The sequence below is a fragment of the Colias eurytheme genome, chromosome 21, assembly GCF_061535395.1.
Source record: "Colias eurytheme isolate Ceu_HAF_F1 chromosome 21, ilColEury1 Martin Lab GWU primary, whole genome shotgun sequence".
Lineage (NCBI taxonomy): Eukaryota > Metazoa > Arthropoda > Insecta > Lepidoptera > Pieridae > Colias > Colias eurytheme.
The window spans coordinates 2,925,206-3,195,672 of NC_143000.1; the positions used below are offsets into that span (position 1 = coordinate 2,925,206).

Consider the following 270,467-nt stretch of genomic DNA (forward strand, 5'->3'; position numbering starts at 1 on the left):
ATATTTATCAGAAGATAATAGCGAGTAGAGAGCAATAATAAATTGTGAAAAGGTTGTAAACAACAAAAAAATATAACAAGAAAAAGAGTCCAATTCAAAGATGCTCTATGAATTAAATTCAACTGAAAAATTTAAAAACAGACCCATTTAGATGATTTTTTAAAAGATTAAAAGAATCTATTTTTTGCTAATTGTACCATACAAAGGTTAAGGTACAAATGGTTTTATACACTACTTCCACAGAAATTAAATCATCATAAGTCATAACTATCAACTTTTTGTAGTTTTGTAGTCAGAATAAGAACGGAATTATATTATACATAATATATTTCAAAAGTTTATAAAAGCATTATATTATAATGTATGTTCGAATGTAGATTTTAAACCTTCACTGACATTCTATTATTAGGAAAAATACGGCTCTGAAGTCACCTGAATTAATTAACAGTTCCTTCAAGAATTAAGATGTTCGAAATAACACACCATAATAAAAGTATTCACAACTTTTTATTGCATCGTGTAACAGTTGTATAACACTTAACACCTACACACATATCTATACAAAATTAAATAAACAACAATCAAACATTAACACTTTGACACATTTCATAATAGCTCCTTATCACTTGTGAGCGTGATGTTCAAAATGCTATTTTTATTCATATCACACATATAGATACAGTTTTATTATCTTAACGCTGAAAATATCATACGTGACTGTTGTAAAAGCTTGGCTTTTAATAAATCAACGACATAATTATATACACTATTAAAATATATTCAACTACTAATTTGTACATATAGCGGAAGAGAAACACAGCAGTCAATTTTTATATAAAACTACAGCCACACTTCACTGTGTCACATTGTAAATGCTTATTTGAGAAATTATAAAAACAGATAAAATACAATTATTTTGGATTTAATTGTATTCGCGGCGAAATTAGAGTCAAATTGATGTATAATTTAGACTTTAGAGTATTCTAAAAGTACACAAATTCTATTTACTTTCAGAATACTCTAATTTCTCTCCTTCTTATTACATATACAAGTAGTTATAGTAGTTATAACTGTGCAACAAGAACATCATTTAATATCCAACATTGTGCGTAATTCTGACAATTAAAGGAAATGACACAGATAATTTTACATCTAAATCTAAAGGGATTACAAAATGTCTATAAAATTAGAACCACTACAAAAGGAAGCGCAAGGGTTTAAGCACAACACGGAGTACAATCATTACTTACATACTAAAGGAAACTACATACAGATAGACTTATTTATAATATGAAAACAATAATTATATTTTTAACATTTAAAACAAATTATAATTATTATCTTTCACATAATTATAATATAATCTATATATATGTTACCGGAAATGTATGAAATCAAGGAATTGTATACAATTCCTAGGAAATGTGTACAATTCCGATACCATTTAGGAAATGTATTTTTCTTCATATTATTTAAAATTGCTTCCAAAATTAAATATTAAACGCAGCAAGATAAAACTGATAAGATTTCACGCGTGCCAAAACATTATTTTATTGACAAGCACTTCATATTTATCAAACTGAGCTCAAACGTAACAATGATATTGGAAATTTGTTTTGTAAAACTACGATAAATGATAACAATCATAATTAATCAATCTTCTGACAAAATACAACTATGACATGATATGAAATACATTTTATGAAAAACATGTAATACATAAACATTTCATCTACAGAAGTAACAACTTGTGTTTTAATTAGTACTGCTACGTGGTTAATGGTGTTACAGTCCAATATTTCATCTTACAACAATTAAAAACAAGCACATCGCATTCGCTTAATAAAGTTCTTTAACAATTACATGTAGAAATCTTTAACTAAAAAGATAATTGATAATTTAGCTTATAACACCATCAACATGAATTTGCGAGCCTATTAACATTATTCCCTAAATATTCTTAAATCTAACTAAAACACCATTGACATGGTGTTAATTTATTATCCTAATTCGGAAACATCAGTATAGAAAAGTGTAAAATACCCTGTTCCAATGTTCGGTTTCTGAAAACTTTATAATACCAGAGTCAATCGAATTCTTTAAATAACTTATTTAAAAAGAATGCAACAAGTATTTCTGTTTGAAGAGAAAAGAACTCTTTGTTGAGAGTTGAGAAGTTTTCAAAGGGGATGTAATGTCTATCTGTTTATTGTGGTAGAATTGTAAATATAAACGTTTTATTCTTGGTTTAAAATCTATTTATTCTGCGATTTAAGATGACTTTCTGTAATCTGAGAGTATTTTTCATAGCAAACAAGGACTGGATCTATGGTCATTGATATTCAGTAAAGATTTGAAGTCACCTATATATTTTGGCATAAATGGAATAGAAGATCAAGTACACCACAATAACTAGGCGAATAAAAAATAGTATACGAAATAAATCGTTCTATGAACCTACAGTAAGTTTAGAAATTAGCGTGTTAGAATTGTACTTCCTTTAATTTAAATAACAACTTTTCTTTCAGAAACAGAACATTGGCAAAATTTTAATATAATGAAGTTTTAAAGCTCTAAAGATTCATAATTATACAAGTAAAAGAAAACTTGTGAAATAGTAAATATAAAACTTAATAAATACTTACGACTAAAATGTCTTTAACCTTTTCTTATTTTAATTTATAAATATTACTTATGTGAAATGCGATTTTTAATTGTGCTCATAAAATTAACAAGGCTAGTAGTTAGTACTATCGAACTATTGCTTACGTATTATCGATTGACAATAAGATCAAAACTTATACTTAAACCTTCAAACAAAATGCAGTTACTTATTAATATTTATTTACAAAAGTTGAATACCATTAATTGTATTGAGCTATTGACGTGAACAAATGATATGATTTGTAACATTGCTAATTTGTACATTCAGTTATCCTGATTATTTGATGAGAACGAAAGTGTCCTGTGTACGTACCGTTTCAACATCGAAAGGTGCTAAGCAACCACACAGCGGTTTTCATTCGCCGTCCCTCCCCCGGCTGAGGAGTCGGGAGGGGGCTCAGCACTACGCACCCCCCCACTACACTCCAACGCATCTATCATCTCCATGAGTTCTTTGAACACGGCTATCACTCGCCAATTGTACTTCGCGGAACACTCCACATAACCACACTTCCAATGCTTGCGCACAAGATTCACAATATTCCTCCGTTTTTCACGAGAATCCCCACACGCACTCTCCGCCATCGCCAGCTGCTGTAAACCGCTGGCAGCAGACGGCGTAGTGCTGCATAACAAATCCTGCTTGTTACCAACAACTAGAACGGGCACATTTCTCATGTCTCGACTCTCGACCATTTGGTCTCTCAACGTCCTGATATATTGGAACGTCTCCACATTAGATAGGTCGAACACTAGAATGTAAGCGGTCGCGTTCCGGAGCCCATAAAAGCGGTAATGCGCCCATTCGTAGTAGGAGTTTATCGGAAAGTAAGGGATCACTGGCACATCAGTTATCTTAACCTCGTACAGATGCTCGTTGATGATCACCGATGGATAGAATGTGTGTTTTCTGTCCGTCGGAATATATTCTTCGGAAAAATCGCTCCAGACGAATTGCTGCAATAAGAAAAAGGTTTTTAGGAACTATAAGAAAGAATTGGACGAAAAGGGAACAAGGATGAACGACTTAACTAAATGAAAAACGTTTTACGGTTCATGTAAGATATGAGTCGGGTATAAACATGACTGAGCACATGCAAATATTTTATGTTTATATTATCTTAGATGATTTATAAGGTACTCAGTATTCCTGACTACTTAAATACATCAAAATATACAATATATTCCTTTATAAAAAATCAACATTACATACGTAACAATTCTCTTATCTCTATCTAACGTGAATCCTGAAACAATTCTTATGAGCTTAACTAATTGTAATTATTGGATCTTATAACCAAAATTTATGGACGCTGCATAGCTTTATCGAGGCTGGATATCATCAACAAATATCTCGAGCACGTACAGTAATAATGTTTCGTAAAAGCCCATTGCGAGATTATAACGACGTTGGCACTCGCGTTATATGAAACGTATATTCCAATTATTATCATTATGGTTCTATGAATAATATCTCGCGTATTAAACTTTACCCAGGTATATGAAGCTAAATATTATGATAGAAATTAATGACTTGCAATTAATTTTAAGCGCCACTTACACGAAAGTTCAATTTTAGTAAAGTTAATAAACAAAATATGGTCATCGTAAAATTTAAATTAATTAGTTTTTAAATGTTAAAATACTATGTGAACTTACGTCTAATGTCTACGCGTATATGAAAGAAAAAACATTTATGTGATTGAACACATAATCAAACAAAGTCTTAATCTCAATGAAGGAGCTTATCTTTATTACAGACAATCATTAATTATTATCAGCTATGTTTCAGCCCAAATAGTTTTAGTTTCCTATACTTCCAATTCCTTTCGAATTCAACCATATCCACCATTAAATTCCACATGTAACATACCTATACACCGAGTTCAATACCTATATCGTTTCTGTACGTCTTAATTGCCCAAACCGTTTCGGTTCTGGTTAATACCACTGAATGGTTATTACCTGATATCCATTTAGTGGTATTATAGTGAACCTCGCCGGTTTAACTAGAGGTTTATGCACATATTCATTTAATCGACCGACTGTAGACATTTTACTAACATATATTGTATACAATATTATAAGTAATTTATCACTACATAGTCTAAAACAAAGTTGCTTTCGCTGTCAGTATACTTGAATCTTTAAAACTACGTAACAGATTTTGAAGCGGTTTTTTTTAATAGATAGGAAGAGTGATTCAAGAGGCAGGTTTTAGTATATAATTTGTTAAGTTATTGCGAAAAGCTAGTGAATAATAAAAGCAAGACTCAGCTAGTACTGAATGTTATAGGTCTTAGGTCAGATCTTATTTAATAACTAAGAGTAAGAGTGAGTCTGATTAGGTAGATATTATCCGTTTAAGGATTGCTTCATGAATCAATTAGTAAAATATAAGTTTGTAGGTATATTAAGTATTTCTCATTAATTCATTCTTGTTAAATACATTATTGGATAGTAATTATGGTACAGAGTAATTTTATGCATTGTGAATAATATATTCCATATTGAGAAGTATTGAAGTTAACAAAGTGCTTTTAATTGAAACACCGATTCCCGAAAATGAACTACAAGTATTTACCGCATTTTACCAGCGTCACATTAATTAATAAATTTTATCTTTTCAAAGTAATTTCGTAACAGGAAATGTTTAATTGAAAACTTAACAATGGATTCAAATGGGGTTATTATTCAGCTAGTATTTCGAACATTGCGGTATTGGTGGTCACAGCTGACTGAGCTATTATATTATATTATGTACCTACAAGATTTGAAGGTATCTCAATAGGGGGGTACACACAGAACGAACGGCCCACGAGGCAATTGCTGCGCGAAGCAGATCGGCCAGGAAATTGGCATCACACACAATTTTGGCTGTCAATCCACGTCCACATAGACCGAGATTCTTCGTGCAGCCATTGCTTCGTGGGTGCTCGGTCTGTATGGATCCGCCTATAAGCAGGAGATGCTCTAAGATAGCCTTCGCTTTAATTATGGCACATCACATATGAGTAACTTGAAACACTTTATAGTCCTATAATTATTTACTGTATGCCCGTGTATGGAACTACTTACGTCTAGGAGAAAATAAATTCATACAATATGGCTCACAAATCGCTCGTAATGTTTAGCTTTTCTTATTTTGTATTTTGTCTTTATTTAATTTTTCTATGAAATAAAATTCAAACACTTTTTGATCCGAAATACACCGAAATTATTTTAAATAACACATTGCGCCTATACAAATATAAATAAAAAGAAATATTATGTGATATTTGTTTTTGCTGACCTGAAAACGGACGGGTCAAGGGATGATGTCCTTCAATCATTAACAATAAGGAAGCTTAATTAAGGCCTGTCCCTGCAACCCTCACGTCTATTCTAGGTCATCTTAACCACGCAATTTATATTACAGATAATATAACAGATATTAATATATTATTCCATTAATAACTAAAAGGTTTATGAGAGGACCGATTGTATTGTTCACGAATTTGCCTATAGTTGCCAAAAGTTGTGAAATGAATTGTTCGTGGATTTTGACACGTGGATATAATTTATTTGTTTGTCGTTGTTATTAAAATTGACATTTTATGCTTTCCATTTGAGAATATCGTACTTCTATGTATTAAGTTAATCTTGATATATATAAATCTCGTGTCACAATGTTTGTCCTCAATGCACTCCTAAACCACTTAACCGATTATAATAAAATTCGCACACCATGTGCAGTTCGATCCAACTTGAGAGATAGGATAGGTTTTATACCGGGAATCCCACGGGAAAGGAAACTATGCGAGGTTTTCTCTGAAAACGCGGGCGAAGCCGCGTACAGTACAGCGAAAGCTAGTATATAATATGTTCGCATTGAAATATGGGTGATATATAAAATTATGTAATTTCACACATTGTTCAAACGATAAAATAATACACAATTTCGGAAAGTGTCTCACGGGTACATCGATAAAATAATCGACCCTGGGTAGAATCTAACGCTCCTAAAATGCTCATAAAATAAGGGTAAATTATGGATATAAAGGTTTATTGAGCCAAACAAAGGTAAACGAAAGGGATATATTTTCGTGGCGAGATAATTTTCCTTGTTTGTTCCCTTGTTAATGTACATATATGAAGGGTTCGGAAATATATTTCGAACGAGCAAATATTTCTTGGGAAAAACATTTTGATATATTTAGCGAAATAATAATACATTTCGCGTATTTATTTTTCCTGGAAAGTTTTTCATGTGTAACATAAATTACTATGCTATTGAATTCAGTTTATAAAATATCTCGTAGTTTGATATTAGGTATTATGCAAATTTTTATATTATTATCTCTGTGATGAGATTCAGCCATTTACATTTTATGAACTATTGCATTGCTATCATCTATACATATAATAAATCTGTAGAAGGGTCATTTCTGTACATTGAAAATATTGAAAAAATAAATAGCAGGGGGTGTTACTGGATCGATACCAAACCCAAATATGTGATTAAAAAAATTTTTGTCTGTCTGTCTGTCTGTATGTGAAGACATCACGTGAAAACTACCGCTTCGATTTCGATGAAACTTGGTATAATTATACCTTATTAGTTATTATCCTGGGCGTAAAATAGGATACTTTTTATCCTGGAAAAATACGTAGAAAAAAATTAATCTTAATTTTTCAGTTTTATCCATAGACGTTGTTCTGTAGAACCGCGAACACGTTGCGTATTATTATAGGCCTAGCCGTATTTGGGTCCAATAGATATTTATAAGATGTCATTGTCAGAGTTACTCAAAATGGAGAAATAAACCATCCACGCGAAGACCGACATCCGTGCGGACGGAGTCGCGGGCGGAAGCTAGTAACCAATAATACTGAAATACAAATCGTTATCCCATATCTGACATGGCTCATAAAGATTATTCAGCTTACAAATTCAATTATTAATTAGATAAGACCTTAGTGACCTTTAAGCATGACATTTTGGCTAATGAAACAAGATTAATTATTTAAACATAGTCTACACGTTTTACTTATAAATATCGAGAGCTTTTAAATTAGATTACCATTTATTTCAGTGACTATTTCAATGCCTTACTTCCGGATTATTAGTCTCGCTTTGTTATCACTTCGTTACCTACGCATGATAATAGTTTGTACTAATTGCTTGTCGCATCTTTACTGTATCATACTAGTTTTGCCCACATCTGGTGCGCTAAGTAACCCAACCTTAACAACGTCCAAGCAATTCCTTACTTTCGAAAGGTTAGTATCGCGTTGTAACCACCTTATTACCTGTATGATACTTGCAACTTTTACTTGCTTGTCACGTCTTTACCTGTATAATACCTATTAGTTTTTCCCACAGCTGGTCAACCAAGTAGCACGACCTTCACGAGATCCAAGCAATTATTTGCTTTCGGATTGTTATAACATTACCTGTGCAATACTAGGATATCTACGACCCACATTACTTGCTTGTCATATCATTACCTGTATAATACTAGTTTTGCCCACAGCCGGTGCGCCAAGTAGCACGACTTTCACGAGGTCTAAGCTGTCTGGACTTGGCTCGACGCTGGGCGCGCCGCTCACAGCCAAAGTGCCGCCTCCACCGCGTTCTAGGTAATCCAAGTCAAGTTCTGAAAGAAGAATACATATTTTGAATGATGCGTGAAAATTATTGATATATGGAGCTCGCTTGGAAAGCTATAGGATCACTTTTTCATGAGAAATATGAGAATTGTTCTTCCTGTGAAAATATTAATGTAATATCTATAGGTTCGAGATTGAGAATTTAAGTGTGTAACGGAGATGAAGTATGAAAAATTCGACAAAGCATCAAAAGCGTCTTTTTTGTTGAATATAATTAATCAATGCAATAGTTCAGTTAAAAAAAAATCTTTTATTCTTTCAATTACATTCAATAGAATTTTGTTATTGAATTTTTAATATAAGAACTTATACTTATAAATTACATGACCTATTATCTCATTAATTAGTATATTTTAGTGCAAGCATAAACAGCAATCACTACCTACAATATGGCCAAACCAATCTGTCCGAAATAGCTTGACAAGTCTAAATTGAATAGTCACCCAGAAACCGAGCTTCATTAGCGTCCTCAGCCAACATTTGTTTAATATAATTGTTCTCCCAAATAGGTAAAGGTTTTGCAAATATACCCTCATTTACCTTTGAACTGATTACCAGTGAAATGATGTTGTGGTTGGTGGTATTGGCTGTTTGTGTATTTATAGAAGATTTAAATTAAAACTAAGGATGACACAATCTCGTCCTTTTTTTGAAGTCGGTTGATAAATAAACAGACCAAGTGAAATCTGCTGTAGGAATTTGCGTATCAGACTGCGCCAGACAGTCTAGTAACAGGAAGAGATGGCGGGAGATCGTGCGGAAAGCTGTGTCCGCCTCTACCACCGATGTGGACGTCTCAACGTGACCATGACCACTCTGCCAAGAGTGAATCGACAAAGAAGAAGAATAAATAAACCCACATTGAGAGTATTTAATGGAGTGTTACAGCTTAATAATGCATTAGCGAACCTGTTTTTATTTTTAAGGTAAGGTATATTCTCGGTATGGTAGGGACAGAACACATTAAAATAATTTGGAAAATCCAAAAGTGCACGCCTCATAATTTTTTTTTAATAAATATTTATTAATTATTATTTTTGTTTATTTAATAACAATTAAACCACATCGAATCAGACCCTGAAAAATGAAAGGGTTCTATTCCTGAGCATACTCAAGCGTAAGAGAAAAAAAAAGACTCGATTAGTAAAGTATTTCGGTCGCTATCGTGTTAACAAGAAAAAGGATCCGCATATACAGACACACGGACGTCCAAGACAGAACTTTTTTAAACTGTTTTTTAACTAGTTTAAATAACAAAAATGACATCAAAAATATCATGAACGTTAAAAATAGTGTTTTTTCTTAATATGTGTGTGTATGTATTATCTTACAAGTGCAATGTATGATACATAAAGACATTTTAAGTTTGAAAAATCAGATGTTTTGCGCGAAGTGACAGTAGTACCCACCTCAACGCTTCGCTTATGAGGCGTGCAAAAAGACTCGTCGATAGTTATAATAAACTACTTAACGGAGTTTAACTTTTAAAAATAAGTATTTCACATCTTGAGCCATTTTCAAGAATTTCATTAAATTTTTCCTCATTTTATTTCTACTTTAGGCTAATGTGTTCTAATTAACAGTAAGAACGGAAGAAAGAGGAAGATCCTAATGTACTTCTGTCCGAAACTGCAAAAAATGTTTGGCCGTGATAAATTATATAGAGCGAATAAAACCATCTTAATATATTAAATTTCACAATCACTTTATTGCTCGCTAAGATGTAAGAACCATCTATTATCAGGGTTAAGTATGATATAGTAGGGCCTTTGGGTTTCCCTTCGCCCTTTCTAATCCTTCTTATATTACAGCTGTATAAATTCATTACTTAGTACCATTAATATCAAAAGGTTACATACAAAATTTACTGCTATTAATTTATAGAATAAATTAATAAAATAAGTTGGCAATGTAAAATATTTCATTGTATTACTATAGTCCCTAGACTAGGGTAGGTACACTTACTTTTATTAAATAATATAAAATACAAATTAATAATTATTATGCCTCAAAATATAAAAGTACAAAATTATAACGACTAAATTATTCGTACTACAATCGTTTTACGTGTTCGCGACCGTACTTATCAATTAAAACATACCTACTTACAAAATATAATATTCTCATTACACATCTAAGAACCACGAATTTCCTTGAAATAAAGGAATTACGTCACAATAAAGACATACAAATACATAAAGAATGTATATGTCCTAATAAGCAAGATCAAGAGCAAGTAAATACTGTCTTCATTAGGGAAAGAGAGACAACATTTGTACAGTATAATTGTACAATAGAGGGTTTTGCACCTTCATTATGTATGCTATGTAGGTTTCAGCCAAATTGTTCCGTTCGTTTGCCAGTAATTAGGATGGGTCTAATTACTACTGTATAAAATAATAATTATTTTTTAATGGACAAAATACAAAAATGATGGAGGGTTTTATATTGGTAGCATTATACAAGCGCGTTTAGGAGGATATTACCTACATTGTTTCATTTTTGTAAATTTTCATTGCATGCATTTTATTCTTTTTGTTGCCTATTTTATTTGTCCTAAATAAATTTTACTACTTTCTCTCTTTTTTTTAGGAAAAATAAATTATATTTGATATAGCTAGTAGTTAGTAGTATAAAATAGATTTAATATACTCTTTTTAGTACAGAATTCAGTATTTCAATGTAATACAAATATCTCTTGATAAACTGTACAATTTATTTATATTTAACTACCTACTAGAAGCATTTAGTGTCAATTTTAGTAAGGCGAGAGTGGAACAGATAAAAATTCACGGAAGCTCTTACCCTATTTCATAAAAGCGCAGACATTCTTCTCACTTTATGCATTAGTTCAGTGTCTATAAATGGATAAGACATTGTCCTAAGTACTATATTTAGAAATATTACTATAGATGCCAGATAATAAGACGGTATGTAAGTTTGAATATTTTTATTTTTTGAGATAAAATGTTCGAAAACTTACTTTGTCAAATTATACAAATCGTGACGGGTACTTTGAGAGATGAACAGATTCTATTTTCTTTTAAATATTATATTTATTTGGAGTTTAAATTCCATTAGAGTACCACTCCTCTAATGTCAAATAAATTACTCATACATCTCTAGTTAGATTCATTTTTTAAGTACAGTAATACGAGATATGGTGTAAAAAAATAGATATTTATTTCTTTCTGACAAAGATTATAATATTATAACGCACAGAAATCACATCTTTTTGTCGCTCTGAGTCATTACTCTTAATTACTATTAGTTGTATACGTAGTATATTATTATTAGTCTGTGCTATTAGCTTCTAAAAACTTTTATAATTAACTAGCTGCTCCGCGCGGTTTCACCCCCGTGGGTCCACCCCTGTTTGTCGAAGCGTGATGATATATAACCTATAACCTTCCTCAATAAATGGGCTATCTAACACCGAAAGAATTTTTCAAATCGGACCAGTAGTTCCCGAGATTAGCGTGTTCAAACAAACAAACAAACAAACAAACTCTTCAGCTTTATAATATTAGTATAGATATCTCCCATTTGTTTTACAAATATCCAGAATGGAAATGAACAAAAAATCGCTTTTATAAAGACTAAGACAAAAGTATTTATTAATTCATCTTTGAATAGCTGTACGTATCCTTACCATTACGCTCCCCTATATTATAAAGAAGCTTATGGAATCCATCCAAAAGCTTAATATAAAAAGCTTAAACATTGCTCCAAATGACTCTTTTCAAATCCACTTATCCAATCAAATTAGCATGACCAAAAGCAAATCGGGAACTAGGAATTCCATTAGCGCAAATGCACAGCTTCATAATTGTGAAAGGGACTTGGTAAATAAAATTTTCTCTTCATTTGTCACTTTAAGGATTATCACCGTTTCCTGTTTAAAGACCCGGGCTTTTATTGGCTCTTTTATATTGTTAAATGGAATGTGGCACTAAAAGAAATGGCCTGTTTAAATCATTCACGTGGTCTAATTTTTTATTGGGTGAAAATAAGCGAATTTTGAAAGAACTTTTTTCGTCCGTGCCTACCTACAGGTAATAAATAATTTTAATGTACATTATAATTCATAGCGTTCAGTCGAAGTATTTGTAGGCTTTTTAGTTTTGGCACTGACATCGAACTGGTATTATTTTCGGACAGACTACCAAAATAGGTATTGTTGTTATCTACTTTATACCTTTTTAATACAAAAGTTCATGAAATACCATTACCTAAGTTTATAAAATGTTTTAGAGAACGATGGCTGTTCAATCTCTGTGATATCTTTAAAAAACTTTAACTTTACTAGTTCTTATATGCTGAACTTATCTATGCTGATTAGTTTGATTGATATTTTAACTAGTAAAAAAGCAGACGAAGCAGCGTGGTATAGCTTGTCCTACTACTATTATAAAGGCGAAAGTTTGTATGTATGGATGTTTGTTACTCTTTCACGTAAAAACTACTGAATGGATTTGAATGAAACTTTACCACAATATAGTTTATACATCAGAATAACACATAAGATAGGTTTTATCCCGGAAATCCCACGGGAACGGGAACTATGCGGGTTTTTCTTTGAAAACGCGGGCGAAGCCTCGGGTGGAAAGCTAGTATTAAATAAAGGTTTAACTAAAATGGCTAGAATTTAGGGAAAACCGCTTATATATGGCATTAATGAAAAATTCCTTCAAAGGTCTTTTGTGTATAAAAGGTTTCGTTGGCATTTTACGAAGATTGATTTGATTTGACAAGAAAAGGGTTCGACTAATATAACAAAATTAATAAACGTTATGAAAATAAATTAAGGGGTTCCGGTTTATAAGAATCCATACAAATATTAAGACAGATACTTGTTAGAAACATCTACTAAGAACAAAACATAAGATAATTATTATTGATTAAAATATACTTGAGCTTACGTAAATAACATCCTGTGTGATGTGCAATTAACTGTACAATCGCATAGGCAATAATTAATATAATAGCAATATTCTCACAACACTTGAATATAATATCAAACTTTTGTACACTATTTAGTAAGTATTCGGAATACCGCACCAGCACTTGGTCATGATAGTGGATTATGGTCTGTACCCTCAGAGGAGGCCCGTGTCCCAGCAGCGGGAACGTATATGGGCTGATGGTGGGTTCAGACGATTGCGTCCAAAGTGTCATTCAACGAGTATAAGCACGGGCACAAGCATGTACCTAAACACGTTGTTTGTGCATGCGCCCGTGTTTGTTTGTTTGTACCGTGGCGCACGAGCTGCTTGCCGGGCTACTTGCCGGACTGCTTGCCAGGCTGCTTGCCATGGTCGCGGAAGAATTCTAACAAATACCCGCGGCCGGCTCGACGGAACACAGTTTTAGTCGGTAAGAATCCGACATTACCCACGGCTCCTTCCCCGGGGGCCGTGAGTATCTTTGGAAGATTTCCCCACTATAAAAAAAGGCTGCTTGCCATGCATCTGAACGTACCATGAAAATGATGATAAAGTTTGAATAAACTAATGTATTATTGTTATTTAGTTAAGCTTATAGTAAATTAGTAGTTGGCTGAAATGCTACATAAATAATAAGGATTGGTTTTATCTCACAGTAACGAAGATCTTCGAAGGCTTATGCCTTTATAGACAGACAGCTTCACAGGGTGAATAGGAATGCTTAGTGAAAGAATTTCTTCCTTTAGTAGGTACTCCTGTATTAGCATTTGAATGTTGCTACTTGACCCCGTTTTCAATGCGAGTATTTCATTTAAATAACTTCTTGCTCGATCATCTTGTGAAAAACGTTATTTTATATAAAAATCTTCTGTTTTTGTATTTTCTGCTTTCAATGGTAGGTAAATATTGAAATTCCTAGAAGGCTATCTTCATAATTTATATTGTCGGTAAGAGGTATTTGTTAACCTTACAATTAAATCATAATTTTACACTTATTTATACCAGAATTACCGATATTGTGCCTATATGGAGTACCATTGTCAATATCGTAGGTATTACAATTTCATAGTATTAGCACTATAAAATTGTAATAACAACACCTATATTTCTAACTGCATTCTTGCAAATAAATGTAATTTGAATTTGAATTTATCATTTTAAATCTATCATGCCATTAAACAGTTGATAAAGTCGTAATTTCAATGTAAAATCTAATTATGTCAATTTTAAAATATTATGTTCTTGAGAAGAATCAAACACAAGAAAGTTTTCTCGTCAATCTTATTTTAGTGGGTCAGTAAACGCTTCTAAGAGAAGGAATTTTAAGGACTGACACTAACATTTAGTAATTACATCTAACTTTGCGTATAGTTATATTCTAAAAAATATAGGTAATATCTAAGGTTCAACTTCAATATTTTTTAGAATAAAATCCAATGCACTGCAAGATATTCCACAAAGAAAAACTTATTTCAGTTTTTTTTTAAATAGGAATTCTAATAAATAACTTCCAGCTTCTAATCTCATAATGAGATTAAAGCAAACATAAAAAATAAATAAAACGCGTTAGCATAGCTGAAAAATGTTAATTAATTACTAGCACATCGTTCTTTATTTATGAAATATTATAAATAAAGAACGATGTTTACTAGTAAAATACCTACGTCTATAGAGGGTCAAATATTTTCATGAAAACATAAAAGGACACAAAAATACTCTCACCCCCCGCCACTCGAGGGAACAAGGGACTCCGATATTTTAGCGTTTGCAATATTAACGTAATATTCTGTTCAATTTCAGTGCTCTGTGGTCTGTCGAGAATTCAGAATTCGATAGTAAAGTTGCCAAACATTTTGCCTTCACAGCGAACGTGCGCTTTGGTTAAACCATATCAGATTGTTCAATCGTAGATACGGATGAGAGATGAAATTATTTTAGTGGGAAAGACAAATGTAACTCATAAGAAACACAAACAATCCTTTATTTTCTGAGAGCATTACACCTTTCTATTTTTTAGGTGTAATGCTAAGCATGAGACCAAAGTAAAGTAATTTTTTCCCCTGAAAATACAAGAAAATGAATCATGCATAGTATCAAAAAAGCCAGCTCAAGATTTAGTTTGCTCGAGTTTTTATAATTCTCTTCGAAGAACAAATCTTTATTATTTGTATGAAAGAAGATATCAGAAAGCTTCGATATTATTTCCTAGAACATTAAATACACTACGTGATGTTCCACGAATAAAAATTTATTTAAGCTCGTTAATTAAATTTCATCACGTTCCTCTGAGAATCGTTTAAAAAATTATTTGGGGATTCAATAGTACTTTAATATTCAAATACAATTTTCAGCTCTGACGTCATTTTTATCATATTATATTGAAATATATTTTTAAAGCTTCGCCTTAGAAAATTAATGATTTAACAGCATTTTAATTGGTTTAAGGAAAATGTCAGCAAAAAACCAAAATGTCATCGTAGATTAAAATTGCTTTTAACAGGAATAAAAATTGCTTTTAACAGATTAATGTTATTATTCATTACATTAACTTAATTAGAAAACGTTGAAATATTATTTACAAAAAATACAGTTTTTAACTGAGATTTTATTGAAGTGCTTTTATTACATTTTCATTTTTTTTATCGATGTTGGCAATTTTACATTTATTAGTAGGTACTTTTTTTATTGAGTTCCTACCTATAGGGAAGCGCTTGACCACAATCTCGCCTGATGTTAAGCTGAGATGTGTCGTAGTATTATAATTAACAGTTTATTATTTCATATTATCTATATTTATGTGTTTGAATAATACTATAAAAATAAAGATAAAGTCATTGGAGTGAGAAACATAACGCTTACCTTTTGTTTGAAACTTTGTCGTATTCATCGCTTCAAAATCTCGTAAAATATTTTCTATTAAACACGCGAAAACGTGTATTCTCCAATTTTATCTCTCTTCCTGTCCATCTGCTTATTTGTCTAACTTTAAAACGATATTATAACTCACTTTTTGATCAAATAATATCGAACTAAGTATTTAAGCTATTATTAATATCAACTTAAAACAGTGCGAAAAAAGGTCACTTCAAGTAGATATATATTAAGTAATGATGTATCAAAAAACCTTTAAAATCAAACGCAAGATCTCAAAGAAAATACACCAAAACCATCACATTTTTTATAATTGTATTTATTTATTACTATGATATTACAAAATTAATGTGTATTTGATGGATGAGTGTTGCAAAATTTCACTCACTCTTTGTTAAACTTAAACTCCGGATAACCGATTGGCGTAACATGAAAACAAGCCGAGAAAAATAGCACCATTTGTGTAAAGGCGAATTTCCCGGAAAATGGTATTATTTAAATTATAATACGTGAAAACATTCGCCTTGAAAGAAATATTTTCCGCGTAACAACTTGTAGCAAAAGTATGATTTGATTATTTTTCCGCGTAATGTTAATATCTCATTAATCAAAGTCCACGTTTTTTTAATAATATTTCAAATATTATAAGGTCCAGTGATTTATAAGTATAACATTACCTACACAAGTCATTATAATATGAATAATTTCTATTTGAAACTTTCTTCTGAAACTTCGTCGCACTTTGCAAAATTGCAATGTTGATTTAAAATATTAGGTATACAAAAAAATATAATATATTTAATTAATACATGTAATTGTAATGTGTGCCTAGAAATAAACCAATAAACAAATGTGATAATTACGTGAAAAGTTTGTAAAATTAATTTTTCTGCAAAAATCAAATACTTACAATTATTATAAATCTCATTGAACGGAGGTAAGCAGTAGGTAAAATTTATAGCTATAGTACATCAAATTTGATTTTTTTTAAATATATTAATATCATCTATATACTAATCTTTACTTAATATTATAATGAGGAAAGGTTTGTATGTATGTATGTATGGCTTTCACGCATAAACTACTGGACCGATTTTGATGAAATTTGGCAAAGACAATGTTTAGACCCTGAGAAAGAACATAGGCTACCTTTTATTGCGAAATATGTACCACGGGCGAAGCCGGGGCGGACCGCTAGTATTAATTAATGTACTATTTAATAACAAATCATACACCAAGAACTCACCTAGCACTTTATTTTGTTTCGTACAATTCCCTTTACCGTGATCGTCTGTATCCTTCGATGGATCTAATCTATTCATTTCCAAAAAGCACACAAACATACACACACATTATAATATTTATTTATTCTAAGCAATACGTATCACTAGTTCATTAATTAATTTCATACATCGTTATAATTTGGTCATAGAATATTCGCAGATGTGTCGTAATTTTGGCGGCAAAAGATATCGTGCAATACGCCCACCCTCAGTGAGGTTCTCTACCAAACTGCCGGTGCGTTCCCACTTTAGTTACGTATCCACTTTAGCTTTCATACCTTTACAATTGGGAAGAGATAGGCTTTTCTTAGAATAGCGAATTAGGGCTAAAACGGAGGCATTGTAACGAACATCTGAATATAATTTTAATTGAAATCTTAAGGTGGAATAATTAATTGTACGATTAGATTCGAATTATTCGCTATAAGTGGATTTGAAATGGCGTTTGAGAAAATCGATGTATATTATATTGTTAAACATAGAATCTATTAAACCAATTTATCAGTATTGTATGTATGTATTTTTTTGATCACTAATCAAGTCATTTTATTGGATTGTAACATTTGCTTGTAATCAAAATTTTTGATAATTGTCATTACACAAACATTCATAAGCATATTAACATTGCTTTTACAAAAACATGTCAATCTAAAACATAATTTATTTATAGGTTATGTTATTGTAAACATCGTGAAGCGAAACAATAGGACAACCTTGTTATGACGTTACAAAGGTTCTTTAGTCTTCATACTGTTACATGCACTAAGAAACTAAGTGGCATTGTCCATGCGGAATTGTTTGTAGACTTTGACGGTAGTGGAAAATTTAATTTGTCGACACAATTAAAGCCCCGATAATAAAAACTATGTATACCGAAGTAAAACAGAAAAATGTTTGAAGACATAATATGGGCTTAGATAAAATATGTAAGGTATGGTATGCTTGGAAAAATATGTTGATAAATAATCATTTACATTTTCATGTCGAAATCTATTTTATTAGATAATTTCCTTAAAAATGAATATGGTTAAGTGATGAATATTTATATAAAAACTAGCGGCCCGCCCCGGCTTCGCCCGTGGTACATATGAAAAACAGATGTTGGCCGATTCTCAGACTTACCCGATATGCACAGAAAATTTCATGAGAATCGGTCCACCCGTTTCGGAGGAGTATGCAGACTAACATTGTGACACGAGAATTTTATATATATCTAAGATTATGCCTTGAACTAATGGTAAAGGTTACCTATTTTCTATAAGTTCCAAAATATATAATATCAAATAGGAATAAATTTAATTAATAAAAATTAAAAACATCAAGTAATTGAACCAAAGTAACACATGCACATTCATTTCATACACAATTCTCTTCAGAAACAATTCATTTAAAAGCGAATTTTCTCCAATCCATCATTCATACATCACGTATACGAATAAAACGTCCCTTTTTATTTTCCCTTTGTTCTTTACTTGATGAGTGTTTGAGAGACTCTCTTGGGATTAATATAAAATCTTCTTATGAAATGAGAAATCTGTCCTATTCCGATGACGTCACACAAAATTGACCTATTTTCGATAAAAATTACTTTTATACAAAATTAATGAAAGCTGATTGGATAATTTCTATTCCGTTTTGTAAAATATGAGTGGTTTTATTTGGAGTTAATACTTGCATTATCGGATTACGATTTAATATCGGCTATATTTTACGGGATGTGACCGTAATTTTGTCTATTAGGTATGTGGTTGGACAGTAATTTATCAACCATTTTGAAAATCATTAAATATATTTTGCAGTTTGGATAAAAATTAAAATATAGAGCATTTATAACTAGATAGGTATTGTTTAGCTCATCAGCCAAAAATAATTACACGTTAGACCAAATAATTTAATATAATAGGTACTATACTAGGTTTTACATTTATGTCAAAAAGTGCTAGATAGTCTGCAGTGACTTTATCACCCTCATGAAATTGCTCCCCATTCTTTCAAATCACCATCTAGTTAGAACATTCTAATTAAACTTATCTGCACAAATATGGCTAAGTCGAAAATTGGCATGGACTATGTCAAGAGCTTAAATTTAATCGGTTTCGTGTTTTATGTATTTTCATGTAAGTTTTAATTAGTGACAAACCTGAAAAATGCATTTCATTCCATTATAATAACAGTATTATAGCGATATTTCGTTTGAGCAAATATTATTTGATCTGATTAAAGCAAGAGACGTTGGATATATTACTATGCAAAATATATACATTCCCATAGGAAATCATGAGGGTCCATAAATACATAGTATCCGCCCTCGCTTCTCAATGACAAACGGAAAACATGTTTCAGAATTTTGGGATATTCAAATACATATTTAAATGGATCTCTATTTTAATATTCCTATTCTAAATAGATTAAAATATTCTTCAATAGTTAGTTTATTAAAAGTTATGACAAAAATCATTTTAACTTTTCATGCGACTGTAGGTAGGTTGTAGGTATCTGTACCTTAGAATACTATCTAAGTTAAAAATGAAAACGGAATAAATTTTACATTGATAAAATTGAAAAGAATATTTTTACATACATGTAAATATCCTAGTTATTCATTTTAGTCTTCAAGAAATTTTACCTTTTTCAATCTTTAAGAAATTTTACCTTTTTCGTATAGACAAAGGAATAAATATCAATCAAATAAATGAAAAAAGCTGTTCATGTTTTAAGGGAATTTCACTTTGCGTAATTTCTTAATAATGTCAGAAGTTTTCTCCTTTATAAAGAACACATCCTTTAAGAATATCGGATAAAGTTGGCAGTTGAATACAATTGTCAAAGCAATAACTTACCTTTAACGAGTAAAGTCAAAGTATTATCTTCTTTATATATATAAAATTCTCGTGTCACAATGTTAGTCTGCATACTCCTCCGAAACGGGTGGACCGATTCTCATGAAATTTTCTGTGCATATCGGGTAAGTCTGAGAATCGGCCAACATCTATTTTTCATATGTACCACGGGCGAAGCCGGGGCGGACCGCTAGTATTAACATAATATTAATATCAGAGCATATTTATTATTGCTAATTTGAAAGTTTGCCAAATAACGCCAAGTAGGTAATGTGGATCCAGAAAGATATCAATGTTCACTATGAATGTATTTAACTCGTACAGATGTTAATTACTTTTATACTATTTTCATGAAATTATATAATTAATGTGAGTTACTTTAATTTATTTTAAGCACCAACAATACGTTATAATATATGTATTTCTAATTATTCTCTATTGCCGCGCTATTTGATGAAATCAATTGATAGTACAATTGAGAACTATATACCTTATTCTTACAGGTCAGGGATCTTATTTAATTTTGCACATCTTTTATTTTTTTCATATTATTATTAGATATTATTAGGCTGTGTTTGATTCGGACTAAAAGTAGAGTCACATTTACAGCCGACTATTTTTATTTTTAATCCTCGGTCATTATCTTTACAAATTTTTGTAATTGTTTACAATATTCGACTAATAACCAAGCACTGAAAAATCAGCGCAGATTTCATACAAAAATACATTTTATATATCGCAACGTTTCCAACACATAACTTCGAGTCATAACTTTGCTATCTCTGTATAAGCACTTTATGAACTACTGCTATAAATAAAAGAACTACTCTTTCTAAGCAATATTTATGGGTAAACAAATTTCAGTGCGCAGTTTCCAAAAACATTTCAGAAAATGCAAAGTTGCGATTCTATACATGAATTTGTGGGCCAGTTTGGCAGATTTCCAGCTTATAGTAAATCTTACCAAGGAATAAGTAATATTCCGTTTACGTAATCTATAGGAATTCCTTTCTTACGTATTCGTTATACGACCCTATTGGTATGCAGAATAAATAAATATTTTTTACCAATATAAATAAACCGCTTTCGACTGGTCAGAACTGGACATTTAAATGGGACAAACCATAAGGCACTTTCTTCAAAAAAATAATAATAAAGAAAATCGGTTCACCCTTACCAAAATGGTAACAAAGCCAAAAATAAAAATTCTTATTTTTTTGAAGTTGGTTGAAAAGCTGAGCAAGCTTTTCTCAGTTCTCAGTTCTCGTCGGCCTAAACAATATCAGTATAAAAGTATCCTATGTTAATCCAGGATAAAAACTATTTATGAGCCAAATTTCATTCAAATCTTGTTCAGCTCGCTATTCGATACTGTTTAATTTAAATACTTTATGAACATACTTTAATGTTATGCGCGTTACGAGGAATAATCGAAATTCTAAAACATACATGTAAAGCAAAATATGTTAATAAAGAAAGACGAAACGAGTCTTTGCTGCTATAAATAATTGACCACTAAATCATGTGAACTTTGTAAATAAAAAAATGTAATTTACATGAATCAAAAATTTTATCTGGTTATAAAACTATAATTCAATACTAAAACCACAGATAATAATATATATCTAAAACTTAAGACCTCAGTTACATAAGCTAGTGCAATTATGGTAATTTGTGCCTGTTTGTTGGATATATCAAAATATATTGATTGATTTTGTAATTCAACAAAAATAACAAAGTGCCTTTGAAGGGATACGAATTTTATATTGGAATCCTTAATGGAATAAAAAGTATTTTGTTTACAAATAAAGATTGGAGATTTATTCTTATTTCGTGGATGAAATGTTGATTTATTAGAGATTTACGATTTATTCATGTGAATTATTGCGAAAAATTCCACTTGATTCGTGTTTTCGATTCAGAAATGGAGTAGTATTTGTTTGATTGTTAATGGATTTTCTGAATGCTATATTGCACGGCTATATTTATTTATATTTATTTATTTATAAATACTTTATTGCACTTAAAGATAACAAAGAAAAAAATACAAACACTTAAATATAACTTACACTAAGTACAATTGGCGGTCTTATCGCTTAGAGCGATTTCTTCCAGACAACCTTTGGTACAATAGAGGAATAAATACCAAAATACATAAATGGGTAGTGCAATAATAACTATGATAAAGGATACACATACATATTATATATATTGTGATATAAACTAAATAAGTAAAAGGGAATAGAGATTCGAAGAAAAATACCATACTAAAATAATACATAGTAATTAATAATACGTATATAATATAAATAAATTTTATGTACGGCTAACACTGAGAAAGTGAGATTTAACCATACATTTAAAACTATTTGGTGACTGAGCATTTTTGATAGAGTCTGGCAGAGCATTCCAGAGTTTAGTAGCATGTACAGTAAAAGATCCATCATAAAAATGTGTGCGATGTTGAGGCATAATTATCCTCAACATTTCGGATGAACGAACCTCACTACATTGACCTCTAAACTCAAACCTTTCCTTAAGGTATTTTGGCGTTTTAGGGTCAAATAAAATTCGATACAGTAGTTGGAGAGCATGCGCATCCCGCCGCAAGCGAATCGGCAACCAGTTGAGCTTTTTTCGGAACTCCGAAACATGATCATATTTACGGAGCCCAAATATAAACCGTATGCAGAAGTTCTGTAGGCGTTCGAGCACATTCAACTGTTCCATCGTTAAATTTACATAGCTTACATCGGCATAGTCTAATATAGGGAGAAGGAGGGACTGAGCTAAAAGGATTTTAGTAGGCAAAGGAAGAAAGTTTCTTAATCGTCTCAGGGATCCAGCTGCTGCGTACATTTTTTTGCTCACTTCCTTGATATGAGGTCTCCACGATAAGGTTTGATCAAAAATCAAACCCAGATTTCTTACAGACTCACTATAAGGAATTATGGCACCATCAACTACAATGGGTGGCAGATTAACCCAGTTAACCCTTGCGATTAACGAAGGACTACCAATAATAATAACTTGGGTCTTAAGTGGATTAACCTGCAAGCCATAGCGGTAGCTCCATTGGACTATAGTATTCAGATCTGTATTAGTATCTTGAATAGCCTGGTGTATTTCGTCAAAAGTAAACTGTGTGTATATTTGAAGGTCGTCAGCATACATGTGGTAGAGAGACAGCAAGGTATCTGATATGGTATTAATAAAGATTGAGAAAAGTAACGGGGACAGAACACCACCTTGAGGAACCCCGGCAGAGACCTCACACCAAGAAGACAAAACGTCATCGATGTGTATTCGCTGCCGTCGTCCATTCAGGTAGCTCTGAAACCAATCAATTACCGGTGCGGATATATTTAGTGAACACAGTAAGCTGAGGAGAATGTCGTGGTCTACAGTGTTGAAAGCATTACTGAAGTCTAACAAGGTCAGTACTGTAAGCCTTTTTTTGTCCATGCCCATTCGAATATCATCGGTTATTTTAGCTAATGCAGTGGCCGTACTATGACCTGGACGGAAGCCGGATTGGTAAGGATTAAGGAGATTATGTGAGTTTAAAAACACTATATTATTTTATTTATAATTGATTGAATTGTTTTTAATCAGTTTTTCATATTTCATTGAAGTTAGCGTGTTTATTTAATTAAAGAGAAAAAATGCGTTTACCTATTCTTGATATCAATCGAACTTTTGAATAGTATTCATTCAATGTAATAATTATTATTAAGACCGTATATTAATCGATTCACATAGTAAGTTACAAAACTCATAGTCAGTTACAATAACTTACGTTTAAAAATCTCACCAGCTTCACAGTAAACTAGGTTTAAACAAACTTTACCTAGCTTCACTTTAACAAGAAAACTTTAAAAACTGATGACAACACGTCAATCCCCTACACTCTACAGTGTCGGTGGCCACAGGTGAGGTGAGAGCCTCTTATGGCCGCGACTAAATTAAAGACAAGAGGTACTCCAGAGGCTTTTGTACGTAAGAGCTTTTGTATATTTTGAGCCACTTGATTGCATGGTAATTGAATATTTCTTTGATTTTAAAAGTGATTTTAAAAGTACCTATGAATATTCATATTTTAATATTAGATTGTTTTTTTTTAATGGACATGCAAGTACTAGCTGCTAATTAAGTTCTACAATTTATCCCTGTATCCGATTTCATATATATTATTTCAGCTATTGCCTATTGCTGTTCTGAGGAACAAAATATAATAATCTAGCCATTATAACAAACTTTAACATGCACTTCTTCTTAGTCTATCAATCAAATATTGTAAATATATAATTTGGACGGGTCTCTCACTATCTTTCAACAAAAAGCTGATGTTATAAGGATCAAGCTTTATTATTATCATAAAAACAACTTTCCAACCATGAAATTTAACATTACTTCTTTGCTATTGTATCATCAATAAAACATTTTAAATTAACAGAATTTCGAAAGACGAGAAATTAAAAAGAAGCATAATTTCCTTGCAGCTTTTCTGAGAAATTTGAAAATAAATGGCGTGGTTTTGAAAATAGCCTCTTATATAAGTGTTAAATTCAATAAGCAACCTCATTGAATGAAAATAACCTATTTCTAAATAAGGCGGTATGCCGTTAAAATTCACGACATTATTTCCTTTTAAAATTTTCTAAAAGAATTTCTTGGTGTATTGCAAACGCTTGAAGGTAGAGAAATTTCTAGACTTCTATTTTATTTTATTTTAAATACAGAGAACTAGATAACTATATTATTTAGTAATATTAAATGCTGGTGTGTAATATTGTATTGTATTTGGTTAATCAGTATCAGATATGGTAAACAGAAAATTTTGGGAAGTATCTGTTTTGAAATAAGAGCATAAATTTCGTTTTTTAGTAAGTTATAAGTTTAATAATCTGGAAATTGGACACAAGCATAATATTTCAAAGATCCAAACGATACTTTCTGAATGAATCGCACAGCTGCAAATAACTGCATATTCTGTTAGAATTGTTTCTGATTCAACTAAGCAATACGTGCTCGAGTACATACATAACTCAGAAAGATAGTTTTTATTATATTATCTGACTAATATTATAAATGCGAAAGTTTGTGAGGATAGATGTAGATATGCTTGTTACTTTTTCACGAAATAACTACTGGAGCGATTTTGATGGAATCATAAACTTCTACAGTAATGTCGGTTGTAGATCATAATAACACGTGAGCTATATAGCATTTTGCTAGCCGGATCGTCCTCGGGTGAAATAGCAAGGCACTGCTTGTATATTATAAATTGTAATTTTGCATTTGAGCTTCAATTAAAAACAGTAATCTTCCTGCATCTAAAACATCCATCTTCTGCTCATCAGATGCGCACAAAATGCACCAACTTTGTTATTACGAATGCAAAGCCAAAGTTTTCAACAAATCCAGAGTTTGAGTGGTTTTTAACTATCTACCATGTTGTGGGATATCAAAGCAAATTCGGTTTTAATCTGTTGGAATATGGCTTAAAATGCAACGCATAAAATTTGTTACCAGATGCGGTAATTGCTTTTCATTATGGTTTGACTAACTATTAAACATTGTTCGCTAAAAGGTTTTCATTATGAATTTCTAATAGCTGAAGTGGATACAAGGTTGTATGAAACTTGATTAAAAAATATCAACTAGAAAAGGCCTTTAGTGTACTTCAATTTAATTTTGAAAAGTTTTTATGACTATTCATGTTTTAGAAAATGTGTACGAGTACAATTTCAATGGATCCAGTTTTATTAATAGATGGAAAAAATCCTGAATATTTTTATAGACCTTTATGTATAGGCATCACAGTTGTTGGTCTAGTCGATTAAAAATGAAGGCAATTGTCGGTGATCAATTTTCTGTGCCCTATGCAAATAGATGGCCGATGGATGAAGCGAAAATCAATTATATTCCAATCACGGCTGTTATTTATGTAACTGTGTTCAAAATTCTCATAAAATATTATTATTCTGTGCATAAATACGGTTCTAAACTCACTCCACTCAATTTCATTTACCAGTAAATAAAACGTACTTCAAAATCAAAAGGTCAGCTATTTCAATTATCAGCCAATTAATCCAAAATCAAGCACAAACTACGTACCAAATTTAACCGCTTAGTCATGTGTTTGCAAACTCCTCTCCAAATATAGTTATAACAAAAAGTATATAAGCTTGGCAGTAACTTGGAAGTAAATCTGGTTAGGAGCATATTCCTAGAGGACTTCACCTGTGTGGTTCTTGTTACTCAAAATTCTGCTCTCTATTGCTCAATCCCGCAAAACTGCATTAATAACTTTACTCTGAGATCTAATGGTTGATTTTAATTTAATTTTGCGGGTAGAATGTTAAAATTGCGGGTATAACCAAATTCACGTTGATTTTGATTCAATGTTTTTATTAACTGGAGTTATTTACATACCTAGTAAAAAACTAAAATATCTGGTTAAAAAGGATCTAGTAACATATTATAATTATGTAAGCTATGATAATGTGTTATAATCAGAAACCAGATTCCACATACATATTTCGATGCAATAATTAATAATTACATCTAAGAGCGAACTAGTTTAATTTCCATAATCATTCTACCTAAAGTATTCAAAAAATACATTAACAAAAAGATTTATATGGTTTTAGTATAATTTATATAGTTGTAAGTATCGTTATATCATGTATACAACGCATTTTTCACGCGATAAATATAATATTCTAAACTACAAAATTGACCATTTAACCTACGTTCCTAAACCCTACAAATCAAAAATATAAACAAAGCACAACCACTTCATCAAGCAATCATGCCGTCAATGCCTAATAATTCCAATTTGCCGTTCAATCATAAATCTAGAAGCAATTTCTCGTTAGATCTATTGAGGCATAACGATGGGAAACCACCCTTGTACACCTACCATGAGTTTACAGTGACTCGCTAGCAACTGCATAAAAAGTCACTTAGAAAATTATTTTTGTATGGGACTTAAAGTAAAATAAAACCGGCCAAGTGCAAGTCAGACTTGCAAACCGAGGGTTCCGCACAAACCTGTTTAAAAATGTATGTATTTTATATTTTTTCTTCATGTGTGCTATATGACGCGGATATTGAGTTGTACCAAATTTCAAGATTCTCTGTTTTTGGTTGTAGGTTTTGATTCCCTTGCGTATGTCGCAACATGCGAAAATTTTCAGCATAAACGGTTGTATCTTAAAAAAAATAAACGCTACCGATTTATACTGTTACTTATCGGTACCATGACTAACTTATTTGACAGATTCTCTCGCCATCGAATGCAGTAAGTAAACTCAAGAGACGATTACTAACTCATGGTAAGGGTTCCTGTACATGGCGGCTAACAATTGGCAACCAGGGCTACCTCTTACCCTATATTCCATCACTTCACGGCACAATTACTGGCTAAATTACCATTTAGAACCGTGTTATGTACAGCTACTACTGTTAATAGTTTTTGTTGTGAGTGGACCTTGTTCTTAGAGTGGCTTGGCTGAAGTAGGTAGTATGTATTATTTTGTAAGAGGTCTTTTCTGTGAAGCTACAAACAATATTTTACTATTTCATGATGTTTTTAACAGACTTCATAATACCAAGTCCTGAGTCCTGACAGTTCGAAGCCGTTTAAAAGCCGTGTTTTGTAAAAATAATAACTCACTCACTCACTTCATATAATTTTTGGAGTTTACATATACAATTTAGGATTAAAATGAGACATGCAAAGATTTCAAAAACTTCCTTGAATAGATTAGTCATAATAGAGAAATTTTATGTAACAACTACCTACATTTTAAACGTAAATAAAAGAAATAAGTAACATTTAAATCCAAGTTTCCGTACAAAAGTGCTTTTATATCGGAAATTATTCACCGCGGGAAATGAAGCCTTGTCTTCGTAGCGAATGTAATTACCGCTGCTACAATTTTATTGCTCACCCTTTTAACTTTACTGTTTTTTATACTATATTTTTATTTTTAATTAAAACAAAACTTTGTACTTTTTAATATATTCTGGGACGTTTGGAAATTATACAAATATTATTTAAAAACATCTTTAGTAACGAGCGATGGAGCGATTATATTTAATGTAGAAAAAAAAATACCTACAGTAAAAACGTCAATAAATTCTGTTCCATAATTACTAATGTAAGCCAGTGTACCTAATGATTCTGTGTTAAAAAATATCCAAGAACTACATAGTTATAAATATGGTTATAAACCTATCTATCATGAAAATGCTGAGTAATATTTCTTGTATACAAAATGCCTTCTAACAATAGATTTTTTATTACTACAGATAGATATCCTAACAGTGAATAATAACATAATACAAGTTCGTAGCTACCCTCATTAATTACAAAGACGTCTAAATTACCCACATTTGTAGACGGCACAAACCCTGGGAAATATCACTTATAAAATATTAACGTATCATGTTCTTGTACGTTTAACAACGATGTAACATAACTATTAGTTTGCGTCATGTTTTATACATATACTAGCTTTAGGCCCGCGGCCTCGCTCGCATTTCTAAAACTTAAAAAAAGCTAAGTATATTATACTAAAACCGTCTTCTTGAACCACTCTATTTAGTAAGTAAGTAAAAAAGAGGGTGTGTGCCGAACACGCTTGTCAGAAGTGAAACTTCTTTGGCAAGAATCAAAGATACCAAAATCATCGCCTTACTCCATGAAGTGGCGGTATTGCCATGACGCGACCTTGAAATTTTACTCTCAACGCACGTAAAGAAGTTTCACTTCATAAAGACGGCGGAAAACAACTTTTTTATATAATATTATTTAATACATAATATAAAAGGATAAAATTCACTATATTATGTTAATGCAAACGATGTAATAACTTTTCTTCTTTATCTCCTTATAAAAGGGAAGAAAGTTAATATAAACTCCTTACTACGTGTCTAAAGTTGAAATTCCTCGTTAGTCATGCAAAATAGTTTGTTCATATTAAAAAATACACATGCTAACGTAAAATATTCTCGCTGCGTCTATCCAAGGTAGGTAGAACTACTACTTGAAGGTTTTCAGCATATTAAAACTGAGAATTTCGTAACCCGCAGCCAGCTAACTAAATCAATATAAAAACAGTAGGTATAATATACGGTTCAGTGAACAGATCGAGTCGAACGCTTGGCCTGGTCAATTTACTCTGCGAATACAATAAACTCTCCCGCATTCAAATCAAAAGTGGAATATTCCGCAAAACTATAATATATATAGGAACAACTACAATATAACTGAAAACTGGTTTATTTATTGTTGCTGAATATTAATTTCAATGTAGAAAAATTCAATTTTACATTAAAATGCTATGATATGATATAGTCCATAATTCGTCCTTTATTTAAATGCATGTGAAAATGCATATTGTTCCGTCTGTTTTAGTGTTAAAAAGAACCCGCGGCCAAGTATTTCCAGAGCTTATCTTTTATCCTGGTACATAGGCTATATCACTGCCAAGAGGAACAAAAATACATTCATGCTTCCTTTCAAACTTCCATGTTTGTAATATTAGTAAGACTCTATTATACTTATAGGAACTACGTAATAAAAAGTCGCGTGTCCCCTAGTGGGGTAAGGGGCAGATGCATTATTCATACATCTGTTTCACTGATCGATTTTCTTTAGGGACAAGTAGATGATCAGCCTTCTGTGTCCTGCCAGACCGAGACTTTTTTTCTCTTCGTCTCCACCGGAAATCGAAGCCAGGACCCCTCGGTTCTACGCACATGCGTCAACCACTGTATCAAGAACCGCCTACTGTAATAATTAATTTATACGCTCCCCGGAAGGGTATTATACTTAAGTGTCGTATTGATACATTCGGTTACGTACTGTTGATCGATATTGATGACCGTCCGTTCAAAATTCAATACACCATTACTTATAGCATCAGTCTATCCCCTGCCTTGATGAATCACCTGTGTAAGCCATCCAATTAATTAAATATATCGATCAATACCTCTTACATCGGCTCTTAGTAAGCTCAAAACCCTTCATCATAGAAATCTCATTAATGTGGAGTCTAGACGGGTTGCTATGGAAATATTAAATTCGCTCATGATTACTTTATAGGTAAACTAGCGACCCGCCCCGGCTTCGCACGGGTGCAATGCTGGTACTAAATACACTACAGAAAAACTGTGAACGTTGTATATAAAAACATAGCAGCCCGCTCCGGCTTCGCACGGGTATAAAATAGATAGCCGAGCGGCCGGCCGGTACCGCCGCAAACGCTACGTCCCGCAATTTTTAAATCTGTAATATCTTCGAAAATATTCACTTAAATCATACGGTGTAAAGGGCCATATAGATCTATATGAAATGAACAATGTATTCAAGGTATTTAATTGGTTAAGGATTAATGCTGTATTGGTTAAAATCGCATCGAAAATTAGCCATTATTTGTCGTAAAAAGTAAATGACAAAAAAAAGTTATTGTGGGTTATCCATAAGAGATAGACATATACCATCGCGGACTTTTCTATAGACCTTTTCAATATGTATAATACTTAGTACATTATTTTGATAAAACTCGTAGAGTTCAGCCTGCGTTTGCAATATAAGCGGAAAAAATGTAATTTTTACGACATCACATTAGAAACCTCAAAAATAACAGTACTTCTCCACTATTTAATGGATGTTATTATACATATAAACCTTCCTCTTGAATCACTCTATCTATTTAAAAAAACCGCATCAAAATCCGTTGCGTAGTTTCAAAGATTTAAGCGTACAAAGGGACATAGGGACATAGGGACATAGGGACAGGGAAAGCGACTTTGTTTTATACTATGTAGTGATGTACAATCTCTCTAACGGCTATTATAATTGACAGGCTGACCGACGCAATTTCTGCAACGTCTGCCCTCAAAGGGAATATTTTTCTCATTTTTTATTGATGTTCCGCTCTCATTCATAATAGCCTGAAGTTATATAGCCTGAAGCTTTGCTCGATAAATGGGTTATCACAAAACTAATTTTAGACTAGACTATACATAAAATCATACTTCTATACCGTCTACGTAGAGATCCTTTCCTTTCGTTTCCATATTATATACTTTAATTTCCCTCACTTTTATTAGACTTGAGTGCTCTTTATCCAATCTCAACAGTACTATCTCGCCATAAAACTACTTTGATATAACATTGCTTGTAGAACGAAATGTTAACAGAAGCGGCACTTAAGATTTAGTAGTGGGTTTACCGTCGTGCCCAAAATTATCTATAAAATCCACAGAAGTGTCTGTTTATGTAAGTGTTTACTCGGAATGAGTGTTTTAAGTTGCCAAAGTGCACTAAGTATAACATTTGATATTAGACACTAATGATATTACAGCCGTATGTCTAGATATAAGGATTCAATTAAAATGTTCAGCTAACTTATGTAACACTACATAGGTAGGTGTATATTCTATGAAAACATTTAGAAATTTACACTATAATACCGTTCATTTCCTAAGATTACAAAGGTGTACAATAATTTTGAAATTGCTATTAGAATTAAAAATAACATTATAATACAAAATTTATAAGTTCATGTATTAGTACTCCGTATATTCGAAAACATTCACATGATGATATACATCTTTATTAGAATTCTCTCCCAAAGCCACTAACAAAACAAACTTCAATTTATATGGCACTCCAAATTATCCACATCACAAAATAGCGTATACAAAACAACTCAAATACCGTCAGAATGACCAAACTGTATTACAACTTTTGGGTCTGAATGTACCGAAATAGTCCAATGTCCGTCAGATTAACACATTTTGCCGTACGTGAACAACATACAATAGGAAATTGGGTTTGAGTAGCTTCAAAGAGATTCAGGACTTTTCATACGGGTACTGAATGTATTTATAATGGAACAAAGCAATAGGAGGAGATAGAATTTTGATCAAAGCATGTTAACGTGAATGATGTTATCGTGTATTCAATGACGATCGTCTGGCTGCTTTTGACATTATTCTTTATGCTTATACAATTCGAGCTTATATTGTATTCTATTATTTTTGTGGTAAAGAAGTTTTGACAAGAAAAATATAAAATTAGGTTAATACAAAAAAAATGATTAACGCAACTATTGAAGCGTGTCCAAATAAATAAATCTTTTACAAACTTATCGAATTACTAAAGTTTTATAGCCGAGTTTAAGAGATTTCTTTTGCAAAAATAATAGATTTCTTTCGCCAACCGTGACTTGGCATAAACATGTTTTGCTCAAACGAAAAGGCGTTAAGAATTTGGCGAATCTCCAAGCTAACTAGATGGAAACAAACTTGGGAATAGTATAATTAAAGGGTAAATAAAACGACAGTCATAATGATACTTAAGTTACAGAGAGCTTCACGGTTAATAGCTTTTGGTTAGGTGAGAGTTTTAACGAATGTTTTTAATCTAATTTACGTTTATCTAGCTACTTTTAACAGCTGCTTTGCACAGAATACATAATAGTAGGTAGCTAAACGCTAATATTGGTTTGTGTTTAATTATGTCATTCTTATACAAGATTCCTCACTAATTAAAGAAGTAAGCTATCATGTAAATAGAAATATACTTTTAACTTAAATTTTAACCAAATTGTGCGAACTACAAGCATTACTTCTCCATCCTAATATAGATGACACAGAAAGTTCTACATGAACCAGCGAATTTAGAAGCACATTACTACACCCATAGTACTAGGGCATGCACCCGGGTTTACCCGGTTCCGAAAAACCCGGGTAAACCCGGGTTTTTTGATGATCTTGAGAACCGGGTCTGAATAGTATAAAAACCGGTTCTCCCGGTTCCGACCAAAATATTAAAATATAAAGTATTATTTATATTTTGCTGCATTATTTTAACAAATTTATTGTATCTGGCAACGTCAGACTCACGTGCATCGCGAATTTTCGTGCTACGCCTCAAGCGTGGCCCTGATTGGTTGTCTAACCTTAGATGCTATAAGTTTCCTACGGTTGTATTACCAAAAAAAAAATAATTAGGCTTCGAAAGTGACAAAAATTAGGCTACAGAAATATTTTTATTATATTTATCGTTAATTTGAAAAGCTGTTGATTTTACTGTTTCATATATTGATCCAGTCATGTTTTTGTTTTTGGTATCAAGCTGAAATTTATATATCGAATACTCAAGTCTTCGGTCCCTTTTATGTGAAAAAGTCAAATTCACAAGCCAACGCATCAAAAGATACAGCCGTAAATGCTGAAAATTTTCGCAAATTTCGACAATCGCATGGGACTCAAAACCTATAATAGCTGGGTACTTTTCATGAACACAGAGCGTTTAAATTTGGTAAAAGTAACGTCTTATAACACAGATAAAGGAAAAATTGTTAGAAACATATATTTTAAAGTTACAACATTATAAAAAATAGGTTTGTTCGGAGCCCTCGGAGCGCGAATCCAACTCGCACTTGGCCGGTTTTTTGCTTTACAGTTTGCAGTTAATGATAAGGTTTAAGTTTATATGTGATATTATGATAACAAGGTACTTTTATAAGACTGATAAATAAAGAGAAGTATTGAAATTTTGTTTCTTTATTAATTTAACAAAATAAGTCACAAGCCGCGTAAAATAAACGGTCTATCGGGTAGGTACTTTTACAGTTACTTTTGTTTAATTTCGTATTTTTTCCGAAGTATTATAAAAGAACCGGGTAACCCGGTTCTACCCGGTTCTGAGCTCGATTTGGAACCGGGTTTCAGAAACTTGGAACCGGACTCGGTTCTGCATGCCCTACATAGTACAGATCCATTCATCCCACGTCAGCTTAATTTACGTACAATCGAAGTTGGACACTTAAACTAATGGTATTTGGTAGCTTTCCCTGGCGACGCCTTTATACAAACTTTGTCAATTGAAACTCGGCTCATACGGAATTATTGTTGTTTCAGTTCAACTGCGATCATATTTTAAGGTACCTTTTTGTTTCTTGTTGTTGCGAAGTATGTTTATGGTTTGTATATTTTTAAATTAACTTTGCCCTACGTAGCTGTAGTAACGATGATAACATCGTGCCATCTTTCAAAAGCTCTGCAGAGATGTAATATCTATTGAAAACTGAATTTAATTTTACACAGCAATCGTTGTTCAATACGAGTGCAAATTATTATATGTACTTATTATAGACAAAAAAATTGTTTCCTTTTCTCAAATAAAGATCACTAAGTTTATATATAAACAATAACTTATAAGGAAAAAGGGAAATAATTGCTTTATGTTTAGAGATCGACCTCTCCCTACTATAATAGGTACCTAAACAAAGTGGTAAAACAATAAAATATTGAGAGAATAGAGATTTGAAACATTTATGATAGCTACTTACGAATTGTATATTTCTTATCGGAATGACGAGACGTCCGAGTAGTTTGCGAAGATCTTCTCTTATTGTACCGCATGATTTAATCTGCAAAGAAAATGCTATTTAAACCAATTTGTGAAAGTGTATAAGCAATTCTACAATTAATTATCTTATGTATAAAGTTCTCATATCGCGGTGTAAACTATTCCGAAACGGCTTGACCGATTCTCGTGAAATTGTGTGTGCATTTCATCCCCAAAATGATAATAAAGCAGAACGACGTTAGCCGAGTCAGCTAATAATACACACACACACATAGTCGATACACCCTTAACTATTACATTATGTAGAATGTTAAAGAAAAGCACGCTTGAGTTTGGACATAGGAACTAGGAAGAGATATGAAGCCAAACTATAATTAAAACAAACAATGACTGACTTAGAATATACGTTCGGGAGAGATTTATGTGATCACGAATAGATGGATATTATATTCAAATAAATGTATGTTATTTTCATGGTAATTTTCCGTCTTGTTTATTTAGTATAATGGCATAGTATTTCGTATCAACTAAAATGATATCGATCATAAATTGTAATATATTACAAGGCGTGTATAAGGAAGGAGCAATTAGCGAAAACAGTTTTTAATAATTTAATGCCTTCAATATTTTTTCCGATTAAAATCTATTAAATATCCATAATCCTAATCCTAGGTCTGTAGAACTAGTAGATGCTTAAATTTACAACAAGCAAACTTTAGAAATAAAAATTACTCCTGCGCTAAAACTAACAGCACTACCAGATTATATTTTTGTATGTCATCATATCAAAAAGTATACGTTTTAATGTTGGTGCTTTGTGAAATGTTTTATTACATTTCACAAAGCACCAACAAGTTCATTGTATCGCGATTGTTAACTTTTGCCTTGTCGTGCAAGTGAAGGCGCTCAAAGAAGTTCCATGACAATTGAACAAAAGAGCCTTGATTTTAAGTTTCATCTTGACAACGACTTGTCACATCGTTGCCGTCGAGTTTTAGAAGTGTGCCTGTAGATTGAACACAGCGAAAAGCCATTTTAAATAAGTGTTCCGAAGTGTATTTAAATTATTTATCACAAGATGAATATATTTTTTCCTTGCATTTTATAATTTTGGTATTCCAATAATTATAATAATAAATTGGTCATAAATGAAATTGGTCTATGATAATCCATACTAATATTATAAATGCGAAAGTAACCTTGTATGTCTGTCTGTTACTAAATCACGCCTAAACTACTGAACCAATTTTCATGAAATTTGGTATGGAGATATTTTGATATCTACCCGAGAAAGGACATAGGCTACTTTTTATCCCGTAGAAATATTTGGTCACACATCATTCATGGGTTATTAATATAAAGCTACACAACTATATATATTAAGAAACTGAATATTAAACTTTTTAATACTTAGAAAAACCTCAAAATATATTTTGAGTCGTAGATAGACAGCATAAATTACAATAACTTTAACCCGGATCGAAAAACCTATCCATTGAAAAAGAACAATAGTACAGTAAATTTTGTAACAAACAAGGAACATAATGTTACGTGATTTTATATTCTTATTCAATCTCCATTGTTTACGAAATCGCTACAATTATTACAAGGTACTATTAATAGTCCATTGAATGAGTCCCTCCAAGGGGGGTCTAGAGTGCGTGAGTTAGTAACGTAAGATGTTTCTTCGGAAACATGTCAAGAGTCCCTAGGTAATAAACATACTAAAACCCCGGGCCACTAGGAGGAGCCCCGGAGTAGGGGGAGGGGGGAAATGGGTCCATTTTTTCATTTTTCGCTTAAATCTCAAAAACGGTACATGTTAGAGAAAAACTTCCAAGGAAAAGTTGAAAGGCCATAAAATTATCTACAAGTTGTACCTGAATCATTTTTTCCTATATCCTACCGTTTCTGAGTTATACGCAGTAAAACATGATTTTGGCTCAAACAATTTCCACATCAATCGATCAAAAAATATTTCTTTCTTCCACCAAACTCAAATGTGCAACTTGTAACCAGTACTGATAGATTGCTCTTAATTAGTTCTATAAATGATAAAATAAACACATTCCTCCATGGAGCCCTTTAGGAGGAATCGATTGTCAAAATATTATATTAGGGCAGTTTGAGTTACTGAACTTGATCTTCTTATTTTTTTCTTCCAAAAAACTCAAAAGTGCAACTTGTGACCGGTACAGATAGATTGCTCATAATTAGGTCTATCATTGCTAAAAATACCAGATTCCACCACGGAGGCGTTTACGGGGAATTGAATTTTATCAGGGTAGTTACGATACATGAACTTTTTATTTTTTTTCTTCCAAAAAGCTCAAAAGTGCAACTTGTGACCGGTACAAATAGATTGCTCATAATTAGGTCTATCATTGATAAAATTACCAGATTCCACCATGGAGGCGTTTACGGGGAATTGAATTTTATTAGGGTAGTTAGTTAAAAAGTTCATGTATCGCAACTACCCTAATAAAATTCAATACCTCCTAAACGCCTCCATGGTGGAATCTGGTATTTTAATCAATTATAGACCTTATTATGAGCAATCTATTTGTACCGGTCACAAGTTGCACTTTTGAGTTTTTTGGAAGAAAAAAAATAAAAAGTTCATGTATCGTAACTACCCTGATAAAATTCAATTCCCCGTAAACGCCTCCGTGGTGGAATCTGGTATTTTTAGCAATGATAAACCTAATTATGAGTAATCTATCTGTACCGGTCACAAGTTGCACTTTTGAGTCTTTTGGAAGAAAAAAATAAAAAGATCAAGTTCAGTAACTCAAACTGCCCTAATATAATATTTTGACAATCGATTCCTCCTAAAGGCTTCCATGGAGGAATGTGTTTATTTTACCAATTATAGAACTAATTAAGAGCAATCTATCAGTACTGGTCACAAGTTGCACATTTGAGTTTTTTGGAAGAAAGAAATATTTTTTGATCGATTGATGTGGAAATTGTTTGAGCCAAAATCATGTTTTACTGCGTATAACTCAGAAACGGTAGGATATAGGAAAAAATGATTCAGGTACAACTTGTAGATAATTTTATGGCCTTTCAACTTTTGCTTGAAAGTTTTTCTCTAACATGTACCGTTTTTGAGATTTAAGCGAATAATGAAAAAATGGACCCATTTCCCCCCTCCCCCCACTCCGGGGCTCCTCCTAGTGGCCCGGGGTTTTAGTATGTTTATTACCTAGGGACTCTTGACATGTTTCCGAAGAAACATCTTACGTTACTAACTCACGCACTCTAGACCCCCCTTGGAGGGACTCATTCAGTGGACTAGTATACAAAAACGTAATGTGTGAATCATTACTAATATCTAACGGTGCATTTACATCAAACGAACATAGAGCTACAGCGTTCGAAAAGATGCTATGCAATTATAGTCTAATCTTGAACGAAACTGAAAACGAGTTTTTTTTTATTGTTTGATAGGAAAGCGCTTGACCACGATCTCGCCTGATAGTAAGCTGAGATGTGGCCTATGATGGAGCGCGCTTCCCTAGAATGTACCTGTTCACTCTTTTCTTGAAGACCTCCATATTGTACTCGTCGGGGAACACAGACTCAGGAAGCATGTTCCAGTCCCTCGCAGTTCGAATGAAAAATGTCGATCCGAACCGCTTTGTCTGGGTACATGGAACGTCCACCATATGGCGATGCCTAAAGTCTGTGCGCCTCGACGATCGATGGAAAAAAAAATTCGTTTACTCTAAAAGATCACGAAAGAATGTTCTTGCTCTATTTCTATGTTCATTTGATGTAAATGCATCGTTAGACCGATATAAGCTCATATATTTTCTGCCATAATATTATATTAAAAACTCTAGTTACATTTTCAATTCGGTTAAACAGAAATAATATCGCCTACAACTATAATCGAACAATTCATAAGGACTGAGGAATTGCTTGTTTCATTAATTAAATTTGTTGAGGTAACTCAAATTAATTATAGAAAAGGGATAATGATTCACACACGAAATCACTTGCATAATATTAGACGACCTTTGATTTTATAAACGTTCTCAAACATATCAAAATATAAATCCCGTTTGCTCTTACTTCTGTTTCTAATTTACCATAATAATTATTATCAGCCGACATTAAGAGTAATTAATTTATTATTTTTAGTTTTTACCATAACACAAGAACTATGTCAGGTCGCTATGAGAGAAAATAGTATGGAAGTAGAAAAGTACTTATGTAAATTTTATACTTTCAAATCACGTAAATAAATGACTAGCTCATCACTCTTATGAACCTAAAATGAGTTAGTCGTTACCATTTTGAAAAGAATAATGATACACATTTGTAGCGGCAAAACAGTAGCAATCATTTACAATAACTCAATTTGCATACACATGTATACTACCTATTTACTTTGTTAACGTACTGCATATCAATAAGAATAATGAATAAGGTCTAATATAATCAATCATGACACGCGTTACTAATGCATCACTTGACAACGGAGTTATAACTGCTAGTGTCGGGGTTCAAAGCTAGGATGCTACTCAGGTTCGTCTTTTGGAACGTATATCTATACTATACTAATATTATAAAGCTGAAGAGTTTGTTTGCTTGAACGCGCTGTTATCTCAGGAACTACTGGTCCGATTTGAAAAATTATTTCGGTGTTAGATAGCCCATTTATCAATGACTGTTATAGGCTATACTATATCATCAATGCGGGTAAAACCGCAGGGCACAGCAAGTAAAAGAATATCATTGTTATTGATGGTCGAATTTTGGCTTATATGATTCGATGATTTGATCCCTGTAATAATTAATAGGAATTACATATCAATAACCGCAATAGAAAATGACAGAGCGCGTTTTACATTCGAGAGGTCCTTAAAATTTGTTGTCCTATTGCCAACACAGCACAGAATAAAGAAAGAAATAACAATAATTTCATGTGGATTGGAGTTATATAATTACAATTCTAACATATTTTGTAAAATTTGATAGCATTCCAATTAACTCAAACTTCTCATACAGATTAGCTTCCTCACATTTCCTTATCTAAACTCCCAAACTTTCCTTGTTATTTGACTACCACAAAAAGCCCGTATTATGTACATAGCCACAGCTTCGTAATAACAGCGCTTGTTTAAGTTACCCAGTGATACAGAACACCTGCATCAGCTCTAGTTGACAAACAAAACTTTAGACTGTGTAACTTGTGCTTCTAGTTAAATGTTTCCAAATTTATTGTTCTCATTTTATTATATTATTCAGATATATTCTGTGGATAGTATAGACTTTGAAGGGACGAATTCCTGATTTGGTTTATTTAATATACTAAAAGTTATCCTTGATATTGTTTTGTTTAAAATGTGAATTAGTAGGTACGCAGTATTCTTAGTAGGTGATAGGTCATCGGTGAAAGATAGCCAACTTCAAAAACTACTGATTCAATTTTTTATACATCGAATGTAAATCCAAGATGGCCGCCAAAAGGAATCCCGTCAAATGTTCCCGAATCAATTATAGTCATGGTATGAATAGTGTAGTAATAAATGTATACTGTGTCTTAAAAACATCATGATTACTGTAGCTAAGTTTTACGATTTTTTCTAATAATATTATATTCTATTAACTTCCCTGTCGACCTTCTTCCTTATGAATTTCCTTGATTAAATTTTCCGTCGAAAACACGGAAATTCTTAGAAAGCGCCTGAAAACGCCCTTTACTTATTAAAACTAATTGACCCTATTATAAACAATAAAAATAATTAGCTACAGTAATATTATAATGGGTCATAACCATAATATTCAGTTATGTCACTTTCGTTGACCTCAAATCGACTTGTCAAGTGATTGGTGGTATGCGATTTCCAACAGTGATAAAAAACAAAGACGATTCTTTTATTGTCTTCTAAAAATAGAATATTTTCTTCTTTCGTTTGATCAAGGTCCCGACACACTCAGCATTTTATTATGTAATTCTTAAAATAAAATCTGTCGGTTTCATCAACGTAAATAGGCATATATTAGCTATATTTATATTCTACTAGATTTCCGCCCGCGACTTCGCCCGCGTTTTCAAAGGAAAACCCGCATAGTTCCCGTTCCCGCGGGATTTCCGGATAAAACCTATCCTATGTGTTAATCCAAGTTACCCTCTATATGTGTGCTAAATTTCATTGTAATCGGTTCAGTAGTTTTTACGTGAAAGAGTAACAAACATCCATACAAACTTTCGCCTTTATAATAGTATTAAGATGTAAATTTTAGTTAAACTGTAAGTGCATTGAATACTTCGTGGTTTTTGAAGTGAAACTTCAAGAAAATTTCAATGTCGCGTCATGGCAATAACGTCACGTCACGTAAGGCGACGATTTTGGTACCTTTAAATCTTGCCAAAGAAGTTTCACTTCTGACACGTATGCTAGCACACATGCTCTTTTTTATCTCATTTATTTCAGAATAATAATTAAAGAATAAGTTTTAAAGCGTGTAGTCTGTCATCAAAAGCAGAACGCAACAAAGGCCGTATTGTTTACAAAAGGGATTTGTATTTGCCATTTTAAGTCTTCATGTAAGAAGAGTTCATTAAAAAAACTACAGCTAAGCCTTTTCTAACTGTATATTAAACGAAATAAAATGCTGTAAATGATATGCTAAAATAGCGCCAATACTCTCGTAGTGTGACCTAATTTACATCAAAGCGAATTCCCACTTGAAGTTTCTCAGAAGAAAATAAAACGTCGTTTTATATACTTTACCCTTAGGTTTTCTTCATTATAAAGATAGGTCTAACTATAAAGTAAACTCAATAGTATATTTTTTCGACTAGAAATTTTGCTTAAATAGGAAAAATTTACAAAAAATGAGACTTCACACATGATCAATTTTTTATATGATATTATATCACTTTCAATTATTTTAATTTTTATTTCGTATTTATAAATATACTTACATTATAAAGTCACTGAAATATCTTCAAATTTAGCACAACCTTTTCCACAACACGTTTTAGTTATCAATTAGATATGTACATACACACGGAAGACTAACGATACCACTAAACTGTAAAAATGTTTAATTTTTAACACAATAATTATTAAGCTAATGTTCACAAAACTGCATCATTTTTGATATCCCACGATTATTACTAAAAAAGGACTAATGACGTATAAAAACTATTAAATAACACGTCTGTGGTAATTAATTGCTCGTATTAACGAATTTTCATTCATAAAAAAATAATTGAAATATTATAATCCGAGCAAATTTTGCCTCCTCTTGGTTTGTGATTTTGACTTTTGTTTTGGTGTTGCCGTTTCGCTAATTCAATATTCCATGGATTGTTTCCTGAAAATTGTGAAATGTAAATACGATTAAAAACAAGACTTCTAAAAATAAAATATTCTTAAAAACGTAAACATTTTATAAATACCCATACTGTTATAGTAAAATTATTTAGACCCACAGCACAAGGCAATGATTTACAAACATGAGACTGCTTAAAACTATAATATTATCATAACTTTCCAATCTACAACATGAAAATGTAACAATTAATATTGTATATATTATAAATACAGGTAGTAATATTATCTGCCAAAAAAATATTAATCCCTTATAAAAATAATTCCCAAGAATGTTTCAACGTACCTACTACCATAAACTGGCAACACGAATATTAGCGCATGCGCAAAGAGTTTATTTTCTTCGCGCCACATGTTTTGAGTTTGGCAGTTTTATTGATCCGCTTAGGCATATTAGGAACATCTGATAGATTACCTAATTACCTTGAAGCGTGAAGGTTGTTGCCTCCGCGATGTTGGCAACGAGATAAATGTAGAATTTATGGATATAATATTGTTTAATTAAAATTACTATGTATTGAACATATTAAAAAATATTTACAGATAATTAATATTCTGCTATACATTAATAATTCCTACAACACAATTTAAAGTTTTTTGTATCTGTGTTTTTATTGTTCCAAATAAAGAATTTTGAATTTTTGAATTATTTTTTTTGAATTTATTTTTCAGATTATCTTCAACATTTAAATCATACTACCTATAACGTTGTGCATGAAACATCAAAGGAGCCAATCTAACGAATAAAAAGAAAATAAATAAATTAACTTTACGATAGCAGAAATAGGAAATATCCATAATATTTAATTGCGCAAGAAAATCCCATAAAAGCCAAATCGGAAAAATAATCTTTAGTATGAATCAAAACGACTTCAAAGAGAGAGCGACATGAATCAAATAAACGAACTCTGATGAAAGATTCATTATTTCTTTACATATTCTGTGCATCATGAATCCAATGTAAGGTTTTTACATCTTTTCAATAAACTCCGTTCCTTCAGGAAATTTATTTCAAAATGTAACATCTCGACTGAAAAGCGGGAGAAATGTACTTTATATTGCAATCCATGTATAAAGTGAGTGCATTGAATGGAAAAGCTTCATCGTATACTGCATAATAAAGTTTAAGCCTTTGTCGTCGTTATACTTAATTTATGGAAGCACGAATTATTGTCAAAATGTCAATATTACGTAATTTTAAAAGGGTCATAGGTTTACATTTATTGTTATAGATTATTCATTACTAGCTTTCCCTCGCGACTTCGCCCGCGTAGTCTAAGTAAAACCCGCATCATTCCCGTTCCCGTGTGTTTTCCGAGATAAAACCTATCCTAGTATGTCCTTTCTCAGGTCTCAGCTATCTTTGTACCAATATAAATTTCATTGATATCGTTCGAGTGGTATGATAGCTTCGTGAAGAAGAGACAGACAAAGAGAGATATTATACTTTCTTATTTATAATATAAGGTAGGATGTTTAAACTGACCGATAAACTAAACATATATTATGCAGAACTGGTGAAATCAGCCATAAGCTTGATTGATGTGGATATGTAGAGACATGTCTATAATTGTCTCTGTAACAATTTAGCATCAATATACCTAAGTTTTCTATATTATATATACGGAACTAGCGGTCCGGCCCGGCTTCGCCCGTGGTACATATTTCGAAATAAAAAGTGGCCTATGTCCTTTCTCGGGTATCAAAATATCTCTATACCAAATTTCATGCAAATTGGTTCAGTAGTTAAGGCGTGATTGAGTAACAGACAGACAGACAGAGTTACTTTCGTATTTATAATATTAGTATGGATGTGCTATAATTTATTAAAATAGGTTTGAAGTTGGTGCCGAACATTAAGGACTTAGTATTAAGCCCGTGCACCGACATCAAACCTTTTTAATAAATACCACATATAAATAATATGTAGTAAATAATAATGTCAAATCTTTTTTATTTCTTACTTTTCCGTTTTTTGAAGTCGGTTGTTTTTAACGCAGTTATTTTTATTAGTGAATATTAAGCTCTCCGTGTGATTAGAGCTTCTTGTGAAAATTAAGCTCTCTGTGTGATTAGAGCTTCTTGTGAAAATTAAGCTTTCCGTGTGATTAGAGCTTTTTGTGAAAATTAAGCTGTCCATGCGATTAGAGCTTTTTATGAAAATTAAGCTCTCCATGCGATTAGAGCTTTTTTGTGAAAATTAAGCTCTCCGTGCGATTAGAGCTTTTTGTGAAAATTAAGCTTTCCGTGCGATTAGAGCTTTTTGCGAAAATTAAGCTCTCCGTGCGATTAGAGCTTATTGTGAAAATTAAGCTTTCCGTGCGATTAAAGCTTTTTGTGAAAATTAAGCTCTCCGTGCAATGAGAGTTTTTGTGAAAATTAAGCTCTCCGTGCGATTAGAGCTTTTTGTGAAAATTAAGCTTTCCGTGCGAATAGAGCTTTTTGTGAATATAAAGCTTTCCGTGCGATTAGAGCTTTTTATGAAAATTAAGCTCTCCATGCGATTAGAGCTTTTCTGTGAAAATTAAGCTCTCCGTGTGATTAGAGCTTCTTGTGAAAATTAAGCTCTCTGTGTGATTAGAGCTTCTTGTGAAAATTAAGCTTTCCGTGTGATAAGAGCTTTTTGTGAAAATTAAGCTGTCCATGCGATTAGAGCTTTTTATGAAAATTAAGCTCTCCATGCGATTAGAGCTTTTTTGTGAAAATTAAGCTCTCCGTGCGATTAGAGCTTTTTGTGAAAATTAAGCTTTCCGTGCGATTAGAGCTTTTTGCGAAAATTAAGCTCTCCGTGCGATTAGAGCTTATTGTGAAAATTAAGCTTTCCGTGCGATTAAAGCTTTTTGTGAAAATTAAGCTTTCCGTGCGAATAGAGCTTTTTGTGAATATAAAGCTTTCCGTGCGATTAGAGCTTTTTATGAAAATTAAGCTCTCCATGCGATTAGAGCTTTTTTGTGAAAATTAAGCTCTCCGTGCGATTAGAGCTTTTTGTGAAAATTAAGCTTTCCGTGCGATTAGAGCTTTTTGCGAAAATTAAGCTCTCCGTGCGATTAGAGCTTATTGTGAAAATTAAGCTTTCCGTGCGATTAAAGCTTTTTGTGAAAATTAAGCTCTCCGTGCGATGAGAGTTTTTGTGAAAATTAAGCTCTCCGTGCGATTAGAGCTTTTTTGTGAAAATTTAGCTTGCCGTGCGAATAGAGCTTTTTGTGAAAATTAAGCTCTCCATGGGATTAGAGCTCTTTATGAAAATTAAGCTCTCCGTGCGATTAGAGCTTTTTGTGAAAATTAAGCTTTCCGTGCGATTAAAGCTTTTTGCGAAAATTAAGCTCTCCGTGCGATTAGAGCTTTTTGCGAAAATTAAGCTCTCCGTGCGATTAGAGCTTTTTGTGAAAATTAAGCTTTCCGTGCGATGAGAGTTTTTGTGAAAATTAAGCTCTCCGTGCGATTAGAGCTCTTTATGAAAATTAAGCTCTCCATGTGATTAGAGCTTTTTTGTGAAAATTAAGCTCTCCGTGCGATTAGAGCGTTTTGTGAAAATTAAGCTCTCCGTGCGATGAGAGCTTTTTGTGAAAATTAAGCTCTCCGTGCGATGAGTTGTTTGTGAAAATTAAGCTCTCCGTGCGATTAGAGCTTATTGTCAAAATTAAGCTCTCCATGCGATTAGAGCTTTTTGTGAAAATTAAGCTCTCCATGCGATTAGAGCTTTTTGTGAAAATTAAGCTCTCCGTGCGATTAGAGCTTAAGGCGTTACCCGGCAATTTCGACTATGTTCAACCTCTATAAAGTCTGGTACAACATAAAGCACAATACCGAAAAAAATATATAAAATAGGATGGTCTTTGATCTTTAATTGCTCGCGAGGACTTTTTTCCAAAATTAATAGATTTCTAGAAAAAAAATGTGCCGTGGTCATCGATTTTTCCGCAAATACTCTATAAACTTCGTAACCTGCTGACTTAGAGCTCTGAAAATTTTATGTTTAATAAATTATCAGTTACACAACAGTCCCTGACGAGGATTTTTTGTTTCACTGATTGGTATCTTTTTAAATACAAAATGCGAGGAAAAAAGAAGGTGCAGCGGGAGAGGTTTGAGATCCGTCAAGTATGGTCAAGGTTATTAGCGCATGTATAAGCCTTAATGAGAAAAATTAAGCTCTCCGTGCGATGAGGGTTGTTTGTGAAAATAAAACTCCGTGCGATTAGAGTTTTTTTGTGAAAATTAAGCTCTCCGTGCGATTAGAGCTTTTTTGTGAAAATTTAGCTTTCCGTGCGATTAGAGCCTTTAATGAAAATTAAGCTCTCCATGCGATTTTATGCGGTTATCAATTCGGCCGATATATTTTTTTTTATGTATGTACACCGATTACTCCGAGGTTTCTGAACCGATTTACGTGATTCTTTTTTTGTTCGATGCGGGATGGTGTCGAATTGGTCCCATAAATTTTTTTTTTCGGATAGGTGCAGTAGTTTTTATTTTATGAGCATTTTTTTCTGTACTCGATGACTAAGTTGATATGTAGCAAGTAACTTTGATTCACTTCCCGGTAACCGATTGAGCTGAAATTTTGTATACGTATGTAAATTTGATAGCGATGAAACATTATCATGACATGAAGCTGATTTGATGATGGAATCGGAAGGTAGGAACTCAGTAATATATTCTTTATCGAGTTTGGGCTCGTTTGATTCGTGTTGAAAAATACACTAAAAAGTATTAAATAAAAATAACTGCGTTAAAAACAACCGACTTCAAAAACGGAAAAGTAAGAAATAAAAAAGATTTCATATTATTAACTACTACATAATATTATTGTACATATTTCGCAATATAAAGTGGCCTATGTCCTTTCTCGGGTAGGTATCAAAATATCTCTATACCAGATAATATCATGCAAATTGGTTCAGTAGTTAAGGCGTGATTGAGTAACAGACAGACAGACAGAGTTACTTTCGCATTTATAATATTAGTATGGATATATGAACAGAAGCATTGATACGTTATATAAATTATTTATTTATTTCTCTATTTAAGTGCAGTGTGAAACTTATAACTGTTACGTGACCCTGTTATTTTCAGTCACGACTAGAGATTATCAAATGATTAATTAATGGCTACTCTTAAAACAATAAAAAATTAAAAGTGCATTGAAATAAATACTAAGTATATGTTATGTTTGTTAGTTAATTATCACCATTGAAACAAATCAATTTATTACCTAGATACTAATAAAATCAACATTAGCAAAATTAATGAGCGTACCCTACAAGTATGAAAGCAAATCCCTATGAACATTTACTTTGTAAAAAATTTTAAACATACTTACTTACCTTCTTAAGAAATTAATTACATAATATAAATTCACATACCCTATTAGACCGTATAATGCTGGTTGGAATTTGTAGAACATAATATTAAATTCTAGTTTCTAAAAATGTCAAGTAACATCACAGTACCCCAAAGAACCAAAAAAATCATATCCTGCAAGACCGTACTACCTCGATGACGTCACAACGTAGCAAAAATGCACCAAAAGAATGACGTAGAATGTCAAAATATTGTACATTCCCCGGGGTCAAGGTGGCCGCAAGGCAGAGTGATTCAGTGTGCTGTGTGCGAACGTGCGCAGGCGCAGCGGTGGTGTGGTATGTTTATATTTTTTTGATTTGCTTTTAATAATTCGTTGTGTATGACTGGAATGTTTGTTTCGGTATCATGGGTATTATTTATGTTTGAAATTGCAATAAAATTGAAGATAGATTTAGTTGATGTACTACAAATTATTGCAAGAAAAACAATTTTCTTTGCAGCTTTTTTGTTTATTTATTGATGCATGGGTGTTGAAAAATAGTTCATAGGATTCTTGAATTGAAAATTAAATTTATTATATGGTAAGCTGAATAAATGATGAAATTTTTCATTGTTTACATTCAAGAAAATGTGAAAAGTTATATAATATAATCATATTATACATTGTCTTAGTCATAGTAAAGAATTCTAAGTATGAACTTCTAACATTTTTTATTAAAATATGTAATTACTAATTAAATGATAATTGAAGAGAAAACTTGTATGTAAGTAACTGTAATAAATAAAGATTATGCATCAAAAAGTGTTATAGGTAGTAGCTACGAATTGATATCAAAATCTTATCGAATGTAAAATAACAAAAATTTTCAAACATATTAGTTTTACGGAAATCTTTATTTTTAATTATTTTTTATATAAGTTTATACTTAATACATGTAAGTAACCATACAAAAATTAAAAAATTAGATACTTGGTAGTAATTCAACAGGTAAAAAAAAGAAATAAATACGTAAACATACGTACTACATATTTGCTTAGTTACATTAATATTTATTCAATCGTATAAATGGCTAATTTTTTGTTTGGGTGCAATTCGGTTCATGCAATTATTATAACGTAGGATAATAGGATATCCTTTAACCCAGTTTCATTTGCATCAGTCGAAAGGCTAGCAACGCATACTAAATGTATTTTCGATTTGTAGATTATTTTTTTGTGTTTTGGTCTAGATCCCACCAATTGGAAAAATGAATAAGGGTTGACGATTATTGATACATTATTTTGCTTTATTTATAAAGGTTTAATTATTTTTTACATTATTCAATAATACACTTATAAATCCATATACATTCAACACAGAACAGTGAATCAAAACAATACACCAAAGTAGTTTATCTTCCCATTTACAGCATCCATAAAACAAGCATATCGTTCTAATAAATGTAATAAACACGTGCGTCAATTATGGCAAGTTTTCGTTAGTATCTCGTAATAAGATTTAACACTAATTGCCCAAATTAGGTGAAGATTTTTCCCCTACGTATAACATACGTAGTATATTATTTCTAGTCTGTGGTATAACGTACTCATGTACTGTTTATTTGCTGAAAATACGTTAAGACTTGAAATGTCACTATTGTAGAAATGTTCAATTGAAAATTATTGTACTAAGATTAGAGTCTTACAACATAATATCGTACCAATACATTGAGTTACTAAGTACAACGTAGTTATAATAACTAAGTATACCAATATTATAAATGCGAAATACATCTAAAAAATTATACAATGCTAACGTAAATTTTGCTAGGATCAAATTCGTTTTAATCATTAAATTATTGAAAATTCTTAATTAAGATATTATAAAACCTACATGAGTTTGATTTACAAGATTACAAAGCATTTCATTATACATAACCTACTTTTCCAACTTACAATATAATCAAAACAAATAATTATTTAAAAAAAATTCTAAAATTGTATCGTGAATTACGAAACTACAAAGAAAATCTAATTATTTAAAAATTAAGCAATTGCTTACAAATATTTCAGTGATGTTTACAAGGATCAAATATATTTTAATCAGGAAATCATTGAAAATTGTTAAATAACAAAATATATTTAAGATATTTAATATGAAAATTAAAAATGATTTACAAGATAACAGTGCAATTAATTCTTTATTTCATTTTAACCTAATTTTCCAACTTACAACAAAATCAAAACAAATAATTATTTAAGAAATGATTTTGAAATTTATATCGCTAATTAGTGTTTATAATACTGATGTTATGTAACAACAAATAAAATTAAAAAATATATATTCGCAACATAAATTTTTATGCTTTTAGTAGGATCAAAATGGACTATAATAGATTTACATCACAATACAATTTAATTTTAATTTAAGTATGTAATTATTGAAAAACGTTGACCGTATTATATTTGAGAAAATTTTATCTAAATTAGGTAAGTTCAGAAATACAGATAAGATATAGAAAAACGATACCCATAAAAAACAACAAAAATTAACATCAACATACAAACAAAGCGGTACTAAAAATGTATGTAACAAAAATGGTAAAGTTTTATCTTTTATTTTACTATCTTCGTTACGATGCCTGGTAACTCCCAACCTTGTGTTTATGGGTCTGGATATCATACAGGGGGACATTAATAATGATGCTTTACCGTCGGGATATTGTGTAATCTATTTTAAGGATGAGTGTTTTGATCTCTATTTTGTGCCATTAATAAATGTTAAGTGTTGTGCACGACTGTAGCAATGTTATATGGTACACCATACACGGAAACTTCTTTAGGCGCGTTGAGAGTAAAATTTCAAAGTCGCGTTATGGCAATACCGTCACGTCATGGAGTAAGGTGACGAATTTTGGTATCTTTGAATCTTGCCAAAGAAGTTTTACTTCTGACACCTGTGTTTGGCACTCACCCTGTTTTTTTTTAATTATTATGTAACTAGATGTCGAAAGACTTATGTTGATATTATATATTATTTTCTTGATTATCGTAACATTTTTACATTGATAAATAACAGTAGGTACATATGAGTTAAAGATTCGTCATGTGTTAATAATAAAAATATAAAAAATTGATTCCATAAACAATGAAAGTTGTTGAAAATTAAAAATCATAGACAATTAAATATTGCATAAATCATTTATCTGAGAACGTAGGAAGTTACCTCGTGCTGGCCTTCTCAAAACCTGTAGTGAATATTGATTCCTTAGTGGTTCCACTTGAACTGAGTTGTAAATAAACATCTAATGAAGTACAGATAAGATAAAATGTAATATAATTAGGAACTAGGTACTTAGGTACTAAATATTCTTTTTGGTATGTTTGTGTCATAATAATAACATATTTCAAAAATACGCGCACACGTCATAATGTGCAAAACTGCGTGCAGACTTTAGTTTTGCGTTTATAATATCTATTGTTATGTAAATAAAAGATATTTAATACTTATATAAACATCATACCCCTTCAGGGATTTAGGATTAGAGAAAGTTGCGTGTATAATTTAATATACGGAACCAAATTTCCATATGAATTTCTAAAATAACTCTAGAACTAAGGCCCACCGCAGTAATTTTATAAATCCGGGTAAAGTATTGCATTTTGTAATCAGTCGTAGTACAAATTATATTGCAATACGTAATTATTGTTTCTATTACAGTAATTGATATTTTACAATGCTTTGTAAACTATGCCCTATTAGTCTACGAGTTTTACGTCTATAAAAGTGATTTGCGCCCTATCTATATCCTTATAGTCTACAACTTTTATAAATTTAAAAATGTTATAAATTTGTGATATCCATTACGTATAATTTAAAATATGAAATTCTAAACACCTAGAAATTTTAAAGAGCCGCATTAGATATTTTAACATAATTTGATTTTTGAGAAATAACTTCATTTTTAATAATACCAAATTTATTAAAAGCTTTAAAATATACTAATAGCAACCTCTCTAGTCAAATGTCAGGATTTAATTTAACTTTATAAGGGCGATTTATATATTTTAATACTGGTAAAATTATCACCCCTATATTCCTTTCGAATTCTAGGTTTAGTAAATATAGAGCGAATTCTAGTTAATTCGAGAGCTATTTTTTATTAAATTGCATTGTTTGTATAAACTTGTAGTAGATTTTATACAACAGACTACATTTATAGGTATGATATTCTACATCAGTGATCAGACCGTAAATGAAACTTGTGACGTCACGTGTCCATTCTGAACGGGATACAAGAGCCTTGATGATGCAATTAGCATGATAAATTTATTATAAATAAGATAGACTTAACTATAAAGTATAGAAAAATATTATTGAAACGAAATAAACAAAAGTTGAAATGTTTTTTGCCCTGTCTAAAACTTAATAAAGCCTTAACTATAACTGTAACTAAATTCAAGGAATATTAAGCAAAAATACCTATGTACGCAAAAAATGTAGAGTTAAGAATTATTAGATTTGCCAACATAATACTAATTAAATTAATTTGTCCGAGACTACATTATGTAGTAAGATGGTAAGATATTGCAAAAATATGTAAATTTCGCTATAAGAACCATTGCGATAAATCCATTAAGTATTGCTATTTACACTGCAATGGAGACTGGAAAATTTTTAATGTGAGCGTGGTCATGGTTCTTTGTCATGATTGTTAAGTTTTTTAAGAACTTTCTAGCAATTTTACTAGTAAGAGATTTAATAGTTTCATGCTGTTAAAAATATATATCTAATTCTTTTACCTAATTAGAATGTAATAAACCTAATTTCTCTTTGAAGTATTCTTGTATTCTTGTTTGTAATTCATCTTATACAATCGATAGGTGATGAGATGATCAATGAAAATAAAATATTATTTGTTATTTTATTACCGTAATAGAAGTCAAAAGAATAGAGTTTATAAAACAAAATGCTAATGTACCTTATTTTTGGAATTAATTCATCTGTAGTTAGACTCCTAATTTCTCTTTCATTTTACGGTCTTTCAGTAACACGTAAATACTGCAAAAAAAACAGATACCTAAATGACGCAGGAAAAATCTGCAGTATCTCTTATAATGCAAACAGCGTGGTTCTAATAGAGATTTCCTTAATAAATTTCAATTGTACGTATCTTCAAACATATTAACCTATGCTATAATTCTGCGTTATCTTAATCCCAGTATTATGAGGAAACATGACTCATTAATAACGAGATGTATGTAAATTGCTTATTGAGATGAAATTATCAAATCTGTAAGATGCTTATCTCCTATCTATCTATGTACAAAACTTTTCCGTTACTGAGTGACTGACTGACTGACTGATGGACAACGCACAGCTGAAACTAGGGTAGACTGGGTACAGTTGTGCCAGGTCCCGGTAGTGACAGTCGTCATATTTTCGAAAATATAGGGAATAGCAGAGGTCATGCAAGGGGAAAGAGGAGCGGCTTGCTCGTCTCAACCTGTTTCACAGGGTTGCATCATTTTCCGCGCAGTGAGTACGTGAGCAGAAGCCCATTTTGATTTTAACCGCCAAAAAGTAGGTTTTTTCGTACATTTTGATCTGTTTGTTCTGAGCGTAGAAACTAGAAAGCTATTTTCATTTATTTTTCAAGTGTCCTTTATATAATTATATAATCGTAAACTATGAATTTTAATTAGGTATCTATTTATATTGAAATAAATGAATTTTCTTCAAGGTAAAATATAGACTTGATCCATATATTTTTTTTATCAGAGATTTGAAATAATGACTTATTATTCTAAATAAATAAATAAAAACATATTAGGTATGCTGACGATCAGAAATTATTAGAAATAAATAAATTCACAAATAACTAGATAAAAAATATGACTAAACTTACCTATGTATTACTTACGTAATTCTTAGAAAAAAAAAATATAACTTAATTACGACTCAATATTGAAGTCACGTTCCATCAATTAAAACACAGTTCCTTATTCAATTAATTCTAAATGTTATGTTACTAATTCTTCCTATATTATATTCTATCCTATATAATATATTTGCATGATAGCGTCATTTTGACTCTAAATTAATTAATTTGTAACTAATTTTATGGGAGTCATAAGATTTATCATTACATTCTGGTAGAGAGCTCTTTGATTGCGTTAACTTTCGTTTACAGAATCAAATTGAAGGAATTATAGACACATTATAGATGAAAATTTGAAAGAAATCTAATACCTATAATACGAAATTAGATACCAACTGTATTGGTATCATAATATTTTCCCAAAAAAATGAATTTTATTGTAAAACTATCCACGTAATACTTATTTTTCGATATACATTAGCATTTAATTTCGATCTTAACACAAATTCGCTATATTATAAAAATTTCTCTGAAAAGCTGTGACTCGAGAATTTCATATAAGTACTTTGAGATTTAAATCGCTCTGTTTATAAAACCGTGGGTCGATCTCATGACGTATTCGTTAGATGAACAGCTTCGTGACTTGATAAGAATGTGAGAGGTGCTGTGTAAAAGTACGAAGGCTAATCTTTTGTATACTTGCATTTATGAAGTCCTAGTAACCTTTGTCTCTAATACTAGGTTTTCACCCAGATTATACCCGTGTTTTACTATGTAAATCTATGTATTTTTGTATGTATGTCGGCTAATCTCAAAATAAATATAAGTCCTTTAAAAAAATTTTTAAATAATAGAAAAAACGAAACTTGAGGCGGGAGTCGAACCCCCGTCTTTCGCAATATTTTTTGTTGGAATCCCGCCTCGTGATTGAGATTTTTCCATTCTTTCAAAATTTATACTTATAAAGCATTTGAATCCTAAAAAAAACTATTATCAAATTGAATATAAGTCTTGTTAGTCATAAATAATGTAGAGTATACTTGTGAAATAATTTACACAATCGGTTAAGAAGTTTTGAGTTAATCCATTGCTTTTACTTAACTAAATTGTAATACATAGTAAGATTTTCTAGATAGTGAACGGATTGTCAAGGTCCAATGAGGTCTCAACACGAAACGTAGTTAAATAGGGAAATGTTTGAAAAACAAATGTGAAGTTCCTTGAATTTGTTTGAGAATTAGCAAATGTAATTTAGCTTGTTATGTACCTACATGACCACATATTTTATAAGAAAAGTATGAATCCTCTTTTCTCTTATTATAAATTTAAAAACCAACAGATAGATAGTCTATAATACCCAATGCGGTGTACATTGGCTGAATTCAATTGAATCATCTCTATACATAGTAGGTACATATATACCTACGTTATTAAAAGTCTTATGTAGCTTTCCGTTCGCGGCTTCGCCCGTTTTATCCAAAACCAAATAAATTATACCTGTACTAAAACGTTCCTCTTCAATCACTCGATCTACTGAAAAAAAAAAACGCATCATAATCATAGGGACACAGGCGAGGAAACTAGTTTGTTTTATAGTATGTAGTGATTCGACGCGAGTAAAACCAAACTCAAACGAAGAATGAAGCTAATTCTAACAACAAAGACTAGCACAACAACAAAGATCCAATTGTCGCACACAACACAGTGTAATTAATAATCACCCATACCTCAAATAACATGTTAGGGTATAAACTAATCTGCACAGTTGCATTGTTTGTCCAAAATTATAGGCTGTTACGTACTTCATATTATCTAGGTAACATGAATCATTATGTACTGTGATCTTGAATAATTTTAACATAAATGAAACTAGCTACTCCCTCGCTTGCACCCGGTTTAAAATTTAAATGTCTTTGTAAGTATTTAAAATTTTTAAGACATTCTCCTAATAGGGAGAAAAATCTAACAAACAAAAACTGTTAAACCGATTCTGTTTTTAAGTTATCGGGATGATCCAGTGTACAAAATATCGCCTATATAATTGTAGGCACACATATGCAATTCGCTGATCGAGCTTTTTGTATATGTGTGCGTCCACATTGTTTCCCCGACGCTTTCTACATTTATTATAGAATTATTATTCAGTAGTTTATAACGGCAAGCTTAAACAACACATATTGTAAAAAAGGATTAAAAGTGATTAAAGTAAAGGCTTTATTATTTAACAACCTTGGGGGCAGTAGCACTACTCTACAATAATATTGTAACATATTTTTCTATTATTAACACAGGTGATAGAAATAGAAGTTTCTAGTAAAATCATTAACCCATATTTTCTTTTAATAAAATGAGATAAGATCAATATTGCTTATTTTCCTCTTGTTTAAATGTCATTCATGTACTTAAATATCACATTTAATAACTTTATTTCAAGTACAAAGCTCTTTCAACTACATAGCGCGTAATCATTACCTACGTTTAAACGCCAAGATATTTAATTTATCCTAAATCCATCGTATCGAGGTATAAAACTATTAATTGAATAATAAAGACTATTTTTTCTAACATCAGCGATTATTAAAACATCAATACAGTTTTTATACTAATGAGGAACTAAAAAATATTACTAATGTTACAGTCGTGAGTCTCTCGTAAAATTCGCGTGTGAAACAACGATGTAATAAAAGCAAAAACCCATATGACACGAATCTCGTTATATTTATTACTATATGTTTCATTATATTCGTGATAATACACAATGATAGCCAAATATCACTTGTATCACGGCATATCCTTGACATTATATGGTTAAGACATTCGGTAAATGTAAGATATAGGTTAGGTAAGGAATTTATTTTGAAGACAATATTAATATGAATAAAACTTTATTTGCCCCCTTTATGTGGGATCAGACATCAACAGAAATTATCCTTCGATCCTACACAACTAAAAACATGTTATAGAACCATCTATTTAAAAAAACTATACTAGGTAGGTATAACAAGATATCATAGACGGATTTTTATTGGCCTTATAATAATAACTCTGCTATGATTTACGTTATTGTACACTATGTATTTGCCCATGACACGTCCAAAGACCATAAAAAAACATACCTTGATTATGCTATTGTATTTTTTGTACATTACCTTAAGGTCAGTGTAACATATTTGGAATATTATTCTCTGTATTCAAATTATGAAGATATAAAAACTTTTGAACTATCAGATCTTGATCTAAATCGGTACAAACAGATCATTTTTTTATATCCTGGACATCGCGTTAATTACTTGGTGACCGTTTAATAACGATTAATAAAACTTTTAGAGAATGTCTAATCACTCTATCGCCTAATTGTAAGCACATTTTATTTGTGTGTGATGTACAAAGGTAACCCAAAATCAAATAAACCAAGTACTTATTAGGTATATCCTCAATATCCATACTAATATTATAAATGCGAAAGTAACTCTGTCTGTCTGTCTGTTACTCAATCACGCCTAAACTACTGAACCAATTTTCATGAAATTTGGTATAGAGATATTTTGATACCCGAGAAAGGACATAGGCTACTTTTTACCCCGGGACATATTTGGCTGCGCGGGCGAAGCCGCGGGCGGAAAGCTAGTACATAATATATTCATCCAGCAACAACTCTACAAAAACACATAGTAAACATAAGCTTAAAATCTTAACGACATCTAGCTATTACCATTGTCTTCCACCAAAAATTATTCACGTCCCTATTTTTCTGGAACATCTCGAAAGAAAAGTGATATAGATAAAGTAAAAGAAAACATTGCATATGTACGCAGAGGAATCTCTGAGCCTCAAATAATATTCGCGTATTACGAGATATGTAAATATAGCATAAAAAAGAATATTTTATTACACTTGAACTTATCAGAGGGGAATATTCCTTTGAAACCTTTTTGCGATCCGCGAAATGAAATGTAATTTCGTATGTGATATATTTACAGTGTGCGAATGTGTTTCGTAATGTGCGAACTTTTTATTTATTGGCTGCTATGTTTTGGAAAACGCAATGAGCTTTACTTTGTTCCGTGGAAAGTTTGGTTAACAAAGGATTACTTATAAAAAAAGAGCGTGTGTGCCGAGCAGACGTGTCAGAAGTGAAACTTCTTTGGATACCAAAATCGTTGCCTTACGCCATAACGTGACGCGTATTGCCATGACACGACCTCAAAATTTTACTCTCAACGCGTTTATGTTTTACTTCAAAACATAAATAAATATTCTACTAACACAGTTTCAAGAAATAAAAATAGCCCAGTATTTTATAAAGAAGTGAGGTCTCCTCTTGGAGTAAGAAAATATTATAGTATCGTAAAATATGTTATAAAGAAGTGAGGTCTCCTCTTGGAGTATGAAAATATTATAGTATCTTAAAATCAGTAGCCCAGATTAATTATTATATACTTAACTGTTTCCGCACATATAATTCTATTGTCTATTTTTAATACACACTACGCATTACACTTTGACAAACTCTACATTGTATAAATTAGTTGTAACAAAAAAATGATGAGACCAATTTCACCCGGTCATTGCCCGAAGCATAGGTACTCTGAAATGTTGTTTCACACAAATGTCAATGAATCGTAGTCATTTATTTTGATGCGTACCTCTCTATTCTAAGAACGTCTTTTGTTCTGAACTTCTTAGTTATTGAATCAACGTATTTAAAAATAAGTACTGAATCATTATATGTAATTATTTTCGGAGTCACGCGTTTTAATATCTATCTATTGCCCAATTCTTAGTACATATAATATGTGATTAATCTTATATATAAAAATGAATCGCAAAATGTGTTGGTAAGCGCATAACTCGAGAACGGCTGAACCGATTTCGATAATTCTTTTTTTATTATATTCCTTGAAGTACGAGGATGGTTCTTATGTAGAGAAAACGTAAATATTATGTACCACGGGCGAAGCCGGGGCGGACCGCTAGTTTGAATTAAAATTAGATTTATAGTAAAAGTAAAATTTTGCTGATTACTGATTTGTTGGAGTAAATGTGAAAGTGAATTTTTCTATTACATGATTTCCAATAAATACTGAATTTAACTGACACATTCAAACATTATTAATTAAAATAATTTTCAAAATCATGCCAGGCATTTTTGTGATTATCCATTTTACATTTTTCTGTCTATAATATGAATAATCGTACCGTTTAAGATTGATTACATACTATTTTATAATCACTTTTCCTTTTTTAAATTGTAGTACAAGTAGGCTTTATACAAGCTCTATAATAATCTATTGTTATAAGCTAGTTTAATCCGAATAACAAGATTTTCCAGTCATTGCTATTTTTTATAAGCTAGTGATCTAATAATATAGTCATCTTATTAGTCATAATAATTTAATTTATTATCTCTAAATCCTCTGTGCGTCTTAGCCAATTAGCTAATATAATTTAAGGATTTAGGTACACGAATAATGTACGCGCACATTCTTGTGTTATAATCATTTTGCGTAGAATACTATTTACCGAATTAACACGTTTACAACGTAAATCATTAGAAAATTAATTGATGAGTTGATGGCACTAGATTAAGGACACACCATATAAATTACCTAGTTCTTTTTTTAACTATGGTATCAATCTATAATTACCCAATACATCACGATTATGATTACTCATCTCATTCTCTCATTTTTACATATTTAAATTTCAGGTTCCAGGACATCAGGATGTCCCCAGCAGCGTCGTTTGGCGAACGATGGGCTCGAGACAACCTAACACGGGAGGCGTCTCCTGACGAACTAGCAGTCCTAGATCTCATCTTACAAACGTGTGAGGGAGATGAAGTAGAAGCTAGTAAAAGAGCCAGGAAGTACTATACCGCGAGAGGACCGGGAGGGCTTACGGATTTGTGGCATAAGAGGCACCCCGATGATGAAGATATTTTGTCTAGCTGTCAGGATGTGTAAGTAATAAGTATATTGATACTCATTGTTTCATGATGAATGCGACTAATAACAGTATGTAGTGTGGCCTTGCATTATAAATATTAGGAGAGAAAAATTATATTTATGGTCATTCGTTCGGAGTAATGGACATCCAGGGCATTGACCAGACAAAAAAAATAATTTTATGTACGATAGTATTAAAATTGAGGAGCGTCTTATTCGTTTTTAAGTACGGTACCTATTCCTATAAACAATATTAATTAATTAGTTTACAGAACACAGGAATTATTGGTATCTTTTAATGTTTCGTTGAAGAGCTTAAAGTTTTTGTAGAGTTTATTTTCTATGAGGACTCTACTTTAGACGCTTTTAACGCTCATGTTTTTTCATTCCCTTTAAATGTTTGTGAACTTTTTATACTTTCCAGATACATAGTACCCCTTCGAGAACGCAGTGCGGGCGGCAAGCGGCTTACCTTTGTGAGATTACCCGCACCAACTGCTCTGAATAGGCCGCTGTCTGCTAAAGCACTGCTGGCTAGATGGCTGATGATATTAGATATAAGGTAAAATCATGCAGTATATAGGTATAAGATCTTAACCTAGCATTAGCACTAAAAATAATTTTAAATTTACTTAAACTGCAGCTCTATTATATACTATTGCGTACAATTATATTAATAACCTCCTGGAGTGGACTGGTATCCTGGTACATATAGATAATATAATTGAAGGCATACCATAACGCTTAAACGTTTTTGCACACACACACACACACACAACAAAAAATATACACAAAGTTATACAAATGGGCGGCTTTAGAATCGGCATTTTCTTATAGGCCACCTGAGAATTGTAGAAAGAATAATAATATGTTATCCATAGTTTTTTTCATTTACATAGCTCTACCAATGAAAATAATACCAGATAAATATACAAATTTCTGATATTCTCATTTTACAGATTGAAAGAAGACCCGACGCCCGGCGATGAAGTAGTAATTATAGATGTATGCGATGTGCAGCCTTCGCATATAAAAAATCACTTCAAAGGTGCATATTGGAAGGATTTCATTTGGTGCATGAGGGTAAATATTATGTATAAATAGAATTGAAATGCCATTTTTCCGATTAGCTAAAGTTAAAAATTCATTTATGGGTCAAGGTATACGCTTTTACAATAGAATTCCTCATAATATTAAAGAGTTTAGTAGTTCTAAATTTAAAACTTATATAAAAAATGTACTAGTTCAGAGAGCGTACTACAGTATTCAGGAATATATGGACGATAAAAACCCATGGAGGGTTGTCGCGTAAAAACCACAGGACAGTTCTTTGGCATGTTATTACAATACTTATATGTTGTTACATATGTATTTTGTAAAATTGTAAAACTGACATGATTTAAAAGAGCAACTATGGAGTTTCTTGCCGGTTCTTCTCCGTAGATACTGCTTTCCGAATCGGTGGTAAATTTTAAAATATGTAATGACGTTTCAAAAGTGCTTCTTTAAGAAGTCTAATTGAATAAATAAATGTTTGAGTTTGAGTTTGAGTTTGTATTTTGTTAAAAAATTTGCGCCTGTAAAAAAATATAGATTTAATAGCGCCTAACAAAATTTTATTAGCAAATCATGTACAGCTACTATGATCTCGATATAAATATGCATTACGCAGTAGTACTGTAGCATTTTATATTCAGGGTATTGAACAAATTAACCGTTTCATTCGTATTTAATCAATATCGTTTTAAAATATTTGGAAATGAAGTAAATTAATACAATGTAATGATAATGAAAGAACACAATTAAGTTATAAAATATCTTTTTTTTAATTCTTAGTCCTACATGTTTTATTTGACTATTAAAACATAATATTCTGGAATAATTGATACTGGTTTCATCTCTACCTTCTTCTTCTTCTCATTCAGCATCAATTTTATTTTTCAGGCTGCCTACCCTCTAAAATTTTCAGAAGTACACATCATAAACACACAGAAATTAAAAACGGTATCGCTTCTACTACTTCATATCGGTTTGTACCCTTGGCGACGCAAGTTCATCCACATGCATCCAAATGGTGATAAAGTTAACAATGTCACTGGAGTTGACTACTACCCACCTGAGGGTCTACCGTACGAGTATGGTGGCAAGGCGGGAGCTATGAAAGATCTTAATGGTAAGAATTATAAAAATATTGGTCTACGTCCAGCAGTGGACATCGAAAGGCTTATGATGATGATGATGATGATGATAAAAATATTAATCTTAACCTTATTACTAGTTACACTTAAAATTTGAATGAATCGAATTATAAACTGGACTATACCAATTTTGGGAATAAAGTTCTGTTCTTCCTTAATATCTTGTTATATTGAAGTTGAATAGCACTGATTGGCCATAGAATTATATTGGATAATAATAAATAGTGTTTAAGTAAATAAACACGAAATAACACCTCAATTATTACTAGCAGATAACATAGGTATTGCTTATTCTTTTTAATCTAGATACAGATCAAACAATTCTAATTAGCAAAGTATATATTTTCGTACAATTTTATCAAATTATAAAACATATTTACAGATGAATGGACAAAGAAACTGCTCCTCAACTCAAAATGGCTAGAATTAGAAGAACGGAAGTATTACCAAACCGAATTGCAACCAGAGAAACATCGTAGACATAGAAGCGTGATGCGAAATATGCTCAGTGCTAGTTCTTATGATATATCGAGAAGTCAGTCCTGTAAATCCTTAAATAATGATCTGGATGATGGAGCCTATGGCAATTATAGGACTCTGAAAGTTGATAAGACGTTTTATGTATAAAGCTAGTAATGCACTATGGAATTTTTTTTGCGGTCAATGTGTTTTATGTATCTTTTGTAATAATATTTGTAAAGATCTGATGATTTCAACGAAACAGCAGATCTAAATTATGTTTATTATCTAGATTTGTACGTATTCAAACTGATATATCATAAATTGGTTCGCACTTTTCATTGAAAAAAAAACAAATTAAAAGAAACAAATAATCAGAACAAAAATGCTATAATGTACAATAAAAAGATTGAGCACATGTATCTATATAGTAACTATTTAATAATAATCTGTAAAAACATTGGATAATTATATCGACTGCCATTGAAAGTGTTAAAATTATATTAAAAATTAAGTATTATATAGAGATTAATAATAATCCTATAGTAATAAGGAGTAAGTGTTCGGGCTGTTTGGAAACAAATTAACGAAATACATTCTGGTAGTGATAAAATACTATAGATTGATGATGATGATGATGATCATTTTAGATTATAAGGTCGTAATCTATGAACGGGTTATTAATAATTTTTAACTGATAATTAACATGACACGTTCGATATAATTTATGTGTATAATGTGTATAGAACCCTAAACCAGAACTACCTAAGTTTTTTTTATATTACCTAATGATATTGTAACAAATGAGGTGCTTAAAATATTTCTATATCTACATAGATACGTAGTTGTAAATTGATTCTATTATATTTATTAGGATTGTGTAATGTGTATATTATATTCCTTTTTTATACTTCAATAAATTAAAAATACTCAAACAAATATTTTTGTTTTATTTTTATCTACATCTTTCCTTTCAGTTACATTAATTTTATACGCCTATCCTGACATAAAGTATTGCAATATAGGTACTCACAGTTCTTCAAAACATACACATGTACCTACTGTTTTTAAAGTGAAACTTTTATTACATCGTCTCAAACTTTTTGGTCTGTGTAGCGCATGTCGCGTGTATCGCGGCTGCCGAGTAGGTATACCTACTCGGCAGCCGACCGTCACGCGACATGCGCTACACAAAGCAGTGTTCGGAACCGTTCGAACAGTTTCACTTTTACCGTGGTTTTATAAAACCACACAACATTTTTGTCTCATTTAAAGAAATAATAATTTGTACTTGAAACTATAGCGCCCGGGAAACTTCTTGGCCAAAAAGTAGCGTGGTGGGGGAAGCTTGGGCATATAAAAATGTACTAAAACTTGATGCGCAAACTTCCCCCAGCATGCTACTTTTTGCCCAAGAAGTTTGCCGGGCGCCTTACATATAGGTAGGAATAAATGAGTATTACTTTTAACTGAGTTTTATTAGATTTATCCGCATAATATGGTATCTATTTGTCTGGTATTATCTCTACTACAGCTCATATTAGGTACCTAAAAGATGAAAAACGTTATTAAACTCAAGCTTAACCAATGGCGCCAGGTATTATACCATTTTTTATTTTATTTCTACAATAATTATTTCTCTGCAGCGTCCAATATTCCTACAGTAAAATGGCTTAACCTTTACTCTAAAATAGCATTATATTTTATACGTTATTTTCTCGGGATTTTCCGCACTAAGCTAAATAATAGTGCAGATTTTGTAACACATTTTGCGGTGCAGTATTGGCCATTATAGTGTAGTAGTTTAGTATAGGAGTATAATTCATATAACGGTACTGAAAAAGGAAAATAAATGTTTTTTTATAGCACTAGACCGAGGGCCGCAGCATCACCTGCTTTGTCTAAAACTTAACAAGTCTTACACAAAAATCTTCCTATGTTTTACAGTGTATTTACACCAAACGAACATAGAGCAAGAGCATTATTTTATGATCTATTAGTGTAAACGGAAAAATCGTATTCGGTACATTGAGATAATATTACTACGTATGGAGAAGACACCACGAACAAAATCTGTGCGCCATTTTTTTGCTCTAACTAAGTTTTAAAAATTATTATCTAGTTAGGTACTTACCGATGAAAGTTATTCCTTTGCACTTTTCCGTATTATTTATATTATTTGTGCAATATCGTAACACACACGAAGGCATATTTGATGCGTTTCACTTTAAAACAAATAAAAAATGAGCGTGCAGTTACGCCATATGGCGTATGTTGAGCGGAACATAAGTGATGTAGGCGGTGTCGTCTCCTTAAGTATATCTCAATGATTCGGTATTAGAACATTGCATAAAATCTTTTCGAACGCACTTAGATTAACGAAATAATGCTCTACGTCTAATTACACTAAAATAATTTGACTTAGTGGGGTTTAGAATTCGCTCGTTTAATGCAAATGCACCGTTAAAAGAACTATATCTACTCTTCGGATGATGAACTGAAACTGTGAATATGCATTTTATAGGTTTTGCATAACTTCTTTTAAACCAACACGATAGATAAGTAGATAGTTAAGAATCGTTAATTGCTTTTTCTGTGTTGTAATAATTTCATCCTGTCTGAAAATTTTATGGCCACGCGCGATAAAATAAAACACGTTGTTCGAATCCAGCTCTTGATCGATTCTTTCTACTCTTAAATTTTTTTCAAATTAGCATTTTCATTCTCTATAATTATTAAGGATTTAAATGCAACTGTCTGTCTTTCACTACATAGTTCACATTATGATAGAACTATTTTTTCATTGTTCAATTACGTAGAAAATAAGAAGAGACATGTTTATCTACCAGTTTATTTTTTTGTGCACTATGGTCACAATATAATATGGTCTATCTTCGTTTGAGTTAAGCAATTCAACAATTTATTCAATATTCATAACTTTCACGTTTTTTGAGATGCTTTTTACTGTTCTTAATTATTGCTAATCTATACTAATATTATAAAGAGGAAAGGTTTGTAATTATGTATGTATGTATGGTTTTCAGGCATAAACTACTGGACCTATGAAATTTCGCACAGATAATCGACCTTAGAAATTAGACCCTGAGAAATAACATAGGCTACCTTTATTGCGAAATATGGACCATGGGCGAAGCCGGGGCGGACCGTTAGTTTTATTATATAATTTACATCAACTACTGAAAAAAGTTACTTTATCCTTAAAAACTATCAAGTTTATTTCTACTTCTTTTCAATAACATGAAAATATTCGAACGAAGTATCGATAATATATATATGACTTTTTACCTGGCACTATTTTTAAAGTATAAATTAATATTTCAGAAACAAGACGCCCCAAATCCAGTACTTCTTATTAATTAAAAAAAGAGAACTAATCATTAGCGTTCATAAAATTTCAAAATAAACGAAATTATTTAGATTTAATTAGTCAGGTAAACAGAGCATGGACCGGTGAAAGGCCTAATTGTTAATGAATCTCATTTTATATCTAATTACATATAATATTATTATAACGATGATATTATTTTGTATGAGATGAAATTAAAGAATCATCGAATACAAGGTATTTCTAAATATCCTTACTTAAATCTTAAAATAAAAAAGTAAACAGAAATGGTAATAAATCCAATTTATACATAATAATATTATTATAAATTTTAGAGTTCACTTTAAACTAAATTTATAAATATCAGAATGAAGAAATAGTGACACAACCAAGCTAATAATATAATTTATCAATTAAATGTATAGATATAGAATTCATTTTGTATATTAAATTATATGTAATACATGTTACATGCTTATAGGGCCCAAGAAACTAATACGAAATATGTCATGATAATAAGCTTTGTACCCTGCATAAAAATGCTTTATCCCAGAAAATGCATCCCTCGGGATGTTTATAAACTTTTATCACGTATTGTCATAAAGTTTGCGTATATTCTACACACTACTTCAGAACTTTGTCTTTGTATTCTTTAGACGCCATGTTTAAAAATTGTATTATTGTCGACCATATAGAGATATCCAGTTATAACATAGACTCTAGAGAATATTATTTATAACTTCCGACGTATTGACAATAGACACCCAAGAGATTGATTTGTTTCACATGAATATTAATAATAACGGAGTTGTTTTATAATTAAAGAGGCTGAATTTTATATTATAATATATGGTCATAAAACATAAGTAGGACATATATTTTCCACTTAACTATTATATTATTGTGACTTACACTAAAATATTAGACATTGTAAATCGAAGAAGAAAAATATTATGGTACTAAAGATAAATTAATTAATTTCTCATCATAACCTTCTTTAATTTCTAAAAACTATGAGCTACCTTTATTTTTGTAAGTGGGGAAATCTCGCATAGATCACGGCCTCTTCCCCGGAGGATTTCTACGGACCAAAACCCCACTGTGTTCCGACAAGCCGCATCAACGACAGGGCCACGGGTATAGGTAGAATTCGTCCGCGACACTACCTACTAACAGCTAGGAGAATATAAAAGCTAATTATAACTGACCGAAATAGATACAAATAGGTACATTTTTGGATCTTTTCACTCCCGCTACCTTAGTCAGTATCGCAAAAAAGCATGGTAATAATATGGAAAATAAAATAATAATTGTTAATTACCTACATATTATAGAAACGTCCTACAGTTAGGCCTGTAAATGAAGTTAAGAAAACTAACAAGAAACTATAAGCAAATCGAATCGAGACGTAATATTAAATTACGTACAAAAGATAAACTGATAGCAAACGGTAGTGTACGCTTTCTAAATTCACTTTTAATGTAACCGCATTGTATATGCGAAATGCAACGAAATACATTACATTTTGAAAACGAGAGAAACAGAAAAAAATATGAAGACACCATCTTAATATGCCATTTGTTCATTCAAGTTTTCACAGAAAGTTTTTAAAAAGTAACTTGCATTGTGCATTTCTCTTACTTAAAAATATGAAACTATAAATTAATTTTATTTGTACAAATGTAATTTACGACACTCTATGACACTTGGATTTTTGTTGAAATTGTTTTCTCTCTTTGTTTTAGTTTTTATCTATTTTTTAATGCAAATTTGGTACCTACTAAAATATTATATTATCATGCCAACGAAAAGTTATCAAATATACAAGCTTACTTACAATATAACAAAAAAGCTCATAAAATTATGTTGTTTTACTAATAAAAGTCAAATATATTCAAACTAAGATGCACTCGCAAATCACCGTTGCGAATATTTTTAACGATCGCCTTTAGAAAGTTTTGCTTCAGCTGACCGAGACGGATTTTCAAGATTTAAATTCGCTATTTCATATTCTGGATTAATGAGCTTCTGAATTAATTTATTTTCGACTTTTTCCTTATACATTTCATTATTTTTGGCCTAAGTATATAAAAATTGATAATTGTTTTTACATTTTTCTAATATATTTTTTCTACTCGCCTTTTTATTTAATTTGAATAATTTCTTCTTTAAAATTGATTGCAAGACGAACGTGGTTTTTCTATAGCATTATTCAATGTTATACATATACATACATGTCTCACATACTAGGTAGGTACTGTATATATTATAACATTTTCCCATTATCGCCCAAAGTATCTTAAATACTACTACTCTATCAACTCTCTATAGATCTTAGTATCACATATTTTTACGTTTTATTTTATATGTTCTACTTACTCCAATGACATTAGCGCAATTTACAAGCTATAAACATTAAATTAGAGATTTTAATTTCATTGGCATCATAAAAACGTAAATTAACGGAAAACAAAACTCCCGTTTTGTTGAACCATTGACTCGTAAAATTATGCACCATTCGTCTTTATTTTATTCTAGCTTTCCGCCCGTGGCTTCGCCTGCATTTTCAAAGAAAAACACGCATAGTTCCCGTTCCCATAGGATTTCCGGGATAAAACCTATCCTATGTGTTAAACCAAGTTACCCTCTATAGGTATGTGTGCTAAATTTCATTGTAATCTGTTCAGTAGTATTTGCGTGAAAGAGTAACAAACAAATACATACACATCCTCACAAACTTAGGCATTTATAATATTAGTAGGATAGGATTAGTTGGATACGATGAATTCTAGAAAATAAAGCTTAGCTTGAACAACTAACTTGGTCATGTTTTGAACAATAGTTTAGTAGGATATGTAATATCGACCGCGTGAACGACACGCAATTTATTACGCACTAATAAGTTTCTTGTGACCACGTTTAAACGAAAAATGGGATAATTTTAAATCGATATTTAATCAAAATGGAAACTGGCTTGCAGTGCTAAAGGTTTATTAAGGCTCTCTGGGAGTATCTGCTCGAAGTGTAATGATTTCATATATTTGTATCTTGATGTATTTAGTAGATAAGTAAGTTATATGACGGAGCGAAATTAAAATATTCCATAAAAATTGGTTAGGATTCGCTTATTATAATTAATATTTTGTGTAAAATGATAGTCACTACAGTGTAACTTAGTACAGTGGCTTGTATCAAACTAAACTTAACACTACAACACTCCCTTAAACTTGATTATTATAATTTAACGAGTATAACATAATTCTCCTTTTGCTAGAATATACCACAAAAGCGATAAAGTTTCTATTAAGGGGCAAAATTATCATGATTTTAATTGAAAAAACGATAGATTTCCAAGATTTACCTACAAAATTAAATATTAAACTTTTTGATCTTGTTTGTCTTTCTCATATGACGATTAAAGAGAAAAGTGCTAGGTTATTTCGTCAAAGTCCAATTTTTTTGTGTGTTTTTAAATTTCATTAATTTCAGTAAAATATAAAACTCTATTTTATTACGAGCTATTGCTCATACTTCAATCCCACAGTTCAATCCAGACTTTTAGTTAGTTACGTCAAAAGCTGAGTTTATCCGTAGAATGAAAATTTTATTACGTAAATATTGTAACTATATTTTCGTCAATATTTAGGAAAACTTTAACCGCGAAAATGGCAAACTTATTGTCACTACAAACTAAGGTGATATATATACGTATACGCGTAGATTTAATTTATTATTCTTATGCAACGTGCAGTTCAAAATGGCTTGTACGCAATCTTACATAATGTAAATAATAATAGAACAGTGAAAACGGTTTTAACTTTCAATGTTATTAGTCTCCATGTTTAACTTTATACACAAAATAAGAAAAAATACACAAAAATTTGATTTGCAAGATCTACACGACTCTACCTACTATATCAAAATAAAATTTAGATCTTTCATCGTACCTTTTAATTTTGGTTTTATTTTTTGTATACTATTGCATTACTAAAAACAATTGCCTATTTTTGTAAGTTAAATATTGAAAGCGATGTTAAGTTTCTAGTATTTAAGTATTAGTTTCGGTAACTATTATATTTTTACATTCTAATCACAATGCTATAATTCAGATTACGATGTTTATCGGTGCAATAAATATACCATCACAAAGATGATTTTCCGCCCTTATTAAACAACAATTTAAACAATTCCATAGCGGAGAGAGACGCATAATTTTCAATGTTTATAAGTACTTTAAATTGTAAAAACAGCAAGTGCATGCGGTAAAAATTATTTCATAATAAATGTAACTGAAGAATCTAGCGATACTGAATAGTGATTTAAGTAATTTTAAGACATTTTTTTTCCATTAATAATAATTTAATGTTTAAAAAAAATGTTTGTACTTTTTCTCCACTGTGAATACACCCTCATCCTGTAGTTGCACTGATGACTCACTATTTTCTTAACGCGAACGGACTATACACCTTCTAGAGATTAACCATTTACCATATAGTGGATAAGGAAGCTGGAATTATAATATTATATTGTCTTTGAAAAGATTAGCTTGCAATATTTTAAAATATCTACACTTAATAATCTTTAATCGCATTTGAGTATGTATAATTATGAAAAAGGTTTTGTTAATGAAACTGATAATAATAGAAACAGACTACATTTAACAATTGCTTTAAAAGTTTCTGCAACTACATTATCAGTGTGTTATGAATAGTAAAATTTGTTTAAAATTTTCAGAAAGTAAATAATCCTATAAAAACTTAAACATATTCTCCTCCTTTTTGTGAAAACTGTTAGAAGAACTAAACTAGTTTCCCGACATCGCACAGTGAAGCCTCTGCATACAAATTTCTGTCGTCTTTTCAAACCCTTGAATTTTCATTCTTGCGACAAAACGTAGCCTTACTCTGTTTTAAATTATAAGTTTAATGGCTCTTATACTGGAAAGCATTGCATTTAAGAATAAGTAGTAGGTATATATAACTCAGAATAGTACACACGAAAGCACCATTTATTAGCGTTTCATATACTTATGATATCCTACTAATATTATAAATGCGAAAGTAACTCTGTCTGTCTGTCTGTTACTCAATCACGCCTAAACTACTGAACCAATTTTCATGAAATTTGGTATGGAGATATTTTGATACCCGAGAAAGGACATAGGCTACTTTTTATCCCGGGAAAATGACGCAATCCTGGAAATCCCACGGGAACGGGAACTATGCGGGTTTTTCTTTGACTGCGTGGGCGAAGCCGCGGGCGGAAACCTAGTATAGAATAAAACATAAAACGGGAATAATTAATGAAATACTAGTAAAAGTAGAAACACGTTAAGCGCACATTAACGCATTTTCTCCAGACATTCGCCTGTGTGTGTGCAATAGCAAACGAAATAAATGAACATCGTACGACCGCACGCCACGTTATGAAATTTAACGGTGTGTTTCCATTTACATATGATTTTAGATGATGGAGATATTGAGCACTTAATGTACGAACTTAAATTATACATAATTAGAATTGTATGTATGTAATTTTACAAACTTTGACCTTTCAACATCAGCTTTAGGGGCCGGTGTACGCATATGGTACGCAACTCAAACTCAACATTGCCCTCATTAAAATAATAATCAAAATTTCCACGTCAAATTATATGTTTTTATTGCTGCTGCTCTTGCTGTACAATAAAGTGTCATAAATAAATCAAAAAGCGTAGCTCTCTACCTTTCGCATGTGACCATGTCGGTAATAGTTTGACAATGAAAAATACTCTGCGCTGCGCTCCGTCGTATCTGCGCTAGTCCTTACTGTTAGATTTAAGTGAATATGACATAATATTTCAAATAATAAATAGCGCATTCATATACAAAGTCTGAAAAGCCTTTAATTTGTTCGCGTAAAAACGAAAAAATACTTTACTCAATCTGTATAAAACCGTGCATCATTGGAAACACGCAATTCCTTCGGTTTTGACCACCGATGAGTCACCGTCATTAGGAATTTCTACAAGCATTATGGTTGCCGTTTATGACGGTTCTATTGTAGGTTGCGAAATGATGAAGACGCTATAAGTGGGCTAATTTTGGGGGTGAATTACACTTGCAACATGGCGAATTTGTCTTGCAAGTGATTTCTTTACAATCGCATATTGTAATTGTATGGAAAAAATGATATTGGTAGAATAATCTAAATCGTGTTACTGAGACACAGAGGATTTACTGAAATTTTGTAAATGTGTAAAATTATACATTTTCAAAAAAATATGTGTGTATGTGTACTATAATATTATACAGCTGAGTATTTGTTATTATTTTATTCGTTGGCTATTCTTGGTAACTTCTGGTTCTTGAGTAAAAAATATTTTTGTGTTAGCTAATCTATTTATCGTGGAAGGCTCTATATTATTTCACGCTCCATCCATTTGACGCCGCACTGTAGAGCAACGAAAAATGATGAAAAAATATTCTTTGTGGGATAAGAAGTTGCGTAAGTCAGTTAGTAGTCAATAACAATTGATGAAAAGAAGAAATATAATATAAATAATCGGCAAATAGACATAAAACTAATTTATAAGATAACAATACAATTTATACGATCTTTTATACGAATCTTTCTATAATTTTCACTGCAGTCTGAATCGATTATATCGGCACAGTAGGTAATAATATTGATAAATATGTGTTATGTAATGTACCTTTTATCTAAATGCACTTATCTATAAATACCTACTTCAGAACCAATAATGTATTGATTTATTTTTGTAAAAAAGGTTAAAAGCATTGAAGATGTGTTGGTTGTAACGTGAAAGTTGGTTGTCACTACATTTTTCGTTTAAAGAAAAATAGGCTCTTGCTGTATATTTTGAAAGAAACGAATTTTATTCATAAAAAGCAATAACGGTGAAGTTTTATTTTGCAATTTGAAATTTAGTTTGCAAACTTAAATCTGCTACTTAAAACTTTAAATTAAAGTTTATGAGTCACGAATCTTTGGAGTTCTTGTACAAATAACTGTAATTTAACTTAAAAAGATATAAAATATTTTTTTTTCTAACACGACACCACTTAAGCTCAAAAAAAAATTAACAAAATCTAAACATAATATAAATTTATTATAAGACAGTTTTATCTTACACGATTTTTATCATAAAGTTATTTATATTAAAGGTACATATATGTATAAACAATTACAATGTAAATGGTAAAGATTAAGAAAAGATCAAGAATATAACATCTAACACTTATATAAAATTAAAATCTCCAATGCTTTTAACCTTTTTTTACATAAGAAAAATAAAAGTTCAATTAGTAGTTAGTACAGTTGTGTCTCAAATAGGTCTGTGAAAGACCTGTAGGTAGTACAGATGACTAGCCACCCTCGCGGATAGCACTACTTAGCATTAATATTAATTTCAAAATAAAAAGAACAAAAGACAGTGTGCACATTATGTTTAATTTAAGTCTATTAATTTTAGCACGATATTAATTAATTTTATTAACACTTTTGATTGTTATCAAAACAATCCGCCTCCAATATTTCTCTGAGCCATCCCCCCATCTCAAGATGCAGCGCGCGTGACGAAATGATAAAATGCGCGTGCGCACCAAGTCTCTCACATTCTTTGCAATACCATTCACGTGACCGTTTCACCCCTTTCCTGTCGCAGTCGGTTAAATCCCGACAAACAAAAAAACATCAAAAACGCCGCGCTCAAGTGATAGTGTTTCTGTCGTTGAAAATTTGGCGAGTGATTTGATATTCCATTTCAAAGGTGATTATTTTGTGATCGTTTATTATGTAGGATTATAAGTGACACAGGAAATTGCGTCTAGCAAGGTAACAATGAGTCACTCCGGGGCAATAGCCTGCAGAGAAATTGCATAGAAACCTGTTAAGCTGATAACTTCGCGGTTCTGTGGTTGAACTAATAAGTTTTCTCGTTGTATAAGTGCTAACCTTTAATATTTCAATATATTCTGCTATTAATTTTTTAATCGCTGCATATAATATTAATTAATTGTAGTGTTCAAAAATTTTATATTAATCAATCTAGAAATATTTATTATACTGTTAAATTCAAACAGAATATTTATCAATTTTAGTGCTTACGGCAATTGAAGCATTATATTTACCTACGGGATATTTAGCAAGACATCTATTTAAAAAATGTAAGATTTACCATTTTCATTGATTGAAAAAATATTTCACTAAAATAAGAAAAATTTTAACAATGTAATTTAACACTGCGTTCCGTAATATGTTATTCGTGAGACTATTTAAAAACCTCATACCATTTATAGTTGATATCGTGATTCGTGATCAAAGCAATGCTTTCTTATATCGACAATCGACATGTTATACTGAAATTGTAATCATCAAGTATTTTAATTAATCGAGAAAACTTCGATAAATGTTCCGTTTCTTTATATAGTTATTGGAAATATTAACATATTTTCACTTTTTATTTGTTTACTCGTATTTGCAATTAGCAACCCATCTGCAAGTACATAATTAAGTTTCTTACTGTGTGTCAATGACCATTGGAACTAACGTTGGTCGTATTAGAACTCACTTCTGTTTTTTTTTAATATCAATTGTAAAATAATATTTACAATGAACATAACTAGACAAATATCTCTACATTTATTTGTGACTGAAAATGTTTGTTTGACAATTAACTATTTTTTCCTTTTTTTTGTGCTTTAGCGTAGATGATTTTTTCGAAAATATTACCAAAAACCGTTCGTCAATGGTAAAACGAAGTAATGTCGATTCAAAAGTACTTCTAGAATAATTCTAATTCAATAAATAAATGTTTGAGTTTGAATAATGCATTATATAAAACACTAAAGGATAATAATATCAGTATTAGAACATTTTGGTTAATTGTCTTAAACATAATAGATATCCATAATTATTACATTTGTTACTTACTCCAGAGAAGATTTGTACGAATCTTATAGATCTGTACTGAATCGAATCCACAAAAAGCTTACATCAAACCAATGATTAATCACGTCCGTACAATAAAACGTTTTTGTCGACCAAACGATTTGGAACAATGATATTACTTTTTCGGTATGTCTCTTTTACTTACATCTAGATTCTATATTGATTAAAAAATGTTGACATTTTATTGATAGTCTGGTAATCTTCTTCTTCTTATATATAAAAATGAATCGCAAAATGTGTTGGTAAGCGCATAACTCGAGAACGGCTGAACCGATTTCGATAATTCTTTTTTTATTATATTCCTTGAAGTACGAGGATGGTTCTTATGTAGAGAAAACGTAAACATGTACCACGGGCGAAGCCGGGGCGGACCGCTAGTATATATATAAAAATGAATCGCAAAATGTGTTGGTAAGCGCATAACTCGAGAACGGCTGAACCGATTTCGATAATTCTTTTTTTATTATATTCCTTGAAGTACGAGGATGGTTCTTATGTAGAGAAAACGTAAATATTATGTACCACGGGCGAAGCCGGGGCGGACCGCTAGTACATAATATAAAAATGAATCGCAAAATGTGTTGGTAAGCGCATAACTCGAGTCTCGAGAACGGCTGAACCGATTTCGATAATCCTTTTTTTTATATTCCTTGAAGTACGAGGATGGTTCTTATGTAGAGAAAACGTAAATATGTACCACGGGCGAAGCCGGGGCGGACCGCTAGTAATATTATATGTCTCGACTAAGACTAAGTAGTAACCTCTGCAACCAATTAACCTACTAATTATTCAAATTTTGGAATGGTATCAAACAAAACAAACTTAATAAGAACAAAATTATGTTTACTCTGTAAATAAAAATTATAATTAAAAGCCTTTCTTTTTTCAGTGTTATGTAGTTTCGCATTTTTTTTAATTCAATAGAGATTCATAGAAAAATTGCCATAAGAAAATCATTTTTAGTAAATTTATAAAGGAATTTTTAATTATGACATTAGTGAAGTACATCCTAGAAATCCATAATGTGACAATTAGTAAAACTTTGAGGAATAAAAAAAAACAATTAACTTCATATTTTATAACCTTTTCATTAAAAATAGTTAAAAGTAAAAATAACACTTAGTCCGTGGTCATTTAAACTCTGCATAGCAATAAAATTAGAAGTAATATCAGATTCAAAGTAAAACTACAATTACAGTGAAATTATAGCGGTACTGCAAACCGTTCGGAAGAAACTGTTGAGATTGTAAGATCGCTCTACATTCTTAAATACACCTTATTTCGTAAAAGTAGGGTAGCTTTTACATAAACGAATAATAAATAAGAAGATTTATTTTTACATTATTTTATGTATGATTGATATAAAAATAGTCTCAAAATTTTTGTCTAGAGCGTTTTCAATAGCACTACAACAAAAAAACTTGTAACAATAACTTATTAACAAAAAAACAATATTCGTTAAAAATAGCAATGCCTAATGCCTTTTCATATTCAGATTTAACTACTGTTATTAAATATTGTAAAAATGTAACGGAAATTGTTTAAAATTATTTCTTATCTGAAACTTTATCAGCGTCTTACTGCGGAATTACTTGCTTTGCGATGCTACCATCTTAGTACATGACTGATTCGATAGATGACGCTTATCTTAAATTTCAATCATTCGAAAGAGAATATAAAGAAAAACATTTGAACACAATATTAAAAGGAGTGAAAGCGCTCTTTTTATTAAATTGTATATATTTACACGCACATTACGAATGTTTTTATGAGGCTGCCAACAGTTATTTAGTAATCAGAGCAGTTTAGAAGGTCTTCGTGACCAAGAGAAAGGTATAAGCGGTGAAAGTCACTGAAAATGCTTTTTGCACGAAAACCGTTCCGCTGGCTAATCACAAATTTTATTGAAAGTGGCTTTGAAAACTAACGCCTTTAATTCTAGCGTGATGAGGAATTAGTAAAAAAGTCTCATAAAAACTTAGCAGTCAACCGTTAATGCTAACATTTTAACCATTAATTGCATTGTGGTGTGTTCACCGCACCGCATAACATACTTAAATTAAATAAACACAAAATCAATTAAAATTCCAAACTTTATTTTCCTTAACACATATTTTCACACAAAATATAACATTTGCAAACAATAAACATCTAAGCAAACAGATTGATTTGTTACTAAAATATGTAAAGATATCGCATGTTTATGTGACGATAACATTTTAATGTTCAGTTAGCCATTAATGTAGAGTAGAAATAAAACGGGACCAAGAAGTGTTCCCTGTAGAACAACAATCCTGCTATCCTACAGTTCAGTTTTATACAATAACGTAAAAAAGTAATCTTAATCGTTACATTAATTAATACAATGTTTATTTCAATAGTAGTTAAAATATATCCATGTAATTCTTTACAAAAGGTATGTAAAATCAACTACGCAACCTTCTGCTTATAATTCATAGCCCTTACCACTACACCATAAAGGTTAGCCTGAGTATATAATGACGTCGCTACCATTTCTGATCCACAATCCTTAAAATAGTTTCATTCATTGCTAATTATTATATGATTTGAATATCAATTAATATAATACGTAATTTTGTTTTTGTAACTTTTGGGAAAACATTGAAATGCAACAAATAAAACACTCAAGATATTTTTTGTATGCACACGTATTATCGATGAATACAACAAGGTAATACAGCCAAAAAACTAAGAGGAAAACGCAATAATTACTCTTACGAAAAAAATAACAAAATCTCTTTGAACATAATGTTTGGAAATGTTAATTGTTTTTTTAATAATAACATTTACAACTATTATATTTTCTACATCCGTAACCTGTGCGTTACGACTAAATGAAAAGAGAATGATTTCTTGAAACTTCGAACTATATTTTGAGAAAATAAATAAAATTCACGCAATCAAAAGCAGTTAAGTATCTAAAAATTATTATAAGCATACCCCCATATACTCGAAAGATAGGGGAATTTGACATGAATACCAGCTATTATTGTCATTTAAAGAGATCATATAACAGCTATATTAAAAAACCGCATAATTTAGCATGTTCATTATTCTTTCAGCACCAACCATGACGCTCGAACAGCCAGCCGGAGAAATGTGGCAGAAGATCAGGGAGGAGCTGAATGAAAACCCTGAAACCCGGGACAAGGATCTGGAGCACATCAAGGAATGGCTGAAGAAGGAGCCCCATCTACCTGATGAATTCGGTTAGTAAGAAATTAAGTTTTACGGTTCAATTCTTGCAAGTTTGAATTCATGTTACTGCAATTAAATGTTATAAAGTGTTTATCTATGTTTGACTCTATAAAAAGACGATTACTAACTTTTTCGTGATCACCTACGGGATATCTGGAATTTCCTATTTACACGATTTTTAACTGTTTAAGAATAATATATTGGGCATTTCGGCGCATTCACTTCTATTAAGGCATGTTAAGCGTAGATGCCTATTTACTCTGAACTTAAAATGATCCAGCTCGTTATTACATGTATCATGTAGATGTAGGTGTATATTTGTCAAGAAACATGGTCAGTTTTTATTAAATAATATTTAAAAAAAAAAAAAATTATTATCAACTATAGATATAGAATAACAATGAGTACCACCAACAGATGACCAGCGTCTGATGACCTTCCTCCGAGGCTGCAAGTTCTCCCTGGAGAAGACCAAGCGCAAGCTGGACATGTACTTCACCATGAGAACAGCCGTTCCCGAATTCTTCACCAACCGTGATGTGACCATCCCTGAACTGCAGGAAATATTAAAGATTGTGTGAGTTTCTTATAAATTCGTGTTTATTATTAATACAGTATAAAGTGTAATTTTAGTCACATGGCAAAAGAGCCTAGCTGTTTGCAAATAGCAGAGAGCCAATAAAAATCTTTTTCCAAATCAGGCCCTCAAAATTATGTTTAATTTAAGGTATAGACCTTAAATTAAAAATAATTTTAATGCTCAAATATAATATTCACAACCTCATGTATGATACTTTGTAAAATTATCCTAAAGCTATTAATAATTTGTTAATTATAGAACAGCAAATATTACTTCATATTAACTCATAATAATGTTCATTATATAACATTCTTATTCAATAGTTATGCAAAACACACGTTGACCTCTGCAAAACCTGTGGCTTTTTGTATGTAAACGTTGATTGACATATTGTTCAAGTAGTAATTAAGAAAACAATGGCTATGAGCGTTTTCTGTAACTACATTAAAACAATTAGCTGTGAATATATTATCTTAACATTAATTTATCATGAATGAGGCTTAAAAATAAGCATATACAAAACAATTCTAGTGACGACAATAATTATGTCTTTATATTTGAATCTATTACGTACAAAATCCAATTTATCAGGAATTCCATTATTTTACTCGCTTCTTCTCTTGTTTTTGTAATATCCTCTATAATTGACGTTTAACTTTATTTTTGTTTTTAGCCAAATGCCGCCATTGCCAGGACTCACCCCAGACGGTCGGAGAGTGGTCCTTATGAGAGGTAAGTCTCCTTCAAAATTTGGCCTGAAAGTAAAAAAGATACGTTTTACTAAACACTTGTTGTAATAAAAATACTTTGATAGCTGCTAAAGTTGTGGGTTAGGTAGGTATGCTAAGGTGAGATAGGTTGTGCCAAACTAGCAAGTAATAATTTATTAGCAGTAGCCATGATGACCTAATAAGAAGTAATACTTTGTAATTGATTTAGGCACTAGAGATTTAGACATAGATATATTTTGATGGATTAAGAGGAAATGAATCGAAAAATAAACAAAATACAACCATCATATCATTATCAGAGCAATAAACAGCTCAACATACAGTCAAAAGAAAGTAAAGAGAGCAGAAATAATATACCAAACTCTCATTTTCCAGGTCTCGACAAAGATGCTCAAACACCAAACGTAGCTGATGCCTTCAAGCTGGCTCTGATGATGGGAGACGTCAGGCTGAAGGAGGAGATTGAAGGCGTGGCTGGTGATATCTACATCCTGGATGCGTCTGTAGCTACCCCTACACACTTTGCTAAGTTCACACCCACTTTGGTTAAGAAGTTCTTAGTGTGCGTTCAGGTTAGTTAGATGATCGATTTTTGGTAATTTTTAAAGTGTAAAGCCTCTTTTGAAAGTATATTATTGCAACCGATTTTTAATGTAACGAAAAGATGCATTGTACTGCTATGATAAATGTTCTTGAATTTTCTATAATTGACTTGATAAACTTTATAAGCTACATAAACATACATACAATGTTATTTGATTTTTATTAGATACATTTCAGGATTTAAGAAAATTAATTTGTATAGTTATTATAGTACAAGAAACGTCGCACGCTGAAAGTTATTAATGACATATATGTTATCTTATATTTCAGGAAGCCTACCCAGTAAAACTGAAGCAAGTACACATTATCAACGTGTCGCCGTTGGTCGACAAAATTGTCAACTTTGTGAAACCATTCCTCAAGGAAAAGATCAGAGAAAGGGTAATTATAATTGAAAATCGTTATAATAATATATTTTATAAACATTACAGAAAAAAATCTATTGCACTATGTTATATTTTCGCTTATTAATATTAATAAGGATTAACGACTATTTATTGCAAAAAACCGAGTCTAAAATTAATGCTTCAATTTTTTCCTCTCATTTTTAAGATGCATCTTACGATGCTCTTTAAATAGACAATTCGTAGAGACTTTTTATAGACACAAAAAAATTTGTTCGAATACATACCTAATACAAACTCATGACAAACATGTCGGATAAAACAAAACAAAACAAAATATATAATAACGACTATTATTATGTTTCAGATCTTCATTCATGGTGACGCAAATGAACTTTACAAACATGTTCCTCAAGAAATGATGCCTGCTGAATATGGCGGTAAAGCTGGACCTATGGATGATTTACATAGTAAGTTAAAAATATGATTTACTAGTTGTTAAAGTAATTATATAGTTTTAGATTTTTTTATAATAATGATTCATAAGATGAAGATGATTCGACATCTCATAAAATACTGTTTTTCTGCCGCTTAAATTACATTTAGGCAAATTTTCAAACCGGGATTGATTTTAGTCTGAATTAATATGTAGATTACTTCTTATATTATGTAAAGAGAATACCAGCCCCCTATAGAGAACCTTTAATCAATACAGATATATTAACATTACAATTATTTACAGATGCCTGGGTTAAGAGACTAGAAGAATACAAAGAATGGTTCGCTGAACAAGAAAACGTTAAAGCGAATGAGGCCCTCAGACCAGGCAAACCAACAAACTACGATGAGTTGTTTGGCATTGATGGTTCCTTCCGTCAATTGGTTATTGATTAAATTAGATAATACAGTGGTTAAATTCTGCTTATAGCTTTCCGTGTAAGGCATAAAATAGGTGAATTTACGTAATGAAATAGTGTTGGCTTCTATGAAATTAGTGCAATGCTTTTTTTTGCTCATTCGATTCATGTTTGAGTATTTCGCAAATTTTTTGTGGTATTTTTGGCGATATTTCTAACAGTGTTGTAAATTTTATTTTTAAATTAGAAAAAGATATATAGTATGATGCAGAATTAGATTTTAAATTATGTAATGATCAAAATATAGGAAAGTGCTAACCAAGCAGTTTATAATATAATTGTTTCAACCGTAATCGGCAGTAATGTCGTTTTATTTTTTAAAAAACTTTCGATACGAAAGCGTAAAGACTACTGACATTACAATTTTAATTCTTAAATAATAACTGCTTGACATTACCATAATAGAATTTAACCACTGGGGAAATTAGTGTAACCCGTCAATTTGAAAAGTCATCGCTTTGAGGCTGTTGTTTTTAAATAGCGATGATTTTCAATTTGGTAGGACTAATTTTATTGCTTGTAATTGATACTCATTTAACGTGTAACACGGTATTATTATTGTGTAATATTATCATTTAATTATGTTATGTTTAATAAAAGTTTTCCTAAAATGGTGTTTCTTTTCGTGTTATTTTTTTAATATCTTATAATATTATTGTCTATTTATTAACTTAATCCTTAACCGTGCTCAATATTGTTAAAAACCTGTTAAGTTGGTGTATTTTTCAAAATGATAACTTTTGGCAAAGACGAAATCTTCAAAGGTCTTTTAAGAGCAGGTAGAGCATGCATTTATACCTATAATCTATATGCTCTACATCGGTTCTGTCATAATATATAACGTCAGAAGTAAAACAACTTATTTAGTTAACGATGAAAAAACTGCAAAAGATACCTTTTGATGACTGACTTTTGCAGATATCTTTTGAGGCAAATAGAGCATGGGGGATTTTACTCAATACAACTTCCTAGTCCAGACCATAGTATAACACGAACCTCCGAATCTTCCATGAAATGCATAATAATAAGCCACACTGCATAATAATTAATATGTCATGCTTTACTCATAACAACTCAAATTGCTACAAGTACAAAAAACCCAAATTTCCCACATCAAAAAAAATTATAACCCATAACTGTAAACAGTTATTAATTCTAACCGTAATTACTGACTCGTCAATTGTAATTTGTGATGGAATCATCTAGAAATCTCTTTATACTTAGATACATTAAATAATAAATCACTTTAGTCAATCGTTTAATAGTTATTACTGTTAATTTACTTTAGTTATTACCTGTATGTTTTCAATGCTTTTTAATTATATTTTATGGCGTTTTATTCATCGTACAAAATATTTGTAAAATGATTAAGCAATAACTTTATACGAGCGTATCATTTCTCATAAAAGCAGTTATTAAACATCCAATGTTTAGCAGTAAGGAGTGATAATGTTTTTTTTTTTTTTATCATAGGACATTATTACACAAATCGACCTAGTCCCACAGTAAGCTCAATTAAGGCTTGTGTTGTGACTTGTGGGTACTAGACGACGATAAATATAATATTTAATAAATACATATATAGATAATAACACCCAGACCCAAGAACAAATAATTGAGTTCATCACACAAATATTTGCCCTGACCGGGGATCGAACCCGGGACCGTCGGCTCAGTAGGCAGTTACTTTACCACTGCGCCAACCGCGTCGTCATCAAAATCGTCATGTTTCGCTCGATCAAAAATGTATTTCGAAATCAAAATACATACTTTGAATTTTAGACACCCAATTATATTTGATACGTATTTGTCTCAAAATATAAATCGTTTAAATTGATAATTAACAAGAAAACCAACAAGTTTAGTTTATAATGTTTGTGCACAAATGAACAAATCTATAAAACCATGAAAATAACCTAAACATTCATAATCAGCATCATAAAACAATAGATTGCAATACAATTTTACGAATGAATCAGAGCGAGCAAAAGGAGCGCATGTGCAATATAAACTATGATTTATCGACAATGCTCTATTTAGTTTTTTTACGCACTCACGTGTTGATTGAAATCACTTAAAAAGTGAATTTTATTAGGTACTAGCGGTCCGCCCCGGCTTCGCCCGTGGTACATGTTTACGTTTTCTCTACATAAGAACCATCCTCGTACTTCAAGGAATATAATAAAAAAAGAATTATCGAAATCGGTTCAGCCGTTCTCGAGTTATGCGCTTACCAACACATTTTGCGATTCATTTTTATATAAGTATAAGAAGATAGAAGTAATGTCAATAGTAGTGATGTTTTACAATAAACGATTCTGGATATATCAAGAATAAGGGAGTTTAGTTTAGCGTAATTTTGCGACCTTAAAATGTTTAGTAACTAGATATAATATGCCTTTATATTTTATCTTCCAATCTATCTAACCTTACTAATCTATTATGCCTGATATTAAAAACCTAAACATAATACATAAAGTAGGCGTAATCAGTTTACCAAATTTAAAATTAATCTTTTTTCTGTGAAATAATAAGTTTCGTTTCATTGCGACTTGAGAGCATATACTAGACTAGTCAACAAATGAGTAGGTAACTTGATAACAAAATGACAAGAAAAATTATTGCTAACCAGTAACCACTATGAAAAACAAAAAACTACAAAAAGATGCTTCCAAATCAACGTACAGCATTAAAAACTACATCACAATATGTCGTCAAATTCATAAGGACAGGACATACGCAATAATTTTTACCATTATAATGTACAGTAGCACCTCGTTAAGTCGAACCTCGATAAGTCAAAAACCTCCAAATCTCGAAAAAATGTTGTGTTCCCTTCCCTTCAAACCCGAAAACCTCCGTTACTTGAAATCTTGACCCTCTGTTAGTCGAAAATATCACCAAGTCCCTTCAAGCCATTTTGGTACAAATTTTCACTCTATAACTCGAAAAATTAACTTTGACCTCTGTATCTCGAACATAGCCACGTTTTATTTTACAACCTTTATAACTTGATCATTTGGAATTTATTAACTCTATTGTTCCAACAAAAATAAGTTACCGACTTTAACAAATTGCCGACAGTGCAAGTAGAAAAAAAATGTAGTGTTTCTTAGAAAAAATTTTAGAAGTATACGATAATAAATTTATCCATCAGAAGAAGAATTTTCTGCTCTTTATAGATAAGACAATGCTAAAGAACAACCAAATTATCTAAAGAAAAAAAAAATACTGACTTTTTTAATGCCATTTTTTTTAAACTGATTTGAAATAATGTTGATTTGTAATAAATAAAAACATGTTGGTCACCTCTGCAAGTTGAATTTTAATGTACTTTACCTCTGTAACTCAAAATTTATAAGAATAAACCTCAAACTCTTTATGTCGAATCAAAATCCGCCTAAGTCGAAATCCTCCATAAGTTGAAAACTCTATAACTCGAATTTTTTGGCGTCTCCCTTGATATTCGACTTATAGAGGTGCTACTGTATATAGAATTAGGAAAGTCAACGACAAAGCAACTTAATAGCATAGTTGGGAAACAAGACTTTACGTAATAACCCTTGGTTCTACGCTGCGGTTTGTTTTAATCTATTTTATGCCTATTGCGATCATTGTCACAACTTCATGTTCATACAGTTCTTTATAATTATGGTTTATGAGAATTTTATTAAATCTGTGTGTCCTTTGAAAATTATACATCTTATTTGTAATACGGTTATAATATCTTCACCTGTATATCTTTGTGTGGTTGAATATAAGAGACTCATTTAGAGTCGATTTTGACCCACTCTAAACAGACAGATTAAATCAAACTTTATACACTGATCAATGATCTATGACTACAATAATTTTGTGAGTTTATCCTATTTTTAGTTTTTTTCGCCATACTTATTTTTTACTGTCTCTGTATGTTATTTCTTATGACTTTAAAAACATCTTAAACATAGCTTACAGGATTTGCGTTCGACGCGGCCTGTCGCCTTATTTTATGAAGAAGTTTTGGTCATAATCCAAACATTCATAGTAGACATAGCAGGTACATCTTTGAAAATGTTCCTTCTTATATATTCGTAGGTTTCAATTTGATGTTTTCCTTATCCAAAGATAATGTGTATGAAACCCCAAAGCCTAAAAAAATTGTGGCATATTAAGCCATCATTGCACACTAAACAAAAAATGTTAACATCGAAGTATCTCATTCTTTTTTGCTTATTTGAGATCAATACTTGTGCCGAAATTTAATTGCGTAAAACCTGATTATAACAATATTACAGAGATGACGTAAAACTTTTCGCTTGCTTTGTTTTTTGATCGAAATCTCTTCGACCGAAAACTTGTGATAAAACATGGTTTTTGGTAACATTGGTATTACAGAATAAATTTAATTATTTTATTAGCTTTTGCATTTTAGAAGCTTATCAGAACACTTAAATACTTACTACCATTGTTATATTTTCTCACACTACAGAATTTATTAAATTTCATAACAAAGAAGATAAATAATATTTTCATATGTCTTCCTTAGAATGTTTTATTAATTGTTTTTTTATGTCTACATGTTTTATATGACAAATATATTAGGATAACAATGAATATTCAAATAGTATCACTACATAGTATAAAACAAAGTCGCTTTCTCTGTCTCTATGTCCCTTTGTATTCTTAAATCTTTAAAACTACGCAACGGATTTTGATGCGGTTTTTTTAATAGATAGATATTCAAGTATAGTCAATATAGTGATTCAAGAGGAAGGTTTTAGTATATAATTTATTAGGTTTTAGACAAAGCGAGCGAAGCCGCGGGCGGTAAGCTGGTTTATTTATAAACGTAATTTTATTTTGTCCTTACTAGGTTAATCAGAAACTTTTTTCTTTACCGACAACCTCTAAGTGATGGTAATTTTTTAACAACCAATAAATTTCTGTGTATACATATAATAATTTTTAATGTCTAATGGGTCTCTTTTTGGACTAAAAACATTACCTTTCAAAACTTCACTTAATTCTTAGAGAAAATCTTTTTAAAAAAAGACACATATTTTCCACGGCTTTGTAGATTTTTTATCCCATCTGGCATATTATGGAATAAAAATAAAAATAAAATAAAAATCATTTATTGAACAAAGTTCCTTACATCATAATATAGACCCCAGACTCCCAATACCTATAGCTTTCGCTGTGTTTCAGGAGTCTGTGCCTTCCCGATACATTACATCAGAATAGTTCAATAGTAATTAACTAATTAGTTACAAAAGAAAAATTTTTACTTAATGTTGACAAATGAAAAATAATAATAAATTATAATAATATTTAAAACAATTTAGTTCCATAATATTTAGCAATTAGAATAATTAAGACAATTAAATTAAATAATTTTCTAAGAATATGTGTTAGTTTTCACTTGTATAAAATACACTATTATACGTTAAACTACATCCAGTGCAATAGACATCTATCGAGACATCTAATATCATCTATCATCACAAGCATTTTGTTTAAATTATTTGCATGCTATGTAATAATGTGATCATGTTAATTTGCCTATATTCTCAAAACATTCTAAACATTAAAACCATAACCTACTACATTCACCATGCGCTACGTGATCCAAAGATAATCGCGTAAGATGTAGTCCAAGTGACAATGAGCAGGTAAGTCACAAAGACTGAGTACCGGAAAATTCACCTAATTTCTATCCATGACATCGCGACAATGCTCCAATGTCGCAACCTTAACAAGGTTCTGCTCTCAGCGAACGCAGTTAGTTCATTTTAAACCATCGGGTTGTGCAGTTAACTGGGAAAATTAAAATTTAATGTGAGTAAATGTTTTATTTTTTTTTTTTATAATTTTTGGTGTAGGTTTAATTTATATTTAGAGTGATTATAATTGTTTGTGGTGAATTTATTTACGCTAAGAAAATAAATTTCTAGGAATTGTTCGTGAGGATTAATTACAAGATGATGTTTGATGCTGCACTCAGTTTGAATATTAAATAGATGGGCAACAGAACCTTTTATTTAACAAATTGTTATTTATTAAAAGATTAATCTTATATGCAAAATTTAAATATGTACCTACTGAATAAAATTGATTACAATTACTAGAAAGTTATATTGCTAAAAAGGAGAATTTTAACTGTTTTTGATGATGGGGTTTTAATAATGGACATGTTAGAAGTCAATATTGTGGGATTCTATTTTTTCTTATTTTCAAGAAAATAAAAACAAACAGACAAAAATTATATATTACGCCGCAAGTATTATTTTAAAAAAATATCAAATAAACAGTTTTAACTTTTTATTTGGGAACTATATTTTCTATCACCAAAATTTATATTCGTCATCAAGTTGTATCACCTAATAAATAGATCTATCACCACGAAATATTTTCGTTCTCAGATAAAGAAAAATTGTTCCCAGGTATGAATTATCAAATTAATGTTAATATATGTGTAAAATAAGAGATCGATAACCAATAAAATTATATTGCATTACATGAATATAAACTTCGTTCTTATAATAACAGTTTTGTTACTTAAATAATAGCTCTGTGCTCAGAATGGTAGATCTGTCACCAAATAAATCGATTATCGATCCCTGACTGCGATTCCTTTTTATTTGATATTTTGTCACCAATACAGTAGTAACATTTTATTTCGTTCAGATATTAAATTAATAGTATTCGTTACCAATTTAATACATCAATTTATAATTTTAATGAAAAAATGATCAAAGGGACGGAGACAAATTGGCGCGACAAGCTGATTATTCAGTGGTTATTATTTTTAAGAATAAATATTGATTATTTTAACTTTAATTAAGTGTTTTATCTACTATTCTGCTAGCCATAAGCCAGCTATTTTAAACCAGCGCTGATTGTTCAGTGGTAATTATTTTAAACAATTAATATTGATTATTCTGACTTTAATTGTTTTATTTACTGCTAAAAATTTTATTTAAATATAATTTATACTACCAGTGGAAATTTAGAACCTTGGGAGTCTAGTTAAGTAGCAGAATCTTTTGGTTGAAACGATGATGACAACCCTATTTTTTTATTTGAACTTAATGCAATTTTCTAGTAGGTAACATAATATGATTTATTGGTGATCTCTTTAAATTAGTTTGCTTAAATACTTATTAGGACACACCTATTATAATACATACAAAAACATTTATTTGGTACTAGACCTTATATCTCAGGATTTTAGGTGATTTATTGTGGAACTGATTTTGCATTGTTTGGTGACTACATTTTGGTGACAGATCTACTATTTTGAGGACAAACCCTATTATTTAAGAAACACAAAACTAATTAAATTGGTGATAGCTTAAATGATACCCTTTTTATTTTAGTGTAAAATGTAGATGTTCAGTTTAAATTGAAGCATATATCCATAAACAGTTCAATATATTCTTGTGTAACAGTTCTATTTACCATGGGAGTTACTATTAAAAGAAAATAATATCGCATCAACATTTTCGAGACGACAAAAAGTGCACTGAAAGCAGAAACAAAAAATATTTTTTGGGGCTATGTTTATCTTAAAATGCATTTTTGTATGCTAAAAACGCTGTATCAAAAAAATGTTTGAAAAATATATAATTAGCAGAGCATAAATACCTAATCCTACCTATTTTGCTAGGTTAGAGAAGATGACTTGGGCATTTTTTACTTTTTTATTTTTATATCATTAGTTATTTTTAAAATAAGCAGTTTTTTAACATTCATAAGTTGTAACCGCTGAATCTAAGATTTACTATATTATCTCTTATATGTATGCTCTACCATCGAAATTGGTAATTGTCGAAATACACCGGGGCATTTTAAATTCACCAATATCGGACATTCCCAATAACAATCATAATATTATGTCCAGTAGAACCCTCCCTAATGGCAAATGTCTCCAGATACTACAAATTCATTGATAATTATGAAGATAAGATAGCGAAGACGCACCATATCTCACACGGCACTTATCACAAGAACATAATTGCACGTAAGATCGTTTATTATTAAAACACCACGTACCCGAGATTAGAAGGTCAATACCGCTGGTTAATATTCCTGACGTATGCAAGACCTATTTCGTTAAGTTCTTAAACATGGTACAACAATCGAATATTAAGAAGGGCTTATAAAAAACTAACGCTGTTAGAACAATAACATTGAAAACCAAGTAGGTACATTGTGAATAATATTGGTCCTGACTCCTGAGACTAGGCTTTGCGGGTCAAATAAATTTTCATACACATAGGGATGAGACAACAATACATTCCTTCTAATAAAATTATAAGAAAACAATTTGTCCGCATAGAACTCAGGTTTTAAAGGAAGAACCTAGACTCTAGAGCAATAAATATGAGCAAATACAGACAAAAAAAAATAAGAGAGACAAGGTGAATTTTTTTAATGATGAAGACATCACTTCAATTCGTCCAATAATTTCTCTCTCGTGATTCAATCATGAGGAGAAATAATTAAAATTTTAGTCTTATAGCATTTAAATGCTTTATCAATAAAAGGAAGATTTAGACTTTAGTCCTTGCCGGTTTCAATGATATGACCGAGGCAACTAATAGATACGATTTTAAATAGGCTATTACTTACCTACCTACGTACCTATAAGGTTAATGGTTATAAAAACATATGTATGTCTATTGAGAAATACTAGTATGATAACATAATAACACGATAATAACCATTAAAAACAAAACAATGGGTTTTTCGTGCACATTTGTAAATTGCACAATGACGTAGGCATCAAGATCAAGATGACCGCTACAATAACACGTCATAAACATATAAAAGTACCAAAGTTCAGAAAACGCGAATCCCTAATATATTTATAATAGGGATAGGGAAAGAGATCCCTCCTACTAATCTCCTACCTTCTTAAATCAAAACAATCGCACGATACAAAGTTTGATTCTTAAAAATAGCCCTAGAAATCTCATAGAATTTCAATCCTTATAAACTAAGATAATCGTGTAAAAAGGAAATGCCTAACTTCGCTTCGCCGAATATAGAATGTCGCCCGACGTTGCCTCATACATTGCGATGTGATTGCAAACTTTGGTGTACTTATGTTCCTGTTTTAGAAACTCGTTCAAGGAAATGTTGTGTGTAATGCTAACAGTCCTTGATGTAGTGTAAATAAAAGATTTCTACACAACCACACGCTAGGTATATAGAATAAATCGATATGGTCCATTTGTTTATTTCGTAATCTACCTGGAGAACAATTTATTATAGTACCTACCTTAGATACGCGAATTATTAGAAATAACACCCGGAAATGAGTCTAAATCTCTCAGTCAGATCTAGAAAGTCTACAGTTAAAAGCTAAATAATTATTTATAAGACCTATACATATTTATACACAAATGAATAGAACAACAATTTATTAACATGCCCCGATTCGAATAAAACTTTAAACAATGTAAAAAATATGTACAAATATCAGTTGCAAATTGTATTTCCGTCTGGATGTAATTATAATTACTGTTATTCGCTTATATTACGAAAATAATTGAGACAAAAACAGCGTACAGCATTGCAGTTTCAAACTCAGTTATAAATATACCTTCGTAGTACATACAGAGAAAACTTTATGCCAAGAAAATTCTATTCTATTCTCGAATATTCTAGAATATTCTGTTCCACAGAATGGCGTCAGTTTCGACGTTAGTGCAGCCGTCGGGTGAAATGTGGGAGAAGATACGGGTAGAATTGAATGAAGATGTCAAAACTAGGGATAGAGACTTGCAGCATATAAAGGAATGGTTGAGGAAGCAGCCGCATTTGCCAGATGAATGGGGTAAGTTTTTAGACATTCCTAAAGTCTTGATTCAATTAGGTGTAAAAATGTGTTTTGTACGTAAGTGTATCAAACTTAGGTCAGTTATTATAGCCAGTCTACATAGATAAAAATCCTGAATAGAACGGTGAAATATCAATGTAGTAGATCAAGAGCCCACGACGGCCAGACATTCCTTCCTTTAATAAAGTTGAAAGTTTCTCTGTATATATGTCTCCGATACAGATAAGAACGACTAGCGATTATCAAGTCTGGGTTGTGGTTACTTTGGCAGGAAACAGGTAGTAAGGGTGTATAAAATTGTACCTAACTTTCATTATAGTTTAAAAGCTAAATCTTATATATGTTACTTGGAGACCTATAAAAAGATGTTACCTTAAGAGCCAGACAGTTTTCATGGTTCTTACATCTAGCCAGACAAATTTAAAAAATAACTAACATATCATCAAATTCACATAACTACCTAAAAGCGTAACAAATATGAAATAACCCACTAAAGCATTAGTTAACTATAATTATTAAAAAAATAAAAGTATAATATATAAGTAATAATGTTATTCCTTATCTTTTACGAGGACTTATGATGATGGAATTTCACGTATCCCGATGACTTTTTTATTGTGTATTATAGATATTTTACATATTTTTCAATTTTTTAGACGATGTTTCAAATGTTTTAATTTGTCTTTATAATTTTTAATTTTTAATTAATTAATTTTTAATTAAAACATAACATTAATATTCATAGAAGAATAATTTGTTTAAATATGTGTAAGTGTTGTACACACAAACTTCGGATGACTAAACTGAATTTGAATATTTCAGATGAAGGTCGTATAATGACATTTCTGAGAGGCTGCAGCTTTTCTTTGGAAAAATGCAAGAGGAAATTGGACATGTACTTCACCATGAGAGCCGCTTGTCCTGAGTTCTTCACCAATAGGGACGTGAAGCGACCAGAATTAGTGGACCTTATGTTGAGGGCGTAAGTATTATTTTCAAACTAGCTGTGCCACGCGGTTTTACCCGCATTGCTCCGCTCCTATTGGTCTTAGCGTGATGATATATAGCCTATAGCCTTCCTCGATAAATAGGCTATCTAACACCGAAATAATTTTTCAAATCATCCGATTTAGTAGTCAGTAGTTCCTGAGATTAGCGCGTTCAAAGAAACAAACAAACAAGCAAACAAACTCTTCAGCTTTATAATATTAGTATAGATAAATTATAATACTAATAGGAATAGAATAGAACTTGCTAAAAATATAGATAGTACGTATGTAAATAAAGTTGTTATTAAGTAATAACTAGCTGACCCAGCCAACGTTGTTCTGCCTGGAATAGAATATGTTATGTACAATTTGTACATTCTGCCTATTACAACTTTTTTTTAATAAATCTTAAAAATCAAACAAATGTAATAAAATAGGTGATACGAACTGGTCAGGAATTCAGCTCCTAAACATGTACAAATTATCCCCAACATTCTAATAAATCGTTCCATCTTATTGATGACCTTACAAGATATGACATGGTATCAAACACCGACATTGTATGGTCTTGTAAGAAAATGCGCACGTACCGTGAAAATATCTAATTACTTACAGTAGACTCGATTATCCAGATCTATGTTATACGGGTTCGCGATTATCCGAACTACTTAACCCCTTCGTAAATCGTAATTTAAGAAAATGCCATTACTTTAGCCAATGTGAATTCGAATTAGACGTTTAATTTTGTTATTTTCATAATACTCAAAGATTATACTAATTGCTAAATATGGATCAATTAACAAAACCACTTATATTTATCATGCATTCGGTTATCTGGATTTTGGATTATCCGAATGCCTAAATTTAATCTAGGTACTACATCTACTTGAGTTAATAATATTGATACAAACAAGTCGTCCAAAATCTTTTGATGTAGTTAGAGCTATTGGAGTCGGTTTTAAATTACTATTTAAACAGTATTATTATGATAATTTATGTGTAAATAACTACTATTTAGACTTGATATTATCTTTCACCTAGCGATTGAAAACAGATTAGCAACTACATTTGATGATATTCAGTAAAATATTAGGTATCAGAATAGATACAGTTATGAAAATAATAAATGCAATTTATTTTTTTATAATGAATAATGTACTTACGTGAAATATTTAATCTTCGAGAGGTTTGGGCTGGGTATAATGGCTATATTACTATTTGAAGATAAGTCATCCTTGCAATTCATTTGTTAAATTTATTTACAACTAGTGGTCCGCCCCGGCTTCGCCCGTGGTACATGTTTACGTTTTCTCTACATAAAAACCATCCTCGTACTTCAAGGAATATAATAAAAAAAAAATTATCGAAATCGGTTCAGCCGTTCTCGAGTCATGCGCTTACCAACACATTTTGCGATTCATTTTTATATATAAGAAGATTATCAAAAGATGAATCATTTAATTAACAATGAATCAATAATTCAAGGAAATATTGGCTAATGGCTTTCCTCTATTCATAATTATAATAATGTTTCAGGCAAGGTCCGCCCCTGCCAGGGTTGACACCTAATGGACGCCGCGTGACTATTTGCAGAGGTAATTGTGTTAAATATTATTGCTAAATAGGAAAATTATTGGAACGATTTATTTGAGTTCAATAAGTTATTAAATGAAATTCCTTGGTAATATGTGTTAATAATAAACGGCATTTACGAAAATAATAGCCACAGATAACTATAATAGCAAAGTAAAACAAAAATATAATAAGCACCTAGAGAAGTATCTAACTATTAAGTCTCAATATTCAATTACATAATAATTTATAACACAATTTGAGTTTGAGTTAAAATCCTTTACCTAGAGCATTTCTGGGTCTAAATAGACTAAGACATCGACAATATAAGAACAAATTTCAAAACTACCCACACATCCAAAAACTTATTATCTCTATAAATTCCAGGACTTGATAAGAACCTAGACACAAACCAGATTATCGATGCATTCAAAATCGCTCTAATGATTGGAGATGTTAGACTCAGGGAAGAGAAAGAGGGTGTTGGTGGTGACATCTATATTCTAGACGCTTCTATCGTCACGCCAAGTCATTTGGGCAAGATCTCCCCGTCTGCTGTGAAGAAGTTCCTTATTTGTGTGCAGGTGAGATTCTGAGACATATTGCATTAACTATTCTTACAACAGATCAACACAATGTGCATTTTGTTAATTAGGCAGATGATATTAATTCATTTTATATCAAATAACACAAATATGAGCCATAAAGGCTACCTACTATGAATAATTTCTTCATGAATTGAGCTGGTTGCATACCTACGCTTGACATAATATTGTTTTTATTTTATCTATTCGGACTCACTTATCAAGACATCCATACTAATATTATAAATGCGAAAGTAACTCTGTCTGTCTGTCTGTTACTCAATCACGCCTAAACTACTGAACCAATTTTCATGAAATTTGGTATGGAGATATTTTGATACCCGAGAAAGGACATAGGCTACTTTTTATCCCGGGAAAATGACGCAATCTCAGAGATCCCACGGGAACGGGAACTATGCGGGTTTTTCTTTGACTGCGCGGGCGAAGCCGCGGGCGGAAACCTAGTAAAATTATAAATAATCTGACTGTTATTTGATAAATTCCAACGCCTTATAAAAACAGGGACTAAATTATACGCATGTTGCTATAAACTTTTACAGACGTTAGATATATGAACTCTACGATTGTAAAATTAATGTACAATATTTAAGAGATTTATATAACTGTTGTTCTTATATAATTTCAGGAAGCATACCCAGTAAAGCTGAAACAAGTACACGTCATCAACACTTCGCCAGTCATTGAGAAGATTGTAAACTTTGTTAAACCTTTCCTGAAAGAAAAAATTAAGAACAGGGTGAGTAATTTGAAGGATTATTCCTATTTGTGGTAAAGTTGTATTTGAAGGAAGTGGAATACCATTTTAATTTGGAGCACATTTTTAACATTTGCATTAAATTTGAACAACATAATTCTACACACAACTAAATTCATATAACATGTAAACAACACCTATTCGTTGGGACAAAAATAGAGTAGATAATATCTACTTTATTATCTATGTATATTATTTTTATCATATTCATTTTTTTTTCAGATATACATCCATTCCGATATCAATGAGCTATACAACTATGTGCCCAAAGAAATGCTTCCTGAAGAATACGGTGGTAATTGTGGATCACTCACGGATATTAACGGTAAATTAATTATTATTTATAATCTTAATATTAATTATAATATTATAAGAAATTACACGCGAGGCAGGGTTAAATATTAGTTTGAATGTAATAAGAATGTACTGCGATTCTACACAGCTACCTAATTGATGTAGGTAGTTGATAACAAATCGCAGCAAGTCAACGACTATTAGCAAAGTGAGGGTAGTTGGGTCGAACGTCGTATAAACAACGTCCGAGCCTCTAGGTACGATTCGTACAAATGCGCCACGAGTCAAAGGAAAACGGCAATTTATAGTTTTCGACAGCTAATCATGTTTTGACAGGAAATAGTGACAACTATATTCACAACTATTCATCCACAAAAATATTAATGGTCCATTGAAAAGTTACATTTGGGGTCGCATTTTTTAGAGGACGCAATTTTATTTTTTTGATGTGTAGGGGGGGGTCAGTGTGAAGCTATCACCAAGTTTGTGGGGTCGCCACCCTTGTCCCACGGCCGCCATCTTGAAAATAGCGGTTGAAATGGTTTTTACGATATATCTCTTAAACTATTTATCTGATAATAAAACAATGTTAACATTATTCGTTGCAAATTAAATTATCTACAACTTTGATTCAGTAACTTTTTGTCTTAGAACTATAAACAAAAAAGTTATAAGCGAAAATGTTCAGAAATTAGAGATGTTTATATTTTTCAATAAAACTTTTTTTTATAAGTTTACGAAGAAATTATATCATACCATTTTTGTAGATTGTTTTTCGTAGAACAACTTTTATTTACAACATTTTTTCATTAAGTAAATAACTAAGGTTTTACAGCCCTCCGAAGCGAGTACTATTTTAAGTACTCTTTAATATACAGAATACGATATGTGTGTACTAATAATAATTTGTCACCAGTAATTATTTTATTTTTGTTATAATAATATATTTAATAATTAATTTTACAATATTATTAATAATTAATTATTGAATCTTTTCCCCACAACCCAGGAGGTAGAGTCTGGAAGTGCGTTTTTTTTACGTCGAAAAGCAGGGCTGAAATGTTCTGCAGTGTGCTTCCATTGTTGTGGAGTCTGGGAAAAGAGCCAATAGCCAATTTATTATGTATAGTTACTACTGAAAAATAGTACTCACTTCTGAGCGCTGTAAAACCTTAGCTATTGACGTAATGAAAAAATGTTGTATATAAAAGTTTTTCCTCGAAAAACAATCTACAAAAATAGTCTTATATCATTTCTTCGTAAAATGATAAAAAAAAGTTTTATTGAAAAATATAAATAGCTCTAATTTCTGAACATTTTCGCTTATAACTTTTTATTTATAGTTCTACGACAAAAAGTTACTGAATCAAAGTTGTAGAAAATTTAATTTGCAACAAATAATGTTACATTGTTTTATTATCAGATAAATAGTTTAAGAGATATATCGTTAAAACCATTTCAACCGCTATTTTCAAGATGGCGGCCATGGGACAAGGGTGGCGACCCCACAAACTTGGTTTTAGCTTCACACTGACCCCCCCTACACATCAAAAAAATAAAATTGTGTCCTCTAAAAAATGCAAGGTCAGGCCTAAAAAATGTAACATTTCAATGGATCATAAATCAAAAGTTATGTCTAACAATATATTATCAAATGACAGTCGTATCAATTGATAACGAAGAATAATTAAAATAAAAGTTAAACTCTTAATTTGTCTGTTGGTAGAAATTCAAATTCTACTATAAATTCAAACTACAAGTAAAAACAAGTGAATATAATATTCAAGTAATACTGGTCCGGGAGCCAGCAGCAGATTTTATGACCAAGTTCCTCTCAAGCGATAATTAGTAAAATGCATCAAAGTATAGTATTATGAAGCCTCGTGAACGTCAGCTGGAGCTCGGTTGGGGGGAAGAGCGGTTGTAGCCTCCCGTATCAGCTGACGGTTTTTCCACCAAGATACAGCCAGCTGACATATATATTTATCCACAGTTACATATAAGCTATCATCAGGTAAATTTTTGTTTGAGAGGAAATAACGGAAAATAAATTTTTCTTTAAGTTTAACTTTCATGTTCGAGACACCAGCTGACGTATAATACACCATGTTGTAACCAGCTGACTATTTTTTTTCGTTGAGATATTGGGTTAGCTACAATTTGACAAATTTTTAGCTGAGAGGAAATGAATGAATGAATGTATTTTTTTCCTATGTGCGTGGGAGGCTACAACCGCTCACCCCCCCCAACCGAGCGCCAGCTGACGTTCACGAGGCTTTATAATACTATACTCTCATGCGTCTGACGAATTATCTCTTGAGAGGAAATAGTTAACCAAATTTGCACCTGGCTCCCTAACCATACAAAAATCTATTGATTTAGGACTAAGTTTAATAAGCTATTGAAAATTGGGCTTATCTTTATTTTGTTTTATTTAAAATCAAATTGCATAGATTCTGATATATTCTTTTTCAATTTACAGAGGCATGGATGAAGAAACTAGAAGAATACACAGAATGGTTTAAAAACGAGGAATCCGTAAAAGCCAATGAAGCTCTTCGGCCCGGAAAACCTACTAATTACGACGAACTTTTCGGCATTGATGGGTCTTTTAGACAACTATCCATAGATTAAAAATATATAAATATAACAAGTTAATAGCTTTACCATGACATTAAATTTAATTTTTTTATAGGATCTTTCAATATTATTCGTATTTTTATATAAAATTGCCTAATTGCATAAAAGCCTTCCGCACTTTGAAAAATATTATGTTCAGAAACAGTCTTTTCATTTCGCTTATTTCATGTTTATTGAAAAAATAAATAAACATTTATTGCAAAAACATCATTCAAACTTTATGCTCAATGATTTATTAAGATAAATATAATAAACTTAAGTTAAGCAATTTACAAGCATTTTCTTAAATGTTAGCATACTTTTTTATTAGATTTAGCGAATTATAGCTCATGGTATCCAAATTTAATTTTGTAATTTTTTATAATAATTTCAAAATGCATAGATAATAATATGTACATAATCCATATAATATAAAATGCATCCAAGAAATGATATCTATGCATTTTGAAATTTAAAAACTGTATCTCTACAGAATGTGATATTTTATCATTTTCGAATAAAAATTAAAAAATACGTTGTTTGTTTTTTACCATCAATATAAAAACCCACACTTTGTAATTTTTCTGTGTTTCAATTCATAGTTACCTACAAGTTAAAAGATATAATTTTCGGTGAGAGAAATTTAATTAAATGTCATATCTATGTGAAAAAATACCCAATCTATACTAATATTATAAAGAGGAAAAGTTTGTAAGTATGTATGTAAGTATGTATGTATGCATGGTTTTCACGCAAAAACTACTGGACCGATTTCAAAAATTCTTTCACCATTAGAAAGCTGCATTTTCAAAAAAATTAGAGATCCTTACCAAAAATGCAATAATGTAACCCAAGGTGTAAAAAAATCCTCAATAAAACTTCTGTCATCGCGTGCGCTGCGGAATCTATTGAAGATAGAACAAAAAAATGTTCTACAGTATTATAGAATGGATCAATATCTACAAGAAAGTCCGCGATACCATATGTCCATCTTCAGTAGTTATGTTACTACAACAACTTTTTTACGTTTTCAAAGTAAATAGAAGTGCCGACAGTAATCAAACCATGTTATCCATACACATATATTAATCCTTATCCCATTAAATGATGTTTTATTACAGACTGTTTCAATACCATCAAAATACTTTTTAAATGAAAAGAATTGGATATTCCATTCAAAAGATATAACGAATTTGAAAGTGTCAATCTACAGAAAATAGTAGGTATACTGTTCGAGCAGGCCGTAGTGCGGGGGTCACGGAGGAATTCTACCAATATGCGTCTTGACGGAACACAGTGGGGTTGTGGTCGGTAGGAATCCGAGATAACCCACGGCCCCTCCCCTGGAGGCCGTGGGTATCTATGAAAGATTTCCCCACTGAAACAAAAAAAAAGGCTGTAGTGCGGGACGGGGTAAAGGTGATTTTCATGTGATTAAAAATTAAACCTATAGTCCGACCTATAGTAGACTTTTCACTGTAACGATATCGCTATCTATGCGGGTGAAACCGCAGGGCATTGCTAGTATTTAATAAAAGAGTAGGTAATATTTATACCCGAGATTATTAGTAGTCAGTTCATTGTGAATCTCAAATCTTCGTTTTTGCTAATATGAACGAAAAGGATCCAACAATTTTATAGAATTGTCTTTGTTAAAATTTTGTACAGAGATAGGCTAGACTAGAAAAAGAACATGGGCTGTTAGTCTCGATTCCCACAGACAACAACGAGTTCAAATAATATGATTTAGTTTTACTACCTCCTAAGCATTTACACAAAGAACATTCTTCTTCTTCTTCTTTCTCAGCCCGGTTTAACCCAAAGTTGGGTATAGGCCTCTTCATGGGCACGCCATTCTTTTCTGTTCTTCGCCACCCGCATCCACTTTCTTCCCAATACCTTTGCTATATAGGTGGGCACCTAGAACATAAAGAACATGACTAGAACCAGAATTCTCTGACCAAAAAGAGTAGGTACACTTTGGTAATAACAATGGAGCAACGGGGGATTAAACACGTCTTATAGCAGTATCTATTAATTCCAGTTGGAAAACTGACAAAGCTTAATAGGTTGGAACTCACTAGGCTCACTGGAAATTACCTTTAATTATTAATACGCATTAAGAATCCGACATAACCCACGGCTCCTTCCCCGGGGGCCGTGGGTATCTTTGGAAGATTTCCCCACTATAAAAAAAGGGGCATCTGAAAAATAGCGCTGTTTTGGATAGTAATAGCTGACGCTGAGAGAGAGACGCTGCCTTTTTCTTCCTTTGTAAAAACGTTTATCCAACTGTTATGTATTGTATAAGAATTTTTAATGTACTGACTTTATATGAGAAGCAATAAAAGATTTTTTATTTAAAATAACATCAATGACAGTGAAAGAGCGGGAAGCGATAACTGCACACCAAATCATAACAATCAATTTGAATTACACAACATAAAAACAATTAAGGTTTTGTTTATTGTTTACCGTTTCCGTTTATATGCCACGTTAGCCTTGATAACTCATTTGATTATTTATAATCATAATCAATGATTAGACAGTTTCTAAATTATACTGTTATAATTTATTTTCGTTTTATTAAGAGTCACAGATAATAAATTTCAACTATATTCTCACTTCACAACCTTATCCAAATGAGATTATAGATTTATTTAATTAAACTAGATACCGCGACTTTATACGTGCCTTTGTGCTAATCAAAACTTTAATAATTCATCTCTACTGCTCATTATTAAACAAATAGCACAAATAAATTAATTGTAATCCGATACATGCATAGTCTCTAACCTTTGGAATCACTTTTAACTCAGATAGAGCTGCATGATGCATCTAAATACTTTTATAGATTAAAACTTCACCTCTTAATTCTTATAAATATTTACAAACCTAAAAACTCGGTTAAGTGCGAGTCGGACTAGTGACACTAAGGGTTCCATGCACATAATATAACCTTTTTTTTTAACCCATAACTTTAAATTACTTAGAGTACGTCTTGTTTTATTTTTGCGATAGTTGCATTGTATTTTTATAATATGTAACTTAAATATAAAGATATCATTATTCGAAAATAGATATCGCTTATATCAATATCTAAGAAAATGACATTTTTATAACTTAGGTACTAGTATTTTTTGTCATAGAATAACGGCAACACTCAACAGAAATGCATCATCTCTGAAATTTTGTAATGCCTTATTATCAAGATTCATGAAAACAGCCTGGTATCGGACGGACGGACAGACACTCAAACAGAGAGTCCCGAGGTGTCTCAGTAATATTGTTCCGTTTTAGCCTTTCATTACGGAACCCTAAAATGGAACAAAGCAATTTATTTCGATGTGGAATTCCCGCGTTTTTTTATTTCATAGTATGCATAAACGACTATGCCAATAAAGAATACCTATAACCCGTTTTTATAAAAAAAAACATAATACAAAAACAGCGGCTGTATAACCAATAATCGAACTTTACCACGCACCCACAATAGGATATCCTGTATTTTTGATTCATTGTTTATTATTACTGCGACGAAGCTTATATATTTTTATTTTGTTTATTTTTTTAAAGAAGTCGTGCCTAGATGAGCGGCTAATGATTCATATTTATCAAGCTATGTATTTAAGTTTTCATCAAGTTATTTTATGCATAATTAATTTAAATGCGTTATTGTAACGCTCTAAAAACTCTACTATAATCGTCTAAATGTGTTCACGCTTTGGAGACATCGTTAGGATGTAAATCCTGTACACTAAGAGAAGATATTTGCAGGTACATATTTCATATGTAAAAACCTTTACTAAACAGATTTGTGTGGGTGAAAATATAATAAAAGACCTTGCTGGCTTTAAGGGATGACGCGGTTTTGAATGAACCCGTCAACTTTCTAATCTTTTGTAAAATATGGAAGATCTTGTTCTTAACCAACTCTAAATAAAAATAATATTGTCAATGTCCATAATCTATGATTTGAATCTTTGAAAAAATTTTTTCTATGAAAAAATCTTGGAATCTTTCCATCCAATACGAGAAAGGAGAACCTTTACACATTTATATACCAAATGGATAATATTCCATGACTCTCGAATAAAACAAATATTTCCATCGCATGATGTGGTTTACAACCTTTTACTTTGACCCTCAAGAACTACAGATTACACACAACACCTAACACCACGGTCGCGTTGGCAAAATGTTTCGTAAGGGCCTTAATGGCCCCCCGTAATTATGACGAATAATTTTAATTCATATTTATTATTGTTAATTTTGTGGCCCATTGAATAGTGTGTTGCATGTAAAAACGTCCCATGAAAATATAAAAATATAAGTAGTACATACCTTTGTTAATGTAGTTTTTGTTATTTCAATTAAATTCAATTTTTGTTTGAAAAATCGGAGTAGACCGTACAATTTTGCCACAATTTGCCAATGATCCGTTGTGGAAATTTTATTACTTAGCTATCTTCAACACCAAAAAAACACAATCTAAAAAATTGACCAACACAAATTTAATTGTTATAAAAACAAAACATTGATTTTCTTGTTTTTTCATTGATATTTGAATCGGAACGAAGCAATTTTCTGTTATTTTCACTGTCTTTTGTTTTCCCGCCAGTTGTCAAAAGTCACAGATAAATAAATTTATGTTTTTTTTTCGAGTTATAACAATAGACACATTTAGATACTATAAACATATATAATAAAATGAAATAATTGTATAAATAAGTAATTTTAATTAGTTAAAAAAACTATTTGCAATAAGATTTAAATTTTTGTGATAAATATTAATTACAATTAGGTACTACGAGGGACCGCGTTCTTTTTAAATTTATAAAAAAATACTTTAAAATCTAATAAAATAGGAAAGTATATCCTTGTATACTTGCGAAGTTTATACACCTTGTGTTATTCCCAAATACACAAAATTTCTTATGAACATTTCCATTCAAACTAAATAACTGGCATGACAGTTAACAACTGACGACAGTACAAATTTAAATTTTGTTTTTATTTCAAACCAGCATTCGATTGAAAATAAAAACAAAACGTTATTCGTTAGATATAAAAAACTTATTTACTGTCAATTACAAATTTTAGATTGGACAGTTGATTATATTTTACAAGTATTTCTATAAAGACATGATTTTTAGTCAAATATCGTTAATTAATATTCAAATCTAATAACGAAAAATGTAACAATAACAATGAAATATCTTGATCATGAAATGTATTACCTAGATCTCATTACAATGTTTTAACATTTTCGCGTATTCGAAATATTTTTTTTTATTACTATCGTGGGATAGTACATGTGAACAGTACATAAGATCACCTTTAGTTCGCTGCAATTTCTCAATAAGCCTCAGAGAGAGGTGGGCCGAGGTCAGTAACAGCTGCGTGTTGTTGTTCGAAGCCCGTGCCACAAGACGAAAAAAAAACGGCGTTCCATTTTTAAATTTTCAATTTTATCTGTGGTTTTGTTTTGGAGCGTAACTGACGTGAGTATTTTCTAATTTTCTATTTTATTTTAGTTTTTAATTGTCGTTGTTTATATTAAATTGTTACAATTAAATAATGTCTTAATATTTAAATTTTAAAATTCCAGTATGTATTCACATATATTTTTATAGAAATTAATTTCTAGGTTTGCTTATACTTACTTATTCTATCTATAAATTTATATATAATACTTATTTAGATTTTACATCAAAACATGAGTTAATTTTGAATAACCATTTTTATTAGTGTCGTGAGTCGTGTCGTGCCCTACCCATTTTAAAAATTTTATCACAAAAATCTTATATTTTTTAAACGATTGTGTATTTATAAATATTATGTTAGGTAGGTATATGGTTTATAAACTGGTCTTGCACTATGGTCAACGCAATTGAACATTTAAGCGCATCATACTGTAAATACTAACTTATCTTCAATATCTACAAGTGCTTAATTAAACAAAGATATTAAATGATGTATTATTTGAGCAGTTACTAAAGCTATTACCATCAGGCTTCGAATTGTTTACTTTTCGACCTACCAACAAAATTAAAAACAAAGTTTAAAATTCGCGTAAGAAATTAAGGGCCCTTAGTAGGTGAAAAGGGCAAAATGGATCATGGCATGGCAAAATGGAGGATCTATGAGCTATATATAAATGAAAATATTGAAGTTTTTTCGCACTGAAATTTCTAATATGTAGGTATTACAGAACGTATGTGTGATGGGATGACTGTTTCCAAAACACGATTGGAAAAATTGGATTGCTCGATAAAAAAAAATCCTGAAGTTTCCTCTAAAATATCATATATGTAAATGCTCATTACAACCGTATTTTACGATAATAATTCGTATAAAATCACGAATACATATAGGTATTTACCTTTTCGATTTCGTGACTGTTTTAGATTTAGAAAATACTAAATATTTTCATTCACTTTTTGACAAAAATGTGAATGGCGCTTACGATTTTTAGTTTCGAGCACGTTGATTCCATACTAAAACGCGGACCCTCACCCCTCACCTAAGGCGCGAATAGCTGAATTTTCGCTGACCGCAAGTTTAAAAAAACAAGTCGTACACAATGTAAATTCGGGTTCCAAAATATACTGAAGCTGAAGAGTTTGTTTGTTTGAACGCGCTAATCTCAGGAACTACTGATCCGATTTGAAAAAATATTTCAGTGTTAGAAAGGCCATTTATCGAGGAAGGCTATAAGGCTATATTATCATCACGTTAAGATCAACAGGAGCGGAGCAGTGTGGGTAAAACCGCAGGGGCAGGGCATGGCTAACTAGCCATAGCCTGCGGTTTTGTAGTTTTTGGGAGTTTTAAAGCACTTATCACAGCTGTATCGGATTCTTCAATAGAGATTGATTATCACTTAGAAAACAATTAAAACACTTCTATATACTGCGTATGATAAGATCGAAGCACGTCCATAATTAATTCAATTCTTTAACATATTCATTATTAATCGTTTAACAGTTGTAATTTATCTTATCGAACATCGTTATAGGCAGTTGTTGCATTTATCCCATGGGCCGTGTCCTTAAACGTTTCACTGTAAGTAATATCCTAATTTCCACGAGAATGAAATAGACATTTGCAGCCACAATTAAAAATATCTGTCTAAAATAATTATTGGCTTATTAATTGCAAGAAAGTCTTACTATTATCAAACTTATGCGAAAAAATATTATAATTATATAGGTGATGGAACATACATCTAAAATTATCAACCAAACTTATAACAATAAAAACAAGTTCCCGCCGCCTGCCGCCTCTCGGTCTCTTCGCGAAACTAGAAAATTAAACTGACATATTATTATTTATTAACCTATTAAATGTGAAGGTCAAGTAAAGTTTGACGATCCTATTTTTAACTTAAATTAGTATCCCAAGCCTCTAAATCGATAAGACTTATTTAAATAAGTAAAATCGGAATCTATAGAAATCTTTGGCACAGATCAAGTACCTAGATAAAGATTGGTATATACTATAGAGACTACTCTCTGGTGGATTACCATTCTCTGTATTAAGTATATAGTCTATGATTACCATGGCAGTCCAGTGTAGAAAAATGAAAGGCCTATAAAGGCGTATAGTGCCATCACTTTCCCACGCTAGAATTAATACTGCTCTACTGCTGACATCCTTTTAACCTCCATGGCAACAAGTAGGTATAGGAAGCTATTTAATACTTAAAAATGATGATCGAACTGCGAATTACTGTTTACATTTTGAAGGTAATACGGTGTGAACTATAAACATTCTGCGTAGTATTGTTTGTATAGTTATTGACACTTTTTACGTCAATCGCATGGAAATATTGGCTAATATTGATGTTTGTGAAATGCCAGCCTTGGTTACTTTGATACTCATGGTAGGCATTGTATAAAATTTTACAATATCCGGTATAAATATTACATTTGCGAGCACTTTGTCGCTCACATAAAATTATTTTCTAAGCACTTCGTCACTTACGTTCTAATTTATTTATTTTTCTAATGATATAAATAATTGTTTCTGCAAGAGATCGTAATATTAAACTGGAATACATATTTGAAAAATAAATTTATTGTACTTTTTATTGTTCTTTAGTAAAAATATTTAAAAAGCTTGATAATAGGTAGATATCGTCTCTCGAACTTGAGTTTCATTCATGTTTCACACACAAAAACAACAAATTATTAACAAATTTATGGCTAAGTAAGAGTTCTGATCGTGAACTTTAAGGCCTAGTTGATGAAGTAGTATAACGGTTAAAATGCATTACAGTTGGGTGCATTCACCCCCTTGCACCTAACATAAACGGGTATTTTAAACTGCACTCGGGATGAAAATCTGTGGACGATAGATGTACCTATAAAGTACATCAACAATACGTATAGGTTATAAGAAAACGCTCTATATTTGTATAGTATTAAATATTAATGTATTTGCGAAATATAACCACTTGTTCCGCTTCACTAGAACCGAAATAAAAAATATAAAGCCTATGTTACTAAACATTGAGCTTTCTAAAAGTAAAACATTTTTTTATTTATTTAACCAAGCAGTTTCAGTAAAAACAACAATAACACAATTTTATCGGGAGTCTATTATACCTAACAATCAGTTCAAAGTTGGGTTCGAATTTGCTGTATTCAATATTGGCCAATAATTTATTCGGTTTTAATATCTAGATCTAATTAAACACTCCATTTATTCATAGACATTACGACAAATACTAAAGAAATTTAAGCACCTAACTAAATCTCTATTTCAAAATTAAAACTTGATTTTGAATAGACAGTAGACACCCAAGTTTTAATGTCAAGGCCTTGACCAATATATTGCACACTAGTTTATTGATATTGTGCCATAATTCAGGCTAAATCTGCTATTAACAGTATTCCTTTATGATCTAAGTGTACACGTATTAATTATTTATTTATGTATGTGCAACAATAGTTTTAATCTATGATTACATGTTTGCAAATAGCCAACCGCAGAGGTAATGGTGGTGGCAATGCCTCTATGGCTCATTTTGTGTCATAAATGCTTTATATCGGGATATTAGCTTTAGTATTACAAACGATTTTGTACACATGTTAATACAACTAAAGATTAGGTACTATTAGGTGGTCGGTGATCCTGATAAGTTTTTCAGTTACGATTACCATAAAGTAAAAGATTAGCAGTGTGTACTTACATATATCAAGTTTACTGATATATCGGTGAATTTATTTACTTTATTTATAAAAAATAGTTATTATATTACAGTAAAAATGAAGCTCAAATCGGAACTAATGATCCAGCCAAGTGGGGAAGTATGGAAAAAAATAAGAGTTGAGTTGAAAGAAGACGTCAACACAAGAGATAGAGACCTGGCCATCATCAAGGAGTGGCTCCGGAAGCAACCGCACCTGCCTGATCAATGGGGTACGTCATAATCGTTTAGAAATTAGTATTTTTAACTAATTTTAAATGCGATTTATTCATTACCTAATTTGACCCGTTTGGAACACTACAAATTACAGCGAGTATGGTCACGGAGAGACAATAAATCGCGTTTAAAATCCGTTAAAAAGCCCTTAATTTCTAAATGTATAATTAACGCATAAAATCGCGGCATATAGGTACCTAGTGTCTCATAAATGCATATCAATAACAATTGATAAACTACAAAGTTGTGCAGTTTCTATAAAAATAATATGCTATTTACTATATTTTGGTTTATACAATGACGCTATTAACTAAGTGTTGTTGAAATAGTGAATCATTAAACCTAATCGATTTGAATATGACGATTATTGGAAACTACAATTAATGACTGCAGAGTAATTAAAAATAAATAGCTTTATACAATGACGTATCAATATGATAGAGGTTATTCACCAGCGATATTGTATTTTAGAGGATATAAGTTTGAAGAAATTGATGGTTTGACGGGAACATTGGGATATTTTTCCACGATAAAAAAAGGCAGCCTAAATAACTCTAGCTTCCATATAATCTGCAGATGCAAAAATCCTATCATAAAAGCTCTCCGTTACGACGTTAAAAAAATTCTTTCGTTATATTACCAGCAACAAACATCTTATTATATTATTATACTTACTCATATTATAATATCAAAAGATGTGTTTTTTTTTTGTCATTTTTTAACATAGAAATGAAAAGATTAATTAATATGATTTTTACGTGCTCAGACTTGGCTACATTTTACCGTGGTAAAACGTCACATTCCCATGCGTATTTCCTTATAAGAGCGAAGACGTGTGCGGAAAATGAACTTAATTTTTTATCCCAGTTTAATTTTAATATTTTTCCATATTTAACAAAAATATAACTAACCATCTATTCCAGAGGACAACCCCCTAATGACCTTCCTGCGAGGCAGTAGCTTCTCTCTCGAGAAATGCAAGCGCAAACTTGACATGTACTTTACAATGCGCGCCGCGTGCCCTGAGTTCTTTACTAATAGAGATGCGTCTAGCCCGCAGCTAAGAGATGTGCTGAAGTGTAAGCTGTGAGTATCCTTACTATATAAATATCCTAATATTATTGAAGTGAAAACTTCTTTAGCGGCGTTGAGCACTTTTTCTGTAATGGGTATAAAATCTTAAACTCGCGTCAGGACACGTGACCTGATCGAAAAAGCGTAAGACGGATACCATTCCAAAATATCAAACATGCTCAACGTTAATAATCAAGTTTTCACTTCTGCCGGCACTCCCGGAGTGCAACCCGCCTTTTTTTTCTTAGTAGCTGTCCCTGCAAACGTTGTTCTGCATTACTCTTATCCCTTAGGGATATGAAAAATAGATGTTGGCCGATTCTCAGATTTGGATATTTGATTCAAAGATGATTTGAATCCCGAGAAATCAATGAAATAAATAAAAAAAAATCTATTCAAATCCGACTTCTGTATTACGTGACATAAAAATGTGTAGAGAAATACAAATATTATGATCTCACCTCTGTTCTGTACATACAGTAACTAGTAAGTACGCATAAGGATGTTTATTCCAATAACACATACAATACCTATTCAATAATAAATCATCCATTATGAAATAACGACGTACATGCAACAAGTTAATATATTATGTAATGTATGGGAAGTAATTTTATACCTATTTATTTTGGTCTCATAATATTATGTACATTACGTTTTTTATAAGCTTGTTTGTTTTCATTGATGTTTTTTCTACGATTCATCATTACCTATATTATCCAATGCTGTAATATTGGGAAATAATATTAACTATCAAATAAATATAACAATCGTTAGTTTTGTATCCTTCATACGATTTACGCACAAAAATTATATTTTTTTTAATACCAGTGATTTTGTTTTAATTGATTCATATAGGTAGAGTTAGCTTTGCAAAATCCATCCATTCGATTCAGCCATTTCTGAGATAAACATAAAGTTGTCCAAGTCTAAGTTTAATCCTATTATGAAAAATTTGAAAAAAAATTTAACTTTAAAAAATCGTGCAAGCTCTAAGTAAATAAATAAATTTGTAAGACCTCAAATTTTGCATACATATCATTTTTTTTGTTTACATAATTATAAGATAATATGTATTAAGTTATATACAGGAAGTTACATAACAAAATATACAGTTATATAGAAACAACTTACCTCTCTATTTTTGAAATAGTTTTAACAAAAAGCTTGATCTGTTCTTATAGTATGTACCTACATAAGGATATTACAACAAAGCAATAGTGATATACCACGATATTACCCTACATAAGAAAGTACGAAATTCTCTCTTTGAACAGTCCTATAATGACAATAAGATTACTATTACGCAAAACTCCATCGAATTGTCATCACATTTCTCCGTATATCATAGCTCTTACAAGCCACTTTACCATATGTTTTATATAATAAATAATAAATCGTAAATATATAGAAATAGGGTATACTTTTGTAAAACCAAGTAACTTACTTTAGCCTTGGTAGAGCAGTCAAGGACCAACTTACACCACTACAACCTTACTAAGCATTGGTTTTGCAACAAATTGCAACATATTTGCAGATGAACTTTTCACATCCGCAGTGTTGCGAATTCTTGAGAATGCATACATAAAATAATACTACAGTGATATTTTATGCATGTTTGCTAATTGCAAATTTCAATTTTGGTTTTAATGTGATTATACTTGAGCTTGAATGTAAATGATAAATGTTTATATTATATACTATATTATTATATATTATTAACTAGCTGCTCCGCGCGGTTTCAGCCCCGTGGCTCCTCCCCTGTTGGTCGTAGCGTGATAATATATAGCCTATAACCTTCCTCGATAAATGGGCTATCTAACACCGAAAGAATTTTTCAAATCGGACCAGTAGTTCCCGAGATTAGCGCGTTCAAACAAACAAACAAACTCTTCAGCTTTATAATATCAGTATTCAGTATAGATAAGTAACAGTACTATTACTTAGGAACCAGTTATTAAAGACTGTACTTATTAATTTTTCGTTCACATTTAATTATTTTAATTGTCTTTAAGCTTATTATCTTGCTTGAAATAATAGAAAGAAAGCTATAATAACTATTTTATTTCCTTTCAGCCAAGGCCCACCTCTTCCTGGAGTTACACCAAATGGAAGAAGGGTTACTATATGCAGAGGTAACTAGTGTACTTATATTTAATTTTTATATGTTTTTGGGAATAGCAAATACATATTAAAATTAATTAAAATAAATCAATTAATGTCACAGCAAATATTGTAGGTTAATGTAAATTATAACTGGAAGTTTTTTTTATTAAATTATTTAAACAAAGAAAAATACACGCGCGTAGAGTAACGAAAAGTAAATGGTTTTATACGTGATCTAAATATTTATAATGTTTACTCGTCTATAGCTTAGAATAAAATCGCCATAATATTGAAACATAGCCTGCATACTAAACATATACTTATAACTCAGCAGCTGGAAAAGAGTTGAAAGACATAATGTTATTATAAATTAAGTGATTTTTTTTGTAAATTTGTTTGATTATAATTTGTTTGCTCTACGCATAGAATAATAAAACTCTTTACGATACTAGCTGCTTGTCCCGGCTTCATCCGGTTTGACCCGGGATAGGAAAAATATACCCTAATGTAATGCAAAGAAAATATGTAGCTTTAAAAGTAAAGGGTTTTATTCAAATTGATCGGTGTAGTTTTATCTTTTCTCTCAGTTTAGATGTCAATGAATAATTTGCAAATGATTTGTTTGATTGTCTGTATGCCGTTAGACGTTAGAACAATTACAACTTATTAACATACAAAATATTCTAACACTAAAAAAGAGTTAAATGGGACCGTTTCTGCAGTGTTTTTAAATATTATTTATTCATACGATTTAGGATATCTACAAATTGCCTGATGGATTGTAGCATCAAATTAAGAATGAAATAAAATAATAACTGGCTACGTAATAAACAAAATATCTTTAGAAGGATTAACTATCTTGTGTTTGCTGATTCTTCTCGGTACAATTCCGAGTCGGGTGTGTCCTTTAAAAAAAAAAGACGGGTTGCACTCCGGGAGTGCCGGCAGAAGTGAAAACTTGATTATTAACGTTGAGCATGTTTGATATTTTGGAATGGTATCCGTCTTACGCTTTTTCGATCAAGTCACGTGTCCTGACGCGAGTTTAAGATTTTATACCCATTACGGAAAAAGTGCTCAACGCCGCTAAAGAAGTTTTCACTTCAAAATCATACACACTTGTAAAAGTTTACTTGAATAAATAGCTTTTACTTTCTAGGTCTCGACGCAAGTCTTTCTCCCCAACAAGTGACTGACAGCTTGAAGCTAGCCCTTATGATCGGAGATGTTCGTCTCATGGAGGAAACAGAAGGCGTAGCTGGCGACATCTATGTGCTGGATGGTGCAGTACTTGGCCCCAGTTTGTTGGCCAAGCTGTCGCCATCTATTATCAAGAAGTTTATGATCTGTGTTCAGGTACGTTTTCTTTTCACAATTTGTCACACAAAATAAAATATGTTCTCTTGTATGATGAAATATTAAACATTCGTTTTGTACAGAGAATCCCTGAACTATAGTGTGCCTACATAATATTATGCAATTGATGTTTTTTGTGCCTTTGGATCAATCTTCTTTCTATGTTTTATTCTATTTTACGATACTATGTTACATATTTTTGATTGTTGATATAAAAACTTCCGCTGAAAAGTATTACTCGAATAATGTAGAGCAATGAAAATCATTAGCGCATATTTTAATAACAAAACTCATTTGTTTTATAATTTTTTTCAGGAAGCCTATCCAGTGAAGTTGAAGGAAGTTCATATAATTAACACATCTCCGTTAGTGGAGAGATTCGTTACACTTATCAAACCTTTCCTCAAGGAGAAAATAAGGAAACGCGTAAGTAAATTAATTTGTTAGTAAAGGAAAAGTGTAGGCATTTTATTTGGCCCTTGGGCATTTTACCTCATTTATCAAAAAATGTTTTGCAAGAAATCAATTCAATTTTCCTCGTGTGTTATTTTCATTTCATTTGGGTATCTACAAAATTTTTCTCTAATTTTTACGTGTAACTAACTTATCTATCTCTATCTATCTTTACATTAAAAAATAAATATTATTAGCGTAGAGGCCATCAGCGGATAAAGTTAGTCCAGTATAAACCAAAACATCGAGTACCAGGAGCGCATACTCAGCCGGGAGATCGGAAAACCTCCCTTGTATTTGTTTGTGTGCAATTTTGTATATTATAATGTGGCAATGTTGTGCATAGATGAGTTATGCACGCTGCTTTTCATGTTTATTTATTTAATGATTAAATTTTTTATTTGCTTTAAGTAACATTTATTTAGTTATGTGGGGTATGTAAGATGAAATATTTCAAAAGTGTTGCAATGCTACTTTAATAACCTTATAATATAATGAAATAAAACAAACGATTTTGTGTAACATTTAATTTCAAACTACTAAATATATATTTAAGTAGATAATAAAAGTTAAAAAATAAGGCTAAGCGGCAAAGTAGTAAGTTCTAAATAAGTAAGTAGAGTTATATAGAGCCAGTAATGTTTTTCTTTGTAAGCAAAATAAAAATATATTTAAAAAGCAAAATATTCGTTCATGTTGCCAATCAAACAACAGGACAACATGAAATATTTAGCTGTACATAAAACAGAATGAGATAGTTGCACAAGCCCCGCCCGTTGTTTACGAAACAACCCCGTAACCCAAAACAATGTACCAGGATAGTATCACTGGGAAGAGTGTTTTTGTATATTGGGAAATATTGTTTACATTTTGCTTGGAAATACAAAACAATGTATAAGGCTTTTATGAGTGAAAAGAGATTTATCGTATGTAGGTATCGATTAAGATGTGATTATAAACAGTTGAAAATTATTTCATTCAATTTTAATTTTGAATCCGTACCAATAAAGATCTCTAAAAAATCAATAAAGTTACAAACAGAAAAGAACAATGAAAATTTAAGTACGAAAAATAGTGTTGTATGAATCAAACATAATGTTATTATCATTTATTAAAAACTAATTTTAAGATTACTTTTCAATGAGATTACATTTTTGGAAGTGTTTCGAATACACTGGCCGCCACCTTGGTACAGTGGTTGACGCGTGAGCGTAGAACAGAGTGGTCCTGGGTTCGATTCCCGGTGGAGACGAATAAAAATAAATGACTCGGTCAGGTAGGACACAGAAGGCTGATCCCTAAAGAAAAATCGATCAGTGAAAATATGTACGCATAATGCATCTGCCGGCTGCCCCTTACCCCGCTTGGGGACATGGGACTTCACTTTTTCGAATACACTAAGGGTTTTTTTTCAATGAATATTTAATAATATGTACCTACCTTAAAATTAACCTCTTTAAAATCCTGGAATTAATGATAGACAATGTGCGAGATTGTCGTAAAATAATTAACAGGATAGATTTTTTACTCTATAAAATATCTCCGCAAAGTCGGGTTAAAATTCAAAACAATGCACCAGGTTGGCATGAAATAAAAGAAGGGGTTGGAAATATTGTTTACATTGCTTGCTCAAAATTCATAACAATGCACCAGGCGCTTATAATCTGAAAAGGGTGGTTTTAAATGCTTCTTCTTGATTTCAGATTTTCATTCACAAAGATATCAAGGATTTATACAAGTACATTCCACAAGAGATGATGCCAGTTGAATATGGTGGTAAATGTGAAAGCATGGACTCCTTACAAGGTAAGATCACTTTTTATTGTGACTCTACTTTTTATATGTTTGAAGTTGAAGTGCTACCCTTCGTAGTAACTAATTATTAGTAATCTGTGGTACTACTCTTATATTTTTTTATAAAAACATTCCTAATGTAATACTTAATAATACTTTTATTTTATAAAAGTCTTGTTATATGAATTATAGTTCCTTATTTTTCTTCATTAGCAATTTGTTTAAAACAACAGATACTCAAATGTTTATTTCTTTCGTTTAAAGTTCCATTCCAATCTTATTTAAACTACCAATCTATTATTAATTCTATTATTAACATACTTATTTAACTATAATTTATTATATATTTATTTCAATAAATAGAGAAATGGACCCAAAAACTGATTGAATACCGTGAATGGTTCAAGGCGCAAGATGCGTTAGTTGTGAACGAGAAACTCCGTGTTGGCAAACCGACCAACTACGACGAACTGTTTGGCATTGATGGCTCTTTCAGACAATTGGCTATTGATTAGTTTTTTTAATGGCCGATTTTTCAATCCTTGGTTAAAACTTAAGTATTAAAATGTCACCTGTAAGCTCAAATACGGGCAATTAGAATACATTTTTGAAATGGTAGTTTAATACGTTATTCGACGAATAAGTTTTAACCAAGGATTGTGAAATCAGCTCTTATTTTAATTAATTTAGTTAAATAGGCATTTCTTATTCTGTTAGTCTTAAGGAACCAGCTTTACTCATTACTATCCTCTTAATATAACTGTGATATAACTGTCGCCGTGTCTGTTTGAATCTGCTATTTAATTGAATGACTAGTGCGATCATTGAATGATGACACTTAATTGAAAGACTATGTCGCAGCGGGGCTCCTATTTCTGTAAAAATGCAACGAACATAAACTAACCCCAAACCAACGACTATGCTATAACGTTCAGTGAAGTTGTTTAACATTGAATTGTATTCAGTTGCCTTAATTATGTGTAAATTTAAGTACAATTTTATTATAATAGGTACATATGCATACATAATAATATAATACATATAAATGAAAACAATTCTATAGTATTAATAATTAGTAACAGTTTAGACGAGGCTTTATGCTTTAAAATAGCAATATAAAATGTACGGTGCTAAAGCCACACTAGGGATAGACATTGCTTTTAGAATTTGAATCACATTACAAATTATCCATATAACAAATTAAAAAAAATATTTTTTTGAATCATTTTACATTCAAAGATAGTAATCAAAGAAGAAAGCTTGATACATAACGATAAACTATTTGCAAATAAATTGAGCTAAAACTTAACAGTTTATTTGCATGTATTATTCATGTATACATTTGCTCAATTTATTTGCATTTTTTATTTCACTTCAAAATAGGTCTTGGCTAATTATACATATACTATAAGCCAGTTACATCTGTGATTTTTTAGTTTTATTTTATGACCTTAATAATGTGTATGTACCTCTAAACCTATCGATTGAAACTTTTTTAAACTTCCACAGTTAATTTTATGTTTTGTGATCTTCTTATAATTTGCTATAAGACTTGTGTTTACTAGTTTAAGACAATAAATGGTTGTATTCAAGTTTAAATTGTATAATCCCGTAAGATTAGTGTATAAGTTACAATACATTGTATGAGATGTATGTTGATATAAATAAAAACAAAAATCATTTGTAAGATAACTGAGTGTTTTATTGAAGTGAAACTTCTTTATCGGGGTTGGACAAAAATTTAGTGTAACATTTTTGCGTTACGCCGTACGCGTAACATTTTTGCGTTAGGTACGCCGTACGCGTGACATTTTTGCGTTACGCCATACTCGTGACATTTTTAAGGTCATAAAGAAGTTTCACTTCTTACGTGTGTACTCTAGTACACGCATACATTTTTTTATTTATCAAAAAAATCATGTGTTACGTAGTATAGGTAAACCAGAATCTGATGGCAATTAGGGAAATCAAAATTTAGAGTGTGCAACCCTTGGGAAAATGGACTGAACGATCTTGATACTGCGTATTTTTTATTTTGTCCTCAATATCATTAGTCACATTACACAAGTGGATAATACTGTATTTAATAATGAGATATCCACGTATTATTATCTAGGTACTTATTACATGTATAATATACATATTACTTTTCTAAAATACATAAATGTATTTACACATACCTATATTTGAATATAAGTATATAATTATGGCATGTGAAAATATGGATGTAATGATAATGCAGATCAAAACTTATTTACTAGGTATATTTCGATTGTTTATAATTTTTTATAAAATAAAACAATAATAAAATAAAATCATGTTTATTTTCGTAAGTATTAACACATTATAAAATTGACTTGTACACCTTGGACTTGACAAATAGCCGAATCTGTTATAAGTTTTCATAAAATTATATTTTAATCAACAAACAATATTATAGTTACCTATTTATAACATTTTTAAATTAAAGTATCAAAACCGGGTAAGTCCAACTTAGCAATAAAATCTTTCACGCGCTTTAAAATTGAAAATTGTGATGTGTTTGACCCTTCTTCATCGAATATTTTTCTATACACATTGTAAACAACACCTCTTGCTTGTGATCGCAGCGGTTTTATGGACATTTTGAAGATTTTGAAGACAAAATCCTAAAAATTAATCATCAACACAAATAATTTGACAACCAATTTGATAGTTGTCAAATAAAGTTGCCACATGAAAATCTCGTATTTTTGAAATATAAATATGCCATCAGATTCTGGTAGACCTATAACATCTATTTTTTATTGCATGTGCTTTTAACTATTATTTGAATAATGGAATATGCTGAACAATTTCATAGATAACCCTGATATCAAATTCTGAAGATTTTAGTAAATAAAAAAAATGTGTAAATTTTATAATTATTTTAGAGATCCATATTGGAGTAAAACACTACAAATGCATATATAAATGTTTAATCATGATCAATTTATAACATTTTCCGTATCAAAAGCCTATGGTGTATAAATACCATAATGAAGATGGTGTCTATACAATGCTAATGTGAACACTTTCCCATCAACATCCATTTCATTGATCCTTGCTATGTCGTTATCTGTGAGACTGAAATCGAATATATTTATATTTTCCTTCAAATGCTCTGGATTTTGCGTCCTTGTTATTGGAATGCCGCCGCGGTCAACCTGAAAATTCAAAATATATCTGTATATCTTAAATGAAGATAAGAGAGATTGTTAAGACTCGGGCTTCACTTCAGGTAATTATTTGCTACTACATATATCCTTCAGGTAAGTAATAAGGCATTTAAATAAATCTACTAACTGAATAAAGTTTATCGAATGAATAAAATATGAATCGTTCAATAAGTATATACCCCAAAACATTTACCTGCCACCGAAGAATGACTTGAATCACAGTTTTCCCATACTTTTGAGCAATGCCAACTAAAACTGTATCATTTATCGACGGCCCAATTGGTTCTTCCTGTCCACGGCCTCGAGGGACCAGGAATCCCATGGGAGAATATATCATAACAACAATGCCTTTTTGTTGGCAATATGCCACTAAAGGTATGTTGGGAAAAGATGGATTTCCCTGAAAATATGAATACGTATGAATTGAATATACATATAATATATGTAGATTGTAACTTGTAAGTATGCATAAATGCACGTCAGGATGCATTCACATCAAACGAATGAGTGCTCATTCTAACCTCACTATGTCAAATTATTTTAGCGTAAACAGGCGTAAAGCATTATTTCGACTAGTTCTTAGTGCGTTCGAAGAGATTCTATGCAATTTTTAAGCTATTGCATAGCTTCTACGGCGGGTCTTGAGCGCGTGGACCGAATCCAGAAATTCCGTAACGAAAAAACCTCACGCTCCCCAGTCCGACGGGCACGGAGGTGTGGCTTGAAGGCATAGCATTCAATAGCTTTACGGCGGCAGTCCCCGAGTGCCACACATCTTTTTTTTTAATACTGAACAACACCTGAATAAGAGTTTTCGTTTACACTAAAAGATCACGAAAGAATGCTCTTGCTCTGTGTTCGTTCGATGTAAATGCACCGAAATAGTAGAGTTATAATAGTCGGTTTCATAAAAAGTAAGACAAAACGTATTCGGTCAAATGAATAATACAGGTAAGTTGATTGCCAATGTAGTTATTTCAAAAATGTATGATTAACATTTGAAACACTATCAGATATCAAATTGAATGGTTTTTACTTTTTAGCCATGGCTGAAAACTGGATGATGGATGTTGTGATCATAGTATGAATTTGGCTGTCTCTCAATGCAGGGCGTAAACTGTCTGGAAATAAGAGTTCATAATACGGCCCCAGAACCCTACCTATAGTGTGTAATGAAAATAATGTGATTAGGCATTCACAATTAATATATTTAATGTTTATAGAAGAAAGTTATCATCAGTCATGAATATAAATTGCATTATATTTATTAGAATTACTGCGACATCCGCTGTTATCCTAAAGCACCTTATAAAAAAGAAAATAGGTACTTATATGTTTTTAATTGTGTTGAAATTTTACTTTAATAATAATTAAGTATTGAAGTTGATATGCAGAGGACAACATCTTATCTACCGATTAGATTATTTGCATTTATATGCAGTTTTATAAAAAAGAAAGATAATATTATGTATTAATTAATAATATGATACAAATCGTGTTTTCCTAAGATACCCATATCACTTATTAATATCAAAAACAGTTTTGGATACATTCTAAGACCAACCATATAATATGGAAGCGACTTTGTTATACTATGTAGTGATCTATAATGGGCGCTCTACGCAATGGGCAGCGTTGGCCCAACAAATGAGCCTCGATGTTTATAATAAACATCTACAATGACGGCCGTTCATAGAAATTTAGACCCTTTACACTATCGTGAGTGCCCAACGCTGCACATTGTGTAAATGGCCCATAAGGTATATACAAACCTCTATTTGATTAACAGCAGGAACTATGTTTCCATACGCTATAATTCTATTAATCTGCCTACTGTTAAAATTTGATACACCAATGGATTTCGCCAATCCCAGTTTTTTCGCTTCTTCCATTCCCTGCCAAGTTTCTAAATAATCCGTACAAAGAAATGTGCCATTTTCCTGGAAATAATTGTATAGATTTTACTTTAACAGATTCATCAATGTGCGAAAGTAGATAAAGACGTGTTTCAGGAATATGATTGCATATTAATTTCATTATATTTTATAAATTATGCATTACAATATGATAGATTATTTAAATGATTATTACACACAGGCTAAACAGCACTTATTATTCGAAAAATATCTATAAACAGCGAATACTTAAGCAGGTTACCCACACACCTGCCGCAGGGGCAAATTGCACGGCAGTCTGAGCAATTAAAAAGCCAAAGAGGTCAATTTAAAAATTACCCCTGCTTGTCAAGTGCTGCTTGTTAATTTGAAATTACGAGTTTTTTTTTATTAGAAAATACAATAAAAATTTCACCCTTGACAAATGTTATCGAGCTATAAAAACTAAAAAACTTACAGATACAGCCATAGGAGAGTGAATAAGGTAGAGATCGACGTAATCCAAACCGAGCCTTTGTAGCGACTCCTTAAGTGCCGGCACCACTTGGTCTCGTGCATGTCTGGTACCCCATAACTAGAATAATATAATAATTAATGTCCAGGTTATTTTTCAAATTTTCATTGGTTTTCACATTGCAGGCACTATTTCAAACAAAAAAAGAATTATCTAAATCGGTTCACACAGTCAAAACTTCGCTAGTGAAAAAGAGTTGAATGAGAACCGCCTCCTTTTTTGAAATATGTTAACAATTTGTGAAGACACGAAAATTTATATAAAGATTACAGTCTGGAATAGAAATAGAACATGTTTAGCTACTTTATACATGGATACCAAGTTTATTAACTTACATATTATTATCATATTGAAGTTTATTTCCTACTTTATACTCTGTCCCTGTACTAATACGATAGATACGTTGCCTACCTATGAAATTTGAATAAAAAATATTTTCTAATATACCTATTTGTATGAAATTCAATAATTGCCATGAACACAAAAAATTATGAAAAAACAATTTCAATGCAAATTACATGACGCTCTACATATTATATTGATAATAAACACGTGATACACTTGTATCAAGAGCGGTGAAATATTTATTTATTTTTTAGGAATAAGTAAGGAGGTACTTAGGTTTAACTTAAACAAAAAGAAATAAATTGTTATTTATTTGCCAGTTACGCAACTGGACAAAATATAAATGAGACCAATAACAAGATCTTTCGAATAAACAAAGAATCATCAAAATTGTTTCACCCAGTCGAAAACTACGAGGTAACAAACCGAAAAAAAACAGTCGAATTGACAGCCTTTCTTTTTTGCAGAAAAAAATAGAACATAATAATAATTGATGCATTAAGTCCCACTTCTCCTTTCTACGAGAAAGTAGAGTAAGAAAAATCGTTTTCAGACACAATTCACAGTGAAAAAATTAACTTACCTTAGTGCTAACAAATATTTCCTCTCGCGTGACGACTTTTCTCTGAATAAGATCGGCAATAGCAGCACCTACATCTTCTTCGTTATCATAGTAAGCTGCTGTGTCGATAAATCTCAAGCCTGATTCCACAGCACGTATTACTGATTGACGTCCCACTTCTCCTTTCTACGAGAAAGTAGAGTAAGAAAAATCATTTTCAGAATGATTTATAGTAATATTATTTATTTATCAATCATACAAAATGAATTAACACGGTAGGTACATAAGGCGGCCTTATCGCTTACTAGCGATCTCTTCCAGACTGCCCAAGGCAAGAAATAAAGAAGAAAATAAAATTATAACGTTTTCTAACAGTTGCTCTAACAGCAGTAGGGAAATAAGAAAAATAAATAGGTACGTAATTACAGACAAGTCAATCACCATAAGTGTTCTTCTACTGTTCTTTCTTCTACTGTGAAAGTTATATTAAAAAATGCATTTTCATACCTTTGTATCCATTATTTGAACAATACTATAAACAGAAAGTCGATGTTAAAAATAATTTCTTTAAAATTTAGTATATCTGTAAGCTAAATTATAAATTATTTTAACTTACTAAAAGATAGGTTCCAAAAGACATCGTCGGTAATTTGTTGCCATCGTTCAAGCTCAAAAATGGGATGCTGGGGCCTTGCTTCATACAATGGATCTAAAACATTTTTTACGTGTTAAAATATAATCTATAATTTAATTATCCACCACAAGCAACTGTTTGGCATCATTAACTTTACCTACTGCGTTACTATTACTTATGGTCAACGTATTGGCCTACATCTTCAAAACTAAGAACATCATCTACAATCATATGACTCTATGTTTGTTTGTAGTTTTTCCTTCACATGCGTCTCGTTTTTTTTAATACATATAACTATACCCCTCCCTTGAATTATATTTATTCTTATCATATGTAAAACATAATTTTATTTTTTAATACCAAATTAAAACAGTATAAATAAGTTTCTCACCGATTCAAATAGAAGAAATAATTGCACTAAGAAAATCATATTGAATTTCAAGTAATACATGATAAAACGTTGTATTTTTATCCGATAAACTTCATTACTTTTCACTTTAAAATTTATTATTTATATTTAAATAAATATAGAAGATTGTACACACAAGTGGTTGTTTTGTGCAATCTAAAACAACCATTCATTCTTACAAGTTGTATATCGTTTTTATATTCGTTATCAACCATTTTTGAAAGATAGGCTTGTGCTACACCCAACGCCTCGAATATATGGTTTTTAGGTGGGTATGATGTTTCTACGCTGCGTCGATTCTTCAAGGCTTCACTTTAAACTCAAACATATATATTTTCTCAAATTATAGAATAGGTATATGTATTTTTTCTACTAAAACATTTCAAAAGACCTTTAATTTATTAAATTCAATTTTTACCAATTAATATTGGCATTATTTTTTTTTACCCTTTCTTATTATGTTTTAATATCTTCTCTGAAGCACTGAAATATTACCAATTTTTGGGCGTTTAAAAATTCCTCGCTAAACACCCTTTATTAGTAAAAATAAATTGCTGCAATAAAGTGAATAAAGTTGTTTTTTATGTCCATATACTTTATATTAATGAACTTTCATTCATTTTATCTTTTTGATAATACAACTGTTGCTATTTGCATCATAATTACCTCGAATAAAATGTATTTGTATTAATAACTTTTTGCATATTAATGATAATTTGTCTACCGCTAATTACAAATACGGTAAGTATTACACGATAACTATTTATATCAACTTATTTTAAAATACTAGCTTTATGTGCGTGAAAGATTTCCTTATTAAAAATCTAACTCATATATTATTTATTATAACAATATTGACGAGCTATCCCAATGAATAATGTCGTCAAGAAGATGATATTTTTATACATTTTTTAAGAATATTCCTTGCGCGATTTAGATAAATTTTTCACAAATTCAACATATATATTGTATATATATTAACTACCCGCGGCTTCACTCGCGTTGTCCAAAAAAACCCCACATAGCCCTGTTCTCGAGAGATTTCTTGAATAAAAACTATCCTATGTCCTTATTCACATATCAAACTATTTTCGTACCAAATATCATTCAAATCAATTCAGTGATGGAGTGAAGAAGAGACAGACAGTAAAAGTTACTTTCACATTTATGTTTATTTTATTTTTGTAGAGAACTTAAAAAAAATCATCATTGTAAATAGATAGATTATTGTTTCATATTTACGTTAACACAATTACATAATGGTGTCATAATGATTATTTAAAAATTTCACTACTACTTATAATGAATGATTTATATGAGTTTATACTGCATGCTACAAAACAGAGCTCTACATGGGGAATAAAAGTGTATTTGTCTGTAAAGGTCTATTACGATATCATCCAAATCAATACCTTTCAAGAATATGCAATAGGTATAATTTAGAGGCGGAAAACTAAGGGTAATTAAATTAACCTTTATATTATTAAAATTAAAAATACTCTTAAGTACACAAGTTCACAAAAACAATGTGCTTCTCTCTGTCTCTACCATTTGCTACATTTTTGTTTAAAAGTTAAAACATAACGCTCCTATTCATATTTTAAATGAAAAAAAGACTTCTTGAATAGAATAAGACTATCATAATTGTCATTCAGTTCTTATTCAGTTTTAAATCTAATCATTCTCACCAATGTAGTTGAAAATTTGAGTTTAAGTATTATTACTATTTAGGCTAAGTAAAATAATATAAAATAGGAAATATATACGAAAAATAGGAAATTAAACAAAGCGCGCAAAATAAAACAACTCATTTATTCAACAAAAACAATTTTTCATATTTATATAAACAGTAATAATGCAAATGCATAATTTTAAGAAATTAATAATTATACTATAAGTAGTATTTTATGGTTTATAAAAACTGTAGAAAATATGTGGTTCATATCTAGCCAATGGATGAACTTTGGTATATAAGTCATACTCGTTGATCCTGTAGATTTCTTTCTGAGATACATTGAAATCGAAAACATTTATATTCTCTTTTATGTGGCTTTTATTTTGAGATCTTACTATTGGAATGAGGCCTCGGTCAATCTGAAAAAAATAGAATAAACATGGAATTTAAATGAGAAATATCATATCTGAAGTAATATTTCTTAATCTGAAAGAACTTTTAAGTAGAGAAACTGCTGAATACATAGTGGAGGAAATTAAAAGAGAGTTTTGTAGAGATTTTTGTAAAAGTAGGTACGAAAGTTCTGTACATAGCTGACTTCGTAAATCTTAACTTAGGAACATCAAAAATAATATAAGTTAAAACTTAAATGATACCTCAAGATAAAACTGTAAGTAATGAAGTAATTCTTATTCGCACCTCAAATACATACAACAAAATATCAAGTTTCGAGGATTTAAAACCACCAACAATATCGGTATCGTTAACCATAGCTCTAGTTTTTTTTATATACTAACCGAATATCTTAGAACCACTTGAATAGACGTCTTATTATATTTCTTAGCCATCCCCACTAATACAGGGTCATCCATAGACGGTGGAAGGTCTTCAATAAAGTCCCTCGGTGCAACGTGACCCAAAGAAGTATATGCCATCACATTGATGCCATGTTGCTGGCAATAGGAGACGAGTGGCATATTGGCGTATGTTGGATTTACCTGGAACAATTCTTATTTTATATACTTTTCAGTATTAGGGAAATTTATAGCATGAAATTAAAAAAAAACAATGTGGAAGTCAAATTTCTAAAATAAGAGCTATCTATCTCTACTATGTAGTAGTTATTTACCTACTCTTGTTGGTTTAATGCTCCAAGTATTTACTTTTGTAGACGTATTTCGTTACTTTATAAATATACACATCAGTTTATTTAGTTAACACTGGCAAAATAATCATTAAAACTAAACAATTATCTTTATATACCTACAAATTTAAAATATTATGGTATCTAATGTTTTTATTTACTATAATATTTAAAATTTATGTGTAATTAATTATTAATTCTCTATCTTTACAAACCTCTATTTCGTTAACAGCAGGTACCACATTACAGTTTGACAAAATTCGGTTAATCTGTCTGCTGTTGAAATTTGAAATACCAATCGATTTAGCCAACTTCAAGCTCTTTGCTTCTTCCATACCTTTCCATACTTCTACGTAGTCAGTACATAGAAATTCACCACTCCCCTGACAAAATAATAGAAATGGTATTATAGGGTAGATTTATATATTATTAAGCTGAAAAGTTTGTTTGTTTGTTTGTTTGAACGCGCTAATCTCAGCAACTACAACAAAATTCTTTCAGTGTTAGATAATTTATCGAGGATTCATCACGCTAATACTAACAGGAGCGGGGCACAGCTAGTTTCAAATATTTTCATACAAAGTCAAATAATTATATCCATAAAGGTTAAGCACACTATATTTCACAAGGCTTCACCAGGATTAGCTTTACTAATTTTAATTTGATCACAGTGAATTATTGCGATATTTTAGAAGCATTCGGTATTTTTTGTAGCTGTTTTACTGATGTAGTAGGTACCTTGTGTCATACAGTATAGTAATATATCATCTGTGTTTGATATAAGTAGGTAATTAAATACATGCATTCCCTACAATATTTATTACGATACCGTTTCAGCCATCGGACTGTGAATCAAATAGAGATCGACGTAGTCCAAGCCAAGTCTTTGTAAAGAACCCTTCAGTTCTGGCACCACTTCATCCCGACTATTGTTCGTATTTAAGAGCTGGAAATTAATAATAATAATAAAAAGACGTGTGGCACTCGGGGACTGCCGCGGTAAAGCTATTACTAAAGCTATTACTATAGCTACTACTATAGCTTAATAAATTACATTATGTTTTGCTTTAAATTGTGATTTCATTTGCAAATCCATTTTATAAGCAGAAGAGGGAACTACTGCTTCGTATTGAAAAGTTATTCTTGTGTTGAATGCTTCTTTTATTGAGGACGAATTTGTCAAATCGTTTGTCTCGAAATTGAGGCGTACGTTCAACCAAAACTAGTGGAACATCTATGAAAAATTGGGGTCAGCTATTTTAATTTTATTTTATTACAAGCCCCCAAATTACTTGCATACTCACTTTAGTCGTAATAAAAATGTCCTCTCGTTTTATAACACCCCGATGTATAAGATCAGCAATTCCTTTACCGACTTCTGCTTCATTTTCATACATTTTAGCTGTATCTATGTGTCGGAAACCAGCCTCTACTGCCCATACTATATGTTCACGGGTTGTCTACAAATTGATAAACGAAATTTTGTATAGATTCCTTCATAGTCTATTAAGTTATGATTTTGTTTTGCATTAAGTAAAGCCGCACCCATTAAAAATAGCATATTATTTGACTTTAGAAAGGTCCACACAGAGCGAGCATCCTCGCGAAGCAGCTGTGTCTGTATGGGCATGTCTACGCTAAGAAGAAGGGTAGGCTAAGAAAATAGTGGCACACGTGAATCGGCCAAGGCATCGTCAACAACAACAAGAATCGCGAGCTGATTCGCGCAACAATTACTTCGCGAGGCTGCTCGCTCTGTATGGACCTGCCAACAGGTTTTATAATTATGTTCTTATTTATCATTTAGTACAAAATATCCATATAAAATCTTACCTTCGTGTCAGTTCCATAGGCAATTGTTGGTATTAAGTTGCCATCGTTCAGCATTCTATACCTATTTTCTTTATATGAATGTACCTTTAAAATAGTAGGTATTTAATAATAATTTTACAAAAATCTTTATGTTTTGAATAAAAATTAAAATATACAATTTTAGTATACTGAATACTTTTGTATAGCATACTTACCCATGTTACGCCTAATAATAAAATTAAAACTGTTTTAATGTACGTCATTTTCATTGAAAATAACTATTGAAATAAATAAAATTCACAAAAATAACCTGTTTAATATATAATGGGAGCGTTATGATAAAAAAATTGAAATCAAGCATTCTCTATCACTTTAATGTATCAACTTTTTATGAGTATTATAAAATGAATATTAAAAACGGAGTTCCTTTTTATATTTTCCAGGCTAGGAAATTATTGTTTGATGAACAATCATGTGCATTTTAGGAAAAGTCAGCATTATCAGACTTGATGCCAAATATATTTTATGACCTAAGGCCTAGCCTATTTCAAAAAATACCTAGGTATAGGACTTCATCTGAAAAATACGATTGCTTGAAAACCATTTATTGCTTCACTTTGATCATTACCTAAATATTAATATTCGGAGGGCACAACGAATTTTGAGAAAATTAAAATATGAAAATCATATTTCCACCCAAAATAAATCAGTAAGGAGTAACCAGTACAACTACTGGATAGGTCCTTTTTCGCTTTTCTGATGTTTAAAATAATTTAAATTTCACGTCCAAAATGTTGGATAAGCTATTATTGATGTAATCTCCAAAATCGATTGATGGCGGTGAGCGACGTGCCGGTATTTAAATTTTAATCAAAATATTAACGAAAACAATTTTCTTTTAATAGATACCATTATCTTAAGTAGCATTTAAATGACGCACTCTAATTAACATCACATAATAATAAACTATAGCTATAGAGTCGTTGATAGAGATAGCAATTAATGAGGTACCTAATAATAATTATAAATCATCGACTAATATAGACTTAAAAAAGTATATAAGAGAGTAATATAAACAGTCAGTTTTATTTCGGCGTTTCAGTCTTTTCAGGACGTCCATTGTTTGACATAGGTTTCACCCAAAGTCACATTTGTCTAATGTTCACAATTTGTAAATGTTATTAAACAAAATGTAATACTTTTTGTTTTTATTGATACTTGTAACTAAGTGAATGCTAATCGGTAATAATGATATTATAACAGTTTTATTTAATAGAAATTACAATTTGCTAAACTAAGTAACTGGAAAAATATATTTTTCAGTTCTCGTCTTAAAAAAAAACAACTCATAAAAAAATATCTTTATTATCTATTAATTAATTAATATTCCCCGAATGGGTAATAGGGGGATGCTTTCCAGTCGTCGATTTTGATGACTCGAACGTTTTTGTTGAATTTGTTGATTGTGGCCACTTCATCTTTGGTCAGGCTGAAGTCAAATAAGTCGATGTTCTGTGCAATACGCTGCTGATTCGTGGACTTCGGAATGGGGATAATTCCTTTGTCGATCTGAGAATGATATGAAATATAAGAATTAATTATCTACTATAACCACTATAACTCAAAAAATTGTGAAAAATAAATAAATTTTGACGCTTCTGACATTATTTCCAAAATGTAGCTCTGCAATAAGAAATTACTTCTACTCAACTTAAACATATTGTACAATATTTTACAGTAAAATTAATCTGTACATTAATCTCGTGATTATTATTTAGGTACGCAGCTATTCTTAGTGGAGATGGAGAAAAATACAGTTTTAATTTTAGTCAAATTAATGTACCTATAAGACACTATTGCAATAACCCTACATAGATTATAGGCTCTAGTTATTTTTTAAACATTTGTCCAGTTGACTATCGAATTTTATATGTGATTAACCGTTCTTAATATCATGAGATTCGATTGCGTATAAAATTATTAATAGTTACTAACCAAATAACGCAGCGCAATTTGCGACGTAGTTTTCCCATACTTCTTTGCCATTTTTACTAACGCGGGGTCATCAGCCCTTGGTGGAGGAGCATTGTCAGATTTCCGAGATACAAGGAATCCGAAGGGACTGTAGCCCATTGGTACTATGCGCAGGCTTTGTAAATACGATATTAAGTCTATTTGCGTGAGCGTGGGATTTACCTGGAAAACAATTATTTATAGAATTAGCTAATAAAAATGTATAATATTGTGACTAGAATTATTGCATTAAAATTGTAGTAGTGATTAGCAATTAGGGAACAAACAAGGGATAACCTGATTTTTGTGTTTGATGTAAATTTTGAATGAAATGAAGACAAACATATCTTACAAATTGCGTAAGTTTTTCGTACATATTAAAAGTACTAAAATAGAACTATGTTGTTCAGGAGTAGGTTACATTAAAAAGTTTTAATTGATTCTCATATACATTAGAGTCCTTACTTAAATTGCTGGAAAATATATTTAAAGACCAAACATATTTTGTGTTATGCCTTACCTCAATTTCATTAACAGCAGGCCAGATCTTGGAATTTTTGATGATTCGGTCAATTTGTGACGCGTTGAAGTTGGAAACTCCAATAGATTTAGCGAGACCGAGTTGTTTGGCTTGTTCCATTCCCTTCCAGGTGTCCAAGTAGTCTACATCGTCTAATGTGTCATCTTCCTATTGGGAAAAATGATTTGGTATTCATGTTTAGATATCAGTTTTACAACTTGTAGGATATAAATCAAAATAGTATGGAGACTACAGATAATACAGTAATCTATTGTTACAGGAGAAAAAAAACTGATCTCATGACTTGTTCAAAAATATTCGATGAATGTGTGCTAATTAATCTCTTTATTTGCCAATTTTACAGCAATTTTTTCATAATATCATGGTTTCAAAGTGACTTATAAAAAATTCGATAGACATCCAATAGCCATATTACCAGCCAGGCTTATAACTGTAACATACAGAGACAGACTCGTTAATTTAAAAATATTGAAGCAATTCATATCGTCGTGTTCTTAACTATCAAAGGCAGTTAGAAAAACAGCCTCTAGTCTTGTAATCTCAATCAACAAAACATAAGTTCCAAATGAAATTTCACCCAGCGATTTCATTCGTAATGATGATTGCATTCAAAGAAATGTATTGATATCCGCTTCGAATGTAATGATGATGGATACTTACTTTAGTGGAAACGGGAAAGTGTATGAGGTACAAGTCGACGTAATCTAAACCAAGATTCTTGAGCGATTCCCTCAACGCGGGGACCACTTGCTCGGTGCGGTGTTTGTCGTTCCATAGCTGAAATTCAATTAAAATTATAAGTAAAACATTCATTTATAGATATTTCGTTAGATTATTAATATAGATTCTATTACAGGAAAACAGCATTTTGTATATTAAAAAATCAACGATCTTTTTTTTCTATTTGCCATAAACATTATTTTAGACAAATTAATTTAAAATTAAAATATTACATCAAAATTACAGGAGTACTGTTTTCTATATTTTGGTCACATATAGTCAAAGTATTAGTTACGAATTACATTATTAAGTATCTACACTATCAATGAAATTTGATCTAATAATTCACCAAGATTCCAAGCAAAACCAACCAGAATACACAAACTCATCAACATACCTTAGTCGTTATGAAGAGTTCTTCTCTAGTCACCAATTTGTCAGCAATTGCTTTAGCAATACCCTCTCCCACTTGTTCCTCATCGAAGTAAATAGCAGCTGTGTCTATATGTCTGTACCCAGCTTGGATAGCCCAGTACACAGCTTGACGAACTTGGTCTACGGATTCCGACTGTAAATGATTTATTATTATTTCAGTTGTTATTTTTTCTGTAATTTGACGATTCAAAAACGCTTCAAAACAAAGCCTAGTTGACTCAATAAATGTTTCAATTTGAAAATAACCGTCTTCTAACAACATCATTCAGTTTAATTAAGGAGCCTAATGAAAGTGCTAACTAGCTGCGATACACACAGAAATAACAAAATCAACGACTATATTTTAATTTTAATTCCGTCGTTTTTAACTAAAAATACTAAATAAATAATTGTCTATATTTTATATAAACGAGTAATGTAAGAATAATATTTAATATTTATATCGTGCGTATTCAGTATAATTTATCAATTACATGTCTAAAATTATTGCTCTCATCTTTTTTCTACGAAACTTTATGTGTTCCGTATTTTGTAATTAACTTTAAAACAATATCCGGCATGTGAACATTATTATAAATAAATATTTGAACACGCAATACACATATACGATATTCTTGAGCAAATAAAATAGGTTCAACGACACTAAAACAAACTAAATTTATCGCAACATACGAAAAATCACACTTCTATTGAAATAAAGCCGTTTTGTATCTATACTAAATTGTCTCTATATACAAAATTCTCATGCCAAAGCATGTGATATAATGCATTACTCCTGAAAAACGGCATGACCTTTTTTATTTTTAATTTGTATATTCAATTGTTCGATAGGTTTTAAAATAATTTTATAACCCTAAACAAAAAGTCACGAAGATTAACGGCCGATTCAGAAAAATTTATATGTAAATACAAATTCAAATTCAAATATATTTATTTGCTCGTATATGGTTCATTAGGGTGGTACACAAATTTTTTTTTATCGCATATACTTACTGCCATTTTAAATGGCGTGCAAAAATTTACAAATTAATACAGCCAAGTTATAAAATACATTAATAGACAATTACAAAATTACCCGCAAAATACATTAATAAACAATTACAACAACAATTACACATAAAATTACCTCTTTAGCTGTGCCCCTCCCTGTTCCTAACGCAACCACAGGAATTTTGTTTCCATCATTTAGTTGCACGGTGGGTGCTAATACTGCTGTAGAAATCTGCAAAAAACATAAATATATTCATATTGTAAATCTTCACGCAAAGTAAACTGCTTATTTATGTGAAATCATTAGTTTTCTCGTAACGTTTATCGTTATTTATACTGTTGGTTGTAATTGCAATTCATGCAAAGAAAGCATCACAGAAAGCACAATCATGTAGAAAATAGATACTTTTTAAAGTCTACGAAAAAAACATTCAATCTATTTCAGATCGAACATTCTGAATGATTAAAAACTTTATTTATTTGATATTGTTCAAAACATATCTATACTAATATTATAAAGCTGAAAAGTTAGTTTGTTTGTTTGAACGCGCTAATCTCAAGAACTATGGTCCGATTTGAAAAATTCTTTCGATGTTGGATAGCCCATTTATCGAGGAATATATCATCAAGCTAAGACCAACAGAAGCGGAGACACGAGAGTGAATCTGCGGAGCGCAGCTAGTGAGATGATCTAACTCTAAATCGTATCATTGCATGTCCAAACATCTAAAACGAATTCATGAATAACTAAATATTATTTATTAGTCCATGATATTCACTAATCTGAAATCTCTACATCTAAAATCGTAGGTATGTACTTATTTAATCAATTCAAACTGAATGAACTAAGCATTGTTCTTATTATGTTAATCTATAGATATTTCCTTGAATTCATAAGTATAATTAAAGAGGTAAATAGATACAATGTGCGTGATACAAAATTCTTTGTTCCATATCATGCGATAAAATGCGTTCATTAAATGGTAATAAAGTGGTTAAATGGATATAACATTTCAGGGGATTGACAATTATTATTTTAAACTGTTCGATCAAGTTTGAGTAATCTCCTGAATAATGAACTCAAAAACCTCTCGATTGATTTTATACCTAATTTCTTTTACCCTTACTTACCTAGATCTTTAATAAATAACACATTTCTCTCCTCTATTACTCTATTCAAAAATTAAAAGAAAATTCTTTAATAGTATACCTTCACCCACATATTATATGTAATTCATATTTTGATTGTTTTCTTATTCAATAATTATGATGCAAAAAATATGTGGTCTTTATAAAAATACCATATAATTATGTGTGACTCAATAAAACAATTGTACCTAGTCTATACTTAATCGTTTCATAGTTCCATGATTATTATTCCATTCATATTTCTTGATACTTTTAATCTATAATAATTCTTAATTATTGTCATTCTCGCAAAGGTAGAAATCTCCTCCTTATAAACTTAAAAAATAACTTATAGATTTATTTAGTTGAATGGTATTTATATAGTTTGGTATTGCAATCCCTAAATATTGTAATACCTACTGTGATAGAGTCCTGTAATTTTTTTCATCACGTTTTTATCGATTCGCTAATGCGGCCATCGACTAATTATTATTTTAGTACAGGTAAGTATATGATCAAGAATTTCTGTTAAAATATTAACATTAACAACTACTAAAAATATAATTTATTAGTATCTTAATCTTAATAGCGCTATAAAATCGTAACGACCAAACAAAAAAAAACTTACCTAATTTACATTTTTCAAACCAAAACATGAAAATTGAAGATTCATCTCTAACATGACCAAGGTACAATAAATCTCATTAGCAAATGAACTCGTTTGCCTTTCGCATCGACTTTGAATAATATTCGCAAATGTCATTGCCGTTGCACTAATAAGATTTCATATAGGTATCTAGGCTTCTTCAAAATATAGCATAAAATATAGAACCTAAGTTTTTTCACTAGCTCATGTTTTGCAAGTCCAAAAAAATCATATTTAAACAACATCAAAAGGTAGACGAATTCAAACCAGCTTCTGATTCTGTCAATAAAAACCCTATACATTCAACTGAAATAAATTGTGGCTAATCTTCCACATTTCGATGCCGCTCCCGGAGCGTAAATAACATAATTAATAATTACTTATACAATTGTACATACAGTACCTACACCTTTTTTTACTTTTATTATCATTGCTCACAACACGCATAGTTATCTCAGCAAAAAACCTCATCCAAAGGCATCTTCTAATGCAGATAAATCTTGTAAACCTGTTATACTATAATAGTTATATGTTCACGAAGCAGTCAATGACTTGCATACGAACTATTTTCCCATACAAAGATTAAATTTATGCTTGTGCAATCCACTCGTTGACACGATTGGCCTCAATTAAGGCATTCATATAAAATTCGAAATTATATTTATTGTATATAAAGTAAAAACCTTTAAATAAATAAAAATAAAAAACTGACTTCAACCTTGATGTTAAGACTAAGGATATCTTATTTTTGGTCTGACTTCATGTCTGAGATTATTCTATCTAATAAGTTATAATTATAATATAATTTACATCATTGCAATAGAGTCTCGTTGATATGAGTATGATAAAAGAATTGCTGATTTTTTCTTTCAAATAGAAACAGTGGGGACACAAGTAAAGTTTAGAAATTTTACGAAACGACCATGTTGTAACAGCCCATAAAAAGTTCCGAAAAACGTAAATTATAAATTTCACCGTTATTGCTAAAGAATTTCCTTCCAATCAAAGTTACGGTTAATTTTCTTAACCAGTTTAAAATTATTTGCATTCATAGTCACCTACCTATCCTCCCATATAACACTTAAATATGTATAGCTGAAAAGCGGCAAAATTTAGCTGCAAATAAATAAATAAAATAGCTTAAAACTTACGTGAAACAATAACACAAAAGCTGCCAAAGTAGGATACATCTCGATAGATGTAACGCTCTGTCCCTACTGGCCACTAACTGGCGTATATCTCGTATATAACGAGTTAGGCAAGTCCAAGGACAGTATATTGTTTACTATGTAGAGATTATTAAACCCAGTTTGTTTACATTGGATAAAAACGCTTAGGATGAGCCTATGAGAGCGGTTTTTAATTTTACTCGGACAACGGACCACAGGAAAATTATCATCTTTGATTTTTAAAAGGTGTGCCCAAAACGAAGATATTCACAATTTAAAGTATTTTTTTGTCCTTAGTTTGTTAGATAATAAGAAATTAGAAAAAATCGTAGCTACATTCAATTATAGGCTTCACCAAATATCTATCTAAAAAGTTGAGAATTTCAGGATAAATGATAACAAAACATGCGGAATGATGAATTAATTACGAATTAAATCAACGGTTATTTTATAATCGTTTTTGTAATTATTACTTCAGTTGGTTTTTTGATACCTATACGTCTGTGTTATTACTTTTTTTAAAGAACAACTACATTTACATAAGCTACACCTTTATTAAGGTTTTTTGTACATCTCTATATATATAAAATTCTCGTGTCCACAATACTAGTTTCCATACTCCCACAAAACGGCAGGACCGATTCTCATGAAATTTTGTGTGCCTATTGGGTAAATCTGAGAATCGGCCAACTTCTATTTTTCATAGGTAGGTACTCCGTTTTAGTAGTAAGGCAGGCAACGTTTGCCGGGACAATAATTATTATAATTTAAAACTCAAAACACATTTGCCAAAATGCAAAATAAAATTCTTATACAACACGTAAACTTTGAAGCATCAAATGAATTCCAAGTATCTAAACAAGGGGAAAACCCATATAAACTTAAGTAGATTAAAAACCCAATCAATTTATAATTTTATAAAGGTCAAATATGTATGTACAGACGCGATAATTAAAAAAAGATGATTTAAATTGTTTACTTATATAATGTTATTGAGGTTATTTACCTTCTCCTCTTATAGGTATAAAAGGAGCTTATGTAGTAGAAAAGACAATTAAGTTCAGTTCAGTACATTCAGAACTCGGAACTTTTCCAAAAAAATTATAAGATTCAGATTAATAATTATATTAACCTTTTTACCTTTAGCTTTTTATAAATAAAACTGTAAAACATTCATACCTTATAAATATACACACAAAATTAATATATTGTGATAGAGTAGATGCATCATGCAATGTTGTGATTTCTATATTTATTTAAAAATTACCACTACAACCCGGCTTCGTTTTGACCCAGTTTTAGATGACTTTCACCTACGGACTCGATACCAAATTGAGTATTCAATAATTCAATAGACTTTTCCCGCCAAATACGATGTCACATAACAATATACAGATAATTAAAAAATTTAATTGCAAAGCTAGTAGCGTTTTTATATTCAAATTATTTTAGTACATGGCCTTGTTGTGCACAGTTAAAATAATTATAATCTTCCGCAATACATACCTATGCAAATTTTAAGCAAAGATTTTAGTGTATGAAAAATATATTTGATACTAAAATTAAAGTAACTATAATATGTTCTTCGTAAATTAGCTTTATTGAAGAATGTAGAGTGTGTAAAAATATTTATTAATTACCCATTGTAATCAACTATGCTCAAGTAGCGTATTATTTTCACAGGGATTTTTTACTTATAAGTTATATGTGTGTGCATTTAAGAAATCCATACTAACAAATAATTATTAAGTAACTAATTGTACCTATTTTAACAAATCCCTAATAATGTGTTGTAGAGAAATTTATAATTATATAAGCTCGTAAAGCAAAAATACAGATGAAGTAGCTCTTCTATTCCTAGTCAAGAAAATTGTATATAAATAGTTACTATTAAAGTACTTTCAATGAAAGCCTTACCCTCCTGACGCATTCGGGTAAAAAGTGGGTTAAGCTATGCAAATCTCAACACGTACATACATACAAACAAGATCAAAGTTGCAAGTTAATGACTGGTGACATTCGAAACGGCAATTTCCCTGGAAATGTAAATACAATACTATTGTGTACTACATATTAACTATTAAGTCTAACCTTAATCGTGTAATCTCCATTTGCAGCAGCATTGTACTTTTTATGTACTACTTTTGTGATATAAAATTACTGGCTACAGTTTTTTGTCGGTTTATGTGTGCCTGTTATGTTAAGATGATATTAGATATGTAATTTACGATATACGAAGACGCAAACCGATTAGAGGAAAAATGTGGGATTTTCCAAAATTCTATCCATTTTTTGGTCTGGTCGACGCCTTAATACCGCCTTACGCCTGGGTTAAGTAATTGGTATTCGGTAATTAATTTGTAATACCTATAGGCAATATAAACATGTTTTAGTATCGTGATGTTAAATTTAGTAAGTCATCCTGTTTGGTATAGAACTTGATTTGTATTTATTTTCGCTATAAGTTTATGTAGGTACCTATAGTATTTCTTTAATTTGATAGAAATTAGGATTTTTCTTCTTCAAAAACATTTAATTATATTGTTTGCTATGCGTAGTGTCTATTTCTAATCACACCTAGAGCGGATCTATAATAAAATTTAGGTTCACGAATTACATCCATTCGCAAGTAAATAAAGAACCTCCTCTTTTTTTGAACCTGGATGAATAAAAGTTTTAAAACTTTGAGGTCACCGCAATTTACTTTTTTCTGTAATAATATGCAAGTAACGGTGTTTGGTTTGAGGTTTCGATAGAACTTGCAAAAAGTATGAACTATATTGAATACTTAATTAAAACTATGAAAGTTGATGTTTTTTAGTTTTTTAGTCACCAGATTGACACAGATTTTCTATAGAATTGATAATGTTAAAGCCGCACTGCCTGTTGCGTAAAGACACATACTAGGGTGGATGTACCACTAGTTGACCATTTAAGCGGTTTTATCTTTAGCTATATATAAAAAACGGGTTATTTGTTTTACGTTCAATGTTATTTTTGGGACACAGATAATTGAATACTCACTGTACCTATTGTTCTTAATATCAATTTGATAACCTTCAAAGGTTTTATGAAAACTACTCTGAAAGTTATTTCTGCTAAAAACACCATTACTTGACCACTAATCACCAATATCTGACCATCATTACTCTAAAAGTTGACCATTTTCAAAATGGACAAAATGTCCTTCTTCGAACATTAGTTTTGTGTAATAAATAAATATATTATTTAATAAATAAAGATAGGTTGATGAAATCAAACCACTTGGTCACAGAAATCAAGTGGACAACTCAAGGTTAATAATATTCTCGGCCCCGAAACCTGACCAACTAAGTTCGGTATAAAAATTTTACGGTGGTCAGCTTTTGGAAATATGCAACATAAAGCTATGACTTAACTACGGCTTATATGGTTTGTTAAATTAGGTAGGTATAAGCACAAACCAAAGCAAGTCTTTCTTAGCAAAATATAAAGAACTAAGAGCTGACCATACTGGTCAACAATAGGCGAAAAATTGTTTTCGTTGCTCCAAAAGATAACCAGGCCGCTAAAAATCATGAAAAACTGTTCATGCCAAAAATGAAGCCGAAAGTCTATAACAGAATGGTTCAACATTATGCCTATAACAAGACATATAAAGAGTAATCGATTGCATTCAAGATAAATTAAGATTTCCCAATCAACTCCCGATAAAAAACTCTTAGTAAAAAATGTGATTACTTACGGGGCACCTACTTAATTACATCTTCGTGTTGAAAAAATGTCAATATTTCTGACCAATGGCAGCAAGGTTTGTTTTTATTTTATAGATGATGTTGCTTTATAGAAAAAACAATAAACTATCATCTGGGGCTGCCGTATTTTCTTAATTGGCGCGTATATTTGAATTTCGGTCATGTATTGGCGCTTGGTCAGCTAGTGGTACATTGACCCATATGCTTATTATAATATACCTATGTATTTACATATTTCCCAATGATAAGACATTCTTATGTGGAGAAAATTACCGCTAGATAGCATAAGTTAACGAAAGCTTAAAACTATTTAAGCTTTCGTTAACTTAAATTAACAACTTGTGCACTTGAAACCGCTTTAAAGGTCTCAAACTACAATCGTCACAGAATCTTTTTTTTTTTTAGACTTAGTATGGTATTATCATGAAACAAGAGTGACATCGAGTCTCTGACATAATAATATACTAAGTATCTACACGGTGAAGATACTATAATATTTTATCTTAAGATACTGTAATATTTTATATTACAGTATCTTAATATTTTATATTACAGTATCTTAAGGTATCCGGTATCAGCGTTCTGACCATCATTTTTCTTTTTGTCATTGCGTACTAAGACCCCTGTAGAACCGCCATCCTGTTACAAATGACTCGAAATTTTGTGTCATTATCTCCCGGTCTATTATTATCGTATACTCCTAAAATGTTTTCTTAGAAACAATAGTGTACTTACATTGTCGGCACGTTCTTAAAGTCTAATAATGTAATGTAATATAAAATATTACAGTATCATAAGATAAAATATTATAGTATCTTCACCGTGTGTGACGCACTTTACACGGTCTCTTAAAAAATTTTAAGTTATCGATATAGCAAAATATATTTCAGTCTACAATATCTTTCAATTATTAATTATCAATACATCCAGTTTTCTTAAATGCTTCCTTCTACTTTCTTAGAGTAGTTATATTTGCCCCTGCAGCTTATAAAAGATCATGCGATTCGATTTCACGGTTCTGACCAAAGTAACTGTAAATTCGTTATGCTATCAGCGTAGCACGTTAAGACAGTTATCCATATACATATTGGTGTGACACACAATGAAGGCGACAGCTCCCTGCTACACGCAATGCGATCTTCATTCACTCGTGCGCCAACATTCCGTTAGCCTGGTGACTTCGCGGCTTCACTTTCTGACCATTATGCAGTGAGACCACTGCTTCTTTATTAAAAAAATAAGAATTTTGGCGGGAAATACAAAAATGGAACGGTGCAACAGATTATTTGTTTTAATACTTATTGCTTCAAGCATTATGTTTTGTGAGGCGAAAACAAGAAAAATGGATTATCCAACTGAAAAACAGCTACTTTTACAAAGGAAGGAGACTACTCCTGTTGATTTCACAAGGTTATTAGTGATGAGAGTTGTTTATGGTATGGCAAAAGTTCTCGGTTTCGAAGAACCAGTGAGTGGTATTTTAAACGGTGCGTTTGTTCCCCCTGGAGCTGATGATGATGATGATGACTTTGATGATGACGACGATGACGGCTTATTTGACGATTATTAAACAGTGATTTACATGTATTCAAGCATTGTTTAGCTTGGTATGTATAGTAAATTATTATAATTGTAGGGAACTATTTATTTCCAAACGTAATCTACACCAAATGAATTAATGCATTTATAATTTATTACTTTTTAAGTACGTTTCTATAAGATTGTAGTCAATTTCTTTATTATATAATTCTTATTTATGTTCACTATAATGACGTCTCTATTTTTTGTTCGAAGTGAGTCTATTATGCGGCTTTTTTGTTTCTGTGAAAAATTTTTTAAAGTGAAACTTTTATTACATCGTCTCAAACTTTTTGGTCTGTGTAGCGCATGTCGCGTGTATCGCGCCGACCGTCACGCGACATGCGCTACACAAAGCAGTGTTCGGAACCGTTCGAACAGTTTCACTTTTACCGTGGTTTCATAAAACCACACAACATTTTATTTTCTATTAATTATATTTACCTATAAATATTAGCTCTTAATGTATAGACTGTGTACCTGGTAGTATTTATTGCAATTGTAAATTGTTAATGTTGTACATGCTATTGTGTCTTTAGTTGTTTAAAAATGTTATTTATTTTTTGTAAATAATAAATGTTATATTTCCACAAGTTACGGTTTTTAATGTATCATATGAATAATGAACTTATGGTCACTCCCCTAGTTACCTATATTTTCTTAAAATAATATTCCTGAAATTATAATAGAAACAATAGCGAAAATTTTGCGTTAGCGTTTGAAAGCTCTAAAGAGCCATAGTTTGTACTTCAACAAATTATAAACGTAAAAACTCGTTTTAGTAGGTTTTTTTGGCTTATTTTTTAAATCCTTTTTAGGCTAGGTAAGAACACAACTACAATATTGATACCTGTACACTTACCTGTACATTACTTAATACTTTATTTATTTATGCCAAGGTTCCAAACTACTCAAGACGGTACGATAGAGCCGATAGCATTAAATTTGAATATTTTTTTCTATAATTAGAGCGTTAATTTTTTCAGTAGATAAACATAATACTCAATTAGTAACAAAGTTAACAATGAACGTTGTTTAGAACAGTTAACACTTGATCGCGTGGTTTCGTCTGCGACAGTGAAAGCATGCATGGCTGCTACCAATTTGACACAAATCAACCGGAACGCATTCTTTATGTGCTAATTGTGACTATGTTGTGTTATTTTTAACTGATTTCAAATGTTCTCTATTTCTTTGGTAAATAAATTTTTATGGCAGTTTAATAGGGAGTTTGGAATATTTTTTTTGTGATTGAAATAAAATATGTAATTTTTTTTTATCTGAGCTATAATAGAAAAAAAATAATTGCCTGCGAATTCACCGTAGACAGAGAAACCAATCTGTCTACGGAATTCACCCTCGAGCGCCATCTTACGGCATTTATATGGAATTTTCCTTTACTACCTACTTTTTACTTTTTAATTTTCGAGTAAAAAGCAGTACATACAACTTTCTAGTAGTTACCAATCATTTTTAACCTATGCCCAACAGACGGACAGACGGATATAGAGGATTTAGTAGGAACCCGTCCTACTTATCACTAGTTACATAGTATAAAAGTCGCTTTCTCTGCCCTATGTATCTTAAATCTTTAAAACTACGCAACGTATATTGATGCGTTTTTTTTAATAGATAGAGTGATTCAAGAGGAAGGTTTTGGTATATAATTTATTAGGTTTAGACAAAGCGGGCGAAGCCACGGGCAGAATGCTAGAACCGATTACAATGACGACGGCGAATTACAATAAGACATTGGCTACTTTTTATCCCAGAAATCACACAAGAACGGGTAGCAAATCTAGTAAGCACATAAATTTCCAGCGATTCCATTCATATAACTAATGTTACAGTAAAGTTATGTATGAATAGTAATAAAGCTATAGCGCATAATTAATGGGAACTATATTTTCTATCACCAAAATTTATATTTGTCATCAAGTTGTATCACCTAATAAATAGACCTATCACCACGAAATATTTTCGTTCTCAGATATACAAAAATTGTTCCCAGGTATGAATTATCGAATTAATGTTAATATATGTGTAAAATAAGAGATCGATAACCAATAAAATTATATTGCATTACATGAATATAAACTTCGTTCTTATAATAACAGTTTTGTTACTGTGCTCAGAATCTGTCACCAAATAAATCGATTATCGATCCCTGACTGCGACTCCTTTTTATTTGATATTTTGTCACCAATACAGTAGTAACATTTTATTTCGTTCAGATATTAAATTAATAGTATTCGTTACCAATTTAATACATCAATTTATAATTTTAATGAAAAAATGATCAAAGGGGCGGAGACAAATTGGCGCGCTTTAAATTATTTTTTATTTGAACTTAATGCAATTTTCTAGTAACATAATATGATTTATTGGTGATCTCTTTAAATTAGTTTGCTTATATACTTATTAGGACACACCTATTATAATACATACAAAAACATTTATTTGGTACTAGACCTTATATCTCAGGATTTTAGGTGATTTATTGTGGAACTGATTTTGCATTGTTTGGTGACTACATTTTGGTGACAGATCTACTATTTTGAGGACAAACCCTATTATTTAAGAAACACAAAACTAATTAAATTGGAGATAGCTTAAATGATACCCATAATTAATGTTCTAAGAAAGGGAATATTAGTCAGTATTTACATGGAATTTATTAGGGTAATAAAACACATTTTTCTCTACAAAACAATTTATTTCGTCATAAATCATCATTACAGTCCAGAAACCAAGAATTATTGTCAACAAATTCCTTATCCTGAGTGCATATTACTTCATCATCACAGTCATCACCATCTATTCCTTTGTCTTCTATATACTGGCAACCCTTCATCTTCCTTATTAAGTCACCCCATTTCATATACATCTTGCATAACGGACATTTTCCATCAATGGGTATATACTCCCCTGGTGTTAACATTCTTTCAGCTAAGCATGTTATATGGGCTACAAGATTACAATTCTCATTTAGGCATTTAATTTGTTTATCACTAATTGATTCTGAACATAATTTGCAAGGTAGCATTGGTTCGGAGTTATTTTCAGCAACTTTAATGTTCCTGCTCTTCACTGGACCATAGCAGGTCACCATGTGTTCCGGAGGGTGCTTTTCTGGCTGCAAAATTGACAAATACATAATATATAAAATGAAAAGGTAACTGATTGATCTATCGTACAACCCAAATTTCAAACAATAAAGAAATTTGACATGCTATAGCTAATAATATGGTGAAGGCATGCACTAAGAATGGATTTTTATCAATTATTCTTACTAAATTTAAATCCTTCAAGTGACGGTACTTAATTTTCCTTTTAAATTAATAAGAGCAAAATTGTCTAATTGGTTTCTTATAAAATACACACTACTTACAGGAAATTCTTCATAATATTCTTGCTCCAGCCAACAAATACTCAAAGGCAGGCGCACCCAAGGACCAACTCTCAACATTTCTGATAAAACTCTCAACTTAAACTTAAACTCAGACTCCTTTCTTGGTATTTTCTTAAGATCTAAATGCTGCAGCCTAGTTGTTTTATTGGGATTTTGCCAAGCCCATTCAAACTGGAATAAAATTATTTTTGAATATTTTATATCTTCTACAGATTATCATGAATGAAACTCAATAAATTACCCTCAAAGCTGAAATATTATTTGGAAAACCATGCACTATCAACGCCATTTTCCTGAAAAAAATAAAATAACAATTTTATAAATTCTGGCAAATCTGGTATAAAATGTTAAATCAACCAACATTTAATAAATGTTGATCGTAGCTATACTAATACGGAAAATAATTCTAAGTATATTTTATTGAACAGAAAAATTTTCATATTAAAAGCGCGGGAGAAAGATTTCTTCGTAGTTTCGTACCTACCAAGGGCCCTTATTATTAGTTCGATGTGCCCCTCCTGCCCATGTTCCTCTGTTATGTTGCATTATTCTTCTATTAGGATCTCTAGTATATCCAATATATGTTCGACCCTTGTATTTAGGGTTAATATTGTAAAGTAAATAAACACCATAAAAATCATCAACTATATCTGGCTCAGACATTTTTAAACCTACTCTTTTTACTTAGGATTATACATATAATATTTCTTTAATGGTATGGAAACATATTTAATTTATTGGAATTATTAATATTGATACTTTGTTGTAAGAAAACTAAAAAAAACAGTAACATTAAAAAATTAAAAATTAAAAATAAAAATTGTTTTTGAATTTGACAATGACGTCGGTCATAACCATAAACAATTGTTTCTACGATAGAGTAACCCCGTTTTCCAATTACAGCACTAGAGCGCATTATGCGGCATAATGCTTAACGTTGAATGTTCCTACTACAGCAACGCTTCGCACAATCGAGCACTAGAAAAAGTAATGCGCGTGAATTGATGCGTGCAATCGATTTATGCCCCGTTTTCCAATTACAGCACTAGAGCGCATTGTGCGGCATAATGCTTAAGGTTGAATGTTCCAACTACAGCAATGCTTCGCACAATCGAGCACTAGAAAAAGTAATGCGCGTGAATTGATGCGTGCAATCGATTTATCCTTAGTAATTATTAATTGTTGGAAAAAAAATTAAAGCTTTCGTTTCATTGTAGTTTTTTCGAAATAATCAAAGTTAATTCAAATTGTGTTAAAAAAATAAATATAAGTATGGATGAAGGTACAAACATTGAAAAAAATGTTAATGAATAAATCAAAATCCAGATTACTTAAAATAACCGTAAATATTTTTCAACCAATTATTATGTATACCACTTTTTTTACACATTAATGAGGTTATTGCTAACTCTATGAATATTTTTTTTTTCAACACTGAACTTGGCGCAACCTGCTGGTGCGTTTCACGTTCCAATTAAGCATCAGCATAATTCAGCATTGTGCGGCACTGAGTCGCATTATGCTCTGTAATTGGAAAACGGGGTAAGTTTTCAGCTTTATGCCTTTTTTGAAGATTTCAGTGCTATCAAAATATTAATTATAATAATTATACTAGTCCGGGATACATCGCCCATTTTTGCAAGTGATTACTATCAAGCTAATTTTTCGTGAGTAGCTTTATTTTGATGAGATGCCCAATAATTTCATGTACGAAACTCTCGATTGTGGTAGCTACCAGAGGAAACAAGGATAAAATATTTAGATTTGATGGTTCTCAAATATTAATTACTAACTGAATGTTTTTTTTTTTGTTCAATCTCAAGATAATTATCTAAATTATTCAAAAAAATATTTGTCCTACAAAATCTATGGTTTGATCAAAGAGTCCCCCTTTCCAATGTGTATCGATAACGAAGTCATCATAAATGATTACTAACCAGCTGATTTTTTTATTTTCACTTATTTAATACTTATATAATTCAACAGACATATTGTCCTACAAATTGCGTAATAAATATTTGAGAACCGTCAAATCAAAATTTTTTATCCTTGTTACCTCTGTAAGCTACCACAATCGAGAGTTTCGTACATGAAATTACTGGGCATCTCATCAAAATAAAGCTACTCACGAAAAATTTGCTTGATAGTAATCATTTGCAAAAATGGGCGATGTATCCCGGACTATACATGCCGTGTTAATTTAAAATTTTAAAGATACCCATTTATAAATATGATTTTAAAACGATGAAAAATATTAACTGTCGTCGCTCAAATCTTGGCTGTATACAAGAGGTCTTTCGACCATCGAGGAATTTTTAAAAACAATCAATGTCACTTGTCAGTTGTCAGTGTCATGTCTTATTTATAAACAAATCAAAGCACGGAATCAAAGCATTTTTTTTTAAGTTAATTCTCTGATAATTCATATCTGCGTTGCAAATAAAGTTAATAATTTAATATTGTTTGAAAGGGTGTGCTTGAAATAATTAAAATGTCTGAAGAAACGAAACATAACACCAACAATAGGTTATGCGGCTTGTAAGTAATTCTACTTTTAGATAAAATTACTATACTATTACTCACTTTAATAAATAACTTTCACTATCGTTTTAATTTTCAGATGCGAAAAGAATACCAGCAAATACTGCTGCCCTCGATGCGAAGTACTCTACTGTTCCCTCGACTGTTACAAAACAGAAAAACATTTGCAATGTTCAGAGAGCTTTTACAAGGACTGTGTCAATCAGGAGCTTGCCTCTAATAATGTAGATGATGAATCTAAAAATCAAATGATCGAGATCCTGAAACGAATGCAGGATCAGGACACAGATGGCACAGATAATGTCGACGAAAATGAGAGTATAGATTCAGATGACGAAATTCAAGTCGATTTACATGAACGACTGCAAAATATGAATTTAGAAGATGCAGATTCTGTATGGAATGCCTTAACCGAAGATGAAAAGAATGAATTTGAGGCATTATTAAGTCAAGGAAATGTAGGGGCTATAGTGCCTCATTGGGAGCCTTGGTGGATGTATCGTCGGGATAAAAAGTTGATTGAAGATTTGAAGCAACCAAATGATGAAGAGGAAATACTTAAAAATTGTCCTTGTATAAAATCTGTCCCGCTATTCAATACTCTAACGGTAAGTCATTACGTAATTCTTATGTGAAATCAATTTCGTTCATATTCTTACTAAACTTACTAAACTACTTCTTACTAAAGATAACACAATATATTTATTATTGTCAACTTATAAAAACAACCAAAATATTAAGAGATAGTTCATGTTATATAAGAGCTATTCATAACCAATAAACTTGTCTAATAAATTTTGTTACTTACATTATTTAAAGTTACAATTAATATTTACATTTTCAGAGCATCAAGCCATCACCATCTATAAGGTTCAACATAATAAATGTACTAGCAGCATATGCATTCATAATGCGCTACTTCAATGGGGAAGTGGAGCCAGTAGAAGCAACTACTTGTGTGTTAAACATTTGTGATAATCTAAATAGCAATAGTAATTATGATGATCCTGATGTAGCAGTGGAGGCAGTCACACAAAAGTGTTTACAGGTAATTGCCTTGCTTTTAAATCGTATTATGTGATTTGCAAATCACTCTAATGAGGTGTATTTAATTTTGACCCATAGCTTTTTCTAAATTATAATGTAATTGATTTCCTAAGGGTGCATTCAATTATTACATAACGCAATTTGGGTGGAGGGGGGGTTCTCGTTAAACGTTATGAAGCTTTACTGTGGTACAGAAAAGTGTGCTACAAGTGAGTCAAAAATCTTCAAAAATTGCATTACATAATACTTGAACACTCCCTAAAAAGATGATCAAGAATATGGTTGAAGGTTACTTTAAAATATTCATTAAACAAATTTTCATTCCTATTCAAAATTTTCCCTCAAATTCATAACATCTTACCATTCACCACCATTAAATATTTCTGTTACAGAGTGAACTCATAGAAACAGATGAAGATAGTCTCGAAATTATGAGACACGACACATTCCTTTTATTTCAAGGACCAAGTGAAGATAATGCCTTATTCTACACTAAAGCAGCTCTTTCACACCTTATCCAAATATTTAATGAATCAAAAACCTCATCAAAAATAAAACCTGAGGAAAAACAAAGCAAAGGTGATTTTACAAGAAAGTTCCCTGATCATGGAAAGAATCACCTTCCTTCACTGGATATAAGTAAAGTAAAGAAATGTATAAAGAAAATGGAATTTTATATATCGTTTTTAAATACATGTAAATATTAAAATGCATTGTAGTTTTTGTTCCTTTAGATTCCTCTGATCCATTCAAATATCCTTCTAGTGTACTTTTACTTTTTTTAGCAACTAGTTGTAACTAAAATTTGATCATAATATGCAGATTCAACACAAAACATTCACAAAAAACCTTTCATCTATAATTTGGATGGATGAAAATAAAACGCAACAAGTACCTTTACCATATATTTATCAATACCAACAACAATTTGCTATATATTTCATAGAGGAATGTCCAAACATTTATATTGGTATATGCACGGCAACAATGTTACAATACTTGAAATTAACTAGCACAATAGATATAGATTTGCCATCAACAAATCAATATTAAAAATTAAAATTAGTAGGTAACAACACAGCTTCAAAAAATGATAAATAGAAAAAAGTGTAACAGTGTTGCCATTGATAATCCTAAAACGACAATGTAAACGTTATAGCAATAATAATTAAAATACATTTATTGAAATCATCTTATAATTTAATAGAATATCGACATGATCAACAATTGGAACTATATGTAACAAATTTATCTACATTCATAGCATCGAAATAATCACTTTAATACAAATATTTATATAACCTTAATAATACAAGTACGTATAGTATGCGCCTCTGACTCCATGTGTAATTATAACCCTTTTAAATTATTACCTTTGATTAGATACTGACTAGAAATTACTGCGTCAAAACGGTTGGTCAATCACGGTTGAGTGCGTGAGAGCTTTGTCGTACACTTGCGTCATAATATTTTACTATTGTTTTTGTCTGAGTTCTGGAATTATAAGCCAAGAGTTGGCATAAATTTTCAACGCATTGAATAAATCTCACTACAGACAGATAAATAATCAAAGGCAATCCGGTTTATTGTAGTCTTGTGTCTATTTTGGTTTGAAAACTTTATAAATTAAAATAAATATATAAATACAGCACATTGTATTGAATACAAATAAATTACTTAGATAAATCAAAAATACTAAGTACTTTACATTAATGACTAAAGTTTAAGTTTAATAAATAATATTTTCAATAACGCAACACAATATAGGTATTTCTTTTTTCTCTCTTGGCAATACATCGATACATAATTAATATGAAAGAAAGTAAATTATCCACTCATTATCCCATTTTTAAATATTAATACATATTTAAATTATTTTATTTATTTAGTTATTGCTATGGAAATAAATAGGCGACGGCTTTACATAATTAAATGATAATAGAAAAATATTTTTATAAAGAGTATTATTTATCCAATATTTGTTTTATTTAAATCACAAAATTATACAAGCAGTTCATAATTTTCAAGGCGAGGTGGACGTTCCAACATTTAAAAGTAAACAATTAAAAATAATAGTTTTTGGGCAATAAGATACAACTTGGTAACTAAAGTAAGTTTATTTGTGTAATTCCTGTTAAGCTTAAAATTATAATAACTTAAATTTTTAAAATTCCATGAATTGGAATCCAAAATTGCATGATTTTTTTCAATCTTTTAAAATATGTATGTTCATTTAATTTTTGTGAAATATCCATTTGGCAAAGTACAAGTTACGATTGTTTTATAAGTTTTTGTTTTTAAAAATCACTCAAAAATTAAGTAAGAAGTTTAAAGTTTTTTTAGTAACTCTACTCTAATCAATAGTTTATTGGCATGCATTTAAAACATTCATAAGAATAATAATTGTTCTTCTCAAATAATTATGCTTTTATTATTTAAAAATATTTAAGATTAATGTTCATAAACATTTCAAAAGTTTATATTAAATCTGCAGTTGCTCTGTGGAATGTAATAATAAATGAACTTTTTTTTCTTATAAATTAAAAACGTACATTTAAATTGATCGATTATAAAATATCAGGACGAAAAGTTTTAGACTGAAGAAGCAAATTTTATTTTTTAATTAAAATATTTTCCTATTAAGCAAATATGTATTACGTGCATATCTTTTCTCTATATCAATAATTACTACTTGTAATGGAGGCTAACACAGAAAATTCAACACTGAAACTGTATGAACATAGGCTTTTATAGAATAATATTGATCTTTAATAAATATATCATTTAATTTTAAATTTATATTATTATAGACACGTGGAATATCGATCGCTTCAAAGATAGCAGTTTATTATTTTATATTATTATTTCGTTTGTACTTTATGCCTGTTTTGTGTTATATAATAATTAGTATTTATTATTTTGTCTTTCATTCATATTTTCGAAAAAAGGGTTCCTTTTAATGTTTTGAGAGGATTTATCATGAAATTTCATTTTATATTCGTTTAAGTTTAAGGAAAGAGAATTGCGTATAATGCATTATTTGCATTTTTATTTTTTCTCTTTCTTTGCTTGACTCGTTTTAAACAGTAGAAGTCATGATATTAACGTATTATTGTTTAGAAGCAACTTAAATAAATATAGATATGTATAGGAGAGTTCACTATGTAACTTGTAAACATGCATCACTACTTCAAAAAGCGTTTATAAACATATTGCAAACCATCTGTAAAAAAATCGTTCGATTCGAATCAATTTTTTCAGTACAATATACAACACCAAAGATATCACCTACCATATTAATTCTTCTAATAAGGACGAATTAAGTGCTCTTAACTTTCAAACTTTCTCAAACCATTAAATAACTTCAATTTGGCAAATTATATTACAATACATACACCATTTCCACACCGCCTTTCCTATAAAGCTATGAAGAACACAAGTCCCCAAAAAAATAACTTATATTAAAAACACTCCCAAATCAGTACGGTATTTGATTCTGGTAATATTGTATCATGTCGTAAGTTCTCGTTCTGAAGTTTAAGAAGGAATTTCGTATAACTGAGAGCATGAAAGCGGCCGCTTCTTTTTCCGTTGAATTTGGCGCGAAACGGGATCGCAATTGACGGATCGTTTGACCGCGGAAACATGGCAACCCCGTGTCTAGCATGAGCGACACCATTGATATTATTGCTTCTTGGTATGGCCTGGAATAATATAATTTGTTTGTTAATGCTTAAAAAACTTTAAATAATTAAGTCTATCAAAATACAAAAAGGCATTTTTATGGAATATAAGTTAATACGAATGTAGAGGAATTCTTCATATTATCAACAAAAAAATCTTACAAACGCTATTGCATTTAAGGTAATCTAAATTCAAGAACAACAATCGACCTTTTCCTCTAAATCCTATTACCTGCTTCCACAATCTGAAAAATTGACAGTGGATGTACCTTGGTTGCTCAAATCTTATGTAAAAACTACGAATTTGCGAGAAATATCACATTCAGTACTTTATATCATAGTACCACACAGTCACAATCTAAAGTCCATATATTCAAAACTAGCTACGTTTCACCCGCGTGGCTCCGATTCTGTTGGTCTTAGCGTAATGATATAATATAGCCTTTAGCCTTCCTCGTTAAATGGGCTATCTAACACCGAAAGAATTTTTCAAATCGGACCAGTAGTTCCTGAGATTTGCGCGTTCAAACAAACAAACAAACTCTCAGCTTTATAATATTAGTATAGACTAGCGACCCGCCCCGGCTTCGCACGGGTGCAATGGCGGCCGGCCGGTACCGCCGCAAACGCTACGTCCCGCAATTTTTAAATCTGTAATATCTTCGAAAATATTCACTTACATCATACGGTGTAAAGGGTCATAATATAGATCTATATTAAATGAACAATGTATTCAAGGTATTTAATTGGTTAAGGATTAATGCTGTATTCGTTAAAATCGCTTCGAAAATTAACCATTATTTGTCGTAAAAAACTACTTTGTTTTATACTATGTAGTGATAAATCCGTCTCTATGGACCATTACCTGACAGCGAGGAAGGCCTGTACACACAGCTCGCAGAACCAGCGGAACGGCGGCGCCTCCATCTTGCCGCCCATCACCATCACCATTTCGTCTGTTAGCTTTATATCCGGCTCGAAGCCGAGGTTACCGCCGGGGGACGATTCGAACATGAATCCGAAGTCTGGAAATTAATTAGAATTTAATCCATACTAATATTATAAATGCGAAAGTAACTCTGTCTGTCTGTCTGTTACTCAATCACGCCTTAACTACTGAACCAATTTGCATGAAATTTGGTATGGAGATATTTTGATACCCGAGAAAGGACATAGGCTACTTTTTATCCCGGGAAATAGGATAGGTTTTATCCCGGAAATCCCACGGGAACAGAAACTATGCGGGTTTTTCTTTGACTGCGCGGGCGAAGCTGCGGGCGGAAACCTAGTTTAATATAGATATTTATATAAATATGTTTATCAGCGATCTGGTTTCCATAACACAAGCGAAAGCTTAGTATGGAATCAGATCGTGCCGTGTGTGAAAATTGTCTTGAAATAAAAAAGGAATAAATAAATTGTGTAAAGGATACATAAATGATATTACAGCTTGCGTAAATGTATAAAGCTCGCGTAAAATCAAACTCTTGATCACGAACATGAAGATAGGTGTCTGAATTTTAAAAAACATTATAAAAAAACTTTTTAACGTGATAACGTTTTTAAAATCGTTTTAGTCGGGTGACATATTCAGAAACTTGTGTCACACCAAAACCTCACGAGCGCGATCGCAGGTATAACGACTAACGAGAGAGAGACGGACCGATCTCCCGTCTCATCTCGAGCGCTGCCACTGCATTATGTTATCACGTAAACATCTCGATTGTAAACCTACTTTACAAACAACTAATTTTTTATCCTATTGAGTCAATTTTAATAGTTTGGACATGCATCTGCGAATAAATAATTACGAAAAACGCAGTTACGAATGCAATCATTAGATTTACTACTAATTTTAACAAGTTTCAAGCTGACTATAGCCAACTATATACATATTTAAGTTTTTTTTGAACAAAAATTAAATTCTTCTCACTTACCAATATGTATAATATGTCCATCTGTATCCAACATGATATTGCCGTTGTGTCTGTCTTTTATTTGAAGCAAGAATCCTACAACACTGTACGCAGCCATCGATGTCACGAAACACCGTCTAGCAGCCTGTATATACAGAAATTTTATAGACATTTAAAATACAATATAAAGAAAAGAATTATGCGAAAGTGTGTTTGCTTGTCTTCCTTCTACGTTGCATCGGATCAATTGTGTATTATAACTTGTGTCTGGAGAAAGTTAGGTAACTCTTTGCCGCGGTAAAAAGTTTCACATTAAATTCAAGTTTCTTTTGATTACGTCAAAGAGTAAGTTATTCAATAAATCAATCCTTTCCTTAACTTGCACTAAATAAATAGTACATACCTGAAATTCTCTAGTAGTTTCGTCTCCATACGTTTTAATGAAATACTCGTACATGCCGATGTCGGTTTGTCTCCCCAATTGATCCCTAGACCTCGCGTTCGGTACACATTCTATCACACCACACTATAATAAACATAAAAAAAACAGTTGAAAACACAGTTTAATTAAAAGGAAAAATCTCTTGAATTACTGCGGGTTACCATGATGTCTTATAGCAGTATTGATTCCTGTGTGGAAAAGTGAAAAAGTGACTGGTAATTCGACGTGATCCTTCAAATAACCATCCATTTTTGACCCCTGGTTAACTGGACTTAATTTGTTGCAAATGACCTCTAGTATAACCCCTTTGAAGGATCACGTCGAATTTCCAGTCACCCTGTAGAACGTATAGCGCCATCACTTTCCAACACTAAAAATAATACTGCTATATGACATCATGGTAACTCCCCTGAATAGTGAAGCGTTTTCGAAAATAACTTTACAAATAATAATGTTGAAGTAACATATTTTTATATTACTTTTTAAAAGCGAATATTAAATAATCTCATGTAATAAATTTAATATTTATTTTTATGAGCGGCTATTTTACAATACAATACAAATATTCATGAACAAAAGAAAAAACTTACCCCTGGAGCTGTAGCAACAACTTTATACGGAAATAGATACAAATCCAAGCCGACTTGTTGGAATATATTCTTGAATAGAGATATAACTTGTAAAGCAAGCATGTCTTGTCGTACGTCATCACCCACTTTAAATATGGCCGCTTGCCACACTTCTTGTGCTATTGATGTGAATCTGTCTTTGCCTTCCTCCTGTTTAAAGATATTACTCGGATTATTAAAAAAATAAGAGCGTGTGTGCCGAGCACACGTGTCAGAAGGGAAACTTCTTTGGCAAGATTCAAAGATAACAAAATCGTTGCCTTACTCTATGTCGTGACGGTATTGCCATGACGCAACCTTGAAATTTCACTCTCAACGCGTCTAAAGAAGTTTCACTTCAAAATACATGTGTTGGCGACGCGCCATTCAAAAAAGAGTAATTTCTAAATAATAATTATTTCACTATACATTAGGTAAATATTGTCTATGATTATGATTGTTTAATCTGTACTAATTTTGTAATTTAACATTATCTGTAAAAGGCTGCGGCGAGCCACTGCTGCGGCAGTGACTCGTCCAGTTCTTCGGCCTCCTCTCTCCTGAGCGCACGTATGTAACTAAGTTTTCTCTCTGTACTTTATATTGCCAAATCTGCATTAAAGCCTCCATTTTTATTTATCGACACGACTGGCCTTTTATTTTCTACTTTACCACCAACAACATGTTTCAGACGAAAATCTATCTTTTACGGGTTCAAAGAGCATTTATATATATATACCTTTGCAGATTAATAATAAAAGATAAACAACTCACAACAGGCGGTTCTTCTCCAGAAGCGATAGCCATAGCCGTGGACTCCATTTCCGCTATCCCATACTTTCGTACCCTGAATCTTGCTAGATACGGCGCTTTTGCCGCACTTTGCATGGGCGTACCTTAAAAAAACATAAAGTCGTTTGATACATTTTTTTAAAAGAAATATGCCACATTTATAAAGCATTTTTACATTCAAATGCTTTATAAATGAGGCATATTTCTTTTTAATAAACAAATACAGTAGTTTGTGCATAAAATCAAGAAAACTTACCGCTCTTGTAATCGATATCAATGACCATAGAGTCTGGATTTGAAGGAAGATAGCAACCGGGTTGTACCTAAAAGTAAAAACGTCATGAAAATTATCATTTCTAACTCCCATTACATTTTTTTTAAATATAAAAAATATACACCTTAAAAAGCTTTATTGCCAAAAATAATTGAATTTACTCTATGCGCTATTTAAAGATTTCGGCGAATTTATATTTAGACTCTAACACAAATCTATGACATTGAAATTTAATTTCTTCTCGACTTACACATTTGGTCCTTAGAGCCGGATCTAACTTTTTAAATAAGAATATAACATTACAACTTGCCTTAACATTCTTAAGCGCTTCCAAACAAGCGCTCTTCCTTTCAGCACCTTTCGGATACGGTCGTATAATACCACTGATGTTTGTTATTTGGCTGAAGAAGTCGAATTCTCGTTCATAAAACGCTTTGGCGGGTCCAGAGAGCCCATCCACTATGTTTTTGGTTAGACCTTCTAATATGTCGAATAGTGCAGCTGGAATCAAATACAGGTATAGTTAAGATTTATAAAAAAATGCGTGCGTGTAATAGTGTACACACGTAAGAAGTGAAACGTCTTTATGACCTTATTTTTCAAAAAATAATTTACTATATGCAACTTTACAGAAATACGTTGAATCACGCGTGGTAGGGATAAGAAAAAGATGGCGCGTAACGGAAAAATGTCACGCGTAACGAAAAAATGTTACACTAAATTTTTTTCCAACCCCGATAAAGAAGTTTCACTTCAAAAAATGCTAAAAATATTTCCTAGAAAATCCTAACATTCATCCTAACATTTCCTAGAAAATCATTTCAAGAAAAAAATTGCTCTGATTCAACACTAGCTATCTTATCCAAATGTTAATTTTCGAGTAAGAAGCACGGACAAAGAAAGAAAAGCTTAAACTTAAAAAATATCTTTAACTAAAAATATAATAGAATAGAGTTCTGAAAATTCCTTCTATTTCATATAAATTGTAAAGGAAAATGATTTCAGTTTAACTTACTGTCTTTATTATGCATTTCTTCGTCAGTATACATATTTGTATGCATATTCCAAATAAGCTGGTGCGCCACCACTTGCGACTTCTTCGCTAGGGACTTTATCAGCTCCGATACATAACCCATCTGGGAGAGAGACATTTACTTTTAGTGAAGTTTATAAATACTATACAGGCTGTCCCAAATGTGGTGTAGTAAGCTCTATAAAACTTATAGTTGTGCATAGGTTGAGTACGTAAAAAAATATTAAATAACGAAATGACGTAATTTTTTTTTCATCAACTAAGTATATTTTTTAATAAGGTAAACGCGCGCGCGGATGGTACAAGTCAACGCGTTGTCAGTCAGGAATGTACACACAGATTTTTTAAATTTTGTTATGATGATGATGTTATGATGTTACGCAACTCCCGGAGCATAGTTTATGCTTGAATCTACGCTTTCACTGTTGAGGAACGCGTGCCACGCAAGCTAGCTCACAGCACAACAACAACGGACGTGAATGCCCTGGCATTCTGTATCCGTGCGTATAGAATCTGTACGCACACCGTATCCCAACTACGCACAGCACAGGAACACGTTATTCGTACGCAGAATAAGCAATCACGTCCACTATTACTACGCAGTGCAGCTGAAGTGTCACTGCGCACTGCACTGTGCACTGCGCACACTCACCGTGTCGTGTCGCAGCGCCTGCACCAGCTGCGGTATGTACAGCAGCACGGCGGAGGACGGGTACGAGGTGAGCGTGCTGACCGCCGCCTGCGCGGACAGCGGGTGCGGCGGGTACTGCCGGCTGAAGTGTCACTGCGCACTGCACTGTGCACTGCGCACACTCACCGTGTCGTGTCGCAGCGCCTGCACCAGCTGCGGTATGTACAGCAGCACGGCGGAGGACGGGTACGAGGTGAGCGTGCTGACCGCCGCCTGCGCGGACAGCGGGTGCGGCGGGTACTGCCGGCTGAAGTGTCACTGCGCACTGCACTGTGCACTGCGCACACTCACCGTGTCGTGTCGCAGCGCCTGCACCAGCTGCGGTATGTACAGCAGCACGGCGGAGGACGGGTACGAGGTGAGCGTGCTGACCGCCGCCTGCGCGGACAGCGGGTGCGGCGGGTACTGCCGGCTGAAGTGTCACTGCGCACTGCACTGTGCACTGCGCACACTCACCGTGTCGTGTCGCAGCGCCTGCACCAGCTGCGGTATGTACAGCAGCACGGCGGAGGACGGGTACGAGGTGAGCGTGCTGACCGCCGCCTGCGCGGACAGCGGGTGCGGCGGGTACTGCCGGCTGAAGTGTCACTGCGCACTGCACTGTGCACTGCGCACACTCACCGTGTCGTGTCGCAGCGCCTGCACCAGCTGCGGTATGTACAGCAGCACGGCGGAGGACGGGTACGAGGTGAGCGTGCTGACCGCCGCCTGCGCGGACAGCGGGTGCGGCGGGTACTGCCGGCTGAAGTGTCACTGCGCACTGCACTGTGCACTGCGCACACTCACCGTGTCGTGTCGCAGCGCCTGCACCAGCTGCGGTATGTACAGCAGCACGGCGGAGGACGGGTACGAGGTGAGCGTGCTGACCGCCGCCTGCGCGGACAGCGGGTGCGGCGGGTACTGCCGGCTGAAGTACGACAGCGCCTCCACGGGGCTCACGCGCGCCCATGTTACCATGTGCACTAGCTGTACAAAAGAAAAAATATAAATGCCAAGTTAAAAAAAAATTAAAACTTTCTTATAATTAAAGTGTGTGTGAAATCTGTTAAATGTTCAACAGTTCTGTTAACTTGTAAATCGTTAGAAAACAGATCAGGGTCAAAATATGCGTTATAATCACAAACGTCGTTGATATAAATTATGAATAGCAAAGGACCAAAGTACTATCCCTGTGGCACCCCCAGATTTGACGATAACACTGCTAAAGCAAGGCTCATCACTCGATCGTGCCTACAGCGGTAATGTCTACAAATTTGCGTAGCGCCATCGTCACCATTACAGTCAGTTGTAACCGCTTACGTGTTGAACTGAAACGATTACTAGAGGGACTTGAGAATATCACTTTTTGGTTTATGGAGATATATTAGGTCGTATTAGTACATTTAAAATATTATTTTATTCATAGGCTATTTCTGTACTTGTACTATTTAATGTTATTAATTACGTCGACTGAAGTCGACAACTATCTGCAAGATTCTTATATACAGCATTGAAATGCTGTATATAAGAATCTTGCAAATAGTTATATCCTACAACTCTAAAAAAAAATATTATTAATCTAAAAAATAATTACCTCATGTGCATCATTAAGTAGAGTTTCTGTAGTGACTAGGTATTTGAGTGCTTGTGGTACGTGACAGACGGCCGTTGGATGTGATTGCACCTTCCGCTTGATCTCCGCTACTATACCTTCGTTTTTAAGTCTGGAAACGATAATTTATTTAATACAACTATTTAAGATGGGCCTCAAAAATTTGAAAAAAAGTTGTGCATTTTTTTTTACTTCTTTTGTTTTTCACATATTATAAGGCAGTATAAAATGTTATTACTTATTTGATTATCAAAATTTAGTTTATTAGAATTCAAGGCGAACTATTTTTTGTCTGTGGTACACAAATCAAAGACAACATTATATATTGCTTTTATTTTTCAGTGCAAAATGTGATAAATAAAACTAATTTCAAAGTTTCCTTTATTTACCTTTCAGGCAAAAACACAGCCAACGTCGGGCTGATATCCCAAGCTAGTTTGGTATAATCCCGCCACGTTCTTTCCGTGTTAGGTTTCGACCGCCACGTCGCTATATTGTCTTCACCCGGCACCGCTTGCTCTGGCCTTCCGTGGGGATTGTGCCACGTGACTAGGAACTCGATTTCTACTGCCTGAAAGTATTTAAATTACTAAATATTAGTGGTGTTCGAATTTAAAATTTAACTTTTTAAATCAGCCATTTTTGCCGCACCATATGCCCATCTCGCTTGTAAAATGGCATATTATATGACATGGACTTTGAGAACAAGATTAATTTTAACATAAATAATCAAACCATCACCATTCGACATCCACATGAGATTAACTATAATAATATGCAATTAGAACCAGTAGTAAACCCGTGTCCTATACATCTATACTAATATTATAAAGCTGAAGAGATTGTTTGTTTGAACGCGCTAATCTCGGGAACTTCTGGTCCGATTTGAAAAATTCTTTCGGTGTTAGATAGCCCATTTATCGAGGAAGGTTATAGGCTATATAACATCACGCTACGACCAACAGGAGTGGAGCCACGGGGGTGAAACCGCGCGGAGCAGCTAGTAAAATATAAACCTTAAATTAGATAAATTAATAACAGAGCATAAAAAACAACAACCTTAAATTAGATAAATTAATAACAGAGCATAAAAAACAACAGTTAATATAACAAACAGCTCACCATCAACTCCAGAATAAGGTTTCTCTTTTTCACATAATCTTTGACGAAAGGATCTTGAGTCTTCGTTGGAGGTTTCACACTTCTGTTCGATCGCTTGCCGGCGATACTGCCCGCTCCACTACTTAATGTAGTTGTTGACATTGGTACCTAAAAAATACACAAGTTTGAAGAAAATAATGAAGTGAACTGTAATTGAAGTATTTTAAACATTATCGAGCCGTTTTTTAATATCTATTAAAAAATGTTGTGTGGTTTTATGAAGCCACGGTAAAAGTGAAACTTAGGCACAAAATTATCGTATTTGTACGATAATTATCGTACGGTTCGACCGTCACGCGACATGCGCTACACAGACTAAAAAGTTTGAGACGATTTAATAAAAGTTTCACTTTAAATATAATAATAATTAATAAACATAACATATGCACTTATTCATTTTTATATCATAGTGGCATGTGCCTTTTTGACTAGGTTATACCATCAAATCTATGGTAAATGACGATTAACATACTATAAACAACTAAACTCAATTGCCTATGAAAATGTAGAGCAGCATTGTATGAAAAATTCATTTAAATTAAATTCTTATTTCGATCCAGTCAAGCCTATTGTATCGCTCGTCAAAAAATGTTATGTATTATCTAACAAATCTCAGAAAAAATAATGGCACACAAAAAGACATAATAATAAAATCTATATAAACTAAACTTACCGTATTAATCCAGCCAGTAGTCTGTCTATTGCCGATATCGCTGCTATTCACAGACGATCTATTGTCCGTCGGCGAGTTTGATGTGTACAAACTCTGTTGACTGTTTGGACCGTGCATGAGTTCAAAGTCCGCTGAAAAATTTTTAAAAGGTAAGAAAGACCTTCTGGCAAGAAATGGCGCAGGATAATCAAAATGGAGGTTCTTATTGCCGGAGGCCAAGACTCACTTTGGGTCTCTGCGCTCTAGTAATAAGTGAAAGACCTTCTTATTTACTACCTGAATTTTAGTTTCATAACTTGTTATGTTATGTGAATAAAGAGTGATTAAAGGATGTAATTGTACCTATATCCCTGTTTGTAACATTTTTATTATCGATAGAACTAAATATAAGCATTTTAATAAATTATTATTATTATCTTATTGCCTATTTAGTATTTCATCTACAAAAACAATATCTTTCTTAAAACACTGTTGTACTATAGACTGATCTGGCATTCCATCGGATAAACTACCATAACCCTCATAATTCATACTCCCAAAGTTATATAACTATATTTTAGCCGTCTTTCCGTTTTGCTCACAACAAAACTGACCTCCAATATCGCTGCTCTTCAAGTACTTCTTATCCGAGTGCATTAGTTGCCAGAACTTAATCAAGGATATAATATCCTCTCTTAAAGCCCCCGCACCTTTGGCCGGGCACTGTAAGCCTCTGCAGAAGTAGTCTAAGCAAACAGAATATACTCGTTCGCGGAGTATGTTACGAGCTAGAGAACGGGGTAATATGTCCCCTTGGAGCAGGGATAGACCGCAGGATAGCAATCTGTGGAAATTAAATTGAAAGAAAAACTATTAAAAAAGAAAAAACCGCGAATAAATATCCAACGATGTCAATATGTTACGCTCTAAATCAATTGTGTTCGGTTAAAATAAGTGCTTTCAAAATACTGTTTTGTCCCTTTTTTTGCAGTTAAACCAAATTGCTATAATAAACTTAAATATATAAACGTAAATACTTACTTAAAACGCACTCCAACAGCGTCTACGTGTCTGTTTATATGATCTCTCACATCACCTACAGTTATAGGTAAACTCCTGAAAATATATTTCATTTATAATACACTCATTTTCAAAGAAAATAAAAATAATACCTATCAATATTACCTATCAAAGTCAAGCGTATATTCTTCGTGAACATTTTTTTCTGTAATGTACACGTACGTGTTACGACACTATATTATAAAATATAGTAATAAACCATCATATAGGTTAGGGATATAGGGATATATACAAATGCCCAGTAACTACTTAAATATCTACGTACCTGTGTAAAAGACTAGCCAGCATTTCAACCTTTTCCAAACTATTATATTTGGCTGTTTCAGCAACTTCGCATAAATATCGAACCCATACAGCATGCGGCGCTACGAAGGGTGGACGGGGTTCTAATTTTGCACCTGTTAACAATAAGGATAAAACTTAGTATGTTGAAATAATGCGAATTGTTGTTAAGATTATGATGATATGCGAAAATGAATCCTATTGAAGGCTTTTCAATAAAACGTGTGAATTTTTAACACACGTTTTATTGTAGATGTTTTTATCTTTATAGATACGTTGTTCACTACAGAATGGCAATACAAATCTTTTTTGTAAAAATCAAAACTCAAAAACGAAACCCCGGTTATTTACCTTTTGCACATTGAGGTAATGTAAAAAAAATGTAAATACAAAAATTTCAGTACCTATAATTTTGCCATTAGAAAATTTCTCATAGATATAAAAGGTATCCTTAACTACTGACTAGGCACTGAACGTATTTCATACAAAAGTTTACTCTAGATAGGGAAGCGCTGGACCACAATCTCGCCTGATGGAAAGCTAAGATGCGGTCTAAGATGGTACGCGCTTCCCTAGTAGGTACCGGTAAGTTATGTAAGTAAGTTATTACGTAATAACGTACCTTCATACGCAGCCAATGGGCTGATTTCATCCGCTTGTTTAGCGAACAAACCCATCTTCCTATCTACAGTTGTCTGCCAAGCTGCGAACACTTCTTGCAATAATCTCAGTTCCAAATCTGGTCGAGATGTCGTCAGCCATTGCCAGCATTCCACTGCTGACGTCACTGCGTCTTCCGTGAATATGTCCACTTGTGACCAGGCTGGGGACAAAGATATTTATTGAAAGTTGAATATATTGCATAAAGTTAAGTTCATAACTTATTTATTATAAATAAAAAAATAATATAGGACTAATGTATTAACCTTGAAATAAAACCATTAATAATAACTTAAACCAACTTCAATGCATTTACGGTTATTATTATAAATTTTAATTATGCTCACCCACAGAACAGTAAAGTAGATAGAAGTGTGATGTGGGCGTGGCCCACGTGTCAATAATAAGTTTAGATCACCTAACTTGCTCTCAGTTGTGCGCAGAAAAATATTCGAGTCGGTTGTCAGCTGTCAAACCTTTTTTCAGTATTTATTAATTAATTAGGACGTGTTGTTCGGTATAAGAGTGCAAAAATGATAGCAGACGAAATAATATCAGCAATGGAGGCATTTCATACCATCGGTAAGTCTTATTTTTATTTATTTTACATATAATATTTTATGTTATAACTTCGCTTGTAATTTGTCAAAATTGTATACAAATATCTAGTCAAAATGAACCTTAATCCGTAAGAAATTAGTACTATTATAGATTGAACAGCAAACAAGAATTTCTGGAATATTATTGCAATAAACAAACGAATGTCGCTCTAGTGATGCTTGTGGCGCATATCGACAGTATCGATACTTTAGAAAAGACAAACATTATAAATATTAAATTTTATTTTATTTTTCCTTAGCTTTCATTTGTCCAATTTATTTACAGATTTCCCAAAGAGGCTAATTTAAAAGAGAAATTGATAAATGCAACGTGACGAGTTAAATGAATGCCGAACAGCACTAAGCAGTCTAACAAAGGCCACCGATACAGCAAACCTACGGCAGTTCCAAGATTTAAAATAATGCATATTTTCTGTTTGTATTTTGTAAATATAGATTAATACTATTCTATTCCGTTTTTTATTTAATAATAATAATATAAAAAGACGTACTTAGTAGTAATAAACATACTCCAAAATGTGACACATTATACTATACTCGTATAATAGAAAGAAAAAAAAAATATTTATTTGTGAATTATCGATATCTCGATATCGATAACAAGGCTGACATCCCTCAGGGCATAGCATCAGATAAATATCAAGTTAATGTCATTAATGTTGAGTGACACAAATTTCAACCTTATCTCTATGTGTTGAGGTTCAAAGTTATATCTATCGAAAACTAACGCCCTCTGTTGTGGAGTAGCTGAATGTTTTCGAATTTGGAATTTCTGTGCAATGAGAAACAAAACAGCTAATATACCTAGAGATGTTATACTAAAATAAACCGTAACATGGTGCGTTAGGGTACATATTGAAATGCTGAATTTATAACCTAAGTCAGTTTTCACTCAAATTAAGCTGTCCAATCAAAGGCATAGTTTACTTGTAGTGTACTGTATAACTATCGGTTTAAATGTGTGGGTTTGGCGACACTGGTTTTCATACTAATTATGACATTATTGCACTTCTATTTGTTTTTATTGTTCTGTGTGCTCACCATTGCTATGTAATAGAGATATTATGATCCGCTATTTTACTCGTACTAACTAACACAATCCTCCTGTCTCTTTTTCGCAAACAAACAACTGTCGAGAACACCTTCTTTCATTGTTCCAAATTCAAATTCCACTCACCAACGCTATGCAGCAGAGCGCGCGCTGTAGCCGACACGTAATTAGTGCTGATGGAGAATGTTCTAGCGTGCACAAGCAGCGCTGTACAGCGCCACAGTGCTGTACGGTGCGCTGTCTCACTGCCGCTGGCGCAAGCTTCTTTAAGCGCTGTGTGTAAGCGGCTGCCGACTCGCCATAGAGCTGCTTCACCACCGCCTTCAGCGGTCACTGATCCTGCGATCTGTAAAAAAAATATGCAATAATTATTATGGTTCTTTCAGAAATTAATATAATTATTCTAATTACACATTTTGTGTATATGAATTGATACAACTTAAATCAATAATGAGAAAATCTACAACATTAAATATGTAGAATGAAATAAAAAGATTGTGTATAAGTACATAGTTTTTGCTGTATATTTCTTTCATACGTATAGGAATACTGTAAAGATTTATTTTCTGCGATATAAGATTTCCGACATGAAAAAGATCAGTCACATGATCCACCTTTAAGTTTCTGTTTAGTTATTGATTTCATTTGATGGTGTTTACTTGGACTATCCTACTACTATTATAAAGACGAAAGTTTGTAAGTATGGATGTATGGATGTTTGTTAATCTTTCACGTAAAAACTACTGAATGGATTACAATGAAATTTAGCACACATATAGAGGGTAACTTGGATTAACACATAGGATAGGTTTTATCCCGGAAATCTCACGGGAACGGGAACTATTCGGGTTTCCCTTTGAAAACGCGGGCGAAGCCGCGGGCGTAAATCTAGTTTGTAAATATTTATTTTGGGTTGTTAAATAAATGTTTTTTCCTCACCTCTCCAACATATCGACTCCTCTGCGACACGACCGCCAATAACGCCGCCGAATCTTGCGTCACACACGGCGGCCGTTTATCCAACGCCGCTCGAGGCAATGGCGTAGACATTCTGTTTAGACCTGGGGCTCCTAATAACGCTCCAATGGCGAGAGCTAGACCGCAGTGATGCCAGAGCGTTGAGTTTGGAACCTGGATAAAATACACATATAAAATGATTAAATTTGCACTCTTTTTTTAAAGAATTGGTACGAGTTGAAAGAGTTGTCGATTACTATTATTTGAAATTTCTTTTACTGTCGCAGAAATAATTTTTTAATAATTGATTAGGACTATAATGAGATGGCGGTCAAATGTAAACGCTTACTTTTACAAGTCTCATTTATTTTTATTTTCTTAAGAGATAAAACATTTATTATATTTTTAGATGAAAATTGAAAATAAAGCAGGAGTTAGAATATCAAAGTATTTACCTGATTCAAATATTCCTGAAGGTGCGATCTGGTCGACTGCGGCGCCCATTTCATTGCCTCTTTGACTATACCTTCACAGCGATCCGCGAAGTCTTTTACAATACACTGTATTTAAATAATATAAAATTACTTTTTTTAGAACCTCGATTAACAAATACATAAATGGAAACTAACAAAGGTTTCTTTAAACAATTGAGTTCAATTCAAAAAATGAAAAACATTCAGAAACAGTAAGGCTAATGTTAAATAAAAAAAGTGAGCTAGTCTAGCTAGGTCATTTTTATCTATCTGCTGGATATAAAAGTACAAATAAACAGATTTATAGGATACCAATATTGAGAATAATTGCTTGTATTTGTGAATCCTAAAACAGTAAATATAGATTACCTCTCTTCCTTCTAATGTGTCTTGTAGTTGCAAGGTAAAGTCTGTATCTGGTACTTTCAAAAGCGGAGTCTCTTGATTTGGGTCCAGTTCTAAGCTGAAGCTTAGTACTTGTAATATATCCAACATGGACCATAATACCTAGAAACATACTCAAATTTTAAGAGAAATTTTCAATTAAAACATTATTACTTACCTGAACTTAAAAATATTAACGCTACAAGCAGACGGATTTTCTAACAAAAATATAAAGAATTCATATCTAGCTTCTAAAATAAATTTATTTCAGAACTGCAGCATAAGTAGCCTGTATAAATTCCCTAAGTAATAAAATAAATATTTTCGTAAGGAAATGAGCTCAGTGTGAAGCATTCATATTTTATACTCGTGGTATTGTAAACCTATTTATTCAACTTTTGCATACCCGACAATTCCACAACAAATGCGGGAACCTATCAACCAGCCCCGCCAACCATTTATCAGCTACCCGCCTTATTTGCTTGTGAATATGGTTGAAATTCACGAGCAAAAACTGTGCGTGTAGTTCTAATTCCCGCTCCCTGGATTCGTCCTTTACTTTCGCTGACATTACATCTAGAAACTTCTGGAATACTTTGTCGCCCACGCTGTAAAAATTTTGATGATATTAAGATTAAAAACGAAACATTTGGAAATTACGTGATATATTTTAACATGTTGGCTCTTTTTATTTTATTTTATATCAAGTTTTTTCCAAGTCGTGGTTCTTCACTTTAAAATAGGTGTTTTAATATAAAATATAGTATTGTATTTACATATATGTATTTGGCTCATGATCCATTGAAATGTTACATTTTTTAGCCCTAACCTTGCATTTTTTAGAGGACGCAATTTTGTTTTTTTGATGTGTAGGGGGGGTCAGTGTGAAGCTAAAACCAAGTTTGTGGGGTCGCCACCCTTGTCCCACGGCCGCCATCTTGAAAATAGCGGTTGAAAACTGATAAAAAATATCGTTAACATTATTTGTTGCAAATTCAATTCTCTACAACTTTGGTGAAGTAACTTTTAGTCGTAGAACTATAAATTTTTAAGTTATAAGCGAAAATGTTCAGAAATTAGAGCCATTTATATTTTTCAATAAAACTTTTTTTTATCATTTTACGAAGAAATGATATCGGACCATTTTTGTAGATTGTTTTTCGAGGAACAACTTTTATGTACAACATTTTTTTATTAATTAAATAGCTAAGGTTTTACAGCGCTCCGAAGTGGGTACTAATTTTCAGTACTCTGAACTATACAGTATACTTATATTATTTATTTAATTTGCAACAAATAATGTAAACAAATTTTTTTTATCAAATAAATAGTTTAAGAGATATATCGTAAAAACCATATCAACCGCTATTTTCAAGATGGCGGCCGTGGGACAAGGGTGGCGACCCCACAAACTTGGTGATAGCTTCACACTGACCACCCCTACACATCAAAAAAATAAAATTGCGTCCTCTAAAAAATGCAACCCCAAATGTAACTTTTCAATGGGCCATCAACATTTGTTAAGCATTGAGTGATTGAATATAATTCTCTGGAATAATAATTCTAAAAGAATTTATATGAAAATAACTTACCTTGCAACACACTGCCACATACTGCTTTTATCTTTTTGCAGCGCTGTGTCACTCAAATACTCAATAATCGGCTGCAAACTTGGCTCTGGTGAATTTGCAACTCTAAAAATTATTTATTTGTAAAGGTTATCAAAAATACCAGGCTCCCAACTATCGTGACATTCAAATACTTTAACTATGGACAACTCTTATAAAAAAACAAGGCATTAACTTAATAAAAAATATAGGGCATTTAGAATAAGGTCTTAAATGAAATTACCTCATGAAATAATTACTATAGAAGATACAAAATATTCAAGTTTTATACCTCAACGACTCCAGCCAATACACGCTCAGTAGATACATACATGGCGCAAACGTCAACTTATTCACGATCACCGTGACATCAGGTTGATGGTCTAACAGGTTCAGAATCTGGGTTTTCAACTCTTGCAGTTCGTTTATCGACACCGAATCGTTCCTAACCGCTGAAGTATATTGATAAGTTCTCATTTCAGAACGTAAAGACGTCTGAGATACGAGGTATGGCGATTTTACTGCTATTTCCTTTACCCCTGCGTACCATTCTTGAGGCCATAGTCCTGGAGATTTGTTTATGATGTGTTATTACTCGAAATTTTATTGAATTTAACACGTGATTTATGTCATTTAACTTATCCATGTATTTAATTTTCAATTAACTAAAAACGTAAGCAAAAGGCTGAATGCCTAATGATTTGATAAAATGCGAAATAATATACATAATAACGTATATGGCAAATAAATATGACGTCACCTAGCCAAATCCTTTACTGGATGTTCAGCAGTAAATAAATTGAATTATACTAAAATTTTAAGTGTTTTAATAAATCACGTGTAAAATCATTTATTGTTCCATTGTTTAAAAATAATAAAACGTAATTAGTCGTCGAAAACAAAACATTAGAAATAATATCTTGCTCTGTACACTGAAGCCGATACTATATACAAAAAAACCGCCAATTAAATTGGACCAATATATACTTGCGGACATTGTAAACGTCACTCAAATACAAGCACAATTTTACCTACAAACAAAAAAGGAGCTAACAAGGCATTCTAAAGTAGAAAGGACAAAAACCACTCGTAAATAAAACACTCACTACTTGGACGGGACGTTGTATTTCACACATTTCAATGTAAACTTGTTGTTTAATGCCATGACTTGTAAGTTTTGCTATGCAAGCGTCCTCTAGCTTGATTTTTTGTGATATTGAAAACTAATAACTATTTTAGAATTTAGCTACGTCATTGAAAGCGAGAAAAAATATTTTTGATATATTTTTTTTTGAAATGTACAAGTTTCTAATTCTTCAATTTTAGCTGTAAAACGACTGTAAATCAAATAAGGTATATTCCCTGTTATTTGTTTGGGTGTGTCAATTTAAATAAAGGAAATTTTCTAGAAACAAATTATATATAGCAAAACTCCAAGTCACCACAACACATCAAACCAAACGACATAAAATCTAAAACTCTATAAGCATCGTTACTCACGCTTTCGCATGGCTACAGGATTGGCCATAGAAGAAGAGACATATTAAAGTTTAAATATAAATCGAACATGTCACAGAGGCGGGTGAAATGTGCGTAATTGTGCGTACAAGACGCAAATTCACGTACAAGTTTAATATTTTTGGTAACAATTATATCAACCTCTAATAAACCTTTAATATATGGATTTTTAAATATACTCTTATTATGAACTCATTTTCTTTCTTTACCATCAGACTCACTCTTATTCGACAGCTCTCTGTCTTTCTAAACTAATAACTCCTTAACTAAATCACTCAAGACGTTATTAAAAAGATAATAATATATCTTTCACACAATACGAAACTTACAAATTTGTTCGGCGGATTGAGAAAACCAGATCTTTTATCTATATTCTATACTATTTATTCAAACGCACAACTACAATCACGCATCATCCGCCTTGGTAATAAAGAAACTATGAAAACAGTAATATAATAGAGCACAGGTCATGTGTATATACTTTAAAATGGATAGTGCTTTAATACTAATTGTAATTGGAATAGAGTTCAAATTCGAGCGACTCAAATTAGGGAGAATGAAACTAATATAAAACAATGGAATTATATTCACCTGATTCAGCGGCTGTGAAGCCCATTACGACGCAATATAACCAAAAGTCTTTAAAGAGCTTGTGCAACCGTGGTTTGGGATTTTTTATTGGAGGCAATTTTTTTACGAGAACCTGTAACAGAAACATTTTTAAACATGAACGAATGTTCATTTCAAATATCTTATTTTAAATATTTGTGAAGTAATATAAAACAAATGTTCCAAGTTGACCGTCGAATGAAAACGATGATTCGTTTGAACGAAACGAAACGAACAGCAACAAGAACAAAACGGTTGGTTAGACACAGTAGTCCCAAAGGCGATTTTCCTCTTATCTCTTTGGATCTTCCAGTAGACTTTCCTGATCTAGCTGGCCACGAACACATTCCAACAAGAAATAAATATTCCTTCACATTCACTTACCTTTTTTGACTCTAAAAAAGAGTATATTTTCCATTCTTCTTTCCAACTCTTTCTGAAGACTCTTCTTGTTACAAAATGAGCCACCACTCGTTCGTGCCTTGCATTCATACCATGCACGTTGACCATTAATAAGCACATATTACAGCGTATTCACTAACCTTTTTTTGGCTCCATAAAAGGGGATTTTATCCAGTCTTCTTTCTAAAGTTTTCTTACCATTCTATTACCTTTTTTGACTCCACAAAATACCCTTTTGACTCCATAAGGGACAAATTTCTTTACACTTCTTTCTTACCCTTGGGTATGAAACTCACCGCTATAACAGGTATAAGCACGCCCAAGTTGCCAGCACTGCCGGAAGCCTTGAGCACAGGTGCCGGCGATCTATCTGTAGCCCGCTCCCCCCCCAGCCCCAGCTGCACGAACAGCTCGAGCAGGCGGATGAGCAGCTCGTGCCTTGCATTCGTGCCGCGAACGTTCGCCGCTATGTTCGCGAGCGCGTTTAGTACTGCGCCGGATACGTGACTGTAAAGTGGAAATGGATGATATAGTATAATTTTTTTACTCTTTTGATGATAATTAAATAAAAGTAGAATTAAAATAATCATATTAAAATAACAGTAACAAATACCATTTCTCAATATCATTTTCCTAATATTTATTAAAAACGTCTTGTTTCAATTTATGTAATCAATTGTAGCAACATATTTTTAACAACTTTAATATGAAAATTAAACCGTCCAAATTCATAATTAAAATTATAGATATAATCTGTATAATGTAGCAAGCACTCATGCCATAATTAATCCTAATCATAACAGGTATCTATATTTTAAAGGGCATATATTTGATATTTCAAGCACACAGAAACCTATAATTAGGCTAATAAAAAACATTTATTGTTCACTACAAACTCACCGATACTGTTTCCTATCATCAGTATGCTGATACGCAGCGCTGGCCGCTTCCACTGTGATGACTGTGAACATTCTCATGATCTCGTCGTGCGCTGGTCCTTCTGGGCTCGCTAGGGCCATACACCCTAGTTGGTCTACTATTAGTGTGTCTAGGGAGGATGGTGAACGACATAACCTAGAAATAAAATTTGTAAATCAACAATTTATTAAAAAAAAAGCTTATTTAGAATATTGTCGTTTGCGGGGATACAAAAAATTATTTTATACAGATATGTTATTACATATCTGTATAAAATCTGTACGGTTCTGAAATTGTTTAGTGTAAAAGAATTCATTCAAATGGTATTAAACAAAATTATGAATTTTCTCTATTTATCATATTACATATGGGGAATTTGAACAACATCTTTTCAACGAAGCTGATAAAATCATTTTCATCCATTATATGTTATAAAAAAGTTTTGATTAACAAAATAAACTTGGTATAGAAGAATTTATAGCATCATACAGAGAACAATTAAGAGTTGCAATTTGTGCAAAAATATAAAAATTTACTCAAACAATCCAATTTAACATCTTTAACGAAATCGCGGACATTGTTTAATATAAAATTTCACTCACCTCTGTTGAAAGAATTGCAAAATGGTGTCCGTAGTCTTTGGTGTATCTTTCAACGCAACCGCGACGTGTCCCAACATTATTACGATATTTGTACTTATTAACGAGGACTCACTGAAACGGAACCATAGCTTTGAATTATTTACTAGTTTCTAACATTATTACATTTAAATTACTAGCAATCAATTATATCTTTGCATTGCACCAAAGGAAAATCAATTTACATTATCTTGGATTTCTACCGAAATCGATTTGTTAAAAAACTTTTTTTTAAGTTTAAAGCCTACATGTATTACATCGAAAACTCAGCAAAATGTTTTACATTTATTTTTCATTTTTTTGGTATATATGTAGCGGTTTAACCAGTAAATTTTTCGACCAAAAACATGTTGTCTATCGCTGCGTGTCAATAGCAGCCTATTAAAACTTAATTAGGACTTCCCCAAATACCCTTAAACTGCCTAAAGTATCTTACCTATCGCTAGTCTCCGCAGTAAACAGTCTATTGCTAACAGAACCAATTAAAGCAGGCACACAATAAGGGTACACAGACAATGCTGCATCTAGAGCTACACAGAGATTCTCTATTGCCGCGTCTTGAAAGTTTCTCCAACTAACTAAACTAACACTTAAACCCTATTATAACTACCCCCAAATAGCATAAAATTCCCTAAAAAGGTAATTAACCTTACCTATCGCTAGTCTCCGCAGTAAACAGTCTATTGCTAACAGAGCCCACAAGAGCAGGAACACAATAAGGGTCCACAGACAATGCTGCATCTAGAGCAACACAGAGGTTCTCTATTGCCGCGTCTCGAAGCTTCTCGAACGGTGTGGACTTCACTGGGGCTCCTGTATCCGTTACTCCTGGTACTTCTTTGTTTACTGGGAATTGAAAAATATGTTATAGAATTATGTAAGTTGTGGAAATACTTGAAAAGATGCCAATTGTTCAATTAATTGTTAAAGCAAATGCATGTAGTTGTAAAGATGTGTGTGTGTGTTCAGAAATGTTATGTTCCGTTTGCAAGAAATATTCAATTCTTTAAAGATGAATATCTCTTGAATGTAAAGTTGAAGAGGTAAGACAAACAATATGACTAGGTATGGGGCTAATCTAAATTGAGTTTAAATTTTTAATTAAATCAATATAAGCCTATTTCAGAATTAATCTTACTTTATATTAAATTTTAAACAATAACTAGCGAATTAAACATAAACTTACATGTAGCCTTTATATGGTCTTTACCAGACCTCTCAAGTTCCAACTTGTGCAGTTTGAATAATATCGGCGATGGAGTGACTAAAAAGTCACGCAAGCAGTAAATAGATGTGTTTGCTATTGTTGGAAATTTTGTTGCTAATTTTCCGAGACCCTGAAAAATGTACGATGTTTTTTCCTAGGTTTTTTACAACGCCATCTAGTGTCATATAAAATGTGTATACTTGAAATGACACATTTTGAGAAATTAAATATTACTAAACAAAATACTAATTTGTATTCAGTTATTTGCACATATGCATTCTAATGACGCTTTACATTTTTATAAAATAATTGATCAATAAGTACAGTTATAACAATATTATTTTGATTATTAGAGTACATTGTTACAAAAACCAATTCAATAAAGCTTACATACCTCCAGACAAACCATAAGCAAAGGCATATGCGCTAATATCAACTTGTGATTATGATTTGAATTGATTTTCTCTGTCAATCGACCACATAATGAATCGGCTCCTAAAAAAAATATTAAATTATTAATCTAAATGCATCAATGTTTTATAAATTTGGCTAGATGGTACATATCAATCACCAAAATTTATTTACATAATTTATACATGTTCAAATGTTTCGCTTCCTTCTGACACTACACACGCGTCTCCTTAAAACAAATCTGCTTTGAACATATTATAATTTAACAGAACGAATGTAAATATATTAAAACCCCATCTCAGAAGTAAAATATAAGTTTGTCTTCATAGATATTTTACGCGCTGTATCACCTGCAGAGAAGCTGTTCACGTCGTTCGCTAAAAAAATAATGCCCTCTCGGAGATTCCTATAAAAGTATTACGTTATACGCACTATTTCCACATTCAATCCATTTATTTTGAAGCTCTGCATATAATCCACATTAAGAATGTTCATGTTTGGATAAAAACTAACAGTCAAAATCTCTTTTAATCTAATATTATAAATGTGATGAATGGTAAGGACATAGGACATTAATTATAGTTAGTTATTTAGACAAGTTTGTGTCTCATCAATGAATGAATGAGTTAAATCCAGTGTAAAAACAGAAAATATCCAACTACCCTCTACTAACACAATACACAGCTTTTTAAATTGTGTATAAAACAGATCAATGGCCAAACAGGTTTACCATGATGTCATATAGCAGTATTATTTCCAGTGTGGGAAAGGGATGGCGCTAGACGACTTATATAGCGCTGTCACTTTTCCACACTGGAAATAATATTGCTAAGACATCATGGAAGGGGGCTGTTATTAGTCAAATGGGGAAACCCTCACACAATTGTACCTATTAATATCGTGAGAGCATTTATTAGAGCTGGAACATCATAGTCTTCATCCACTGTGTATGGATAAAATAAATATGTTAGCCTTTGTTGATTTTCTCCCAATGAAATTTAGTGTTAGAAAGAGATAGCATTGCAATATTTTGATTACTTAATATCATAGACATCCTCTATGGTTGGTATAATATAAAATTTATATTATCTGGTGCTAAATAATCATCAAGTACTTAGTTAAAGAATATAGACTACACTGACTCAGTACAGGAAGTCAGATATAAATAATAAAAATTGAACATGACGATAAAATAGAATAAATGTTTGTTTCATTGAAATACATAATAAAACCAATCAAAAATTAGTCTCTTACAAAAAAGCTTTCACTGTATATTTATATAATATAACACACAAAAAGACAAACTTTAGAATATTGGTTTATATCGTAGTAAGAGACAAATTAAATTACTAACTCTAGAATATTGCATAACATATTTTATCTTTCTACTATAGCATAATAGTTCAATATTTACCTGTTTCATCACCAATAGCCCAAACCAATAAATCAACGCACGCCGAGTTAGCCATAACGTTAACTTTAAACTTATTCACTGTAGCAAAGTTGGTTTCCCTATCTTCCTTCTCAGAGGCATCATGGTGTCGACTCTGTAACTCTGTTTGACCACTGAGGAATAGGCATTTTACGAATTCCTGAAATATACATTGAATTTATATCCATAGTATCATAACCAAAAATAAGGATGAAGTTATAATAAAATAAAGTGCATTATCAAAAATGATATTTAAAATGTTTCGAATATTTTAGTATTAAAGCCATTCATATACATTATGTAGGTAATTATTATGTAAAATTTTACGAAATGAATTTTTGATTCCCTTGTGATGGTCGATTACAAGGATTAATAAATGCTTTAACGATGGACAAGAGACATTTGTTAATAATATTTCCTAACTATTTAATATTTATAATTAGAATTTAAGTCTTTTTACATTACGCCATTCATAAAAAACAAAATAAAACAATTTATGTCACGCTGTTAATAGCTTAACATTCGTGTGAGACACTGAAGGTCGCTAAGACAATAATTAATTTAATTACAATACATACTGTTACTATTATCTATCAAAAACAGCTTACATATATAGGAGAAATAGATTTTTACATATGATAGCAATAGCCTTTACTGTCCTAATCTTTTTTAGGTCGGTAAAAATGGATGTATGTGTGACGTGGAAATTTATAAAAACAATATTGCACGTAACATTACAATTTAAGAATATTCTATCATCTTAATGTTTATTAAATTGTATGTCTGTATATTTATAGCATAGTTTATTATATGTATAGATTATTGTAGATATTTATATACCTGTACATCCTTAGTAAATGGACCGGGTAAATCTTTTTGATTCTGGAGAATATCACGTAATAATGTCACCATAACTAAATTAAGTGTTTCTGAAAACGATCTATACGGAAATACCTGCAAGAAGAAAATAATTTAAACATCAGAAGTGAGATATAAGAATTTATTTATTTTAAAATTATTTTTCAATGTTAAGATATACTCACTTGTATTTGTCCAGATGCATGAATATCTTCTGCTTCTTCGTCCAAAAACGCTAATAGCTCTCTCGTCAATAATTTTTTAGCCAACGACAATATCGACTGTAAGTACGTTACATAAAACGGAACGCTTATCCTCTTTTCAGGGGATTCCGGAAACCGCATGTACGGAAACTGGTTAAAACTAGATCCGAACTTGTGAAAGAAATACGTGGTCGGATCGTAAGGTACGGAGTGGTAACTCTGGAACGAGCTTCGTTTCAATGTACCGCAACCACTGTCAACTGTGTCGCTGCCATTTTCAACAATGCTCTCGAAATTTGGGTTCAAATTCCCCGATAAAGAACGGGGTATTATAGGTCTGAATTGGTTGAAACGCCTCTTTTTATCCAGCGTGGCGTATTCGAAATTCGGTTCCGGTTCTTTCGTTCTTACTGGGCTACTTGGCTGAGGAAATAATCGACATAATAGGGAAGGTTCAACTGTCGCGTATCTGCCCATAGACCTCGACAATCCTATCAATATAGGTATTGTACTTTTACAGAGTTGAAGCTTTGATACTGTTTTACTGTAGTCTTTACTTTCGAAACACGTGATTACTATCTTTGTGAGATTTGACATGAGCTCAATTTGAGCTGTGGTGATTTCTTCGCGCAACGAAGGGTTCTTCGTAGCGACATCAGAGAGCAGGGTATTTAGACAGAAGCTAAATTTCTCTGACATAGGAATACCTGAAACAATTACTTATTTTGTAGAGGATTAATAAAAAGTTGCAATAATCTATTAGAAGAAGAAGATTTTACATTTGTTTAAGCAGGTATTAGCACACTTTACTTATCCTTAGGATCCATTCATCCTGGTCATTCATTCAGATGAATAAAAAATATATGGGTAGTTGTAGATATTAATATTTAATAGCCATGAATGTCATTGTAACATTTATTTACTTCAATGTATGTCAGATTTAATCACACTACTACTCCACTACTATTAGTGTATAATTATATGTTTGCAACACGCTAATTACAAGATTCTTATCATAACAAGGCAATTACATGTATATTCTACTACTAAGTGACATTAGAATAATTCAGTTTATTGTATTATTTTTATTTTTTATTAATAAAATAATAAATACAAATTTAATAGAATGAAGCTTAGCACTTATCAAATTAATGACTACAAAATTACGATCTCATAAATTGTGAGGAATTAATTGAGCAGACCTACAATTCTATTTGATATTTCTTACGATTTACTTCTGCTTTAATACTATTATTGTACGTTCTAATCAGTATATGCATCATTACATCTTATATATAAAATTCTCGTGTCACAATGTTAGTCTGCATACTCCTCCGAAACGGGTGGACCGATTCTCATGAAATTTTCTGTGCATATCGGGTAAGTCTGAGAATCGGCCAACATCTATTTTTCATATGTACCACGGGCGAAGCCGGGGCGGGCCGCTAGTAATATATATAATTAATAAAGCATACAGAAACAAGATACTCACGGTCGCCACATTTAACTCTCGTCATAGGCTCCTGAAACTGAGCGTTCGAGAGACATTTCAACACCTTCAGGAAATACGGCAAGAGTTTCTCCTGATGCTGCAAGCCACTCTGCAGGAAGTACAGTCCAAGAGCTATGCTGGCTTCTTGGCTGCGTGGCGTCACCACGAACGGCGAACTTACTTGCGGACATAGCATGAACAGTGTGTTCACCTACAAATATTTAATAATTATTATATTTGATTAGAATAAATTATCTGTTGAAAAATATGGTGAATAATTAATAAATGGGTTTTCTTCAAACAAATCTCTATCAGCGGAGACTATTTTCTTGTTTTGTACATTTTAGAGCATGTTTTACCAGTTGAGTGACAGTTTTTAAACTTTATATTTATTTAAAATATTTTGGAGTTATGTGAATTTATGTTAGGTGTTCCGTGTTTACATATTTGAAATTTGTGCTTTGTCATAGTTGGGTAAAAATAAAATATTTCTAAAGTTTGTAGGTTGAGTAATCTAACATCTTATCTGATTCATCTGAGTGATTCAAAAGGTCAAGTCAAGTAAATAAGGTTTTAACTGAAACTTTTTAAAGACTTTGTTGAATTATTTAATCTGGTCTTAATTAAAAATCCCCGGGCTTGAATTTTTTTATTAGTTGTGTTATTTCAATAAATCAAATAAATATTATCTCTGCTGATAAATAAATGCATCAAAATAATTATTATAACATTTTAAATTATTTACTAACAAAAAGCTATGAGGACCGCACAAAGTTCACCAAGAATAAATCTCCTAAAGCATTAATTAACAGTTTGATTTTAATACAATTGGATTGTTATTTATTAAAGTTCACTTTCCTCAAACAATTATATATAATAGGTAGTTAAATAATTTATTTATATATCACATCAAAACAGGCAGTACCTTTTTTCTTCTTTATATGAGTGAAATTCTATAAGATCTCACATTTTACTGAAGTGATTACTATCCTATTATAGTGCCTGTTAATTTTATTGTATGATACAATTGTGTGTTTCCAAAGTTATATTTTATTTATAATAGAGAAGAATAAGTTCAGAGTATTTCAATTTCAAAGCATATACAAGTAAATGAATATATACTAATTTTATAAACACAATAACATTGAAATATTTTTTGCGACATTTACGATAAATATAAAGCTTATGTCACTAGATGAGGTCATATTTTATAAAACAAAACAGAAAACTAAAGGTTCAGTATACTCCATGAGCCAGACACACTAATTGTCAATTAATTAAGACTATTATAAGTTCACATTGATATTCACTTCATCACTAAATAGTAAACAAGATTACAAAATACATTTTGCAACCTTACCTTTTCCCAAGGTGTTGGGTTTAAACAAGAGAGACATCTCGCTAAATGCTGGACCGTTTGCCTGAAGAAATCGTTCTCGTCCATTTTTCGATTACCTATTTAGTCTCGTTTCGCTACCATACATTTCTAATTCAAAAATTAGGAATTAATATAGTCTTCAAAATTTTAGCCACTATTACACGGGCCGAAGTGATATCACGACTGTCAAACTCAATGTCACTGCTTTGACAGTTTGTCAATAAAACAGTTCATTTTACGGAAATTCTTCTTGAAATAAAGGTAACCACATAAAGTATTAAAAACGTAGTCAATTTCGCTAGTCTCATTTGCTAGGCATTATTAGGCAGTAAATAAATTAGGTATTTCATTAATATGTACATGCTGACTAATATAAAAAATATGAAAGTGTGTGTTATAATTGTTTGTCTTTCTTTCTTTCGATTTTATGGTTCCATTTTTGTGTCTGAAGCCGTGAAGGAAGTAAGGAAAGGAGAACCTACAGCCTGATAAGCCTAAAGCATTTAAGCTACCTTCATACGGCCGTGCAACGTCTCATTCCTATAGGAATTTCCTTTTCATACACAGGCGAAAACCTATTAAAAATATATGAATATAAACGTTGATAAAATCTAAATTGTACCATCATTCGTGCTAAATTCTAGACCAACAATGACACATAATAATAAAATATAATTGAAGCGTGATTTAAAGATTATAATCAACATAACTAGGTACATCAAACCTGAAATAAAATTATCGATGAAATATTCATATAAAAGTTCACATCGCATGATGATTAATTTAGTGTGTTAAATTTTTTCTAATAAAAACTGCATCAGTATCTCTTCATATAAAATGTATAAATATTGTTTAACTCTTTTTGTAGCTATAACACTCATAGGAAACGTAAGTGTTATTTATAAGTAATTTATAAAGAAATGATTATCAAAATACGAATAAAATTATTATGTAATTTTAAACAACTGATAAGTTCTTTTTATTTTCTTTACAGTCCATGCAGGAATCCGGAGGTGGCGCTGAAAGCCGTAAGTATCTACTTACATTATATTTAATAGTTACTTACTTATGAACTCGACCGCCTCCTTGGTACAGTGGTTGACGCGTGTGCGTAGCACCGAGGGGTCCTGGGTTCGATTCCCGGTGGAGACGAAGAAAAAAAAATGTCTCGGTCTGGTAGGACACAGAAGGCTGATCACCTACTTGTCCCTAAAGAAAATCGATCAGTGAAACAGATGTATAATGCATCTGCCCCTTACCCCACTTGGGGACATGGGACTTCACTTTTTTTACTTATGAACTCAGCTTATGAACTTCAAACGAAGAAGGCTCATAAATTTTTTGTAGAAAAAAAAATTGTTGATACGTAGTACCTACATAACTACGAGACAAGTCTCGCACTTTATCCTTTAGGTAAAATATTACATATATCGTTTAAAACTTTGAAGTCACAAGCTTGCGTAAATGCGATAGGTATACAAATCTTTTGTATTTCCCTATAATAAACCAATTATAATTTAATACAGAAGCTAACGCCGGTATGAACGCCGATTTTGGTGCCAGTGGTGGTTTCGGCGTTGGTGGTGAAGGTGGTGATAACGCTGCTGGTAGCGATGGTGAAATAAAAGGTACAGAATTTCAAAAAGGTTGAGTCGATTCTCAGTTAAAATGAAACTGTACTTACGACAAATTAGAATTGCGAATGTAGGTAATGAAAGTTTATGTAGGTATTCGAATAGAAACTTGGAATCTTAGTTTCATCGTCAGTAACACTTGAAAACGTAGTTAACGGTGTATAAAAAAAGTCCCAATCGCCGATTAAAAGGTCGTCAAAGAATTTCCGAACGGCGTAGTAATAAAGCATTCATTCAAAATGGCACCGTATCACGTGGCAATAATGTTCAAAGTCTGTTCTATACGCTTATTAATAAACTCTGCCTACTAGACGCTAAGGCAGAGTTTTGCTTCGGATAATATTAACTACCTACGTCAATGAAAATCATGAAATATTGTGTGAATGTCTGGACCTTTGTTACTTTTCCAAAGCAGACGATACGATCCAACAACATGATTCATTTATTTATTTTTTCAAAAATTGCAGATATAAGAATTTATTTGTTCGAAATATTGTTGCAGGCTCTTTTGGTTTTGGAGCTGGCGTGGGCGGCGGCGCTGATGGTGGACTAGGACCGAAATAAAAAAATAAGGAGTAATAACGTAATAAATTAATAAGTTGTATGCAAACGAAATAAATATTTGTTATCACTCTAGAGATATGTTATTCTATTCGTTCTTAATGTTTCTAAGTTTCTACTGATGATCCTATGAATTTCTTACTTTGAAGTAAAAATTTTACGTTTCATGTGATTATTACAATTTTTTTTTGTAACAACCTGAAACGAAATGTCCTTATCATAGAAATCTAAATAACAAGACCAAATAGAAGTGCTATAATGTCATAATTCGTATGAAAACCGCTGTCGCCAAAATCAACACATTTAAACCGATAGCTAAACAGTACACACAAGTAAACTATGCCTTTTATTGGACAGCTTGATTTTAGTGAAAACTAACTTAAATATTAAATTAAGCTTTTTAATATGTATCCTAACGCACGAATTTACGGTTTATTTTAGAATAACATCCCTAAGTATATGAGACGTTTTGTTTATTTTTGCTCCAATACGCAAAAATTCGGCTTTTCTACAACAGAGGTTGTCAATTTTCAATAGATATAACTTTGAACATAAACTCATAGAAATAAGGTTGAAATTTGTGTTAAACGTGATAATAAGAATGGTCGACTGTGTCATTCATTGTTATTTCGATTACTATGGTGACACTCGTAATACTTGTAAATATTCTATAATTTTAAGGAAAAACGGCAATATTTATAAACAAAAATACTTACCGGTGAAATTTTATTCCTTTATTAGTATAATTACAATTTATGGAAGAATTTCCGCACTGGGAAATGCTGTAACACACCATGTTTACTCACGCACGTGTCAGGAACAACTGAACAAGCGACCACCAAGCGACGAACAGACTTGTGGCATGGTAACCACCTGAGCGGCGACAATGTCACGCGCGCTTACCACTTCTAATTGCCTTGTTATTTAGATTTCTATGGTCCTTATCCTCTATTAATAAAAAAAATGTTGTGTGGTTTTATGAAACCACGGTAAAAGTGAAACTTAGGCACAAAATTATCGTATTTGTACGATAATTATCGTACGGTTCGACCGTCACGCGACATGCGCTACACAGAACAAAAAGTTTGAGACGATGTAATAAAAGTTTCACTTTAATAATCCTACTTCCTACTAATATTAAAAATGCGAACGTTTGTGAGGACGGATGTATGTGAGTTTGCTACTCTTTCACGAGAAAAGTAAGCTATAGAAATACTTGATTTTGCCTGAAACCTAAGAAATAAAATAAAATAGCTACAAAAATAAATTTATTTTAAAAACATGTCTGCAACAAAACAATTTCATAAAAGACACATAGTGCAAATAACATTAACACAGTGCTTATAAATTCTTGTCAAATTTTAATAATTGTACTATAGTTCGATAAATTCACAGCACCTTGAAGGGTCTTCTTCTGTAAATTCTGAAACAATAGATTGCATTGATTAATATCAATATGAATTATTTTTACAAAGAACTAAAATATTTTCGAACTTTGAATCCTACTACTAAGGCCTATTAAAACACCCGTTGTGCGCACGCTTTCGTCCAATAATGACTATTACTTGAGCGGAGCGGCAACGTCGCATCAACCGCATGTCATGCGTGTACGTCCGGTCATCTTCGTATTGCAATGATCTGGTTACCGTATGTGCCGGTTTAAGCTTGTATGGTAGAGCTAACTAGTATTTGTAAACAATATTCACAAAACAGAAAAGGATAATAATTTCTTTATTGCACACCAAATAAAATAACAGAGAAGGAAACAGCACATAAGAACATTGTACAAAAGGCAGTCTTATCACTTACAAAAATTATGTGTATAAAAAATACAAGCTAGCTTATTTCCAGATCTCAATCACTGAGTATTAACCATTAGGAGAATTACTCACCTTTTTAAATATACTTGCTAGCAATAAATTAGTTTTCTTTATGCTCTCCTTTTTCAACTCCTCTTTCTTTCGCACGACTTCTGGCAGTGATTTGTAGATTTTCTCTGAATGTTTTTTCATAGCACGTTCACTTATAAATTTCGGCGCCACTGAAAATTTTGCGAACATCAAAATAAATTACTTAGAAAAGATAAAATTTTTATGACCCTTTTTTTGAAAATCTTATTTGAAGAAATATTGGTAAGGCTTTAAGGTTAATGCAAGAGCTGGCTTCTGATTTTAATGAATTTTTCCAGTTATATCATGTATTTTAAGTTTTTACGTACATTTCTTAGTCCTAAGATCCTTGCTAAGTGCCTTGGCAAATAATCGTAACTCTGATTCAGATAATTCCCTTAATTCTGGTTGGTGGGCCACCTGCATTGACAGCAGCTCGCGTTTCGCCGCCCTTTCGTTTGCTCTGAAATATAAAGAAATACGACAAAAACATTATTGTCATTGAAAGTACTGCAGTTTATTTCATTTAATATCTAAAATATCTCTTAATTTTAATATGTTGTGTCTACTAATAAAAACTTTAGGCAAACTCACCAATCCTTGTTACCTCACTTTGAATAGAATGTATATTATTACAGTGATTTACACAACTAGCACAATAATTTATTGGTGCACCTAGAAGGAACTTTTGTTAAACTTTATCCCAAATTATTAACAAAAAAATATAAAGCCACAGTTACCTCCACAGTACATATTACAATTTTCCATACGAGGATTAGTATTGCATTTAGGAGTGTGTACAACAATCATATTCATTCTAGGAGACGTTTCGTTTGACCTGAAGTAAGAAAAATTGGTGAGTATTCGAAACTAAAAATCAAAATAAACTTACCGACTCTCATTCACTATTTTAAGACAATTCTGACGTTTAGAGCACCTTTCAACAATGTCCGGTCGATTTCTTTCCAAATATTCCCTCACTGTAAATGCTTGGGCTTTTCTTAACATCTCATCAGTACTAGATATCTCACTATCATTCGGAAGGCTCTTCGATCTATGTACTCTTGCACTTTGCGGAATATTGCTTTGGAATTCCCTTTCGAATTTCGCAGTCATTTCTTTGAACGGAACATTGTCTGTTTTTCGCTTTGGTACTTTAATTATAATATTGCGAAGTTGACGGGGATTATTATCGCACGTCGTTTCTTCGCTGACTAAACTATCGCTTTGTAATATCAAGTTATAGGCGACGCATTTACGTTTATTTTTCTCAACAGTTGTTTTATTCTTATGACATTTATATCCTTTGCAATAGCAATGATGGACGCGTCTGCATTGATCGCAATTTACCGATGTACTACTGGATGCTTCACATTTCCTACTTGTATGTGACTTGCATTTCTTTTGATGGTATTTTTCGCATTCTTTCTTTATTTTGTTTAGAACTTGGCAAGCAGCTGAGTCAGTGGAAGTAGTAGGCAAATCTGTTGAAGTTGGGTCAGAGGACTCTGTGTGAGATTTTTTCGTCTTTTTATTTGTAAGCTGTATTCCTTTGTCTACATATGTTTTTGTTGGTGGTGTTTGGGGTATTTGTTCCTCATTTACTTTTTTATTCTCACAATTTGATGATTGTGAGACTTTATTTTCCTGGTCAGTATTATCTCTACTATCTTCTGTATCTAGTAAGTAATTTAGAACTGTTATTAATTCTTTAAAACACTTTCTTCTCTTACTCTTTTCAATGTCTCTCTTTGAGTATCTTTTAGTTATATCTTGAATTAGATCAATTAATGGGTCTTTAGAAGGATTTTCATTTGTACTATCACCTGAACTTTTCGAAATACTTTTAGAGCATGTGGTTTGTGAATCACTATCAGAAGTAGCTTTAGAAATTGAACAAATCTTACTTATTTTGGAAGATTGTTCAGTACTGCTTGTTTGTTTTTCTTCAGTTTCAGTGGAAACAGCTTTAGCAGCAATATCTAGATTGTCACAAACATTTTGACTTTCTCTATTGTCATTTGCAATTGGATCAAATGATACATGAGAAGCCTTTTCCATCTTTCCTATGTCAGTGTTAGAACGCAGTAATGGTTTTTGAGGATTAGTTTGTTCCCTTTTGGGATATGTATTAAATTTCTTATCTTCAACCATACAACCCACTTGACAAGCTTTTCCTGCATTATTTTTATTACAAGTATCCATACAAGTTTCGTTATTACATACAACTGTAGTTTCCTTGAGAGGTTCTTTGAATACATCAAGATTGGTTGATTGCACACCTTTAGAACATTCTTCTAGTAAGGATGTAGAATTGTCTACTGTTAATGGTTTATTAGTAACAGTTTCTTTTGATTCGTGAGTAATAAATTCCTGATTTGACTTGTTTGATACAGGTGTATCTATTTCCGCAGTTGATGATGATTCAGAGTTGCCCAAACTTACTTTTAATGTCATATTTGTTCCCTGAATTGGGATTGTAAAATTTTTAAGCTTTGGCATATTTACTTGACTTCCAACATTGTTGAAAGTACTGAGGTCTACATCTGATTGAATTTCTTTATCCAGTCTTAAAATAGCTAAAGATTTATTTTCCGAAATTGTTCTCGGAGATTTTTGCTTACTGGTGACTTTATCTGTACTTTTATCTTTACTATGTGATGGAGTATTAATTTCTTCGTTACAAGTTTTGATACTATTCTCTGAAGTCAAGGGTGATATTTCTCTACATTGTTTGCTTATTAATTTTGCACAATCTTTGTTGTCAATTATTACAATATCAGAGAAAGAAGGATCAGCGATTTTAGGATCAATACTTATTTCAGTCTGAGTCCATCTGATAGCTTCATATATAATTTTATTTGTTTGTTTTTTTGGTGATTTATCTTCTTTTAAAGGAGGAATATTGTCAGAACATGATGTAACACTTTTCGAGCTAGATTTACGACGCAATATGCACTCTAAATCTAAATTTGTTTGTGATGATTTTGAACTAGAGCTTTCTTGTGTGTTTGTACATTTCTTTTCATGAGTTTGATTTTCAATACTAGCTTTATTCATATTATAATTTGGTATTAAACTAGCAGGGTCATGATCTCTACCACAATTCATATTAAAAGAAGATTGATTGTATGACTGCAGATCTTTGTTCTTAATTTTGAGACCACTGTTTATAAAATGTGTACACCTACATCTGTAAGCATTATCAGGCTTATTTTGAGCATGTCGTTCTAGACAAAAACAGGTATGTTGATTATTTTTACTTGGCAAATCAGGTTTGCAAATATGTGGATGGCTACATATTGGACTTTCTTTATATTGATCATTATCTTTTATTTGATTTTTATCACAACATTGTATATTCACTTGCACTGAGCTATCTGTTACATCTAATTTACCATGAGATATATGATATGGACAACAACAATAATGTTTTTCATTTTTACTGCATGAAGCAGTGGCGCCTTCTACTGGGTCTCTGTTTTTTAATTTCATATTTTTCTTTTGACTATCAGATGCACCAGATGATAATGTAAAAACTGAATGGCTTCTTTGCTTTCTTATTGGATTTATGTCATTCATATGTAAATGAGTATTACTTCCACCTTCCAGTCTACTAGCATCACCAGACCCATCATCATAGTTATTTCTAACCAAGTCTTTCATTAAATCTTTTATTCTATTTTGAACCTTTTGATCAGATTGGTTATAAGTATTGAGTCGCATATCTGAGCCAACTAGTTTTTGTTTAAAAAGCAATTCTTTTTCTTTCAAATGTTGTTTATATGCCTGTTCTCTGCGTAAAGCCTTCAGATATTTTTGATAAAGCTCTTCAGATGATGTTTTTGTATATTTTTCAGATATATCTGAATCGGTATTATATGTTGCATGTACTTTTGCAGAGGCAGGATTTATAGGAATGTCATTATTTATTACTGAAGGTAGATTAGGAGTACTTTGTGATGTAGAAGGTAAAACATTGGAATTGAATTTATCTGTACGTAATATGGATTTCTTTGGTTTCAGAAGTTTCTTGTCACCAGTGTCATTTTGATCTGATGTACTTGTTGTGGTGTGATTGCTTCCTGCTAAGTCTAGCTTTTTACTATCAAAACTCAATCCAGAAAGAAAATCTGTCGTACTTTCGTCATCTTTGTATTTACTTTTTAAAAGCCTTTGAACAATTTCTTTAATGAGCTTTTTCTTGAGTCCTTCATCAGTATGTTTTTTGTTGAGAGTAATTTTAAGTAAGTCAATGCTTTTTTCTAAATCTCTAACAAATGAATTTTTATCTTTGCTTGAGTCAGTGGTGTGTCCAGCACTAGATTCTAAGCTGGATTTGTTGTCACTTCTAACTTGTGAAACATTGTTTTGGTTGTGGTCATTATTAATTTGATTCTGGTGATAAATATGTGCAGGCATGTATTCAAAACTCTCTGCAGCTGATATTTGTTCCCCACTTTTTTGGACTTGATTTGATTCTATATGAGCAATAGCCTGCCTTTTCTCTTTAGGTTTTCTTCTCACTTTTCTCAACTTCTTCCTTCTAATCCTCTTTTTCAAAGTATTTATATTAACATGCACTGGGAACTTTTGCATTGTGTTTGCAGGAATATCATTTGAGCCACTGCATTTATCCTCTTTTGTCAAGGTTGTCTGTATTTCTTTGTCAAATTTTACTTCTTGTGTCATTTCTGTTTCAACAGATACCTTTTCAGGAGAACTAGATATGTTCTTAGTCACATTTTCAATATTAACTTCGCCCTTTTTATCCACATTGAAGGTGATGTGTTTTGTGAGATTCAAATTTAACGCTTGACTAGTTTCTGGGATCTGAGGCAATGTTAATTGGACATGATCAACATCTTTGTTGAGTATTTTCGTAGTTTTCTTTATAAGATCTTTTCTGCCCTTTGATTTGCTATCACTTGGTTCAAGAGGTGTAGAATGTGCTGTGGGAACCCCTAGATGACTACTGTGTTGTGTGTCATTAAAACAATACTGTTGTTGTAGCGCCAGTCGCTCTAATGTGCTCAAACTTGACGCTGATGTTTTCTTATCACTCTCATTCCCATATCCCACATCAGCCAATGAATCCCATTCTAGTTTACGTTGTGATGTGACGCTACTAGTGGGTGAATGTGGTTTATTCATAGATGTATCTAGAGTCCCATCTTTAGCTAAAAACATAAAGAAATTACTATATATAAAATCAATGATCAATATATCCACATTCATTTTGTTTTTATCTTATTTGTATATAAACACTAAATTGAGTTTAACCCATTGACCACCGAGCGGCCCGATCGGGCCGAGACACAATAGATTTTCTATTGTGTCTGTGATCCGAGGACTGACGGATTAAATAAACTTGATTGACTTACATTTAAGTGAATGAACATCGTCTGAGTTTTCAGAATCATTATCAGAGTTTCTTTCTTCAGGTACTTCATTTATAATTGGTGGTGAATCAGATTCTGCCATCTGCACAGTTTCTCTCTACAATAGCAGTAAAAGACATAAAAAGTTAAATGCTACACAATAAAGTTCATTTACATTTTATATATATGTTTACAGATCAGATATTAAACAAATTAAATTACTATGACATGACCCACTTTTAAAGTATGAATAGTTTATATGTATAATTCACTTTTGTAAACAACATTAATTATATCTTAAGTAACATCTAACAAACTTACCGGGATTTGTGAACCAGAGGGCTCTGGGATTGAACATTTTATGGAAATCCTACAAAGTTCTGTTGAAGATTCACTCCTTTTTTCTCCAGAGTCAGAAGAATCACTCAATGCCTTCATTTTCCTCCAAAATGAACTACTCGGATCCCTTATCTCGTTTTGTGCTGTAGATAACGAAAAGAACTGTTCCAAATCCCGTTTCTTTCCAAACTTTTTATAATATTCTAGTATTAGATTATTTACAGCTGAACTTTTTTGTAATACATCGTAATATTCACCTCTTTCTTCGTCTTTCTCCATCTCAAATAATGAGATTTCATGGCAAAATAAAACACATATTTTACACAAACAAAGGAATAACTCGTTACTCGTTATTTATTTCCTTTTCAACAAATTTATTTGAGAATTTAATAAAAATTTAAAACCTTAGCAAACTTAAAAATGAAATTTTCAAAACAGTCAAACGCCAAACGCTTTCTGCTTATTTTTCAAACCGAATTCAATAGTGTTGCCATTTACTAGGTATTTAACACAGTATTTATGTATTTCATGGTCTCATGGAATGTATAGGTAAGAGCTATTACGCACTGTCGACCAGTCGCCGGCGACTCAGTCTCTCGGCGACCAAAACAGAGAAACTAGGGACAGGAAACCAAGCCGAGCGACAGTATTATAAGTACATTCGTGCAGAATCCGGTCATACAAGAGTCGCTACGACAGTTGCTTGCAGTGTGAACGCTCCCATTTGAAGCCGTGCTTTTATTGGTCGCCGGCGACCGCCAGTCGCCTGTGCGTCGCCACAACGCGGCGAGTCGCCGAGTCGCCTGGACGACTGACGACTAAGTGCGCAAGCCCCTATTTAAACTATAGTAAGTCACAGTCGCCGGCGACTGAGTCGCCAGCGACTGGTCGACAGTGCGTAATAGCTCTTAACCAGAATCTGATGGCAATTAGGGAAATCAAAATTTAGAGTGTGCAACCCTCGGGAAAATGGACTGAACGATCTTGATACTACTTATTTTTTATTTTGTCCTCGATATCATTAGTCACACTACATAAGTGGACAATACTGTATTTAATAATGAGATATCCACTCAATATTATGTATGTACATACTTAGGAACACATATTATTTTTATATTGGTAATACATATTATTATTTACACATATGTACCTATATTTGTATATTCATTATTATTATGCCATGTGAAAATATGGATGTAATGATAATGCAGATCGAAACTAGATTGCTTATAATTTTTTATAAAATAAAATAAAAATATCATAAAAATATATTTATTTTCGTAAGTATTAACAAGTACACACATTATAAAATTGAATTGGACAGCTTGGACTTGACGAATAGCCGTATTAGACCGGGAGATACTGACACAAAATTTCGAGTCATTTGTAACAGGATGGCGGTTCTACAGGGGTCTTAGTACGCAATGACAAAAAGAAAAACGATGGCGTGAACGCTGGTACCGGCGGCTTAGTCGCGTGGGCGTTAGTCGAACTCGTCGGAAAATAGCGAAAGTCAAACGATTTGTAACAGTATGGCACTTATTTTTCCTGTAAGTTTGAGGATCAACAAATATAAATACAAAATTTCAAAGATCTATGTGTTGGAAATCTTCACTTATATAAATTAATAATAAATTAAGTTTTCAAGTATGACAGCACTTTTTCCCCCTACTAGAAGTATGGCAAATATAATAATGGTCACATTTTATCAAATACTCTCCAAAAATCCAAATGCAATACTGGTACAAAAAGTTTGGCGAAATAAAAATTTTTTGCAGATTTTCGGCGGTATGGCGACCATTTGGAATCGTCCGAAAAGTATGGCATGGCGATTTTCGTAAATGGCTGCACGACGATAGTTACCTGTGCAAAAGTTAGCCTGGTACAAATGGTTGAATGATTGTTTTATTTAAATCAACACATTCGCATCGGTATGGCGGGCTGTAAGTCACACCGGAAAAGTATGGCATGACACTACCGCCTACTACTTTTTTATGGGCTATCGGTAAATTCTAAAATTTTTGTGTTACAAATCGTTTGACTTTCTCTATTTTTCCGACGAGTTCGACAAACGCCCACGCGACTAAGCCACCGGTACCAGCGTTCACACCATCATTTTTCTTTTTGTCATTGCGTACTAAGACCCCTGTAGAACCGCCATCCTTGTTACAAATGACTCGAAATTTTGTGTCAGTATCTCCCGGTCTATATTGGAAACTCCTGTTATAAGTTTTCATAAAATTATATTGTAATCAACAAACAATATTATAGTTACCTACTTATTATATTTTTTAATTTAAAGTATCAAACCGGGTAAGTCGAATTTACCAATAAAATCTTCAAAATTGAAAATTGTGATGTGTTTGACCGTTCTTCATCGAATATTATTCTATACACATTATAAACAACACCTCTGGCATGTGATCGCACAGGCTTTTTCGAAATTTTCGAAGATTTTTTAGACAAAATCCTAAAAATTATTCATCAACTGCGAAGAAGACAATAATTTGACAACCAATTTGATAGTTGTCAAATAAAGTTGCCACATGAAATTCTTTTATTTCTTAAATATAAAAATGCCATCAGATTCTGGTAGACCTATACCTATTTGATTTTCCGTGTTCCAAATTACCATTGATATATGGAATGTGTATAAAACGGCTTGTTTATATTAGAAGCTTTTTTGTTTAATAAGAAGTGAAATACAAAACCAGTTATTTCTTATTAAATGTTCAAACCTTAGAGCATTAAACCAACTTCAAACAGTTATTTTAATACTCACGTTTATTTAAAATACCAATTATTAGTTTTATAAAATAATAAAAGGTCACACCCATCATTGCATTTGAATACTTTATTACGTTAAAATATATTTGATTCTGTTAGTATTTTATGCTATTCTATAGTCGAAATTTTATAACATAGGTAATCTGTGACGTGTTTTAACGTTGACAATTTTATGTCAACTGTCACTGTCAATTTTTTTTTAAATCGTCTTCATTGCAAATTGTGGGAGACTGGGAGTCAAAAACTTACAAAAATATTTGTTTTAAACTGATAATTTAGCAATTGAAAAGGATAAATTGCATTTCACACAAAGATGTCTCGGCAAACTTCAAGGCTTGATGCGAAAAAAGTCGTAAGTAGAGACGTCGACTACATAATAGATATACTCAGACGAACTTTTCTACAAAATCAATTGTTTTCATTGTATTATTTCAGAATTCAGAGTTACTAACACTTACATACGGTGCACTAGTTTCACAAATGTTGAAAGAAATCGATAATACAGATGATGTAAATAAACAGCTAGAGAGAATTGGTTACAATATGGGCGTGCGGTTGATTGAAGACTTTTTAGCTCGGACAGGTTCAAACCGATGCCTGGAAATGAGGGAGACTGCAGATAAAATACAGCAAGCATTTAGGTATGTTGTAACTTTAAGCTAATTCGTTTACTATGCATTGGGTTGTAGCCAATGAGGCTACAACCCAATCTTTCCTATTTTTAAAGCCCATAACACTGCTTCATTATATTCTAACCAATAACTTAGTAAGAAAAGTTTTAATTAAAAACTCAATTATCAAGAGCAGACAATGAAATATAGTTTAGAACATATACTGCATAAACAGTAAAAAAAGCAATTTACTACAGAAAATGTGTATCTATTAAGATATAAAACTTAAATGTATCTCTTTGTTCCCCTGACTACGCTCAGTGTGCGAAATGTCGGGTTAATAATAATTGTATTGAATAAATCGCATCTTATAATTAATATGAATAAGTTAAATTTCAAATCCGTTTTAATGTCTTTAATTGCTAAATTGATAATACTTGCATTAAATCAAAAACAAGAAAATAGCTTTCTATTTATTCATACAATGTACAACAAACTTAATAAACTAATGGTACGGGAGCCAGGAACAGATTTTATGACCAAGTTCCTCCAAGCGGTAATTAGTAAAATGCATCAAAGTATAGTATTATGAAGCCTCGTGAACGTCAGCTGGAGCTCGGTTGGGGGGAAGAGCGGTTGTAGCCTCCCACGCACGTAGGAAAAAAAAATACCTTCATTCATTTAACTTTCTACTGTCCATAACATATGTATCTATATAACCAAGAAGCGCAACTCAGGGTCCCAAGACACAAGTATTTCACTTAGTTTGGGACCCACTGTCGTACATTAATTGTAAATCATATAATGGACAAATAAATTTATTTCATTTCATTTTCATTTCATTTCATTTCCTCTCAGCTAAAAATTTGTCAAATTGTAGCTAACCCAATATCTCAACGAAAAAAAATAATCAGCTGGTTACAACATGGTGTATTATACGTCAGCTGGTGTCTCGAACATGAAAAAAGAAATTATTTTCCGTGATTTCCTCTCAAACAAAAATTTACCTGATGATAGCTTATATGTAACTGTGGTTAAATATATAGGTCAGCTGGCTGTATCTTGGTGGAAAAACCGTCAGCTGATATATAATACGCCGCCGCTTTATAATACTATACTCTGATGCGTCTGACGAATTATCTCTTGAGAGGAAATAATGAACCAAATTTGGACCTGGCTCCCGTACCATAATAATGTATATGTACTATTTGTTACATTCCAGACTGTACCTGAACATGCAGCCAACCGCCACAAGCTGGAGTAGTGCAGGAGACGAGTTCTCCCTTGTCTGGGACCAGTGTCCCCTCAGCGAGTGGGTGGAGATGCCCAACAATGGGCTGAAGTACTGCGGCCTGATACCAGGCGCTATAAGGGGAGCGCTGCAAATGGTCCAGCTTGATGTACAGTGCTGGTTTATTCAGGTATGTTTTACCTTTGAAATGGTTATGTTTGTTAGTGCTAGATGTTATAATCTCTGTTGTATTTAATATTACTGAAGTTGATCTAGATAGAATTACCCATATGTAAATAAATTGGCATTGCTCCTACTATTATACAAATATATAAAATGTTTTTGAAAATATTTAGTGTTTGAAAATTTTAAACAGGTACAAATTCTTTCATACAAAGTTATACCCCAGCCACACGACTCCACGAGTGGTATGGGAAGTGACGAGGGAAGTAGGCAGGGACATAGTGTGGCCACGTTACTCGTCATGCCACTCGTCGTGCTCATCGTCTTGCTCACTGCTCCCTATTTTGTCGGCTTTTGCGCGCGTTTCAAAGGACCGGCAATACGAGTGCGAATTAGGGATGGGCGTCATGGAATCAACGGACTAGTTAAATTAACCGTCTATATGTACACTCAACGATTCGACTAGTCCATCGCTCACCAATGCACTAGTTGAATTCAATGGCTAAACAGTCTTATTAAAGTGAAACTTATATTACATCGTCTCAAACTATTTGTTCTGTGTAGCGCATGTCGCGTGACGGTCGGCTGCCGAGTAGGTATAAAGCAGTGTTCGGAAAGTTTCACTTTTACCGTGGTTTCATAAAACCACACAACATTTTTATTGATAAGAATAAATTCTTTTCTTTGAAGATTAAAAAAAAAATTTGGTTTACAAGACCAATGTTTTGAATTTAAACTATAAAAACAAACGCTAATTAGTTTTTTAGTAATACTATTTTTAGGGAGTATAATTTTTGTAAGAAAGCATAAACATTTATTAATTGTTTTATTGAGATTAGAATTTATTGTTTTAAGAATTTATTTAATAATAGTTATTTATTTTACACATGGACTAGTCGAAGATTTTAACTAGTTGAACGACTAGTTGATGAACGACATTTAACGATCTAGTCTCGTTGATGAATACGTCGACGACCCATCCCTAGTGAAGAGCGTCGCGATTAATCGCGCGAGTAGAGCAGTGTGTGGCCAGACGGCAATATCGAGGCGAGCGGCAGCGCGATGAGCAGGACGAGGAGCAGGACGAGTAGCATAGTGTGGCTGGGATATTAGATCTTATATGTATAATGTGCAATATGCAATATTTTACTTGAATAAACCTCTCAAATTTACAACTAAAATACACATTTGACCTATGAAATATAAGTAAGTCTAGTTCATAATTAATTCACCATAATATTTTCTATTTGTCTATACATCAATCAACAATTATTGAATACCAAAAATATTATTTTACATTGAAATTGATTGATTGAAGTAAATTTATATGGATCAATATTTTTATTTGCAAGTAATTTGTATAAGTGACCTAAATCTTTTACATTATGTTTTCCAGGACCAACTAAAAGGTGATGCGGTAACTGAGCTAAGAGTGAAGTATATAAAGAGATTGGAAGATGCAGTCCCAGCTGGTGAAGATTAAGGGATATTTATTTATTTTATATAGGGTTCATTCTCATACAGAATATTATATAAAGGCTAATTCACACTGTAAAGTGTAGTAACTGATGATTATTTTCTAAGATAATTTGTATATTGAGCAAAACTATATGATTATGTTTGAGTAGTTTTTGTAAAGGTAATGTATGTAAATTTGGAATATTATCTGGATATTTAGTGCTAGTCAGAACAACATGTCATAATATGTTCTGTTTAGATTGTCTGTTAGTTATAATGACAACAAATTGTATGGAAACATTGTTAAAAAGTATAAATTTTTAATAATATTTATAAGCAACTAACTAATCCAGCTTAATGAAAAATTATTTTGTAAACAAAGAGATATAAAGCATTTGTTTTATAATTGGTTGAAAATTACTGGCCACTCGCCTTAGAAAATCAAAAATAATAATTTGTCACATAATATTATAATCTATAAATTACTGTGACTGTTATTAGCAACATCTTACATAGCATAGGTAATAGAACCGGCGTGGTCATGTGTGATGTACTTAATAGTTTATCTGAAAAATAATCAGGCAAGGCAGGCAATAATCAGGCGTATAAAAGCATTTTTCTTTTTTTGACAAAATTCTAAAAACTGTATTTTTGGCTTCAATATTGATAGATAGATCACGCCCCAAGTATTTTTTTTTTAATATTCAGTGTACAATTTGGACTTTGCTACGATTTTATTATAATATAACTACAGTATAGATTGGTTAAGTATTCTTCAAATAAACACCATTGCTAGAATCGAGTTTTTCTTATGATTGTACATAGAAATCGGAATGTAGGTAATAGGTATGTCATAATTATTATTAAGTTGATAGAAGTATGTTTATGTTGTTTAAAGTGTATTTGAGGAAATATAAAAAATAAAATTATTTAAACATCAAACCGTTGTTTCTATTTATAACTAAATTAATAAATGTTAATAATATATTATATTTTATTTTATCGTGTGTACTTCCATATTAATAAACATTTTACCTTGGTTTATATGGATGGAATTATTTATGTATGTAAGTATGTATGCCGATTTTAAAAGATCGCGTGTCTTTTAAAATCGGCGTGCATATGTGTATGACTTTCAAATATGTATTAAAGCAGTATATTATTATTAGTCTGTGATTAAAGTGAATTTACATTGATACCCACATAGACAAACACATTAAAAATATTCTAATATAATAAGCTAACATACATGTAGACGTAGCTAATGAATGTTATTATTATATATTATAATAACTTAAAAGGACAAACTAAATTGAATAACATATATGTAGAGTTAAAAATTTAATACTACCTGCAAATTGAAATACATTTCTGTTTCAAGAAATTGACACATTGTAAGGTTTTTGTAAACAATCTACAACAGCAAACATGTTTATTGTATACTGCAACTAGCTGTAGGTACCTACTAGGTACCTACCGCGCGGTTTCACTCGCGGATGGAACCACGAGCAAAAAGGGTAAGTAACTAAGTAAGCATTTGCCATTTGGGTACTTATAAATAAACCAGATTTATATCTTTTCTAGCTTACCGCCCGCGGCTTCGCCCGCGTTTTCAAAGAAAAATCCGCATAGTTCGCGTTCCCTTGGGATTTCCGGGATAAATCGTATGTGTTAATCCAAGTTACCCTCTATACGTGTGCTAAATTTCATTGTAATCGGTTCAGTAGTATTTGCGTGGAAGAGTAACAAACACACACATACACATCCATCCTCACAAACTTTCGCATTTATAATATTAGTAGGATAGGATTAGTAGGATTCTTACTATCTATATTACTTTAAAAGTCGTCATTTATTTATCTCTTTTACAAACAAGAAACGTTCCCTGGGATAAATCAATTGTGACGTCAGCTTCCTATACATTGCTTATCGGTGTTATTGTCCTCTTTCCGTTGGATAACGTACGAAACAAAAATAAACAGAATTACAGAATTTTTTTGATAACATTCCTCTCTTTTGTAGTTTTAATGAACAAAACAGTGTGAGAAAATTTAATTGTGCGTCAGATTTAGTGGAAAAAATAAGAAATAAGAAGATAGACAGATAATATTGTAAATTGTTCTAATCATCTAATAAAAAGAGGAAATATGTATTATGGAAATCCCTGTTTACATCGTTTAATCTCTCGTCAGCTGTTTGTGGGAACGAAAATGAAAAACATCTTATCTAGGTCTATATTCTTCTTGGTCCTATTATCCTTACTATCTAACAGTAAGGCGGCCAATCGTCCCATTATGCTGAATGTAGGTAATCCACTTTGCAACAATTAGTAAAATAGTTTCGAAAATCGTTGGATGCAATTTGCGCGAAAAGTGGAATGAGTGAAAATTTCTAAAGACGCACAAAACGAATATCCAGATTACACATACGCTAACCTCTATTAGCTTCATAAATAACCTTATTATTCTTCCTACGTCTTAGGAAAAAGTAGGTAGGTATTGTAGTATTTATGTACCTACTTATGTTATTCAGACTATAAACACAGTATTACAATATATTTCCTATATTGTAATACTGTGCTATAAATGTACGTCGTACGTACAGTTATTTGCGATCCTAACTACAAGTCAAACATAGGTATCTTGTAAGTTGTAACTTAACACTTAAACATTTTCAGTTATTTAATTCAAATGCTACAGTTGCTGGATACATTTTAAAGGCACAATACTAAGTAGTATTGTACATACAAAACGAGAAATATACCTCATACTCTCAGTGAGACCCTTATGAGATACACATGTGAATTAGAGGCCTAGATTCCACTTAAAACTTTTCTAGACGCACTCCTTGTAGAGTACTCAGTAAATTATATACAAATTTATACTCTATTCATGAGCAATAAGGTAGGGAATGGAAAAACGTGGTATATTTAAGTGTAGGATATTGTGAAGTGACGCTCTCAGCCCCCGTAACGAAGTCATTGTCTGTATGTTTATGTTCGTTAGTGGTCTATATACCTTTGACTGGTGTCTGGCTTTGTTGATCATTTTTATATGTGTATATGTACTAGGCAAATCTTTAAATAATTTCTAAATAAGTAAAATCGCGTGATTAAACACGCACGCCTTTTTTAGCTCGGTAAAAATTTATATCCACTCAGAGATTCATGTAAATAAAATATTAAAATATTATTTACATATTTTATATTATTATCAAAAAAAGTTTTTGCCTGGTAAAGTAAAATAGGTATATTATTATTCAACTGTCTCCAATAAATAAACTTATTGATAAAATAATGTCTGACCTTATGATCAACACTATTCCGGAATGAACAATAATATGAAGGTAGGTACCTATCTACTTATTAAAAAATATTATCAGGATTTTTTTTTTAATATCAACATTCAACATCCACGGGCCGTATTTAGTAAATAGTTATTATACTAGAGAAAAACGATAATTTAGTCAAGTTCATCAAAAGTTCGTTTCATTATAAATAATGAAATAGCGTAATTGGAGCATCGAAACAAAAAGGTAACTGATGACTGGAGACTAGGATTTTGTAAACAACTACCTACCTACCTATTTTATTGATGATGAAATGATTTTTATAAAAAGTAAAATATTTGCCTTTGATGTAGGTAGTTATTTAGAATAATTTTTAACTGTCTCCATTCCACTGCGTATGTTTATTTTTTATAATAAATGGTAAGTACCTACTAAATAAATCATGCGTTTTATTGTGAATTGTTTTTCAAACAGATCCATAAAGTAGGTACAATAACAAATTATTTAACAAGTTGTATATTTGTAAATACAAACGTAGTTTCTGCGAAATAATGTTTTTGTTTTACGAGACGCTGCACTGTAAATAAAATACCTTGGTACTTTTAACTGTAGATTTAGGTATTCACACCTAGTTAAAATTAATGACTCTTAATTTATTTACACACAAAATAATATGTATTGTAAAAGAAAATCATAGCACCTAAATATGTATTGATTTCATTGAGAATATTAGAAATAATAAAATGCATTTCATTATCAAAATATATTGAGTGTGAGTGTGTGTGTTTGTAAATATGTAATTTATTTTTTGTGATTCATATTGATAAGGAAATACGTATTCGTCATTTTACTTTCATAATGTACATTTGTAGTGAAACATATATTTTTATTTGTTTCCAACCGATTGTAGTAGGTAAGTTTCGTCACTTAGTGGCCCAATTATGATATAAGTTTCTAGGTTCACATAGAAAATTCCATTGATAATAATGATATTTACTGTCTTCTCAATGATTAAGAAAATTATATCACAAGTAAAATAAGGATTATGGTGTTCAAAAAACACCACTAATATAAAGTATCTATAGAAAACAGATATAGTTAAATAAAATACCTACGTCTGTTAAAATACATCAAATACAAAGCAAATTCAGGACAATAACGAGTATTTGTATCTTGAATTGATTGGATCTGGAACCATTATAAGAATCCTATTTGCATTTCATAATCTATGTCTTGGGGTAGATTTTTTACTAACGTGTTATTTGACTATTTTGGATAAAATCGTGGCTAAAAGTAGGTTCAAAGCCTCAAAGGTTACCTGTTCTAAATGCTATTTTTACTGATTATTTATTATCTATTGGAATTTTTATTACACGATAATAAATAATAAGGTCTACTCACGGAATTATATTTATTAATACTTTGAACAGTTAAAATTAGTTATGAACTCGTTCCACCGGCGATTGAATTTATTTAAAGCAAGCGTTTTATCATTGTGATCTAAAGCACTGTATTTCAAAGAATTCAATGCGAGTTGCTTTAACAACCTCAAGTCTGACAAACGGCTAGCAACACCAACGAAAGCAACGTAGAAGTCATCAGATAACGGGTCTGCTTGCCAGATTCCTGGATCGTCACTTGATAGTACTACCGGCAAACCTTGGGCAATGAAAGTACTTAACGGATGGTTTCTAACATCACGCACTAACGCTAACACAGCGTTCGATATCACATTCACTTCTAAACCAATGTCGTTTTCAACAACCGCTTTCATGACCATCGGATGTTTGGGCAGCGCGTACGCGTGACCGATTCTTTTAGCACCTAATAGCACAGCGTCAACTAGATTTTCATCTGTGAAAGTTCCGTACCAATCCGTTTCACCTGCGTGGAAGAAGAAGTTGAAATCTTTCGCAACAGCACTTAATTGCGGAATGAATTCTACTATAGGACTCCCCACATCCTCTTGACCAACTAGATCGAAGCCAGCGAAGAATTCAGGCATGGTATCTTTTATCCTGAAAGCTAGATTTAGATATTCGTCCAATTTAACGCGATCGATATTCCTCGGTGGCGCGTATATTAGCTTAGCTCCGATAAAGTCTGGGTAATCTTTCATAAAACGTCTATATGCCTTCTGATATGTTTTTGCGGTAATTATAGGGTCATATACCGTTCCATCCAATTCGTATAAGTTTAACAAGATGCTTCGCACTTCGACATACATTATATTGTCTTCTCTGAACGTTTTCAAAACGTCATAAAAGTATTGCTCCCAAACAGGTCGGTAGGCCATCATAGGGGCAACAGTTACGAAGTAGCCAGTGAACGCGCCCCACACTTCTTTGATACTCGGGTAGATAATATCAGGATCATCGACGCATATTGAGAAGTATTTCAGCAGATCAGCGTCAAATTTTGTTACGTTCTTGGAAGAAAATCTCGCGTCTTTCATCAGCTGCCATCCGCACGATGAATCAGGCGGTGCGTGTGAAAACTTTAACTTTAATTGATCATTTCGAAAACAAACGTATAGATTGTCCATGTATGTTATATTCAGGACGTAATCAGGGTCCAATATACCCATATCGTGAATATGCAAAGCCGCTCCTTTCGGTATGTCTCGTATTATCTTGAAAACTTTGGATTTCCTTATTTCATCTTTGTACGAGAAGTAATGTCGTGAGAAATTATAATATTGCGGATTAGCAAAGCCATAATCCACTTCTCTGAACTTGTGCTGCATCAGGCAGTTATTGACGAGAGTTTCTTTATCTGTGAGGATTATTTTACCTCCTATTGATAGTCTCGATTCATCGCGGAGTAATTGAGCTCGTCTCGTTTGATAGTCTTCTGTTGCAAGACAGATCGTGAATAAACAAGTGAATGGTAATAATAAGCGCATGGTTATGTTTGAGTGGAGTATTGTCCGCGTGGACGCCGGGCGGACACTGGCGTGCCGGGGTAATCGGCCTCAGCCCTCAACGTATGATTAGTATTATCAATGTTGTGATTAAATTCAGGATGTTGTTTTTGAGCACGCTTTGAAATATTGAATGCATTTTTGACGAATATTTTTCTATGTCTGCCGTTCTTGTGAAGATTGAAAATTTAGTATCGTGTTTTTATTTTGTGAAGTACGATTAATAAAAAATAGACTAATTTGAGCTGAACGGAGCAAAATTGTCAAAAGCCATTCAAATAAATTGACTAGGAATCCAAAATACACAGTATTTATAGAAATAGTTTTGTTTATTTAGATGGTTGACATTTATTAATACTAATTATCTCTTCAGATGATGGCACTTTATTATCATTCAATTCATGCTCTGCATTTCCATTTCGAGTACCTACCGATATAACTTTGTTACGCAATAAAGAGACAAATGCCCTATAATTCAGATATACTTGACAGATTCTATCTATTCAGATTTACTTTGACTCTTTGAAATTAAATATAGACAGATTAAAAATTGTTATGACGACCATTCTAGATAAAAATTTGAATCGTCAAAACAGGAAGTGTCGTCGTGTTTATTTATTATAGATGATATTAAAATTTCAGTAAATTTAAGTTTCACTGGAGACCTGCGGCAGGTCTACTTTACCTTTTAAATAACCATTTTACTCGTTAGTTCGTCATTTAAAAATCCTTTATTTCTCTTTAAAAGACCCAGCATTTTGCATTCTATGTGGCAAAAGCTAATTTACTGCAGCTCGAGTAAAACGACTAAATTTAAACAACTTTAAGTACCCACGTAATTAAAAATGAAAAAAAGATCTTTTTTAAGAGCAGCCGAAACGATCTCGCATAATGCCCGCAATTTCTATAGCCGTTTTAAACGATGAAATTTACTAAAACTCACTCGGTACTGGTGTAAATTACAGCTAGCGGCGTCTAAAAGGGGTTTCGTTTTCAAAGCAACGCTATAAAGAAACTAAAAAATAAATCTGAAAAGAAATAAAGGCCGTCTCATCCGCCATGCTGATTTTATGCAACGAAAAGGGTTGGGGAAGGTTTAAGTGGCACTTTAACATAGAACCGCCCCGTTGTACGCATTCGTTGCGAAAAAGAAAAAATATGGCTGCGACACACTAGTCGCGTATGATATTGGGATGTTTCGATGGCTGGAGTCACCTCGCTTTAATCTCCAAATTGCTCATTCAAGTTATGGATGACACCCCTTAAATATTCCCGACAATGGCTTTCTGCGCTTGTGATTTTGGATTGTTCTCGGATGCGGGACGAGCTGTTTACTTCTAGAGGATAATTGTTAGAGTGAGAGCTTAATTATTATATACCATGATGTTCCATAAGGCCTGATGTGCCGAGTATGAAACATATTATTGCAAATTTAAAATACATTGAATTCTTCAAAAAAGAAAAATTATTTAGTAATCTGTTATAATATGTGAATTGAAAGGCTAATCTGCTTCAGTAAAAAACAGTTTATAGGTAATTTTGAACTCATTTAACGTGGACAAAATCGTAGTCTTTGCCTAGCTTGCAGCATCAAGATAAGTAGATGAGCAAACATCTACTAAATTTATAATTTATTAAAAGTAATGACAACACAAGCAAATTTATTAATACCCACAAGCGTGATAATTATGAATAAGTCATCATTCATATTCATAATTCAATGAATGGACGCATTGTTTGCTCGTGGAACAAGTCGACAGTCGTATTAATGTTCAACTAGTTAGAGCGGAGATCAGCCACTTGCATGTATTGATAAGCGATAATGAAATAGTAAGCATTCGCTCGTTTACTATCAACATAATCCCAAATGTATTTGCCGATAAAGTTTTCGATTACTTCTTACGTTACGTAGATTACATTCGGCACGTTTATCTAGTGATTTAATACATATTCAATCGACTACTCGTATTGTTGTTACTGCATCGTCAAGGTGCTAATTTTCCTTCGATACAGCTTTGTTATTGCAACCTTGCACTCGATAAGTTTAACTTATAAGTAGTTTCGGACGTTGAGTAATTCCAATAACAATGACAATGTGGACGGTGGTCGTGTTCTCTGTGATATCGATTTTGGTGCCAGTGAAATCAGATTTAACATTGGAAAATGCTTTGAGTGAAAGGGACACGTTAATAAAAAAGGAGATAAACATGATGATCGGAAGTAATATAAGCTTGGATGACACAGAGGAACAGGCGAACGAAATTATAATGAATTTGAAAACAACAGAACTAGACTACGGATTCGCGAATCCCCAGTTTTACAATTTTTCCAAACATTTCTTCGAATATAAAGATGTAGTGAAGAAGTCTGCATTATACAAAATTATTAAACAAATGCCTAAAGGTGCTGTATTGCATGCCCACGATACAGGCATTTTAAGCCCAGATTATGTATTAGCACTAACGTATTGGAAAAATTTGTATGTGTGTTTTGAAGAAAATCACCTGCATTTATTGTTTTCAAGCGATACACCTGATGTTGATTGTACGACTCAATGGCAACTCATGAAAAATGCTCGATATTCTTCGGGAAATATTGAAAAGTTCGATGCTGAGCTTAGAAAATATTTTACGCTTCTAACCGATAAACCCAACGAAACTTATAGTGATATCAATTTGGTGTGGAGTAAGTTTGCTCAGTATTTTATTGTGAGTACTTCTCTATTTACGTATAAACCAGTTTGGGAACAATACTTTTATGATACTTTAAAAGCTTTAAGAGAAGATAATGTTATGTATCTCGAAATAAGAAGCGTTCTGCCACATCTATATGACATAGATGGAAAAGTTTATGATGAAATAGAAACAGCAAGATCGTATAAAAAGGTCGTGGAAAAATTTATGGAGGATTATCCCGATTTCTTTGGAGCAAAACTTATCTATGCTCCATTAAGATCTGTAGATTCTAGAAGGGTAAATGGCTACATAAAAATTGCAAAGAAATTAAAAGAAGAATTCCCAGATTTCTTAGCCGGTTTCGATTTGGTTGGTCAAGAAGATTTAGGCACACCAACGAAAGATTTCTTAAAAGAATTGGTCAAAGAAAAAAATACATTTGATTATTTCTTTCATGCGGGTGAAACGAATTGGTACGGGATGAGTTCGGATGAAAATATAGTTGATGCAATCGTTCTGAACGCTCGGAGAATAGGTCATGCTTTTGCTCTGATCAAGCACCCAGTTTTAATAGAAGAAGTTAAAAAGAGAGATATTGCAATAGAAGTGAATGTTATATCGAATGCAGTGCTGAAGTTAGTTGAGGATGTCCGAAATCATCCGTTAGCTAGTTTTATAGCCCAGGGTCTGCCCGTTGTTATATCGAGTGATGACCCAGGTTTGTGGGAAGCAGATCCTTTATCTCATGACTTCTATGTGACGTTTGTTGGTGTAGCGAGTCGACACGCTGATATTAAGCTCCTTAAGCAGTTAGCACTTAATTCTATATATTACAGCACGTATAGAAATAAAGATAAAATGGTACATGAATTCGATAAGCGCTGGGCGAAGTTTGTACATAATGTAGTTAAGGGTCATTTGTAAATACAAAATTAATAACTACCTACTAAGTATAACATATCAAATTGTATGGTGATTAATGATAAGCTATTGTATGCTATTATTACCTGAATAAATTAATGATAACGCAAATCTCAGATAAGATATTCTAACTATCTATAAGTAGATACAAATTAGTTGTTACTTTGCTGTTACTAAGGTATGTTTTTTGCATATTTTTACTGTACGTTAATGAAATGAGCATGTACAAGATTCGTTAAAAACTTCTGTTGATAATTGAAAGTGGTTATTAAAGTTTTTGTTTTAAAATATGGCTTTTGTTTTAACAAATCTCGAAAAGGTAAAATCTTGTTTCCCACTTTACACATGTTTTGATGGTATCCGCTGCTCATTAAAATTTTTATTTTTATTAGAAAAAAAATTGTAACTAATAGAATCTTTTTACTCAATCGGTCGCTTAAAAATTGAACCAGTCGTTTCGAAGATTAACCTTCAAACATCAATTTTAATAATTGCTGTCCGCTATTATTTTCACACCACAAAATAGATGTTCAATTTTATTTAATTGTTTTAAAGTATAGTTTAATAGCTTTATTTAGCGACACGTGTGATAGATTAGCCGATTCTCTACGCTTTTGCACAAATTAGCTTGCATCACTGATCTTTAAGTCATCAGAAACGGTTGACAAACAGTTTGGTAATGACGGGTGACGACGCGGCACCTTTATAAATAAGCTTGCAACTACAAATATACAATACAGGGTGTCCCACTGTTGGTATACTAAGCTCAAAGGAGGTTATAATTTTGCATACGTTGAGTACGTAAAAAATACTTAAAAAATTCCAGACGCATTTTTTTTCAAATAGATGAATTCTTAGAACTCTTTGTGTACACCCCTAACAAGCAACCTGCTTAACTTTTCCACCCGCACGTGAGCTATCTTTTAAAATTGAGTTTTCACAGACAAAATGCCCACATTAGCGAAGCGCTATATGCCGGCTGCGCGAAATTAGAGAAGAAAACATGGATTTTAAGGAAAAATTTGTCAAAAATTTTTTAACGTAATTTTGTTGTTTAACTATTTTTTACGTGATCAGTGTATGCAAAACTACAAATCCCTTTACGCTTAGTATACCGATAGTGGGACACCCTGTATATAGATATTAGTAACTAAAATACAGTGTATTTTATCGAGCTTTCTGTCTTCATTGGCGTGAACAAAACTGACGCAGTTTTATACAAACTTACTTCACTTTTTAACCCTATAAGCCACAAGGACTAATGATATTTTCAAGATTCTTAGCACAGTTTTTTGGCACTACTGCCCAATAATAATTCTTAGGGCATTATAATTACAGTTTCTAGTCTTCCATTGACCATTGTTTTAATACATAGCTACTAGTTTTTTCGTTGTTCAAGGTGCATAGTTATAAATTCAACAGTCAACTAAACTTAAAAATATGAAATATTTTTGAATTGAAACTTCTTTAGCCTCGTTGAGAGTTGTATACGTAGTATATTATTATTAGTCTGTGGTTGAGAGTAATATTCCATGGTCGTGTCATGGCAATACCGTCACGTCATGGAGTAAGGCGACGATTTTGGAATCTTTGAATCTTGTCAATCAAGTTTCACTTCTGACACGTGTGCTTGGCACACACGATCTTTTTTTTTATACGACATTTTCGACAGCAAGAGCTGCAGGCATTTCTTTTATTTTGTATGGAAATCTTTATATCAGGTCAGTAGTTCTTTATCGTAAGTATGTATAATCTTACGGATTAAAGTTTTAAATTTGGACATTTATCTTAAACTTATCAAATATATATCGACGATGAAGTATCAATACCTCCTAACTAACATTTTAGCGATTTTCGTTTTATAGCATTTTCGTACTTAAAATAGAGTAATACATAGGCCCATAAAGGTCATTTCTCTGTAAACAGTCAATTTGAGCAAATATTAAAGTGTAGCAATACCTTATAACAAAAGTTGCGTCATTTTTGCTGGCAATATATTCTAACTACACCCTGAAGCGTCCGCTCTATGTTTTTAAGCACGCTTTCCTTGGGCTCATTTACAGTTTATTCCTGGGTTAAGAGTTTGGCATGCTTTCAAACCAAGAAGAAAGTATTCTAACACGTGCTTCTCCATCAAACTCAACAAACCATCGAAAAATTGCCATTCTTGATGAGTTTCTTGGTGCTTTTCCAAAACTACCATCGCATTATGCGCGTAAAGATACCAACAAATTGTTCGTAGAGTCAATTAAATTACTAAGCATTGTACATGTTACTTACTGGTTTGACGAAACAGCTGCTGACCTGACGTCTAGCACTTTTGTTTCGTTTGTAATTAATTACCTGGAAAAGCATTGTGTTAGCCAACAGCTGCCTATTATTATATTTTCTCCCAAATGCACTTACCAAAATCGCAACGCAGTTATGTCGAACGCACTGTTATATTTTACTAAAAAGTATAATATTACTATAACTCAAAAGTTTTTAGAACCAAATGGAATGCGATTCAGTTCATAGCACCATTGAACGTCAACTTATAATAATATACGGTCATTTCTCCGCAACTCGAGGTCAAGCGCCTATTTTGCGTGAGAGAGGGAGGTGGGGGAAACCAGCTAAAACTGAAACCACCCGAGCACATGAAGCCAAGCAGCTTGTGAGGGCTGCCGAAGGCTTCAGGGAGACCCCAGGTGTCTTGCCCTGTACTCCGCAACCCCCGTACATGATGACGTGGGATGCCGTTTCCTCGGACGCCATGCATGCTCTACATAGCGGACTGTCTGTGATCCCTAAATTAAAGAGATGTTTGTTGAAGGGGCCGTGCCCTGTGAGGGTCCCTGTTATTACACGTAGTTGCACTCTGCGTAGGTTGAGAATCGGACGTGCAAGTCTAGAGTCAATGTTTGGTAGGGCTTCTCTGGCATGCTTGCAGTCAGATCTGCTTGAACATTCTGCTTTTTGTGCAGTGCTAGTGAGCTGGGTAATCATCAGCCGGATCCAGCTTGCAGGTAGCGGTATAATTGGAAAAGGTCCCATGACCGGTGTTTCAGATGCCCTTCTGGCTAATATGTCAGCAGCATCGTTTCCTCATGAGTTACTGTGTCCTTTTATTCATTGTAGTACTAGGGACTTTCCCAGATCACATACCTACCCTAGTTAGGGCTAGGTAACACTAGAATTAACCCTGAAGTGATTTCATGGCTTTTGATTGCCATGAGTGCTGCTTTGCTATCCTATACTTTGCATATGATAGGATCCGAATCGAAAAGTTTTTACATTCCTTTGATTATGGCTAAAGCTGCAAGTAGAAGTCCTAGGCATTCAGCCTGAAATACTGTATTACGGGGTCCCAAGGGGTGCGAGATGTTAATGTTTAGGTCCTCAGAGAAGACCCCAGCACCCGTGCCATTTTCAGTCTTGGACCCGTCCGTGAAGATGAGTAAATCTTCGACGCTGTTGTGCTCTGACGTGTGTTCACGTAGTATCTTATATTTCTTGACTTGAACGCCAACTTACGAACAAAGAAATTTACGTTCCAAGTGATTATGCCACTATAACCAAAGCAGCAAGAAAATCTCGTCCATATGAAGTTGAACAAATTGAAATAATATTTTATATTAAAACCACTATCTTCGAGCATAATCACGTGTATTGACAGGATTTTAAATCAACATTTTACTATAATATTGATACAAAAACCTAATATTAAAATAAAAAAATGTTGTAATCTTTAGAACAATTTCTTCTAAGTATATTGGCAATAAATTGTATCTAAAAAATACGGCTTCCTGTTTAAATACAATTACAAGCAATATCTAATATCTGCATGTTTTTTTTAAAAAGCTGTGAAGTTACATTTCATAAATGATTCCATGATATCTAATAGCCTTTGATAATGAACGTAAGCTAAAATAATAATTAAAAACGGTAACGAAAAAGAAATAAAACGTTTTTTTTATCTACTGAAAAATGTAGTTTTTGTAGTTAGCATATATTGACACTTCATCGTCGATATAATAAATTCCTACCAACATGTAGATGTGTCACCGTCGCGTGGGTGATAATAATTCGTAACTGGTCGCTTTGGAGATAGATAGTAAAAAAAAATTGGGTTAGTGAATACTGAATAGTAAAGTGGTCAGCGGATCACAGATAAAACAAGAAAGAATCAGTCGAAATTCTGACAGCTTAATCTTTGTTAAGGCGGTTCTAGCATATATTATTTACTAGCTGTGCTCCGCGGTTTTACCCGCAGTGCTGAGAGCTGCGAGATGATATATTATAGCCTATAAGCCTTCCTCGATAAATGGGCTATCTGACACCGAAATAATTTTTCAAATCGGACCAGTAGTTCCTGAGATTAGCGCGTGCAAACAAACAAATAAACTCTTCAGCTTTATAATGTTAGTATAGATTCTAAAATGTAGATATGAACTATTAAATGTTGAGACGTGTGTAACTAATTAAGCAGTGTTCACACGTTGCGCGTCAGTTGTCATTGCACGCTCATTAAATGCGTGTTTGACGCTTAAAATTAAAATATATAAAACTAGTTGTGTCCTGCGGTTGTAGCCGCATTGCTACGTTCATATTGGTCTTAGCCTGATGAAATATAGCATGAAGCCTTTTTCGATAAATGGGCTATCTACCTACTGAAACAAAAAATAATAAAAAAATAATTATTCAAGCAATCACTAATTAATAAGCGATGATAATTAATTTCAACTTCCCACACTTGCATGGTACAAAATAAAACCTACATTCTCCGGAAATTACAAATTCTCCCTTCAAATATCACTTCAATTATTAGTGTCTCCATTGCAGCGTGAAGGAAGATCAATAGATATCGTAAATATTATCACATTTAAACGATATATTAATAAGGTGATAATAAACACAATAAAACGTTCACCATCATCACCGATTGTCACCGATAAGTGTACAAAGTTTGAATTAAATCTGGCCACATAAAGTGGGTCATAATTGAGTCTTTATAAACGTGAAGCTAATAAAATCGTGTGAAAATTACCTACTACCTAATGTATTAATTGATAAAGATTTGGGAAAATGTATTCCTTGATCTACATACTTTTATTTAAAACAATTCATTCGTCGCCATTTATAATTATTGGTGAAAGAAATTGTGATTTATGAGCTACACAATCTGTGTATGAAATAAATTAAATTAATTTGTGCACGTGCTCTTGTTGTGTATGTTGGTATTATCTCTATTATTATTTAATTGTTATTCAACGAAATTTCCTGCCTAGATGAGGATAAATACAGTACCTACCTAGTACTGGAGATAAGCTTTTCATGCACAGTAATAAATCATTTTAATGTTATATTACTAATGAAATAAAATAAAATGATCAAACAGTACCTACCCTTATGAAAAAAATTTGGTACCTATATCTAAATAAGATTATCTAAATATTGAGTAACAAAAACGATCGTTCAGCATGATACTTTATCATAATATTAAATGATAATAAATACTACTGATTGTCATAATTATTATGTTTATTTTGGGCATTTGTTCACAATCACTTAATTATCTATCTATTTAATTATTATTAATTATGGCTTCTAGAATTATATTTACATTTCTACATTATATTTACACGATTATACTTAATACTTAATAGGTGCGTAACGTATTTACTTTAATCCATCCATCGTTATCACATTTTCTATGAATTCTTGCCAGTTTTTATGGAACAGTCGGAACAATGACGTCTTACCTCTATCATCTAGCGCACTGTATCTTATTGAATTGATCACTAATTGTTTTAGCATTCTCAAATCTGCCTTCTTGCTCGCAACACCCACAAATGCTACGTAAAAGTCATGCGACATGGGATCTGCGTCCCACGCACCGGGATCATCACTGGATAGAACTATAGGCATACCATCAGCTAAATAAGTTGCTAGTGGATGGTTCCGCACATCACTCACTAAAGACAACACTATATTCGAAATCACATTAATCTCAATCGCTATGTCTCTTTGCTTCACCAATGTCATAAGAGCCGGGTGCTTTATAAGGGCTAACCCGTGCCCTATACGTTTTGATCCAAGCAGGATAGCGTCAACTAAATTATCATCTGAAGACGTCCCGAACCAGTTTGATTCACCAGCGTGGAAGTAAAAATCGACGTCATCCTGTGCTTCTGCTAATAATGGCAGGAAATTCACTAACGGCTTCCCTAAATCCTCTTGTCCGACTAAATCGAGGCCAGCGTAAATGTCGGGCAGTTCTTTCTTTATTTGCCGCGCTATGTTGATAACCGACTGCATTTGCGTCATGTTCCGATATCGTCGATGTGTAACAATCAATTTTACGCCTATAAAATCGGGATGTGTTTGTTTAAACTTCTTCGCTACTCGGTCAATAAGACGCGGCAAGTACATTGCGTCGTGAACTTTTCCATCCAGTTCATATAATTTGGACAAGCCACTTCTTAATTCCATATATCTTACGTTGTCATTGTAAAACTCTTGTAAACCTTCATATATGTATTTCTCTCTCACGGGCCTGTATGACATTAGAGCCTTTATAGAATGGCATACTTTATTGAATCTCTTCCAAGTGTAATTGATATCTCTATTCATTTCGCTTTCGTCATCCGTGTACATTGTGAAGTGTTTCCTGAGCTCCGCGTCGAAGGTAGCAACATCGTCGGAAGCGTTCCTTAATTCGCTCAAAAGGTGCCACTTATACGGGCAAGGTCGTTGGGGAGTCGTTACTGAGAATTGTAAATCTAAATAGCCAGCGGCGATACAAGCATATAAGTGGTCCTCGTACGTCAGCTCCATTACTCGATCGGCACTCAACATGAGGGAGCTGTGAACGTGCAGCGCGCCGCCCTTTGGCATCTTTCGTATGATCTGATACACTTTTGACTTTTCAATTTGGTGTCTATATTTAAAGTAGTGCTTTGAGAAGTTGAAATATTGCGGATTATCGAACGATTCCTGTACCTCTAAGTGCTTCCAGTGCATGAGTATATCGTTCGCAATATTCTCTTCATCGGTGAGGCGCAGTCTGCCTCCCACTTGCATCTCGAACTCTTCATCAAGTATGTTCTGTCGTTCAATGTTGTATTCGTACAATGATCGCGCCATTAATGTTTTCCCAAATATAGAGCACAACATGAAATAGATTAAGATAAACATGTTATGGCCAGTTATCGGCGCGAGGGTCACTAGTTGACTTTGGTCTCAGTCACTGACTGAGTTATGAGTGGATCACTTGATATTTATATAGACGTTAACTATCCCAATAATTTCTCGAATTAAGCAATACGTCGACGATAACAATAATATATTAGAACTGGTAACTGACGTATTAAAAACTAAATAGATGATTTGCATTGTCACCCAGACTTATCTTACAAGATGACAAATTCGTTTAATTTTTTTTCGAATTACATATTTACATAATTTAGATCTCATTTACGTTCAAAATTATGCGTGATCCATTAAATATGCATTTCAAGATATAATCTTTACCAAGAATACATTTAATATTTTCTTATTTTTTTTTATTGAAGTGTTTCAAATAATCTGCTAATTACTAATGTCTCGTTTTTATATACATATTTACATCTAATATACTGCATTCATCTATTTCTAGCTTTCAAGGTAGGTAAATAAAAGATTGCAAAACTATATAGACCGGGATCCCTCGCCCTTTTTCGTAAGTGATTACTAACAAGCTAAATTTTCGTCAGTAGCTTCATTTTGACGAGACGCCCAACATTAGCTAGTACAAAAATTTCGTAAGTGGTAGCTAACAGGGGTAATGAGAACATAATTTGTTGATTTAGTGGTTATCAAAAATTCATTACTAACTGGTTTTTTTATTTATAATTCTTATAATAATAATCTAAATTAGCCGAAAAAATATTTGTCCTACAAAATGCTAGGTTTGATCAACGAGGTCCCATTTTTGCAACATGTACTATTTACGAGGTCATGAAAAATTATTACTAACCAGCTGATTTTTTTTTTGTTGGTTAGTTAATAATTATATAATTTAACGCCCACATTGTCCTACACATTACGTGGAACGTTTTTCTAGTCCTAGACTCCTAAGTTGTCCATACCACAGGACCATTTTTTTTATTAGTAACTGTAGGACAAAAGTATCACGTGATACATTAGTGTGTTTTTTATCCGAATAAAACAATGTCCTACAAAAAAACTGGTATGCATCCGTAGTCCTACAATAATCGTAATTTTCCTTTTTCCTATGTGCCACATGAGGTAAAGTGAAAATATATTTATTGAAATAAATCAACTTTATTATGTAACATACATGAAAAAGTAGATATTTTTATATAAAAAAGTAATTAATTTTCATCTGACTCATCAGAAAAACATTCATCCTCACTACTGGCATCACTCTCCTCATCTTCATCAGTATCTTCTTCATTCTGATCTTCCGTGGTATCTAAATCTGTAATAATATGAAAAAATTAATTAATGTCGCCGAAAAATTAAAAACCAAATTTCAATAATATTAATAGGGTACCTTGCAATTGAGAAGATAATTCTTCAAAGGATGGGCTTTGAGGACCATCAAACCAATAATACTCGTATTTACCATCAATTATTGTCCATCCATAATTTCAGGAGATCGTCGTTCAATAAACAAAAAAAAAATTATTTTAGTCCCAACTGTTTAGTTTTCATATGTTACCATACAAAATTTTTATCATTCACGGTTTCGGAGTTATTCAGAGAGAACTACAAAAATAAAAAAATTTCAACAATTTAGCTTCCTTTAAAAAAAGTCTGTGAGTTTGAAAACTTTTTTTTCGAAATTTCACCTCATTGATTTGTTAAAAAATTTGATACTTCTTAGTTTGCTAAACATTTTTTATGAGCAGATCCGAAAAGTAGACACTTAAGACAACAATTTGCTTTTTTTTTAAGTGTACGACCATGTGCTTTTTTAGATTTACGCTCTGTGGAAAATCATCAAAAACAATTGGGCATTTCCAAATATAATTGTGCTCTCTGACTCTCAATGGAGAAAATGAGAAGCACGCGGTTAAATTAACTTCTGTATTAAGAAGGGTTTATACTTGTTTCTTCATTGCATCCGTTGAGATAAATAGTAAGGTCCTTGTTGCACTTGAACGATAAATGCAAATTTTGTCTTTAAAATACTCTTAAACATTTTTATTTGTTTAAGAGCATTTTATGGACAAACTGAACGATAAACCCTTCTTAAATGTATATATATATTTATATATTATACTTCAAAATTTTTAGTAAAATATGTAAAGCACAATGTACTTTGTAAAATTATTGTTTACAAAAAAAAATAGCTATAATTTTATCATGCTTTTTATATAATTATGTGAAAACTTCTACTTAATAAATTATTTATCATATAGGGTAAAACACCCAGTAGCTGCTCAGCGATCAGTAACTGCTTACTCCATGTATTTGTATATCTATATTCATATATATAGATATACAAATTCCTGAGCAACGGCTGCGTGCTTTACCTTATTTTGAAAATAAAATTAAAAAATATTCAATCGACTTACCGTTGATAACACAAATATTGAGATTTCACTCTGAATTCCTTATAACAAGAGGAATGATACCCGATTATGTCGTCATTCCAATTTTCCGGTAATACGACATTACTATATTTATGTTTATGATGCTTTCGAGCAGACAAAAAAGTTCGACAAGAAAGCAAAATTTCTTGAGAAAATTTCTTGATCTCTTCGCGTTTCTCTCTAAAGCGAGGGTTATCACACAATACACTGCATAAAAAACACTCCATTTTTGCTGAGCAATTAAAAAAAAAATATAAGTTATTTCAGAGCATTTTCAGAGCGTCCAACACGTGGTCAACAGAAAAAAACAGCACGGTTATAGTCGGCTTCAGCATGGAGTAACTAAACACAGTACGCAGCATCGCGCGCATGCGTACTAATATAACTAAACTCCAATAGAAAAATGTACAGAATGAATAGATTTTTATTGTTATGAATTTCAAATTCCATGGAGGATCAGCAAAATATACCATGCAATTTGTAGGACAATGTGGGCGTTAAATTATATAATTATTAACTAACCAACAAAAAAAAAATCAGCTGGTTAGTAATAATTTTTCATGACCTCGTAAATAGTACATGTTGCAAAAATGGGACCTCGTTGATCAAACCTAGCATTTTGTAGGACAAATATTTTTTCGGCTACTTTAGATTATTATTATAAGAATTATAAATTAAAAAACCAGTTAGTAATAAATTTTTGATAACCACTAAATCAACAAATTATGTCCTCATTACCCCTGTTAGCTACCACAATCGAGCATTTTCGTAAAGGAAATTCTTGGGCGTCTCATTGAAACGAAGCTACTCACGAAGTTTCAACTTGATACTAATTATTTTTACATCTAGTATTTGTACTACAACCTAAGAGTGTCGGACTAGAAAAACGTTCCACGTAATGTGTAGGACAATGTGGGCGTTAAATTATATAATTATTAACTAACCAACAAAAAAAAAATCAGCTGGTTAGTAATAATTTTTCATGACCTCGTAAATAGTACATGTTGCAAAAATGGGACCTCGTTGATCAAACCTAGCATTTTGTAGGACAAATATTTTTTCGGCTAATTTAGATTATTATTATAAGAATTATAAATAAAAAAACCAGTTAGTAATGAATTTTTGATAACCACTAAATCAACAAATTATGTTCTCATTACCCCTGTTAGCTACCACTTACGAAATTTTTGTACTAGCTAATGTTGGGCGTCTCGTCAAAATGAAGCTACTGACGAAAATTTAGCTTGTTAGTAATCACTTACGAAAAAGGGCGAGGGATCCCGGTCTAATAGTTGCTATGGCAATATGACGTGAAAATATGCAATATAGTTTTCTAAGATATTCTATAGTTTCTCTCGAGATCTTTTCGATTGACCTTTCCAAACTTCTCTAGGCGAAAATTAAGTAATGATTGAAAAGTGAAAACACGAAGAATAAGCTGTAATCAGTAGGATATAATAATATATAATAATACCTTTCAAGTCTGAAATTAAGACCAGGAAACCGCAAAAAACATTCATCACACAGTGTGTCAAAAGAATACATATATATCTACGTACTCATATCTGCATATAAAGTATAAACATAATATACTTACTAAAAATATATCTACCTTAGCCTTTTTGTAGCGTCGTTGGATACAAATACATAAGTACCTACTAGGTATCTATATTTATATAGTTTGAAAACAATGCTGTTTGGCTAATCATCAAGAGGGTCATCGAAAATGTTGGATTTTTTAAACATTCATTTTTGTTGTGTTAATTTTATTATTCGGTATACCAGTTCTATTTTAACTTCCTTTTTTTCATCAAATATATTAGTTTGTCTATAAAACACAGGTTTTATAATATGTATAGGTATTCACTGTGGTATTCACAATTGTCTTAAACTATAATAACTTAATAAGCAATATTTTACTTAACCATGCATAACTACCTAACTACTTACATTATTTATTATTATGCATGCATGAGTTATTCATTCATTTTCTATTTAATTAAAACTAACATTTAAAATATTACAATAAGTATGCCGAATAATATTCTCTTTATATTATTGTAAATGCGAAAGTTTGTTTGTTTGTTTATAAAAAAACTCCGTCACGTAAAAACTGCTGAACTGATTTTCATGAAATTTGGCATACGCATAGAGTAACTAGGGTAGGTTTTTCCTACTGGAACGGTATTTTTGCCGGTTTTCCTTTGACTACGCGGGCGAAGCTGAACAAAAAGCTACTAAGAAAATATTATCTCCAAAAATGAAAAATTCAATTTGTATTATTTTTTATAATAATCGGTCTAAATCTCATTTTGCACTAATTTAAATATGTAGTAAAATCTATGATGATACCTACCTAAGTATACCTAAGTATAATATTTGTAAATACATAGGTACCTATAACTAAGATATGAAATGAATAAATAAGTATAAACCTGTGATAAACTTAATTGCCATAAAATTAATTAAGGTTGATGTTCCGACCGTCCCTCCATACATTTTTGATTACCTCTAAACACTTAACACAGACACTATTTCTTTAAAACTAATCATTTTATCACTTCTCTATAATGAAATGTGTGCGCGTTCGACCTTTTTAATCAATAATTTACAATATTTACTTAGAAAAACAACAGTAAAATACCGGAAAAATTTGACACTTCTACAGTAGTGTGCGTGACTTTTGCCAAGCGAAACACGACATAAAGCACGACATCTAGCGCATAGACTATATACTTATTACAGATCTAGCGCGTCAATGTCTAAACGAAAGGCGATGTTTAGACATTGACGCGCTAGATGTCGTGCATTCGCGTTCGTTATCTTATGCATAATGAGCATAATTCTAATAAATCAAAGTTCTGTGTAAAAATTGAGTAATTTCATTTCCAATCGTTCAAAGAAAATAACAATAAAATAAAATAAAACTAATGACCTTAGAAACTATGTTTTTTTTTATTTATTACTCATTATTGTTCGTCCGTCGTAGGTCTGTAAACTGTATTGTACACTGAAGGTAAATGGTACTGTAGGTACTTTAGTTCGGCGTCGTCGCTCGTCGGCTTGATATAAAATTACATTCTTGATTTCATTGACACGCGCTATGATTTGCGCGCGGAATTTCTTGTGTTGTGAATTTATTTTTGTATGCTATGCATTTTAATTGATTCAAATTGCAATGTTTCTCTAGTATGCATTTGAGACTATATTGTAAATTGTAATAATTGATCGTGGGTATAGTAATTAATTATTCTAATAACGCAATTAGTAATATATGTATTTTCGGTGGGATTCAAAACAAAAAATTGGCCCGTGATTTTTATGAAATTTCACCACATTGCAAATCACATCAATCATAGTTCATACACATGTATGACGAAAGTGATTAGTATTGTGGCTAACATTGACTCATCAGTTCATCACTGAAACCAGTGATAAATCAGTACCTATATCATATTGTGTTTGAATATTTTTAAACAATGATATAAGTATACAATTATTATAAATCGGTAAACTATCAAAGTAATCACAAACTTGCAAACATTGGTAAAATGTCCAGTACCTAGTTTATGAGCCTATTCATTACAATCAAACAAACAAACAAAGTTTTCCTCTTTATAATATTAGTGTAGACAAACACTATGAATACGATCACGAATGCAAATTCGGGGATTTTCTAATTATTGCTAAATAATAATTGAATTCGTTTTGAAATACTCTATAATTTTTAGTGTATAAATAGACATTTATAATGTGGTGCTCATTTTTTTTGTACTGCTAACGCTATTGTAGGTACCTATTTTCGTTGTTTTATTTCAAGTGAACACGGCCATACAATTTTGTCACGAGCCGCCTATGATTGTAGCACAGACTAATAATAATATACTATTGTAGGTACTTTTGTTAGGCTCCTTCGTCGTCCGCGTCGGCTCGAAAGTTCTTGATTTCATTGTCACGCGCTATGATTTGCGCGCGGATTTTCTTGTGTTGTGAATTTATTTTTGTATTATTATTATTTTTTATTTTTTTTTTTATTTTATTGATTCAAATAAAATATTTCACTAGTATGCATTTGAGACTATATTGTATTATGTATAATTTATCGTAGGTATAGTTATTCTTATAACGCAGTTATATTTTCGGTGGGACACTAATTTGACCCGTGATTTTTCTGAAATATCACCACGTTGCAAATCACATCAATCATACACACGTATGACGAAAGTATAGTGGCTATAATTGACTCATCAGTTCATCACTGAAACCAGTGATAAATCAGTATATCATATTTTATTGTGTTTGAATATTTTTTAAACAACGATATATACAATATTATTATAAATCGGTAAACTACCAAAGTACTTCCGAATTTTCAGACAGACAAACAAGTAGTTTGAACACGCAGTTTTCTTATACTAGTAGCAAAAATCAAAACCATAATATTATGTTTACCTACTATATTTTACTAAAAGTCGAGTGCGTCGAAATCGTAAATAATAATATGTTTTTCACCTTCCTGGTTATTTTCCCATAGTAAATAGTGTTTTAGGTTTGTTGTTGTAGGTAGGAATAATAATAATTATTCTTACATGTTGGTTATGAAATGTATATTGAAATAATTTACTTTTACAAATCATTAGTGATATAAGTTTTGAGTGAAAATGCTTGGATCAGCATAATATTATATGGTACTTCAAATACATGTTTTGATAAAAAAAACAATAGTGTAATAAAATAAAACTGCGTTTTATTGTAATCAATGTTGACAATTTTAAATTCCAAAATTATTGATCAACTAGCTGTGCCCGCGACTTCGTCCGCGTGGAATAGTGACTGTATAGTAGTTACTACTTAACTTTTATTGAGTAAACACGTACTACCATAAATAATTAAAAGAACTGTTAGTAAAATTTATGTTTAAACTGAGCTAAAAAATAAAAAATAAATGCCTAATTAATTGTTTACGTTTAATTTCTTTTCATATTATTTTTTAGGCACCAGGGTCGAGGGGAGCAAATTTATTTACCTTCCTTTCTTGTATGTGTGTTTTTAACAATGTATCGTGCAGCAACTGAGCGCCGAGACAAACGTCAAAACGCAAAGGAATAGAATCCGCTATCGATACTAATTAGTATCGATAGCGGAGTAGTCTTGGCCTGCTGATCAGCTTAATCGATACTCAGTTTTTATCAAATCCAGCATCAAATCCAAATCAGATCTTTACTGTCTCACGCATGTAGTAATTAATTACCGTTTAGACCATGCAATAAAAATTTAATTAAAAAACACCCAACGCAACGAATAAAAGTGCATAGAAAAAGGAATAAATAATTTCACAAACTTCCCGACGATCTTTAAAAATAAATACCATCTATACTGATATTATAAAGAGGAAATGTTTGTAATTATGTATGTATGGTTTTCACGCATAAACTACTGGAACGATTTCAAAAATTCTTTCACCATCAGAAAGCTGCATCTTCACTGAGCAAAATAGGCTAGGTTTTATCCCGGAAACGGCCGCAGGCGGAAAGCTAGTTTTAAATATTTATAAAAATAAAAAACAAAGTCATCGGGGCTGCCATGCCATCATTATCATAATACATATTATATCATATTTTTTAATTTTAAAGATCGTCGGAAAGTTTGTAAAATTATTTATTCCTAAAATTTTTTCTTCGTTGCGTTGGGTTTTTTTTATTAAATTTTCTTTTATAATTTAATTTTCTTATTTTCATGTAATATTTTCAAGTGAGCGAGACCGAGCTATCAATTCTACCTCCATATTACATTCCTACATCATATTGATATCTATAAGCTTTTTGCTCCTTGAAATCTTTTAAGTTGGGCCGTAACCGTGCACAAATTGCAATGGACCACAGTGGCAAAAGAAGTAGGAAGAAGGTATATTTAGGAAAAAAAATTGCCAAAATGCCTATGTGGCTATGAGTAGAGTTCAAAATTTCCAGGGTGTGGCTATCCTCTCGCTCCCATGTCCCCTCTTCTTTCACAGACTTCCCTTTCCACCCCTAGTAAATGGCAGAACCGATTTTGATGTAAACCATATCTAATTGTATCTATATATACACGTCATATCCTGTCGTTTGATGCTCCATTTGGTTTATTTATCCAACAACTGTCACCCCTAAAGTAGGACTGTTGATTTTTTTTTTTAATATCGGAGTTCGATATATCGAAAAAAATATCGAAATTTCGATATATCGGCTTTATTTAAAAAAAATCGTAAGTCAGCTCAAAAATGATTACACAATTTATAGTCTAGTAGATTTATTAAACAAATTAAATTATGAATGTACATAAGTAGAAGGTTATAGTTCTTGGTAATTACTTTTTAAATTTAAATAAGACAATTATGTATACCAATACCAATATTTTTCTGTAAGAGTTTTTAAAAATTCTCTTTGTTTTAAATATGTTCAGCTGTTTGGCTACTAAGATTGTTAGGCACTGAAAGATTGATTGAAGAAGCAACTCGTTCAGATGATAAAAAATTGTCAAGCGACTGCTAACGCCTAACATTAAGTTTACGATGATTTTTTAGATTAAATAAATTACGGAAAAAAAATTATTAAAAAAAAATATCGACCATCGATATCGATATTTCAATACCGAACTATCGATATATCGTCCAAAAAATATTAGTAAAAAATATCGATATTTCGAAATAATAATATCGATATTTCGATATATAGATATTTTATCAACAGTCCTACCCTAAAGTGCCCTATATGTAATAAACGGATGAACCGATTTCTATAAAACATTACTAACTAATTCACACGTTGCCCTTTCATATTTTGATATGCCGCTTGAGTAATGAGTATATTATTTGACCACATTCGATTATTGTTCATTTCCACTTTTACCTCTGTAGTAGGGATGTAACGATACATGATTTTGCCGATACGATACCGATACCGATATTTGTAGTAATGTATCGGCGATACCGATACCGATACCGATATCGATGGCTTGGTAGAAAAATAAATAGTGAATTATGCATGAAAAGTTACCAACATTTAACAGAGACAACTGTTAATCGTATTCTTTTAAATAAAAATGCCAAATCAAAAAACAACAAAACCATTTATTTTAGTATTATTATTTTACGAAGTCAGTTAAACTTTAATACACATACAATCAGTACCTAATAAAAGTTTACTATAATTGGTAGAGTTTTTTCAGAAAACAAAGTGCGCACGCGCGGGCTGCCTCCCGCATCGTTCATTGGGCGCGGATTTTTGAATTATTTGATATCAAAAAAATTGGTTGTTTGTAAAGTAGGTTTACGATCGAGATGTTTACGTGATAACATAATGCAGTGGCAGCGCTCGAGATGAAACGGGAGATCGGTCCGTCTCTCTCTCGTTATACCTGCGATCGCGCTCGTGAGGTTTTGGTGTGACACACAAATTCATTTTATATTACCGCTTTTATACCTATATCAAATACATGGATGAACCGATTTTGATAAAACGTTCACTTTCATTTAATATATATCACTTAGATTCGACAACTTTAATTTTTTTCATTCCCACTTTTACCCCTATAGGTAGGTATAATAAATGGATGAACCGATTTTGATACACTTTATCTAAGAACCAGCGTCGGAAAATATGCTGCCTAACAAAAAACCGCATCTAATTCGGATTACCTGTTAGCGAGCTACGGTGGAACAAACAGATACACACATAGCGGTCAAACACTTAGTTATCACATGGTTATCACTCATCTTTTTGCGTCGGGGCTTAAAAATATATACGTAATACGACATAATTTAAAGGACATTTTATGTATAAAAATTTACCTAAAAATAAGCATAATTTTAATTTGACCCCTCCCCCCCTACTACCTCAGCTTACCCCCCCACCCCCACCCCACCCTTGGGGACTTTCGATATGATCACCTGGACATTTTATAGAAATAACTGTAGCGTTTAACAGATAACTTACGTTTTATCGTACACTGTATAATAGTGTACCATAGAATGCCTTAGCAAATGTTCTCCGTGAATACTTAAATGGTCATAACTTTTTTATTTATAAACCGATTGACATGAAATAAACACTAAATGTTAAATGAAGATTACCACAATATATTAGTGAAAACAGCATTTAAATCGGATAAGCCGTTTCTGAGATTAGCGTGTTCAAACATACAGACAAACAGACAAACGGACAAACGGACAAACAGACAAACAGACAAAAAAAATTTTAACGACAGTTTTGGGTTTGGGATCGATTTAGTAATAACCCCTGCTAATTTTTTTTTACATATTTTCATTGTACAGACACCACTTTTCTAGAATTTTATTATATGTATTGATAAAATAGTATACACCAACAAATATAACTTTTATTTTTATAACAATCGTTCATAATATAAACCGTAGCAGGTGGCGTTTTGAAGTTCTGTCTACTCATACAGAAAAATGGAAAACTTGTTTTTTTTGTAAACAATTTATTACTCATGTTGTTTGGCAACTCGAAGCGTGGTCGTCCGTCGTAGGTACTTTTGTTCGGCGTCGCGTCGTCGTCCGCGTCGGCTTGATATAAAACATTCTTGATTTCATTGACACGCGCTATGATTTGCGCGCGGAATTTCTTGGTTGTGAATTTATTTTTGTATGCTATGCATTTTAATTGAATCAAATTGCAATATTTCTCTAGTATGCATTTGAGACTATATTGTAATAATTGATCGTGGGTAGGTATAGTAATTAATTATTCTAATAACGCAATTATATTTTCGGTGGGATTCAAAACAAAAAATTGGCCCGTGATTTTTATGAAATTTCACCACATTGCAAATTATATATTATACAATTACAATTACAATTATTATAAATCGGTAAACTATCAAAGTAATTACAAACTTGCAAAATATGCTTTTCCGAATTTTCAGACAGACACACAATTTTATTAGTTTGTTTTAGCAAAGTAGGTACCTATACCTATACGCTTACGTCGCGCGTCGCGTCGTCGAAAACGGTGCGCCGGGCGCCCAGAAACAAACATACCTAATTCAGTTACAATCCTTTTTTTGTTCCGTAATTTATTGTATTTATTCTAATACGATTTTTTTTATTCGTCGGCCAGTTCTACTAGGTATAAAAAGATAAAATTGAAATATAATTATTGTAGCGACAGCCATATTATGTTACTATGTTTTCGTAAATATGTTTTTCACCTTCCTGGTTATTTTCACATAATCTTATCTTATATATAAAAATGAATCGCAAAATGTGTTGGTAAGCGCATAACTCGAGAACGGCTGAACCGATTTCGATCATTCTTTTTTTATTATATTCCTTGAAGTACGAGGATGGTTCTTATAGCTAGAGAGCTAGTTAGTTTAGTTTTAGTGCAGTGGCAGTGTAAATGTTGTTGTTGAGGTTATGTAAATTTAACACTTTAGTTAACTACCTACCAAGATATAAAGAAATGAGGATAGGACACAATAACTATTGGTTGAGGTATTTATAAACTCATAATATACTTTTAAAAAAATCACGTTTTAATAAATTTCTAGAATTAAATTAGAACAGCTGATTCAAAATAGCCTAAAAAATCTTAATAATAATAATTACGCTTCACAGCAAGAAGAAAATATGTACCATATGTACCCGCACAAAGTCGATATTGTGTTGCCTACCGTTCGACTCAATGGCTAGGGTTGTAACTACCTTTAATAATTATTACCAAACTAATAAACCGAGTGATGCGAAATAACCATAATTCTTTTAGAGTTTGATAAAATGATCAGGCAGGTATTTTCTTTAATCCTCTGAATTCTCGGTTACTAAATTGTATCGTTGAAATTATTCTTAATCGCGTAAATTTAATAAATAATCATATGGAAAACACTTTTCATTTGTTTTTTTACTTTCACGCCCAACTACTATACAATAATTACGTTGTTTCGGTATTTTGACGAGAAAACGCAGGAAACATCCGTTGTATCATTTTAGATAGATTGTATATTTTGTATCTGTAGAATTGAAATCAAAGCTATGTATATGTTGTCTCCATTCTTTTCTTATCGGATTGTTGATCCCAATGCGAATGCGTCACTTAAATTTTATAAAAGACAATTAAGAACATCAAAAATAAAGTGATACGTAAATATTTCACAGTGCAATATATTATGTAATTAATAATAATTATATATTTATGAAAAAATAATTACATCAGATTTAATAATAGCAATTGTTTTGAATGTACATAATATGAATAAATGATTACATCATAATAGTAATAATCACAATTGTTTTATTTCCCATTTGTTGCAACCCTAGCATATTTTCATGTAGCAGCAGAAGTACCTACACTGGCGGCGCGGCGGCATCGTGCGACATCAAAGGCATTGCCTTACTAGGTAAGTTTATAATGACTCATTTCTTTTATTATATAATTTACGTTTTACTTTTACAGAATCCGATTCAATGGATTATGAAGACGAGTCACACAACGCCATACGATAGTGATGATGAATGAACATTACATTTTTTTACAACATTCCGATAGTAATAATAATCTATTTTCAAATATCAAAATGGCAGACGTGGTCAAATGGTTTCAAAGTTCGCCAAAAATTTCCACCTGTCTTACCTAAGCGCGCGCCCCGTCCACCACTCTGGGCTTAGTGACTCCTCATCTCATGTATAGTAGGTATAGGGGAATCAACACACAAAAATCCAGGTCTGGTCAAATACATACAGGTAGCTTTGCGCTAGCTCTCTAGCTATTACTTCTTATGGAGAGAAAACGTAAACATGTACCACGGGCGAAGCCGGGGCGGACCGCTAGTAAATAATAAAATAATAAATAGTGTATTAGATTTGTTATTGTATCTTGTATACCTACGAATAATTATTCTTACGTCTTGTTGGGAAATGTTCAAATACCTACCTATTGAAATAATTTACTGTTACAAATCATTAGTGTTATTAGTTTTGAGTGAATAGGCATGGATCAGAAATTCAGAATATAATATGCTACTAACTACTCAAATACATACATGTTTACACAACAAACACTATGGATACCTACGCTCGCGAATGCAAATTCGGTGATTTACTAATTATTGATACCTAGTCATTGAATTCGTTTTGAAATAGCCTGTACTTTGTAATTTTTAGTGTTATAGACATTTATAAAATGTGGTGCTCATTTTTTTGCAATAAATCATCCCGAACGCTATTGTATTTTCGTTGTTTTATTTCAAGTGAACACCTATACAATTTTGTCACGAGCCGCCTCTGGCCTCTGGGTGAAATAAACAAGTCAAATGATTTTTGTTCTAATTGTATTTTGGTAGTAGTTTGTTTAGAATTTACATTACCATTGTTTAATTTTTATTTTGTATTTGCAGTAAAATAAAAAGATGAAAAACTTCATTAGGTATATTGTACGACACCTCACTCTGAATCGCGCTAGCGAAATTTTTTCGTTACAGAGCACATATACAACTTTCGGACAATCTTCATTGAGGCCGGCCGGCAAATCGAGTATGTCGAGAAACTTCACTTATTCGATGGAGGTATTCTACCTTCCTTCCTCCACAGTTGTGGGACCCCGACGTGCATTGAACACGCAGCTTTCTGATACTAGTAGCTAAAATCAAAACCACAGATATGTCTGTGATCAAAACCATAATAATATTTTTACCTATTATTTTACTAAAAGTCGAGTGCATCGAAATCGTAAATATGTTTTTCACCTTCCTGGTTTTTTTTCCATAGTAAATAGTGTTTTTGATTTGTTGTTGTATGAATAATTATTCTTACTTGTTGGTTATGAAATGTATTTTGAAATAATTTACTTTTACAAATCATTAGTGATATTAGTTTTGAGTGAAAATGCTTGGATCAGCATAATATCATATTTGCTACTTCAAATTCAGCATAATATCATATTTCAAAATAACATCGAACAATGCGTCGAACACGTGTCGAACACATTCATTTGACATTTCAAATAGAAACTATGACATATGACGTTTGCAAGAGAGATAGATATAGGTATGTGTCAAAACAAAACTTTTACTTTTATTTCTATTTATTCGGTATAATTACAACTTAATAGTGATAAATATGATCATTATAAATACAAATAGGAATTAACAATATCACGAACACGTGACACAACTAGTATTTTACCGATTCCATACGTAGTCATACATGTTTCAAAAGAAAAACTTTTACTTTTACTATTATTTCAATTTATCCGGTTTAATTAAGACTTAATATTGATACATATGATCATTATAAATACAAATAGGAATTAACAATATAACGAATACGTGGCACAACTAAAATTTTACCGATACCACCCGTGGTCATTCTCCTTTGTGGGTCATTTGTAACAGGATGGCGGTTCTACAGCGAAAAAAGAAAAATGATGGTCAGAACGCTGATACCGGATACCTTAAGATACTGTAATATAAAATATTACTAGATTAGATAAAATATTATAGGTAGTATCTTCACCGTGTGTGACGCGCTTTACATTCACGCCATCTAGAGTTAAATCTTTATCATTTTTGTATACGTCTGTGTGTGTAAACGACCCTGTATGCAATGACAGATGTTAAAACGCATAATTTTACCGAATTGGGTGGATTTTAAGGCAATGATATAACATATTTCAATAAAATATAATATTCAGTAACCGCCATGACTATTCCTAGGTTTGATGACTATTCCAATTACGCAAAAACTCAAATAAACTAGAAATGTAGAATTCAGCGCCATCTAGCGGGATATTGGCTGGGAACAGATCGTTGCAATCACCACTAGCTGTTTCCGTCCGCGGACTCGCCCGCGCAGTCAAAGAAAAACCCGCATAGTTCCCGTTCCCGTGGGATTTCCGGGATTGCGTCATTTTCCCGGGATAAAAAGTAGCCTATGTCCTTGCTCGGGTATCAAAATATCTTATACTAAATTTCATACAAAATGGTTCAGTAGTTAAGGCGTGATTGAGTACGTCCTAACAGACAGACAGACAGAGTTACTTTCGCATTTATAATATTAGTATGGATGTTTGATGCGCAGATAACATATATTATAATTTATACCATGGACGTATAAAAAAAGACGGACGGTATATCGCCTAAACATTGAGTGAAGCCTAGTAATGGCGGCGAAACATCCATGTGTGTGTGCCATGTTGCCATGGCAACTGCTGTGTTGATGACAATGGCGGCTGTATTTTTTTCTATAAATTTTGCCGTAATAATTTTGTCATTAAAACATAAAAGAAATAACTTGCTTCCCTGTGGAATGTAATCCCTTGTGATTTGTTATTTAAAATTGTACTGTTGCGACACCATTTAACCACGCAAGACGGCATTTTAAATATTTTTTGTGAAACAGTGACGCAGTTAATCAGTCGGTAGTTCACGACGTAATGGCGGCCGACTAGCTTACTATGGTGAGAGTGTGTGCGTGTTTATTGTCTTTACACGATCGCTAGCTTACTATGGTGGCTTCACGTTGTTAGTTCGTAATACGGCGTCCGTCTTTTTTTATACGTCCATGATTTATACTTATTTTATATGTACGATAATAATTAATTAGTAATGAATTACTAGGATAAAAAATTGAAATGTTAAAAATTATTATTTAGTATTGGATAATATTTTCCTCATCATTTGTTTAAAAAATAACAGGTTAGCAGAAGGTTAGCAGGCTTATGTCTACTTGACAAATATTTATGTAATACTAGCTTTCCGCCCACGGCTTCGCCCGTGCAGTCAAAGAAAAACCCGTATAGTTCCCGTTCCCGTGGGATTTCCGTGATAAAACCTATCCTATGTCCCGGGGTAAAAAGTAGCCTATGTCCTTTCTTGGGTATCAAAATATCTCTATACCAAATTTCATGCAAATTGGTTCAGTAGTTTAGGCGTGATTGAGTAACAGACAGACAGACAGAGTTACTTTCGCATTTATAATATTAGTATGGATTTATTTCTTATTTAAAAGGATTAACTACCACCTATTTTATTAGTTACCTAAATTTTTGAAGATATTATTTTTGTATAGTTTGTATCGTACATATAGTACGACATAAAAGAGATGAAATTAATTATTTTGGAACTAATTCGTTTTTCATTACCTGGCAACCCTGAATTGGCAATGTAGCTGTCAAGTTGAATAAAAATTTGTTGTTTTTTTCGTGAAGTGGAGAATTATTGAGATAAAATTGTTATTTAGAACAAGAAATTTAAATAAAAAAGGAGACATCATGAAAAAGGTTAAACGTAGCGGTGTCCGTGATGTGGTGTATAAAGTTTTTATTCGGTGTTTGTCCGAATTTCAAGCTGGAAATTTATTGACTGATTTGGAAAACGTTTACAAACGTACAGCAGAATATACCGGTGAGATTCCATTTATTTTTGCTCAGTACTACGTAAAATAGAATATTCCATTAGTAACGAGTGTTTAATGTATGTATGTATGGCGATTATTACGTTTTCGCAATTTAATTTGAGGTTATTTGTATGTAAACAAAAACTAGTTTTTATAGTGCGACCAGCACAATTTGAGTCAAGAAGTTATATCCAATCCAACCAGTCTCAAATAAAGTACCTAGTTTAGATTTTACTACATAGTATAGTGATAACTGTTTTCATACAGCTATCTATCTATTAATCAATCAAACCATAAGAAAAAAAATCATATTTACTGTATCATATTTACAGATACTGAAGATGCCCCGTACCCTCTTGCCAGTACTTCGAAACAGAGTGATGATCAGTCCTTTGAAGGAGTAGAATATTTAGATTTTGATGAATTATATTAATGTACAAAATTTATCTACAAAAAAAAAATAAAAATATGTGGTTTTCAAATCGCCTTGTTTTTTTCTACCCGACGGACCCAGAAAGAGGGTAATGTATTTGAGCTGCATGTATGCTTGTTTGTTTGTATGTTTGATTCTATGTGTGCCTCTGCAGTCTAAACACTTGACCGATTTTTATAAAATAACTAATTCCAAATACATTTAAGTAAAATTTGACCTAGGTAGGTCAATTAAAATACTAATGTATTTTTGTCTTAAATTACACTATTGCTACAATGAAACAATTATAACGGTTTAAATCGCGGTATTTATTTTAGATTATATTATATAGATTTTTGGATTTTTATTCTATAGTATCAAGATCGCTTGCGTCGCAGTATCAGTGTTGCTATATGAGCGACGGTGGCGCCCTCATTTATTTTCATCTCTTTTGTGTCGCACTGTAGTTTATAAGTTTTGCTCGATCATCTGTCAATGTAGGTTCGACGAACAAACCAGCGAGCATAATAAAGTAACTATTTCTATAGCTCATGTGTTATTTTGATGTAAAAACTAAAACCTACCGATACCTATTACTATAATGTTTCATCCTAGGACCTAGGTTTCATCCAAAGCGGTCCAGAATTTTTGTGACCAAAACCAACATAGGTACACCGTACATACCTACACCCTCATAATCTTTCGCATTTATAATATTGGTAGGATTAGGAGGATAATTATTTTGTAACAAAATTACTAGGAGCGATAAGATAATATAAATATTATGTTTATAAGCAATTTAACAAAATTATACTTAATCACAACACCAATACAAATTTTATATGAATGCCATCTAACGGCTGGATATTTTATGAGTTTAGTTTCTCGACATAGCGCAAGCGCAACCAATAACCATACATTGAGCTTGAACAATAAATTTATAGATGTCGCTGTTTTCAAACTTAAATAATTAACGATATTATTATGATACTAGATTTCCGCCGGCGGCTTCGCCCGCGTTTTCAAAGGAAAACCCGCATAGTTCCCGTTCCCGTGGGATTTCCGGGATAAAACCTATCCTATGTGTTAATCCAAGTTACCCTCTATATGTGTGCTAAATTTCATTGTAATCGGTTTAGTAGTTTTTACGTGAAAGAGTAACAAACATCCATACATCCATACATCCATACATCCATACATCCATACATCCTTACAAACTTTCGCCTTTATAATATTAATAGGATTATTATTTATGTTTCTTATTGAGATTTGTACGTACGGGATCTATGGTATGGGTATTATTATTTGCCAATTTTTTGAAAGAAAAATCTATATTTTCTTGTTTTATATTTTTACCAGCCTACTTACCATATTGTACCTACCTAGTAGTAAAAAGCAAGTAATCTGGTATTATTCAATCAAACAATAATTTACTAGAAAAATCTATGTATGTATGTAGAAAAATGTACATGTCAATAGCTAAGGTTTTACAGCGCTCAGAAGTGAGTACTATTTTTCAGTAGTAACATATTGGCTATTGGCTCTTTTCCCAGACTCCTCAACAATGGAAGCACACTGCAGAACATTTCAGCCCTGCTTTCCGACGTAAAAAAAAACGCACTTCTAGACTCTACCTCCTGGGTGGTGGGGAAAAGATTCAATAATTAATTATTAATAATATTGTAAAATTAATTATTAAAATAACAAAAAAATAATAATTACTGGTGACAAATTATTATTAGAACACACATAATAATATATCGTATTCTGTATAGTAAAGAGTACTTAAAATAGTACTCACTTCGGAGGGCTGTAAAACCTTAGCTATTTACTTAATAAAAAAATGTTGTAAAAAAAGTTGTTCTTCGATAAACAATCTACAAATATGGTCTGATATAATTTCTTCGTAAACTTTAAAAAAAAGTTTTATTGAAAAATATAAACATCTCTAATTTCTGAACATTTTCGCTTATAACTTTTTTGTTTATAGTTCTACGACAAAAAGTTACTGAACCTAAGTTGTAGAAAATTTAATTTGCAACAAATAATGTTACCATTGTTTTATTATCAGATAAATAGTTTAAGAGATATATCGTAAAAACCATTTCAACCGCTATTATCAAGATGGCGGCCGTGGGACAAGGGTGGCGACCCCACAAACTTGGTGATAGCTTCACACTGACCCCCCTACACATCAAAAAAATAAAATTGCGTCCTCTAAAAAACGCAACCCCAAATGTAACTTTTCAATGAACTATATGAACACAGACATAGATAGACTACGCAAGTACCGCGATCTGTATGAAAACCAAGCGTGTCATATTTTTTGTACTGACCTTGACGCGTTATGACGTCACGAGCGCTTTTTAGTGATGGTAATTTCATTTTACGCTAAATCGATTAGGACGCCACTCGCGCGGCGATTCTAGTATCGTCCTATCCCATCGAAGTAAATCGAAAGAAATCAGATCAAACTAGATCTATGTCTAAGAGGTAATTAAATAAATGAATCGTAATCGATTACTAAATCGATTCAAGACAGAAAAATGATAATTACCATAGACAGAGGAATGATAAAATAAATTTATAAACCTTTTAATATTCTAACAAGTAAACTGATGTGTTTTAGCTTTTTCTTACATATGCCCATTGAGTTACCGTGTACGTACTAGAGACGTACCTACTAGAGAGGCCATCGAAAGAAAGTAATGAAACTGTCAATCAATCAATCTTTATGTCCCGTTGCATCAATCCATTTTTCTTTTATGTTCGGGTTACTTGGAAAACTGAAAAAACAAACATAGTCTAAGCAATAAGGAGTTTTCTTAAAAAACTCCCAAGATGACACTTTAACTAATGGCGTCCATGTCATAATATTTATTTTTAGTACCTTTGTATTAAAATACTTAAAAGTTCTAGGTCAAGTCGTATTAAATGACAAAAAAAATCTATGCCTTTTTTTCTGAAAAATTGCTCCTTCAAATTATCATTTTTCTGTTCGATTATAAAATCGATTAGAATCGAGAACTGTTGCATCAAATGAACATCACTAACCACAAAATTGGACAGAAAAATGAGAACAGAAAAATGAGAAGACGCTATTCATTGCTTGTTATCATACGACTCGATCTTTACCGTGCCAAGTAAAAGCCGCAATGTATTCCGAATCATTTCGTATGATTTGGTATCCGTGTTTGTCACGATCGTTTTCCACAGATATTCTTTATTTGATTTTAAAATAAATAGTGCATATTCTGATTAGAAAATTACTTACCGGTGGAAGGAAACATCTCTGCTAACTCGGCCACTCACAGCTGTGGAGTTTCTACAGTTTATAACGGCGCAATTCGGCATTTTACTTTATTCAGCTTCACGTCTTTCCTTGGCGAACTGCAAGCGCGGACTGAGTGTAGGCCAGCGTCAAGTAAGTTTCATAAACTTAGTTTGGACACGGGAAGTACATACACTCGCTTAGTCTATCTTGATACATGTCTGTGACATGTCTGTGTATATGAACAAGTGACATTGCTAACAAGGGACCTTGTAGTACTTGTACGAGTACAGTGAGATTTTTTCAGATCTACTTACTTTTTACAGTCTCTGTTGTTAAAAGCCATAGATGATGCCCTCCTTGCGCATGACGAAGTCGGCGAGCTTGCAGTGCCCCTCGCTGTGCCACACGTGTAACATATCAGTTTTATAACGTGCCACAAGTGTAACGTGTCATTTTTGTAACGAGCCACAAGTCTAACGTGCCAGTTTTATAACGTGCCACAAGTGTAACGTGCCACAATTGTAACGTGCTACAAGTGTAACGTGTCATTTTTGTAACGTGCCACAAGTGTAACGTGTCAGTTTTATAACGTGCCACAATTGTAAAGAGCCACAAGTGTAACGTGTCATTTTTGTAACGTGTCACGAGTGTAACGTGCCACAATTGTAACGTGCCACAAGTGTAACGTGTCATTTTTGTAACGTGCCACAAGTGTAACGTATCATTTTTGTAACGTGCCATTATCTATAGGAATGGATATTTACAAAAGGGGAAATGGCAAAAAGTCTTCGGTCACTAACTAGTAACTACCATCAAAAAAGGGGAAACCTATTTATATTTAAATAGGTAAGTAAGTGAGTTATTTTAGAAAAGATAATGAAACGAAATAATTAAAAAAATATTTCGTTTAATTATTTAGATAATTTTGGACTGCAGATAAAAAAGCTTAGTAGGTACTAGGTACCCAATGAACGTCATCTGTTACTATTGATTTTTGAATAAAATTAGTTTAGTTTAACGTATCCAATAATGATTACAGAGATTATCCCAGAATAAAAATGAATATTAAAATTAGGTTTATAATATTTTATTGGTTTTATGTGATATTGAGTTCTAGGTTCTCGTAATAATATAATTGAAAAGACGAAAACTTACGTTGAGTTTTAACCTATTCAGCAATAGATGTCGCTGTTATGACCAATAGCCACAAGCGGTTGAAAATACGCCGTAGATTCGTTTGACATTTATTTTATGTTTTTAAAATAAATGGAATTTAGAGAAAATATTCCTGTACCTAACTAGCTTAATATCGTGGCTTCAATCGCGGTGGGTAAAAAAAAAGGTCTGACAAAAACAGCTATATAACAAATTTTAAGTACTTACCTATATTAGCTGTTTTGCGAGAAAGATTAATAGATAACCATCTCATAATTATAATAGAAGTAACTACCTATTACCTGTGCTATTACCTACACATATTATAGAATCATGATAAACTAGCTTAAACTATTAGTTTAGGATATTATGATTTATGGGACAAAAACGTTCTTTTTCTCCGACTTCCTATAAATTATAGGTAAGTAAAAATGTAAAACGATTTGAAAGAAACGGGATAAAGGTGTTAAATTTATTATTGTACTTACTAACTTACCCAGTATCATAAAATATTTTGTCATATTTTATGATATTGAAGGTATTTAGTTTGTAAGTAACTATTAAATACTATACCTAAGTACTATGAGAAGAAATTTTTCTATCCTCTCGCGTTGCATTTTGCATAAATTATTCCTTGTTTTAAAGTCTAGGCATTCATCATGTGACCTAAAGCAATTCATTAGCATCAAATATTATACAGTAGCTGGATACTTTAGTTGTGTGTCCTGGTCATCACATGCATTGGTAAACGTTTCTTATAGACTTATTTTACTAATAAAAGTATTGCACCTGAAATATTTATTAAAATTAAGAAAATACTTTCAAAAGCATTCATTAAGAATGGTCTTGATGGAAATAAATTGCGTTTTAATTCTGTTAATAAGTCTTTAATTTCATAATTACCACCCCAAGAGCAAATTCTCTTGCAACACTGTTGCATTTTGCAGCAGAAAAATGTCATACCAACGCTTCGTTATCTCTATCAGTATACTTATCAAGGTTTTCTTGTTCTTTTTATTTATATTAAATTAAATCCCTTTGGTATCGCTATCCGATGATATGATTTTTCTATTGAAAAATATAGGAATTCATTTTCAACTATAACTAGCTACTTAGCTACCTACTAGTTATTATTAAACACTTGACCGTAATTTGAAGCTTACTTCATTGAGAAGGTACCTAGCTTTTTCCGCCTATTTTTCCCTCTCTTTCCGTTGTATGTATGCTATCTCTCTCGCACACCTCTCCACCAGGTGGCGGGGCGCACGATAATGTCGGGCGCTGGATGTTTTTCATTGGCGTCTAGCTTCCGCCGCGAGAAGGTTGTCTACAAGACTACAACCTTGGTGCTATTAAGTATTAAGTATTGCTTAAAGCAAGTGCTAAAAGTGTTAAAAAGTGTATCCCGTCGGATCGGTACAGTGAGTTATTTTTACATCTATTCTAATAATATTTTACTTAAAAATGAGTAAAAATCTTTAAAGTCAACGGTATAATCGTTGGACTTTATTTAAAATGCTGAGGTTTTTAATGAATCCTTCAGCAATAGTTTATTTTTCAATACGCTTAAATACTTAATAGCATGAATAAAGATATTTAAAATTAACGATACAACCGTTACATTTTACTTGAAATAGTAACTTTTTTTTTGAAATATTTCATTATGCAATATGTAGTATGTACTAATTAATATTTGAATTTTTAATACTGTGAGTAAAGCTATTTTAACGGTGTTACCGTTCGGCTTTACTCGAATCGTTAATATTACTTTTGTGATTATTTGATATTACTAGATATATCAAATACCCTCTCTTGTATATAGATATTTTTAATATTTTATTTCATTTTTAATAATGTGTTTTTATTACAAGGGTACAAGTGAATTTTTCGTGGAAAAATTACAATTAATACTTAGTATGGATATGAGCCAACTCAAAGCTTTACAGGCATACAATCCATTGCTACGACTTTATTACATTGTCGTTATCGCTAGGAACGGTTCGGAATTCCTATCATAGTTTATTACTAAAAATTATCGAACGAGATGAGTCAGCTCCAAGAAGTCACGACATGTCAGAACATGTTGTGATATTATTTTATAAATCGTACGGGAGTTACCGCTCAACTGAATAATGATGGAATTCGCTCATGTATAGTAGATACGTACCATGAATGTTCCACACATTCAAAACTATCCCCGTAGTCTATACGTGTCCTTTTATGAGTATTATTCTGATCCGTTTTTATGTGAAAATAGACATATTACACACGGCTAATTTGATTGAAAATTACGTTTCCTATGTTCAAATGATGCAACTTTTTTTTGTTAAAACGAGTAAGTACCAAAAATTTTACAATTAAATTCTTTGGTTTACTGAACTTGTGCTGAAAGGGTTATCGTATAATAATTATCGAGATATCTTAATATAAATTCGATTTAGATACACTTATTTCAAATGATTTACAATTCACTTCTAACGTTTTAGAATAATATTATAAACTTGTACACCTTGACGAAAAGTACAAAATTGCGGGTGAGTGGAGATTATTTTGTGCAATTAAATATAACGTCCTACGACGGTATGGTTGCGTTCGTAAGGAATGTTAACGGATATAAAGCAACTAAATGTTACATCGATTGCATGAACAAAAATAAATATGAATCGAAGTTCATTTTAAAATTTAGTGAATTGATTTGAATTATGAATTTATTAAATGTCGCTAACATTGGAAAATAAGTTAAAGGACCTTGTTAATTGCTATATTATTTAAATGATTATTTACTGCTATTTTTATATTAGCACTAAGGTGTATTCTTGCTCGAAGCAGAATACATAAATGTGGCCACTACTCCTCGCAGGGGTTAGCCAGGTCAAATTCACCCTCGCAGGGTGTCTCTTAAGCATTTTTTGGCAGGCCCTACTTATTTCTAGTTACAAACATCCCTCGCGCAGCTGTCGCTCGCAGGGAAATGGTGCAAATATATATCGGCCCTCGCGGGGCTTTGATTACAATCGTCCCTCACGGAAAAGATGGTGCGAATATATATCAGCCCTCGCGGGGCTTTGATTACAGCCGTCCCTCATGGAGAAATGGTGCAAATATATATCAGCCCTCGCGGGGCTTTGATTACAACAGTACCTCACGGAGACATGGTGCAAATATATATCAGCCTTCGCGGGGCTTTGATAACAACCGTCCCCACGGGGAAATGGTGCAAATATATATCAGCCCTCGCGGGGCTTTAATGGCGATTGGTGCAAATATACAAAGGATTGATCATTAAAATGATCATAGATATTTGCTTTTGTCAACGAGGACCCACGAAAGAAGTTTTGGATATGACCGTATCGGATCTTCACTCTTCTAAGGTAGGTAGAAAAAGGTTTTGAAATCTACTTCACAGTGGGCAGTATAGTAAATGACCTAATAAATACAATAAAGGTTAGATACGTCAAATAATGGGCGCATGAAATTGATACTTCGTATCCTAAAAGTTTACGCTTCAGGAATCAGGAAACCACCATTGGTTTACCAATTATGGAAATTGGAAAGGAACAAATTGTATTTACCAATGCAAAGCCTAATCGCAACAAAGGAAGGCGAGTCGGATCAAATATCATCTCGCAGATGATTTGTGGCGGTGGTTTCGAGGATTGTCACCAAGCCTTGTGTCAACGGTATGTTTGGTATCGTAATTAAATGGCACTAGCCGACCAATTTTCATATACAAACATCGGAAGAGATTTTTTATTCGCAAAGCGATTGAATGTAACAAATGACGATTGATTACGTATAGTTGACCTCTCATAGGCCTATTTTAGTTGCCCGGTCTTGTAGGCAATTTATTTGACTCGTTTTTCAACCCATTTGACCTCATTATTGCACCCATGAGATTTTTCTTCGGGGCTCAAACAATAAATCGCTGAGGGATTAGGATAATCGTTTGTTAGACAAGTTTTTTTTTGTCATCCCACCAGGATTATTATATTGTATAATAAAGTTATATACAACTATTAACGTAAAACGTTTAAGTACTCAACGAATGCTGAGAATACTGACTGTTGAGTTACATAGGATAGAGGATAAATAACGGAAAGTCAATCTTTCCAAACAAAAGCCTCTTATTATTAGATATTACTTGGAACCCCTACCCTTAACGAGAAAGCTCTGCCAAATGACTTCTCATTTCTTTGCTTTGAGGGGGGGGGGGGGGGGGCAATAAATGAAATGTACAGGCTATACGGCTTTTAAAATATAAGTCTGGTAAGCGAACTAAACTTTGCTGGTTTAGTTCTTGCTATATCGCTATCCGTGCCTGCTTCTCGTGTTTACGGGTGAATTAAGTTTACCAATAGTCATAAATGCAATGCTATTCAGAGGATATACTGCATTTAAAACATGACAAAGTCTGGTAAGCGAACTAAACTTTGCTAGTTTAGTTCTTGCTATATCGCTGTCCGTGGCTGCCTCGCGTGTTTACGGATGAATAAAGTAATGTCCTGTCTTCGCATCCACAGCTAACTGTCCTATACTGTCATAATCTTAACACAGATTCATTCGACATAGCTCCCCACGAGCTCAGTTCTTCATTTTTGCACTCGCACAACTGTGGACAACACAAGAGCAATGCCTCCATTGGTAGCAGTTACAATCAAGGGATAACTAACCTTAGGCTAGCCATATTACGGATGTTGGAACAACCGACTATATTCAGGGCAATTTTCTTTGTTCAGTGTAACGTTTAGACTGCCGTAGCATTCCTACGGAACAAAGATGGGATCAGATCTGCATCCTTAATGCAGTTAATCGAAAGGAGATACTTTCAGACGACGATAGTATTCAAAACCCACCATATTCCTTAACATAATAATGCATAGTTAAGCTTATAATCTCTCTTGCCATTATCCTGCAGCAGAATTCCTTGGCGATAATTTATCCTCGTTAGAACGAGCAAGGGTTGTTACGATAATATGAGAAATCCTAGTCAGTTAGAGACCTGAACGACGCGATAGAGTACCGCTATTTCAGTAGTAGTAACACCTAGAAGGGTGAAGGTATTCTGGAAAGCGGAACTGAAGGCCCGGTCAGCAGCATCAGCCACCTAATAGACAGTGTTCAGTGCTGCACCACTATAATCTGCAAAATGACTCTGACGGTATGAAAATGTGGAGTACATTTTCAAAATATCAAATGATATAGTTGGAATAAAAATCCTATTTGCCTCCGTCTATCCAAAAGACATACGGAGTAGCTAGTAGTAGTTGGTTGAATTAGAATAAAGTAACTATAGTTAAAATCCTTTGTTACTGACTGGATAAATTTGGCTCTTTTCCTATCTGACGTTCATATAGCTGTTGACTGCCTAGTGTTGTGCACAAACACTATTATTATAAACTAGCGGTCCGCCCCGGCTTCGCTCGTGGTACTTACGTTTTCTCTACATAAAAACCATCCTCGTACTTCAAGGAATATAAAAAGAATTATCGAAATCGGTTCAGCCGTTCTCGAGTTATGCGCTTACCAACACATTTTGCGATTCATTTTTATATAAGTATAAGAATAAGAAGATAAGTCACGTTATGTAGTCCCGAGGCTTTCGGTATATAAGTTCTGATGTAAATCATAATAATATCTTAAAACCGAATTGATTAAAAGTAACGTACTTGGCTGTAGTAATTGCAGTTTTGGGACACAGATAAGCTCCTTATCATTTTAGTCTCTTAAGTTCAGTATATTTGTTTCCAGTACAGAGTTTATGACCTATCAGTTTTAAATAAATAATTCATGCATTGTACTGAAAGTACTAGCCATGTTTAGATTATGATTGGTGGCGTTGGCTCTAAACATTAATAGCGCACGGTTTGGTTGGATGTTAAAAATCTGTATTATAATTAAAACCGTTTACCTGTTTTGATATTTTATTGCCTTATTCAAGGGGTGACCTTTTAAATTTATTTCTGACCCCAAAAGTAAGGACCAAGTTCTCTTCTTGTCCGCTTGTAGCAGGTTAGGTTAAAACTGTGTGAGTTGAGACAGTTGGTAATTCTATGTTAAGATGATTCAATTGTGCTTCTACAGAGTTCTAATTGAATAAATAAAGGTTTGAGTTTGAGGTATTTTTGCCTCGTCGGGATCAGCTGTTGCTTCATTTTGTAAGTAACATCTAAATGCGTAATTGAAAGTCGTTACTGGCGCTTTCGCAGATTTACGCTAAAGATAGTGAAAATTATAGTAACTTTAACTTTTCAAGCCCAAAAGGTTAACTAAGGTACGCTTGAACCAATCTCATAAGTTCTAATACTTTTAATCATTATGATTAACTTTTTGGTTCTTATTTGATTAACTTTTCATCTGGGATTGTTAATATATTATATAATATAAAAATTTGTGTGATTTATTGGTAGGTATGCTATCTGCACACCTTACTCTTTCAAATAAAGAAATAAGTAATTACTTATGTATTCAAATTCACATTGGCGTCCATATATTGTACACCAGGTGGGTAACAAACAGGTCTCAATGAAGTAAGCTTCAAATTACGGTCAAGTGTTTAATAGCTGTGTTTTACCTGAAAATAAAACACATATTAAATACTTACCTATATTTGAAGCTTACACTTAACGTCCACCTGTTGTGGATTTCGACTCAATGAAAAACATCCAGCGCCCGACATTATCGTGCGCCCCGCCACCTGGTGGAGAGGTGTGCGAGAGAGATAGCATACATACAACGGAAAGAGAGGGAAAAATAGGCGGAAAAAGCTAGGTACCTTCTCAATGAAGTAAGCTTCAAATATAGGTAAGTATTTAATATGTGTTTTATTTTCAGGTAAAACACAGCTATTCTGTGCTTTGACTAACTTACCTATAAATGTAAAATCATATTATACTTAGGTATATAAATAGTCTCTTTTTACAAACCTAGTTTCCTTATATTTTCCATGTCTTTCGAAACCCAACTCAAAACAAGAATATGGATAGGTTAATATGCAAACCATATTTTAAAAGTCCAGTTAAAACTCTTTCACATTGTCGATGACCATCTTTATCTGTCACGATTTTGGGGTCCAATCCAGATAGCTGTTATTACGTTGTAACGCAAATAAAAATTACCCCTGGGTCAAAACGTGACGATCCAAAACGTCAAACGTCGCATGTCATAATATTTCCAAACATTATAGCTCTTATTGTAAGGGGTTAGAGTTGATAATGGACATTGTAATCTCTAATCGTGATATAACTAAGATGGGTGCTGTAACATCTAAGATAAATGAATGTGTACACGTTTGTGGCCATCTCAGAATAATAATGCATACGTGAGAATGTCACACAGTGTTTTTTCTATGTTTTTAATTCAGCACTTAACTATGAGTTATGTTTTTTAAATTGTACTTTAGGCTATAAGTGATGACATTTTTTCAAATACTACTCTTCATTCATTCAATACTTATGAATAATGTTCTTTCTTTACATTTGAATAATTTTGGCCCTTATTTATACTTTTTGGTAGGTATATTGATTTAACCAATGTACGATTGACTTTAAATCCTTAAAAAAAATGTTGTGTGGTTTTATGAAACCACGGTAAAAGTGAAACTTTCCGAACACTGCTTTATATACCTACTCGGCAGCCGACCGTCACGCGACATGCGCTACACAGACCAAAAAGTTTGAGACGATGTAATAAAAGTTTCACTTTAAAAAATTTAATCTTACCTAATTATTTACTGCTCTAGGTATCTATCCATTTATATGCTGGCAACAAATAAAAAGTGAAGTCTCATGTGACATGTCCCCTAGTGGGGTAAGGGGCAGATGCATTATACCTACATCTGTTTCACTGATCGATTTTCTTTAGGGACAAGTAGGTGATCAGCCTTTTGTGTCCTGCCAGAATGAGACATTTTTTTTTCGTTTCCACAGGGAATCGAACCCAGGATCCTTCGGCTCTACGCTAATGCGTCAACCACTGTACCAAGGAGGCAGTCGGCAACGAATGGTCGATTATAAAATTTAGAAGGTAGCCAGTTGGTGGTCAACATAGTAATAATAATGGTAACGTAAACTAGAATTGCAGTAAAAATGGTAATAAATTTTATCAACAATCTTCAAGTACCTATGAAATGGTAGTTAATTTTTCTAGTAGGAACGACACACATTACAAGTAGTCAAATAAAAAAATATATTTTTTAATGTTCTTAAAAACGCCCGTCTAAAGACGAAGAAGTGGAACAATGTAAAGATTAGTATCAATAGATAAAAAAACAGGGCATTTTATGTATATTATTTAAATCACAAATGAAAGTTAAGGGCTTGAAATTTGCACTATTTGCGTATCCAAATTTAATGGGGAATTTTTTTTACCTTTTTTACTCTACTGTCTATGACCTAGCTGAAACCACTATACAAGAAAACGAGACTAATTTCAATTGAAGTAATTATAAAGAAAAATAATAAATTAAGTCACCACTGTACCTACCTACTGCAAAGAAAACGGCCACAAAACAAAACTCCGATAGACAGAACCGCTTGGAAACATGCAAATGCTGAAGACTCCCTGTCTTTAATCACAAACGAAGTTACACATAATTTATGTAAACAGAGAATTAACAAGCCGATCTCCCATTCATTATATATCAAGGGCCGTCCCAAGCACAGGTGGTAATGTCAAGACATCAAAGGGACCGCTCACCCCTGTCAATAGGCATTGCTTTATTGAATATTAAATAGTGGTTTGTATTGAGATGTTTTTTGTTTTAGATACGTTGACTTGTCTGGTGATGTCAGAATGTTTAGATGACGATTAGATGGGATTTCAATGGTTTGTTGATATTTAGGATTCAGGCAATGTAGAGGACATTGGATATGAAGTTACCCATCAAACTGATTAAGTAAATGCCTTCTCAATTGAATTATTTGAGTAAGCTATAAATATTTTCTACTTACGAATTGGAAAATCAATTTTACTATAGAGACAGAGAAGTAGAGATATTGAAAAAAGGTTGTTAGAGTAGAGTGTAATAATCCTTAAATTTAAATTAACCTTGTAATAATCATTATGACACGCTTCCTATATTACAAAAAAAAATCTTAAAGTTTAAGACTTCAGCAAGTGTCATTACACGATTTGTCCAAACATGAAACAATTCATATTCTATAACGATATAACAAAACAGTGTGACGGTATCATTTGCTAGAAAAAACGTCCTAACGACATTATAATAACGTACAACAATATTGAATTAAAACACGTAATATCATTACAAAATTTAATAGCAACAATAAGCATTAGAAATAATAGGCATACAGCGTATTATTCAATTGACAATATTTTAGGGGAACAACATTAGCCACTTATGAAATTGTTTGGTCCGGTCCGAGCAAATATTTTCAAAATAGGGGTCTCGTATTGTCAAATTGACCGGATGATTGTAAGGGGAGCTCTTAATGTTGCAATGGCTATGGGATTCATCAGTTTTGGGATTATAACAACGCTGACGCAATGCCAACTTTTCGACTGTTGCTGGTCAAATTGTCAGCGAATTTGGTGTAATTTTAAGGACCAACAGCTTAAAGTTCTTCAATGTACCTACAGGTAATGTTAAGAAGGCATTTTTTTAGATAGATAAATCTTAACATAATGGTAACGTAACTGGATTATATAAATCACAACCTATTATATCAAAGAAAGAACTGTGGAACTTAATATTTTATCAGCAATAGTTTATATAATTTGATCTTAAGAGCCCTCGATTGACATTTTATAAACAACACAAATTGTGCATGCAACCATTATGAATATAATCGATTATCGAGATTGTATCGAAAATCTTGCTATACAAAGAAGATGCTGTGGAAATGGAAACCTTAATTTCCTGTATTATCAAATCTACAACAAAATATCGATAGGTAATTAGGCTAAGCGTGGACCTAATAGCTAGGCAAATTGGTTTGTTAGGGTTGCTGTATGGATGAGGTAACCTACTACACCAATTGCGTGATCCAGAAAGTATAAAGCATGCTATGAATACACACACACACATCACAATCCAAAAGTCAAGGGTTAAAATAATGAATAATGTAATTCTGCCAAAGTATATAGTTGAGTTAATCCACTTCTGCATACCTATCACAAAAGAAGACACGTAGTTATCACAGACTCATCAAAATCCAAATCAACAAATCTTATCGTTTTAGAAGAAAATTAATACACAAGTAACGGTACGCCTTCAATTCTGCCTTCAAATTAAATACGTTACACACCAATTACAAGGTTACAATGGCATTGTTACCCAGTACGGTTACGGCATATGGTCCCAATTTGAAAACCACTAACAATTCATCCCGGGCGCGCTTGCCCGACCACAGTGACGTGCCAAACACTAATTATTCATTATTGTGCGTAAAAAACACCACCCCGAGGAGTTTTTGTCGATAATTTGACGTTGCTTGCGTGTTTTTTGCGATGATATTCGATGGGTTTAAGGTGTGTTTGGAGGATATCTTTGTGGTATTGTAATGCAACTAGTGAACTAGCTGTGCCGCGTTTACCAGCGTACGAGCCCTCGGGCAAAAGCAAGTCTTTCTTTAGCTGAATCATGTCATAATATCATCAAAATCCGTTCAGTGGTTTTCGGGTAAAAAGTACCACATACATCCTCACATACTTTCACGTTTATAATATTAGTAAGATAAGTTGATAGTAACATAATCTATAGTCTCAGTCGTGTGCTATACGCGTTCGGAATCGGACGTGATTAGTGCTAGCACAGTAAGGAATAACAATTCGCGCCACGCGCGGCTTTGCCGCTGCATGAACTTTTATAATGAGTTGTAAAACACTCATTGTAAATGAGCTGTTGGCGTTCATCCAAAATGCCATCGATACAATGGACGAGGTTAGCATCATGCAAATCTGCAAAACTAACTTTAACGAGGAGGAAATTAGCAGTGGCAAGGTGCTACTCTACCAAACGCTGGACAAGATTGCCACGATGCCGTCACGCCGCAGGAACGGGGGTGAAAAATGCATACAGGATATCATCAGCCTATTGAAGGTGACTGATCCCGATGATGTGCCCGATTTCGTCGCAAAGGAGTTGCATAAACTTCCACCGGTGGGATTCGACCACGTCGATGTTACGAGGCTCCTTAAGGACATCACATTCCTTAAGGCGAGTCTGGCCGAGGTACACACCAAGTTGGAGGCTTCAGAGAAGACCATCTCCGATTTACGAGTCGAGTTAGCAACATATCGCGATGCGCATGCAATATGTAGGTCACCCGTGCCGTCATATGTGAATGCACGGCGCGGAGCGCAAAATGCATGCGTCGGCATTTTAACTGCTGATGTTGACGTGTCGCCGACCGCCGATGACCCGAGTGATGCCCCGCGCCCCGCTCCCGTTACCTCTCCCCCGGAGAAGACATCGCATGTCACGTTGCCAGCTGCTCCTCAACGTGACTACGCCGCCGCAGCCGCAAAAATGACTGCGACCCCCAAACCAACAAAAGGAGTAAACGCACCCGTGCGGAAAAGTTTACCTTCAAAAACGAAGGGCGTCGACGAGGATGGCTTCACAAAAGTCCAGAGGAAAAGGAAGCTGACTCGTCAGAACAAGTGTGGCACCGCAACGAGGGATCCAAACTTGCGGATGCGCGCAGAGGTGCCGACGACGCCGCTCTACGTGTCTCGTGTGCACTACTGTACCAAGACTGAAGATGTTGTCGAGTACTTGCATGCGAAGACAGGTTTGAGTCTGCGAGTGGAACGGCTGGAGTCTCGACATAAAGTGAGCTTCAACTCCTTCGTGGTGAGAGTACCGACCGCCAAGCTGAGCGTCTACATGGACGAAGGGTTTTGGCCGCAGGGAGTTGTGTTTCGCCGCTTCCGCGGACGGATACCCGGCCCCCCGGAATCGCGTCACACGCCGAAGACATAGCGTGTATTAATTTAGTATTTAAGTAGTTTTAAGTTCATATGGGCCGTAGTTTTTAAGTTATATTAAGACCTTTAACTGTAACTACATTTGTTGCCTGAATTAAAGAAATAAATAAATAAAATAAATAAAAAATATACTTATAATAAATCTGTAGAGAGGCCAATTCTGTACATGAAATATATTTAAAAAAAAACTATGAAGGGGTGATAAGGGATCGCTACTGATGCCAAAAATGCAATCAGTAAAATTTTTGTCTGTCTGTCTGTCTGTCTGTCTGTCTGTCTGTCTGTCTGTATATTCGTTATAGAAACAAAAACTACCCGACGGATTTTAACTAAATTTGGCACAATTATTCTTCATACTCCTGGGCAGGTTATAGTAAAAGAATCATGTAAATCGGTGTAGAAACACCAAAGTTATACATGAAATACGTTATAAGTCATCGCGCGTGAATACAGAATCATGCCATAAGGATTATTTTTGTGTATCAGTTGCCGCGTTCGACGCGTTGCGCGGCGGGAGCTATAAAAATTAAAAAGGCGGCGGGTCTGCACCCGTTTCGCGTTGTCACGGCATCACGTGTGAATGGCTAAACCGATTTCGATTATTCTTTTCTATTATATTCCTTGAAGTACGAGGATGGTTCTTATGTAGAGAAAACGTAAATATGTACCACGGGCGAAGCCGGGGCGGACCGCTAGTAAATAAATAAATTCATTCATATTGTAATTTCAAAATATGTTAAATCCTTTCTAATTTTTCCTAGATTATGTATGAAGGTTCCCATGAAAACAAATGATAGAGATGCTACAAGTTACAATTTGCTCTATGAAATTACAACTATATTTATTGCCAGACTTAGTAATAGATTCAGTCGATGAGTTATAGGAAATTGAACTGCCCCGCCTACATGTAGAAATGCATCCTTGGCTCTATGTAATTAAGTGATAAATTAATATAGAATTTTCCATAAATCATTCGGTAAAAATAGAGATATTATGTTTGAGATTAGAGATCGAGAATTAAAGGACAAATTCTCACTATTATAATGAAGGTACCTATATCTAGTTTTTCTATACTTAAGTTAATTTGGTGGTCATTTCCAAAATTTATATATTTGTAGGGAACCTGAAAATATAAAACAATAATAAAAAAGTAATCTTCTTTTTTTTTAATATCTACGAATAACCCTTAAGATCGTAAAATCCTTAATTCTTCATTTATATATTTCATATAATATAGTACGTGCCTACATTATATTATCCTAAACAGGAAAAATACGTTATCATTCAAACAAGGAGCAACCGCTATGATACGCTGCAATTTACGATAATTACCATGACAGAAGTCTCCATTTTTTAAAAGAACAATAACAATTATACCCTCTTTGTCATGACATCTGATCAAAGGACAGTTGCGAAAACAATTATCTTATCGTCTTTATGAAAAAACAACGGAACCCTAATACTTATCGGAATTATAAGGTCGATGACAAATTGCAGTTGAAAACAAATGTCACTTGGTAATACAGAAAAAAGTTCGCGGTCATCGGAGTGACAGGTTGTTAAACATTGCTGTAAATATTTTTAAAAATTCACTGGAGCAAATACAAAGAAATTTAATAACAGATCAAAATGGGCCTAGTTAATTAATGAAATTGCTACCCACATTACTATGCTATAATGATAATAGGCTACGATTATAGAGCGTAAGTGAGAAATAAGATTGTAAGCGTATGTCTTACTACGACACAAACAATGATATACCTAACACGAGATTCAATATCGTTAGATCTTCGCAGCAAATATTAGGCATACCTACGTGGTAAGTAGGTATATAACTGAAGTGTTGTATTGGATATTGGAAATGTACTCAATTAAGCACTTTTCATTAGCCTCTACCTTCTAATTTTGATGACAATTTGACATAATTCAACCATAGGTAGGTACTGTATCCAATCCCTGATCGTCAGGTGTTAGATATGGACATGACATGGTTAGTATGGACACTACTGCTAGTACACAGGTATTTGCTCTTGTCGGCTATTTGCTCTTACAAAATATATTATGTTTATTCATTCAACTGGTGTCGTTGATATTAGTCAGCCTTTTTCATATCCTACTACCGAATTAAGGCAAAGGATCGTTACCTCATTATAACATAGCAAGTCCTTATAAGTGTTAATAGATTCTTCATACATTATAATCTGTCGAAACATGAAAGTCGGATCCTCTTCATAAATGTTTTTAATTAACTTTGTATTACATTGTAGCAAGCAAAGATACCGTCACGTGAAAAAACATAATTCAATTAATTAATTTGCAATTTATGTTCTTATTAGTAAGATATCGTGGTCATGTCGTTTTTATGCTGTGAATAGGTTATGAATTCATAATCATGTTATAGTGGTATCATCTTATTAGGAAGGATTAATAGCATAATGAAGAGAACTCAGGTAGATAAGTAGGTATGCAATATACATAATGTTTTATATTCAGTTCATGCCTGGAAAATTCATTTAGTTTAACGAGTGGAATACCTATAGCTTTTGTTGTTTCTTTTGTCATAATAGTATTGTATAACGAAACATGTCAATAAATCTAGAATAAAGAAAAAAACTAAGTCCTAGTTTGTCTTGTCCTGTTTAAGCAATTGCGCTTTTTATTTATTGGAATAATTAAGATTATTCCTCATTTCGATTTCATTATAAAAATCAATGCCAAACAGATGTTAGACCGAACGTATCGTAACGTTAAATAGTAAATGAAATAAAGAAATTTATTCTTTCATATCACGTCCGATGAATGGCGAAACAGAGGGTTGATTGCAATCAAGCGAATCAACCCTTATTGGGTTTTGTAGCGGATCCGCGGCACGCAGTATGTATTTGTTTGTTAACTGAACTGTTTGCTGCGGCTATTATCTGCCAAATACATGGATGTAGATAGAACTAGATGTACCATTTCATAATAGATGTGCTTATTTTGGTCAGTACTAAACTATAGGGTAATTGCGATGTAAGTCTTGTAGTACCTACTTAAAACGAATGTTGCTTTTGATATACCTAAAAGCTGCAGTAATACGTGCTTTCACATCTTTTCATTTGTTTATAGAGTCAGAAATGATTTACATACGTTAGGTATAGTAACATAGCTAGGTACCTACCTATAGAAGATTTGTATTAATTTTCTATCCATTTGGATATAAAAGATAGAGCTTTAGGTTTATTAAGCTTCAAATCATTACGAATTTCCTTAGACAATGTAGTTTTATTAGCTTGGGTTAATGTGGACAGAGTTTTTGCAAAATATCAAAGTCCGGCATTGCTCTAGTTAGCTAAATAAAGCGGCGGTTTTTCCTCTTAACAATAATCGAGGTCTTTAACTTAATAAAGTTATATTTAAACCATTTAGCTACGTTCTAAAGTGGGCTTCGTTATTATAATGATTTTATGTTGTCGTCTATGAAAAAAAGCAAAGCTTTTTCTATGGAAGCTATTAGTAAATAAAAAAAAATCGTTTATTATTGTTTACCACATTTGTGTACCTATATTACCAATATGAGTAGGTACCCAAACACTTTCAAAAATACTTCACCTCATTAATTTTATAGAAAATGTACGATGGTAAACGTCATGATTGTGTTCTCGCGATAGCTTCAGTTTCATTTATTACTTACTAGTTACTACTTCAATGGGTCATAAAGCCATAATTTATCCCAACGAAATTATAAAAAAAAACCATCACTATAAAACACCTAATAAGAAAATATGCACCTTCCAGTATTCTACAGTTGCGATCTTCGTCGCTAGAGTCTATTTTATTTTTATCTAACGATTTATCAATTTTTATTGTCTCAATCGTCCTCAAGCAGTAACAATGTGTATGATTTGCTATTGTGGTGTAATTTCAACGGGAAGACAGAAGCACTTGATAACAAAACATGATGCTATTTATGTACGTTGGTTTTATGGTAATCCGGAGGCACTGTCGTAAAATTACGTGCTTTTACATTATAAAAGTAAACGAGGTAATTGAAATTTTATATGCTACTAGCGGTCCGCCCCGGCTTCGCTCGTGGTACATAATATTTACGTTTTCTCTACATAAGAACCATCCTCGTACTTCAAGGAATATAATAAAAAAAGAATTATCGAAATCGGTTCAGCCGTTCTCGAGTTATGCGCTTACCAACACATTTTGCGATTCATTTTTATATATAAGAAGATAAATTGTTAATTCTAGTTCTTCTGTATTTTTCAACTTTTTTATTTTTATTTCAGATAGGTTAATAATGGTAAGACTGATAAGTTATATATGATGATTTCAGAAACGTAATGACAGAAATAAACCTCGATTTAATTAAGTAGGTACTAAGATTATAGTTAGGTAAGACTAAGAACCACCTAAGAACGATATTATAACACTTAAACGAGCAAGAGGACGATCAGACAATTCAGCCAATATCACAAAATACTAATCTTGTAAATGCTGAAGAGTTTGTTTGTTTGTGTGAATGTGAACTACTGGTCCAAATTCTTCATCACGCTAATGACCAACAAGAGCGGAACACTGCGGGTAAAACCGTGGGGCACAGCTAGTAATAAACATATTCTGAAAATTAAACATAAGAAAAAGTGCATATTATGTTGAAAAGCAATCGGATTATCATAATAATTCCATGGTTAGTTACGGATGAGGTCTCATTAGGACCACATCTGTTCATCTCAAAACTTGTTCATCTCATTTGTATCGTGACGCACAAATCGCTTGCAATACAATGATCACGAACGGATTGTAACCACTTCCTTTAACAACTAATTACAGCTAACAACTACAACCAGAGTTCAAAATATCAATGACACCTCACATCACCTTTTTTTAGGAGCTTTTTACTACTACCTATATTATGATTACCTAATAATAGCTGTATAATTTAGTATTTTTTCATGAGCTCAATGAAATCGATCGTCAAAATTAATAAAATTTCAAGGTCACGTCATGGCAATACCGTCACGTCATGGAGAAAGGCGACGATATTGGTATCTTTGAATCTTGCTAAAGTTTCACTATACAGACACGTGTGCTCGACACACAAGCACTTTTTTATTTATTTACATATTTAGTTTTAATCTGATTTTGAAATACCTAATTGGGATCCCAGGGAGATCGTAAGGGAAAATTCTTATATTTTGAAAGAAGTCATTACAAGTGTGACACTGCCCGGCTCTGTCATTATGGATTTAAATAATTTACACAATAAAAATCAACTGTTAAACATTTTCCAATAATATTCATCATCCTTTTAGCTCTCGTTTGCAATCTGGTGTTTTGCTCAAAAGCCTGTGGTTTTTCTCCAACTTTATTACCTTTCATTGTGTTATTGTTGAAAATTGTCGCGGCTTTGTGTTCCTTCGGAGTGATAATTTAACATGTCATTGCGATTTCTTTGTGCGAAACAGTTGTTACTTGCTATTCAATAAAAATAAAATATTCTTTAATGAAAGTGTAAAGAAAGCTTTTTATATTTTAAAATTATTTCGTGTATTTAAAATTTCAAAAAATATGTTACCTATAGTCATTTGAAAATTTAAAAATTCTTTAAGTAAGTCTTATTTGAAAAGATGATATAATAAACGGAAACTGGTTTTTAACAAAATGTGAACGAAATCATTATTTAATCCTGGGTCGTTTAATTCCTTACGTAATAGTAAAAAATTTTAAACCATTAATATTATCATTACGATCAATATATTGATGTTTATATCACCACAGAATATTGCCATAAACCATCTCTGTTGTGATCAGGAAGATAAGAAGAAGTAATTTTATTTATATATTTTTATAAAATAACTGTTGGAAAGATAAGTACTAAGACTACACAAAACAAAAGAGCCTATAAAAATCTGCAAGGAAAGGTGTTGACGAGACCCCGTGCCCCACAAAGGGTCACGCGATTGGCTTATATTATATGCCATCTCTTTTCACCACATATAATGTACATATCCATGAGAGATCCGGTAATAATACTTCATTATAAATTCCTTGAGTACTGCACAGGTCGGCCATGCATTCAGGTTTAAATTTATGGCTCACAATCCCGTCTGAAAAGTGGGCGTAGCACGCACGCGAGGTAAAAAATTGAAATAAATCATATTGTATGTAACTTGTTACGGAGACAGTATGGTATGGTGACATGAGGTTTTTGTTCAAGATAAGATGTATACCTACTATTTTATTTAAATGTAATTGTGGCCGCTGAAATTCTACAAGATATGAATAATTGTTTGATGCTTTTGTAATAAGTGGTTGACTGAAAGAGGAGCTCATGAAGATGCCTTTACGTTCTCAATTTCTAGAAATTATATTTTTACGGTAATAGACACTGCTGAGCAGCTGGATCTTAATTGCATGTAGGCATGCTAAAAAATATTTGAGACTGAAGTAAAAACCTAGCTAATTGAGGTGAAAGGAATGGGCTTAGGGAAAGAACAAAAAATTTATGTAGGTATCGGTTGAATTCCAGCCATATAATAAAAATCTTTAAAATCTGAAGAAATTGCACCCTTACCTTTTAAAAAGAATAACATAAATTAGCAATTTGGTTGTTATTAAAATATTAAAAATAACATCCTATCCACAAAACATCGACTGTCAGACTGAAACAGTACACACTTTAACATTGCAATCATTTGCTCTATAATTCCTAAAAAAGTTGAAAGAAATATAAATCCTTAAATAAAATACCAACACCATACGCCATAGCAAGTTGTTAAGTATATTGATTTAGCCATAATAAGTCATGGATACCCTGTATTGCTTGCTGCTACGTGAGAAAATATGAAAAACTTAGCTATTGCCTATTTAAACGATTAATTAATAGATTTGATTCATTATTTGTGGAACAAAATACTTTATATAAGAATTTCACCATACTTTAGGCCACCATGTGTGGTCTACCCCTACTATGGGTGCGTAAGTATTAATTAAAATTATTGTTTTTCGTCTTGACTGTTCAGAAGCGAGTAATTTACTGTTATTTATTTTGTGTTGTTGAAGAGAGATTTTAAAATTGGCTGTGTTGAAATATTCTTTAATGAGCAATTCAAAATTCTTTACTACTTTTCCTCATACAACAGACTGACAATCAGATACTGGTATATGGTATTTTCAGCTTCAGGACGTTGTGATACTTTAAAATGCTTTAAAACACATGGGTTTGTAATCGAATTAATTAATAAAAGAAGTGTAGTATAGTCCTTTTCATTTTGTACAGATTGCATTTCCTTCTACATTGCTTCAACAATGCTTATTGTCAGATTTGAGAAACTTATAAGGTACTCGAAATCTTACAGATTCCTTAAAATTAATGATTTCATGGTACACACATTTAAGCACTATTACAAATATATCCTTTGTGCTCACAGGATAAATTGAAATACCATTTTTATATCACCGGTAGACAATGGTCAATTCAGTTTCAGTCTCTGAATTTCAGGAAGATGTAATTACATTTTTTCCAATAGTAGCTTTTCATCAAGCGAAGACCTTAAGGCTTAAGTTACATACTTTTTACTTTATAAGTCCAAATAGGGACACGATAGCAAGGCATCATAGTGTAGGGTAGGCGTAGAAGTCATCTAAGTGAGATCTAATAGTACGGGGTAGCGCGAGGCCCGCTCTCGGCATACCAGCGCTATCATGGACTCGAAGTACATTCTTACAAACGCAATTAGTGGCAATAATTCCGATAAATACCGCATGTCAGCTCGACACGGATTCTTATCTCTGCACTACGGTATTTATTAACTGACATGTGTACCGCTGCTTTTTAATTATGTGCCCAACCAGGTTAATGCCGATCAACAATTTTAATTACGAGTAAATCTTTTTTGGTACACACATTGTGCGTGTATTACGCATTTACTTTGCGCAAACATAATCATTAAATTAATGTTGGACACTTGTTACTTTTTGCTCGTCGATGTAAAGTACAGCGAGGCATCGAGGTATATAATATAAGGTAACTTATTTACTTTTTATGTTCTGTAGTTTACATATGGTAGCAGCATTGTATGGTTGTTCGATTATGTATGTTTCAGAAGTGATCAAAATTTTACAGTATTGTCTTCAGTTGATGTTGAATTAAATAAATAACTATTTTCTTATCTAGCATCAAAAAAAGAGCTTCCTTTTTAGTTCGTTAGAAAATAAAATAACTATGCATCATACGTTTAATTACCTAGTCTATGCAGAGAGCTTGAGTCCTCCGGAACATATCCCCAATATCATACTTCTGTTTATTATCCACCCTTGTTAGAGTACTATACTTTACTTACTTTGTTGCAAACAAAACTGACTTCTTTCTACAAAATATCACGTCATTACCTCAAGTGTAAGTAGTAAAATTCACTAAAACCAGCGCACAAGTGGTGAAAGCACCTCGACTCCCTGCTCTTCACCGCGAGCGATATGACTAAAGACAATTAATGCATACTCCTGATTATTTTCGGATACCTTTATGGAGCTCTTATAAAAGCTATCTTGTTGAAAAACCAATTAATAATAATGTTTCTCCCTAATAAACACTCGGCTAAGAAAGGGTTGGTTATGAATTGAGGCGCAGAATTTTTGGATAGCTGCCATTGTCAGACCGACGGAATGACACTTGTGTCAAGCGTCTCGGTATTTTGGAAGATGCATTCAACTTGGGGTTTTAAAAAGAGTAACATTTTATAACTAATTGCCTCTTACGTGGGTGCATTTAGAAAAAAATTTGGGGGATATTGTTTTTCGAGATCTGCGACAATTTCTGCGGTGCAAATTGAATGGGACGGGTTGGAAAATTGTTGAAATTTAGAGATACTGCTTCGAGTGGTGCACTTGATGGCGTAGTTATGTCATAGAAAAGAAATTAGAGGGAACGCGTCATAGCTTACAATTACCTGCCAGCCGGAGTGCTTGCGCTCGAGTGTGGAGATGGTTAAAGAAAAATTCTCTAATTACGTGGAAATAATTGGTGTTCCTATTCACTGCGAATGTGGAATTGACAATACTTGAATTTAATGCGTGAGTATTTTGTTAAAATTTCCACTTGAGGTCTTAGAATTTCAGGAGAGTAATTATACGACCTGAGGCTTTTGTGCTGATGAGAGATGAACAACAGAATTGAACAATACTGTACGTCGTTTTAAATGTATCTAAGTATCATGGAATTGGCAGACAGTGGAAATTTTTTAAATTAATTTTTTTTCTCTGTAAAAATATTTCATTGCATATAAAGATTTAAAAGAATATTTTATTAAATATATCAATAATATTTTTCTCTGAATATAATTATAATGTTCTTAATATTTGATAAAAAACTGAAAATAACCTCTAAGGTTTTGGCGCGAAAGAGTTTCGTCGCATTGAAAAAGTTGCGCGCGCAGGTTTACAACGCAAGTGAAGTTAGTTGCAGGAATAATGAAGAGCAGATACAAGTGTTCATTGAACTATAAGTACTTTCACATCTATGCGATTGTTTAAAAAAATTTTTTTTTGGTGATATTTTTTTCAATTATTTTTTAAAAGCGTGCTGATTATGTTTTTGCTACTTTTAATTTTAATCAACAATTTTGTTTATTTGTATTTAAGTCAGTATGAGAGAAAATTCACTGTAAAAGTTGCAATATGGCATATATTGAAGAAAGTGTATTCAAAGCACGTCATAATTTTTTTTTACCATATTATCATATTCTGTAATAGGAACCATAGGTACCTACCTAACTATAATATCGTATAATAAATTGAGCCAATAATTTTTATTTGCAAAAGTTAGTGTAATATTTAGTAGATAGATCTTTCACAGATTAATTACTCCTACAATTATTAAAAAAAATGTATCACTTAGTAACAGTCGCAGATAATAATAAGTCCCGTCCATTTTCACTTCATAACATGACACAATGACATCAGAAATAATAATAACAAACACTATATATTTCGAGTTCAACTTGAACTTTATCACAAAAGAGATAAAAATGGTTCACAGTTGTTAGTTTTCTAGAGTGCAGTTACATTGTAAGACGAGCTACAAATTGGCAAGACGTGAATATTTCAGCGGAACACAAAGGCGTCGAGTGGTCGTCAACTTCTCTGTTTTACGGGCTTTTTCTTGCAAATTAACTAACCTTTTCTTATACGGGCCTATTTTGGACTGTCTTGAAAGTTTTAATAGTTTGAAGAACTAAGTTTGAAGAGTTGATCGGGAGTTGGTTACGCAGAAAATTGTAACAATATAGGTACCTATAGATAAGTAATAATATAAGGGTACTTAAATTGTAGTTGTATAATTTCTTGTATGGTTAGACTTGTTTTATAGATATTTAAAATAAGAAGTTTTATAAGCGAATTATTAGATATATAACATTTGCTTATATATTTAAAAATAATTGATGAAGGAAACGAAGTAATAATTGGAGGTAGGTATACTAGGTACCTACTTTACAAATTTTTAAGCCTCAAGATATTATATTTTCAGGCGGATAGTCGCCGCTCTCAATGAAGTTTTAAGTGTCCTGTAAAATAATAAGCTCACAGAAACTTCTACCAGATTTTAAAGAAAAGAGAATAAAGAGACGATTTATGACAACGAATTAACAGACAGTTTAGTGTGTCTGCAAAGTGTAATATTGGGCTAAATATTTTTTTACTGGACGTGGAATGTGCAACTACAATAATTTACGACTAAAGACATAATGTATGTTTAAAAATTAAAAAAAGAGGATGAATTACAATATATAAATTAAAATTATACGTGACAGCATGAAAAGCTAATTGTTTAACTTTTTATTAGTATCTAAGGCCTGTGAGTAAGGCCGTTAAACTATACCTAAATAAATAAATAAATACTTACTTATATACTTAATAAAGTAGTAATTGTAATGTATATGTATTCGATATTTTATCTCTGGTAAAAGTTGTCTTTAAATTTCCATTAGCATTTATAAAAAATAAAATTACCAAGTAAATTCTACATTCTAAATTCCACCATACACTACTAAATAACTAGGTATGTTAATCAAGTTATGACAGACATACAAATTATGTGCACAAACATATGGCAGGAAATTATGTCTATAAATAGCTCAATTAATCGACTATTGATTAACGTGAATTAATTAGTTTTTAATTTATTCGTTCTTTCTTATATAAGGTTATATTGGAACGCCTCAAGCGGTAAACGTATGTATTTTTGTATGAAAAAAATCCTAAATTAACTGACTTTGACAAAAAGCTTCCATAACATCATTAAAGAATAGATTTTTTTTTCTAATTACTATTCTCAAGATAGCTAAATAATATTGCGCTTCTAGAAACGGAAGACTTATAATTAACAATTTTAGAATTCAATCATAGGTCTGCCTGCTGCCACTGACTGCTATTTGCTAATAAAATATAATAATAATTAATGTTTGTAATATCAAGTTAGGTGTACCTGTAGGTATATTGAAATTAATTAATCCGGTGACAATTTAAATCGAACATGCAACCAGTAAAAACATATTTCTCTGAAAAATAACTTTCGTAAAATCAACCATATGAATCCAACATGTTATTTTACAATTTATGTTTTTAAATTAAGCTTCCAAAATAAACAAGAAATTGATAGATATGATTATTTTCATTTAAAAGACTTTTTAACGGATTTTAAACGCGATTTATTTACATCACATGTAATTTTCATGATCTGTAATCCCCTCCGCGTCTCCAATCTTAACTCCCAGATGATAAATAATGAAAACTCATTAACACTCCACTTGTACACCCGACTCTTCACACGTACACGCTTTGTCTGAAAAGTTCTAAACACACATTGACATTTTGACACTAGAGCTTTCTTTGCAAGCCCCTTTAGTAAAAATTTACACGCATTGTCTAGTTGAGATTGGAAATGTGAAGGCTTTTAAATTTAAAATACTGTTTCTTGTATGGAATGAGAAAAAGACAATAAATTTATGATGAACTTGTGTGTAATCAAGACTTTTAATTTTATTTTTTGTAAATTGTAACTTGAAGAATATCCACCCTTAATCTGTGAACTTTAAAGCAATAGGTGTATCATTTGTTTAAACATTATAAAAACTACACATTAAATTTCTATTCTGATATTTCAAGCTTGTACTCACATGAAAAACCAAAACCGAAACTGCCGCGAAAACTTACAAAATGGCGACCTGTCAGTTGCAGTTGGCGCCAAATTAAACGGTGTCGTATCATATCGCGCTTTGATCTCTTCGCTCCTGAGTGTTTGTTCAGAGTCTGTCTGTTTGTCTGGTTGAAAGGACCCCGTGAATGTGAGGGCACGTTTCTTTCAATAGGAGATTTATATCAGCCGAGATTTAGATCGTCACTATAGCGTCGCAATTTGTGGATAGTAGATACTCTGATAAACGGCGAGCGAGGGTTCAGAAGGCCTTTATATTTGTTTCTTATGTGTTTTCCTACATGTGTGGTGTGTATTGCGAAGTGACGATTTGTTTTTGTTTTGGATCACAGTTTAAAGATTATTTTTTTTATTAAAATACTTATCTATTTGTTAGATTTCGATGTAGGTTCTAGCTATATTACAATATCTACCAGAACATTAAAATCTCCACGGTTCATGGTTTCGATTACTTACATAAAGTTATTTTCGTATAGTAACCTTTAAAGTGTTACATATCAGAAATATTGCTAAAATAATCCAGAAAATCAACACATTGTTGCTGTTAATCAAGAAAAATATGACACCTTATACCACAACAGATCATATTGCGTGTAAACTAATATTTGACATAGCATTGTGTTACGAACTTTCAATTATTTCATTAAGATTCATAATTGGTTACACTTCTGTCACTATAGGTAATATTATATTATTTAAACTACTAGCTTTGCGCCCGCGGCTTCGCCCGTTTTGTCTAAAATCTAAAAATAAATTACATCCTACTTAAACCTCCCTCGAGAAGAAAAATCGCATCAAAAGCCCCCGCATAGTTTTAAAGATTTAAGCATACATGTTGACGGACAGACCGCGACAGCGACTTTGTTAATACAGTGAAACCTGGTTAAGTGAGACATCAAGGGACCTGCAATTTCGTTTCACTTATAGAGATATTCCACTTACCCAGTGTCTCAGATATACAGGTATAAATAAATATCTGTCTCATTTACAGCGGGTTCCAATAATAATTTGACATTTTTCAAATAAAAATCTGTATGATAGTAAAGTGAAACTAAAACTGAAGGTAATTGAAGCTCAAAATTTGTACTTACGTACTTGGAATTACGTGTGGAATTTGTGGGTAGAATAAGAATGAGTAAATAAACAATGTTATCTCAGTTACAGAGGTTTATGCATATAAAATTTACTCGCTGTCTCAGTTATAGAGGTAACTATGATGATAAATCGAAAGAACAAATCCCAGATATAGAGGTTTACCTCGTCCCACTAACAGAGGTAATTCAGTGCCAAAGTGTTGGGACCTCAGCATGAGTTCCAGTTATGGAGGTTTCTCACTTATCCAGGTCCCACTTAACCAAGTTTCACTGTATTATAAAGTGATATACCTACCTATTACAATTTTTGAAATGTGATTGTATGAGTATAGATAGTTTTTTGGATGACAAAATTTTTTATTTTACATAAAACTTCAACAAAATACGTAACTAATGCGATAATTTAATATGCCTAGCGTGTTCTACTTAATTCCTATGTTCCCGCATGTAATATCCACTTAAATTTTATGACACCTACATTACCTAGATTAAGGCTATGTGACTCACTTGGGACCTACTTCGGCTTAAGTTATTACTTAGGAATACTTCGCTGTAGTGGTTAAATTGACTATTAGCTGTTATTCTTTTAAAATCTGAATTTAAAAAATCTTTTTGTTTTGGCTCACGGCTTTTTTTTGTATGTGCGTTCGAATTTATGTAATAAAAAAATGTTGTGTGGTTTTATGAAACCACGGTAAAAGTGAAACTGTTCGAACGGTTCCGAACACTGCTTTGTGTAGCGCATGTCACGTGCCGAGTAGGTATACCTACTCGGCAGTCGCGATACACGCGACATGCGCTACACAGACCAAAAAGTTTGAGACGATGTAATAAAAGTTTCACTTTAAAATAGATTTCTGCATAGATACACACGAATTCAATTAAAAGTATACAAATTTAAGTACCTATACAGATTCATGTTAAGAAAAAATTCGTAATCATTAGCAATTTGATGTATTTTCTGGCTTCGTCCACGATTCGAAGAAGAAGAAGAAGAAGAAGAGAATCGACGTTTGAAACGATATTTTAAAATAATTATATTTCACGTGTATGTCATAGATTTCGCAGGGAAAATGTCTGTCTAAGGTCTGTCTATAAATAAAATCCTTTGCTACGGAGGCTTTTCCGCTATGTATAGGAACTGGGAAAACGACTCAATTATCTGTAAGTAGCTATCTATCTATAAAATACGAAATAATTATTGAATTGATTTTCACTTTAATGAAGATTGTCCTTTTGTAAAATTCTAAAAAACAACGTATGTGTGTATAACTATCTACTTTTCATTCCGTTTTTATTATTTGATTACCATGTAAAAGGTGAGCATACAACCCTGAATATGTGGGCTTAATGTAAGCATATTACATGAAATGAAATCAGAATGAACGTAATACGATAATCTAGAGAGATTGATTGTGTATTGCCTCGGAAACTAATGATGTATGTATTCCAGATTTACAATGCGGCCGAAATTAGAACAGGCATTTTTTGATATATTGTGACTGGAAATATCGATTAAATATAGGTATAATATATGTACTCTTAAGGTTATTAAAGTTTAAAGATAATCACAATTTAGTTAAAAATAATGTGTATTTTCTTTATTTTTCTTGGTCTTCTATAGTAGGTTAATTGTTATCTATAGTTATTAGTGTAAATCATGAAGTTTTTATTTCAGGTGAAATTTTACAGACTCACACCTCTAGAACTATTTTGCGCAATTAGTTGATGTCGTAAATTATGTTTAATTGGGGAATAATAGGTAATGATGTTATTAGTTTTACTTGTAAAACAACTTTCAAATGCCACGTAGGTATGTACAATTGTATGTCCATGACTTAGGTATACTTTATTATATCCTCAAAAAATAACAAATATATTATAGTTAGATATAGTTAGTATTTTACTGTTTGCATTCCTATTCCGCAACTACATTTAAACGATGAGTATTGAAATGCATTAATTAGTCAAATAAATTTGGGAAATTCACATAAATTTAACGAAAGGCCAAAATATTTGCACCCTTAGCTCTAAAACCCATTAATTTGAACACCAAATGATGCGACACATTTAAGAGATTTCAATATCTTTCACAACAGAGTTAGATGCGACCGGAAGTGACGTTCGATGCGCGTGCGTTTCCTGCCGCGTGCAGCAAATGGCGGCTGGCTACTTCCGTCTGGGGTGCTTTCAGACGTATAAATTATCCTCGGGGATGCTCATTGTTTGCATTTGTACAATCATCCCGCGATATGATATTCTCACGAGCAGAGCGGTGCGGTAAGATAATTTAAGTATAATCTTTTGTATAATTTTGAGGTTATAAACTTCTTGTTCTTTATGGTGTAGGTAAGTATTACAATATTTAGTTTGTAATGATAATAATTTATCCCTTGGATAAAATATTGAATTGTAATCATTTAATAGTAAGGTACCTAATCTACTATCTATGGCACTTAAAAAATAGATCCTTAGAAAACTTGACTTCACATGACTTTACAAAACCTTTAGGATCATTTTTGCATCTCAACAATTTCATTAGGTACCTACCTATTAATACATATCGTTTAGACTCTCTTTATCACCTTACCAATAACAGTTGACAGTTTCTAGTTTTTACCAGATACAAAGATACTTGTCACAACGTTGTGCAACAATAGACTACAGACTACATACCTGACTACATAAGTCCTCAAAAACGAGTCTTAACAAACGATTAGACGCATCGCGAGTTGCTACACGTCTACACAGCTATGTATTCCATTTCTCTGTAAACGTAAAAACCTGCAGCTCGTTTCAAAGAAACGTCTTCCACAGTAAAAACATCGCATTCTCTAAAAGCTATAACCGTCACTTCGACGCATTAAGAAATATATTAGTCACGCGTCGAAGAACAAGTACCTAACATAATTTATAGCTGGAAAAAACTAAATTATGCATAATTGTATTATAATGTCAGATGTTGTTCTCGTTTAGTGATAATTTGCTTGTAATTACTTCTATTACAATCCAACAATGTATCTGTATGAGGGCTCATACAGATACATTGTTGGATTGTAATGGGCTTGTGAACGTGGCGTGATCGCAATTATATCTTAGTCATTTGATTTTTGAGCACTTGTGTTAGTTATTAGATAATTGTAGGTAATATGATTGTTAAGAATTTTAGAAATAAAGTATGGAAAGTAATATTAAAGTCTGTTACTTTCATTTGGTCATTTACAATACCTACGCATTTGGAACAAGATGTAAGTATCTATTTTCGAATCATTTTAGTTATGTTAAAGATCGATTTCTTATATTTTTCTAGATCTGAACTCTTTCTCAGTAAGGTTTAATTAATGCAATTACAATGATGTTTTTATAATTCTATTGTGATACTTTTCTGGAATGTTGTTGGAATGTCTGAAAACAATTAGGTACCTTGTGAGTAATCAATAAACGTTTTCAGGGACTTTAAGTACATAATTGGCTTATAATTAATTGATTTCGATTAAATATAAATATGCATAGTTTAGGATGTTTTTTTGGTTTTATATTTCTACAAGCTGAAGCCTACTGATTCACTAGAGTGCATGTAAAGAAGCATTGTTTTGCAACCTTTAAGCTATCTATCTCTGTACTAAATTTCATACAAATCCAATCAATTGGTTTTGCGTAAAAGAGTACCAAACATCCATTCATTATAATCAACATCATCAAAAAATATTTAAAAAATCAATTGAATTGAAAAAGAAAAATAATTTTCACTTATAATACCACAAGAGCTTCAAAATTATCGGGTATTTTCCGAAAGGTTCGTTGCAAACAAATGAAGGAGTCAAGTTTTTAGTCAAGGCTAAAAAATCACGAGCGCGAAGCGCGAGTGATTTTTCTTGAAAAACTTGACGACTTTATTTGTTTGCAGGGAACCTTGAGGGAAATGCCAGATAATTTTGAAGCTCGTGTGGTATTCGGGAGATTATTTTTCCGTCCCAAATGTCGGCCAATAATTTCACAATTGAATTGAACCTGTCAGTTTGACGTCAACGACCAGAGAAAATTTTCAAAAAATTATCAGTATAATACCATGTAGGTTGTACCACGTGACGTCGAATGGTGCAATTCTATTGGTCGATATTTGGGTCGGAAAAATAATCATATAAATTTCATATCACATGACACTCTAGCGCAAACACACTGTATTATCACGTATTATTCATATAAAATGTGTCGTAAGTGTATTCATATTCATTACGCTATTACCTAGTGTTAATAAAAAAAAAACTTTGAATGTTTAAATTCTACAATAGCTGTAAGTTTAGTCAGTCAGATATATTTATGTGGAAAACTATAATTTTTATTATATGTTAGTTGGCATACTTTAGAAATAATTATTTCCATTACAAGATTCATCGTTGTTTACATTTTATTTAATTAGTTCGCAATCTTTTAATTATAAATCCAATCATTTTTTAACGTGTTTAGTATGAATGACTCGTTGAATTCCCTGTACCCTACTGAGTAAAGCTTAAATGACCAACGAAAACCAAGCGCCACATTGTTTGACGATATCTAAAGGCTTCTGAACCAAAGGCCTAGCTAATATGGCGTCAAATACCCATAGAATATAAAAGGCTATATAAAAGCTCGAATAAAATTCAATTGCGCAGAGTTAGTAATCGCAAGCGCAAAACAAACACAGAACATATTCAAGTTTATATTTCAATCGACGTAAGAATCCAATCCTCGCAAATTAGACAACAAAAGGACTAAAGAACAGAGAGAAAAGGACATCCTGATTACCATAATTAAAATCCACTAAACTGATTTACCGCCACTTCAGACCCCCATCACTTAACCGTTTTACTTCGCATTTAATTGGAAAGATCTTAAAAAATCTCTTTTTGTTTGCGATGAATTCCACCGGATATATGTCGTTAATTCAAAGGATTGTTTCTGGGTGTATTGCATGAAAGGGGTATACGATATGACGTATTCCCGCGGTTCTTATAGTCAAATTAGGCGGATATATCAATCGGGTTTTTGGTGATTTTTTGCGTGCGACGAGCGAGGCCCTTTGGTGTACCGCACCAATGAATAGTTAATAAAGGTTTTTGTTCTGCTCTCGATTTATTTGGCTGATCGAATACATCCCGTATGTCAGTTGATATTACTCGACATGTGAATCGTTTTTGTAGTTCGCAAGTGTTTTTACGTGTGTATCGATCACGATCGTGAAAAACATTCGTGTTATTAACTTCTGTCTGTTTTTGAATTGGAATTGAGTGCGGGAGTGAAGTGGAGGGGATTTAGATGAATATAACTGTTGTGGTGGGTGGATGAATGTATGTGATGTTCCAGACAATTGCGACCAATCGTTATTACGTAAGTGGGTAACAAACATCTATGAACTATTATATGTTCAATTCCAATATTTGATAATATTTTTAGTTGGTAGACATATTGCTCATCTCAGCTGCAGCAGTACCTAGTTTACATTATCAGCAGTAGTTTACATAAATTTCTCTAAAATTACATTAAGTTGTTTTACGAATAATTTTGCTTTATTATATTCAAATGCTATCAGTTGTGAATTTTTTTTTATGAAATTTCAAATTTGTTTACACCTACAGCTTAATATTTTCCTATCTACTACTTATACAATTAAGAAAATATAGATTTTGTTAACACTATTCAGGTACTGTCTAGATAGAATTAAAAAAAGCATTATCTACCTATGCTGTTGACCGCCTCCGTGGTACTGTGGTTGACGCGTCAGCGTAATACCGAGAGGTCCTGGGTTCGATTCCCGGTGGAGACGAAGAAAAAAAAAATGTCTCGGTCTGGCAGGACACAGAAGGCTGATCACCTACTTGTCCCTAAAGAAAATCGATCAGCGAAACAGACGTATAATGCATCTGCCCCTTACCCCACTAGGGGACATGGGACTTCACACTATGCTGTTAGCGACGTCTGTAGCTTACAGTTAGTTTTATTTGCTTAAATTTTATTATCTCCATTTCCACATAAGACTTAACCACAAAAATAATCGCATCATACGCATCCAATATCCCAAACAATATCCTTAAACAATAAACCAAATACAACAATCGAATGTGATACCAAAAATGTAACGCATCGACTTCACGTACGAGTGTTTGCTCACGAAACAGATATGTTGTCTCAGTTGATTGCTGATCGAAACTTCAGAACTGACCATTCGGAATCGGATTACCGGTTCGTTACTGACCCAACATTTTTGCTGTTTGCCCAACCGCTAACAATGTACACAAATGTCAGTTTGACTGTTTGCACAACCCTGACGTCAGATTATTTGCGATCGACAAATGAGGGGTAACTTTTTAATTACGGGTTTCGTTTTAGATAACAGATTGTAGAGATCGCTGGGTTCAGTTTTCTAGTTCAACTCAATAGGACAAACGATTTCTGTGTAAAAAGTTAAGTGCTAATGTTTCTTTGTAGATTCGTACTCAAAGAATTGCCTTTTGTTGAATCAGACCAAACATCATAAGGTTTACTAAAAACTTCCATAAATAGCTCAAGTCGTTATCAAATAGCAAAGCAAAATATTGAATTATTCCGTGGGTGCAGAGAATATAAGGGCGCTTGTGCACTACAAGGAATTTTACTGTCCGGCATTCCGATTTTTTACGGTCCGGTGTGGCATGAAAAAACCGATGAATTGCTTGTGCACCTGTCCGTCTTTACTCGGATCAGTGTGGTACAGTTCAAGGAAGTATGGCGGTATAATGCTATCATAAATGATTGTTTTCGCATTTTTACCCGACTACGGCAAAGCAAAAGGAGGGTTATGATTTTGACAGGCTATGTATGTATGTATGTATGTATGTATGTATGTTCATCTGTTCCCTCGTAACTTCTAAACTACTTATCAGAATTCGACAAATGACATATCATTAGAAGCGTCTTAATTGTCCGCTGGTTATAGGCTATATGGGGATTCACAAAATCTAATGTGGCGCCCTCTAGCGGACAAAACATACAGAGTAAAAAAATAAAGTTAAGATAAATATGCCGTGTTTGGTATCATTTGAAAGCTTTTTACTTGCACATTTTGAATATATATATATTACTAGCATTTGCTTGTGACTTTACCTGTATTCATGGGCTGATTGCATATAATTCACATCTTTTCGTTCATAGCTTCTTTATTAGTTCATCAATTTAACTTTTGTTTTATACTTTTTCAGCGTCGATTTTTGTCGTAGTTGGGTTTTAGTTGTTTAACTTTTTATCTTGTACAAGAAACGAGTAAAAATATAGAAGGTGAAATATTATATTACTTCGTTATAATAAAAAGTAAAGTTCCGTAAGAGATTTAAAATGCGTGTTTCACTTATTTATTTTAATCGGTGACGAGTAGCTAAATCTATTCACACTTGAACTTTAACTTACCAACACTTACTTAGATAATAATTATAGGTCAATGCTTGGTCAATGTATATAAAATAACAATACCGACTTCTCAAATCTCATTGCCAGCTAAAAGAAAGTAAAACAATAGCTTGCTTTCAATTGGCATATGCAATAAAAAGAGTAAAATCCAAGCAAGTGGGCACTCGAAAACAATTATACCTACAGCGACTCGTAAACTCAAAAAACCATCCGGAATAGGGAAAAGTGAAATGTCGGACAATAAAATTACGTATAGTGCACAAGCTAGTATTTAGATTAATTGCGTGCCATACCGGACCGTAAAAAATCGGAATGCCGGACTGTAAGGGCGCTTGTGCACTACAAGGAATTTTACTGTCCGGCATTCCGATTTTTTACGGTCCGGTTTGGCATGAAAAAACCGATGAATTGCTTGTGCACCTGTCCGTCTTTACTCGGATCAGTGCGGTATGGCATAATGCTATCATAAATGATTGTTTTCGCATTTTACAAGAAACGAGTAAAAATATAGAAGGTGAAATATTATATTACTTCGTTATAATAAAAAGTAAAGTTCCGTAAGAGATTTAAAATGCGTGTTTCACTTATTTATTTTAATCGGTGACGAGGAGCTAAATCTATTCCCACTTGAACTTTAACTTACCAACACTTACTTAGATAATAATTATAGGTCAATGCTTGGTCAATGTATATAAAATAACAATACCGACTTCTCAAATCTCATTGCCAGCTAAAAGAAAGTAAAACAAGAGCTTGCTTTCAATTGGCATATGCAATAAAAACAGTAAAATCCAAGCAAGTGGGCACTCGAAAACAATTATACCTACAGCGACTCGTAAACTCAAAAAACCATCCGGAATAGGGAAAAGTAAAATGTCGGACAGTAAAATTACGTAGGTGCACAAGCTAGTATTTAGATTAATTGCGTGCCATACCGGACCGTAAAAAATCGGAATGCCGGACCGTAAAATTCCTTGTAGTGGACAAATGCCCTAAAATTCCTTGTAGTGGACAAACGCCCTAAGTGGCTAAATGTGTCATTTGTCATTGAAATTATCTATAGTTTCGCCAATTACTCGTGTAGTAAGTATAAGGCATATGATTGGAGACGCTGTTCCGATGTATTTTACTTAAGGTCAAAAGATGGCCAGAAATGAAATAGCCCATGTTAATGGTTCAGACGCCAGACTCTGTTTGTCCCAGAGATAATGCATGTAGAATAATCTAATAAAATACATTTTTTTCCCTAACTGCACGTTCTAATAGCCTCATTGTTTTAAAGCACAATTAATGATGTTGATTCAATTTAATACCGCTCACCTCATTATCTTTCAGTTCGAAGGTTTAAAATGCTCATTGAATTTAATTGAGGTCTACCGGTTCCTTTATAAGGTGCTGGAGATTGATGGGTCTTCGACAGCCTTGCGGAATCTTTGAATCGGCTAATGAAAGTCATTTAGCTGGGAAATGGATAGATTCTGATCAAGATATAAATTTCTGGTTCGTGTTGCTTGCAGCGTAAGTCAAGTGGAGTTAGTGATATTACTGCGTTTGTTTTGGTACTTACCAACATTTCCTTTCGTTCATTTCTTTCTAGTAATTATGTTTCATCACAATAACAAACATCATCAGTATTCGGTAGTAGTGATTCATAAGAAGGTTAACTACAAAAGCTTATAGTCACACTGTCTATATAAAAGACAAGATAATATCTGGTTCTTCAGTGCACTTTTACTAGAAACTTTACAGCTGTCCTAACTTTTCTGTTTTACAAGACTCTTCTGTTTTAAGGACTTCGCTGACTGAGTTTCAAAGTATTTGACGCTATCGCGAATTTCAGAAGAATTCTTATTAACGTCTACAGCTTGTTTTAATATTTAACTAAATCGTGATATTTTCTATGTTTAATATAGGTTTTAACAATGCAACAACTGAAAGTTTTAAAAGTAAATCGCAAACCACACAAAGATATCCATCAAAGCAAACACATTAACTTAGTTCGATAATGGGCAGAAGCTTAATAGAGCATAAAAGTAAGATCTCAATAAATTGAGAGTAAGGGTGAGTCGAATACTAGAACTTTTGGCGGCGTTTCGCAACCAACGTCATTACAACCATCACCGGAACTACCGTCAGACGCCAAGTCGCGTGCGTAACAAATCACTATTTTACAACTTCCGCTATCCTCAGTTCTCCTCTGACAGCGCTCGAGGGTGGACGTGCAAAAAATAATTTTCGGTCACGCGCCGATGCCGTTGATGTTATTATGAAAAATAATTTGTCTCGTCCCCTCTTCAGCTTGTCAGGATATCGTTTTTTGTAGAATACGAATTGTTATGTTCACTTGATGGTATTAATGTATTCAGCTATTAGGGATTCTATTGTGTTTTTCATACATTTTTCTATTGATTTATTTTTTGATTTGGAGGATGTTTCCTTAAACAAAATGTACAAAGGTTTTACGTGTTTTTTTATCAATCCAGTTCTAAATTCGTATTTATTGTGGGAAAGTTTTGTATTGCGTCATTATCTTATTTCGATACTGGCCAATTAGTAAGGAAACACATTAACAAATGCAATAAACATTTGAAATAATCTCAATCGAGTTCAAAACACGATAACATTTGTCAATCAAATGGATATTTCGTGTAACAACAAGTTAGCGATAATTGAAGATTTATGGCCACCAGAATCAGAAATCATAAACTTTATTATCCTGCCATAAACATCACAAATCGAATCAAACCAAACAAACAACCAGTGCGATAAATTTTAAACGTATTAAAGCAAATCTTTCCTAACTATTGACCAGTGTAAGTGGAGCTCTGCGAAATACATGCCCTTTGTAAGTTTCTGTGGTGTCGTAGCTGTCTCTGGGGTGGTGGAGGTCAACATATTCTGGTCAGGGATAGATGCCACGTGTCCTAACACCCTTTCAGCATTTGTGAGTGTTATGCAATAAATATTTGAACGAATAGAACTGAATTTCGACAATTTGGGATTATTTATGGTTTGTAATGAAATGTCCGTACGTGAAACTTAATATGGTTTGATTGATGTTACGTTAAATTTTGTTTTATTTATTATTTTATTTTTAACTAGCTACGCTCATGCGGATGCATACGGATGCATTGCAACATTGCGGATCATAAGGACACATAAAAAAATATTTTCAAATACAGATCAAAACAGATTAAAAAGCAAAATATTTTCAAATATCGACCACTTCGCTCGCACAGAGATCGGTGAATTTTTATAAAAAAAAATCCAATCACGTAAATGGGGGGACGGTCCCTTGCTCGTCAAAGGGATGGAGACATCACGCGAACTGCGCACATATTTCATTTATACTATCCTTCACTAAACTAATGTAAGTGAAAATAAGCGGCGATTGCTTTGTACGGTTAGCAAAAGTTTTTCAAGGACCCAAAATTTTTCGTACAATTTTTTTTAAACAAATTATATTAGAATTTTTATTGAACAATTGTGTGTTTATTGTTTACTTTTTCGTGTTTGTTTTCATTAAATCGATGTTATATTGGGTATAATATATGCCTTAATTTTTCTTTCTTGATCACTTTGGTTTATGTTAATCTACCTATGATAAAAAATATAAACATACCCTTTGATATACTTTGGAAATAACTGCGAATAAAAATATTATTTACAGGGAAGACAGATGGCATAATACAAAAAAAATATAAAATTCTTATTCTTAAAATCATTTCTTTACTTTACCACGAGAAAATGTATGAGTTTAATCATCTTATCTCGTTACCTCAGTGGCGTGTTAAGTAAATAGGCATTTTTAAGGGTTCCATGAAACGGAACCCTTATAAATAACTGGCGTCTGTCTGTTCACTGAATTAACGAATGTTAAATAATAAGTAGATATTATCCAGTATACTTATGTACATTCTGTAACAAGATCTAATAAACATTTGACATTCAGTGTTTGAAAAATCGTAATAGGTAAAGTGAATGCACTTATAAAAAAATAAATGTAGGTACTAACTACTTATAAAAAGCCTATTTTAGGACTGACTGATTTCAAATCATATGCTTCGTTGAGTATCTTTCAATATCAAACTGAATACCCTATATGTCCGTATTCCATACTGTGTGAATATTCCATACATTACCAAGAAGTATTTCATAATTATTCAAAAACTATTTTTTTTTTCTGCTATCCGTACATAGAGTAGTGCGTAATGGTCCGTCGGTGCGTGTCGTGCGAACAATGTGCCCTCGCAAACTTCACTAACGGTCGAAGTCATGTAACATTAGTAGTATAGTGACTACTGGTATGCATTTATATTTGGGGGTCAAAGTAGTGGGGAGAATAGTTTTGTTTGTAGTAAACATTTGACTAAGTGCGGTCAGTAGTATGATGTTGGGATATTAAGGAGTCGGGGTTTGAAGACCAAACGAACATGTAAAGCAAACTTAAATAGAAAGGTCATAGTTTCAAGACCAGATGAGTGCAATATAAATTGATTTTGCTTATTGAAATCTTCATTTTATTCACATCACTACTGCTGGTAACGCATTCTTAGGTGCTCGTTTCTGATTGCCCAAAGGAAGTGGTTGTAATTCATCGTGCAACTTCCAAACACTCAATATTAATATATTAAATTACATATTTGACCGCCTCCTTGGTACAGTGGTTGACGCGTGAGCGTAGCACCGAGGGGTCCTGGGTTCGATTCCCGGTGGAGACGAATAAAAAAAAATGTCTTGGTCTGGCAGGACACAGAAGGCTGATCACCTACTTGTCCCTAAAGAAAATCGATCAGTGAAACAGATGTATAATGCATCTGCCCCTTACCCCACTAGGGGACATGGGACTTCACTTTTAAATTACATATCTATTCAAAACACTAGATTATGATATGAAATGAAAAAAAAACCTAATATGAAAAAGTACGTTAAAATTAAAAATATTATACAATATGTTTCTCATTCGTAGGTGCCTATATTTTTTTTTAAAACATATTTAAGTAGAGCATTTTTTAATGACATTAGTCTTTGAATATATTTAATAATATAATAAACGTTAATATTGACTTGTATATTAAACTGACTAGCTAAAAATGGGGTGTCATTGACCCTTACAATCTCTCCCTATTCCCTAACTATACGCTTGATCTATCTTGACATTAACCTAGTAGCGATAAATTTCCTGCTTCTTGAAAACTTTATTGTTAGAAAAACTATAATTACGTAAGAAGTTTAAACGTAACGATCATTGTAGAGCGCTTTACCGACGTTTTTGTTAAATCTACAATTCTAATTGTAAGTGGCGAATAAAGAATGATGTAAAAGACTAGGATTTGACTACCTAATTGATCATAATTTCTGGCTGGTTAAGAATTAAGCGTTTAAATTAGGAACATTCTATTTCCTTTATTTTATTAGTTAAAAAAAATCCGTTTTTTGACCAAATAATATTTTCCAAAACAACAGTGAAGGAAACACAATCAAAATCAAAAGTTAAAACAGCTCAACATTGACCAGATCAAGTACCACATTATGCCATCTTACTTTCCATAAACATAGAGAATGCAAGAAAAATTTCGTCGCGAAAACATTAATTCATTCATAACAAGACCATAGACAAAAATTTCCATTGCCACAAATAAAAAATAAACGTTATTTGGGGCAGCTGTCACAGTCCCACGTCCACAAATCACGCGGACACCCAGGTTGTTAATATCTGTATAAATCTTCAAAAAAAAAAAAACAAAATTAATATCTGTATTCCGCTAACTATCCTAACACTATGATTACACACCAATTTGCCGCGCTCCACAAATTATTTATTCTTTTAAACGCGCACCAAACTCTATAATGAGATGAGATTTGAGTCACGAACGAGAGTTTGTTTAGCGAGACAGAGGAGTGGAGAGGGTGTTGTGCTACAAAAAATATTTTTTAATTTATTTTATGTGTTGTTGTTGTGATTTATATGCTGTTGTTTGTCTTGTATTCTTTACTAGGTATTTCTTTTTTAGGTTTGCATCGCGTAATGAAAATAAAGAAGATTACCTAATATCTAAACTCTAAAGTTTATATTGTTATTGTTGAAATATTATACCTAATTACGCCAAAGACGGAGTAGTTAAAAGAAAGGTTTAAAAAAATGATTTAATTTAAAAAAGCTCTTATAGCAAAAATACTGATCAAAACTGATCACTTTCTTTTTAACAGTATTTCTTAATAAAATTATAAAATTAGTACTAACAGCTACTCCACACCATTCCCTGTGCCACCTGCAGGTGATAATACGCTGATTACTCCAAGCCACCGCTGTGGGCTCGATCGACGTCTATTTACGTGATTTATGTGCACTAATTATACACATATTATTTTATTTTTCACTCTTATTGCTTGGGAATTCGGGTTAGGCTAAGAACTTAATAGACGAGTATGAATTACAATTATGAATGAGTTTTGTAAGTGGAAGAAATCGTAGTAAAAGTTTGTACGTAGAAATTACGTGGAACTGAGCAGAATTTCTGAGAAAAAATACGTCGAATACAATTTGGTGTAGACTTTCCTGTTCTATGAGACCATTCAAATA

At 32.3% G+C, this 270,467-nt stretch overlaps 17 protein-coding genes, 3 long non-coding RNA genes and 1 pseudogene across 23 annotated transcripts; 12 read left to right on the plus strand and 9 right to left on the minus strand.

Annotated features, from left to right (window-relative positions):
* Nucleotides 1-2,745: 2,745 nt before the first annotated feature.
* LOC149898986 (ras-like protein family member 10B) lies at nt 2,746-17,566 on the minus strand. The gene is made up of 3 exons (XM_090114768.1): nt 17,380-17,566; nt 8,155-8,303; nt 2,746-3,621 (listed from the first exon to the last, which is right to left on the minus strand). The coding sequence occupies exons 1-3, from the start codon at nt 17,474-17,476 to the stop codon at nt 2,998-3,000; spliced, it is 870 nt and encodes a 289-aa protein (XP_089970894.1). The 5' UTR covers nt 17,477-17,566; the 3' UTR covers nt 2,746-2,997.
* A 30,060-nt stretch (nt 17,567-47,626) lies between these two features.
* LOC149898987 (alpha-tocopherol transfer protein-like) lies at nt 47,627-62,724 on the plus strand. The gene is made up of 6 exons (XM_090114398.1): nt 47,627-47,654; nt 58,891-59,142; nt 59,553-59,690; nt 60,088-60,211; nt 61,073-61,301; nt 61,709-62,724. Exons 2-6 carry the CDS (start codon nt 58,907-58,909, stop codon nt 61,951-61,953), a joined length of 972 nt encoding a protein of 323 aa, XP_089970524.1. The 5' UTR covers nt 47,627-47,654; nt 58,891-58,906; the 3' UTR covers nt 61,954-62,724.
* Nucleotides 62,725-72,731: 10,007 nt separating this feature from the next.
* On the plus strand, nt 72,732-81,088 carry LOC149898988 (alpha-tocopherol transfer protein-like). 2 transcript variants are annotated; one of them, XM_090114205.1, is made up of 8 exons: nt 72,732-72,902; nt 77,167-77,313; nt 77,720-77,879; nt 78,556-78,614; nt 78,989-79,185; nt 79,487-79,597; nt 79,928-80,030; nt 80,303-81,088. In XM_090114205.1, the coding sequence occupies exons 2-8, from the start codon at nt 77,175-77,177 to the stop codon at nt 80,452-80,454; spliced, it is 921 nt and encodes a 306-aa protein (XP_089970331.1). In that variant the 5' UTR covers nt 72,732-72,902; nt 77,167-77,174; the 3' UTR covers nt 80,455-81,088. The 2 variants fall into 2 exon arrangements, with proteins under 2 accessions (XP_089970331.1, XP_089970332.1); XM_090114206.1 differs by lacking the exon at nt 72,732-72,902 and adding an exon at nt 72,943-72,967.
* A 5,059-nt stretch (nt 81,089-86,147) lies between these two features.
* LOC149898989 (alpha-tocopherol transfer protein-like) lies at nt 86,148-97,212 on the plus strand. The gene is made up of 8 exons (XM_090114203.1): nt 86,148-86,297; nt 90,152-90,303; nt 91,129-91,288; nt 92,832-92,890; nt 93,255-93,451; nt 94,098-94,208; nt 94,449-94,551; nt 97,003-97,212. The coding sequence occupies exons 2-8, from the start codon at nt 90,153-90,155 to the stop codon at nt 97,152-97,154; spliced, it is 933 nt and encodes a 310-aa protein (XP_089970329.1). The 5' UTR covers nt 86,148-86,297; nt 90,152; the 3' UTR covers nt 97,155-97,212.
* Nucleotides 97,213-102,501: 5,289 nt separating this feature from the next.
* LOC149898990 (alpha-tocopherol transfer protein-like) lies at nt 102,502-114,229 on the plus strand. The gene is made up of 8 exons (XM_090114202.1): nt 102,502-102,643; nt 106,410-106,568; nt 107,496-107,658; nt 109,723-109,781; nt 110,912-111,108; nt 111,424-111,534; nt 113,265-113,367; nt 113,719-114,229. The coding sequence occupies exons 2-8, from the start codon at nt 106,415-106,417 to the stop codon at nt 113,868-113,870; spliced, it is 939 nt and encodes a 312-aa protein (XP_089970328.1). The 5' UTR covers nt 102,502-102,643; nt 106,410-106,414; the 3' UTR covers nt 113,871-114,229.
* Nucleotides 114,230-116,311: 2,082 nt separating this feature from the next.
* On the minus strand, nt 116,312-121,088 carry LOC149898991 (aldo-keto reductase AKR2E4-like). The gene is made up of 7 exons (XM_090114289.1): nt 120,894-121,088; nt 120,485-120,577; nt 119,890-120,054; nt 118,905-119,021; nt 118,325-118,492; nt 116,746-116,952; nt 116,312-116,540 (listed from the first exon to the last, which is right to left on the minus strand). Exons 1-7 carry the CDS (start codon nt 120,951-120,953, stop codon nt 116,352-116,354), a joined length of 999 nt encoding a protein of 332 aa, XP_089970415.1. The 5' UTR covers nt 120,954-121,088; the 3' UTR covers nt 116,312-116,351.
* A 1,728-nt stretch (nt 121,089-122,816) lies between these two features.
* Nucleotides 122,817-125,815, minus strand: LOC149898992 (aldo-keto reductase AKR2E4-like). The gene is made up of 7 exons (XM_090114290.1): nt 125,758-125,815; nt 125,564-125,647; nt 125,035-125,190; nt 124,560-124,676; nt 123,946-124,113; nt 123,384-123,584; nt 122,817-123,005 (listed from the first exon to the last, which is right to left on the minus strand). Exons 1-7 carry the CDS (start codon nt 125,809-125,811, stop codon nt 122,817-122,819), a joined length of 969 nt encoding a protein of 322 aa, XP_089970416.1. The 5' UTR covers nt 125,812-125,815.
* A 1,077-nt stretch (nt 125,816-126,892) lies between these two features.
* On the minus strand, nt 126,893-133,257 carry LOC149898993 (aldo-keto reductase AKR2E4-like). The gene is made up of 7 exons (XM_090114380.1): nt 133,167-133,257; nt 130,378-130,473; nt 129,214-129,384; nt 128,757-128,873; nt 128,076-128,243; nt 127,538-127,738; nt 126,893-127,111 (listed from the first exon to the last, which is right to left on the minus strand). The coding sequence occupies exons 1-7, from the start codon at nt 133,203-133,205 to the stop codon at nt 126,923-126,925; spliced, it is 981 nt and encodes a 326-aa protein (XP_089970506.1). The 5' UTR covers nt 133,206-133,257; the 3' UTR covers nt 126,893-126,922.
* A 4,744-nt stretch (nt 133,258-138,001) lies between these two features.
* Nucleotides 138,002-139,089, plus strand: LOC149898994 (uncharacterized). Its single transcript, XM_090114554.1, has one exon. The coding sequence runs from the start codon at nt 138,183-138,185 to the stop codon at nt 138,486-138,488; it is 306 nt and encodes a 101-aa protein (XP_089970680.1). The 5' UTR covers nt 138,002-138,182; the 3' UTR covers nt 138,489-139,089.
* Nucleotides 139,090-141,197: 2,108 nt separating this feature from the next.
* slx1 (structure-specific endonuclease subunit SLX1) lies at nt 141,198-142,710 on the minus strand. Its single transcript, XM_090114586.1, has 4 exons — nt 142,393-142,710; nt 142,150-142,201; nt 141,888-142,079; nt 141,198-141,632 (listed from the first exon to the last, which is right to left on the minus strand). Exons 1-4 carry the CDS (start codon nt 142,569-142,571, stop codon nt 141,219-141,221), a joined length of 837 nt encoding a protein of 278 aa, XP_089970712.1. The 5' UTR covers nt 142,572-142,710; the 3' UTR covers nt 141,198-141,218.
* Nucleotides 142,711-144,269: 1,559 nt separating this feature from the next.
* LOC149898996 (zinc finger HIT domain-containing protein 2) lies at nt 144,270-146,207 on the plus strand. The gene is made up of 4 exons (XM_090114479.1): nt 144,270-144,446; nt 144,529-145,057; nt 145,294-145,497; nt 145,889-146,207. Exons 1-4 carry the CDS (start codon nt 144,400-144,402, stop codon nt 146,201-146,203), a joined length of 1,095 nt encoding a protein of 364 aa, XP_089970605.1. The 5' UTR covers nt 144,270-144,399; the 3' UTR covers nt 146,204-146,207.
* A 181-nt stretch (nt 146,208-146,388) lies between these two features.
* On the minus strand, nt 146,389-176,705 carry Pi4KIIIalpha (phosphatidylinositol 4-kinase III alpha). The gene is made up of 37 exons (XM_090114103.1): nt 176,502-176,705; nt 175,142-175,352; nt 173,632-174,356; nt 173,429-173,542; nt 172,571-172,748; nt 171,140-171,240; nt 170,725-170,875; nt 170,192-170,384; nt 169,503-169,613; nt 168,883-169,056; nt 168,279-168,489; nt 167,563-167,674; nt 165,746-166,019; nt 165,439-165,540; nt 164,253-164,454; nt 163,832-163,969; nt 163,445-163,549; nt 162,972-163,163; nt 162,159-162,378; nt 160,324-160,524; nt 159,685-159,817; nt 159,381-159,455; nt 158,954-159,183; nt 158,361-158,491; nt 157,649-157,795; nt 156,916-157,097; nt 156,509-156,638; nt 155,722-155,901; nt 154,227-154,347; nt 153,522-153,712; nt 153,194-153,260; nt 152,920-153,041; nt 152,128-152,316; nt 151,499-151,621; nt 151,117-151,240; nt 150,045-150,204; nt 146,389-149,200 (listed from the first exon to the last, which is right to left on the minus strand). Exons 1-37 carry the CDS (start codon nt 176,583-176,585, stop codon nt 148,975-148,977), a joined length of 6,330 nt encoding a protein of 2,109 aa, XP_089970229.1. The 5' UTR covers nt 176,586-176,705; the 3' UTR covers nt 146,389-148,974.
* LOC149898998 (uncharacterized) lies at nt 160,854-161,431 on the plus strand. The gene is made up of 2 exons (XR_016457981.1): nt 160,854-160,943; nt 161,247-161,431. It is a non-coding gene; the product is annotated as an uncharacterized LOC149898998 (long non-coding RNA).
* Nucleotides 176,640-178,725, plus strand: LOC149898999 (uncharacterized). Of its 3 annotated transcripts, none has more exons than XR_016457945.1 (4): nt 176,640-176,780; nt 177,514-177,547; nt 178,046-178,147; nt 178,656-178,725. It is a non-coding gene; the product is annotated as an uncharacterized LOC149898999 (long non-coding RNA). The 3 variants fall into 3 exon arrangements; XR_016457946.1 differs by lacking the exon at nt 176,640-176,780 and adding an exon at nt 176,817-176,860; XR_016457944.1 differs by lacking the exon at nt 176,640-176,780 and adding an exon at nt 177,305-177,407.
* Nucleotides 178,726-179,969: 1,244 nt separating this feature from the next.
* On the minus strand, nt 179,970-186,649 carry LOC149899000 (uncharacterized). The gene is made up of 6 exons (XM_090114377.1): nt 186,306-186,649; nt 185,988-186,102; nt 181,496-185,783; nt 180,933-181,066; nt 180,607-180,755; nt 179,970-180,137 (listed from the first exon to the last, which is right to left on the minus strand). Exons 1-6 carry the CDS (start codon nt 186,600-186,602, stop codon nt 180,069-180,071), a joined length of 5,052 nt encoding a protein of 1,683 aa, XP_089970503.1. The 5' UTR covers nt 186,603-186,649; the 3' UTR covers nt 179,970-180,068.
* A 2,712-nt stretch (nt 186,650-189,361) lies between these two features.
* On the plus strand, nt 189,362-193,055 carry Bet3 (blocked early in transport 3). Its single transcript, XM_090114397.1, has 4 exons — nt 189,362-189,465; nt 189,549-189,754; nt 190,947-191,145; nt 192,535-193,055. Exons 1-4 carry the CDS (start codon nt 189,427-189,429, stop codon nt 192,619-192,621), a joined length of 531 nt encoding a protein of 176 aa, XP_089970523.1. The 5' UTR covers nt 189,362-189,426; the 3' UTR covers nt 192,622-193,055.
* Nucleotides 193,056-197,291: 4,236 nt separating this feature from the next.
* LOC149899002 (adenosine deaminase-like) lies at nt 197,292-198,846 on the minus strand. The gene has a single exon (XM_090114375.1). It carries the CDS (start codon nt 198,787-198,789, stop codon nt 197,299-197,301), a length of 1,491 nt encoding a protein of 496 aa, XP_089970501.1. The 5' UTR covers nt 198,790-198,846; the 3' UTR covers nt 197,292-197,298.
* A 1,858-nt stretch (nt 198,847-200,704) lies between these two features.
* Nucleotides 200,705-202,662, plus strand: LOC149899003 (adenosine deaminase-like). The gene has a single exon (XM_090114500.1). It carries the CDS (start codon nt 200,895-200,897, stop codon nt 202,404-202,406), a length of 1,512 nt encoding a protein of 503 aa, XP_089970626.1. The 5' UTR covers nt 200,705-200,894; the 3' UTR covers nt 202,407-202,662.
* A 5,402-nt stretch (nt 202,663-208,064) lies between these two features.
* Nucleotides 208,065-209,621, minus strand: LOC149899004 (adenosine deaminase 2 pseudogene; annotated as a pseudogene).
* A 16,456-nt stretch (nt 209,622-226,077) lies between these two features.
* On the plus strand, nt 226,078-226,825 carry LOC149899005 (uncharacterized). The gene is made up of 2 exons (XR_016457988.1): nt 226,078-226,387; nt 226,712-226,825. It is a non-coding gene; the product is annotated as an uncharacterized LOC149899005 (long non-coding RNA).
* A 15,121-nt stretch (nt 226,826-241,946) lies between these two features.
* On the plus strand, nt 241,947-243,287 carry LOC149899006 (uncharacterized). The gene has a single exon (XM_090114610.1). It carries the CDS (start codon nt 242,049-242,051, stop codon nt 243,162-243,164), a length of 1,116 nt encoding a protein of 371 aa, XP_089970736.1. The 5' UTR covers nt 241,947-242,048; the 3' UTR covers nt 243,165-243,287.
* The last annotated feature ends 27,180 nt before the right edge of the window (nt 243,288-270,467 follow it).

What these genes read in the sequence shown, in the direction of transcription:
- LOC149898986 (XM_090114768.1), bottom strand. Translation starts at nt 17,476, where the DNA reads ATGTTTGTGTGCTTTTTGGAAATGAATAGATTAGATCCATCGAAGGAT. An exon ending in GAAACAAAATAAAGTGCTAG is followed by an intron (nt 8,304 to 17,379) that starts GTGAGTTCTTGG and finishes TTCTTCTTTCAG; the next exon opens with AACTTGACTTGGATTACCTA. An exon ending in GCAAAACTAGTATTATACAG is followed by an intron (nt 3,622 to 8,154) that starts GTAATGATATGA and finishes TTCTTATTGCAG; the next exon opens with CAATTCGTCTGGAGCGATTT.
- LOC149898987 (XM_090114398.1), top strand. Translation starts at nt 58,907, where the DNA reads ATGTCCCCAGCAGCGTCGTTTGGCGAACGATGGGCTCGAGACAACCTA. An exon ending in ATTTCATTTGGTGCATGAGG is followed by an intron (nt 60,212 to 61,072) that starts GTAAATATTATG and finishes TTTATTTTTCAG; the next exon opens with GCTGCCTACCCTCTAAAATT. An exon ending in AGCTATGAAAGATCTTAATG is followed by an intron (nt 61,302 to 61,708) that starts GTAAGAATTATA and finishes ACATATTTACAG; the next exon opens with ATGAATGGACAAAGAAACTG.
- LOC149898988 (XM_090114205.1), top strand. Translation starts at nt 77,175, where the DNA reads ATGACGCTCGAACAGCCAGCCGGAGAAATGTGGCAGAAGATCAGGGAG. An exon ending in CCATCTACCTGATGAATTCG is followed by an intron (nt 77,314 to 77,719) that starts GTTAGTAAGAAA and finishes TACCACCAACAG; the next exon opens with ATGACCAGCGTCTGATGACC. An exon ending in CAGGAAATATTAAAGATTGT is followed by an intron (nt 77,880 to 78,555) that starts GTGAGTTTCTTA and finishes TTTTGTTTTTAG; the next exon opens with CCAAATGCCGCCATTGCCAG.
- LOC149898989 (XM_090114203.1), top strand. Translation starts at nt 90,153, where the DNA reads ATGGCGTCAGTTTCGACGTTAGTGCAGCCGTCGGGTGAAATGTGGGAG. An exon ending in AGTTCCTTATTTGTGTGCAG is followed by an intron (nt 93,452 to 94,097) that starts GTGAGATTCTGA and finishes ATATAATTTCAG; the next exon opens with GAAGCATACCCAGTAAAGCT. An exon ending in AAGAAAAAATTAAGAACAGG is followed by an intron (nt 94,209 to 94,448) that starts GTGAGTAATTTG and finishes TTTTTTTTTCAG; the next exon opens with ATATACATCCATTCCGATAT.
- LOC149898990 (XM_090114202.1), top strand. Translation starts at nt 106,415, where the DNA reads ATGAAGCTCAAATCGGAACTAATGATCCAGCCAAGTGGGGAAGTATGG. An exon ending in GCACCTGCCTGATCAATGGG is followed by an intron (nt 106,569 to 107,495) that starts GTACGTCATAAT and finishes CATCTATTCCAG; the next exon opens with AGGACAACCCCCTAATGACC. An exon ending in AAGGGTTACTATATGCAGAG is followed by an intron (nt 109,782 to 110,911) that starts GTAACTAGTGTA and finishes TTTACTTTCTAG; the next exon opens with GTCTCGACGCAAGTCTTTCT.
- LOC149898991 (XM_090114289.1), bottom strand. Translation starts at nt 120,953, where the DNA reads ATGTATTACTTGAAATTCAATATGATTTTCTTAGTGCAATTATTTCTT. An exon ending in CTTTTGGAACCTATCTTTTA is followed by an intron (nt 120,055 to 120,484) that starts GTAAGTTAAAAT and finishes ACTTTCTCGTAG; the next exon opens with AAAGGAGAAGTGGGACGTCA. An exon ending in AAATATTTGTTAGCACTAAG is followed by an intron (nt 119,022 to 119,889) that starts GTAAGTTAATTT and finishes ATATTATTCTAG; the next exon opens with TTATGGGGTACCAGACATGC.
- LOC149898992 (XM_090114290.1), bottom strand. Translation starts at nt 125,811, where the DNA reads ATGAAAATGACGTACATTAAAACAGTTTTAATTTTATTATTAGGCGTA. An exon ending in TATTATTAGGCGTAACATGG is followed by an intron (nt 125,648 to 125,757) that starts GTAAGTATGCTA and finishes ACTATTTTAAAG; the next exon opens with GTACATTCATATAAAGAAAA. An exon ending in CTGCTGTTAACGAAATAGAG is followed by an intron (nt 123,585 to 123,945) that starts GTTTGTAAAGAT and finishes GAATTGTTCCAG; the next exon opens with GTAAATCCAACATACGCCAA.
- LOC149898993 (XM_090114380.1), bottom strand. Translation starts at nt 133,205, where the DNA reads ATGTATCCTACTTTGGCAGCTTTTGTGTTATTGTTTCAC. An exon ending in AACTCTTCATAACGACTAAG is followed by an intron (nt 128,874 to 129,213) that starts GTATGTTGATGA and finishes ATTGAATTTCAG; the next exon opens with CTATGGAACGACAAACACCG. An exon ending in AAATTGCGCTGCGTTATTTG is followed by an intron (nt 127,112 to 127,537) that starts GTTAGTAACTAT and finishes TATCATTCTCAG; the next exon opens with ATCGACAAAGGAATTATCCC.
- LOC149898994 (XM_090114554.1), top strand. Translation starts at nt 138,183, where the DNA reads ATGGAACGGTGCAACAGATTATTTGTTTTAATACTTATTGCTTCAAGC.
- slx1 (XM_090114586.1), bottom strand. Translation starts at nt 142,571, where the DNA reads ATGTCTGAGCCAGATATAGTTGATGATTTTTATGGTGTTTATTTACTT. An exon ending in ACTAATAATAAGGGCCCTTG is followed by an intron (nt 142,202 to 142,392) that starts GTAGGTACGAAA and finishes TATTTTTTTCAG; the next exon opens with GAAAATGGCGTTGATAGTGC. An exon ending in ATAATATTTCAGCTTTGAGG is followed by an intron (nt 142,080 to 142,149) that starts GTAATTTATTGA and finishes ATTTTATTCCAG; the next exon opens with TTTGAATGGGCTTGGCAAAA.
- LOC149898996 (XM_090114479.1), top strand. Translation starts at nt 144,400, where the DNA reads ATGTCTGAAGAAACGAAACATAACACCAACAATAGGTTATGCGGCTT. An exon ending in AACAATAGGTTATGCGGCTT is followed by an intron (nt 144,447 to 144,528) that starts GTAAGTAATTCT and finishes TTTAATTTTCAG; the next exon opens with ATGCGAAAAGAATACCAGCA. An exon ending in CGCTATTCAATACTCTAACG is followed by an intron (nt 145,058 to 145,293) that starts GTAAGTCATTAC and finishes TTACATTTTCAG; the next exon opens with AGCATCAAGCCATCACCATC.
- Pi4KIIIalpha (XM_090114103.1), bottom strand. Translation starts at nt 176,585, where the DNA reads ATGGACGAGAACGATTTCTTCAGGCAAACGGTCCAGCATTTAGCGAGA. An exon ending in ACCCAACACCTTGGGAAAAG is followed by an intron (nt 175,353 to 176,501) that starts GTAAGGTTGCAA and finishes AAATATTTGTAG; the next exon opens with GTGAACACACTGTTCATGCT. An exon ending in ACTGCGGAGACTAGCGATAG is followed by an intron (nt 169,614 to 170,191) that starts GTAAGGTTAATT and finishes GTTCCGTTTCAG; the next exon opens with TGAGTCCTCGTTAATAAGTA.
- LOC149899000 (XM_090114377.1), bottom strand. Translation starts at nt 186,602, where the DNA reads ATGGAGAAAGACGAAGAAAGAGGTGAATATTACGATGTATTACAAAAA. An exon ending in GGATCTTAGGACTAAGAAAT is followed by an intron (nt 180,756 to 180,932) that starts GTACGTAAAAAC and finishes CAAAATTTTCAG; the next exon opens with TGGCGCCGAAATTTATAAGT. An exon ending in TAGCAAGTATATTTAAAAAG is followed by an intron (nt 180,138 to 180,606) that starts GTGAGTAATTCT and finishes CTATTGTTTCAG; the next exon opens with AATTTACAGAAGAAGACCCT.
- Bet3 (XM_090114397.1), top strand. Translation starts at nt 189,427, where the DNA reads ATGTCTCGGCAAACTTCAAGGCTTGATGCGAAAAAAGTC. An exon ending in GGCTTGATGCGAAAAAAGTC is followed by an intron (nt 189,466 to 189,548) that starts GTAAGTAGAGAC and finishes GTATTATTTCAG; the next exon opens with AATTCAGAGTTACTAACACT. An exon ending in TACAGTGCTGGTTTATTCAG is followed by an intron (nt 191,146 to 192,534) that starts GTATGTTTTACC and finishes TATGTTTTCCAG; the next exon opens with GACCAACTAAAAGGTGATGC.
- LOC149899002 (XM_090114375.1), bottom strand. Translation starts at nt 198,789, where the DNA reads ATGCGCTTATTATTACCATTCACTTGTTTATTCACGATCTGTCTTGCA.
- LOC149899003 (XM_090114500.1), top strand. Translation starts at nt 200,895, where the DNA reads ATGACAATGTGGACGGTGGTCGTGTTCTCTGTGATATCGATTTTGGTG.
- LOC149899006 (XM_090114610.1), top strand. Translation starts at nt 242,049, where the DNA reads ATGAGTTGTAAAACACTCATTGTAAATGAGCTGTTGGCGTTCATCCAA.